The sequence below is a fragment of the Sciurus carolinensis genome, chromosome 3 (genome assembly GCF_902686445.1).
Source record: "Sciurus carolinensis chromosome 3, mSciCar1.2, whole genome shotgun sequence".
Taxonomy (NCBI): Eukaryota; Metazoa; Chordata; class Mammalia; order Rodentia; family Sciuridae; genus Sciurus; species Sciurus carolinensis.
This window is the reverse complement of record NC_062215.1, coordinates 167680354-167968711: the sequence shown is the minus strand read 5'-3', so window position 1 is coordinate 167968711 and position 288358 is coordinate 167680354. Positions and strand designations below refer to the sequence as shown.

General features: G+C 41.6%; 3 protein-coding genes across 5 annotated transcripts; 1 reads left to right on the top strand and 2 right to left on the bottom strand.

Annotated features, from left to right (window-relative positions):
* Positions 1–27732: 27732 nt before the first annotated feature.
* Positions 27733–73388, bottom strand: Mogat1 (monoacylglycerol O-acyltransferase 1). Of its 2 annotated transcripts, none has more exons than XM_047547486.1 (6): positions 73200–73388; positions 46812–46990; positions 45947–46151; positions 41202–41376; positions 40497–40696; positions 27733–27888 (listed from the first exon to the last, which is right to left on the bottom strand). In XM_047547486.1, exons 1-6 carry the CDS (start codon positions 73291–73293, stop codon positions 27734–27736), a joined length of 1008 nt encoding a protein of 335 aa, XP_047403442.1. In that variant the 5' UTR covers positions 73294–73388; the 3' UTR covers position 27733. The 2 variants fall into 2 exon arrangements, with proteins under 2 accessions (XP_047403442.1, XP_047403443.1); XM_047547487.1 differs by having other exon boundaries at positions 46812–46985; positions 73200–73282.
* Positions 73389–90845: 17457 nt separating this feature from the next.
* Farsb (phenylalanyl-tRNA synthetase subunit beta) lies at positions 90846–155373 on the top strand. Of its 2 annotated transcripts, XM_047545801.1 has the most exons (18): positions 90899–90936; positions 92222–92398; positions 98444–98499; positions 100282–100436; positions 101039–101108; positions 102126–102241; positions 107419–107569; positions 108379–108487; positions 109634–109704; positions 111500–111561; positions 112723–112774; positions 116672–116733; positions 117065–117272; positions 117732–117812; positions 121178–121270; positions 126502–126619; positions 137493–137648; positions 155052–155373. In XM_047545801.1, exons 5-18 carry the CDS (start codon positions 101067–101069, stop codon positions 155201–155203), a joined length of 1473 nt encoding a protein of 490 aa, XP_047401757.1. In that variant the 5' UTR covers positions 90899–90936; positions 92222–92398; positions 98444–98499; positions 100282–100436; positions 101039–101066; the 3' UTR covers positions 155204–155373. The 2 variants fall into 2 exon arrangements, with proteins under 2 accessions (XP_047401756.1, XP_047401757.1); XM_047545800.1 differs by lacking the exon at positions 92222–92398 and having other exon boundaries at positions 90846–90936.
* A 6233-nt stretch (positions 155374–161606) lies between these two features.
* On the bottom strand, positions 161607–272974 carry Sgpp2 (sphingosine-1-phosphate phosphatase 2). Its single transcript, XM_047547244.1, has 5 exons — positions 272556–272974; positions 225975–226133; positions 194486–194665; positions 192276–192365; positions 161607–166305 (listed from the first exon to the last, which is right to left on the bottom strand). Exons 1-5 carry the CDS (start codon positions 272772–272774, stop codon positions 165754–165756), a joined length of 1200 nt encoding a protein of 399 aa, XP_047403200.1. The 5' UTR covers positions 272775–272974; the 3' UTR covers positions 161607–165753.
* Positions 272975–288358: the final 15384 nt, after the last annotated feature.

Genomic DNA, 288358 nt, shown 5'->3' with positions numbered 1-288358 from the left:
CGGCCTGGTTTTCCTCAGTGCTCTTGGTCGATTTTCACTAAGGGGGGGTTGTGTTAAAGGGGACGTGCGGGGTGGGGCTGGCGCCTGATCGGAGGTGAGTCCTGTGTCCTCCATGGCTGGCCACGCTGAGAACTCTGGGAAACCTCCTCCTGGACATAGGGTTTATGCACTGCTGAAAAAAGTATCCCCAAATTAGAATTCAAATGAAGAGTCCAGAAATCCAGTTTGATCCAGGTTTAAAGAACTGCCTCCAACGGCCAGTTTCCATCTGACCGCTCACCTGGCTCTATTATTGACACTCCATCCCTCCTGTGTGTGGCTCACGCTCAGTGAACACGTGACATTTAAACCATAAGGCTCCTCCCCTCTTACCTGCAAGGACCGAAACCCACCTAACTTCCTCTGCCTCTCTGTACTGGGGTGGGGTGTGTCACCCTGACATTTTGCTCCAAGCACGACTTCTCTCTTTGCTCTGAGAAGTAAACGCCTTTCCGGTAGGTCTGACTGCACACCTGGTAAAAGAACTTACATGTCAACACTCACACTTGGCCCACCCAGACTGGCTTTAAGACTCTCACCTCACGGTGCCAACCACCCACAGCTACTCTGTTATAAACTCTGCCCAGTGCCCAGACACTGTTCCTAGACGTGCCTTAAAGTCACCAAGGCCAGGTCCTAAAACCTGTAGATGCCCTCCTCCCTTCTCCCTTGTGAGACTGCACCAAGGCCTTCAAAGTATAGGCTCCCTTTCCTCAACAGGTCTGGTAAACTAACGTCAACAGATTCCTCTGGTGGTCTTTCGAGAAACCAACAGTGAAAATGTACTTGCTTTTTTTAAAAAAACAAGGAGGAACAATCCAATGGCATTAACTCTACCAGAGTAGAAATAATGGGGGATTTAAACTGGAGGTGGAAGTGTAAAATGGAGCAGCCACGAAGGGAAATTTTGTGGTTCTTCTAAAAGCTAAACTTACAAATATCACAGAATTTTCTCAGCAATTCCTCTCCTAGGTAGGTACTCAGAGGAATTGAAAACAACCCAAATGTTCAGACTACTATGCTCACAGCAGCATCAGTCACCATAGCCAAGATGGTGGACACAACCTAAGTGTCCCTTGATGGATAAACATGGTACAGCTACACCATGGAGTATTACTTAGCCATGAAAAGAATGATGTTCTGGTACAAACTACAATGTGAATGAAACTTCAAGACACTAAGTGAATCAGCCAAATACCAAAAAGACAAATATTGTAGCACTCCACTCAACACGGCATGCCTAGAGGAGTCAGATTCATGAAGACAGGAAGTAGGTTGGTGGTTAGCAGAGGCTGGGAGGGAGATATGAGGAGTCATTGCTCAATGGTCACCAAGTTTTTTTCTGTTTCGAGTAATGAAAATGCTTTGTAAATAGTGCCGAGAGGCACAGGAAGGTGAATGTAATCAATGCCACCAGATTGAACTCCTAAAAACGGTTAATGCAGTAAAGTTGAGTCACGGATGTTTTACTGCACACACACGTTTTCCCGTTTTTAAGTCGAGGGGGCTCTTTTCCCCCACCTGTTCTTTCCACCTCCTTCCCACACAGCCTTGCCTGGCAGATTTGAGGGACAGGAGAACACAGATCTCCCAGTGCCTTCCAGGGACCAGGCAGGAACGTCAGGAACTGCGGCCAAGGGTTCCTCCCTGGGGAGACTGGAGACCGGGCGCCCTGCCGGGGCACGAGGGCTGCAGCTCGTCACCTGACGGTGAGACCAGACCCAGCGTTCTCAGGGCCTCTCACCTTTCAAAAGACTCCAAACTGGTATTGACACGGGGAAATTTCCATCTTCAACCCTCGGGCCACTGAGGACGCGGCCAGGGAGCAGTTTAGATGGAGGCCCTCTGTTTGCCCTTCTGGTCTTCTGCCTGCTGCCCTGACCCCAAGCTGGTATCACTGCCCACCGAGGTGACGTCAGAGCCAGGCAGTGTGTGTTTTTCTGGATGTACAGTCAGCCTAAGGGTTGTATGTACACGTGTCGCCCATCTCTGCAAAATGGTCCTCATCCCACCTCCCCTTGGCCTGTGGATGAAGTTGACGAGGAGGGTCTGTGTTGTCCCCAGTCTTTCTGATCAGGGATCCACACCCGTCGAGTCCCGAGGATCGTGGATGAGAGTATGAAATGTGACCCGCGAAGAGGCCAGCGGGAGGGAAACCAAAGAGGACGGGGGAGACCAGCGGAGGGAGGGAAAGGAGGGAGGAAGCCAAGGAGCGGGGAAGGCAGGAGGGAGAGGGGACCCAGGGAGAGGGGGCGGGGCAGCTCTGGGTGCAGCTGGTCCTGCCAGATAAGCCCCCCCACGGGTGTGGTCTCTTCCCGGGTCACAAAGGTCCGCGGGGAGGACCAGGGTCCTCTGTGGGCCGCTGGAGGCGGGGAAGCTGCTAGAAGGCAGCTGGAGCGCCGTGTTTCCAGTAGGAGGGAGCAGCTGGGCTTGAGGCTTCCTCCTTGCCCAAGGCGTGCGAGCGAGGGCGGGAGAGGAAGCCTAGCACGAGGAGGCCGGAGGCAGCGGCCTGCTGGGCTCTGCTGGGAGGACACAGCCTTCGCCTTGCCTTCTCTCCTGGGTAATGGTGCTCGGCCTCTAGGGTACGCCACCGTCAGCTCCCCTAACCGAGCATGTCTTGATGCCACTGGTTGGATCATTACAGAAAAACCTGGTCTCCAACCCTCCGGGCTGAGATCGCCCTGTGTACGCTGCAGAGGACGCGGTGTCCCAGGCTCCCTGGGATTTCCCAGCAAGACGGCGTCACGGTGTGGGTGCTTGACTCCCTCCAAGGGGCAGAGGCTCGGCGGGATTGCGTTCCACTCTTCACAAGAGGCATGCTAGGAATTCCTGGTTCTGTTGACATGTGACTACATTCAGACAGACGGTGAAGTTTCAACCCCCCAATGCTGGACACTTCAGAATGGCAGACGCAGGAGGAGAGAAGAGCGTGGAAGGAGGTACCCACATCTGCCAAGCGCCTGTTATGCGCCAAGCATTTCTTTTCTTTTTATGGTCTGGGGATTGAGCCCAGGGCACTTTACTACCGAGCCACGTTCCCAGCCCTTCTTTTTCATTTTGAGGCAGGGTCTTGCTAAGTTGCCAAGGCTGGCCTCGAATTTGCAATCCTCCTGCCTCAGCCTCCTGAGTAGCTGTGATTACAGGCCGCACCACCATCCCTGACCAGGGTAGGCTCTTCTTGAATATTTTAGCAGTAGAAAATAGAATGCTTTCTTGACTCTCTCCCTGTAACATACTAATACGCTACAGGGATCCCATTTTTGGAGAATAGCTTGCACTTTCATGGCCCCTCTTTCTCTTGTAGTCTGCTGTACTGTTGCTGCAGTAGGTGCCTCAGCTGGGCACACACTCCCATGGGCACACACTCCCAGCTGCCCGCTTCACTGTGAGGACTCCTGCTGAGCTCCTGAGGAACAGCGCACGGCACAATGAACTTGTCACTACAACTCCTCACAGGGGAAGCCCTTGGTCCTGCCCTTCCTCAGCAAGACGATGCTGAACCCCGTCTCTGAGACTCCCCAGGGGGTGCCTCATGGGATGAGCCCCAGTTGCCGGAGCAACAACAAGCTCAGTGGCCCATATTTTGTTAACTTTCCTCTTCCAAGTTCATTCTCCCCGCTGCATACTCCTGTTCCCTGAGGCCATATCCCCAAAAAAACCACCTCCACCTTCCCATATGGTAGCACCAGACACGTGCGTCCACTGAGCATTGAAGTGTGGCTAGGGTGACTCAGCCTCCAGCAATGGACAGCACAGGATTAGGTCCTTACTATTCCTAAAAGGTGCGCCTTGGACCAGGGTTGCCATCACTAACCAGCACAGTGTCAGAAGTGCATATCCTCAGGCCCCAACTGAATTAGGAACTGCATTTTAGCAAGATGAACACTTTATACATTTATATGTATACTAAATATACACATATTCATATGCGCACTATATGCATGTACATATTTATATATTATACATAACATCTACGGATGCAGCATGGTACGGAGGGGTGGGTGATGGTGGGGAGGGTTGAGGGGATAAGGGAACCTGAGCGTCTACAGAACTGTCAAGTGTCCTTTTTCTGAAAAATGAGACAGCAAGGCCACACTCATATTCCTGAATATTCTAAGCGTTAAGGACAGCCTTGGAAATCCACTGCAGTAAGTCTATTGACTCAGACCCTCAGAAAAATGCATATTGTGCTCCTGGATTTTTTAATATCTGTAAGGGACAAAACGTGGAAATACAGGAGGTGACAGGCTCTCCCCCACCTCATCGTTTGAAGTCTAAAGAAGATATTGTGTTTCTCTACTTTCCTCAGGACCCTTGTTCTGAATGTCAGGGTAACATGTGGAAAGGAGAATTGAAGGTAACAAGAGAGGCTAGATCCATTTACCTAAGAAAGGTCAGGGCGCTAACAGAAGGTAATTAAGAATAGATCTAGGGTAGACAAAACCTACTTCATAGAATTTAAAACTTGTGCTTTTCTGAAGACACCACAAAGAAAATGAAAAACCTCTTGCCCGGTATGTGCAAGGCTAGGGGTTTGATCCCCAGCACCTTGGAAATTTAAAAAAAGAAGAAAGAAGGAAAGAAGGAAAGAAAGAGAGAGAGAGAGACAGAGAGAGAGACAGAGAGAGACAGAGAGAGAGACAGAGAGAGAGAGAGAGAGAGAAAGGAAGGAAGGAAGGAAGAAAGAAAGAATAGGAAAGGCAAGAAAGGAAGAAAAGAAAAAGAAAGACAAGAATAGAAGAGAACATTTGCAAGTCAGTTTTCTGGCCAGGAACTTGTATCCAGAATGCATGAAGACCTCTTACCAGTTCAACAATAAAAAGATAAAACTCACTCAAAAAAAAAAAAAAAAAAGGCAAAGGATTTTAATAGACAAACTCCCCCCAAAAAGGTATACAAATGACCAGTAAGTTCATGAAAAGATACCCAATATCACTAGTTTCTTTGATCATTAAGCAAATAAACCAAAACCCACGATGAGCTCCCACTTTAAACCCACTAGGATGGCTACAATTCAAAAGATGGACAACAGCAAGTGTTGGCAGGCATGTGGAAACCGAGCAGGGTTCAGTGTGGCACATGCTATAACTGCAGTAGCTCAAGAGGCTGAGGCAGGAGGATTGCAAGTTTGAGGCCAAACTCAGCAACTTAGTGAGATCCTGTCTAAAAATAAAAAATAAAAAGAACTGGGGATGTGGCTCAGCAGTAGAGCATTCCTGGGTTCAATCTCTAATATCACAAAACGACAACAACAACAAGGAAAACTGAATTAGACACAGATGTGGAGAAACTGGAGCCCTGATACACTGTTGGTGGGGATGTAAAACTCAGCTGCTGTGGAAAATGATACAGCAGTTCCTCAAAAAGTTCAATACCAAGTTACCATACAACCCAGCAATTCCATTCCTAGGTATATACCAAAGAGAACTAAAAACACGTGTTCACAAAAAATTTGGACTTAAATAGTCATAGAAATATTGTTTGTGATAGTTGAGAAGTAGAAACAACCAAAGGTCATCAATTAATGAACCAAATGGAGTATATTCACATAGAGGAATATTACACAGTCACGAAAAGGAACGAAGTACTGATGCATGGTGCAATGTGAAACGTTATGCTAAGTGCCAGACACGAGACGTCACAAATCATGTGATTCCATTTACATGAAATGTCCAGAATAGGCAAATCCATAGCCATCGATAGTAGACAAGTGGTTGCCAGGGGTGTGGGAAGGAATAACAGGGAGGGATTGCTAAGAGAGGTGGGTTTTTTTATGGGATGTTGTAAATATCCTGTACTTGATGGTGACAGATGAACAATGTTGTGAATATACTAAAAAAATTACTGAATTCCTCCCTCTAGAAAGGTAAATTTTATGGTGCGTGAATCATGTCAACTAAAAAGATACATGGGGAGCAGCAGGGTAAGGGAAGAAATGGGGGAGATGAGAACCGGTGTGAGAGTTTGGGGAAGGATGGGGGGCAGCTCAAGGCATCTGCCTGAATGGGATGTGCGGGGGTGAAAGGGCAAACATTCTGAGCAGTGTGATGTGTATTCAGGGTACATCCCTGTGGCCTTCTGGGTTTTATTCTAGAAACTTCAGAAATTACAGACGCTCAAAGTTGTGGGCATCCTATTTGTGAGTTGGGGGAATGTGATATTGAACTGAGACTTACCTGGGCTCACACAGTCATTCATCAACCAACATTCACTGAGCGCCTACGGAGCACCAGGCCCTGCCACACTGGGTGCAGGGGTGAGCACAACAGGACTAGCTGCTGTCCTCCTGGGACTCAGAGCCCTGTACCCGTGGGTGCACACACTCCAGCAGAACGGGAGGCTCAGGCACAGGCATGCGTGCATTTGGGCATGCGTAGGAAATGCATATGGTAATCTAAGAGGCGACACATGCTTTTCATGAAGGGAAGTCAGGAAGCAGTACAGAGGGACAGATTCTGAAGCCTACACGGGTGGTTCCTGGGGCATTTAAAGCTCATAGGTTTAGAGATGCCGGATTTAGAATCTGGGTAAGATCGTCTCTAAACCTCCCTTTCACCTAAGGAAAAATAATCTTTGCAATTCACAGAACAGGTATCGATGATGTAAAATGGAAAAACGCTCCCAACTAATAGGCAAAACCTGCAACTTGGGAAACTGCAAATTTGGAATTTGTGCTAACGAGGAGCTTGGCTGAGGCTTACTTTCATATGTAGCAATTAAAAAATAAAGTTTACAAAATGAGTAACGTCAAAGTCAAACCACTTCATCGACCCCCTCGATCAGCAGGCAGGATGTGCCAAGGGTTCACCCTGCCTGAGGCATGGTGACTCACTGAGAGGTGACACTTGGTGGGTCCTGAGACCAGAAGGCACGTAGGCATGATGTAACGGGACTTCCATCCCTCCATGGTACAGAGGAGGAAACTGATACTCAGACAGTTTCCAGAGCATGCTAGTCACAGGAACGCAAGGACCGTCCAGGTGCCCTGTGACAGGCTCAGTCAGAGGCACTCACTAAAAAATAATAATGGAAGACGGTCTCTTTGCCACACCCCATCTGCCCCGGCCACACTCCATTACTTCCCTGTTCTGTTCACCAGGGTAGAACAGCGTCTGTTCGTTGGGTCATTGTCCTTTTCTCTCCAGGCTTATTCCGTTTCTCTGCAAAACAATGAGCCACTGCTTAATTCTGCCTTGTCAGTTGCCGATAATGACTGATTGGCTTTTTCATCCTTACTAAGAACGACTAGGAAACGGAACATCATTCAGATCCAGCCCTTGACCGCAAAAAGATAAACATCCAGAGGAGGAAATAGCTAGGTTCACAGACAACTGTGAGGCAGGGTGGCTCTCGATGACGCCATTAGACTCTTCCCATTGTCACAAGGCTCCAGAGGATGCTGGCAGCATCTGCCCCAGAGAAGGAAAGTTGGAAAGTCTATCCTCACAAAGCTGCAGAGAAACAATCATCTAGAGTCCGTGGAAACCGCTGAGGTCTTTGGGCACCAAAAAGCACACAAACTACAAGGGAAAAGCAGCAATTTCCTTTAAAGCACCCAAACAAACTAGCTTTGCTTAACCACAGAACTGGGCTTTATTTGTTTTTTAATGAGTTGCTGAGATTTTAGGATCCTTAACCAACACTCTGGGCAAATATCTACAGTTGCACTCAAGTTGGCCTCAGTTATGGCTACACTCATATTAAAATTTGGTTTAAAAAAAATTCAGTTTACTCAACTAATACTTTGGGCCTTCCTGACTTAAGCTGACAGCTATAATTTGTGTCAGGGTCTGCTGAAATGACGGTGCTCTGTGTTTTAAAGGAGGTGTGATGGTTTTCAGAGGACAAATGCTTCAAAAGAAAACAAAACTCAGGTTTATTAAGTAATAACTTACAGTAAGGCCCGTACTTTCTAGGTATACAGTGCTATGAACTTTGACAAATGGAATGCTCTGTGTTGTGATTTCCATAGTCAGCTATTAGCACACAACAGAGGTGCAGGAGTCAGTACCAACACAGACCGGGAGTCAGTACCAACACAGACCTGGAGTCAGTACCAACATAGACCAGGAGTCAGTACCAACACAGACCAGGAGTCAGTACCAACACAGACCTGGAGTCAGTACCAATACAGACTGAGAGTCAGTATCAACACAGGCCAGGAGTCAGTACCAACACAGACCTGGAGTCAGTACCAACACAGACCTGGAGTCGGTACCAACACAGGCCAGGAGTCAGTACCAACACAGCAAATGCTGAGCCTGACCTGTGTGCTCAGGCCCTTTACGTGCATAACCTCAATGGCTTCTCCGCTTTCTCCAGGACGAGCGCTCCCCTCTAGATGAGAAAACTCCAGCTTGGAAACGTGAAGTCTCTCGGTCAAGGTCCCACGCCCAGGTAGTGGCCAGCTCTGGGCCAGCCTCACACCAGCTGGCTCGGCCTGCAGAGAACTCCATCCCTTTCCTGTGCCTGTCATTAGCTCCTTCTGTGATTTGGGGGAATTTTTTCAGCCTGTGCTTCTGCTTTCGTGTCTGTGTAAGGAGAGAGACGAGCCCACCCTGGGGTTCCCCAGATGCCTCTGAATCTCTGCCAGAGCCCCAGCATCCTGGTTCTCAAGTGGTCACTCTGACCAGCAGCAGCCCCAGTGCTCAGAGCCTCCAAACAGCCCTAGAAGTTAAAACACCCCAGCAGCTCTCCCCCTTCCGCCCCTCCAGGAGCAGCTGGCCCTGGACGAGCGCGGTGCCACCCAGTGGAGTTCAGGAGGCTAAGGAAACACGCGGAGGAAGTGCGTTCTGCCTCCGTCCAGCAGAACAATGCGGCCACTGTCCTCTGCCTGGCTCGTCGGGCCTTGTCACATCTTCACAGTCCACAGAAAAAGAGATTCGAGTCGGCCGAGCCTCCCTCCTCCCGGCCTTCAGTTCTGGGGTGGCCGGGCCATCCTGACATCACATCACCCCACTGGCTGCCTCCTCCCACCCCACTGGCCAGTGAAGTCGATTATTGTCAGCAGGACTCGAGGGACGGGCACAAGGAGCACGGAGAGCTGGGGACAGTGGGCGGCCGATTCTCCTTGCGGCAGGGGAGGGAGCCTGGGACCTGGTTCCAAGTTCTGACTCTGCCACCTTACAGCTGGGCCGGTTGGGGCGCTCCGTTTACAAAGCCTCGGTTTCTACATCGAGATATGAAATAAAAACAATAACTTCAGAATGTTCCCGTGAAGCCCAAGAAAGCTAAGGCACGTGGACACGTGAGGAACCCCAAAGCACAGCCGCTTGTGCATTCTACTTGCTGCACTCACGGTGCCTCGGGGGAGTTCTCTCTGCCCCAGAGACTCCGGCTCCCCCGGTCCTCTCTGGCAATCCCTGAGGATGAGGTGGTCAAAGATGCATTCCCCTGTCGCACCCCCGAGCAGCTCTGCACGGCCCCTGAGAGGCTGCTACACTTTCACACAAATGTGTCAAGGTCACAAAACGATGGTGTCCAGGCAAATGAGTAACTCATTTCAGTTCCCTTCGTTCCATTGCTACAGGGGACACCGCCTATTCTCACTCAGAAAAAGTATCCGTGACATACGTGAACCCAGGGTGAAAGGAGAAAGGATTTTGATTAAGAAAATCAGAACACCAGACGTCCTTAAAATCTGGGGTTTCCTGTTCTTGCACAGCGGGGAGGCTGGAGCCAGGTGTTGGCTGGGGATTCACTGACGCCAGGCCCTCAGGCCCTTAGACGGCTGTCTTTGTCATTTCCTAGAAATCGCCCTCTTGGCTTGCAAGATGGCCAGAGAGAGCTCCAAAGTAACATCATCTCACTGTTCAAAAGCAGGAGGCACGACCTCTCTCCCTGTGCATTTATCAGGGAGGAGATCACCTTCCAAAGCCCCTGAGCAGAGTCTCCTGTATCTTACTGGCCAGAACTGGGGAGCGCGAGGGGAACCCCGAGAAAGCGCATGTTGATCTGTTTAATGGGATGGCTGGTTGTAACCTACAATTAAAGGAAGGCTCCACCCAATATTACCCAGAGGCGTTGACTTCTTATTACTAAAATATAAAACAAAATTTAAAAAAAATAGAGCATCTGCCTTTTCTAGAACACCTGCTGCTCTAGGCTTTGACAGTTGGTCTGCGAGGATCTGCTCAGATTTTTTTTTTCTTTCTTCTTTTTTTTTTTTTGGTGGGGGTACTAAGGCTTGAACCCAGGGGTACTCTACCACGGAGACACATTCTCAGTCACCCCTCCCCCCCCCTTTTTTTGAGACAGGGCTCCTGAGCCTGGTCTCAAACTTGCAATTCTCCTGCCTCAGCCTCCCAAGTTGCTGAGACTACAGGAATGTGCCATTGCACAGATTTCTTTTTTGGGGGATGGATACTGGATATGGAACCCAGGGGCACCTAACCACTGAGCCATATCCCCAGTTCCCTTTATTTATTATTTTATTATTATTATTATTATTATTATTATTATTATTATTATTATTTTGAGACAGGTCTTACTAAGTTGCTTAGGGCCTCACAAAGTTGCCGAGGCTGGCTTTGAACTTGTGATCCTCCCTCCTCAGCCCCTGGAGCCTACAGGTGTGCGCCACCTCACCCAGCCAGATTTTTAAAAATAGAAATTCCCCCTTTTCTCCTGAAAGTTCCAGGATTATTTCAAATGCCTTCACATTTTTAGTCCACTCTATTTTTAGTATACTCTATTTTTAGTATAGAGTTTCCTTCTATACTGAGTCCCCTAATGTATTAGTGCTATTCTTCTAATGACTTCACATAGAGATTTTAACTCTTATCTTTCCACATCTCATAGGGAACTAATCTTTGAGACATGGGATATGAGTATTTCTTTCAAGTATATATGTGTGTGTGTGTGTGTGTGTGTGTGTGTACATATATACACATACATATTTAGAATATCAAAACCCATAAAAATGTTAAAATATATTTTAATGTCATTCATGCAGTAATAAGTTATATAGTATTGACTTACCATGAAAAGTACCAGTCTTCTACCTCACCCTTAGTTCTTGCTTCAAGAGTCAATAATTGCCAATGCATTGAACTTTTTATTTATGTATTTACATCTATATTTCTAAGTGGCTCAATTAAACTGCCTCTTCTTGACTTCAACAGACATCATCTGTTGACTTTCTCCTCATGCAATATGATGATTTGTCTTCCAGACATATTTGTACACCTATTTTCCCTCTCTGTCCATTATCTTCATATAGTATGTCACTTGGATTTTAATAAATGCTCCTTTTTACATTGCATTCTGTTCTTGTTTGACTATCACAAAATTTTTCTACTATCTCTCCAAAAATACAAATTACTATTTTTTGACATTTTCTCCTGCTGTTTCTATTCTTGTTTAGTAGATACACTCCTATTGAAGGCTTTCTTAAAATGTCTGATTTTCTCGAATATCCATTACTAAAGGCTGAGTGACCGTTTGTCCTTTGGTGGGCTCATTGTAGTGTGGCAGATGAGAACCCACAAGGATCAATTCTGGCAGGTCTTTTCCTTTAAGCTGGTCAGATTCCTCAGTGAGGAATCCTCCAGTCTTCTATCATGGGAGTATAAAACTAATTGCCCAGGATTGTGGGAACCTAGTGTTGTAAGGGAGTTATTGAACTCACCATTCAATGTCCAGATTCCTGCTCCATCTGCATTAAAGTCACCTCACTCCTTCCAGTTCCTCAGTTGGGCCTGGTGTCCCACAGCTCAGAGGTCCCTAGACTTTCCAGCAGCAGGACTCTCGTGCTCTATTCAGGTAGGAGACTGACAAACTTGTGGAGCTAGGGCAGGGAGTCCGGGGGTCTGATTGTCACTTAAAGAGACTTTCCACTCCTCACTGTTTTGGGTGCCCCACCCCCAGCCATCAGAGATAGGCGACATCTTTCATGACTCAGTCTTTCTGACATTCCGCAAGGGAATCGGCTCACTTCTGACTGGGCTTTCCGTGGGGACTCCCTCTGGCATTAAGTGTCTGCTCTGCCAAGTCAGCTTCCACTTGTCCATTTGTTTTCCCTTTTGCAAAATCCTGTTGACATCTCTCCTCTCCTGTTCTCTTTGACTTTTTACCAATTTAATTCCTTTATTATCATTTTGGTGGAATTTCATTAAAGAATAAACATTAATACAAGTATTCAGTTTATGATGTTTAACCGAAAGTAAGGAATATTTAATATTATCTAGGTGTTCAATTTTAGCTGAGCATATACCCTCTTTGCTATTTGTGCATGTGTGTATGTTTAGAGACAAGGCAAAACATAAATCTTAGATGACAGAAAGACTATACTTTCCAGCCTCCCTTACAGTTTACTGGGTATTCATCCATTTTCTGTTACTATCACAGAATACGTGAGAAAAGAGGTTTATTTGACACAGAAGTAAAGGTTAAAAGGCCAAACAGCAAGACACCAGTCCTGGTAAGGGACCCCATGATTGTATCACCTCATTGTAGGCTTACCTCACATTGCTAGACAGGAAGTCAAAAAGACCAGGGCATGGTCAGATTTATTCTTTTATAATAACACTCTCATAAGAACTAACTAGAGGTCCCAAGAGAACCACCCAAGTCCCTCCAGAGGGCACACCCCCAATGACCTAAAAGCCTCCCACTAGGTCCCTCCTTTTAAAAGTCTCCTGCCTCTTAACAATGCTACCCTGAAAACCAAGCTCCCAGTATACAAATATGTGAGGTATATGCTCCAACTATATATCCAAACCATAGCACTGCACCCTGTGACAAAGTTCAGACCAAAATAACTAAAGTGGATGGGACCAGGGTTGTGGCTCAGTGGTAGAGAGCATGCCAGGCACATGTGAGGCACTGGGTTCGACGATCGGCACCATAAATAAATAATATTAACATACCTCATTTTATTTAAAAAAGATGAAAAGGTCCATTGACAACTAAAATAAGTAAATAAATATAAATAACCAAAAAACAAAATAACAAAAGTGGAATTGATGCCTGTCACTTCTGGGCCTTAGCATGAGACTCTGCCTCTCTGGTCTTCTCTGCTTCCCACGGACTGGAATGTGCCTGTGGTAGCAGTCCTCTTCAACCACGCAGGCGAGGACAGTGTCCTGTGGGATGGTAGAGCCATAAGACGGAAGGAAGCTGGCTCTTGGAATAAACAGACAGCAGTGGCTCCTGCGACTCTGGACCGTTCCCTTCCACGCTCTTTTGTGAAAAGAGAGCTTGGTGAGGCCTCTGGAGTTCGAGGGCTCTTTGCAGCTTAGCTGTGACCCCATTCCATCTTCCATGGCTCCTCAGGTGCGTACAGCTAAGCTGCATTGCAATCGCTGAGGGTGACTTAAAAACATGCCGGATCTCACACCCCATTCTCAGAGATCCTGGCTCAGTCAGTCTGGGGTGTGGGCAGAAAAAAATTTTTGAACTCTGGATTTTTCTGATACATTGTCAAGATTATGAACCATTGGCTTTTTTCCCATTTGACATTAAAATGCTTTCTTTACATTCCCATGATTTTCTTCCCTCATTCATTTTTTTCTTGAGTTTCCCTCATCTCTTCTTAGCTCCTTTGTTAAAATCAGATATGAATATCATCATGGAGGACGGCTGTCTTTGTCTTTCCAGAATGTATTTGTCTGGAACAACTTCTCTGTGCTCGGTACATGTGGTTCAGACAGACTGACGAGCCCCGCATACCCCAGCTCTCAGGGGCTGCTCTCAACCACATTCCCCAGGCCAGGCCAGTCAGCATATTCCAATCTCTTGACCATACTGAGGTCTGGGGTGGACACATAATCCAAATCCTTAGACACAATCCCAGGAAAAAAAGAAGTTCCCCTTCTTCCAGGAACACTGACGTGATAGGACGTGTGTGCCTACAACTGCTGGTGACCCTCTTACCACGGTGAAGGAGTCTGAGAGTGAAGTCCACACAGTGGAGAGAAGAGAGGCGGGCTGGAGCAAGACTGCATTCCAGTGACATCATCCGAGTGTCTGGTCCGGGCCTCCTTTCCTGGACTTTTCAGCTATGTAACTCAGTAAATCTCCTTTGTTAAGAAGGAGAGTTTCAGCTGGGTGCGAGGGCGCATGCCTATAATCCCAGTGGCTCTGGAGGCTGAGGCAGGAGGATCACAAGTTCAAAGCCAGCCTCAGCAACTTAGAGAGACACTGTCTCAAAACAGAAAATAAAAGGGCCAGAGATGTCGCTCAGTGGTTAAGTACCCCTGGGTTCAATCCCTGGTACCAAAAAAAAAAAAAAAAAAAAAGATTTCATGAAATTCAAAATTCACTTCATGAATAAAATTATATTGGAATACAGCCACAGGCATTCATCTCTCTCCTATTTGTGGCTGTTCTTGCACTATAACATCAGACTTGGGTTGTTCTAAGAGACTAAATGGCTGCAAAGCCTGGGATATTTACTGTTCAGTCGTTACAGAAAAAGCTTGCTGACCCCTGCAACACAGAATGGAAAGACACATTCTTTCCCAGTCATTTTCAGAACTGGGGGTGACCCATGTGACCCATTTCCAACCATTGAGACATCAAGGATGATCTGGGAGAGTGACGGAAAGACGAGGGGTTCCCGATAAAGTGCAAAGGGAGAGTGAACTCCCTTCTCCTCCCTGCCCTAAACACAGATGTGGTGTCTGGGGCTCTGGTGACATTTTTTTTTGCAGTATCCTATCCCATACATGCCTGGCCTTGTCGGTCAAAGGCCAGTGCTTCATTGTTTCTGAAACTGGAATTGATTTGCAGCAGCAGTCTGTGGTTTTTCTAACCCTAGACTCAACAATGGTCACTAGAGAGAGAATAACTTGGACAGATGCTTCTCATGGGACACTATCTGTTTCTTTAGGGATCTGACTGTGGCCACATAATCTCAAACTGCAACTGAGGGGATTCACCCTCAGCCACACTGGAGCTGCCAAGGTACTTGGAGTGAGAGGGAGGTGAGAACGAGTTTGAGGAGCTGTACTCCAGGATTAGGCGCGCTCACTTGCTGTGGCAGAGACCAAGAAGCATCAGTGATGGCTAGTTCCTGCTACTCAGAGGATCTCTGGCATAGGAGAGAAAATTTATTGAGTATTATCGAGTGAATCCTCAAATGGAATTTGACATTCCTAAATTCGATTCTCATGGTCGCTAAGTTTCATAAGTGGCAAGCATCTATGGTTCTTTTGGGAACAAAATATAAATAAGTAAGACTTAAATATGTGTTTATAACAAGTAAAAGAACAAAACAAAATAAATCTTAGAGTAAATGCTATGTAAAGACCAGGGCATTTCCTAACATTTCCTCTAAGTACATGTTAAGTTTTAAAAGTCACAAGGTCTGGGCACATTTCTAAAAACGTTAGAAATCCAATATAGGAGACATTTTCTCCTTATCAAAAGAGAATCTAGGGCCCAGAAAAGATGGTTACAATCACAGAAGAACCCCCTCTGAGTCCTCATCACTGCCTTGATTTTAAGGCCACTTGGACCATGCAGTCCACTCAGGGAAACATGGCCAAACCTGCTCAAGCGTATGGAGCCCTTCCAGAGCTGTGACCCCCATCATTCACACTGAACCCCAGTAACTGGGGAATCTAGGGGTATCGCAGGATAGAGGGCTAAGCCAGAAATCAATAAAAAAGAGCTACTCTGCATCTTGCCAGCCCTCCTAATATAGGGAGAGCTGCCAGCTGGGCACTGGATATCAGGGCCATGTCTTCATGCCCAGGGTAACCAATTGTCCCTCTCTGCTGGGAACCGAGAAGATTCCCTGGACACAAGTCCTTTCTGTGAAAACCAGTGAATTCCCAGGTGAGGTGCAGCAAGGCCCATCCCTCCCCTGACTCCTTGTCCTGAGCTTCCCCGCGCTGCTCCCTAAAGTCTTCCTCACCCTTGCAAGTCCAGGCCAGGACTCCCTTCCCGATGCCCAGCCAGAGTGAGTCTCTACACAGGCCCAGAGCACTGGGCTGCTCCTGCTCGTGGGACGCTTGCTTCACTCTCCTGCAAGATCCTCTCTTAAATAGGAGCCCAGAAGGCAGCACACGGTGCCCCCCCACCCCGCCTTGGTTCTTTTCATGGAGTCAGCGCTTGGTGACAAACTGCAAGGCCACAGGGAGCGTGTTCAGAAGAGCTGGGCCCGGATGGAGCACCTTCTCCATGCCACGTCCAGCCTTCTTCTGCATTTGCTGGCAGAAACGCACCTTGCACGCCGTTTCTCAGGGAGAAGTTTGAATCGCCTGAAGATGCAGGAAATTCCAATTGAATCCAGTAACCACAAACAAAGCTGAAAGTAATTCTTCAGTGGATTTCCGCCAAATAATTCTGGCAGAGAAACATCCCTGATGGAACTCAGGGAATGATCAGAAAACACATTACATGCCTCAGATAGGGGATCAGCCTGAAGTCACTGTGTCCCCATGCTTCACAAAAACGAGAGCCCAGAGCAAAGAGCAATCTCAGGCAAGATAGAAGAAAAATTTCTCCTTTGAAATAATGACCCAGGGGAAGTTCCTAAGCCCATCAAGATGCGGAAAGGGAAATAACCCTATAATAAAGACAGGCCAGAAGGATGTGGTAAGAGCTTCAGAGATTCCAAAGTTCAGCATCAAGAGTTCTTTATGAGAAGTGTTTTCTCTGGCCACAAATGACCACTGGGACACATTGCTTTGCATAAGCTCTGACATATAAACATCTCACCTGATGGTTTGTTTCACAAAACTCTCAATGATAGCAGTGGTAGGACATGGTTCTTAAGGTCACCTCACCTGCACAGGTTTGAACAAAGACGATTTTACTAATCTGTTTTCACTTGACTGTTTGACCATTGGACTGGTTGCAACAACCAGTCAACTTGGTAAAACACTGGGTGAAAATGGACGTTAAGGGTCTCCCATAACTTTCAGCCTCGCAGGTAAGAAATAGAGGATTCACCCCACCCAGACTTTCTGACTTCCTGTTTCCAGATGTGATCTGGTCTCACTCATGTGAGGCGCCTGCCATCTTCCACGAGGTCCTCGCTAGAGCCAGGCCGAGGCTGCCGTCATGCACTTGAATCTCCCAGAACTGAGGTGAATCAACCTTTTATTTTAAAAGTTAGTCTGCATCAGGTATTTCATTGTAGTAACAAAAAGCAGACTAATGCATCAGGTAAACAGCAAAGATGCTCATCATAGTGGCCTGGTAGGGCCAAGAGAGTTTCCATTTCTAATGCAGGAATCGCTGCCTCAGACTGCCAGGAAAGGGGTCAGAGGCCACGCCTTCCCTCAGTGGGGAACCAGCTCTGAAATCATACTGAGCTCAGGCAGCACCAAAGGAGTTCCTGTCACCTGAGTCGGACACACTGTGGGGTGGGATGTGAAAGTTCTCTCATGTACAATGTTTAATATAAAACAGGCAAAGAGGAGACGCCTTCCTCTCTTGCCTTCTGCTTTTCCTTCTCAACACAGTCCCATCTCTTCCTTTGAACTCTTTCCTACTTTCATCGCCCTTCACCTTATCTGACAGAAAATAGGGCTTCCTAAGTTGCTTCTTGCAATTCAACTTTCCCCCGTCTCTTTCTTTTCATTTCTCTTTATGTTAGATTATGGACAAAACAGAAAATGAAGTAAAGAGGCAAAAAAATGGAGAAAGGAAAAACGAGGAGCAGTGTAGGTGGATGTCTTGTTCAAGTCCTTCCTACCTGGGATGTTGGCCCAGCACCCACAGAGCCGGAGAGCTGCTGGAAGCCTGCTGCTGCTTCCCGTGGGAACAAGGTCGAGCACCACTAGGTCATCAATGATATACCACAACATGAGTCAAGTTCATCTTTAAAAGCACAGGCAGGCTGGGCGTGGTGGCGCATGCCTGTAATCCCAGCAGCTCGGGAGGCTGAGGCAGGAGGATCGAGAGCTCAAAGCCAGGCTCAGCAACAGCCAGGGGCTAACCAACTCAGTGAGACCCTAAATAAAATATGAAATAGGGCTGGGGGTGTGACTCAGTGGTTTAATGCCTCTGAGTTCAATTCCTGATACCCGCCAAAGTACTATCAGTTCCTAAAATCACATTTGTTTTTATTCCCAGTGATTTAAAATTTTCTTTCGTATAACTTTGATAACAGTAATGAAAATACAAACATAAAATATATACTTTTACGTATATATTTTCTGTCTACCTATATCCATACTTATCTCCATTTGCATCTATATCATATTATATACATTATAGTATCTACTAGTACATAACAGTATACCCAATGTATAAATATGTAATATGTTTATATAATGTACAAACAAATATTGAATGTAAAAACCCTTTATGCAAATCCTGCTCAAATCCTGATACAACTAAAACTTCTACGTCCGTGGATTCATTATTATTTTAAAGTTACAGTAATTTCAAATTACAAATTCTATAATCCTGATACCCACCAAACTAAGAGAAATTACAGCACTTTTTAATTTCAGCATCACAAAAAATACATGTCCATGCCAGGTCAAACTGAAGACTGAATTTCCTTTCCATTCAGAATTTTTATAGTCGCTGTTGGAAAGCTGAAGGCGGACAGGAGATGTCAAACAGAGGGAGTTTTTTGTTTTGTTTTGTTTTTGTTGTTTAATTTGGAACATGTGGCATTTGGCTTATGCAGAAAAATGTTAAAAGATACTTGGAAAGTGTTATATTTTGGATATGAGGTGTCCCCCCAAAAAGTTCATGTGTTAGACAATGCAGGATTCACCCCACCCAGAGTTCAGAGATGGAATGACTGGGTTCTAAGAGCTGTATCCACTTCTGTGGGTGAATCCATCTGATGGATTGAGGATTTGAATGAATTTCTGGGTGGTGACCGTAGGCAGGCGGGGCATGGTCACTGGAGGCGTGCCCTTCGGGGTTACATTTTCCCTGGCTTTTTGCGGTCTGTCTCTCTCTGCTTCCCGGCTGCCATGAGCTAGCAGCGTTCTTTCTCAAACCCTTCTGCCATGATGTTCTGCCTCACTTCAGGCCCAGAGCAATGGAGTTGGCTAATCATGGACTGAACCTCTCAAACAGTGAGTCAAAATAAACCTTTCCTCCTCTAAGTTGGTCTTATCAGGTATTTTGTCCCTGGGACAAAATGTAGACTAACACAGAAACACACACCTATACATATACATGTGAGAAATAAAACGAATTTTAAAATACCGTTTTGGGGCTGGGAATATAACTCAGTGGTAGAGCGCCTGCCTGGCATGCATGAGGCTCTGGGTTTGAGTCCCAGAACAGCAATAAAATAAAATTTAAAAAGACAATAATAATATGTTGTTTTAAAAAGTGAACTTTAGGGGCTGGGGAGATATCTCAGTTGGCAGAGTGCTTGCCTTGCAAGCACAAGGCCCTGGATTTGATCCCCAGCAGCACCGCAAAAAACAAAAAAACAAAAAAACAAAAAAACTGAACTTTATCCGGTTAATGCTGTATATAGTAATAAAAAATAATCAAGACTTTAACCTAACAGGTGTCCTTTTTAAAGGCTTCATTTTGACAACAAACTAATTAGTCTAATTATGAAACGCTTTTTGCTCTGGCCTTTTAAACACTTTGCCACTGAATAAAGAGACTCCAAGTGTTGTTCCTGATGCTGAAAATGGACTCCATGTCCACTGGGTATGGGGTCAGGGAGCTTTTCAGAAACAGCTTTAGAAAAAAAAGAATGAAATTTTGTCGTTTGCAATGGCTTGGATGAACCCGGAGATCAGGATGCTAAATGAGGTAAGCCAGACAGAAAGACAAGTACCCTTGACCTCACCCCGAGGTCGAATATTAAAAAGTCGATCCCGTAGAAGTTGAGAGTAGAAGTTGAGACCATTGTAAAAGATGATCTTAAGGCTCTCTCCATATGGTTCCCAGAGGCTGGCGGGAGGGGCGGAAGGGGAGATGGGGAGATGGGGAGATGGGGAGATGGGGAGCAGCTGATCAACAGTACTGAGTTCAGTTAGGATCGTGAAGTGCTGGTGTGTGATTACTGCGCGGCAGGCTGTGTACCAGTTATGTGCTGTGTAGCCCACAACGCTGGAAGTTAGGAGCTTGAATGTTTTTACCATAAAAAATGATGAATGTTTCTACCATAAAAAATGATGAATGTTTGAGGAGATAAATATATGTTTAACTTGAATTAAACATTACACAATGTACACACGTATCCAAACACCTCATCATACCCCATTAATATGTACAATCTTTATGTTTTTATGTATCAGTTAAAATTAAATTTTAAATTTTAAAAAATAGTTTTCACTATCAAAGGAGAAATTTTGCATATTTTTTCCTCCATAGATCAAGCTCTGCATTATAACATATTTGACTGACACACTGATAGTTACTAAGAAACAGGTACTACTTTTATAATATTTAAAATATTGGGATTGCATTCCAGTGCTGCAGTAACTTCTCAACAGCTAGCATTCCTGGCACTAGAAAAATAACCGGCACCCATATGTAGCTCTGTCAATCATTATACTATTACATAACAATATTTTATTTCTAAACATTTGGAGTAGATAATTGGAAATTAAAATCAAGCATTGGGGAACACTATGCTTAATTTCAAAGGCATTTGCTACCCTTCTGCTTTTGAAACACCCTCTGAATTTCACACACTTATAATTCTGAAACAACAGCATTTTCTTCTGGTTAAAATTATATTCTCTTAAAGCAATGTTTCCTTGTTTTATGAGAGAAGCTTGCTGATCTCTGAATCTGAACTGTTTTTGAAAAATATAAATGAGGCTTTTGATATATATCATTACTAATTTCTATTTCTTCTTCTAAAACTGGCTATGAAACAATCATGCAGAAATTTTTAAAAATATAAAGAAAAGAAAGGGCTTTAGGAGAGCATCACAGCCAGATGAGCCTGTAAGGAACCTTGACATGGGGCTGAGGTTGGGGCTCAGTGGCAGAGTGCTTGCCTGGCATGAGTGAGGCACTGGGTTCGAGCCTCAGTACCAGATAAAAATAAAGAAATAAAATAAAGGTATTGTGTCTATTTACAAATAAAAAAATATAAAAAAAAAAAAAAGAACCTTGACATTAGCAGGGTGTCGTGGGGCATACCTGTAACCTCAGCAGCTTAGGAGGCTGAGGTAGGAGGATCGAGAGTTCAAAGCCAGCCTCAGCAAAAGCAAGGTGTTAAGCAACTCAAGTGAGACTCTGTCTCTAAATAAAATGCAAAATAGGACTGGGGATGTGGCTCAGTGCTCCTGAGTTCAATCCCCAGTAACCAAAAAAAAAAAAAAAAAAGAACTTTGATATTCCTGATTCCTGTCTCACCTTCTTATTGATAAGTGAAAGGTTTCTATCCAGAACCACACAGTAAGTCAATGTGTGATCACTCAGTGTGCAACTGCTAACTTAATGTGCGATTGCCAAGTTGGTGTGCAATTGCCAAACTAGTAAGACCCCACCTGCATCCTACACCTTGAGCATGGTACCTGGTCACAGGACCTGGCTTTATGTCAGCTCCACCAGCCACCACCAGGGTTGCCTCAAGCAAAGTTCTTAACCCCTCTGAGCCCCAGTTGCCTATAGGAAAAAAATAACAGTGACCTCAAAAGGCCATTTTAAGAGCTAAATATCATAACAAAGGTAAAGGACTTAGCCCTGTAACAGGCACATTATGGACAGTCAACGTATTGAATACCATTTGTTTGTTTGTTTTAGTACTGGGGATGAACCTAAGGGTGTTCTACCACTTAGCTACATCCCTAGTCCTTTCTATTTTATTTATTTATTTATTTATTTAATTTTGAGACAAGGTCTCACTAAGTTGCTGAGGCTGACCTGGGAAGCCCCCTTAAATCCTAATATGACTAAAACTTCTACATCTGTGCCTCTTGTCTGAGCCCCTGGAGTCACTGGGGTTACAGGACTGTGTCACTGTCCCAGGCTTGAAAACCATTTTTATATGATAAGCTACACTTAGAATTATGGTGCAGTGTTAGTAAAATATTGGGAAAGTTACAGTCGAAAGGAGTCTTGCACAGTAACACAATATCATGATTTTTAGCCAATAAAATACTTTCAAAGAGTACTAAAAACACTTATTTTAATAATGACCTCAGAAATGCTAAGAGGTCTCAAAAGTCAAGGCATATCTTCTATTGTACAAAGTGGGATACATCTAAACGGAAATAATTTCACTCTTGATCCAGTTTTTTAAAAATTAGTTTTTAGCTTCTCCCATTATTTTGGTGAGTATATGACTTGATTTTATATAATGACTTTATTGAGATACAATTCACATATCCTAAAACCCACCCATTTGAAGTAGACAAGTGATTTATATATTTGCAGGATTATGTAACCATGACTATGGTCTAATTTTGGAATACTTTTCATTGCCCATAAAGAAGGTTCACAGGGCTGGGGATGTAGCTCAGTTGGTAGAGTGCTTGCCTTGCAAGTACAAGGCCTGGGTTCGATCCCCAGCACCGCAAAAAAAAAAAAAAAAAGAAAGAAAGTTCACACTAGCTGGGCACAAGACTGGCTTTGGTGGGAGGCTGAGGCAGGAGGATCTCGAGTTCAAAGCCAGCCTCAGCAACTTAGCAAGGCACTTAGCAACTCAGCAAGATCCTGTCTCTAAATAATATATTTAAAAAAGAGAAGGGATGTGCTCAGTGGCTAAACACCCCTGGGATCAAACCTTAGTACAAAAAAAAAAGCCCACATCTATTAGCAGTGATTGACTTGATCTGTAACCAATCAATCTTTCTACATGCTTTTGAATATTTCTGAATCAGAGACGCTTCGATCTTATGCCCAACAGCACGAGACCCCACGTTTCCTGACTTCATCTCCTCTTGCAGTCTGTTCTTGTTTCATTCCTGTGCACCTGCTGTTTTCAATTGCTCTGCCCACCCCATTTCTGTTTTTCTTTTATTCCATCCAAAGAATTGAATGCATTAGCTTTATTTATTTACTTATTTATTTGGTACCTGGATTTAACTCAGGGGCACTCAACAACTGAGCCACATCCCCAGGCCTATTTTGTATTTTATTTAGAGACAGGGTCTCACTTAATTGCTTAGTATCTTACTTTTGCTGAGGCTGGCTTTGAACTTGCGATCCTTCTGCCTTAGCCTCCCAAGCCACTGGGATTACAGGTGTGTGCCACCACGCCCAGCAAAAGCATTGACTCTCAATGAGAATTCCCATTGCTCATAATTTTTTCTGCACACTGGCACTTGTGTTCAAGCCTAAATTCATTCAGCCATGCCAAGATGTGGGAAATGAAAAACATTCTATTCAGGTTAAAAACCATACCCATGCACGTATAGCTTGGACACACTCATTGGTCAAAACTCCTAGAAACTAAGAACTAATAAAGGCTCAAGGAAACACACCATATATAAAGTATTAAAGTTCACTATCTCCTATAAAAAATGTAGCAAGCAATAACCTGTTATTCTGTAGTCTTGAGTGATATAAATGAGGAAGCCTCTTAAATTTCTCGTATTCTTAGTTAGAGAATTAAATTATTTCTTAGAAACACATGACTAAAGGTTACTGTGATCCTGGAGAAATTTCAATGGCAACACTGAGAATATTGCTGGGTCTCATGGCAGTTCACCAGATTCTCCAGAACAGGAACAGGGAAGCCTGGTAGTGGAAAAGGCAGAAATATCTGATAAGCCTGCATCTTCCACCAGATGTTATTACTATGACAATAAAGTGTCGTGCAGACTCTAGACTTCCAGAGCCAGAAGAGACCTTGAGGTCATTCACTCCTAACTATTTACATAGGAAAGACAGAGCCCAGGCCCCCAGGCAGGTAGTAAGAGACCAGAGTTAAAAGGGTCTTCTGAAACTAAATCCTGGAGAGTAGCAACAGTCTCTGGGCACCCCAACATCACCGACACCCACACAGCAAGATTTGAAATTCAAAGAGAAAGAAATGGCTCCCAGTTGATCTGGAACTGAAATAGGAGAGAATTACGCAGCCCTTGGGAATACCGGGAATGTCAGGTTTATCTCGAGTCTCAAGAAAGCCTAAGATAATTCTCAACCAGGATCTAGCGGCTGTGATTATCCAGCTGGATAAGTGCAAGAGCCAGACTCAGCTGTGGGCGTGGGGCTGTCAGTGAGTGACAGAGGCTCTACGGCCTGTCTGAGTAATGGGATTGCTGTGGGCTCTGCTAATGATGAAGCATCACCAGGGAAGACCCCTTCCTGGGTCCTTCAGTGGCCCGGGGCACGGGGCACCTTGCCTTACCCGCGACTCCAACACATCAGGCTCTAGTGGCCACAAATGTTGGAAACTTGGATTTTGCCCAGCTCACATCACTAAAATAGCTCTTGCAAAAGGGAAAAGTCAACAGTGTGGTGAAAAATGTTCTCAGTACCAAGAAGACAGAGCTTGCTTTATAGTCCTTTAATCCCTTGCTTCTAGTTGACACTTGTGTTTTATAGGAGGATTCCTGGGTTTATTAAGCAGTGGCTGTGGAATAGCAGTTCCTCCTGTTTAATCTAGGATACCCGAATAGGAACGCGGAGTTGGTGCGAATCTGCATTCAACCTCACAGGGGTTCAACTGCTGCATCTGCAGGAGGAAGAATTAGACCATGAAGTGCCTTCTAGCTCTACAACTTGGCTATGTTGGCACAAGCCACACAGCGTTCAGGTTAGTGCCCAAGCTGTTCACTGAGAGATTGCTGAAGGTCTGCTCTGCTGGGGACAGGATCCAAATGCAAACCAGACACACATTCGACTACCGAGAAACTCATAGACCCACAAGTTAAATATGGATTGATTCCATATTTCTCCTTTGAGCATAAGATATCAAGGCAGTAAGCAGGAGGTGTTTAGGAAGGATTAACTACAATAAAACCCCTTCGTTTTACATATACAGACAAGCTTCTGTATTCACCATTATGGAGAAAACAGAGCAACGGGTTGGTTATTTTAGAAATTGCCCTGCTTTTCCCCTTAGAATGATATGCCCCTGCACTTGATATGACTTCTCTGGGCCCACAAGCACATATTATGTTGATTAGTTTTAAAATGCAAATATGATATTACAGGCTATTTCAGTAGCCCAATATGCCATTTGGGGCTAGTGGAAACCAGCAAACAAAAACAAACCACTAATTAGCAAAACCCACCAATAGTGCATCTTGTCAGAGGGAAGGAATATAGAGCAAATGTACCCTAAACCATCTTCAGAGTCATCACAACCTTTGGAGAAGATGGAAAGTTCCAGAAGTGTGGCTATTGCAACCAGACTCCACCTCCATGCTTCCAGAGACAGAGACATTCCTCCTACTGAAAGGAGGGCTGTTGCTGTTAACCCTACGCCTGACAAAGACTCACCCTCCTCCCTGGTGCATAAGCACTTTGTCTTCACAGCAGTGGCAAAGGGTGCAGTGAACTATCTAGCACCCTTGCAGGGGTCCCCCTCTGTAAGTAGCAGAACTGGCTGCCCTTCAGAAGCTGTGAAGCCACAGCCTTCCACGTGAGCATAACAGAGGTAGCTGACCAGGGACACTCTCATAAACTCCTAACTGCAAGACAAAGGAAGTGACTCAGCCTGCCCCCAGTGTGCAAGGACAACAGAAGGGAAAGAAAAGTCCACATCAAACAGCGTACATGCATATTTTCCCAAGGCAATAGGCCCAGATTCTCTTACAGTGCACCGGGGCTATTTTTGTTGTTGTGTTTGTTTTGCTTTGCTGTTTAAAATTTATGGTGCAAATACACAATGGATGGGGAACCTTTATAACAGAAGCCATCTCTGTTGAACCATACTAGCAAATATAATCTATGGCCCACCTTCACTTAATAGCAAAAATTCTTACAAAAATATTCACTTGCAATCTGTGGGCCTATCTGGAATTTACAGCTATGCCCTGAGTATATGAAATGACTCCTTGCATGGCTGGGTTGGACCTCTGAAGTCCCTAAGAAGCGAATCAATAACCCTGCCCCCTGCAAAACATATTATGCAAGCCAAAATTAAACTTGCTCATGTCTAGATTTTTTTAAATGGCAAAATCTAGATAAATTCATGAGAGAGAACTTTTAGTGCCTCTTCTGGACTGACTAAGCCTGGGCTTCAATTGCCTGCTAGATAAGCCATCTCATGACGGGTGGCCAGCTTGGCCTCCTCGCTGCTCAGTGTGAGACTAAAATTCATACCTCTGTGATCATGCGTCATGGGCTTTTAATAAACTTCTTCAAAGGGATGAAATTCATGGGTTTGTATTAACTTAAAGGTCCTGCTTTGACAAAGCAAAACAAAACAAAAACCTGAACTGATTTCAAGGCCATGGGTCAAAAGATTCCTGGCTTGCTCAGTTCATGTGAAGTCAAAGGAATTCAGGCCAAAATACTGTCATTGTCCCATAGAACAATTGAAAAAGTTCACTTTCTTGTGTTTAAAATGCTTCCTGCTCAAGGCAGCCCCATCCAGATTCTAGATCAGAGCTTAATGTTTTCAAAATCGGGACCTGAAGTTACATTACCAATCTGTCAGAAGGCAACCTAATAAGCTTGCTTACAAACACGTGGGACAGAGGAGGTACATAAACTAGGTCTAGGAACAAAGGTAGAGTGGAAATAAGACATTCTTCTACTTACCGGCTACTTAACACTGAGTGGCTAATTATCAGAATCCTTCTCTGACCTGCTCCTTTCTACGCAGCCTACAGCCCTGTCCATCACTAGTGCAGGAAAATCAGACAGCAAATTATCTTCTTCTGAAGGTGGGTCTTATAACAGGTTTCATTCTATGGAATAGCTTCATCACATTATAGCAAAGTTTGCTTGCATGTTAACTATACATACCCTCATCAAACAACTATTTATTTTGTGCCTACTAAGTGCCACTAGGAAGACATCAGGAGGCAGGAAAGACAACAAGATCCTTGCTCATTCTGGTTCAGAGAAGACTCAGCCAAATCAGCTGTGAACTGGATACCTCTCACCAAAGAGGGGGCCTTCTTCCAGAGCTTGTTGTACAATGAAAAGTCCATTTGGGAAGAAAATTTAAAGTATTTCTATTACCGTGAAAACCTCTTCAAATCTCCAACGTCCTAAAACATATATAAAATCATGTCTCCCAAATAAACTTCCCTGTTTATAGCAAGTAAACATGTTTCTAAGCATGAATAAAAATGAGATAAGGTTTCCTTGTGGCAAACTCATCCTGCAAAATGGCAAAAAAATGTTGGACTACTATATAAAAATGATCTTAAAGGATCAACTTATCTAAGCATTTAAAATATTATTCACTAACAAATGGTCTGTTTGAACAGAAAAAAAAATTATCTCCTCTAACTCTATCTGGCAAATTTTTTATGCACTGTATCCTAAATGCTCCAGCTGTGCTGAACCACAGCTGTTACACTTAATGAAAACACCACCTTAAATAATTGTAATCATTAGTGAAAGGGGTAATGACATTTGGAAGCTGTTACTTTCCTTATTTGATTCCATGAACAATTCTAAACCTTTTCATAACCTGTAAAATGATTTATTCTCCCTACATGGGGAAGATTATTAAATCTTTTAGTCATCTGCAACCTTTTCCTATAGTCATCTACCACATTTTTATCTATCCCAGATAAAACATCAAGATTTGTCACCATAAGTGATACTTTCCAGTTGCAAATTTGATTCCATAAAGGAAAAAAAAAACAATAAATGTATTTAAAGTATTTATTCTCTCAAAGGGATGTTCTCTTGTCCTCCCTTATGCCTTAGAAGAGCAAAATCATTTAAAAATGAGAGTTTCGTGCTCTGGAATTCCGTACTTCCCTTTGTGCTCCTCAAATAATTTCCTTAGTTCCTCCATATAGGTCTGATGCAGCTCTTCAATCTGCTCCGGGGTTGGGTGCAGATTCTGATGAACGGGAATGGGGCGACCAACTGCAAAAACAGAGGATACATCGTACATGAGGCGCCAAAAGCACTCCACACAGCCGCCTGCTTCCAGTGGACAGCAGTGCGAAGACCTGCCAATCAGAATCCCCAGGCCACTCCCTCCAGTCCCTCCTTCATTTCACTGGCTGCCTGCAGCGGTCACACCATCCCACTGGTTAACAAGTGCAGGGCTTTCCTTCCCAGCAGCCTCTGGGTTGTCAGTCTCCTGGTGTCAAAGGGCTACTGTGCTGACTGCAGCTGTGAGGTAGGAGTGCATAGCTGGGTTTCCACGTCACCGGCATCTTCCCTCGGGCACAGCTGTCAGCCAGACCACAGTGCTGCCATTATTACTGACCGAGAAATCCTCGCGTCATGTGGCATCCCTCTATCCTGACTCCTTCTAATGTCTTCCTAAATAATTAAAACGTAGGCAACTTCACAGCTAAGGACCTGCACTACAGAAACACTTATAGCCATACGCACTCGCTGTTTGTAATGGGGGAAATCTACAAAGCAACTAAAAGTTTCAATGGAAAAAAATATTAAGTAAACCAAGCAACATTCATTCAGTGAAGTCCTAGAAACCAACCTCTTTAAAAAGAAAATAATACAAGTATGAAGTTTGTGTATACACACAAGTGAGCACAATCTGTTAAGTGGAAAAAATAAGTTGTAAAATAAAGCATGATCTTATTTATGAAAAGCAATTCACATTTCTAAGTGCATTAATGTCTTTAGTGCATAGAAAAACAGTATGGAAAGATGCTAACAGTCCCCTGTAGGTGAGGAGGTAGGGATGGGGGAACATCTTTTTACCTGTATTATATGAATTTATGACGAGTAACAAAATATTTATGTTTTGCCTGTATAATTTAAAATATGATAATTAATTAAAAATGAATCCTGTAACTTCTATGCATATTTTAAAAGATGTTTATGTGTTAAGTAACTTACATCTCACTTGTAGAGAATATAAAAATGCGCAGGACTTTGGGGCTTGCACTTACTGCGCCCCCTACTGGTCTGATGCTGCTACTGATGCCAAGGGTTGAAGATGGGGCAGGATGGTCAACCACAGGGCCAGCAGCAACCTGCTATTTCTGACCTTTGGTTAGCTTGGGCATGAGAGCAACACATGAGGTTGTAAATAATGAAATGAACATACAATGGAGAGGGTTCCTTTGTCTTACCCTAGCCACCCCATGCTACATACAGGGCTCAGATTCATGCCAATAACAGAAGGTGGGTAATTAATAGAAAACTGAGCGAAAGTAACAGAGCAGGAAGAAAGTGCAGGCACAGAGAAGGAAGTGATACACACACAGGCACACACACCCTTATGGCAGCATTAATAACCTCAAACCGCTAAGTATTTCACCAGAGATAACCTCCAGAAGCCCATGCACAGTTTTCTTTTATATTTTGTATGTCACACTTAACAGCAGTAGTCATCAGTCCTTTATAACTCATCATCCCAGATGTGGAATACCTACAAAAACTTGGAGTGTATAATATATAATTGTATAATTATGTAATACTATCATATAATAAATAAACCCTAGATTATGGTTTCCAAACCATTTAAATGCAACTGTGTCCATTTCATTGAAATAGTCACAGAATTGAAAACCTGGAACTTAATGGGTTAATTCAGCCTAAGGAACTGGAAACAACCATAGTGCTGTCAGCAGTGTTTGGAAATATGGACTAGGAGAGGCTGGTGTGGTGAGGGGGTGGAACTGGGAGCTGGTATTGGACAAGCACCAGGTCAGTTTGGGTCTATTCTTAGCTCATCAGTAAGTGCACTGAGCAAGTAACTTTCTCTCTGCTCTTAATTTTCACATGTATGGGATAAAAGAGTAGAACTTGATCTGGAAGCATCCTTCCAGCTCTGAGCTTTGTGGAAAAGATTTTGAGAAATCTCCATGCAAATCTACTAGCAAATTTGTGGTTGTATAGAAATAGCTGGTTTATTCTTAGTGAAACTATCCCAGTGAGAGGTCAGTGCAAGGCTTCAGGGTGGGAAGGGATTAACAGAGAGACAGGTGGTCTAAGAGGATGAAATGTGTTGCTCCCAGATTACTTTAATTAGGAGTTGTGCATTCTGAATTAGTGAATCATCTTTCCTCAGAGCTTTCCTACAGTTAATTTTGGTTCTGTTATTTTCTTATTAATACTTTTATGGTATTTCAGATATTTCCAAAAAGCTCAAGTGTGTCAGTATACAGTGACTTTAACATAAGACTTTTCCCTTTAAGCTGTAAGATGGACAGAGTCTACTTGATTTTTTTCTTATTTCCTTGTAGAGAAACTGAGGTGCTGGAAGTTCCTAAGTACATACATAAAAATTAATATTAGAACTAGCACGCCTGCCTCTTATTACTAAATTAACCCAAAAGTGGATTATAGGGTCAGAACTCTTTCTCAGTTGCTTTTTAGGGATAAAACCAGAGAAAACAAAACAAAAATTTGCTCATCATGATCTCATTTTGACTAATGAACTCAAGGGAGGCTATCTGGCAGAAAAGAGGTCGGAAACCACCAAACTTGGAGGAGAGGGAACAATTTCCTTCTCTAAGTTCAGTTCGACTCTAGCTGTTCTGAAGCTAAGTTGTACCTGTACTGGAAATAGAGCTAAGCTTTATGGAGGGTCTACTAGATGTCATTAAACTAATCCACAAACAACCTAGTCAGCCGCCACTACTGTCCCTGTTGCACAAAAGAGAACAATGAGGTTGTTAGCTAGGCCAAAGGAAACCATCACGAACCCAAATAGCAGTGTCAAAAATGTAAAACTTGAGGGATGGGCTCTAGCCAAAAGGCAATGAGCTGGGCCACTCCGGTCCCCCTCCTGTAACGGCCTCAGTGGGGTCACTCTGCCTTCGGCTGAAGGGAGGGCAGGTGGAGGAAACAACTGATCAGAGCTTTGGCTCGGAGGCCCCTATCTTGCTTCAAATCCAGCTCTCCTGTGACTTAGCCCTAAGCCTTCAGGCCCAATACTCAAATTTTGGGGAGCCTCAGTCCCTGGAGAAGCGGGTGTGTTCTAAGTTTCATTGCAGTTCAGCTCTTACTGACTCCAGTGCTGAGGGTCACATGAAAAGATTCACCTGGAACTGTTCTGAACCGAATGATCACATATTGGGATATTCCAAGAAGTGCCCCTGAAACCCTTCAAAGACCAGAATTCTGGGCTGGGGTTGTGGCTCAGTGGTAGAGCGCTTGCCTAGCACATGTGGTAAAGCCCTGGTTCCATCCTCAGCACCACACAAAAAATAAATTGAAAAAAATTAAGTTATTATGTGCAACTACAACTAAAACTATTAAAAAAAAAAAACAGAATTTTCTCTCTTTGCAAAAAGGAGACTGTTTACTACTGTGGAGGAGGGGAAAAAAAAAGTTATTTGCAAACTGCTGCAAAATCTTTCCTTGAAACACAAAGGAAAAAAACCAGCTGCACCAGGCTGTTCCTGGAAATGCAGCTTCCTTGCCTTGGAAAAGTCAGCCAATGCCTACTTGTGGAAGAGTCAGGAACCAGAGCTGCTGCTGTGTCTCCCTGCTCTGTACAGCTGGCAGCTCACTGCTTCCATTTCCAGCTGCACCCAACAACTCAAGATCAGTTCTGCATTTGCAGCCTTACCCAACTGTCTCACTCCAGTGTCTAGGGTGCCGCTCTGTGTTACCTAGGATGGAGGATGAGGAACTTGGTGGGCCTCAGTGTACACAGCTGGCCAAGAGTTTGGCCGTGGGCATGAATTTGTTTCCACAGAGGCAAAGAGTAGGTCTTTCACAATTTAAAAAAAAAAAAAAAAAAATTCCCTGTTCTATTTGTCTGTAGTTAAAAGATTCCGTAGAGTTTACGACTCTGTCTTATGTAGGGACTGCTCTCTTAAGATGCTGTATGGCTGGAGACAGAACAGGCAGGGGGCTTGTGCAAGTGGGGCTGTGAAAACAGTAGACGTGTGGGAGCCAGATGAGACCTGAGTTCAAATCCAACCTCTGGCTCATGGTGGAGGCCCAAAAGGTGCCTGGTGCAAGCCTGTGCACCATGTGTGTGCCTAAAGTACATATCCACATGGACATTCCCTGAACACTTAAAACATTGTCCTGCGCCCTGAAGGATGGCAGAAAGACCACCCCAAACATATCGTGTTCGCTAGAAACCCTTAAAATGCAGAAGGTATTTTTGCAATGTAAAAAGGGCATCTGATCTCCCCTTTCCTTCCCAAAAGCAGGAAATAAAACTACCATGTAAAGGATGCCCTCCTTATATCAAGAAGAAATATTCTTATCACCGGAGTGGGGAGTGGGGCCAGGAGAAATCTGTTCAGGCCTTGTTAAAACACTTGTTAAAGCCACTCTTACCTTCCTCTATTGTCTGCATATGTTTTAGCTTTAGCACAATCGCCTGCCTGTTCAACCTAGCACACAGGCATGCGGGCCCAGCCAATTCTGGGGAGTCAGTCTTCATTTTCCCATGGGGGCTCCCCATTTTCCCATGGGGGCTCCCACGTACATGTGAAAATCTGGGTGCTTTTCTGTTACCTGACTTTGGTCAAGGGAATTCTCAGGCCCAGCTGGAGATCCTAAGAAGGTGGAGATAAAGTGTTGCCTCCTCTAATGAGTCTCCTTAACATAATATTTTTCTCCTTTTATCCCTTTTATAATTAAGGCTTAAATCTTTTCCTTCTAGTTCAGAAAGTCCCTTAGCCTACTTTTTTCCCCATCAGAATACGATGATTTGAACGATAATGAACTACTTTTGTTCTCATGGGGTTTCAAATCAGTTTTATTTAAACACATTCCCAACCTGTTTTAATCAGCTTTTGCATCGCTGTAACCAAAACACCTGACAAAAACAACCTGGAGGAGGAAAAGTTAATTTGGGTCTTAGAGTTTCAGTGGTCTCAGTCCACAGACATCAGACACCAAAATTCTGGGCCCGAGGTGAGGCAGCATTTTGTGCAGGAAGGGCCAAGTCGGGGAAAGCTGCTCAGCTAGTGGCAGGGTCAGGAAACAGAGCGAAAGAGGCCTCAGGGCAGATGCACCTTTCCAGGGCACGCCCCCAGTGACCCACCTCCTCCAGCCACGCCCCACCTGCCTGCAGTGACCACCCAGTTAGTCCATTCACACTAGGATGGACTGACTAGGTTACAGCTCTCACAGTCCAATCATTTCACCTTTGAATATTCCTGCATTCATAGGGGCCTTGCAGGGGACACCTCATATCCAAGCCATAATACGTCCCTGTCATTTTTATTTTTAGAAACTTCAAATTTACAGAAAGAACGCTACAATGAGCACTTGCATACCCCATCTAGACTCAACAATTTCTAGCATTTTATGCATACAAGCACGTAAATATGTAAACACATATAAATGATTACTTTTATCTTTGTGAAAGTGTTTGAAGGTAAGTTGTGGGCATCAACGATTCAATCATGTGACTCATCCCTAAATAGCTACATTACCTAAGAAAAACAGTATCCCAGATAATACCATTATCATGCCCGAGAAACTGAACCTCCACACAGTATTATTTTGCACTTAATCCACATTCAAACTTTCTCAATTGTCTCAACATCTTTTATGGCTGTTTTCCCCCAATTCACGACAGCTGTTGTGTGTCTCTGAGCATCCCCCCCCTTTGTCTTTCATTACATTGATATTTTTAAAGAGTTTGGGCCAGATGTTTTATACGATGTCCCACAATCTGGATTAGTCTGATTATTTCCTCATGATTTGATTTGGATTAACATTTTGGCAGAACACTTCCCCAGCAAAGCTAAACACATTTGAAAGCTCTCGGACAAGCTGGGCAGGAAGCTCCAGCTCTGGGTACCAACCCATACCTGCGGGTACTAGAGGTAGGTGGCACTTTCCCACACATCATGACATTTACTCCCCGGAAGAGCCCCGAGAGAAGACAGGACAATTATACTTATCTCCTCTTTTATATTTGAAAAATCTGAGGCTCAGAGAAGATAAATGAAACTCAAAAGTCACTGGGAGTCAGACCTCAAGCGCACACCGCTTCCTTCTGTACGTCCCACGGGTGCAGAATAAATGTCTTCCTAAAGTCACTATCAATCTGTGTGCAGCAGGAGTCTGTGTTCAGTGCAAGCAGCCATGGCGTGCTCATCGATGAAAGAACCAATTTCTTTTTTTTGCAGTACTGGAGATCAAACCCAGGGCCTTGTGCTTGCGAGGCAAGCACTTTACCGACTGAGCTATCTCCCCAGCCCCAAGAACCAATTTCTTAATGGTGCTGTTTATTTGCTTCCAATGTTGCTACAGAATAAAAATGAAATAAACACTTCTATCACATCCATACGCAGAAGATGGGCCCATGAGCTCACAGGAGCAGTGGTGACCTGGAGGTAGAGAAGGGACCGGAGCCCGTTCTGTGGCTTAGGCTAACAGAGCAGACAAGACTGCCTGAGTTCAATCCCTAGTATGGGGATGGGGGTCGCTGGGAGGAGGGCAAGTTCTTCTCTGTGGTAAAATGCCCACAAATAAATCCAGAAGGAATACTAGAGACTGAAAATCACCAGTTTGCAACAATGGCTGTAATAACTGACCCAAGCAGAATTATCAATGGATATTAAAATTACCAAGTAAAACTGGGTGAGGGGCAGGATAATCACATATTTCTGAGGAATATCACCCTCAGGCTCCTTGAAAATAATAAAGTGAAAAAGAATGTGTTCTTTGCAGTAAAGAAACCAGGGAAATACCTTTTGCCATGTGATCAAAATAAATACAACCAACAATGAGACAGAATGACAGCATGTGTCCTGATGTGCCACCCCCAGTGGAGGACACTCTACAAACTGCTCATGCCATAGAGACAAAAAATAAAAAAAGATGAAAACAATTCTGGCTTATGGAAGTTAAAGAGAGATGTGTAAATTAAGTGTCATGCTTGATCCTGCTCAGGAAAAAAATATTGTTCTTTGCCAACCAAAAAAAAAAAAAAAAAAAAAAAAAAAAGAAAGGAAAGAAAAGACTAACAAAGACAAAAGCCACTGCCAGCAAGGAAATTACTGGGTCATTTGGTGAAATCTGAACATCGACTGTACACTATTTGGTAGCACTTCAGCCATGCTAGCTTTCCCGAGCTGTCCTGCTGTCATGGAAGACAACACTCTTGTTCTTCAGAGATACACAGGAAAGTAATCAGGAGAAAATGGGCACGAGGTCTGCATTTGCTCAAAGAGTGATAGCAGTAGAAAGCATGTTTATTACACTATGAGACAGAAATAAAAGCATGGTAAAAGTTAACAACTGCAAAGTCCAGGAGGAGGGAACACAGGCATGGATTTCACTACGCATGAGACTTTCAGATATTTGAAATGTTTTAGCATGAAATTTAAAAACAATTAACAGCAGCACACACTTGGCAACATGAAATCCAAATAATATTTCTTATGATGTGAGGTAGTGATTACCTAAGTTAATAAACTCTTAATTAACTAGAAGAAGGGGCCACAGAATAACTTGCCATTCTGGCTGCTGCCTACATCCTGCCAGGGGTGGGATAGAGACAGCTCTTTCAGAAAGTCAGCACAGAAAGGTCTCTGAGTTTTCAGTGCATTGATTCAAAACAGAAATGAGCTTAGTTCAAAACATCGTTTTCATATTGTGCTTTATTCTCTGCAGCATTCGATACATAGCTTTGCAATGGTAAATAGCCTATCCTCAACGTCTGCTGTTTTTTGAGTAAACACAATCCTTTAGGTGCACATAGTGGGGAGGGTTGACTTCTCACCATCTGGCTGCTGCCAATCATCCCACTCTCATTCAGACTAAAATCATCTGAGTTTTCATGAAATGTTCACATTCTTTTTTCTTTTTGGGTGCTGGGGATCGAACCCAGGGTCTTGTACTTACGAGGCAAGCACTCTACCGACTGAGCTATCTCCCCAGCCCCCACATTTTTTTTTGTAATTTATTTTTATTGTAAACAAATGGGATACATGTTGTTTCTGTTTGTACATGGAGTAAAGGCATACCATTTGCGTAATCATACATTTACATAGGGTAATGATGTTTGAATCATTCTGTTATTTTTTCCTTCCCCCCCACCCCTCCCACCGCCCTTTTCCCTCTACACAGTCCCTCCTTCCTCCATTCTTGCACCCCTCCCACCCCCCATTATGTGTCATCATCCGCTTATCAGTGAGATCATTCATCCTTTGGATTTTTGAGATTGGCTTATCTCACTTAGCATGATGTTCTCCAATTTCATCCATTTGCCTGCAAATGCCATGATTTTATTATTCTTTATAGCTGAGTAATATTCCATTGTATATATATACCACAGTTTCTTTATCCATTCATCAATTGAAGGACATCTAGGTTGGTTCCACAGTCTGGCTATTGTGAATTGAGCAGCTATGAATATTGATGTGGCTGTATCTCTGAACTATGCTGATTTTAAGTCCTTTGGGTATAGGCTGAGGAGTGGGATAGCTGGGTCAAATGGTGGGTCCATTCCAAGTTTTCTAAGGAATCTCCACACTGCTTTCCAGAGTGGCAGCACTAATTTGCAGCCCCACCAGCAATGTATGAGTGTACCTTTTTCCCCACATCCTCTCCAACAGCTATTGTTGCTTGTATTCTTGATAATCGCCATTCTAATTGGGGTGAGATGGAATCTTAGTGTAGTTTTGATTTGCATTTCTCTTATTACTAAAGATGGTGAACATTTTTTCATATGTTTGTTGATTGCTTGTAGATCTTCTTCTGTGAAGTGTCTGTTCATATCCGGCCTTCAAAATCCTATCTTTATTTTGAATGTTAGGCATTTTCATTGTAATGTGCCTTGGTGTGGACCTGTTGTGATTTTGTGCATTTGGTGTTCTGTAAGCCTCTTGTATTTGATTTTCCATTTTATTCTTCAGGTTTGGGAAATTTTCTGATATAATTTCATTGAATAGGTTGTTCATTCCTTTGGTTTGTATCTCTGTGCCTTCCTCAATCCCAATAATTCTTAAATTTGGTCTTTTCATGATGTCCCATAGTTCTTGGAGATTCTGTTCATGATTTCTTACCATCTTCTCTGTTTGGGCAACTTTTTTTCAAGATTAAATATTTTGTCTTCATTGTCTGAGGTTCTGTCTTCCAAGTGGTCTAGTCTTTTGGTGATGCTTTCCATTGAGTTTTTTATTTGGTTTATTGTTTCCTTCATTTCAAGGATTTCCATTTGGTTTTGTTTTGAGAATCTCTATCTCTTTGTTGAAATGATCTTTTGCTTCCTGCACTTGCTCTTTCAGCTTATTGGTATTATCATTCATTGCCTGCATTTGCTCTCTTATCTCATCCTTTGCTTCACGAATCATCTTAATCATGTATAATCTGAAGTCCTTTTCTGACATTTCTTCTAACATACTGTCATTGGATTCTATTAATATAGAAACTAGATTTGTTTGGATCATTTTCTTCCCTTGTTTTTTCATGTTGTTCATGTATCTTCCCCTCTAGCAGTGCAGATCTGGGGTATTGCAGATTTCCCCCTATAGGTTTATAGTGGCCCTATAGGTTTCCAAAACCCTTTCTTTAAGGGGAGATCAATATTAACAGTGTCCAATTCAGACACTATGCAATCCTAGACAAAATAGCCCCTATGAGGACAATAACAAAATTATCATAATAAACAGAATGATTCAAATATTATCTTCAGTAAAACAAACAGATTTGCAATAAGGTCTGCAGTTTCAAATGGAGGACAAAGAGGATGCAGAGGGATGTAGAATGTGGCTGTTAGTGGGATAAGAAAAGAATATACAGAAGTTCTAGATAATAGAAAGGGTGAGAGTGTAATCAAAAGAAATTGAATGTTAGCATGCAAAAAAGGGAGAAAGAGACTCTGAGTGAACAGGTAAACAAAAGGAAAAGAGAGCAAGAAAAGTAAAGAAATAAAAACTTAAACTTTTTCAATAAGAAGAAAAAAGAAAATCTACAATATAACAGTCATATAGTAATGAAACCTCCCAGTGTTCAGTAGCCTGATGCATGAGAGGTACCTGACAATGAGCTTCAAGCCTCCAGCAGGTGTCTCACGATGGGATTTGCCCCACCTAAAGATCGGAGCTACAGCTTCCAGGATTATCCAAGATGGCTGCTCTGACTTCGAAATGTGTTGGTAAATGGGGAGCTGCAGCTCAGGGTGTGGCTGTGGTCAGCAGGAGGTCCTGGAGACGGGATGCAGTTGGTCAGGCAGGGGTCCTGGAGATCAGGTGTGTTTGGTGTGTTGTGGGATCCTGGAGGCCGGTTGCAATCAGTCGGTCTGGGGTCCCGGTGATAGGGCGCAGTCAGTTGGTCTGGGGGTCCTGGCGGCAGGGAGCAGTCAGTCGATGTGAGTGCCCCAGAGGCAGGGAGTGATCGGTCGGGCTGAGGGATCCTGGAAATGGGGCTTAATCAGTCCGGCCAGGGGTCCTACAGGGCAAATGGCTGTTGTCTCAAAATGGTGGCAGCCACGTGTAATCAAACCTGCAGGTACTGTAACAGTGAACTTCCAGGCAACAGCAGGCAGCTGGTGCTCCACTGGCAGTCGGCGATCAGTTTGCTGACTGTTGTCGGATGATCGGGAGGTGAACCTCGTGTGTTGGGTGATGGATAGGTGTAAGGCAGGCGATGGACAGGCGAGAGGCAGGCAAATGGCGGATGCCTGACAGTGAGCCGAAATGTTCACATTCTTAACTTGATTTTCAAAGGGCTTCAAATAATAATAATGGGATACTGGGGATGCTGTAGACTAGTAATTGTTTCAGGGTAAGTAGAGAGATTGACCAAAGGAAGTGTCCCTTTTTCTGAGGTTTTAAAAGAAGCACACTGGCTGAGCATGAACAAATGCAAGAGCTATAGCTTTCCAGTCTTTTTTTTTTCTTTTGTTTTTGGTACCGGGGATTGAACTCAGGGGTACTGGACCACTGGGTCACATCCCCAGCCCTACTTTGTATTTTATTTAGAGACAGGGTCTCACTGAGTTGCTTAGTGCCTCATTGTTGCTGAGGCTGGCTTTGAACTTGCAATCCTTCTGCCTCAGCCTCCTGAGCTGTTGGAATTACAGGTGTGCACCAGCACACCCAGCTAGCTTTCCAGTCTTGACAACTAACTCTGATTCGGTAATACCATTTGACTCTTGACCAACTCCTCATTTGTTAATAGAGTCATAACCTGACTATATCAAACAACAAACCACTTTACTTAAAAATGCTTATCCCAATCATGATCAATTAATTCAACAAAATACACTTTGCTTTCAGCAATTACAACTTACTTCATGTGAACATATCTAGTTCTATCTAATTAATCTTTTCATTCTGAAAATTATGCTTCAAAATTTCCTTTATAGTCTCCCCCACACCAGTAATAGAACTTTGTACACAGGGATCAAAAATGATCAATTAATATTATACCAAAGAAATCTAGCCAGCTGATCTTGAAGAATACAGTTGTAACCTTAAACTTATCTCAGTGCTCCTAATATACTAACTATCCAAAAGGCTGTAAAAATTACATCCGAGTTTATCACAGCATTTAAAGACAGTATCACGTGACAGCATGTGAACTGTGAAGCTATGTAAACAGTCAGTGGAAAACCCCTCTCCCGTGGAATAGATGTAAAAAAAGAAAAGTCACTATATTTCAATTTCATTTAATCCATGGTGCAAATATTATTCCAGTTTCATATAAAGTATCTAGTTTTGGTTAATTCTGCTAGGGCTAATTTTTTTTTTTAATTTTATTCACCAGTCTCCTCCCAACTGGAGGAGCTCATTCCTTATGCTCTTATTTATTTATTTATTTGAGGCAGGGTTACACTATGTTGCCCAAGCTGGTCTTGAATTCCTAGGCTTAAGCCATTCTCCTGCCTCAGCCTTCCAGATACAGGAACTACAGGAAGAGCCACCACACCTAGCTCTGCTCCTGTCCTTTTAGATCTTTACCTTCCTCTCAACAACTCCATTCCCTAAAATGTGTAACTTTTTAAAATAAAATACAGAATATATACAAATATAGCCAGTTGCACAAAAAACGCCTTTGCTATAGAAACTGATGCTTACATGAAATGTAATGAAGACATGTATTATATAGAAATTTTCTTCATTTAATAGACCCTGATGTAACTTGTTCAATGAAAGAATTGGTATGCTACAGCTGGTACAGAGAAATTGATTCTTTTTTAAAAATATTTTTTAGATGTTGATAGGCCTTCATTTTTTATTCATTTATTTATATGTGGTGTTGAGAACTAAACCCAGTGCCTCACACATGCTAGACAAGCACTCCACCACTGAGCCACAACTCCAGGCTGGAGAAATTGATTCTTTATAGAGTATTAGAAATTTTATTTCTGTGTGACTCAGTGGCATAAAACTGGGTTCTACCTATAGTTCACTAGTGGTATTCTTGAAAGCAATCATTCCCATTCAACTGGAAAACAGTCATTTCATAAATAAAATGCATACTGTAATTAAAACTCAAACAACTTCTGCCAATTTTTATTTTAGGGAATTCATATCCAAATCCACTTGTCTTGCATTGGCACCTCAGTAACAACTCGCATTGCTTAAAGTAAGGCAACAATTTTATTCCTTTTATGTACGTACCAACAGTGTGGATAGGTTTCCTATAGGGTAGTAGACCAAAACTGTACTGGAAAATCCCTCTGGCATAAAAGAGTGGCAAAGCAAACCCCATGATCTTCTGCAGTTTCTCTTGAACAGTTCGAAGCCATGAACCTTCAGGGTTGTTAATTTGTTTAAACAGATCATTTTCACCAAAAGAAAATACTGGGACCAAATGGGCCCTGCAAATAACCAAGGGAAGAGAAGAATTTTAGATGAAAGATTTGGATGATTTATTTAGTCCAGCTGATGTTTGCAACAACAACAACAACAAAAAAAAAACCTAAAAATTCTTCATTATGTCCAAGCCTCCTTATACTGTATGTAGGTAACTTCCTGTTCAAAGAACCGAAACTGCATCACACTTGAACGGAGTGATGTAGCAAGCTACCCAGTGACAGAATTCTATTCTATAGAAAGTCAGGGTTTCAGGAAGCTTCTTGTTTATTGGACTTTGTTCCTCTGGTGGGAAATTTACACCGTGTGCAAATTTTGTTTTTTGTTGTCCTTGTTAGTTCCTGGACGCCAAGGAACTGAGCAACCTCGGTACAAAGTTTGTTTTCCATTCCCCAAAACATCTGCACCTGTTTTTCTTCTAAAATCAACTTGGAGGAAGTCCTTAAGGACTAGAAAAATTACCTTCCTTCTTTGTGTTCATAAAGTCTTAACCTTCAAAAAGTCACTTACCCATGAGTCAAAGCGATTTTAATAAATCCTTTCCTTGGGCGGATGAACAAAGTCAATTTTCCTGGATGGGCCTCCAGTGATTCTCGGGCACCCCCAAGGACAATGACTGAAATGTTTCCACCTCCCTCCTGGCTCAATACATAGGAGAGACTTTCCTTAGACACCGAAACAGCCCCTTAGTGGAAAAAAAAAGCACATATGTAATCAGTTGTCTCTTTTTAAAACTTAAAACATTTCTGTAATATGCTAGGGCAACAGTGGACATTTAACAACTATCCCTATAGTGTTTATTTTGGGGGCACTTTGCAAGTTTGTAAATTTTTTCATAGCCAAATCTTTGGTAATATATTTGTTCCATTTATGAGATCTACATTTAGGCAAGGAATGGGTTTGGTCTTCAAAATGTCACCTGATCGTTATGAGGGCTACCACTTCTTTAGGTCAGTTGTGCACTAACGAACTCAACTCTACAGCTCTCCATTTATTGTACAGTTCAAATAAAAGGTGTGACCCCCCCCCTCCACTGCCTAGGAGTTGTTCAGTGGACAAGCTGCACAGTTAAATGTGGTGGCCTTGGTCTTGCCTAGCAGGGCCTTGCACAGAAATAAAAAGTCTATCTCCCAAGAGGTTGCAGTGGATCTTCTGAACACACAATGGCCTGTTTCCAGATCTTCTGTATGGATTCTTATTTTCCAAACCTGAATTCATACATAGCAAATCACTTTAAAAATTCAGACACTGGAAAAGTAACCTACATCACTTGACAGATCTTGAAATGATTTTAAAATGCATAGATTCTGGCTCTAAATGTAAAGTCAGTCTTTAAATGTATATAGTTATTTAAGACAGATAATTGTTCGGTCTACGTATCTAATAATTTTAAAAACTAAAGATTTCAGGTTTTATATGTACTATGGGTTCTTGGAGGAAAATACAGAAAGGAATAAAGATGAAAACATAAACCAGTCATGACTCACACTGAAGAGATAATTGCCTTTTAATGCTTTAAGTTTCCTTTCACTGCGGGTTTTATCCACTTAGTCATAACAAAATGTGTCAGACGAACTTTAGTAAGACACAGCGTACTTCATCTCTTAAAGGAAATTATGTACTCATTCTACTGTGATTCCTTTTGGTGGGTGTAAAACTATGACAGAGGCAGAGGGTGACAGGTCAGAGGAATCAACCCGACCTGTCCTGGTGTGCTGAGCTCTCAGTGAGTTCAAAGTGTGCCATCTGCTCTGTGTGGCCTGAGTGGCAACTGAGGCATTTCTTCCACTGCAAAGAGGGCCTCTGGATTCCCAGACAGGAGGCTCCTAGCATGCTCTGGACACACTCAGGACCTGCCAGGCTCCCTGTCTTCAGGCTAATCTTCGAGGCTGCTATCTGAGAGCTCTCTTGCTGTCTCTCGTGTCTTCTACCTTCATCTACACCCACAGACTCAAGCGACCAAGGGTGTGCTGAGTTCTCCTAAATCCATCTCCTGGGAGACAGCCCTCCTGGCCTCTAGGCCCACATCTCCAATGGATATCTCCGCCTTGTCAACTGCAGGACTTCTCTGTCTCCTCCAAGCCTACACACCCAAGCATTAAATTCTCCTTCCACGTGGTTCCTCTCCCAGCATCACCAATCAAGGTGAATGGGGCCTTTCTATCCAGAGCCTGGGTCAGAAATGCAGCTCCTCCCATACTGGCTCCTGAAAAGTGAAAAGGCGCCCAGACAAACCACTCCAGGAGATTTTATTAGCCAGACGAACAGAATCCGCCCTGGAGAGAGAGAGAGAGGAGAGAGAGAGAGAGAGGAGAGAGAGAGGAGAGAGAGAGGGGGGGGGGGGGGGGGGGGGGGGAGAGAGAGGAGAGAGAGAGAGAGAGAGAGGAGAGAGAGAAAGAGAGAGAGGAGAGAGAGAGAGAGAGAGAGAGGAGAGAGAGAGAGAGAGAGAGAGAGAGAGAGAGAGAGGAGAGAGAGAGAGAGAGAGAGAGAGAATGAGAGAGAATGAGAGAGAATGAGAGAGAATGAGAGAGAATGAGAATGGCGGGGAGCTTCGCTTAAGTAGTTGAATTTCCCAGGCGAAGGACCATCGGCCAATTGGAGCAGTTAAAATTCTCAGACTAGGGATTAAGCCAATGGCTGCCGAGCACAAGCTGACAGGTGGACCAATGGCTGGCTAGGATGGCAGACTGACAGCTGAGGGTGCTGTCATGCCTCCTTGCCTTTCCCCGCCGGCATGTCCTACACCTGGCCACCCAGGAAGGAACCCCACGAGGTCGTAGGCTGCCCGAGGCTGGAGGTGAGATCCAGACTGCAGGGCAAACCCAGTGCCTGCCTGCTGCCTGCCACGGCCAGGCCACACCCGGCGGCGGGTTCACGTGGGCAGAGCGCTGCCTCGGCAGCTGCAGACCTGCTGCGCCGCATCCACTCGCTGGGCAGCCCACTGAGCACTACAGTTCCCACTTAAAGTGATGGCTCATTCACTCATTCAAAAGCATTTATCAAACACCTGCTACAGGCCCAGTGCCATGCCAAATGCTGACAATGATCACAAAATACAGTTGCCTTCTGGAGAGCATCGATTCCTGTCTACTATCAAATATTTTTCATATTGACATCCTCTTCTGCATTTCCAGTCAGAGTCACGGTTTGGCCCTTATCAGCTCCCCTCTTCACACAATAGGCCTCTCTCATTACAGTCTGCAGACTCAGGCCCTCCGACCTATCTCCCAGCTATAGTCTGAATGATCTTTGTATCACAAACTTCAACCAGGTCCCTCTTTTGCTCAAAATCCCTGACAAGTTCCTGGTGGCTTACCTACAAGATAAAATCTAAAATCCTCTCCATGACATGTATGGCTGTTGTTGATCAGATCCCAGCGACCTGTCCAGACTTAATGGGGTAGACCAAACACACAAACTTTGAAACACACAAGTGAGTGTTGACACACCAAGATGGGCCAAGAGGAAAGGGTTGGATGTGGAATTGAAAAGGACTTATAGCCACAGAAACTTCTTGATTAAGACACCTTGAGTGAGGACCTCTGAAGCCCCATGGGTTCCTTGTGACATGAAGTCTGGTGCACACGTCTGTCTATCTTTCACCAACCATACAGGGCAGTCACCAAGACAGGTTGAGAGAAGGAAGCTCTTTTCAGGCCCTGCACTGTCTTAAGAAGCCGGTGCTGGGAGGCAGTATTGAGGACCATCTACTCAGGGACAAGGACAGCCTAAACCTCCACTGACTTGAGAGACTGAACATTGTAGCAAAAAGGAAGATGTCACAATATAGACTAGGACAGCAGACAGGTTTCATCTCAGTCATCCATTCTAGTAAATAGCAGAGGCTGCGGGTCACCTTATGGAGAGACTCTGAATTTGACTATTTGTGTCTGACACTGCCATAGAGTGGGGTGCACCTGTCTCTGTTGCCAGGAATTTCCCAAACCTGCTCTCAACTACAGGACTCAAATTCGCCTGTGGTTATGCTTCGAATGGGCAAACAGTATACTGTAAATTCGTTTCTGTGCTTTTTTGAAATTTTAAAAATGCCTTTTAAATTTTCTTCCTGTTTTAAAACTCTAACCAAATGCTTGCCAAACAAGGAGCGAAGGCACCCAGCCCCTGTGGTGGTTTGGGAGGGGTGAGTGCGCCCCCTAGAGACCAGAGGTCAGATCACTTGGTAGCTTGAGGGGTTGGTGCGCCCTCTAGTGCACTCAATAGCCTACAATGGACACTGTTCTGCTTACAAACTCATAAAGAGAAACAACTTGAACTAATTTCCTACCAGATAAAGACAACATTAACTTGGAAAATCTGGAAGGTCATGGAAAATTATATCCTTAAACATGGCACTTCTTGATCCTGAAATAATTTTTCAAAAAAACTACCCATTTTTCTTTAAATCCAGGAACTACAAAGACAATAATAATTATCCTATACAATGTCCACAAACATAAAACACTTTGTTACTGTCGTTCATGGTTGGTCAACAGGTTCATAAAGTTGGAAAAACAAAGAATTTGAACTGAGACCTAGCAACACAACCTTAGGCTTCTGCGTAGACTTATACAGTATCTTTATGACATTTCAGATTTATTTTATTCTCAGAACTGGTAGGATTATGGTTTCAATAATCAAGGCACATTCTACTGGTTCAGAGTAGCAGAGTAGAATGCCTTCCTTCTTTCCTGTCTTTTCTCAGTGCTGGAGATAAAACCCAGGCCCCTTGAGCATGCCAGGCAAATGCTCCACCTCTGAGCTGTACCCCCAGCCCCAGGGCTCTTATTTCTGAACCAAGTTACATTTAATCCGGGAAAACAAAGAACTTGAGTATGTTTAGTTTATATCACTGCCATTACTTCAAGACACAGTGGAGGACAATGTCCATTTTTATTCATTAAAGTGCATCAAGTGCCTTTCCAAGGGTATGACTTATTCACTTTGTGATTTTTTTTTCCCCCACATCGGATATACAAAATGCATTCATTAATTTATTCTTTCATTGGATTAATATTTATCCAACATTCCTGTGTTTCTGTCACCATGCTAGACACTTGTGAGGGAACTGAAGATGGGCTTTATGTCCCTGGCACCTACAGTCCAGCAGTGGTGAGAGACATGCAGGCAGCATGTGAGGTGCCAGATGGGGATAAGGACACAGGATTTTACTCTAAGAACAAGTAAACCCAAGTGAGCGTTCTGTGTGCTTCTGCCACCGCAGCGCACTGGAGGACCGGTGACCTGCCACTACTTACCGCTACTCATCAGATATTCTCGGAAGAGAGGACAGCGGAACCAGCACGGGAGCACGTGAACATACACAGTGAGGCCGGGAAACAGCTCCTTGAAGTCCGAGTAGTTGGCACAAAAATTTCCAAAGGCTCCAGTCACAAGTATTCCATGGGGGTGAAACCCAAATATGTAGTTGTGACTGGGATCCAAATCCCAAGTTTTCCTGAGCTACAACACATTTGCATGGAGATAAAGACATAAGACACCCCGGATTAGTTTCCATTGAGGAAAAAAAAAAAAAAAAAGAACACACGATTCATTTTTGTGTCAAGAGGAAATGGAGAACGTTGCTCATTTTTGTTCCCTGGGTTAGAACTGTTTCAAATTTTCTAAAATATCCTCTGAACCCAGGTCCCTTCATATACAGCCTTCAAGTTGTGTCCCTGAACCTTAAAGTTCATTTAGCATCTTGGGCCCAACAGCAGACTTTCTCCCTCCTTAGGTTTCAACATGTGCCCCCAAAAGCACGTGTGTGGGAAACCTAACCCCCAGTGCAGCAGTGCTGGAGGCGGGGCCATGTGGTCAGGGGATGAGACTCCCCTGGCTCCCTCCTGCCCTCTCAACCTTCTGTGTCTGTCACAGAATGATGTAGCAAGAAGGCCCTCGCCAGATGCTGGCCCCTTGATAGTGGATGTCCCAAAATCCTGAGCTGTGAAAAATAAATTTCTTTTCTCTTTAAAGTTCCCAGTCTCTGGTATTCCATTATAGAAGCACAAAATGAACTAAGGCACTCCTGCTGAAAAGGAAAAACTTGAGATATAGGTGATGAACAAATTTCCACTCTTCTCCAAACTCAATATAGCAGTTTATAAAAACAATTCTACTCACATGAATTGGAAAATAGTCCTTAAAGTACCTCCAAACAGGCCAGTTACTGACCCAGTTGGATCTCCTGCCTCCTTGCTCTGGAGTCCGCCAGTCAAAGAAAAGCCATGTCAAATAAGGGATGTAAAGAAACCAGTAGTTGTATACGATCAGTAGCACGAAGATTCCAACACACATCTGAGCTGTAAGAAAGAGAAAAGGCTCACAGAATCAGGATCAGTTAGTACCTGTTCCCTGTACTGCAACCAGGTACATCAAACTGAGCCTTGGTTCAGGTGCGCTAATAACAAGACAGCAGTGAGGCAGTATTGTTTAACATCTGTTTGATGTTTACTCTATGCCAAGTAGGAACTCTGTCTGGATATTTTCACTTAATCCGCACGAAGTCACAGCACCAACAAAGTAGTCATAGTACTTTTGAAATACTTGTGGTCCTGGGGATCAAATCCTAGGATGCTTTACCACTGAGCTACATCCCAGGCCTTTTTCACTGTGAGATGGGGTCTTCCTATGTTACTGAGGCTGGCCTGGAACTTGTAATCCTCCTGAGTCATTGGGATTACAGGTGTGCATCACTGAACCTGGCCATAATAACTTTACTGTTCTTTCTACAGAAAGGAAAATAGAGGCTTAGAGAGGTGAAGTGAGTTGCCCAAGTCATACAGCATACAAGAGGTTGATCTGTCTGAATTCAAGATCCATGCCCCCCGCCATGGTCCTGTGTCACCACCCCTCCAATGAACAATGGAGGTGTGCAGAGGACTTCCTACACAAGAAATCCTGTCATCTGACCAGGCGTGTTGGGGTATACCTATAATCCCAGCAGCTCAAGAAGCTGAGGCAGGAGGATCATGAGTTCAAAAGCAGCCTCAGCAACCCAGTGAGGCCCTGAGCAACTCAGCAAGAACCTATTTCAAAACAATATAAAAAGGGCTGGGTATTGGCTCAGTGGTTAAGTGCCCCTGAGTTCAATCCCTAATAACTAAAAAAAAAATACTGTTGTCCCACCTTGAGTGAGCTACCATCATTCTCTCTTTGAGGGCACATGATAGTGACAAACTTCATTTTCAGGAATTCTATTGTCATAGACAAAAATAGCATATGAAGAACTCTTTAGATATCAACATATATGACTTCTTTCCACTTTTATAATGGAAGAGCAATTCTAACTTTTTTTTTTCTCACTTAATATCATAGCTTCAAAATACACAGGGCACCCGGCCCAGTGGAGCAGGCTGCATAATCCCAGCAGCTCACGAGGCTGAGGCAAGAGGATCACAAGCTCCACGGTAGCCTCAGCATCTTAGCGAGGCTCTAAGCAACTTAGGGAGCCTCTGCCTCAACATAGACATGAAAAAGGGAGCTGGTGATGCAGCTCAGTGGTAAAGTCCCCCTGGGTACAATCCCCAGTACTGCAGGAACAACAATAAAAATACATGGAGCAAAAACTGACAAAACTTGACCTGAGTAGTAGTGACAAGAATGTCCACTTAAAGTCACCCACTAGGTTAAGCTGCGCCTTGTAAAAAATGTCTGTGTTATGTATTACAATTGAAAATGTTTGTAGAAGGAAATGTATCAGTGAAAGAGAGAAAGGACACGAAGACACAAAGCCAGGTATACTGCAAGTGCTCACTGAACTACGACTTTAACACGTGCCATTTCAGCTGTGTCTTCTGCTATGCACTGCAGTGGCCAATCTAGTGCTGGCTTCTGTTCCCAGACCCTACCCACTCCCTGTCCCCTCTGTTCTCAAATGACCCATCAAGTAGCTGAGTAACAGCACCGTGAAACCGCAGTTAGTACTGACCCGTGGTATACAATGCTTTTTCCTGTATATATACATGCACCCATGATAAGGTTTAATATATACAATAGGCAGAGTAAGAGATTAACAAAGCTTAATAGGCTGGGATAATTAGATCAAATATTGTAATAGTTATTTTAAAACATATTGTTTCTTTCTGGAATTTTCCATTTAATATTTTTGGACTGCAGTTGACCATAAGTAACTGAAACCATGAAAAACAAAAACTGTGAATAAGAAGGAACTAATATGTGTGTGTGTGTGTGTGTGTGTGTATGTGTGTGTGTGTGTTTTGGGCATATATGTATGTCTATCTATCTACCTATGTATAGAAAGGTAGATACCCAAAATAGAACATGTATTTATGTGTCTCAGCACATAAAAGTCAAAATATTTCAGTTTGGATTTAACCAAAATATATAAGTGAACCTCATCAGGAGACTGACTACTCTATCCACCGTGTGTTAAAGGTTCACAGAATGGGTGGAAAGTCAAGGAAGTACATGTCTTCCACACCTCTGTGGGGTGTTTATTGCATTCTGGAACTTCCAAGAAAGTTTCCATGAGCCCAGAAGCAAGGCTGAAAGAGTGACCTCTGCTGGCATTCCTAGGAGGATCATTCCATTTTCTTGACTGGCTTCTCTTTGCCCAAGTCTGAGTGTGGATGATTTACCAATGATGGTCTTCTGTCTACTTTAGGGAGGTATGCCAAGAATTTACAAGAAACATATACACACTTCAGTTTTCTGTACTTAAAGTTATATCGGGTGAGCCAAGGAGGAACCGAGGAGGGAAAGGCCAGCTATTGAGTGGTGACCACCTCCTGTCGTTTTACTTGGGGACTCCTATCTGCTCCTCACAACCCTCAAGGTACAAATCACTGCCCCTGTTTTATAGCTGTGGAAACTGAGGTTCAGGGAATTCAAGTATCCAAAGGATTTGAACCTGGATCTGCCTAATGCCTAAATCCAAATACTTCATCTTTAAAAAACAAAAAAACAAAACAAAACAAAAAAAAAACCACTATCCCACCTATAAAAACATTGTGAACTTGCCAGTATTTATTTTAGAGCAGGGTGGCACATGCCTATAATCCCCGCTACTCAGGAGGCTGAGGCAAGAGAAATATAAGGTTGGAGCCAGACTGGGTAATTCAGTGAGACTGTTTCAAAATAAAATAAAAATGCCTGGGGGCATGGCTCAGTGGTAGAACACTTGCCTAGTATGTGTGAGACCCTGGGTTCATTCCCCAGTACCCACCCCCACATGAAAGTACTTATTGCAAGTGCATAAGCAGGTTCAGAGCATAAAGAGTCAGACAAATGGGAGACAAATCTTTTCCTTACCATGAAGATGAATAAACTGAGACCCAAAGAAAATTGACTTAATTTCAATCACAGAGACAAGAATGAATCCAATACTGTGTTAAGCCAACCACACAAATGCTAGTTGAATATACATTGTATATCTCTGGAATGTTCATTATATGATTTACTTTTGTCATAGTTACAATGTGGATCTGGAACTGGACCACTGTTTTAGTCAGTTTTAATTTATTTATTTATTTATTTATTTATTTATTTATTTATCACTGTGACCACCAGATCGGACGAGATCAATTTTAGAGAAGGAAAATTTTATTTGGGGATCACGGTTTCGGAGGTATCAGTCCATAGATGGTCAACTCATCATGGTAGAAGGGTGTGGAGGAGGAAAGCAGCTCCGGACATGGCCACCAGGAAGCAGAGAGTCTTTGCTCACCAGGGACAAAATATAAACACAAAGGCACACACCCAAAGATCCACTTCCTCCAGTCGCATCCTACCTGCCTACAGTTGCCACTCAGTTAATCCCTGCCAGTGAATTAATATACTGATTAGATTAAAGCTCTCATAACCCAATCATTTCACCTCTGAATTCTCTTGCATTGTCTCACACATGAGCTTTTGGGGGACACCTCACTTATAAACCATAACAATTCACCTCTGATAGAATTTGCCTGGGGCAGCTTCTTTTTAGCTCTCCACCTTCATTCCTTTACCTGATCACAGCATCTGTCTCCAAAGGCTGCCAAGACAGTAAATGACCTAAGGTTGCACAGTGCCTGGCACATAGCTAGTGCCCCCAAATTGGGGCCACTATTACAAAAATCGTGTTTACTATTGTACATTTGAAAAATGTACAAAAGTAGAAGAAGACAGACTATTAGCCAGATTCCTGTCATCCAGCAGAAAGAAATGTTAAATTTTTCCTTTTGGTTTTTTTTTTTTTTCCCTTATGAACAAATTATGTTTTTTTGTTTTTTTTTTTTACCATAGCAGATCAAACATTATTTTTCACTTTGCATTTTATCAATTATTGTAATCTCACATTAGCTGTTTGGTATTATAAATCTGGTATTATAATCTCTCCTTAAATTTTATTTTTAATGACTGATCAACATTCCAATGATTGTCAGAGATAATTCAACCATTCTCTTAGTTTTAAATTATTACTATCTGTGCGTCTAATGAATGAGCTTCATAAATGACATCCCAAATAAAGTTTCCTCACAGTTTGGTATACTTCCATGGGATAAAAAGTAAATACTGGATCAGTGAGCAGAAAATTCTTTGTCACTTGATATGCTTTGAGAGTCTAGTATCTAGAATTTTCCTAATAAACTCCTGCTCCACATATTGCTTTATTCCTTCATATTGCACAACAGAAACAGAACCTGCATAGGTTTTTGTAATTCCTTAATTCTAAATTGGATTGAAAGAAGAAAATGTTATAAAAACTAGATAATTTGATAACCTCTATTTCCTATTTTTATCTTTAAGCAATTCAAGGTAACAGGATTCTTCTCAATTGGAAGTCAAAGAGAAGGTGAAGAAGTCAACTCTAAAACATTGTAGAAATCAGTATGGAGGTTCCTCAAAAGACTAGGCATGGAAACACCATCTGATCCAGCTTCCCACTGCTCTGTATTCATCCTGAACAGTTAAGGTCATCCTACTGCAGTGATACATGCATGCCCGTGTCTACAGCGGCACAATTCACAATAGCCAAGTTATGGAGCCAGATGAGGTGTCCGTTAATGAATGAATGATTTTTAAATACAGCACACATACATAATGGAGTTTTATTCAGCCATAAAGAACAAAATTATGTCATTTGAAGGAATATGGATTGGACTTGAGAGCAATATGTTAAGTAAGATAAAAACCAGACTCAGAAAGTCAAGGGTCATATATTTTCTCTCAAATAAGGAAGCTCCAGAGGGGGAAAAAAGGAAAAGAAAAGAAAGGAAAGGAAAGGAAAGAAAAGGAAGGACTGGGACTGGGGCTCAGAGGTAGAACATTTTGCCTCACATGTGTGGGGACTGGGTTCGATCCTCAGCACCACATAAATAAACACAATAAATAAAATAAAGGTATAAAAATAGAAAAGAAAAAAAAGAGGAGTGAATTTCATGAAAACAGAAGGGGGAGCAATAGGGTAGAGGAAGAGGTCTGGAGGAGGGAAGGGGGCTGAAAAGGGGAGGCACTGGGGGTTGCAATAGACCAAATCAGGTCATGTGCATGCATAAACACGTAACAAGGAATTCCACTATTATGTGTAACTATAACACATCAATAAAAAATGATTCTAAACACTGAGTTTGATACCTCTTTTGGCTTTTTTTTTTTTTTTTTTTTTTTTTTTTTTGGTGCTGGGGATGGAACCCAGGGCCTTGTGCTTACAAAGCAAGCACTCTACCAACTGAGCTATCTCCCCAGCGCCTCTTTTGGCTTTTTAATTAGAGCATTACAGGCATACCTAAGAGCTGGGTTCATTTCGTCACAGTCACACGTGCATGGACTTGGACCTACTCCACTGCAGCTCCTGGTGCCTGACTCCCATTCCCTCCTCCCTCCCTCTCCACCTCCTTCTTCTACTCCGCTGATCTTCCCTATATCTTTATGGTATCCACTCCCTCTGCCTTTCTCCCCCCTTATTTTGCTCTAACTTCCACAGAGCAAAACATTTGACCCTTGATTTTCTGAGTCTGGTTTATTTCACTTAACGTGAAGTCAATACTCTTCAAATCCTCTAGTTGATACCTTTCTAAATCAATCAGATTCACAAACCAAGTTGAAATGAAGGCTTGAATTTTAGCTAGATTGACTTAATATATTCTGGATGAAAAAATCATAAATCAGCCTCTTAATCACTTGTATGCCACTTAACTCCCGTAGATTCTGCCTCACTTAATTTCTATTGAGGCGTCACTCACATAGCATAAAATTAACCACTCTGAAGAAAATCCAATGGATTTACCTATTCTGGATATTTCACATACATGGATTTCATATATGGCGTGTATTATGTGACTTTTTAAACTTTCACTTTATATCAAGTTTTGAGGCTCACCCAGGATGTAGTGTGTATCAGTACCTTATTCTCTTGTATGGCTGAACAATGTTCCCGTGTATGAACATACCAGTTTGCGGGTTCATTTATGCATTGTTGGTGGATATTTGGGTTGTTCCTATCGTTGGACTATTCTGAATAGTGCTGCAATGTCCCAATCACTGTAACAGTGCAAAAGTACAAAACAAATAAGGCTCAGTCAAAGTCTACATGCCATCCTTAAATTTGGCATCACCAACAAAGAGACAAAATTACATGATGCCTCCTGATATGATGTAATGGAAAATATACCCCATCATCTAGTCAGGTATGGGCTACTTTCTCTCCTTTTTTTTTTTTTTTTCTTTTTTTCTTTTTTTTGCTTGCCATACTGGGAATCAAATCCAAGCACTTTACTACTAAGCTACTTCCCCAGCACTTCTTATTTTTTATTTTGAGACAGGGTCTTGCTACGTTGCCCAGTCTGGCCTTGAATCTTCCATTCTCCTGTCTCAGCCTCCTGAGAGCTGGGTTTACAGGTGTGTGCCACCACACCTGAGGCAGAGATGGGTCTTTCTACAAGGTAATTGGTTGAGGCGGTTTAAGGAAAGCAACCGTGGTGTAGGTCTGTGATCCTAGCAGCTCGGGAGTCTGAGGCAGGAGGATCAGAAGTTCAATACCAGACTCAGCAACTTAGTGGGGCCCTAAGCAACTTAGTGAGAACTTGTCTCAAAATAAAAAATCAAAAATAAAAAGGGCTGGGATATGGCTCAGTGGTTAAGTGCCCTTGGGTTTAATACCAGGTACCAAAAAAAAAAAAAAAGGAAAGCAATGTTGTAAAAGATTAAAACCAAAAAGTGTAGCCTGTAGGGCCTGATCCAGTTATAAAGGAAAGGTTGAATGAGACTATTTTATCACTGATAAATTTCCTGGGCATGATAATAGGAGTGTATGTGTGTTACTGGGAATCAAACTGAGGGCTTTGCACATGCTAAGTACCTGCTATACCACCAAGCTACATACTTAGCCCAAATGATTTAGATTTGTGTAGAAAATTCTTGTTTTCAAGAGACACATTACAGAATTTAGAGATGAAATGTCATGATGATTACAACTTAATTTCTTTCTTTTTTTTTTTATTTTGGTACCAGGGATTGAACCCAGTCAGGCTGGGGGATTTAACCTCTAACTCACATCCCCACCCCTTTTTCAAATATTTTATTTAGAGACCGGGCCTCACTGAGTTGCTTAGGGCCTCAATAAGTTGCTGAGGCTGCCTTTGAACTCATGATCCTCCGGCCTCAACCTCCCAAGCCACTGGAATTATAGGCATGTGCCATAGTGCCCAGTGATTACAATTTAATTTCTTATTTTCAAATTTCTTACTTTCATCAGCATTGCATGTCTTATATGTGTGGAGAGAAAGAGGAAGGAGATAAGGAGAGAGGAGAGAGGGACAAAAAAAGCAAATAACAAAATGTTGGTGAGTTTAGATCAACAAGAATGTTTGTTTGTTTTGGCACTGGGGATTGAACCCAAGGGGTAATTAACCACTGAGCAACATTTCCAGGCCTTTTTATATTTTTATTTAGAGATAGGTTCTTGCTAAATTGTTTAGCACCTCGCTTTTGCTGAGGCTGGCTCTGAATTCATGATCCTCCGTGCCTCAGCCTCCCCAGTTGCTGGGATTACAGGCATGCGTCACTGTGTCCAGCAACAAGAATGTTTTTAATTTTTTATTTTATTATCATCAGAAGACTTAACACGAGATCTACCTTTTGACAAACTTATAAGTGTATAATTCCCTGTTGGTAATTACAGCATGGTATTTGTGATATAGTAAAAAATATATATTTGGTTTTCTTTCCAGTTCCTGCCATAGATCGCTTTAAACTTTTGCAATTTCCTGATCAAGAGGGGTGTCAGGTGCATCTTTTCTTCTAATATTTGTACTCTGACCTGGGTTCCTGACACAGAGCTCCTAATGCCCAGAATTTCTGGGTGACAGCAATGTCTTTATTCTAAAGAGGCACCTCTTGGTGAGTTGCTGGGTGGAGTTGGTTACCAGAAAAAGCAAGCCAGGATTAAAAGCTGGGAAACTTCAGCCCCACTCCCATCCTCCAGTAAGGGGAGAAGGGCTGGAAATGGAGTTAGTAGCCAATTGTGCCTAAATGATGGAGTCTCCAGAAAATTCCCCAGAATGCTGGGTTTAGAGAGCTTCCAGGTTGGTGAACGCATCCAGCACACAGGCTAACATGGTGGCATGGCCCAGCTCCACATCCATTGTAATTAAATGACAAAAGTTGAGCGTTTTCCTGAGTTCTGTGAACCATCATTGAAAAATGACTGAGTTCAAGGAGAGAGTTGTTGGAACCCCCAGTCTGTAGCCAGTCAGAAGCACAGGTCATTACCTGAACTTGAGACTGACACAGGAAGCAGGTGCAACCTAGTGGACTGAGCTCTCAGCTCATCGGATCTATTGCTAACTCCAGAAAGAGGGCCAGAATTGAACTGTAGATGTCCTGTTGATATATGGAGAACTGAAGAAAGGCTGGGGCGGGGGCGCTCACCTGGCTCTCAAAAATTAACTCAAAATGGTTGACAAATCTAAATATAAAATGCAAAAACCATAAAACTCCTAGAAGATAACATAGGATAAAATCTAAGTGACCTTGAGTTTGGCAATGAGTTTTTAGATATGAAACTAAAGGCAACAATCCATGAGAAAGAACTGATAAGAAGCCGGACTTGATCAAAAATTTAAAAGCATTGCTCTGCAAAAGTAGGTGAGTGGATAAACAAACTGGTACATTCACACATTAGAATATTTTCACCATTAAAATGAAATGAGCTATCAACCATGAAAAGACATAAAAGAAACTTAAGTGCATATTACTAAGTAAAAGAAGCCAAGTGGAAAAGGCTACATACTGTATGACACCAATGACAAGACATTCTGGAAAGTGTGAGACTATGGAGACACTAATTCTAAGGTATAAAGCCACCCTTCTCTCCCATTACAGGAATTTCCGGCCTCCCCATCACCTGTCAATCTGCGATCTGCAGGCCTCTTCCGTTACAGGAATTTCCGGCCTCCCCATCACCTGTCAGTCTGCGTTCTACCCGCCTCTTACGTTCCAGGAATTTTTGGCTTCTGCTGCCGTCATCTTCCTGCCTCCCACATTACGTCCTAACATGTTATTGGTCTATCAGTCAGTCTGCAAGAATTCTCCACCGCGATTGGTTCCTCCCATATCTGGGAGAAGCCCTATGTCATTTCCTTCTTTTTTCTTTTTTCCACCCCAAGCGGACCTTATCCGCCCCATAAATAAAGTCTTTTGCGTGAGATCTCATATCTGCAGATCGTTTTTTCTGGGAGCTACCGGTGAGCCACAACTGAGTCAGCGACCCCTAACACTAATAAGGTCAGTGGTTAGCAGAGGTTAGGGAAGAGGGAAGGATAAATAGGTAAAGCACAGAGGGTTTTTAGAGCAGTGAAGCTACGGTATATTGTGCTCATGGGTACTTTCATTATCTGTTATTCAGACTCACAGAATGTACAACAGCAACAGTGAACCTGAGACAGGAACCTAGGGAGACAGGCTGCCTTGAAAGAGAAGCATCCATGAGCCATTGGAATGCACATGTTCATGAATTTTTGAAATGCAATAAAAAAGCATCAGTGAGCAACCCAGCCCAAGTCCTTAGCCCCTGCTCTTGACCCATGTCCTTGCCTGCAAAAAGTAACATAAGCAATATGCAAACAAGCACAGAGAAAACTGGCATGAAACTGTATACTCTGCCTGATGCCACCCTTGGTCCAGCCCCGAGCAATTGTCCCCCTATAAATACTAACACCCCACCAAGGGGTTACTGTCTCCCCTCTGCAGATGGCTAGCAATCTCCCTTCAACGTATATTCCCTGCTTTATCCCAAAGGCTTCTCAATCTGTGGGTAGCCAACATGCTCCTTCACATTCTCAAGATGGTGGGCATTCTCCCTCCAGTGTGTATTTCTTACTTTATCCCTCCAAAACATCTTTCCCTTCAGAGTCCACATTCTCCCTTGGATGTGTATCTGCTTTCCTAAATAAATCTGTGCCTGTAACTAATCCCTGCTGAAACTCTTTTACATCAAGTGTACCAAGGACCCCATTGGTCCCAAGTCACATCTTCCTCTCCAGGAACTCCCCTGGTAACAAATTCTAACGTAAACCATGGATCTGGGGGGTAATGATGTGCCATCATGGATTTGGCAACTATTTTTTTTTCCCACTCTCTTCAATGTGACTAATTTACTCAATTTAATTAGTCAATACAGTCAATGTCACTTGTTACAGTTTTGCCTCCTTTTTTTTTTCTGTAAACAAATGGGATACAAGTTGTTTCTGTTTGTACATGGCATAAAGGCATACCATTTGTGTAATCATTAATTTACACAGGGTAATGATGTTTGATTCATTTTCTCCCTTCCCCCCACTCCTCCCACCCCTTTTCCTACTATACAGTCCTTCCTTCCTCCATTCTTGCCCCCCTCCCTAACCCTAACTCTAACCCTAACACTAACCCCTCCCACCCCCCATTATGGGCCATCATCCACTTATTAGCGATATCATTCTTCCTTTGGTTTTTTGAGATTGGCTTATCTCACTTAGCATGATATTCTCCAATTTCATCCATTTGCCTGCAAATGCCATAATTTTATCATTCTTTATAGCTGAGTAATATTCCATTGTATATATATACCACAGTTTCTTTATCCATTCATCAATTGAAGGACATCTAGGTTGGTTCCACAATCTAGCTATTGTGAACTGAGCAGCTATGAACATTGATGTGGCTGTATCTCTGTAGTATGCTGATTTTAAGTCCTTTGGGTATAGGCCAAGGAGTGGGATAGCTGGGTCAAATGGTGTTTCCATTCCAAGTTTTCTAAGGAGTCTCCACACTGCTTTCCAGAGTGGCTGCACTAATTTGCAAACACACCAGCAATGTATGAGTGTACCTTTCTCCCCACATCCTCGCCAACACCTGTTGTTGTTTGTATTCTTGATAATCGCCATTCTAATTGGGGTGAGATGGAATCTTAGGGTGGATTTGATTTGCATTTCTCTTATTACTAGAGATGTTGAACATTTTTCAATATGTTTGTTGACTGCTTGTAGATCTTCTTCTGTGAAGTGTCTGTTCATTTCCTTAGCCCATTTGTCGATTAGATTATTTGCATTCTTGGTGTAGAGTTTTTTGAGTTCTTTATAGATTCTGGAGATTAGTGCTCTATCTGAAGTATGATTGGCAAAGATTTTCTCCCACTCTGTAGGCTCTTTCTTTGCATTGCTGATAGTTTCCTTTGCTGAGAGAAAGCTTTTTAGTTTGAATCTATCCCAGTTATTGATTCTTGCTTTTATTTCTTGTGCTCTGGGAGTCCTGTTGAGGAAGTCTGGTCCTAAGCAGACATGTTGAAGCTCTGGACCTACTTTTTCCTCTATAAGATGCAAGGTCTCTGGTCTGATTCTGAGGTCCTTAATCCATTTTGAGTTTAGTTTCGTGCATGGTGAGAGATATGGGTTTAGTTTCATTCTGTTGCATATGGATTTCCATTTCTCCCAGCACCATTTGTTGAAGAGGCTATCTTTTCTCCATTGCATATTTTTGGCCCCTTTGTCTAGTATGAGAAAATTGTATTTATTTGGGTTTGTGTCCGTGTCCTCTATTCTGTACCATTGATCCACCTTTCTATTTTGGTATCAATACCATGCCGTTTTTGTTACTATTGCTTTGTAGTAGAGTTGAAGATCTGGTATTGTGATACCCCCTGCTTCACTCTTTCTGCCAAGGATTGCTTTAGCTATTCTGGGTTTTTTATTCTTCCAGATGAATTTCATAATTGCTTGCTCTATTTCTGTAAGGTACGTCATTGGGATTTTAATTGGAATTGCATTGAATCTGTATAGCACTTTTGGTAGTATAGCCATTTTGACAATATTAATTCTGCCTATCCAAGAACATGGGAGATCTTTCCATCTTCTAAGGTTTTCTTTAATTTCTTTCTTTAGTGTTCTGTAGTTCTCATTGTAGAGGTCTTTCACCTCTTTTGTGAGATTGATTCCCACGTATTTTATTTTTTTCGATGCTATTGTGAATGAGGTAGTTTTCCTAATTTCTCTTTCTGAAGATTCATCACTTATGTATAAAAATGCATTAGATTTATGTGCATTGATCTTATATCCCGCTACTTTACTGAATTCACTTATGAGTTCTAAAAGTTTTCTGGTGGAATTTCCTGGTTCCTCTAAGTATATAATCATATCATCAGCAAATAGGGATAGTTTGAGTTCTTCTTTTCCTATTCGTATCCCTTTAATTTCTTTGGTCTGTCTAATTGCTCTGGCTAGAGTTTCAAGGACAATATTGAAAAGAAGTGGTGAAAGAGGGCATTCCTGCCTTGTTCCAGTTTTTAGGGGGAATGCTTTCAGTTTTTCACCATTTAGAATGATATTGGCCATGGGCTTAGCATAGATGGCCTTTACAATGTTAAGGAATGTTCCCACTATCCCTATTTTTTCTAGTGTTTTGAGCATGAAGGGGTGCTGTATTTTATCAAATGCTTTTTCTGTATCTATTGAAATAATCATGTGATTCTTGACTTTAAGTCTATTGATATGGTGAATGACATTTATTGATTTCCTGATGTTGAACCAACCTTGCATCCCTGGGATGAAACCCACTTGATCATGGTGCACTATCTTTTTAATATGTTTTTGTATGCGATTTGCTAAAATTTTGTTGAGAATTTTTGCGTCGATGTTCATTAAGGATATTGTTCTGAAATTTTCTTTCCTCAATGTGTCTCTGTCTGGTTTAGGTATCAGGGTAATATTGGCTTCATAGAATGAGTTTGGGAGGGTTCCCTCCTCTTCTATTTTATGGAATACTTTGAGAAGTATTGGAATGAGCTCTTCTTTAAAGGTTTTATAGAACTCGGCTGAGAACCCATCTGGTCCTGGACTTTTCTTTGTTGGTAGGCTTTTGATGACTTCTTCTATTTCATTACTTGAAATTGGTCTATTTAAATTGTGTATGTCCTCCTCGTTCAGTTTAGGCAATTCATATGTCTCTAGAAACCTGTTACTGTCTTCAAAATTTTCTATTTTGTTGGAGTATAGATTTTCAAAATAGCTTCTAATTATGTTTTGTATTTCAATCGTGTCTGTTGTGATATTTCCTTGTTCATTCCAAATTTTAGTGATTTGGGTTTTCTCTCTTCTTCTCTTTGTTAGTATGGCTAAAGGTTTATCAATTTTGTTTATTTTTTTGAAGAACCATTTATTTTGTCAATTTTTTGTATTGTTTCTTTTGTTTCAATTTCGTTGATTTCAGCTCTGTGTTTAACTATTTCCTGTCTTCTACTACTTTTGGTGTTGGTCTGTTCTTCTTTTTCTAGGGCTTTGAGCTGTAGTGTTAGGTTGTTTATTTGTTGAGTTTTACTTCTTTTATTGAATGTGCTCCATGAAATAAATTTTCCTCTAAGTACTGCTTTCATAGTGTCCCAGAGATTTTGATATGATGTTTCTTTGTTCTCATTTACCTCTAAGAATTTTTTAATTTCCTTCCTAATATCTTCTGTTATCCATTCATCATATAATAGCATATTGTTTAATCTCCAGGTGTTGGAGTAGTTTCTGTTTTTTACTCTTTCATTTATTTCTAACTTCAATCCATTATGATCTGATAGAATTCAAGGTAGTGTCTCTATCTTCTTGTATTTGCTAACATTAGCTTTGTGGCATAATATATGGTCTATTTTAGAGAAGGATCTGTCGGGGTTTCCGGGATCCCCAGCCTTGGGCACGGTCAAGATGGAGCCTGGTGCTGAGCCAAAAGCGGCCAGCTATACAGTAAACAACCAGCGAATTCCAATGATTGGCTAGTTAACGATGTGATTAGAGCATGCCCCCCTCGTGTACCTATTCTATGCCTGCAGCTGTCCGCGTGTTTACCTCGTGTGCTCTCCCCTGATTGGTTGAAGTGTATATAAGCTTGGTGGGTGGGGGAGGAAGAGGGAAGCTGAAGCTGAGAGTAAGAAGAAGCTGAGAGTAGGAGAAGAAGCGAGGAAGAAGAGTGCGAGCGAGGGCGAGAGCCGAGTGGGAGAAGCGGAGCGGCCGAAGCAGGCGTGAGCCGAGCGGGAGAAGCGGAGCGGCCGAAGCAGGCGTGAGCCGAGCAGGAGAAGCGGAGCGACCGGAGCAGGCGAGAGTTGAGCAGAGGGAAAGAGAGCGAGAGAAAGAAAAGAGAGAAGGGGATAGAAAAGAGGGAAAGAAAGGAAGACTGTGCACAATAAACTTCCAAAGCTTCAGACGTTTGTCGTGTCTCTCTCTGCGGGCAGAGGGAACGCGATAAGGATCCATGTGCTGCTGAGAAGAAAGTGTATTCACTCTTGGTTGGATGGTATATTCTATAAATGTCTGTTAAGTCTAAATTATTGATTGTGTTATTGAGATCTATGGTTTCTTTGTTCAATTTTTGTTTGGAAGATCTGTCCAGTGGTGAGAGAGGCGTGTTAAAATCACCTAGTATTATTGTGTTATGGTCTATTTGGTTTCTAAAATTGAGAAGGATTTGTTTCACATACATGGATGAGCCACTGTTTGGGGCATAGATGTTTATGATTGTTATATCTTGCTGATTTATGCTTCGCTTAAGCAGTATGAAATGTCCTTCTTTATCCCTTCTGACTAACTTTGGCTTGAAGTCCACATTATCTGAAATGAGGATGGATACTCCAGCTTTTTTGCTGAGTCCATGTGCATGGTATGTTTTTCCCCATCCTTTCACCTTGAGTCTATGGGTATCTCTTTCTATGAGGTGAGTCTCTTGCAGGCAACATACTGTTGGATCTTTCTTTTTAATCCAATCTGCAGTCTATGTCTTTTGATTGATGAATTCAGGCCATTAACATTCAGGGTTATTACTGAGATATGATTTGTATTCCCGGTCATTTGGTTCATTTTTTAAATTTTATTTATTAATTTATTTTTTTGACACAACTTGGTGCCTCCTTTATTTGACAGTTCCTTTAGGATAAGTCCTCCCTTTGCTGATTTGCTTCTTTGTTTTTTATCTCTTCCTCATGGAATATTTTGCTGAGAATGTTCTGTAATGCTGGCTTTCTTTTTGTAAATTCTTTTAGCTTTTGTTTATCATGAAATGATTTTATTTCATTGTCAAATTTGAAGGTAAGTTTTGCTAGGTATAAGATTCTTGGTTGGCATCCATTTTCTTTCAGAGCTTGAAAAATGTTGTTCCAGGCCCTTCTAGCTTTTAGGGTCTGGATTGAAAAATCTGCTGATATCCGTATTGGTTTCCCCCTGAATGTAATTTGGTTCTTTTCTCTCACAGCCTTTAAAATTCTGTCTTTATTTTGTATGTTATGTATTTTCATTATAATGTGCCTTGGTGTGGGTCTGTTGTAATTTGGTGTATTTGGAGTCCTATAAGCCTCTTGAACTTGATTTTTCATTTCATTCTTCAGATTTGGGAAATTTTCTGATATTATTTCATTGAACAGATTGTTCATTCCTTTGGTTTGTTTCTCTAAGCCTTCCTCAATCCCAATAATTCTCAAATTTGACCTTTTCATGATATCCCATAGTTCTTGGAGATTCTGTTCATGTTTTCTTACCATCTTCTCTGTTTGCTCAACTTTGTTTTCAAGGTTAAATATTTTGTCCTCAATATCTGAGGTTCTGTCTTCCAGGTGTTCTATCCTATTGGTTATGCTTTCTATGGAGTTCTTAATTTGGTTTATTGTTTCCTTCATTTCAAGGATTTCTGTTTGGTTTTTTTTCAATATCTCTAACTCTTTATTGAAATGATCTTTTGCTTCTTGTATTTACTCTTTTAACTGTCGATTGGTGCGATCATTCAATGCCTGCATTTGCTCTTTCATCTCATTATTCAATGCCTGCATTTGCTCTTTCATCTCATCGTTTGCTTCCCTGATCATTTTAATTATGTACATTCTGAACTCCCTTTCTGTCATTTCTTCTGCCATGCTGTCGTTGGATTTTATGGATGTAACATCTAGATTTGTTTGGGGCATTTTCTTCCCTTGTTTTCTCATATTGTTCAGGAATCAGTGGATTATTAAGATATTGCTGTTTTCCTCTATTGACTTATAATGTCCCTGAAGATTGCTAGTATATCCCCTCTTATCCTTCAGTAGCCTAAAGTCTTGGAGGAAGTTGATAATGCGCTGCTCTACAAGGAAGCTGCCTCTCTAGGGTTGGTGACCCTCAGGTGGGGTATATTCCCTGATAGTGGGCAGAGGTGCCTCCACTTGTTGACCAATGGTCATCCAAAGAGGAACTAGGCTGTGGGCTGAGGCAAGGTCTGTTTGTGCCTGTGTCTCTGGTTTTACCGTCCTTGTGGGAAAACCTCACCTGGCAGGGAAGACTCACCCAGTGGGGAGGTCTCGCTGCTCAGTTCCCCTCCTAGAGGTTCCCCTCAATCTACAACTACCGCCTGGTCTGGGCTGCCTTCCTCTGCTACGTTCCCAGGGGCCTGGACCTACCTCCTGGGCCTGGGAGCCTCACCCTTTGCAGACGAGTCTCCTTAGGCTGCCTCTCCTCAGAGAATCTGCCCGCAGTCCTGGAAACTTCGCTCCACCCCTAAGCGTGTCTCTGTGCGGCTCTTCCACCAAGAAGCCGCCTAGCTCCTGGGACTCTGCTCTGCACCTAATCGCCTGGCTATGTGGCCCCTCCTCTGAGCCGCCACCTGGAGCCCCGTACAATAGCTCTGAGTCCCAGAGACCCGCCACACACCTCTTCCTCCGGACAGCCGCCTAGTGTTCCGATGCAGTCACTAGGAGTGCAAGCAACTCAATTCGCGTCTTCTCCTCCCGCCAACCGCCCGTAGCTCTAGGCAGTCACTCTGAGTCCAAGTGACCCGCCCTATTCCTCCTCCTTCTCAGAGTAGCCCCCCGGGTGTTCAGGAGCGGTCACTCCGAGACCAAGCGAGCCACCGCACTCCTCCTCCAGGCAGGCCACCGGTGTTCAGGAGCAGTCACTTTGAGTCCAAACCACTCACCACTCGCCTCCTCCTCTGAGCAGCCACCTGGAGCTCTGATGCAGTCATTCCTAGACCAAGCGACCCGCCGCGCTTCTCCTCTTCCTCCGGGCAGCCCCCCGGTGTTCAGAAGCGATTGGTCTGAGTCCAAACAGCTCGCCACGCAGCTCTTCCTCAGGCAGCTGCCCGGAGCCCCAGTGGTTGCTCCGAGTCCAAGTGCTGTGCTGAGCTGCCTCCTCTACGATGATCCCAGTGGTCCGTGTTTACCGCTCCAGAGGGGGGAGTGGCATCTCGCCGAGCAACTCTACTTCACAAAGTTCCCTGCGTTCCGGGGCTACCGCCCCATCCAGGACACCTCCCCAACGGGAGAGACTCACCCGGTGACTTTGAGTTGGTCCCAAGTCTCTCACTATCTCCTCTTTTGAATCCTGCGTCCTGGAGCAACATGAAATGCAGCCGCCCTCTAGTCCGCCATCTTGAAACCTCGGATTTGGCAACTATAACAAATGTACCACTCTAACTGAAGATGTTGACAATGAGGGAAGCCAGCTCTGTGGGGGATGGGTAGGAATTTCTGTACCTTCTTCTCAATGTTCCTGTGAATGTAAAACTCCTTTAAAAATATTAAAGAATTTTTAACCAATGGTATTTAAAACATGGAAAAATAATTGGTTAGTTAAATACAAATGAAATACCCAGAAAGTCTTTAGAATAATTATGGCTTATTGAAAGACTCAATAAATGTTAGTTATTAGTTAGCTGCCAGTGACTACTTGAGACTTTTCTTTTTTTTTTTTTTTCCTTTTTTTTTTGGTACCGGGGATTGAACTCAGGATCACTCGACCATGAGCCACATCCCCAGCCTTATTTTGTATTTTATTTAGTTGCTTTGTGCCTTGCTTTTTGTTGAGGTTGGCTTTGAACTCATGATCCTCCTGCCTCAGCCTCCCAAGCCTCTGGGATTGCAGGCCTGTGCCACCACACCTGGCTACTTGAGACTTTTTAAAACACCAGTTTCATATGGGTCAACCCAGTGTGTTCTCTGATTTCTTCTCAGATACACACATTATTTGGATAAAAATAAAATTTAAAAAAATAGGTAAATGGAAGGAAAGGAATATACCACAATTTTAACTATGGTTAGTTCTAGAGTATGAAATTTTTCTAGTCTTGATAGGGGACAGAGAGATGAGCCTGGTGGGAACAAGAGGTTGAGGGAATAATTCTGTAAACTAAGCCCACCATGCTGACCCCACAGGCTTTCTTTCCTAAGAAGCAATTTACCTGCAGCCCTGCCTGGCTTAAGTGACAGAATATGTCACATTCCTCAGCAAGATACCTGTTATCTGCAAGAGAAATGCAGGTCCAAATAATGTTGATAAAAGGAGACCAAGTTACCCTGAAGGGAGAGATTTTTGTGACCCTTTTCACAGACCAGATTCTGGAACTCAGGGAAATAAGGATAATTCCTCTTAACTATAAAATCTGCAAGAATTTATGGTTAAGAATCTAATCAGAACCACTCACAGCATGGACCAAAGTGATCTAGAGTGGTCATGACAGTGAGGATTTCAAAGTCTGATGTCATTTTGCTGTCAGTCAAAAGTCAAGAGGTGGACCTGGGTGGAACTCTCTGGAAACTTCTCTGGGATCCTTAACAAAACTGGAGTGTAGAGAGGCACACCATCCCTCTCCTCTCTGAGAGGACCCACTCTTTCCCTTGAAGAGTGTCCCCTTTCCCTTTTCCTATTCCTTCAATAAATTCATGCCTGTTATTCTGAGAGACATATCTGAAATATTTCTGATTTGATCTCAAGAAATGGGGTTCGAAGGGGGGGCCTTCATGCTGCTTCAGTTTCCTGGAAGGCCCCAACCCTGTAACTGTCTCACTTAAAAACTCTTACATATTTTTCAACTTATCTAATAGCATGAATTATTATTATTATTATTATTATTATTATTATTATAGAAAATTATTTTTAAAAAGAAATAAAATGATTCTACAAAGAGAGAAAAAAAATCAGACCAACCTTGCAGAACAAGTCTACTTATATAAGAATATTCACATCTTTAAAATGATTATATTAAATTCCCATGAGCAGCCTGCATCAGAAAAGCATTATGAAAACTGTTAAAAGTTCATTTGTTTCCATTAAATAGTGACCAATATTAAGAAATAATTTAAAATATTTATCTGGTGCTGGGCACAGTGACTTAACACCTGTAAGGCCAGGGGTCGGAAGGTTAAGGCTCAAAGGTCTCAAGTTAGAGATCAACCTCAGCAATTTAGCAAAATCTTGTCTCAAAATGAAAAATAAAAAGGATTAGGGATGTAGCTCAGTGGTAAAGCACCCCTGGTTCAAGCCCAATATCAACAACAACAATAATAATAATAAAATATGTAATTCATATAGGTATCCTTCCGATTCTCATCTAAGGAGTTTTAAAATTGTTCCTACAGTTCCTTTAATCATTTAACATAAAACACAGAAAATAAATGGAATGCAGAAGCAAGTAAAACCCATTAGCACTTCTTTTCATTCTTATTCCTAGAAGCATTATACTCCAAAACACTAAGTAATGCCATCTGTTGAATACAAAAATGTAACATTCTTCTGATTTTTAAGATTCTTATTTTAAGAGAATTTATCTTCTAGAGTTGCTTTTTCTTTCTTTATATGTGTGTGTGTGTGTGTGTGTGTGTGTGTGTGTGTATAAGGGAGTGGTACTGGGGATTGATCCAGGGGCACTTCACCACTGAACCAAATAGCTAAATACCCAGTACCACCAACCCACCATCCCACCACCTCCTTTTTGAGACAAGCCTCCTCCTCAGCCTCCTGGGTAGGCAGAATTACAGGTGTGCACACTGCACCCAGCCCCGCGTCTGCCCAGATGGCGCTAAAAGACAGACTTCAAATCCCTTTGCAGAATTCTGTAGCATCATCTTCCTAACAGGTGGGCCTAATCCACACAATGTTTAAAAAGCATTACTTAGAGGGAACAGCATTTCTCTTGTTCTATAGCAAATCCAGCATTTAACCCACTTCTTTGCCTTAAAAAAGGCACATACATCCTAACAAAGATACAGTTAAAACTGGTCCCATGGTCTGAGTATTTCAGAAAGCTTCCAAGCTTAACGATGGAATAAGTATAGCCACCACCTGAAAGCCATGGACACAGTCCACTACACAGGGGCACATGAGAGTGCACCCAAGTCTAGGACGCTATTATAACTCAAGGGAATGTTACAATGCCCCCCCAAATTACCCAGATTAAGGGAGACTGAAAGGCATGATGACGGACTACAGCGAGTGGATTCCTTTGCTGTAACAGGACATTAGTGGGGCAACTGCTGGCACATGAACGAGGCAGGTCAGGGCTGGAGCTGGACTACCTTCCTGATCAGGCTGTTTGTATTGTGGCTAGGTAAGGGACGTCCTTGACTTTAGGAAATACATACTGAAGAACTTAGAGGGAAGGGAAACCACATCTGCAATTTACTCCAAAGAGTTCAGAAAATAAGGATATGGGGAGAGGAGGAAAGGGATAAGAGACAGGAACAGAGAGCAAGAGCAGGGGACAGGGCAACATTGCAAAATGTGAGCATTTAGGGAATTGGATTAAACATTATGGGAAATTTTGTAACTTAATATCATTTTTTATTTCATGTAATTATTATTTCTGAAATTATTTCAAACTAAAAGGTTTAAAAAATTAATGGCTCTCCCTGAGCTCCACAGAATCAAAACATCTGTGAATGTACACTTTGACAAAAATCCCTAGGTTCTTAAATGTGCTCTGAAATTTGAAAACTCAATATAAATAAAACCATATAGTAGAAAAGTCACATCATTGAGATGTCAGTTCTTTCAAATTAATCTATAGACTGATCCCAACCAAAAATTTAATTCTAATCAAAATGCTAGCAGACTTTGTGTGTGTATGTGTAAACTGAGATGATACTAAATGCATATGGAAATTGTAAGGCCCTAGAATAATCAAATCAACTCTGGAAAAAAAGCACAGATGTCTGAGAATTAATACCACCTGATTTCAGAAATTACAAAGCTATAGTTAGCAAAACAGCATGTACTGACATCCAGATAAATCACTGGTGCAGACTAAAAATCCAGGGGCCAGGGGCAATGGTGGTACAATTCACAAGCAGTATAATTCATGAAAGCTGCAATCTAAATATTCACCAAGAGATGAATGGACAAATACAAATATATCCCTTCAATATAGTACTATTTAGAAACAAAAGGCAATGAGCTATTGAAATACACAGCAACAAGAATGAGTGTCTGTTGGGGGCTGTGCCTGCTAGAACGGCGCCTGATCACATCGGCAGTGAGGAGGTTAATTGACATAAGCCACTCAGGTGATTTATCACTGGCCGTATTCAGTTAAGTCCACGCGCATAGTGTGTGCACAGGTGTTCCCCAGCGCGCCTGCTCGTTTTGACACTTGCTGTGATAGGGCAGCTGACTCCTCGCCTGATGGCAACTGGTGTGGCCCCGCCCTCCGCCTCCTGGAGGGAATATAGGCGGGTGGTGGGCGGGGCGCCACAGTAAGAATAGCAGCTACCAGAAAGAAGCGGAGTAGAAGCCACTAGCAGAAAGGAAGAAAAGGCGGCAAGCAGATAGAAGCTGCGAGTAGGGGCAGCGGCGGAAGGCAGATCGCAGAGCAGAGAACTGAGAACACATCTTTAGGTTGCAGATCACAGATCGCAGTATGCGGGACACATCACTAAAGCACCTCAGATAGACACATCCTTAGTTCACAGGATGCAGGATGCACCTTTAAGAAGAAGCAGCAGAACTAAGAAGATAAGATTTCTGAAAGTGTCGTCTCTCTCTCTTAAGCAAAGTCTCTCTCTCTCTCTCTCTCTCTCTCTCTCTCTCTCTCTCTCTCAGAAAAGCCTTTCTTCCTCAATAGCCCAGGGAACAAGGCAACAAGCGAATAAGCGAGAAAGCAGCCCAATAAAAGAAAGATAGAAGCAGTTCGTTTCCAGTCCACCACCGATAAAGACCTGCGCAAATTGTTGCTGCAGGCGGTGACAAATACCTGCAGATTTGGCACCGCAAAGAGCCAGCGACAAGTGTCAAAATCATCATGCTGAATTGAAAGAAGTCCAATTAAAAAAATGAACCTATGAGATTCCTTTTACATAAAACTCCATAAATGCAAACTAATCTGTAGTGACAGAAAGCAAATCAGTGGTTGCCTGGGATGGAGGCCAGGAAGGAAGGGTATGGAAATCTCTGGAGGATGATGGTGATATTGTGGTGATGATTTCTTACCAAATTATATGCTTTAAATATGTGCAATGTGTATGTCAATTATATCTCAATAAAGCTGCTTAAATAAGTAAGCAAGCCCACTCAGTAAAAGATCTTGGTTTCACCACTTATATGTGGTCTTAAACTTCTTGAGTTTTAGTTTTTTCTAAAAAAACAAATAAGTGTGCACAACCGTAGAAATGAAAAGATGTACCCCATTTGTATACAATGAATCAAAATGCAGTCTGTAAAAATAAAAAATAAATAAGTAAAATAATACTTGCCATGGGGTTGTAGGTAGAAGAAGGACAAAAATGTTTCGGTTTTCCACTTTGTAATTTAATGGTTTAATGGTTCACAAACTAATAAGCAATGTTTCAATTTCTTGGATATTAAGATTGGATAACAGGTATTTAACATTTCTCTCAAGGCAACAGTATCTGATTTCATGACTAAATGAAACATTTGACTCCTTTAAAATAAATCCCAAGTGCTAACAGCTTAAAACTATTTGCTTTTCTGATGGTGGCAAGAAAGATGCACTCAAGGATTTGAACTAGAATCTTAAATATACATAGTTAATAAAAGACTGCTTGTTGTGACTGGAAATAACTATTTTGTCAGCACCTTACTTTGAAATTCACAATTAAATGGAAAGAAGTTGGCATTTATCTTTCCTTTCCTGTAAGAACTGAAATGTAGAGTAGTCAAATGGGCCCATATGAGGAGGGAAAAAAAAATTATCCTTGCAGAAATTCTAGCTAATAGATGAAGAAAGAATGATAGGATAAGCAAACTGTCATTTTGTAGTATCAAAACAATTCAAGCAAGGATCATGAAAGTCACTAAGGGAAAGGTCAACGGCCAGTGGGGAGGGTTCCTTCACAGCATTATCACCTCTCAAATCGATTCATTCCTGGACCCACTGACCCACCTCAAACACTAATAATGGGACACCCAGACACCATGTGCATCCTGATGAGACAGAATGTGAAACACACAGCAGCATCTTAGAAGTCCTGCCAAAAGGGTTTCATCTAAATCTAATCAAACATTTAGCTCCATCTTCCTTTTTTTTTTTTTGGTGGGGGAGGGTACCAGAGCTCAAACTCAGGGGCACTGGACCACTGAGCCACACACCCCCAGTCCTATTTTGTATTTTATTTAGAGACAGGGTTTCACTGAGTGGCTCAGCGCCTCAATTTTGCAGAGGCTGGCTCTGAACTCTCTATCCTCCTGACTCAGCCTCCCAAGCCAATGGGATTACAGACACATACCTCTCTGTCAGCTACATCTTCCATTTTAAAAGAAATATGGGGGACAGAGGAACAAGTTAACACTACAAAGAAGCAATCAGACAGATCCACAAAGTGATTTTTCTGCAGAATACATGACTTGACTTCTTCAATGCATTCCTGACAAGAAGCAAATGGATTAGCACTTTTCTATATGAAGAGATATAAAACCAAATGCAACAGGTGGGTCTTGTTTGGATCCAGGTTCAAATTGCCAGTAAAGATGTATTTTGACACAACATAGGATATCTGAATATGAACTTGGCTTAGATGATTTTAAGCCATGTGACAACAGTATTAACTATGCTACATGTGACAACAGTATTATGGCTACATATAAAATACTTTTTCAACTATACATACTAAAGTGTTTAAGATTTAAAAAAATCACAATGTAATACATTCTTAAATATTTTGAAAAAGAACAGATAAAATAGGGCAAATTATTAAGTCATTATAAACAAAGATAATGAGTCTATTAGAACTCACGTCCTTGTCTCTACTTTTCTGATGAATTCCATAATACAACTTCCAAAATATACTAAATAACAAGTTCCTAGTAATACGAATGTCAAATGTATGATATGAAAACATTTAAACTAATTGTCTGCAGAGCCACTGTAGTTTGATTCAAATTTGGCATGGCTTCCTGAGCACCTGTCACATTCTGGTCACTAATCTAGTCACATACGGCATGTGTGGCTTAGTCATTGACTACTGAGCCCTGTGCCTTTGTGTGATCTACTTCTCTTCTAGATTCTTCCTTGCAACTTGAGGAAAGGGTAGTCCCTACCTCACAAGGTCACTACGAGGATTATGTGAGTTAGAACTCTCAGTGTGGGTAACTCCTATCCTGGGCAACAGTGTAAACAGTCGTACCAAGAACTTCTCGCAAAACTTCTGCTGCTGGGTGCTCCTTCCCTGAGCTTGTAGACTCGAACGCCCAGACAGACCTTTCTCACAGAACCACACAGACAAACACAATCAATGACATACAAATACGATCAGCAACATAAAAACACAATCAATGATAAGCACCATGAAAGACAGTGAATTCTGAGAGATTTGCTGCATGATCAGTTAGGAAGTCAGGCTACCCTGTCAAGTCACTGCATGAAAGCAGGCACACAGTGGCTGAAACAGGGACCTGGGGAAGAATACTTTCTTACATCCCGCTCTTCCACCTGCTATTAACTGTTGACCTTGAACAATTTACTTGACCTCTTAATTCCCTCATCTGTACAATGAGAGTAGGAATAGTCCTTACCTCATAGGTTGTCCTTGAGGATGACAGGGATAATAGTGGAAGGTGCTTGAAACAGCACCAAGTACATACTGTGCACTAAATAAGTTTTCTTAAATAAGTTTGTCTTATTATCTCATTGGTCCTTTGAGCCAGAGCTAAATGGAGTATAATGCTACCAGCCCTGTAAGGGCCTAATGAGTAAATGTTTTAAACTACCTTTTTCATAAGCCCTCACTGCACACCAGAGCCACCTGGAGAGTTTTTGTTTGTTTGTTTGTTTTGTTTTGTTTTTAAATCCTGATGCACAAGCTTCGTTTAGAAATGAATAAATTAGAAATTCTAGGGATGGAGCTTGAGTGTCTGTCTCTATTTTCAGAAGCTCCTTCAGTGATTCTCACCAGCAGCCAGGGTTGAGAATCACTGATCCAGACATTCAAAATGTAAATGCAATTTCGAAAGTGTAAAAGTCTATAATGCAATGAGCTTATTATTCAGTCCCAATAGTGTGCAAGTCATGATCTTAGACCACACAGAAGATTTTCTGCTTTCAGAAGAGTTTAAGTTTGCATAGAGGGGGGGTTCCCAATAATTCCTCTTGCTGCCACCCCACCCCCTTTTACTCCAAGAGCACAATAAACATTAAGAAGCACTCAGGTAAGCCTCCCTGAGACATCCAGGGGTTTAGCTTGTGAGCTTTAACAGCATATGTGGGCTTAACTTGGGAAATCACCTGGAACACACTCCTGGGTCAGATGATTTTCAGAGAGGAGCCACACAACTCAACCCAATAAGTGGTGAGTTCCTCGTAGAAAGGCACCTTTCTGTCCCCAGAAGATGATAAACACGGAAAAGTTAACAATGCTAATTTGTCCTAAAGTTGGGAAGACAGGATTCAATGCCTAGGCATTATTTTCGCATTTAAGAATCGACAGTTCGAGGAAGGAGTTTACCAACTTTTGAGGAGCTGAAGTGCCATGTTCTATAGCTTGATGGGTCATGGCTACTTTCGGCTGGACATAATTGCAAAAATTCACCCATCTGTATATTTATAGTCTATGACTTTTATTCTATGAGGGTATGAGACACCTCACTTCAAAAACAATTTTTTTTTTGGTAAACAAGTTATTTCCTACGAGGTTCTCCTGGAGAAAGAAGTCAAGGGAGAGACCCACATCAGCTCCCAACGCCCCCTTCTGACCTGCCTGCTCAGAGGGGACAGGCAAGCAGAGTGGGAAAGTTCGAAGCAAGGGCTCGGATGGGGACTGCCTGGGGTGAGGTGACGCGCCCAGGCACCGCGGCGCAGAGCACCGGGTCGTCTTACCCAGCAGCAGGAAGCTGACCACCCACTGCAGCGCCGCCGCGGTCTGCAGGCGCCGCGCCAGCGGGATGTTGAGCGGCGCAAACTCGATCTTCATGCTCCCTCTCCCGCGAGGACCGCGCCTGTCGCTGCCACTGGTACCTCACCGGCGCCGGCGGGAAGTGTGGGGTGGGATCTGGCCTCGCACGGGGCACCAACTGGGCGGAGAGGAGCGGGCGGGGACAGATATTGGCCCTGGGTTGGAGGACGCACCGGGGCTGAGGCTAGGGGCTGCCAATCACTCGCGCCCCCGCAGGCTCGGGCCCAAGCAGCCGCAGCGCTGCCGCTGCAGTGGCCGGCGCGCACCCGTCTCGGTGAGAGCGCGAGTAGGCACAGGGGACCGCAGGAGGGGACAGAGGCTGGCGGGCCGAACTCAGCAGCGCGGGCTCCTGCAGACCTGGCGAGGACCTAGCAGCTCCACCCGCATCTGACCATTGTTCTGCTGATCGACCCCCGAGCGCTTGCTTCAGCATCCGCCCTTAAACCCACCCCTTCCTCCGGGATGAATGAATGGTAGCTCAAGGAATCGCAGGGAAGCTGGGGAAAGTGGAGGGTCTTAAGTTTTATTGGTCCGTGTCCCCACCGTAGTCCCAAACTCCGTGGGGGAAGGACAGGAGCTGCTTTCTCACTTTTGTGTCCTCAGATCCCTGCAAAGGTTCTGGACTCTTTCCATGTGTTCATTCATTCAGTTCGCATTTACTGTGAAATTACCACGTGCCAGGAGCCATTCTGGGTGTTGGGGATATGCTGGATAACCAAGCGCCCACGTAAAATAACAACTCTGTTAAATCTACCAAGGCCAAATATGAATGACCATGGCCTTGGAACACAGGGATTCAAGTTACCCAAGTGACATGTGCTATGGTGGAAGAGGTTACATGAACTTTTAGAGTCACAGAACAAAACAAAGTCATAAATACGTTACCTGTTATACTGGTGGAGAAATCAAATAGGCAGTGGCTTCAGCAAAGCAGAGAGGGCTTTCCTGAAGGTTTCAAATGTTACCTTCTAGCATTCTTAGCTTTAGGGTTGAATAAAGATGTCTGCTAAACTTAGTGATATATTCTGAAAAGTTTATCTGGAAGTTTATCTATTAGTTACTAGAATGTTAGGTCAGATACAAAAGTTAAGGTAAATGGGTATTAAAGGGTCTAAAATAGCCCAAGATAATTTTGGCTTTGGATCTACAAACCTTCCATCTTTCTACAATCCCCACAGCCAGGTCAAGCAGTCTGCAGAATTTTAACATAATTGTGGCTTCTTCAAAGAATTTCAGATCACAGAGTCAATTTTTCTCAAGTATGTCTCATGGGGAAAGACAGACATAAGTAAAGTAACTATATAACTGGATGTGTAAGTATAAGCATGACCCTACCATGGTTGACTAGAAGATTCTAGAAGCCTAGACTGGAGGGTTAGAGAAGTGCCTAAAGTTCCCTTACCTTGAGGTTTAACAAGGTATTGTGTTAGCATGTCACGGGAGAGTGGGAAACTGAAGTCCAAATCTCAGTTTTTGTGTTCCAATGAAAGAAAATTTAAAGACAGACCAAAACACTAGTAAGAGAACTCTATTATAGGGGAAAGTAAGGTAAGATTCAAGCAAAAAGCACTCTGGAGAGAAAGAGTGGTTTGTCTCTAAGCAGAGAACAACAAAGGAAACAATGCTGTTTCCAAAGTTAATGTTGAATGTTCACCAGGAAAACCAGGTCCACCTTCTGCAGTCTTCACCAATCAGATGTCTGTCTCCTCCTTCACATCTGGCAAGGGGAGTTTTTGACTCTACTTGGTCCTCTGTGGATCTGTCATGGCAACCATCCTACTGGAGATGGGAGCAGGCTCCATCTGCAAATCAGTTCTATGTGGATGTGGGTGCTGGGATCAATGACCAGGCAGATTTCATCTTAGTGTACCTACATGGTTAATGAAATTTCCCGTCTGAAATACATTGAGAAACCGATGACCATAAATCCTAACTTGACAGTAACCTCAGTAGACCCTGCCAGGTGTTAGCCCCATTGATTTCTCTTTCTTGATTGAGGTCCTTTGTTTCCAACTGTTTATTCTCAGGGTTAATGCACCTGCTGTTGTCCTACAGATTGCTTCATTGTTCACTAAAGGCAGCTCAAAGAACCCCTGGGACCCTGCTATGTTATTGGTTCACATTTCACTGCTCATTACTAACTACTACCTAACAAAGGCAAAGGGAAAGACAGATATAAGTAAAATAACTATACAACTGGATGTGTAAGTATAAGCATGACTCTACTGTGGTTGACCAGAAGATTCTAGGAGCCTAGACTGGAGTTTTAGAGAAGTGTCTGAAGAAGTTCCCTTAACTTGAGGTTTAACAAGGTATTATGTTAACGTACTAACTTTTGCAAAGGTCCTCCAAAAACCAGGTTGGGGGTGTTTGTAACTTTTATATACAAATCTTAAGTTTGGGAATTTTTTTCCTTAAAGAGTCACTTTCTTTAAAATCAAGAATCAATAAATGGGATGGATTCAAGCTAAAAAGCTTCTTCTCAGCAAAGGAAACAACCAGTAACATGAAGAGAGAGCCTACAGAATGGGACAAAATCTTTACCACACACACATCTGATAGAGTACTAATCTCCAGGATACATAAAGAATTCAAAAAACTTAACACCAAAAAACCAAATAACCCAATCAATACATGGACTAAGGAACTGAACAGACACTTCAAGAAGATATAAAATCGATCAACAAATACATGAAAAATGTTCAACATCTCTAATTAGAGAAATGCAAATCAAAACTACTCTTAAGATTTCATCTCACTCTAGTCAGAATGGCAATTATCAAGAATACTAGCAATAGTAAGTTTTGGCAAGGATGTGGAGGGAAAGGAACACTCATACATTGCTGGTGGGACTGCAAATTGGTGCAACCACTCTGGAAAGCAGTATGGAGATTCTTTAGAACACTTGGAATGCAACCACCGTTTGACCCAGTTATCCCACACCCCGGTCTATACCCAGGGGACTTAAAATCAGCATGTTACAGTGATGCAACTACATCAAAGTTTATAGCAGCTCAATTCACAATAGCTAAACTGTGGAACCAACCTAGATCCCCTTCAATGGATGAATGGATAGAGAAACTGTGGTATATACACACAATGGAATATTACTCAACCTTAAAGAAGAATGAAATTATGGCATTTGCAGGTAAATGAATGGAACTAGAGACTATCATGCTAAGTGAAATAAGCCAATCCCAAAACACCAAAGGCCAAATGTTTTCTTTTATATGTGGATGTTGATCCATAATGGGGGGAAGGGACAAGGGAAGAATGGAGGAACTTTAGATTGGGCAGAGGGCCATTAGGGGAGGGGAGAGGGAATGGGGATGGAATAAGGCGGATATTATTACCCAATGTACGTATAAAATTACATGAATGTATTATGACTATGTATCGTGTACAACCAGAAAAATGAAAAGTTGTGTTCTATTTGTGTACAATGAGTTGAAATGCATTCTGCTGTCATTGGAACTAATTGGAACAAATTTAAAAAAGAGTCACTGTCTTCTCAGATTACCTCTCTGAATCTTCCCTCAGTGTTAGGTTGGGGTACTATGTCAGACACCGTACAGATCCCTTCCCAAGCATGACCACATTCTCCAGCAACTCTACAAAACAAGCATTAGCTTCAGTTTTGCAGCTAAGGAAAGCTGGACTCAAAAGTCATGCATATGACAAGAGGCAGAGTAGGGAAGGTTCAAATGCAGTTTTTCTAAAACCTGGAAATATGAGTCATCCCTTCATGGAAGGAATCAAACATAGAGCAAACATTTGTGGGGTACCTGCTTGCTTGGGCATGGTCCTTGGTGTTAATGACATAAAAGTGACCCAAGATGTGGTCTCTGTGTTTTTGAAAATTTACATGCACTTATTTACTACTTATAGGAAGGCTTCTATGTGGTAGGCTATGAGTAGGGAGTGGGAAAGGACCACAGTGGACAATAAGAGAGGTCTCTGTCCTCTAGGGGCTCACAGTGCAGTGGGAGAAAGAGAAATAACTACAGATATGTACAAATGTGTGCTTTCACAGAAGCATGTGGGCTCCAGCTAGAACAGATTGGAGGTAACTAGAATGGAAGCAGGAAGAGCCCTAGGGAGGCTCCTGGAGGAGGGGTGTGCAGGATGGTGGCCTGAGCTCCCGCGGAAGCTGGGAGAACAGACGTGGGTCTGAGATGTGCACTGGCGATGTAAATGGTGGGACTGGTCGATCAACTAGATTCACGATGTATCAGCAAATACAAAGAGCAAACACCCAGAACTCTGGATCCTAATCTCCTGGAGTGTGCTTAATAAGGCTTTTGTCACTTTCCCAGAACCCTCAGCTGGTAGAAAAGAGCCCTCATATCTCATCACAACCGTGGAAGCAAAATATGGACCCATGAGGATCCAGTCAGTGCAACTATCCATCAGTATTTTCATGAGCAATTAAATCATTTACTCATTCTTTTGACATTCAACATGTATTTATCTGTGTACATATCCTGTACCAGGTTATTGGACTGACATGATGAGAAAGCTTCAACACTATAAGTACTCAAAAAAATTCTTCTATCTGCATGTCTCCTGTCTGCAGAAGTAAAAATAACAGGAAAACAGGAATCTTAGACATTATCTCTCCTAACCACACATTTCATGGACTAGGGAACTAAGAACACAGAAGTTGGGTGATTTTCCTGAAATGACCCAGCCAATTATTGTCAAGGAGTAAATGTTAATCTCTTTGTAAACAACCAAATTTTAACTTTAAGAAATAAAACAGATAAGAAAAAGCATTGTGGTTTAAGATAATGGTTTCAATTTTTTTCAGAGGATTATTATTTTTTGGGGGGTGCTGAGGATCGAACCCATGGCCTTGTGCTTACAAGGCAAGCACTCTACAACTGAGCTATCTCCCCAGCCCCCAGAGGATTATTTTTTAATCTTCAAAAACCTCCAGTTTATGAAGACAACAAACCAATCCAAATCAGCTCTGGTTGAAAAGTGACAGGGACTCTTGACTCCTCCTGCCCATCTCTGCATCTTCCTCCTTCCCAAGGTGACTGTGTTTTTAGCAAAATGAAATTGACATCAGTCATAGACATGTCTAGCACCTGTGAGGTGGAGCAAACCCAGCTTAGAAAAATACTGCTTATTTTGCTTTCTTTGGTCTTGATCTTGTTTTTGTGGGCAGCCCAATATTTGGAGAATACAGTCCAAACTAGGGTTGCAGTTAGAAACCATGAATATCAACGTTATTTAGAGCTAACCACCTCCCAGGTTCTGTTACAAGCTTTGTGTTGCTATGGAGATTCAAATCCCACAAGGACTCTTCAGGATACATATTGAGTCAAATTATTCACATAGTAAATAGTAGTAGAATCGAGTTTCTATTTTTTGTTTTTAATCCGTTTGTTCCTAAAACCAAAGCAAGAAGCTAAGGTTTTTCTCAAATAATGTAAGGAAGAAGGGGCTGTTGCTAAACAGAGTTATTAAACCATGGGTAGAAGAATGCTGAAGACCAAACTTGTGAGTTTGGCTTGGGACTAGTGATTCAATCAGTCAACATTTTAGCAAATAATCAAAGAAAATTACACCTGGCACAAAGGTTAGCTTTGTTCCTACGCGCTTGGCACTGGCAGGTATGGTGAATAATAGGTACATACATTTACAATAATATAATAAAAGGGTATCAAACTTGGTGCAGTGGTGCATGCCTGAAATCCCAGCCTCCAGGAGTACATGTTCAAGGTCAGTCTCAGCAGCTTATCGAGGTCCTAAGCAATTTAGCAAGATCCCCCAAAACAAAAAATATATAGGGTTATGGATGTGGCTCAGTGGTAAAGCTCCCCTTGGTTCAATTCCTAGTACCAACAAATAGAAAGTATTAAGCAACACTTCTCTGTTGAATCTGGGAGAGGGGAGAGGGTGTGCTGAAAACCAACACAATCATGCTTAAAGATCCTGAGATTGCAGGGCACAGTGGGGCATGCCCAGAATTCTAGTGACCCAGGAGGCTCAGACAGGAGGATTACAAGTTTATCATCAGCCTCAGCAACTTAGCAAGGTCCTCAGCAACTTAGCAAGAACTTGTCTCAAAATAAAAAGGGCTGGGAATGTAGCTCAATGGTAGAGTATCAATTGCTAGTACTGAAAAAAAAAAAAAGATTCTGAGATTCCACTGAGTAAATATCATTCCTCTTCTACTTGCCCCCTCTTAAGAAATAAGAAGGTGACAGTTCAAATTGCCTCACAGATTGTGAAAGTCTTCTTTTGGAAATAAATAAAGTTTACTTCCTTGTTTATTTTTTCCTGTGCATTGTATCAAGAAGGTGCCGATGTTTTTCTAAAGCATGACATTGCACTTGTAGTTAAAATGTTCCTAGTGCTAGGTTAAAAACTGGTGAAACTGTATTCTTCCTAGACTGAGAGTCCTTAGTAGGGATAGTCACTGTTCTGATTTTCATGAAATACATTAATCATGAAAGTAAATATTCTCTCCTCTCAGAGAGAGAAGCCATAACTCATTGAGAATGACCAGGTCTTATTAAAGTCAGCTAGAAAGACCTCACCTTGGTAGCTTCAGCAGAATGTCCTTCAAGAAGTTCTGTTTTAGACAAAGTTCAAGAAATTTTCTCTGTCCCCCTCTTTTTTCTTATTGTCTCCTTTAAAGTGTTTTATCATTCTGACAGGGTGTAGGCATGTTTGTTCTTGGTAGATTTGCAGGAGTCTTGAGATAGGCTTTGTGGTCACCATGATCATGGTCCAAGATGCTCTTCCCTCCATACTTTCTTGTTGCTTTTAGATACTCACAAAGTCTCAGATCCTATGCACCATCTGACCTTCCCTTCTCTCTCTTGTTCTCCTTTGCACATTCAATACATCTAGCTTCAGTTGTTATGTTTCCATTAATTTATTAATGCTAACATATGATGTTTGCTGTACAAAATATGCACTTCCCAAACCGCTCTTTTAAATTGTATGTTATAATGTTGTGCCCAGTGGCTCAAGACCCCACAAAGACTACCAGAGACCACGATCAATGCAAGCAACAAAGAGTCACTTATTAGCAAGTTCGAGCCTGGTCCTCCACGCACTCGGTAACCGGTGATGCTAAGAGGCCCCGAGCCCTTGTTTAGCAGGGTTTTTATAATGAAAGGCAGGCAGTTTTACAGTGTTCTTTTAATTGGTTAACATATAAAATTGTATACAAAGCATGTTAGTTTAAGTTCTGGGTCTCCCTGACCTCCGAGAGGAGGGTTGTCATTATCTTTAAGTTTGCTTTTTGGGTCAGCCACCTGGCCTTTACAGATAAGATAAGAGATGAGATGAAAATTCTTTGTGGCTTTTATGAGGGGTTGAGGGCAGTTTGGGAAGAGTCTCATATTTACACAGGTGCAAGCTTTTTCTATCTTTTCAATAACACTATGAGCGAATGCTCTTAGAAGTTATTATGGTAATCACTCTATTCTCATGACCCCACCTACATTTTCATTTGGCCTGTGAACCCATGTGAGGCACAGCAACTCAATCAAAGCAGGAACAAGAAGAGACTTGGTCTAGTGCAACTGACCTTAGTTCAGGGTAGGCTCTTATGAGGCTGTCAGCAACTCAATCAGCAGTGTCCTTGGCCATGTAGCAAAGCAGCTGCCAGCATTTAGTTCTAACTTCTAAGAAGTTCCACACTATTGTCTGAACGTTTGTGACCCCTTGTATAGAAATCAAGCCACCAAGGTTATGGTATTAAGAAGTGAGATATTTGGGAGGTGATGGGATCACAGGAGCAGAGTCCTTATTGTAAGCTCGAGGGCAGGTGGCCAAACAGGAGTGGACAAAAGCGGGAACCAAGCTTTATTGAAATTTGGCTCTTGGGCGAAATTCCCAGCCCTCCAGGGTACAGGTCAGGGTGGAGAACCAGAGAAAATCGCAGGTGGCCCCGGCTGCCCAGGGTCTTTATTTATGGGCTGGAATAGGCTGGGGATCCTGCTGAGTGATAGGTGGACGTCAGGGTCCGTGGGGTTTATCTGTCCGCGTTTGATTGGTTGCTCTGGCCCGCTGCCCGCTGCCTTGCTCTTCGCTTGCAGTGGGTCGCCAGTTGTCCTGCTCCCTCCCCTGCAGTCACTCAAATCCGACCTAACATTTTGACCTTTTTGGTGATATAGGGTGCTGGAGTCCATCTGGCTACTTTTTGCATGTTAGGGGGGCATCGTGGGGAGAAAAAGGTTTGGGTTCTAGGTCGGTGGGGAGGCGGCTATAAGGGTGCAGGAGCATTTGGTTGTATGTCAACCTGGCAACCTCACTCATGCAGTTCTGGGCAAGCCTGAGAAGACAAGGAGCAATCATTAGTAGGAATCCTATTAATATGGGAGTAAGGATAGGGTCAGCCAGGTGACAAGAGTGGAATTTAGCCATCCTGGCCAAGGGTCATTTGATTCTCGTTGCTTCAGCCTTTCATTCATACGTCTGAGAATTTTGACATTTTTCTGTCAAATTGGTTTCACTGATGTAATAACAACATTCTTCTCTTAGGAAGAGGCGTGTTCCCCCTTTGTCTGTCGTCAGATCTAGTGCTCGATGGTTCTGCAAGGAAACTTGGGCAATAAATGTCACTCATCTTTGTAAAGATGCCATGGGCGGCAGATGCCTCTCCTGCCTTCTGGAGTTGCTGTTCTAGCTTTTGGATGGCAGTGACTGCATAACCAAGTCCTCTTGCCCCCAACCCGGAGGATGCAAGTGAGGAGGCTAGGGAGAGTCCAACCACCACTGGTGAGAAAACAGCCCCTTGTAAAGTCATCTGGGGTGGGTGCTTCTATGAAAGAGAAACAAAAAGACATGAGTACCGAAATGAGATTAATACAGAATAAATGTTGCAGCATCTGGAACATGCCAATGAATATTGTGAAGATGACAGAAGTCAATTTCTCACCAGGAATTGGAAGAACTGAGTTGTTCCCATAACAAGGCCTAACAAAGGTTGGAGAGGACAAGGCCTTTCTTTGGGAACTTTAACACTGTCAGAGTTATCAGGAATGTAAACACAATATTTAATTCTTAATGTCATCAATGTCACCAGAAAATATAGTTGATGTCATCCGAGTTCTGTAAAATATCCTCTTGTTGGTATAACCTGTGTTTAGTAGAGATCTCTATATTTCTGTGACTTAGGGCTAGATAATAACATTAGCAAACATAGATTAAGTCTACCTGTGTAGCTTAGGAGGATCTGTAGCCTTAAGCTGACTAAAAATTTCTGACTCTGGAAGTTTCTCTTGATAGTTATCAGGTACATTTGCCTAAGAATCTCTCTCTTGTAACTTCCAGTCTTTACTTATTCTAAAGAGTTAACACATGTGTATATCTTAAGATACAATTAACTATTGTTTCTTTTAAATGCCCAAGAATGGCTATATTTTGGTTTTAACTGTTTTGCTAGGTGTTTAAGACCAAGCCAGTCAAATTGACCTGTTCCTGTCTGTTAAGAGTCAGTTAAGTTCCCACAGGGGTCACTCTTAGGGAACTTAAGAGCAGCTTCTTAGCTCCTTTAGTGCTATTCGCTAGGTAGGGTCTCCTTGATGAGGTGGCTTCCCTGGGAAGCATCAGGGATGTCTCCCTTTTTCAATGGCCCTCTTCTGCAGGAGGTGCACTGAGCGACTTTTCATCCGCCGGTGGTCTCCTCAATCTCCCTGATCAGGAGGTCGTGTGGCCCGGAGTTGCAAAACTCCATAGGGAAGTTCGTTTTTTCCCTGGATTCAGGCTGAGTCTGAGACAAGAGCCAAATACTGGTTTTTCTTGGCTCCCTTTTTAAAGTCTCAATTTCTAAGTTTGATCTTAAACATTCAGCAAGCCAGTTTCACCAGTCATAAAGTAAGAGTACTGGACTTTAACTTCAATGTCTATAATTTTATAGTTATTCACCCCCTTTTATCTAATTGGGGTGTATATTATCTGTCCTATAGGCGACGGCTTACTATTTCAAGTTAATTTACGTTGTTTGCTCTTGAAGTAGTACTTTGCAAAACATCAATCAGGCAAGGGTTATAGAGTTTACAAGGAAAATACAAAATGGAATCAACAACAGTAAAACCTTTAGTTTGTGTAATAGTGATCTTGAATTTTGGCTGAGTTACTTATTATATCCCCTGTTTGAGATCACAGTAATCTTTACAACAAACATCAAACTTTTGAGCAGAATTTTAAATGAGTTAAAGTCTGACTTATTTTGGAGCCATTCTAACAAACAGCAGGGTGGGAGGCAGAGCCTTATCTCAGGTGAGGTGGGGCTCCCATCCTTACCAGAGAACCAAATAAATGGGACTGCTCAATCTTGGACTTGAACCTTTAGAACCATGAGCCAACATAAACCAGTCTTTATTTCATAAGTAACCTATGTCAAGTATTTTGTTACAGTGACGGGAAGCTGACAAAATACAATACTCAACACCATCTTTTCAAAATACCAAATTACTCAATATCATTTATTGAAACTCTTGAATTTCATTTATTGAAATTCAATTTATTCCCATTGCTCTCAAGATATGAACTTCTAAATATGGTTTGGACCCCACATTATAGGTCACCTGCATATTTCTGGAGTGTCAATTGTAACCTTCCAGTTCTCACATTCTAAATTTTAATCATTGTAAACTTTTTTTCTGTTGAAAAACAAGTTTCATACTTTGTTCTTAAAAACAACCAGCGATTTAAATGCTTTTAGGTCTTTTCACAATCTTCTTTCTTGCTCTAGGAGTCATTTCCTCCAGTTACAGATTAGTTCTGTTGGGTTTTTTGTTGTTGTTGCTCTGGGTATTTGGTTTTGTTTTGTTTTTGGTTATGATGGGGTATGACCCAGGGCCTTGCATAGGGTAGACAAGAGATCTATTATTGAGCTACTCCCCAGCTCAAAAATTAGTTTTCTTCATTGGCTGCCAATGATCTTCACTTGGTCTTAAAGATTCCACCATTATGTTAAATATAAGGACTTCCAGTTTCTAAGTCTGAAATCCAGGTAACCAATTAGACTATATTCATGTATGAAAAAAATTTTTTAAAAATTAAATTAAATTAAAAAAAAAACAATTAGAAATTAGAAATTAGAAAATGAGGGAAGAGGAGTTAGGTTAATAACTTCAGTACTTCTAACTTAGGTAACTCAGGGAATGGTGGTGACATTGAATAGGATAAGAATACATGGGAAGGAACAAGTCTGAGGGATAAGGGGAAAAGTTCTGTTTTTGACAGGCGGAATATGACATTCAGCCTGTACTTCTCTTTTGTGACTATTCCTTACCAGCTTCTGACCATCTGTTGGTAAGGAATAGTCACAAAAGAGAAGTACAGGCTGAAAATCAGAATGGGAAATATCCATGTTTAAGTGGTAGCAGAAGCTGAGAAGAACATTCAAGGAGAATATCACTAAGCATATAGCTCTGGAGAGCATCCCACTCTGAAGAGAGGGAAAGTATAGTGGAGGAGGAGAAAGGGTGGTAAGCAAGTATTTATCAAGTGTTTATGGTGTGCCAAACCCTAGCACAATTAATTTCTCTTAAACTTCATACAACCATCCTATAGTATATCTATGAGGGAGGAATTTTTATGATCATCATCCCACAGGTAAGGAACTAAGGCTGGTCAGTATTCAGTAATTGGTCCAAAGTCTCAGTTAGGAATAGTAGAACCAGGATTCTAATTGGTGACTAACTTATTGAACTCAACACTATATTGCCTTGCCTCTCAGGTAGTGATAGTAGAAAAATCCAAGGAGTCTGGAGTCAGAAAAACAAAGGAGAATTTCAAGAATGAGGGAGTGACCAACAATAGAAAATGCAGAATGAGCTTACTTTTAAATACAATTTGAAACTACCATTGTTTTGACAGTTGGGGATTGGTACTGATCCACCCAATTTTTGGTAGCTCTAGCAGACCTTCTTAGTTCCAGATGGAACCATCAATAGAAACTCAAGAAGACAAATGGATGGTGGTCCTGTTCTAAAAGTCTCATGATAATCTACTGAGAGATTAGAGTGTCCCTGGAAATTTATAGAAAAGGCGTGTAAGGTTTTGGTTAGAACAGAACCAGTCTGGGATACACAGTAAGTGAAAACAAGACCAGTTTAAGGTGAATTTTATGTTTTGTTTTGTTTTTTTGGTACCAGGGATTAAACCCAGGGGTACTTAACCACTGAGCCACATCCCTAGCTCTTTTTTATATATTTAATTAAAGACCCTGTCTCACTGAGTTGCTTAAGGCCTTGCTAAATTGCTGAGTCTGGTTTCGAACTCTCCATCCTCCTGCCTCAGCCTCTTGAGCTGCTGGGATTACAGGCATGCACTGCCCAGCCCCACAGTCAAATTTTATGATCTATCACCTGAATTGATAGACCTGGGAGATGGCCAGTTTTACTAGGTTTAATACCAAAGACAGTTTGTAGTCTTGATCACTTGGGTTGTTACCTTCAGTGTAAATATTTAGTGTTCAAATACACTTTGCATGTTTCAAATTGTTTGTACATATTTTATCCTCACAACTACCTGATGAAGTGCTATCTCCATTTTATGAATGGGGAAACTAAGGTGGGCAGTGGACAATGTTTTTGGTGAGCAAAGCATGGAACAGTACCAGTGGGTCACTTTAAAGTACCTGCTGCTCTAGTTTAAAATCTCATCCAAGCCAGATGCAGTGGTACATGCCCATAATCCCAACCACTCTGGAAGATGAGGTAGGAGAATTGCAAGTCTTAGGCCAACCTCAGCAATTTAGGGACACCCTAGGCAACTAAGAGAAATGCTGTCTTAAAAAAAAAAAAAAAAAAAAAAGGACTAGGGATGGAGCTCAGTGGTGAAGTACCCCTGAATTTAATCCCCAGTATCAAAAATAAATAAAGTAAAATGTCATCTAGAACTGTGCTACATTTTAGGTAGGTTCTATGTACAAATAATTTTATACCTGACAGCATCTCTTTCCTCATTACTACCCAAACCACAGGCAGTACAGGAAAGAGACACAATCATCTCAGCTACTTTCTGTGTGAACATTACATATTTTGTAGTCAAAAACAGTCATCTTATCTGAAGGGTTATGGAAAATAATATTCCTGCAACAAAGCCCCCAAAGAAAAATGGAGAGAGGTGTGGCTCAGGAGGGAGGGGAAACCAGCCAAGGAACAATGGGCCCTGGGGGAAAGGAGTGATACTGAATGCTGGACCCTAAACCATGACCTTCCCCATGGCTAATTAGTCCTAAGTGGAAGCACAGCAAATACCAATGGGCAAGATTTGAGTACGCATCCCTGGGAGTCTGAACTCTTATCTCCCCAGGCAACAATGAGTTTCAACCTTTTGACAACTACCCTCCTAAATTAAAGTGTTAATCTGTTCAACTAGCTCCTGACAGTCAAAACTGCATGTACACAGCTTCCCAATGATTACATCATTGTGCCCTTAAAACCAAAATTCCCTCTGTAACTGGGGGACATTTTCCCCATTCGGAAGAAGTCTTCAAAGAACAAAGGCTTCTCTGAATCCGTTGAGGTCTGCTTACCGTCCTTTTGCGCTTACATTATCCAGACTCTGATCCTATGTGGTTTCTTGGCAGTGAGAGAACTAGGTTGCTATCAGTGTCTGATCAGGCATCGAAAAGAAGTAAATAATAAAAGCAAAAACCATTAATTGCAATGTTGTAGACTATAAAGGACACAATGAAGAAGTCTCAGCACCCAGAGATAGCTGTTAATAATAATACTTTGACGTTTATTGTGCCAGCTTTTTTTTTAATTTTTATTTTTGTAGGACTAGAGATTGAACCCAGGACTTTGCCCATGCTAGGCAAGTGCTCTACCACTGAGCTACATCCCCAGGCCCAGCTGTTTTATTTTTGTTCAGTCACACACATTTACGCCTATATATTTATTTGTTATGGTACTGAGGATCTAATCCATTTTACCACTGAGCTACATTCCCAACTTTTTGAGACACAGTCTCAGTAAATTGCCCAAGCTGATCTCTAACTTAAAATCCTACTGCCCTGAGTGGCTGGGATTACAGGCAAGCACATCATCCCTGGCCACGTATGAATTTTTAAAAATGATGATGGGAACGTGACTTAGTGGTAGAGTGTTTGCCTGACATGCATGAGGGCCTGGGTTTGATCCCCAGCACTACAAAAGTAAATAAATAATAAATAAGGTACAAACAACAAGAAATACATATATACGCACACAAAACAGTATTATTGTTGTCATTGCTATTTGTGGTGCATGAAGATGAGTCCAGAGCCTTGCACATCCCTAATCCTACATTATTTTTAATCTTTGCATAATATTCCATTGCACAGAGGTATAATACTTTATTCAAACAATATTGTTGACTATTTAGATTATTTCAATAATTTCTATATTGAAAAGAAGGATATTTGTCTGATTATTTCCTTAGAAATTATTCCAAGAGTGGTATTTCAGGATCAAGGAGAATAGGTTAAAGTGTTAATTCATATTGTCAAATTGCTATTTGTATTCTCTACAGGAGTGTATAAGAGTGCTGACTTTCTAAATACTTGCCAGCATGGGGTGATGTGGTTTATTTAATTTCTGATAATCTCCTTGGGGAAAATATCTCTGCTTTCATTGTGGTTTTAAATTGCATTTCCTCTTCACATTTTGTTTATAGTTAACGATTTGCTTTTCACTTCCTTTACCTGTTTTTTCCTACTGAATTAAATATTTACAAAAAGAAAACATATCAAGTATTCTTATCATTAAAAGAAAACTTCAAATATTGAGAGAAGGGACTACTGTGTGCTTGAGGTTCTTGCCATGTATTACTGAACAAAACACAAGAATCTCTGCTGTTGTGGAATGTATGTTTTAGCAGGGAGAGACATTTATACCTAATAACTATAACGAATAGCAGGGGCAGGGATTAGACTTTTGAGAATACTCGAAGGAGCTAAGGCATGTAGCCCTATGGAGTCTGGATGCAGGAAATTTTAGGCAGAGAGAACTGATGGTCCAAAAACCTAGGGTGTTCAACAACTTGCATGAGAAAAAGAAATAAGAATGAAAAAACATGCATGGAGCTATGGTTCTTGGATAGTGTAAGCTTGAGGGTGGGTGGCCAAACAGAAGTCGGAGAAAAGAGGCCTAAGCGAGCTTTCTTGAAATTTGGCTCTCCGGCGAAATTCCCAGCCCTCTGGGGTAAAGATCAGGGTGGAGAGCCAGAGAAAATTGCATGTGGACCCGGCTGCCCAGGGTCTTTATAGGACGGAATAGGTGGGGGAAGGCTTGAGGGTTTAGGGTCTCCCTGGGGTTGGCTGGAGATTAGTGCAGTTGCAAGACCCACTGAGGTCTATCTGCAGGTGTCTGATTGGTTGTTCTTGGGCACGTAGGCAGCTTGATGCCCCTCTCTCTTTGCTTGCAGTGGGTTGCTAAGTGTCCTGCTACCTCCCATGCACTGCTTAAATCCTGACCTGACAGAGAGAAAAATTCCTAAAAGAATCTGTGAATGATGTTTGATTCTTAATAATATATTAAAAGAATGTATTTTAGAACTTGAAAAAATTCAGAATTCCATCTAAAAAATTAACATGACAAAATAGTCACAAACTCTCTTCCAAATAATGCTATAATGATTTATCTATTAGTCAGCTAATGTTATGTATGAGAACTCATAGCTTAGTTTTCTCTTTTCCATTGGAATCTTCTAACAGTTTAGCTAGACAAAGAGAAGGTGCAGAGTACCTACAATGTGTGCAATGATAAAAGCCAGAATAGATGTATTGGGGGATGTGGAAGATGGGAACAGAATGTCCCCAGGTGATCTGAGACTAGTAGGAAACTGACTAAATGAGTAGGACAACTGACCTATTTCCAGGACCAATGACTTGATGAGAACTATGCTAGTCTTGTTTTTGTTATTTGCAGTACTGGGGATGGAACCCAGGGCCTCAGGCATACCAGGCAGACACTCTATCTCTGGACTATACCCCAGGCTTATACAAAGTATTTATAAGAATTATTTCTAAATCTTATAATAATTCTCAAAAGTGTGACTACCTCTATTTTATAGAGGACACTGAAGTTCAGAGGTCTCAGAACACTTTGGAGTGCCCAGAAGACAGCAATCAGCACACACTAATTCAGGAAGTCTTTTATTCATTGAGTACTAAGCACCAATTTGGGGTAGAAAGTTGTAATGGCATTATGGGATGTTGCCAAGCTATTATGTTTTTCACTGAGGACTTCCTGTGGCCATGAAGAGAAACTAATATAGTCAAAGACTGCTTGATTAACAGGGTAGCCCAACTCCTGCCCAGCTTTTGTCCCCTCAAGTGAAGTGCCTTCACTGTACTTCACCAAAAGGATAAGGGCAGGGCTCCCCTGAGGAACTGGGGGCCTCCCAAGTTGGGTGACTGAGACAGTTTGTGTCTTACTTTCATTATCTATAAAATAGGGACAATAATGGAACCTGCCTGAGTGTGTTAGTTTCTCAGGACTGCTGAAACAAATTACCACAAACTTGTTGACCTAAAACAGAATTTTATTCATTCATTGTCCTGGAGGCCCCAAACCCAAAAGCAGTTTCACTGGCTCACAATCCAAGTGTTTATAGGGCTGCTCCATAGGCTAGGGAAGAATCCCTCCTTGCCTCTTCCTCTTTCTGGTGGCTGCTGGTATCCTTGGTTTGGGGCTGCCACACTCCAATCTCTGCCTCCCTCTTAAAAGGGTACATGTGATTACATTTATAGCCCATGTTGATAACCTAGGAAAATCTCTCCATCTCAAAATTCTTCATCTGTAGAGGCCCGATCCCATATAAAGTAACATTTACAGGCTCCTGGGATTAGAGCCCGACATCTTTGTATTCCTTCGATTACACTCAGGGTTGTTTCAAGGAGGAAATCTATTGCGGGTAGTGGGCTGAGCACAGCAACTGAGAGCAGATTAATAGCTATTAATAGGAAGCGCATTTCCTCTCCTAAGAAGAGGTCTCTAACAACACCTTGACATAAGGCCTCGGTGAGGTTCAAAGCTCAGGTACTTCACTTGTAAGGGCTCCAAAGAGATGAAAAAATAAATAAAATTAACAACATGTGTTAACAACATCCCCCGCCTCCGCATAAAAAAAAAAAAAAAAAAACAAAAAAAAAACAAAACCTTGTATTTGCACATCCTTCCCTCGGGGAAGCCTTGGATCCGCGCACCCTCCTCTCAATCCCTCGGGACAAGTTTCCGCATCTGTAGAACCCAACCCTCTCGACATCCGCCCCCTCTCTCCCCGCCTCTCTCTCTCCGCCCCTCTTTCGTCCCGCCCACTTAATTTGGCGTCCCACGTCCTAGCGCGTTAGATCCGGGACCTTGAGGTCTGTCCACTCTATAGCCTGTCAAATCCTAGCCAACTCTAGCCAATTATGTCGCCTTACCAAGGATCTAACGCATTAAACACAAGAGGTAGATTTAATCGTATTAATAGTGGCAATTTTATTCTGTTCGTGTTGGAAAAGGAAGGAAAAAATTGTTGACTGTAGACTGGCTATTTTTATGACAGCCTGCATGAGAGGCGCCGGGTCCTACGCTCCTGGGTCGCCGAGCCTCGGCCCGCTCCGCGCGCAGGCGCAGTGATCCCGACTCGCCATGCCGACTGTCAGCGTGAAGCGCGATCTGCTCTTCAAAGCTTTGGGACGGACCTACAGTGAGTGTCCGCCCGGTACCCTGGGCTCCGCGCCTTTCCTCGCAGGCTGGGACGCACTCCAAAAGGGCGACGTGGCAGCCTTGAAGCTGCCTTGCACGTTGTGGCCGTGAGGGCGGTCAGAGTCTGCAGGGGAGGGCTGCACAGCCCGGCGGCTCGGCTGCCCTGGGGTAGCTTGCGAGCGGCTCCACTGCGCTTGTGTCACCCGCACGTGCCCAGCTCTTGGTGTCATTCAGTCACGATCGGCATCAAGTGCCTTCTTCGTGCCTGCCCCGACATTGGTGCCTCAGTACAGAATAAGAGGAAACCCCGGGATTCACCCCGAGTGTAGGCATCTTAGTGCAATAAGAGGGCTGTTCCTAAGAACTGAGTTTGTGAAGGGATGGGAGGAGTTTGAGCAGAAGAGAGGGGACGGCATTCCAACCGGTCTCCGTTTTATTCGATGCTTACTGGACGGCTGTTAGTGCCAGGCAGTGTGCTGAGATTTTGGGAGTGCAGCTGTGCACGTGGCGCAGAAAGAAGGTCCACTTTCTTATTCTGATGAACAGGGCAGACAGTAATGAACCAGCACGCTGATAAAATGATTCTGGATAATGCTAAATGCTATCAGGGAAAGAAAAGAAGGTGTTGTGCTGGGAACAGCATCTGATAAGGTTGGTAGTATTAAGTTGGGACCTGAATGATAATTCTGTTGGATGGGCTTATTCTTCACGCTATACTTCATCCCATCCTCAGTTCTGAAAACACAAACCATTGAAAATAAGAGGGGAAATGTTAAGTAAATTATCTCAACTGTAAGAGTCAAAATGATATTTTCCCCAGCCGTAGTTAGCAGTTTACAAAGAGACCATAGCAAGCAATTTGTGAGACCTGTTTTACGTGGTTTTTTAAATATTAAATATCAAGGTGATAGCAAAGCTCTAATCGATTTAATAGCAGGTGCAGTTTCTTAGAATAAGAGATTAGTGTTACTGTGAAAATAAAGTTTACTTTTAAAAAACTTTTCTGAATAAACCAGGTCTGGTGGTGTATACCTGTAATCCCAGTGATTCTGGAGGCTGAGGCAGGAGGATTGCAAGTTTGAGACCACCTTTGCAATTTAGGGGCCCTAAGCAATTTAGTGAAAGCATATCTTAAACAAAACAAAACTAAACTAAAAAACCTTTCTGAAGGGGTACTTTCATCATTATTATTATTGTTGTTATTTGTGATACGGGGATTGAATGCAGGACCGCTCCACCACTGAACTACATCCTCAGCCCTTTTTATTTTTTTATTTTTGAGACAGGGTCTCTGTAAGGTGCCCGGGCTAGCCTTGAACTTTCGATCCTCCTTCCTCAGTCTCCTGAATTGCTGAAATTTCAGGCCTGTGCCATCTTACCAGGCTAAAGAAGTACTTTTAGATGTAACATACTGTGGAAGTGTTATTCTCCATAGGTTCTGTCCAAAGCCCTGGAAAGTAGAGGTAATACCCTCACACTTTGAACTTGACTCTAATTCTTTAACCACTATTTATTATATGAAATTCTTTTTTATATATCTTATACTTCTAATCCATATTCTCACTAGTAGTATGTGATATATCTGAATTGTACAAGATGGTAGGTGGCAAATACTTGTTTAAAACATCTACAATCACTTCCCAGGCAGGTCTCCATCTTGGGAAAGTAAGAAATGACTCAAGTTTTTTTTTATAACCTATTGACTACCTTCCAATTGTTTGCCATATTCTCTGCCCTCCCCATTCATTTCTCACATTGTGAGTGATTGGGTAAGCTTGATTTTTACACCCCACCCCTCCAGAGAATGTTTGTTAGTTACTGGGTCTTCAAACATTTTGATAATTAAGATTGGTGTTTTTGAGATGTATTTCAGATGAGTTAGAAATAACATTTATCACTAATTTATATTGCATTCTTTCTTGAAACTTTTTAAGTACTAGTTGGGTTGAGGTCAGAGTTTGAAAAGCATGTTTAGCAAAGCCTCTGGTTTCCAAATGATGTAGGTCCATCTTGTTTCTTTCCTTTTTCTTTCTTTTCTTTTTTCTTTTTTTTTTTTTTTTAATTCTCCTTTTTTTCTTGCTTTCTTGGATAATGTCTTATGTGTCCTTTTCCTGTACACATTCTTTCTCTTTTTTCAGTCCCTCCAGGCTTGCCTTCTCGCAGAATTCTATAGTTTCTTCTGGTTGCAAACATCCTCTTCAGGGTGTATTTTCTAGTCAAGTATGCTTCTCTCTTGGCTGTTTTGTAATGCTTAACATGTTAGCTTGTTCACCTCTAGAGTGAGAGATCTGAGAGAGCAGGTAAATGGGAGAATGCTCAAGCAGAAACCTCAGTTTTTAATAATGGCTTGGAAGTGATATACCATCCCTTTTCATATTCACTTGGTCACTATATGAGGAGGTGGGCATCATTGGAAGCCATCTTGATAGCTGATGGCTACCATTCTCTTCTGGCCCACAGTAATTCACGTTTTCCTACATGCAGAATACTTAGCCCCACAAGTGTCATCCAGTTTCAGCAGCTGCTCAAAATCCAGAATGTCATCATCTGAGGATAGCTCCTGAAGTTGTTCACTCTTGGCCCCAGAGGCTCAAGAGCCAAGTTATCTGGTTCATCTGACATATAATAGTGGGACAGGTGAAGGATGACTACTATAGACATTTCTCTTCAAAAGGGGAGAAAATGGAAGACACGGAGTCTCAGGTCTATGGCAATTCTGAAATCAAATGGTGAATGTTAGATGTTCTTGATTAGGTCTCAGGGCTTGGGATAATTCTCTCCATAACTGTGCTCTAGGCTCTTGGTTTTACCCTCTCATTGATTCTCAGAAAGCATGTGCTTCACAGATAATTAATTTTCTAAGTCTATTTCCTGCTAATAGAATTTTGAGGGTCAAAGACTTCCATTTTTCTTTTTGGCACTGGGTATTAAGTCCAGGGGTACTTTGTTGCTGAACTACATCCTCAGCACTTTTTATACTTTATTTTGAAATAGTGTCTCATTAAGTTGCTTAGGTTGTATTCATTTTGTCTCAGCCTCCCAAGTTGTTGGGATTATGGGCTTGTGTCTTTGCACCCAGCAGAAGATATTTCTAAATTTTAGCATTGTTTTACATCTGGAGAGGTTGAACTTTTTTTAGGGGGTGAGTACTAAGGACTGAAATTCAGGGTGCTTTGCCACTGAGCTACACGCCCAGCCCTTTTAAAAATAATATTTGAAAATTTTGAGACAAGATGTCTGTTTTAGTCACCTTTGTGTCACTCTGACCAAAATACTTTACGAGGACAACTTAGAGGAAATGTTTATTTTGTTTCATGGTTTCAGAGGTTCAGTCCGGGGTCTGTTGACTTCATTGCCCTGGGCCTGGGGTGAGGCAGAACATCATGGAGGATGGTATGGCAGAGGGAAGCAGCTTGGGGCATGGCACCAAGAAGCAGAGGGAGAGCTCTGCTCACTAAGGGCAAAATATAAAACCCAGAGACATGTCCCTTGTGACCTCTTCCTCCAGCCACACCCCGCCTGCCTACAGTTATCACTCAGTTAATCCATAGGCTAAGGCTTTCGTAATTGAATCATTCTAATTCTGAAAATTCTAGCATGTTAGCTTTTGGAAAACACCTCATATCTAAACCATAACAACGTCTTACATGCAACCGTCCTGCCTCTGCCTCCCAAGTAACTGGGATTACAGGTGTGCGCCACTGCCTAGTTGAGGCCGAACGTGTTAAAAATCATCAATATCCTGACTCCATTTTAACAGTCCTTCCTTTAGTTTATCCCTTCTCTCACATAAGCAGCAAGAAAAAAAATCAGGGTGCACCTTGAGCACTCATTGAAAATCTTAGTTGCATCACCCACTTGGTTAATGGTCTGCATAATTGCAGGCAAGTGTCGGTAAACTTTCGGCTTCTAAATAACCAGGATTTCCCTTCTTCTGCTTTCTAATAACACTCTCCCTTCTTTTGTGTCCTTATTCTGCTTTCTAATAACACTCTCCCTTCTTTTGTGTCCTTATTGCCTTCTGATCAATAGCATTTCAAAGGCTCTTAGTTTTCGTTTACAGTACTCAAGGCCTGCATCTGGTTCCAAAGCTCTACATAGTTATGGTTTTTGTTATGAAAGCACTGCACCTCCAGGGAGGTGTGTGTTAATAATGCATTGCTACCTGATATTTACCCAACACTAGTGAGTGTGAGACAACACACCTCATTATTATTATTATTTTTTTTTTTTTTTTTTTTTTTGGGTGCTGGGGATCGAACCCAGGGCCTTGTGCTTGCAAGGCAAGCACTCTACCAACTGAGTTATCTCCCCAGCCCCAACACACCTCATTATTTCACACAGTTTCCGAGAGGCAAGAATCAGAGTGGCTTAGCTAGGCCGTTCTGGCCCTGGATCTCTTCAGCTTGCAGTCAAGGTGTCACACGGAGCTGCGTTTGTCTCAAGGTTTAGCTGAACTGGAGAATCTGCTTCCATACTTCCATTGCATCAGACCTAAGTTCACACAAGGGCATGAACACCAGGAGGCAGAATTGTGGGGGGCCATCTTGGAGGCTGGTTACCTCTCTTACTACCTACACTAGTTAATGAGGACTCCACCCTTTGTTCCCTAAAACCTGAGATCTGGGAGTCATCCTGGACTCTCTTTGCTTGCTCACTGTTTCACCTGCCTTCAGTCAACCGTTGAGCCTTTCAGATTTTGCCTGTTAGCATTTCTCATAATCATTCCTTCCTCCTCATGCTTGTGCTCTTGGGGAGACACCCTGCTACAATTGCCCTCTACCCTTCCACCCGATTTTAAAATGCAGATCTAGGGCTGGGGATGTAGCTCAGTGGTAGAATGCTTGCCCAGCATGTGAGTCTCAGAGTTCAGTCCCCATCACTGGAGAAAGAAAAAGCAAATCTAATTATGTTTTTGCCCAGCTGAAAAAAATCCTTCAGTGTAACTGCTATTGCTTGCAGGTAGGACAGAGAGCAAATCCCTTGGTATGTCATGAGTTGTACTCTTTCTCCTTGTTCTGTTTCTCTCTTTTTAAAAATATCAGTTCATGTTTAATAGTTAAACAACATTAATTTCCAATATACAAATTAACTAGCCATTAAACAAATTACAAAAATGTTACAAGTAAGATGTTAAGAAGATGCACACAAGACTTTTTTTGAAAGCAATGGTAAAAAATAGTGGTTGATTGTCCATATGTTCTCTAGAAGTATTATACAAATTCTTGCATATTAAGATGCATTTTTGGCTATCCTTTCAGACATACCCATCTATTCCCCAATTTTCCTGAATGTCCATTGATTAACCAACAAATATTTATTGAGTGCATATTTAACATAGACTGTTTTTGGTGCTGCTGATTAGAGGTAAGCAAAGTAGACTGGGTTCCCATAGTTTTGGGGCTTATGACTTCATCATTTAAACATGACCCTGCTCACATTTACAATATCTGACCCCTGCCCAGACTTTCAGAGGTGGAATGCTGGATTTAAGCTACAGATTCAGATTTCTATAAATGTGTCTCAGATACTAATATCAGAATTAGACTGGTAGCAATACCAAAGATTTTGCTGCTTTGGGACAAAATATCCAGAAAGAACTAAAATTCTGATTTTTAAAACAAAATTAGGTCAGACACAAGAACTTCAGAAGGGATAACCTTCTGAGAAGCTCAGAGAATGAAAACATTTTTTTTTTTAAAACAATACACAGTAGAACTGCCACAGCACCTGAACCCTCCATAAATATACTGTAGAAATTAACTGAACACATGGACACGTTCTCTACATCTCTGGTTTCTTTTGGAAATTCTTATCATCTGTTTCTTAGTTTTTATTCTTTTGTAAATTCTTTGCTATCTCTGCTGGCCTCCTTCTATTCCTCAGTGTGCTGGAAGCATGGCCCTGACCCAGAGGGCCAGACAGCACAGCTAAAGGGACATTGACCTGTGGTTTTTCTTTCCTCATTTTGCTTGAAAAGGGATCTGACTTCTTTTTTTTTTTTTTTGGTGCTGGGGATCGAACCCAGGGCCTTGTAGCTTACAAGGCAAGCACTCTACCGACTGAGCTATCTCCCCAGCCCCTAAGGATCTGACTTCTTTTGATGTAACATCCACTTTCTTAGCTTACTTCTTCACCAGCAAAATCAAACACCTGGGTAACTTTAACTTTTTCAGCTCTTTAGGTGTTTCTAGTTCTTTTTGACCAGCAGTTTACTTGAACTCATCTCTTCAATGTCCTCTGCTATCTTAACTGTGTACTCCAGGGCAATTCTAATTTTGGTCCCATGTCATTGAGGAAGCTGGCCCAGACGGAGCTCATCCTTTTTGCTTGCATGCTCTGACCCAGTACACTTCTGATTTCTTTGCTACATCAAGAGGTAGGAAGGATAGTAGAACAAATCAAACATTATTACCCTATGTACATATATAACTATATGACTGGTGGGATTCTACATCATGCACAACCAGAAGAATGAGAAATTATACTCCATTATATATTATGTATCAAAGTGCATTCTACTGTCACATAAAACTAATTAAAAGTAGTAATGACAAGAGTTGTATTTTATTTATCTTTGTAACTTTGCATCTAAGTGTCTGGCATATAATAATTGTTCAGTAAATATTTATTAAGTTGAAGTTCAGTGTCTGGATCAGATTATTTTTTTTTTCCCCTTCCTGGTGTTGGCAGTTAAATTTAGGACACAGCACATTTGCTAAGCATACATTCTCCCACTGAGCTCCACATCTGTCCCCTATTCAGGAATCTTAAGACAGCTTTTCACTGGAATATACTAGTAATGATAGTTTGTGTTCAATTTTTGATAATGTGAAAACTCTGGAAATACTGTATCAGGTGTCAAAGCAAAGTGGAATAAGAAAAGAAACAATGTAGATACACTGTGTTTCAGGATACTATGCCAGCTCCATTATCTGCCTGATGACATTTAAATCTTTGTAACAGTTCCACACTAAAAATGACAATAAAAGGCCACTTTATGGGTGAGATGTTGGTAAAGTTTTACAAAGGGTACCAAGAAAATTTATAAAAGGTACAAAGCTCCCAGAGCTAGTAAGTGGGATAATCAGCATTCAAAACCCTGATTGACTTGGCTGCAAAGCCAAGTGTCTGATGGCCTCAAAGAATTTTAAATGATAGCTGGGCTTATGTGACATTCTATTGTGTAGGATCTGCGATTTGAGCCTGCCTTATATTTGATCTCTATTTAGCAGGTTGTTTTTTCCCCTGTGTCTTTGCACACTTCCCAACACTGGTAACCTAATCCTGTACTTGAGCAATTAGTCCTGTAATAGTTTAGTGTGTATGTGTTTTTGTTTTTTTGTTTTTGTTTTTACAAAACTTGTTTGTTGTTCAAATGGTGATATGTAATGCTTGATATTTAGTATGCTCAATATAAGATAATTATTAATAAAATACAATTTATAGACCATTTTCATTGTGCCAAACAAATTAAAATTAATGGTCTCTTTTTTTTTCCCTCCCAGCTAATGAAGAATTTGATGAACTATGTTTTGAATTTGGTCTGGAACTTGATGAAATTGTATGTATTACTTACTTTTCAGATATTCTGAATATGAGCTCATTTTCCAGAGGTTGCTTATCTTTGTTACCTAATAGTCAGACTGTGATGATTCATCTGTGGGCTGTGATGTTTTCTGTGTTCAGGGGAAATTAATTTGTCTCTCTAGTTCTCCTATTTTAGATTCCGTGGGCCTTCTTTTTATTTGTGAAGTAAGGGGTTTAGATTATATCATCTTGGTACATCCTTCTTGCTTTCAAATATATGTGGTCTTGGGTTTATATAAGATTTTTGTCAGGTAGCACTGATGAACTCAGTCTTTGCATATGGTCTTTTGATAAAATAAGATACTATAAATGAAAGATTTAAGAGGTGTGTGTGTGTTTTGCAAAAGAATTAGGACATTTTTAATTCAGATACTTCGTTTATCGGGTACTGTATTATGGTGGTTTGAATTAGTCATATGGTGGCTGTGAGAGGACATCATGTGAAACAAGTCTTTATGTTAATAGAAAACCATCATTTTTTTTAAAGCAATTTATTGGTGGTGGAAATTTTGGGAATTCTTGTTAAGTGGAATTTCCAAAAAAAGGGTAACAGTAGCAATTGGATATAACTTACAATCATTTTGATTGAAAAATTTGTATTTGAAGTTCTCTGCTATAGTAGTCATGGGGAATAGAAATCCATTCTCTATACAGTGTGGTAATTAAGGTACTCTAAGCTTTGCCACTGCATTAAAAATTACCATCCTGTGATTTTCCTCCTCCTCCTCTTGGTTGCCTTTGTTTTGCTGCCTTTACAGTATATGTTTACTGTCACTGGATTGTGCCTATTGTTTTCTAATTATTACCAAAGCTTCTGATGATCATATTTTTTTTCCTGATGATGTTTTTGTTTGCTTTTACATTATCAGTCAGCCTCACATTCCTGCTAGGCTTGGGTGCCCACAGGATTTAACTCTTGGATTTTTGTTTTTTTGTTTTTTGCAGTGCTAGGGATCAGACCCTCATGTATGCTAGGCAAATGCTTTACCACAAAATTACACCCTCAACTCAGGATTTAGATTTGGAATCTTTGTCTTATAAGAAGTTGTATTCTTTTTTTTCCCCCTCCCTTCTCAGTACTGGGGATTGAACCCAGGGGTACTATGAGCTACATCCTCAGCCCTTTTAATTTTTAATTTTGAGACAGGGTCTTGCTAAGTTGCTGAGGTGGCCTAGAACTTGCGATCTTTTTGCTTCAGTTTCCAGAGTTACTGGGATTACAGGTGTGCCCCACTGCACCCAACTAGAAGTTGTTTTTATTTGGTGATTCATCTTCACTTTCCTTCTTTGACACTTTTGTTATTGCTCCATGTTCTTGGTGGTGTCTTCATGTTTTTTTAGATGGAGATGGCAAACTTTTTCTATAAAGGTCCAGATAATAAATAATTTACGCTTTGGAGGTTATATTATCTCATTTGTAACTCAGCTATTGTATTGTGTGACAACAGATAATATTTAAATGAATCGATCTGTCTGTCTTCCAGTAAAATTTTATTTGCCAAAGCAGGTGCCAGATAGGAGTTGACTATTGTTTGCTGACCCTTACTGTAGGTGGATTTGTGCTGTTATGGAGTGACTGAGGATGCTACATGTCTGAACTGAATAAGAATTTGAGTGTTTTTTTGTCTGCTCTGATTATAATATTTAATATTTTCATTTTTTTTGTTGCAGATATAATAAACCCATTTTTGTTATAGAGAAGAATGTGCATAATGTAGTTTTATTTACTTTTTCACTTCTTTTTGGCTTGTTTTAGACGTCTGAAAAGGAAATAATAAGTAAAGAACAAGGTAATGTAAAGGCAGAGGGGGCCTCGGATGTTGTTCTTTACAAAATCGATGTCCCTGCCAATAGATATGATCTCCTGTGTCTGGAAGGATTGGTTCGAGGACTTCAGGTCTTCAAAGAAAGGTAAATAAAATGTTCATTACATACTTAGTTAGGGTTCTGGGCCTCTTTTCTCTTTTCTTCCCCTATCCTTGTCAGCAATCATGTTTAAATCTCAAGAAACAATGTATGAGTGAACACCTTTAGGTCCCCATAAAAGGAAGATTGGAGGATCAGATTCATGAAGATTGTAGCCATTTGAAAATTGACCTGAGTCAGGGAATACTCATTTGGGGAATGCATTTGAAAATTGGGATTAATGAGTTTATGGCTTCTTAAAAAAGACTCCACAGGTTTGTGTGATTTCCCCTGCCAACTGATCTTTTTGGAAGTGGTAGTTCCTTGGATTTGTTAACATTAAGAGGAAAAGGAGAGGTGATAGTTTTCCAGTGATAGAAAACTTGCTACTTTTAGGTGTCCAGTGGCCTTTGCGGATAACTTCATGTGTTAGAAAGTTTGTTAGTTTTTGTTTTCTTGTTCTTAGTATTTGACTTGCTATAATTCATCTCTTTGCCTTAATTCTTTTGATTTTTGTAAACATTCTTTTTATTTATAAGCATAGAATGTAATCAATTTATCAAATGTTTTCACTAATCATCAGTAACTTTGTTTTGCTATTTTTTTAGGATAAAAGCTCCAGTATATAAACGTGTAATGCCTAATGGAGAAATTCAAAAATTGATTGTCACAGAAGAGGTAAAAGAATAAATTCTTGGCTGGGACTGTGTAGCTCAGTGGTAGAGTGCTTGCCTTGAACACGGCAGGCATTGTTCAATCCTCAGCATCACATTAAAAAAATAATGATAAATACAGATATAAAATATAAAAAAAAAAATTCTTATTTTTTCTTTAAAAAAAAAATCTCTTCTGTGTGTTTAAGGTGGGGAGGACAAAGTAATAAATCTGACTCTTCTGTCAAATGTGATTTTCTGTGATCATTTGGATGTGTTTTTAGCCTGTAGCTCTTAAAAATTATCAACTTATTACTAAGAAACAAAAAAGAACAAAGTACCTGTTTTCCATAAATAGTTTTGGAAAATATCCAAATGCTTATATGGAAAGCATTTGCAAGCTAGCATTGCTGCTCAGTGGTAGAGTGCTTGCTTATTAGCATGCACAGGGCTCAGGGTTTCATGCCCAGCACTGCAGTCAATCAATAAACTGGTTTGAGATACGTTAAAATTATGATATATTAACAAAAATTTTAAAGATAAAGTATGGGAGGATTATCTTGGTAAAAATATGAACTGTGAGCAAATTATTTTCATTTTTATTTATTTATTTATTTTGTACTGGGTGTTAAACCCAGGGATGTTTAACAGAATCAAGTCAGGGTCTTGCCAAGTTGCTTAGGGCTTTGCTAAGTAGCTGAGGCTGACCTTGAACTTGTGATTCTTCTGCCTCAAGTTTCTGAGTTCCTGGAATTTCAGACTTGTGTCTCCATGCCCGGCTGAGCAAATTATTTTAAAAACCAATTTTTTCTCAATTATTTAGTAAGTTTTAAAAATCTCACTGAAATGTAAATTCTGTGAGACTAGTAATTTTGTCTCTTGCTTACCACTTTATTTTGTTACTATTGATTGGCAAATTAATACACTTTTTTGAATCAGAATTTTGCATTGTTAGAAGTGTGCAGCTACCTTTCTATTATAAGATATTATTACAAAGAAAAGCCTTAATATTTACTATCTCTAATGGTATTTTTAATTTCAGACAGCTAAAGTACGCCCTTTTGCAGTAGCAGCCGTTCTCCGGAATATTAAGTTTACTAAAGATCGATATGACAGCTTCATTGAACTTCAAGAGAAATTACATCAGAATATTTGCAGGTTTTTCGTTTTGTCTTGTTTCCTCTTTGCTTTTTCCTCTGTCCTGCTCCTGTCCTTCCCATCCTTTTTTTGTTTCCTTTCTCCCTCTTTTTCCTTCTACCTTTTCTCCCTCTATCCATCTCCTTTTCTTCCTCTTGCATTTCTAAACTAATGGTATATGAGAGCTTACCTTTGCTTTACCAGACAGATTTGTTACTGTTTATAAATGATATATGTATGGAGAAATAATCAGTAAATTTTGAATGCTATTTAGAGAAGAATTAATCTAGTCATAGAAATTTTCTAGTTTTGTCATTCAAAGCATTAATGGATTATACTGCTAAGTGTACTCCATGGTAAAGTATGGTCTAACATTTTCTTTTTTAATGAACTGATTTTTTTTTCCTCTTTTTTTTATTTGTTCTTTCTAGTTATACATGATAATGGAGTGTATTTTGACATACATACATGTAGTATAACTCATTCTAATTATGATCCTATTCTTGTGGTTGTACATGATGTGGAGTTTCACTGGTGTGTTATTCATATATGAATATGGATATGTCTGATTCATTCCACTTTCCTAGTTGATATAGCGTTTTAAAAGTGGAAAAAAAGAATTTGACTTGATCTCACTTTTTGAATAAATATAATTATGAATTGACAGATAAAACTTGAGTTTAGGACCCAGTGGCATAACGTGTACCTAGCATGTGCAAGGCCCTGGATTCATTCTCTAGCACTGCATTAATTAATTAATTAAAAGACTTGTTTAAATGACATGATTGTACTTATTCTTTCTCTACATTACTGTATATCATTTCCTGCACAACTTTCTTCAATTAAGTGATATTCAAACCCTTAAAGGTCTGGGAAGATAAGAATGGGAGTACTTGAAGTAATTTCAGTATTTCAAAAATTCTAGTGAAAACTGTATATTTATTGATAATGAGAAACCCCAAACTTGAGCTAACATATCGTTTCCTTGTGTTAGTTCTGAATAAGTTATATCATGTTGATTGAAAGATTTTGACAGTTATACATGCTTCTAGACTATGTCTTTGTAGGTGAGATGAATGTCTTGTAGGCAGCTTATTGCTGAGTCTTATTTTGTCTACTCAGCCATTCTGTGTCTTAATTGGAGACCAAGACCATTTACATCCAGGGTTATTATTGAAAAGTATGTCATCATCCCTGTCATTTTGTTGATGTTCTTCAGGTTTGATTTTTCTTCCTATCTTGTCTTTGAGGTTTGATGGTTTGTTCCTTTGACGATGTTCGATTTTTTTTTTTCTATTTCTTTTTTGTGTGTCTCGTTTTCTAGTGAGACTTATTTTTTCCCGTGCTTTAGTGATTATGTTAATCTTTTTTCTTTAGGATCTAGGATTCCCTGAGTGTCTTCTGCAATGCTGGTCTCATGGTCATGCTGGTCTAGTTTTTTGCTTTTCTTGGAAGGACTTTTTCTCCTTTTTTTTAAAAAAAAATTTTAGTTGTAAATGGACACAATGCCTTTATTTTATTTATTTATTTTTATGTGGTGAGAGGATCGAACCCAGTGCCTCACACATGCTAGGCAAGTATTCTACTGCTGAGCTATGGCCCCAGCCCCTCCTTATTTTTAAAACTTCCTTTTGGCAGTGTTGGGGATTGAACTCAGGGCCTTACATATGTTAGGCAAGTGCTATACCTCTGAGCCATAGCCTTAGCCCATTTTCTTTGATTCATTACTCCAAGGCCTCCTGGTTGAGAATTCTGCTGCTATTCTAATGGGTTTACTTTTAAATGTGACTTGGTGCTTCTCTCTTGCAGCTTTTACTGTTCTTTCTTTGTTCTCTCTCTACTTTGGGCAGTTTAACTATAATGTCATGGAGAAGTTCTCTTCTGGTCAGGTCTATTTGGGGTTCTAAATGTCTATGGTACCTGGATGTCTTTGTTTTTCCCAAAGTTTGGGATTGATTTTGCTATTTTATCGCTAAGTAGGTTTCCTCAGCTTTCAGTATGTAGCTCTTTTCCCTTTAGTGTGTAATTATTCAGATATTTGATCTTTTAATGGTGACCCAGAGATCTCATTTGTTCTTTTCATTCCATTCCTTTCCTTTCCTTCTCTTCCCCTTTTCAATATACTATTTTAGCAGAGTTGCCTTCAAGCGCTGATAATCTTTCATCTACTTCATCTAGTCTGTTAAGGCTTTTAGTTGAGTTTTTAATCTGATTTACTGAGCTTTTCATTGCTAAGATTTGTTTTTTCTTCTCTTCAGAAATTTGCATCTCTTTATTGTTCTCATTCATGTCCTATCTTGTTTTCTTTAATTCAACTGATTATTTATATTCTTTTGAATTGCACTGAATTTTAAAAAATATGTTTTGTTTCAATTCTTTGTCTAGCATTTCAGAACCTTTTCTTTTGGTAGTGGGGATTGAGCCCAGGGATGCTTTCCCACTGAGCTGCCTCCCTAGCCTTTTTTATTTTTTGAGATGCGGTGTCACTGAATTGCCTAGGGCCTTGCTAAGTTGCTGAAGTTGGCCTCCAAATTGCCATCTTCTTGCCCCAACCTCCCAAGTCACTGGGATTACAGTCATGGGCCACCATGCCTGGATCACTTTGATATCTTTGACCTCTCTTATTAGGGAGTTACGAACTTCAGAAAGTGTCACATGCTTTGTGTTTTTACATTTCGGTGTTTCTCTGTGGAGGTTTTTGCACCTGTTGGGATGGGTATCTCTTCCACTTTTATGTGAGAACCTTTTCCTGAAAATGTATCTGGGATATCTTTTTGAGGTGTAGTGTTGACTTTAATTCTAACTGGAATTTGTAGTGCAATTTCCTTGTGATTTCTTTAACTGTGCCTCTTGATACAAGGTGTACTGTGTTGGAGCCTGAGAAATTGCTTTCTGTGTCAGTCTTACAAGAGTGGGACGCTCAGGTGGTTAAAGGGTGTGGTGTACCGAGCAGAGTACATGTATGTGTTCTGGTTATTCCATGGGAATAGAGACCCCTGTCAGGTGTTGGGGTTTTCCTTGGGCTCTGTTGATATTGGCTATTTTTTGAAAACGGTTCTACTACTGGGTGTTCCAATCACAGTGGTAGGTTTGGAATTTTACTCTATGCAGACACTGGTATAACCCCAACTGTTTCTCAGGGAAAGTCAGAGGGCCAGTCCAAGCTCCCCACTGTGGCACTCACCTCTAGTCTCAACCCAAGGGTATGGGAGTGATTGACTCTCAGGACCACCACTCAGCAGTGCCATGATATTACTTTGGGGTCTTAGAGACAGGGAAATGCACGGGCCTCTCACTCCGAAAGCAGAAAGCTCAGACAAAGGGGCCCTTTTCAATGTGACTCCCAGTTGCAGCACTGTGAGAATATGCTTGGAAGTGCAGAGAACTCCAGAGCCCGTTCACCATGGAAATATTAGGACTATTGTCTGTTTAGACTGCATTTCTGCAAGTTGCTGAAAACTGTGCTATTAATGGTCACTGGGTCTCTCCCTCTTTTATTTCCACTCCCACCAAGTGGGCCTTCCCTCTTCCTTAACTGCACTTCCGTGTAGTTGGTACTGGGACATTCTGTCTGACCCTCTATTTTACTGTCCACAGTCTCTAGGTTTCTCCGTCTATCCACTGTTGAACTCTAGTGTTTTCCCCCTGATCATCCACCTCAAAAAGCAGCTACTTTCCAGTTGCCTTAATTCTGTCTCATGGAGAAGCAGGCGAGTGCTCAGTGCTTCTAATCTGCCACCTTTCGAAGTGAAACTCAAGCTCTGTTTTGTATACTATTTCTTGAAACCATGAGCTTTCTTTAAGGGAAGAAGAGAATAAATCCTAATAGTCTGGTGTGCTAGAGTCATTTCCTTCCAGTAAATCCTAATTAACATCTTTAGTGAGTTTTAGAAATTTATGTTTTCCAAGGAATATGTCCATTTTAAGTTATTCAATGTATTGCCATAAAGTTGTTCATAATGTTTTCTTACTATCCTTTTAGTATTTGTAGTGATGTCACGTCTTTTATTCTTTTTTTCCCCACTTTGTCAGTGTGGTTAGAAGTTTTTCAATTTTATTGATCTTTCAAAGAACAAACTTTGGTTTCATTGATTTTTATTCATTTTTTTCCTCTATTTTTGTTTTTCATTGATCAAGCAGTGCTCTTTTCTATGACTGACAAGTCTACCTTCTTACCTTTGGATTTGACATTTGTTAATTTATCCAAACTTACTGAACCATGTATATTTCATTGTGTGGTAGTTCTATGTTTATTGTCTTCCATAAGCACGCAACTCATTGAGTAATGCTTCCTTTTTGCTTGCCAGCAGTTCTATTCAACCATCGTTTATAAAGTTGTAGTTCACCACTCTTGATCAAAATTCAGTATTATGCATTTTCTGTTTAAGTACTCAAATATATGTGCACATATATGATAAACTAATTTAAAGGAATCTTACAAGTTCTGACCAAATTTCTCATTTTGAATTCCCTGTTAAAATTTTTAAACTCAAATATGTGACCCTTCTGCAAGATTTAGGTCTTTAGATTCTAATTTATTATTACATTTCCTAGCTTTGTTTTATATCCCTATTTCTGTTTCTTTCTTTTCTATTTTGTAGCTTGCTATAAATTCCTAAAATTACCTTAAATTCTTTGTGGATAAACTATAGAACAACTGGCATTATTAGTTTTTGAACTTTGTTACACGTTAAACTTGATGTGTTATTCACAGCTTTAAAATTAAGTTCTTTTCATTGCCTAAGTAATACAGCTATGTGACAGAAAATTTAATAAAATAGAGAAAGTTAAAAAAAAAAAAAAGAAAGAAAAACCCACCAGAATACAAGAATTAAATAGCTTACCTTAATCATGTATATAATTCACGTTTACTGGAGGATATGAAGAAGAAATCAGTTTAAAGAAGGTAAAGGAAATACTGACTTGAAGCAATCCTAGTAACACAGCACTTGGGAAAACACTGAAGTGTTTTAAATAGTTTTATAATTTCTCAGTACTTGAAGAGTTGTAAGAATTTAATTATTATATTCTACTAAAGATGTCATACATTCAAAAGAGCTGTTTTAGGGAAGTGTTTAAAATAAGTTTTTAAAACATATGGTCTGTGTTGTTTTTAGAATTTCTGCTTTGAAATATTCAGATCTTTCTCCTTCATTTCCTTTCCTCCCTCCCTCCTTTCCCTCTTCCTCAACATTTAGGAAAAGAGCATTGGTTGCCATTGGTACTCACGATTTGGACACTTTGTCAGGTCCATTTACCTACACTGCAAAGCGCCCTTCAGATATCAAATTCAAGCCTCTGAATAAGACTAAGGAGTATACAGCCTGTGAATTAATGAACATATATAAGGTAAATATTCTTTTTTATTGTGCATTAGCTTTTAATAAATCATCAGATGTGTTCAAAGTTAAGTCTTGGATTTAGAGAGATGTAATAAATGCTTTGTAAAAAACAAGTTTTCAGCTCTAATCCAGAGATACTAATTTCCTCTGATTTAAAGTGGGGCCTACATCATAATTTTGTTTTATTTATTATTAACTTTTTTAATCTGTGGGGTGATTTTAATGTACTTGTAGAATTAAGAACCACTGATAGAGACTGTACCACATTTTAATCTTCATACCTGTGTATAATTAAAATTCATGCAAATATAAGGAAAGTAATATTTAGTAGGTGACTGGGAGAGATACTATCATAAAGTGTCTACCTCTCATTACTAGCATTTTAGAGTCCAACAATGAAAATGAATTCTCCTTACACTTCCAATTGCAAATAGCAAATAGAAATAGTACATGTCATTTTGGAAAAAGCAGCTGTTATCCTTGACCTGATTTGCAAGTGATTTCTTTTTGTTTAGATAAATAGTTTTGTGATGGTTTGCATTTTGTTTGAGATGATTTGGGCACACCAGTGTAAATGTATTTTCATTCTTGAAAAATGACTCAGTTGTGTTTTCATTTGTCCCCAGTAGGAGATGAGATTGTATAAAGATGTTAAGATATTGATTTATGTTTGAAAATCTTTTAAGTGAAGAACTTTTTATTTGGAATATTTTATGTTTTTCTGACTTTCCCCCCTCTTTTTAAATATCAGGATAGTATATAAATTAATTACAATAATAGGAATTTTTAAAATAACTGACTTAATTTTTTTTTCAGACTGACAACCAACTTAAACATTACTTGCATATTATTGAAAATAAACCTCTGTACCCAGTTATCTATGATAGCAATGGTGTCGTCCTTTCAATGCCTCCAATCATCAATGGTGAGTTTTTTTATGAGCATCATGGATTATTGCTGTTTTTTTTATTCTTCAGCAATTTTGTAGATTCTCTGTAACTTGACTGATCAAATCAAACAACTGATTCTCTTAGGTCTTTTGTTGATTTTATTCTAATAGTTTTCATTCACTTAATAATATTTTACTAAGGATTTTTATGTAATTTACAAATGTGTAAATATTTATAAATGTATGAGTGCTTATCAACATTTATACATTTATAAATATTTCCTGATACCAGTTTCTGGGTTCTGTTATAGTCTTCTGAAGTATGTTGATATTTTAGTTTTAGTAGTCATTTACTTGGTTAAACTCAAAAGTCAAACTCTGTCTTACCTGTAGTTTTATAGTTAAACTATAACTTTATATTCTCCACTCTTAATTTCCTTTTGAAGGTTATTTTATGAGGCAATTTGAATGTGTTTGCAGAATTTAAAGATGTCTAAGTCATGGATATTTGGCTTTTTGGACGTGAGGAGGAGGTTTAGCTAATTCACTATGAGAAGGAAAATTCTTTTTTGGGGGGTACCAGGGATTGAACTCAGGGGCACTCTACCACCAAGATATATCCCCAGTCCTATTTTTGTATTTTTTAAATTTAGAGACAGGGTCGCACTGAGTTGCTTAGTGCCTCACTTTTGCTGAAGCTGGCTTTGAACTTGAAATTCTCCTGCCTCAGCCTCCTGAGCTGCTGAGATTACAGGTGTGCACCACTGTACCTGGCGAAAATCCTCTTCTTGAGATCTTGAACTTTAGCAGTTAATAGTGGTTAAGAACATGGGCCTTATGGTTAACTAGATCTATGCCCAGAGCTTACTTAGACTTGCTGTTTGCTAGCTTGTGATCATGGCAAGTAGCTTAACCTTTGCAAATCTTAGTTGTCTTGTCTGTAGTTCAGTCATAGGTTGTGGTAATGATTAGGTAACAGTCTCAATAAAGGATTGGCATTATTTTATTGTATTCACCAACTTGCCATGGGACCTTAAAATAAAAGTTGTATATTCCCTTATCTCTAAGATGTTAATTTATATTTTGTTCTAAATTTAAAATGTAGTTTCTATTTTGTTGAGCTTTGTAGTACAATTATTTTTTTAAAATGGTTGCTTTGTTATTGTTTTGTGTTCATTGCAGGGAATCATTCCAAAATAACAGTAAATACTAGAAATGTATTTATCGAATGCACAGGAACTGACTTTACTAAGGTAAATAAAAATTCAAAAAAATTTTTTTCCAGTATTAGGATTGAACAAGGGGCACTTGACCACTGAGCTGCATTCATAGCACATTTTAATTTTTAATTTGAGGCAGTCTTGCTGAGTTGCCCAGTCTGGCCTTGCATTTTTGATCCTCCAACTTCAGCCTCCTAAGTTGCTGGGCTTACAGGTGTGCCCCACCACACCAGCTAAAACTTCGAATTTTTTACCATGAAATAGGATATATTTTGCTTTTAAGCCAAACTGTATAAAAATTAAGATATATTTTAAGATATAGTTATTTCATAGGTAGGAACATGTTTAGAAATTTAGAAGATTAAAACTGTAAATTCTGTATGTTGTTTATGGTGTTTTCATTCATTTGACAAATGTTTAATGAGCACCTACATGTTTTTCCAGTGCCAGGAATTTAAGAATGAGTTACATGTTTTTTGACTTCAAATAACTAGTCTAATGGGAGAGTTAGCCATATACATGACTATAAAAAAGATATTAAAATAAGTACCATAATAAGATCTGTAAAAATCATTTATCTTAGTTGGTTTCATTTAAATGCTGAATGATTTCCTTTGTGTACTTTGAAGTTTTTTTTAAAAAATGAACTAGCTGTAGAGAAGTTTTAAAATTATCCAGAAGTAGTAGATTATCAGTTGTTCACTCACTTTTATTTGCTACCTATGTTGGATTAAGTCGAAATGAATTACTATGAAAGCTCTTTTTTTTTTTCTTCCCAATACTGGAAATTGAACCCAAAGCATCAAAAATTCTAGGCAGGTGCTTTACCATTGAGTTACATCCCGGGACCTTTTATTTTTGAAACAGGGTCTCATTAAGTTGCCCAAGATGGCCTCAAACTTGCAATTTTCTTTCTTCAGCCTTCCAAGTAGCTGGGATTACAAGCATGTGTCACCATATTTGGGTGACATATATATCAGCATAGGGTGAGGTAGAAGTTGAGCAAATTCAGAAAGGTAAACTTGAATGGCAGTACAAGGCTGGAGTATAGAGGTAGGGGAGATACATGGCATTCATGTAGGTCTTACAAAATTGGGGACATGTTAAGGTATTTCGTTTGTAACATTTACCTGTCATTTGCCTTCAGAATATTGTCAAGGTAATGTAGATTTAACTGTTTATTTGACAGACCTTAGGTATTTTTTCTGAAGCTTATCTGAGAGTTAAGTATACATAAGAGCAATGAGAGCAATGAATACATTCCAATAAGGTTAGCATATTTTTTCCTACTTATTTTCACTAAAAGATTATTTGCCAAGCTTATGACCCTTATTACCTACTGGGCACTCTTTTATATATATATTAATGCATTTGATGTTCATTTTGACAATGAGATAGGAGTTTCTATTATGTCCACTTAACAGGTAAGAAAGCTGAACTGCAGTGAGGATAACTAGCATGTTCAGAGTCACACTGTTAGTCGTGGTTGAGCCAGTATTCGGGCAGTCTGGTTTGAGAGACTTATGAAATTGAAAACATTTAATCCAGTAATTGACCATTTATCTCTCTTGAAACGTGGTGAACTAAGGTTGGGGGTGGGGACTAAACAATTTGTCTCAGTCATGGATTGTAACTCTCAAAGAACTGCATAAATGCAGAGCACCTGAAGATAAGAATAGGCCTACTCATAAATTTTTATTCCACTTTCTTTCTTAGAATATAAACGTAAGGGTCCCATTTTATGTTTGGGGACTAAATTGTTTTAAATATTCATTGCCCTCTGAGTGGAGAACATATAGATTACCATAATACTTTTTTTCTTTTGCAGGCAAAAATAGTTCTTGATATTATTGTCACCATGTTCAGTGAATATTGTGAAAATCAGTTCACGTAAGTTTATCCAACATCTTTATTGATGGCTTCTGTTCTGAAGCTGAGGCATTGGGCCTTGTATTAAATATAATGATGAAAAAATGTGGTTCCTATAACTAGGATGTAGAATATGTTAGAAGAGTAAAACATATGGCTAAGTAATGTAGAAAGCAAAAAGTGAGAAATACTTTAGAAGTTTTGGCAATGTTCTGGTATTTGTAAGGGCGAGTTCCTGTCAGCTGAAGCTATCTGGGAAGGCCTCTTGGAGGCAGTGAAATTTAGAGTGTATTTAGGAATTATTGGATCTGAGAATGTGAATGAGGAACAGCAAGAGTCACAACTAAGCAAGGGTAGAGAAACATGAGAGCAAAATATGTATGGTATATATTTGTCAGTAATATTTCATTTTCCAAAGTGTGTGTGTGTGTGTGTGTGTGTGTGTGTGTATGTGTATGTGTGCGTGTGTGTGTATTACTTTTTTTGGACAGGGACTTTTGAACCAAGGTGTGCTTTATCACTGAGCTACATCCCTATCCCTTTTTATTTTATTTTTTTAATTTTGAGATAGGGTCTTGCTAGGTTGCTTAGGGCCTCCCTAAATTGCTGCAGTGGGTCTGGAACTTGGATCCTGCTTGAATTTCCCGAGTCACTGGAATTAAAGGCATGTATCTGGCTCAAAGCATGTTTTTAATTAAAAACCTATATTGTCCTTACTGTGTACTGTATAAATTATAATTCACGGTAAATGCATAATTGTAAAATGCATGACTAAAATTGTATGGGCTATATTAGTTGTTTTATTTTTTTTAAACAGTTTTTTGCATTTTTTGCATTTCAGTGGTTGTAGCAGTTAACTTTTGTCATGTAACACACTACCTTGATGAAGCCTAGGATACCACACTGGCAGAGAGTCCATACATGAGGCATGCTTTGTACTACTGGGAAATCAGCTTTCAAGTGGATACTACCTGCAGGGACATGGGAGCTTTAGGAAATAAAGTGGTAGAATAATATACATAGGAGGATTAGTTTGCACCACAGTGTTAGAGTGTGATAGATTGAGTGCATTGAGGTTGGAGTTGTAGCTCAAATTAAAGATTTATTAACCATGCACAGTTCTGGAATTTATGACCCATTTTTTTCTTCTTAAGCGTTTTATTTCTGACATTTGTTTTTTAGGGTTGAAGCAGCTGAGGTAATTTTTCCTAATGGAAAATCAAATACCTTTCCAGTAAGTATTTAAGAAATGATGGTGAACCCAATACTACTAAATAATGGCTTACGAGTTCTTGTGTTCTGCTGATTTAGCCATCCATCCACCCACCCACCTTTCCTCATGCTACCTACTTCACAATAGCCCTGTGAGGATGGGTGCTATTATTTATGCCTTTTCTAGAAGAAGGTCCTGAGATATTAAGTAGGTTGCCTGTTTGTTAATATAGTGGTGGAGCTAGGACTTAAGTTCAGACAGTCTGACATCAGATGCCAACATGATGGGTTATGTAATAACATTATAAGGCCATAATTCTAATGATTTATTCTCTTATTAACTAACTAGGTAATTTATAGTCTCACCCCCTTTACGATTATTCAGTCCTGCAAATCTAATTAGTCTGTTCACACTTGAATTAACAGTTGCTAAAGGCCATCTCTGTAACTAATAAATAATTCCAGATGTATTAATAAGATTAATTCAGTAGCAAGTACAGTTATTGTCAGGATACAGAGTCTTGGTAAAAAATTTAGTATTATTTTTATTCTTTTTTCTCGTGATTCTGGGAATTGATCCCAGGATCTTATGCATGTCAGGCAAATGCTCTTCCACTGAGCTACACCCTCAGCACCTAAACTAGTAGTATTCTTAATTAACTGATCTTACTTCCCCCCAAGATGGTTACATATAAAGACACCATTCTAAAACACGACAGTATCATTGTCGATTAGTTGTGGTTCTGACTCAGCAAGACCATTCTTTGATGAGCTTTATTCCCTTTGGATTTTTCAGTTCCATTGTCATTTATGAAGCAAATCAGCCTAAATAGTACTTGCTTTCTAAGTGGATTAAACCTGCCATGATCAAAACTCCCTCTTTTGAAAACTTTAGTATTTAACAACATATTTTATTCTAGAGAATTTATTGTATGTCAAAATAACTGTATAATCATAGAAGGCATAACTGAAATTACTTGGTCAATACCATTTAAAAAAATTTTTTTAGTTGATTTGGAATTTAGTTGTTATTTTCAGTTAGCTTTTGTTGTATAACAAACTACCCCAAGACTTAGTGGCTTAAAGTAACAGCCATTTACTTATCTCATGATTCTCTTGGTCAAATGGTTCTTTTTGTCTGGCCAGCTTAGCTAATCTCTGTTGAACTTGCTCATATGGGTAGCCACTTGGCTGGTTAAATAACAGCAGGATGATCTGAAATGGCATCACTCATATGTTTCTTTCTTGTCATGGAGTCAGGGTGTCAACTATCCCTCACCATCATCCAGCTTGCTAGCTTGGTTTTGTGTTTGTGTGTGTGTGTGCGCGCGTGTGCGTGCCTGCACATGTGCTGCTGCTGCTGCTGCTGGAGCCCAGGCCCTTGTGCGTGCTGGCAAGCATTCCACCACTGAGCTATGTACACCCCCTGCCCACACTTGGGCTTCTTTACATGATGCTGGTTGCTGGGTTCCCAGCAGCAAGAGAGCAAGCCCATTCTGCTTTCAAGCATGATGTCCTGTTGTCCTCCACCAGTCATGTGGCTAGGTTTAAGTGGTGGAAAAATAGATGCCATCTCCTGACTATAAGATCTGTAGTGTCACATTGCAAAACCTGGATGCAAAGAGATGAAGAATTTGTGATCATTTAACTAAATATAGCTTTTTAGATTGTTTTTTAAAATGTCTGATTTGAGGAAAGTTTCTTTTTAATATGTGAAATTGTGAAGTATTAATAAAATTGAGTATATACTTTTGTGAAAGAGGAGAAATGTGTTTTTTAATTTATTTTAAAAATTTTTTTATTGTAAACAAATGGGATACATCTTGTTTCTGTTTATACATGAAGTAGAGGCATACCATTTGTGTAATCATACATTTACATATAGTAATGGTGTTTGATTCATTCTGTTATTTTTTCCTTCCCCCCACCCCTCCCACCGCTCTTTTCCCTCTATACAGTCCCTCCTTCCTCCATTCTTGCCTCCCTCCCACCCACCAATATGTGTCATCATCTGCTTATCAGCGAGATCATTCGTCCTTTGGTTTTTTGAGAATCAGCATACTATAGTGATGCAGCCACATCAATGTTCATAGCTGCTCAATTCACAATAACCAAATTGTGGAACCAACCTAGATGCCCTTCAATTGATGAATGGATAAAGAAACTGTGGTATATGTACACAATGGAATATTACTCAGCCATAAAGAATAATAAAATTATGGCATTTGCAGGCAAATGGATGAAATTGGAGAATATCATGCTAAAAGAAATGTGTTTTAGTATTTGGTTCATTTTTCTCATGTAGACGATTCCTTAAATCATTTATTTGTGTTAAGGGAGCTTTCATAAATTTGAGGTCTTTCTGAAAAGGAGTACTACACTGTTGTTTGACATTTGTTAATTTATTTTCTCCTAAACTTACATTAGAATAACTCTTAGATTGTCTTTTCAGAGGGCAAGGATCCTCTGGGGAGTTACTGCCTCTTCTTCACATGAAATAGCAAAATTTCACAAATACTTTGAACGTTCTTTTCTATTTTTGGAAAAGAAAATAGTTTTGGAATAAGAAATAAGTGGTAGAGACTCAGAGCTTAATGGTTAATGGTGTGAGCTTAGGAATTAGGTTTTCTCAATTTGTTTATCAAGTCATTAGTTTATTTGTTAGTTACTTATGCATATATTAATTCACTAAATATATACCAAATGTTTATTACCTGATAGGAATTTTTCTAAGCACTTAGACTCAGCTGCTTACTGTTATTGTGACCTAGTAGTGGTTTTTCATCCCAAACTCATTCCTTATCTATAAAATAAGGATACTTACATTGGGGGGACTATGTGAGATTATCTTTAAAGTATGTCTTGTACTCTTAAGCTCACGGTAACTTGAAAATTCAGTAAAGGTTTGTTACTACTGTTGTCATCTGAGCATCTAGACCAGTCTGTGCCACCCAGATTCTACTGTGCACTCAGTTCACCAGGGGATCTTGATAGCCTGCAATGTGGGCTGAACAGTGTCACTTTTCGCTGCTGAAGACTGTAAGTCTGCCTTTCTCACAAGCAGTCAGATGATGCTGATTCTTTCACTTTGAAGACTGCATTTTGAGCAGCAAGACTCTGGTGTGTGGCCTTTGCTTGGATCAATACAGACTTTTAAATGTATAGCCTTTTTGCTAGTGACATTTGTATTTTTGAGAATAATTTGATAATAAGAAATATTCGTGTTTCCAAAGTGTGGAAAAGCCTAGATGGTAAGTTATGTTCCATTTGAAGAATAGTAAGTATCAGTTTATGAGATGTTCCCACCCCCGCTGTCTCCTGGAGCAGATTGATAGCCAGGACTTGGGTCATCATTGCATTTCCCCACCTGGGAAATAGTAAGAGAGAAATGTCTTAATATTCTTTTTTTTTTTTTTTTTTTTTCCTCCTCTCTGAGGGTCCGGGGATTCGAACCCTGGTCCTTGCTCATGCTAGGCGAGCACTCTCCAACATGAGCTATTTCTTCAGCTCCTGTCTTAATATTCTTAGACTCAGGATGGTACATTGTGACATTTGAATTATTCTTTCTTGGTCACACACACCTGCTTGCATGAGATGAGACTGAAAATCTTTAGCAAGATTTATAAACATCTTGGAAATGATGTAATGCAGCAGTGTTTTACTGTAGGGAATGTGGAATGAGAAAAATGTTTGGCACAAGTAGTACAAATCATCTAGCAAGTACAATGTTCATATAAGAATGTAATTTGCAAATTTGTTCTGTAATAATTTTTAAAACATCAAGTTTATTTTCAATATGTGACTCTAGAGATACTTTCTTGGCAGGGTAATAAAGTTGCAACAACAATATTGAACTAGGAAGAGTCTAAAACTGTATTTGATGGGGAATGATTTAAGCTTTCAAACTCTTCTCTTTAAGGAACTGGCTTACCGAAAGGAGATAGTTAGAGCTGATCTTATTAACAAGAAAGTTGGAATCAGGTATGTTTTGAAAACTTCATTTATTTATTGTAGGAGAGATTTGGAATTAGGCCCTTGGAATTTATTTATCAAGTCATTATTTTATTCATCCATTACTTCATGTGTAACATGTACACAGTACTTACAAGGCTATTTAGTTTTTCCTGAAAGAAAAGGGTTTCATAGCCTTTAGAGTGAGGTAAATAATGATATAGCATCAATTAGGATGTCTATTGTCAAATGGGACTCAAAAAGAAAGTTACAGTTTCAGGTAGTAGCATATCTTAAATCAAAATGTAAGCATGTTTTACATAATCCAGTGAAGTTTATGGTTTATATATTCCCTTTTCAGAGAAACTCCAGAAAATCTTGCCAAGCTCCTGACCAGGATGTATTTAAAGTCAGAAGTCATAGGTGATGGGAATCAGATTGAGATTGAAATCCCTCCAACCAGAGCTGACATTATCCACGCATGTGATATTGTAGAAGATGCAGCTATTGCCTATGGATATAACAACATTCAGATGACTCTCCCGAAAACATACACCATAGCTAATCAAGTAAGATTGCACCCTTAAATAAACACTCCTTATTGTTAGAAACTGATTATTGAATGCCAGGAAGGCTTTGAGAAAAACAGAACATAAGAATTAAGCAGTATTTGGACATGCTTTGCTATGAGAAGCATTTGCTATGGAAAGGATACAAAACAGATGCCCAGATGATTAGAGTAAGTTGAAAACCTGTGATGACTAGTTCTTTGAAGAAAGACAGGTTTTGAGTATGCAGCCCTTGTTGAATCAGACTGGGAGATTCATTTTCTCAACTTGGGCCTGAAGGCAGAAGCTGTGTGTGGGAGTTGTGGGGGTGGGGACAGGGTGCAATCTATGTGGATGGTGGGGTGTTAGTGTGTGTGTTGGGGTGGGGGTTGTATCCTTTTAATGACATGTTCAGTATAAATCTATTATTTTTTAAAAAACAGATATTATTGAGGTGAAATAAAGGGAATTCTTTTCTAGTTTCCTTTGAACAAGCTCACTGAACTTCTCAGACATGACATGGCAGCAGCTGGATTCACTGAAGCACTTACCTTTGCTCTGGTATGTCTTAAAACATGCCGTTTCTGCTCAGCTGATTGTTTACTTTGAATTATTTATTCTATGATTCTGTATATATACAAGTTTTTAAAATCTAGACTGCTAAAATTTCCTGATTATAGAATAGCTTTGTTACTAGAGATTGTACAATTTCTGGTTAAAAAAATGTTGAGAGGTTTCTGTATATAGTCACAGGAAAAACATAAAGGTCTAGAAAAATTGCCTTAAATGACAGAATATTTTATAGTTTCGTGTAAGTGTTGAGGGTTCCTAATGAATTGCATAACCAGATTTATGAAGTTAGAATATTTGGTCTTGATTTGGTCGCGGCTGTGCCCTCTAGATGCCGCCCTGGTTAAGGTCTCGTGGACTGCTCCACATTAAACTTATTTCTTCGTCTTTGAACATGTTCACAAACATTTGCTTTGAGTTGAAAAGCTGACATAAAAGGCCTAAATCAGGAAATGGAATTTTATTACAAAATCAGAAGGAAATCTCCCTCCCTCACCAGATTGACCATTTAAAAGAATAAAATATGTATGCAATTTGTAGACTTTTTTCCTGTTGCTGAGCATTTCTGTGGTGCCTGTAGTGGAGTTTATGAGCATTCAAGTTTCAGTTTAACAACCTTAGGGAGGAGTTACTGCATGAACCCCAATTCAGTGCCAGCCCTGAAATTCTCAGTCTTTTAGAGTATTTCAGAGACTGTCTAGGTTTTCTAGTTTAGCCCTTGATTTTTCTGAGTCAGTAGTCACTCTTCTAGCAGTTGGTGAGCATGTGTTACTGTGCTAGCACTATGCCAGTGACAAAGTCTGAAACTGAAAGAGAATTTGAGTACCTGACACGTTCTCCACAACAGCAGAACCACGACCAGAATCCTGGCCTTTGGATTCCTAGAGCGGTGCCTTACCATTGTCTCCTGTGTATACTACTTTTATCCAAGCACCATGTCATTCAAATACAGAACACACACATTTCCAGTCATGAGCACCTACATTTATATAAAGGGAAATATAAAAAATAACACTGAGAAATGTACTTTTTTTTAAAAAAGTTTTTATTCTTTTTAGTTGCTCATGACAGTAGAATGTATTTCGACAGACATACATGAAGTATAATTTTCCATTCTTGTGGTTGTACATGATGTGGAGCATAGGAAAGTTATGTCTGATTCATTCTACTCTTTTTCCTATTCCCATCCCCCCTCCCTTCCTTTCATTCTCCTTTGTTTAATCCAGTGAACTTCTACTTCCCTACATTTTTTTGTTGGGGGGTGGGTACCAGGGATTGTCTCAGGGACACTTGACTACTGAGCCACATCCCCAGCCCTATTTTGTATTTAGTTTAGAGACAGGGTCTCACTGAGTTGCTGGCTTTGAACTTGCTATCCTCTTGCCTCAGTCTCCCAAGCTTCTGGGATTACAGGTGTGCGCCACTGTGCCTGGCCCCGCTTTTCTTTTTAATATATAAGTGGCATAGGAATCAGGACCTTCTCATCTTGATGGATTTGAGCTTTACAGATCCCATAGAGTAAACCATGACAATTCCCCGCCCTACTTCTAATCCTGTTTTCCTCCCCAGATCTAATTGCTGTTAAAATTCTGGCATTTGTTTTCCCTGCCCTTCTGTGTTAGTGGTGTATTCTGATGTAACTATGTAACTTGGTGTATCTTTAGAAGAACACATAAGCAGACAAGGGCAAGCGACTGTAGGGGGCGTTCACCCTGTGCTAAGGGTCTTATGTACAAAATTCCATTTCCTTCTTCCACAGCAGTTAATTTGAGTCACTCCCTGTTGTCATTTGGCTGTGGACCAGATTCTAGCCCAGGCCTGTTTTTTCATCCAAGGCTAGCGACTGAATTAGAGATGTTAGAAACAGCCTGTTTGGCTGTTCAAAGTCACTTTTTAGCATATTTGTTGCTTATCACAGGAGGAAGAAAAAGGTGCTAGAGTGTTTCCAATTTCAAATAACAGTTTTCCTGTAGGAATTTCACCATTGAAATTCAGTATTTGAAAAGTTACACATTTTATAAGGAAACCTAAGCATTACTGAGTTAAGATGGCCTGTAATGTTATATACACTTTAACACAAGAGTCATAGTGGCTCTTTTACCTATTCATTGACTTCCCAAGTACTAGCAGTTCATACCCCATCATTATGATTTTGCTATATCTGCATACTAGTTGTATTATTCTTTTTAAATTAGCTTGTTTTAAAACTAAATATCTCTTTGTCATTTTCCACCTCTAGCCAAAGCAAGTCAGGGAGTTCTCTTTTGCTATGTTTGGACATGACTTCAGGATCTTTCCCGAGAGAGCATGACAGGAATCCCCAGAGCTGGCTTTAGCAGAAAATTGAATTCTTTTTACCATGTCAGTTTTTCTTTTTCTTTTTCTTTTTTTTTTTTTTGCGGTGCTGGGGATCAAACCCAGGGCCTTGTGCTTGCAAGGCAAGCACGCTACCAACTGAGCTATATCCCCAGCCCCCATGTCAGTTTTTCTACACCTTTTTTTTTTTTTTCTCTTTTTGAGTGATATACAGGTCAATTATTCCTTGAAAACTATTTTGTGAAGCAGTACAATGAGCAGTCATTTACTCTCTGCCAGGCAGTGTGAATGCATCATTTCCTTATCTCATTTGTTATTGAACTTGATGTATCTAAAAAGTCCGAGTTTTATTTTCATAACTTTTGCATACTGTCCTGGTTACTGAGGTAGACAAGCATTTTCTTTTTTTGATGGGAGGGTACTTAGCAGTTTGCTACCATGAGCTTCATCAGGCAGGTACAGGGAAATTAAATGGTAATTAGAAAAAGCTTTGGGCAGAATTCAGGCCTCTTGAATTCTCTCAGTTCTACCATTCTGCCACACAGAGCGGATTCAGCAAGGATTACATTACTAGTCAAACAAAGTCATGGGGAGTTCCCAGGAGGCAGAGAGAATTTCTGATTGGAATCATTAGGCACATTTTTATGAAAGAAGGGGAAAAGTAGTCATTTAAATAGAGCTTCAGGGAATGGCTGCAAGTGGGGATGGGAGGCATTTCAAGTAAAGGCAGGGGAAAGTGTAAGGTTCAGGTATGGACGAGGATTAGAAAGATAAATGGGAGACTCGCTTAGGAAGGACCTGGGTATGGGTTATACTACCATCTGCACTTGAATATTTTACTTTAGCTGCTTATCATGGCCAGAACTCATCGTAAGAGAATTATTAATGTTAAATTATATCTTCTTTGTACCTGAAATTTATAAGTTAATTATTAAAACTTACTGATTTATATAGAGAATATAAATTGCTGAGATCATTGTAAGTTTACTGATAGCATTTAATCATTTTCCATATTAATTTATTTTTTGTGTACTTCTTAGTGCTCCCAAGAAGATATTGCTGATAAACTTGGTTTGGATATCTCTACGACAAAGGCAGTCCACATAAGTAACCCTAAAACAGCTGAATTTCAGGTAAGAATTTTAAGTACAAAAGAATTCATCTAAAAACAGAATTAGTGTATGATTTAAGAAAATTCTTTGGTTATTATACCTCAGGTAGTGAAATCAGAATTTTTTAATAGTTTCTTCTTAGATAAGTTTACAGTTGATTCTTACATGCTTTGCTGATGGAAATTCTTAGTTTATGTGTGTGTGTGGTAGGATCAAACCCAGGGCTTTACACATATTAAACAAGTGCTCTATCATAGAGCTTCCAGTCCCCAAATTTATTCAAACTTATTAACTTTAAATAGTTCCATCTCTTTCATATTAATATACTCTCACTTGATTTTCTTCTGTTTTTTTAACTCGGGCTTTAGAGAAAATTGACTTCTAGAATCAAGAAGAATGTGAGAACTAGAAGAATCTGCTATTAAGAAAGTTAATGCTATTATAAATAATATCCAAACTCTTTGATTTTAGTTTCTTTGGACCTTGGTTTTCTTTTCTTTCTTTCTTTAATATTTTTATCTGTAGATGAACATAATACCTTTTATTTTATTTTTTTGTGTGGTGTTGAGGATCAAACCCAGTGCCCCACACATGCTAGAGAAGCACTCTACCACAACCCCAGCCCAGACCTTGGTTTTCATTTGTGTAAAAGTAGGGGTTTGGATTAGTTTAAAAATTCCACATTTTTTAATATACAACTACATATTAGACCAATATTTGCATAGAATAATTTTTCAGTAAACCTTAATACATTTTTATTATTACTTGCTTTTTCAAATGTAAAAACCCACCCCCACCCCCCATTTCATTTGTCAGGCATGATAGATTTCTTGAGATGTGATAACTGCTACTGTGGTCTGCAGGGTTTATATCCTGGCTTATCTATTTTATGTAAGTGAAGGGAACAAATCAGCAATGTACTAAGTGTCACTATAAATAGCTATGGCTTAACTTATTTAAGAGGCAACATTTCTGTATAAAATACATTAGAGATGAGAGATTGTCTTTTAGACTTGACAGATTCTATATTTTACCTCTGCTTTGCCAACAGATATATTCTACCACTACTAGTATGACTCACAGGTTTCTATTTATTTATGGTTAAATTAAATGTAAAATTGCTCATGGACCTATAACTAAGTTCTTTCCCTGCATTTTATTCTAAACTTTGGGCTCATTTCTCATAATACATATTTTTAGAGACTGGATAAGATAAGAAAAATATTATTTAGGTAAAATATATAATATTTCATTCTAATCATTGTAAACAAAATTAGAGAATATTATCTCTCCTCCTCCCAAATTTATTAATATCCTCAAATGTCCATTCCTTTTTAAAATTTTCCCAATCATCTCATTTTTTTAAACAGTTTGAATTGGAATTCAAATGAGGTTAATGCATCAAAATAGATTGATATGCTTCTCAAGTTTCATCTGCAGATTGCCTATCCATTCTTTTTTTCTCTTTCATTGTCTCTCATTCTTTCCCTCCCAAACCCCACCCTTTCAGTTTGTTTAAGAAACTGGGTCATTTGGCTTGTAGAATTCCTACATTTAGGATTTTGATGAATATATTCCAGTGGTTCCTGTATTTCTAGTAAACTGGTAGTTAGCTCTAGAAGCTTGATTAGATTCAGTCTTAATTATTTTGTATTGCTATATTTAAGCAATTAGGCTTACTGTAAAGTAAACCAAAAAAAAAAAAAAATTAAGAAAAGCTGTTTCAAAAATCATTGGTTTAGTTGGGCATGGTGGTACACATCTGTAATCCCAGCTGTTTGGGAGACTGAGATAGGAGGATCATAGGTTCAAGGCCAGGTTCTAGGCAACTTAAACCCTGTCTCAAAATAAAATGAAAAATAAAAAGGACCAGGGATGTAGTTCAGTGATATGGTGCTTTCCTAGCATGTGTGAGGCACTGTTCTGATCCCCAGTGCCACAAAAAGAAAAGGAAAAAAAAAAAAAAAAGTTTGTTTATATTCTAGTAGGTTAAACTTCCTCTTATATTACATTGTAGTTCTCCCTACCCAAGGGAAATGTGTTCCCTGAAATCAAACCTTATGTGTACTGTTTTTTCCTATACGCAGGTGTATCTAGATAAAGTTCAATTTATAAATAAGATACTGTAAGAGATTAACAAAAGCTAATAATAAAATGGAGCAATTTTAACATTGTACTAAGTAAAGGTTATGTGTGAATGTATACTGTTTCTCCTCAAATACCTAATTTTACTGTAGATCTTAGGCATCTTGCCATACTATATATTTTTTTCCTGTCTTAAGTTAGAACTGTCACCTTTTCATTTAAAAGAAATACTTTATAGCTGTTCTTTTACGTATCTGAATTGCCAGCATCACTGCTCTTGCACTTTGGGGCCATTATTAAGTAAAATAAAGGTTACTTAACAGCACTGCATACTGCCATAGGTGATCTGATAACTCACGTATCTTCCCAGTGCCCGTTAGGCAGGTACGGCATAGAGTGGATACACTGGACAGGGAGCTGATTGGGAGCCCTTCTTATGCTACTCAGGGTGGCACTCAGTTTAAAACTTGTGTAATATTTTCAAACCATAGTTGACCACAGTTAACTGAAACTATGGAAAATGAAACTTAGAATAAAGGTGTATACTGTAGTTTTATTTCTGTGAACGGTTTGGGCACTTTTTCCTCATTGCTAAGGTGAACAATACTTACAAAAGCACCAAGCTAGAGGCTAATAGCAGATTGCAGGTAGAATGCTAAGGAAGTTGTTCTTTTTTTTTTTTTTTTTTTTTTTTAATTGTAAACAAATGGGATACATGTTGTTTCTCTGTTTGTACATGGCGTAAAGGCATACCGTTTGTGTGATCATAAATTTACATAGGGTAATGTTGTTTGATTCATTCTGTTATTTTTTCCCTTCCCCCCACCCCTCCCACCCCTCTTTTCCCTCTTTACAGTCCTTCCTTCCTCCATTCTTGCCCCCCTCCCTAACCCTAACTCTAACCCTAACACTAACCCCTCCCACCCCCCATTATGGGCCATCATCCACTTATTAGCGATATCATTCTTCCTTTGGTTTTTTGAGATTGGCTTATCTCACTTAGCATGATATTCTCCAATTTCATCCATTTGCCTGCAAATGCCATAATTTTATCATTCTTTATGGCTGAGTAATATTCCATTGTATATATATATATATATATATATACCACAGTTTCTTTATCCATTCATCAATTGAAGGACATCTAGGTTGGTTCCACAATGTGGCTATTGTGAACTGAGCAGCTATGAACATTGATGTGGCTGTATCTCTGTAATATGCTGATTTTAAGTCCTTTGGGTATAGACCAAGGAGTGGGATAGCTGGGTCAAATGGTGGTTCCATTCCAAGTTTTCTAGGGATCTCCACACTGCTTTCCAGAGTGGCTGCACTAATTTGCAGTCCCACCAGCAATGTATGAGTGTACCTTTCTCCCCACATCCTCGCCAACACCTGTTGTTGCTTGTATTCTTGATAATCGCCATTCTAATTGGGGTGAGATGGAATCTTAGGGTGGTTTTGATTTGCATTTCTCTTATTACTAGAGATGTTGAACATTTTTCCATATGTTTGTTGATTGCTTGTAGATCTTCTGTAAAGTGTCTGTTCATTTCCTTAGCCCATTTGTCGACTGGATTATTTGTATTCTTGATGTAGAGTTTTTTGAGTTCTTTATAGATTCCTTCAACACAGGATCCAGCAAGTCCCTTTAGGACTTCCTGTTAACTTGTGTAGGATCTACCAGGGGCTGCAGTTTTAGCTGGGGTATCCAAGCAAGCCTCTGTAGGAGTGAACATTTGAGCAGAGATGTGAAGGAAGTGAGATGACCCTTTGTCAATCTGGAAGAAGATCATATGAAACAGGAAAGAGCAAGGGCAGAGGCCCCACAATGGAGACCTGCTTGCTGACCAGTACAGTGCCCAGTGTGGCTGGAGTGCAGTAAGCTTGGAAGAACAGCAGGAGTTGAGAGGGAGCCAGGGTCAGATCCTATAGAGCCCCATGTAGGACACATTTTTTTTTTTTCCCAAAATTTAATGGAAATCTGTTGGCAGTTTTTGAGCAGAAGAGTTACATCATCTGAATTAAGTACTGAAGGACTGTAGAGAATGTACCATAAGATGGACAGGAACAACCTAAGAAGCTCATGTCATAGTTTGGGGCAAAAAACAGTGGTGCTAGCCACATGTGGTGGCACATGCCTCTAATCCCAGTGACTCAGGAAGCCGGAAGCATTGCAAGTTCAAGGTCAGTCACAGTAACTTAGTGAGACCCTAAGCAACTTTGTGAGACCCTGTCTCAAAGTAAAAGATTAAAAGGGATGGGGATGTGGCTTCATGGTAAAAGTGCCCCAGGTTCAATCCCAAGTATTCTGCACCCCGTCCCAAAACAGTGGTGCTTAGTAGGAATATGTAACAACAAATCCTACTGCTAATGTATAATATAATGCAATATTAGAAAGGTGGGGGACCTAATGGTGCTTAGAGTCTGCTATAGAGTGTAGCAATACTGTCATACCACTGCTCATAAAACCCATATATTAACGTATGTTGGAAAAAAAGTGAGAAATCTACCTTATAGACAAAAGGAATAAAGTCTTACTTTTTTAAAGATTTGGGATGTGCATTTCTTTGACTAGTAAGAATGAAATGACTGCACATATTTTCTTAATTGCTTTAGTAAATAAAAACAGACTGCAGTCACTGCCTGCTCATGGCAGCTATATAATTTTTTAATGGCTACATATTTATATTATATTTTCCTTCTTGTTCTCGTATTTAATTGCATTTACATTTTCCCTGGTCCTGGTTTTTTAAAAATTTGATTAACTTATATTTAATTAATTGGATTATTGATATTTCTTGTCATTTACTTCATTTACTTCTGAAATGAGGCAGGATATGAAAATTTACATATTTAAAATCTCGAAAGCCGACTTTCATTTTAAAAATGATAATGGAATAGAATAACCATTGCTTAGGTAAGAGCAATTGTAGTTTAGATTTGTCACTTATTTTGTAATCAATTTATTTTTTATTTTGTAAATTTGGAATTGAGAATATTTTCAGTTCTTTTAGTGACCTGGAATTTAAAATTTAAAATTAACTTAAATATTAGGCATTGCATTTTTCAGAAGTATGGTTATCAGAAGCCATGGAGTCTGATTTGTCCTTAACAAGGTGGGCTTTGGGTCCTATTTGGTTAGTGCAATTTCACGTCTTCTCCTGTAGGTGGCACGCACTACCCTTCTTCCTGGCCTCTTAAAGACCATAGCAGCAAATCGGAAGATGCCTCTTCCTCTGAAACTGTTCGAAATCTCTGACATTGTAATAAAAGATTCTACCAAAGGTAAGAATGAGTCACTTTTGACTTGTATACTTTTAAAACATCTTTTATTATGAAAATTTTAATTCTATATAAGAGAAAATAGTATAATTATCCCTGTGAATCTATCATCTACCTTGCAACAGTTATCAACATATCTTTCATCCATATCCTTGTCACCATATATGTATGTGTATATATATGTTTTTTATATATATACTATATATCATATATAGTATATACATAGATACATATACATTATATATATATATTATATATATATATATATATATATTTTTTTTTTTTTTTTTTTTTTTTTTTTTAATTGCAGTCCCGGGGGGCTAGAACCCAGAACCTTGTGCTTGCTAGGCAGGCACTCTACTAATGAGCTACAGCCCTTAACTACCCCTCACTTTTTTTTTTTTTGGAGACAGGATCTTGGCTAAGTTGCTGATGCTGGCCTTGAATTTGTGATCCTTTTGCCTAATCTCTCAAGTTGCTGGAATTACAGGGGTGTGCCACTGCACCTGGCTTTCCATATTACTTTAATGTAAATCATTTCATCGGCAAACACTTTAACTCATATTTCTGAAAGATAAGCACTATCACTTTTGTTTGTTTTTTAATAACTGAACAAAACTATCACACCGTATCATGAAATTTCCTGGTGTTTAAATTTTTCCCATTGCTCCACAGATGTATTTTTTAATTGAAATCCTATTAGTGTCCAAATATTTACTTACTAGGTCTCTTATTTGTTTGAATGGAAAACACATTTTAACAAAGAAATTTAGTAATATTTATGAGGAATCCTATTAAAACCTCAACTTGAAAATTACCATGAAGGGCTGGAAATGCAGCTCAGTGGTAGAGCACGTGCTGCTTACATGTGTGAGACCCACTGGGTTTAATCCCCAGCTCTGCAATAAATAAATAGATATAAAAAAGGAGAAAGAAAAGCACGTGGGATATTTTTTTGCCTTATAGCACATGATTTGTATACATATAATTTTAATGTACTTGATATCTTGTCATTTTAGTTGCCCAGCACCATGTTGTACCAGTGATTTTGTAATGTGTTTTATCATATTTGTCCTTTTTTGACTATGGTTTAGACTTTGAGTATAGCCAGTTTTTTGATCCATCACTTGGGGTGCAGTGGTTACTTAATAAATATATCCTAAATTCAGTAAGTATCTGAACCTGAGTGTCAAGTCTATCTCAGAGTTTGTATCTCTGGTGTCTAGTGCAAGTCTGACTGGAGCTCTGTGCAGCGGTCCCTTGGTGAGTAGTGTCTCTACTGACTCATTGCTAGCAGCATTCCTTGGTTCCCTGATTTTATAGATCAAATGCTAACAGTATTTATTCAGTGGTTCTTACTCCAAACTCTGCAAGATTCAGAGTGTTTTCTTTTGAATTGGTTGGCAGAAACAGAGACCTTTTCCTCAATTTCTTAAGATTCTAGTAGATATCATTCTTAACTATCAAAAATAGTCAAAAACAGTTGGCTGAATCAGTTCACGTTGGAAACTGATGTTCTGGCGGTATGAGCACCTTGATTTTCACATGGAGGCTCTCCATAGCAAACTTTTCATCCAAGATTCAATTCTGTTTGTTTTCCAACACTGTCCCATTTAACAAATTGGAAAATTCAGACAAGAAAACTGGTAATTTGCCCAGGGCTTCATAAAATATTGCACTTGGGGATGGGGCCAGAATTTAGTGCTTGGTGTGCATATCATTAGAGAATAAATGTCCATTTTAATATCAGTTTATGTAGAGTTTTCTCTGGGTTATAAATCTATAATAGATTTTGGAAAACATTGTTAGTGCCAGCTGCAAATAGTTTTTAGGGTTCTTATGACTTAAATCCTCCATTGGTGCAGGTAGTTGGGAATTTGTTAATAAAATTGCAGTGTCACGTTTATTTGCTTACTTTGATTTTATTTTCCACCTTGGTTCTTTGAGTTTTATATTGTCTTGTTCCTTGATGATCTATTTGTTTATAAATGTAGAATTAGGTTAATTACACTAGATTTCGTTATAAGTTTTGTAATACTCTTTCAGCAACGGTCGTTTCCTAATTATCAGGGCTCCCTAGGGGCTCTGCAGGGCTGGGCGTGCTCACAAGCAGGTATCTCAGAGTGGAAGATGAGTGTAAGGAGCAAACTAGGGTCCCACAATTGCTGCAAAGCAAGTTTGGGTGTAAGCTTTACTGTGTTGCAATCCTGTGTAGAAATGTCTGAACTATTTTTCTTTTAATCTTTGTGTTGGGAAGGCGCAGGTGTGAACCGCTGTGATTCTCTTTCTGGCTTTAGTGCCCAAGTTTTGACAAACTCCCCTGTAGAGAGATTGGTCTCAAGTGCTAGAGCTGTCTCCCATTTTTGAACACATCACCTCCATGATTACCCCCAAACCCAGTTCATATACTCTTTATTCTGTTGTACTCCGTTCCATGGTGGACAATAGTTCTTGTCTCTTTTGTATCTTTTTTAGTTGAAATTATTCTGTTCTGTTTTCCCTGTTGATTTCATTTCTGTCTGATTCTACTTTTGCCCATTGTCTAACACTGGTTTATTCTTTTTCTTTAATATTTTCTATCATATCAATAGGATTTGAAAAATGAAGGGAGGTAAATATGCTCAGTAAATCTGCCATCTTGAAAACATAGGCTTGCTTTAATTTATTTGGAGTATGTTTTCTGTTTAGGTGGGCCTGGATTTTATTTCATAACAAAGGCAGCCTTTCTGATGGAGTATTCTAAATATGTACATGTGGGTTCCCCGTTTGTCATCTGGTGTACATGGAAGTCTCTGTAGGAGAGGCAGCACAGCACCATGGTTCTGCAGACACCAGCCACGGTGCTTGGCACTTCAGTCATGGCTCCTCATTTACCAGCTGCTTCCCTTTAGGCAGTTTACTTAATTTCCTATGGCCCAGTTTCTTCATCTGTACAATGGGAATAATGATAAAACTTATTTTATTAGATTGGTTAATAAAGATTAAGTAACGTTAACGTTTGGAAAGTTATTTTTGGAGTAATTCGTTACCTACTTCTTTTCAATGAATTGACACGTGTGTTTTTACCAGTAACCACTTCTCTGTTGGGTTTACCTTAGCCATCTCTTCCTAAATAATTAAATTTTTTGAAGCAAAGTTTTCCAATTAACATGAATATGTCCCCAAATGCCTGATAATGGAAGTAGTCCTTAAACTACAGCAGATTCAAAAGGGTTGGAGATGTTTGGCAGTTATGAACCAGACAATCTCATTCAGCACATTAGTAGAAAGTATTTTGAGTTCCTTTTCATTATAGGGATTGCTTTAGAGTATAAGAGAAAATTTCCAGTCTTGAGGGAGGCAGATTTGTGAGCAGATTCTTCCAGATTATAATCGGAGAATGTCCAAAGTACCCTGGGAATGAGAGAAGGCAATGATAACAGTCACTGACTCTTTTCATAATATCAAGAAAAACCAACAGTCCTACCTCATGTCAGTATCAGTTTGGCAAGCATATCTTTCAGAATGGAATGAAAATGGAATCTACTGGATTTCAGAATGACTCACACCATTTCTTTTTGACCTGCATTTCTGTAGGAAAGGTTGCTAGCTCCTATTTTCATGTTTGACCTAACTGGACATTTCTTATTCTAATGTGGAGTTTTTTTGACTGACCATCCATGTTTAGTGAGACTGTCAGTCTGCCAGTTTAGAGACCAAGTCAGGCATACTTCACACTCATTAAGATTTCTACTCTAAACCAGATACATTCAGGTTCTTTGAGGGTGAGCCAATTATTGCATTTATTGAGTCTCGAAATCTGAAGTTGCTGCAACATTTAAAAAAAATAGCCATGACTCAAGGGAGTAAGCTGATTTATTCCTGTGGTTGGGCAGAGTGGCATGTATTTTTGGAACTAGAGGTTGAATGCAGATTCTGCCTGGGGTAAATTTTTCAGCTTTTTAACTGGGAAAAGGAGCACTGGAGCTGCCATATCAGGCTGCTGTGTGAGTCAGTGGTTGGTTTCAGTTGATGATACTTTTGTTCTTTCTGTTCATTGTCAAGAATAACTAAACTATACCCTGCATAGTAAGAAAAAACTGCAGAGGGGCAAAGAACCTACACGGGAATCGCTGATCTTTCTGCTCAGACAAGCAGCAAAGCAATTATACTTTGCACAATCCATTATTCTGACTTTTAACACAGATTGAATTCTGTAATCACAGTTTATTCCTCAGTGGTCACCAAAGCTGCCAGTATCCCAGAATCTCACCGAAAAGGCAAGAGAAGACACATCACTGGGTTGAGGGAGTTTTAGTTGAAAAGGAATGAGAACTTGAGAATGAAGATTATTTTGGCCTTGTAAAGTAGAGAGGGTGATTTAGATACAGATATCCAGTTGTCTTTGTTTTTTTTTTTGTACTGGGGATTGAACCCAGGGCGCTTAACCCCTGAGCCACATTCCCAGCACCCCCACTGGCCCCCTTTTTGAAATATGCCTATGGAGGACCTTCATGATCAAATGCCATGCGTTTTGTTTCGACTGCATTTAAAATTCTTTGGATATTAGTAGATGTTATAGTAGAAGGGATAGATTAAAGGCCTTTGACCACGCGAAGGGCCGAGATTAATTTCTCTCTCTTCATGAAGCATACTTACTTCACTTCTGGCTCAGACCACATCTCCATTCTCCAGAGCATTTGAGCAGTCGTGGTTTAAGCTGTGCTCTCCTCCCGACACTGTCTCATTTCTAAAGTCACACATTCTCTCTGAAGCCTTTCTAAATGAGAGAATGGTCTACTGCATACCTTACTTAGTATGATGATGGAAATTCAGAATTTTAAAAAAACTTTTAATTACGATATATATTTAAGATTCTGTTTCTTTCTCCTCCCTTGACCACTGTGTCTGCTGCAGAACATAATGCACTCTCTTGGCTTTTATGATTGGGTTTAATCTTTTCATTTGCTGTCAGTTTGTACCACATATGTACATCAGTATTTGTCTTATATTCTAAGCTATTAAAACATAGGGGCACATGTAAGGCCCTGGGTTCAATACCCAGCATCACAAAAATAAGAAAAGAGAGAGAGAACCAGATCTATGCAGGGTTTTTTGTATAACTGTATGCTTGATAAAGAGCTCAATAAAAGCATTTCATTATGGACTTGTGAAATACCTCAGTTCTGAGAAATTGTCCATTAATGCTGGAACCCTCAAATAATGGAAGATTATCTAGTATCCACATGTGGAATGTGGTTTTCTGAAAAGGGCTTATGTCATCAGTCTGGATTAATTTAATTTCACTATTTCATATTTTTGGCATGTAGAATTTCCAATTAATAATTAAAAAAATATGGGTATAGGGAGCATTGACATTAACAATTTTTGAAGTAGCATCATTCGCATATGTGATGGCATCTTAACTGTGTAAATATATCATTTTTAATATAGAAAGTTATTTTAGTACGTTTGGTTCCACATAGTTAAGATCTGCTAACGTGAGTATAATGTACTCTGTCATGCATTGAATATTGTATTTTTTTAATAGATAAAAATCCATTCCAGGTTTATGTTAACTAAATAAAAGTCAACCCACAAGGACATAACTTTTCCCCTCATGCATTGAGAAGGTCATAGATTTTTTCCTCACATTTGTTTCTTGGCTTTTCAGCATTAGTTAAAAATTAAAGTCTTACTTTGGTACTATCATATAGAAGCATTTTAAGGCAAATTGTTTCTAAGATTTCTTGTGTTTTAAAAATTAAAAATTTATTTGTAATGTCCTTAAAAGTTTTCCTGAATATATATTTTTAATTAAGAATAATTTTGTTCTTTTCCTACTTAAAAAGTAAGGTGCCCAACTTCTCCCAAATCCTGTATTTGGAATTGGTTTCCAGACTTTGTATGTGTGTATGCAGCCATGTGTTTGACTTTCTATATGTAGCCATAGATATAGTTAAATACATGTTAGTGTTTACACAAATGGGATTATACTTTACCTATCCTGTTCTGTACTTTGGTTTTTCTCTGAACACATTTTATTCACCTCATTAATTTTAATGGCTATATAATATTTCATATGGTTTATTTATGTAAACTGTTTAGGATGAATATATAGTTATCAGAATTTTATTAAAACAACATCTGTTGCAGTGAATATCTTTTTTCCCTTATAAAAAGACCTATTTTTAGAAATAGAATTGGTCACTCCATTGGTGTACACACTTAAGCGTTTGATAACATGTCAAATTCTCTTCCAAAGAGGAATTTTCAAAAAAAATCTCTTATCTGTTCCTACCAAGAGAGTGTCAAGTTTCCTTTTTCCCTATGTTAGGTGTGATCACAGGATGCTTGTAGCCTTTATGAATCATTTAGGCTGCATTGAAATGCATTGAGATGAATAAAATTTGCCATCTAAATTATAGGCTGATGGGTGCCAATATTTGAATATATTTTAAAATAAGGTGACACGTTTTATTTGTCTTAGTTTGGCCAGACTATTAATTTCAGATTCTACATCAGCCCCTGATTATCCCAGAAGGCTTTTGGTCTCTCAGTACCTTTAGGGCTTCTAGGTGAATATGAGAATAGGTATGAAAAGTGTCTGTTGAAGATTCTGTGCAGTATGCTAAAAATAACTAAACACCATTAATTTACTTAAAATCATTGGTACTTTGGTGAAAGAAGATCTATACCAAGTGGGAGCCTAGTCTAAAACTTTGAGTTATATGCAATAGACATATACTTGGGATATCAAATACCTTTCTTTTTTCAAAAAAAAAAAAAATCATTTGGCATATTCTTTCAGCTTACAGAACTGTAGCTAGCTGCCCCTCCTTTTGGTGGCTTAGATCAGTCCTCTCCAGGCTGTACTTTGAAGTCTGTGAAATACATGGATAATTTAGGCTGACATACTTGGCAGACCCATTTAAAAAGCAGAATTGTTTGATGGCATGACACAAGAGGTCTGTTAACTGAGTTATAAAGAACTGAGGCATTTCCAACAAACCCTAGCTTGGCATGAAATTTAAATAGTTCTTATTTTGTGGTGTGCAGTCAGTGAACTTCCTGTGATGTAATATGGTCTCTCAGTGCAAAATATTAGGAAATGGAAATTTTACTATACGTAGCTGTTTCTCTAAGGAGGAATGGATAGAATAAAAAATGTGTTTATTTTCTCTTTAATTCCATTCAGTTAGAGTAGAGAGACCATGATGGTAAGATGTGAGTAATCAAGTCTAGAAGGATTGATAGCCCTTGGGAAATGTGAAAAACCAGTCAATCAGTGATGGGGTTGGGAGGGGGCACCAAAATAATGAATTAATCTAATTATTAGGGTATATTTAAAACATAGCCCTAAAAACCAGTGACCTTTCTTAAAAATATTACAAAATTAAATCTAAAAATATATAGTTAATTGTTCTATGGGTGTGTTATAAACATTCTCAAACCTTGCTTGAATAAAATAGAATTTAATTTTTTAAAATCTGTATGTTTTATTGTAATTTCATTCTGATCACTATAATCAGTTGATTTTTAAAAAATTCTGTTTTTGATCCAGATGTGCTACTCTTACCAGAAAGGTAAATTTTATATAATTTGGCAATGAAGAAAACTATTCCAAGGCAAAGGTTACCAAAATAAAGCTTCTAGTTTACGTTGCTAAGCTCTCTGAATGGTGGCATTACTGTTGGGCCATTCTCTCATAATAAAAATGGAACTACAAAGTAGTTTCAATACATGCCTGTGTGTTAAAGTGGAAGCATGTGACACCAACAAATGGGTACCACATGGCAGAAATACCCAGAAGCAAGTCAGTAGTATGAAAGGGATAATTTAGTTCTGTTTCATTTTATTTTTTTCCCCTTTAGGAGGAGAAAGAGTTTGTGTGTGTTTGTGTTCCTACCGTAGAATTAGGCCCCTCATTTAAGTTTATGCACAGTTGGTTTAGTGGGGGTTTAATCCTGCCTGATTTTAATATTGATCTTTATTCTCACACCTTTGCTTGTAACTTTTAGATACCAGATTCCTTTGTCCTTGAAAATGGAAATGGTGGAGAGCGATAGCATGGTGCTCACTTTCTTACCTCAGCTGCTGGATTCTGTGTTGCTTTAGAACATGGCCCACTGCTCCCGACCTTGATAGTTGTTCGGGTGTGCTTAATTCCTTTTCCCGGCTTTAGTCATTTATTCAGAAAATAATTATCGAGGGATTAGTACGTGCAAGCCCTACACCATCTCGGGACATCTCCCGTTGAGTACCGTGAACATAGTATGCACTGAGAACTGTTAACCTGGCAAAAGCAGTTATTTCTCCATGTCTGTTCAGTCAGAACCTTAACCCAGAATATCCTTTCCGTAAGTTACAATACTGTTGATGACTTCACTGATTTAAAAGAATGATTTATTTCAGTTGCTTACATGGAATTCTTAAACATCATGAAAATAAGCATGTGTATCAAACAGTCTCAAGAATGCACATCTTTGCCCATTGCAGTGGCACATGCATGTAATCCCAGCAACTTGGTAGGCTGAGGATCAAAGTTCAAAGGCCAGACTGGGCAACTTAGGAAACTGACTCAAAATTTTAGAAGGTGGGGGGGGCATTGGTACCGTCGGGGTGTAACTCAGTGGTGTAATGCCACTAGGATCAATCAGTCCCTTGCACTCAACACTTTTGACTATATTAAGTAGGTATATAGCCAAGTATAACTTGGCTCTTATGTTGTTTCCATCTAAATTCTTTATGGTGTACAATGTAGTAGTGGAAAGAGCAGGATTTTAGAGTCACAGTCCTGATCATATCCTGATTTTGTAATTTATTAACTTTGTAATTAATTATAATAAACTGCAGCCAGTTAGCTTGATTTGGGGCACGTTCTTAGTCACTCTTGAGTTATTGTTTCTCCTTATGTTTTATGGGGACTGTAATACCTACCTTGCATAGTTGTCTTGTGACTTCAGTAAGATTATAGAAAGATTGGTATGTAGGCACTAAATACGTGACACATGGTAGATTGTCAGTTAATGTTAGTTTTCCTTTTACCCCATTTGTGTGCACACTTTTATATTACTTTCATATTATTGTACAGTGTCTTATTGGGTATTCAGATAAAAGTCTTACATATTTTATGTCAACTCTGACTAGTATCTCTTACCTGCGGTGATCATTTCTGTGGAAGAGCTTTTGCTTAGTATGTGGTAATATGAGGCAGATTCTCCTTTCAGTCTGTGCCCCCAGACAGACATAGTTTGTAGACATAAGTTGATTCTCTTTTCCTAATGTGAAAAGCAGAATGGAACCAACGTTCATTTAGTGTGTATGTTAGAGCATTTATCTCTAGACTTTATTACAGGGCTGCAGGTTTATATACCTATTATAAAGTTAATGATACTGTTGCCTTTGAGTCTTCCTTTATATGCTGTGCACTTTTTAAAAAATTATCACCACACCATCCAAAACAATTCCATCACCTGAAAACCCCACATGCTGTTTTGTGTTTGTCATGTTTTCCCCACACCTGTGGCAGACAACCCCTGCTTTCTGTTGCTGTAGTTTTGCCTTTTCCAAAATGTCATGTAAGTGGACTCATACCTTCAGAAACTTCTGGAGACTAGCTTCTTTCATTCAGCACAGTGCCACTGAGAGCCATCCAGGTTGTCAAGTCCATCGACAATTTGTTTCATTTTATTGCTGAGTAATACTCCATTGTATGGATATACCAGTTTTGTTTAATCCAGTCATATGTTAGGGGTCATTTGGATTGTTGTAATTCCTTTTTAAAATGTCAAGTTATGTTTGTAATTCTTTTTTAAAGCATCAAGTTCTGTTTGTTTTCATTTTAAAGTAGAATATATACTAATTGTGGAAGATTGGGAAGTAAGTAAAAGCTGAAAAACAATTATTACTGCCCAAATATAACCTTAGTTATTTAGGTGTATTTCTTTTTAGTTCTCCCCTGCCACCCACATGGAGTTTTTGACTTATGGCCATATTTATATAGTTTTTGTTCTATTCTTTATATAAGTTTAAAAAATTATTATTATGGTAATATTTTGCATTCTGCTTTTTTCATGTTTAAATTGTGATGAATGTATATACATATATATATAGTTTCAAAAAGATTGTAAAACAAACACTACTATAACCATCACTCAGATTAAAAAATGAATCCTGCCAGTGCTTCTTGTGTGCCACCTCCCTTCTGAGTACCTTACCTGTACCTGGGGCGTTCGTCAGCCTAGCTTTGATAGTCGTTTCTTCCCTTTGCTTCATATGTTCTTTAAATGATATTATTTAGTTTTGATTATTTTTGAACTTTGTGACTGCCCCCCCTTTTTCTGTTGTCCATGGCTGTTATGATAAACTGTCATAAAGGTGCTTCCTGTGAGCCACCATGGTTTTCTAGTGAGTGACCATGCTGTATTTTATACAGTTATTTCCCAACTTAGGTTGTTTCTAATTTTCACTGTTGAAAATAATGCTCCAGTAAATATCTTTCTACATGAAGTCTTTGTTTTGTTTGTACTTAAGGTTTTTTCCCTTAGATAGTATCATGAATAAAGAATATGAGTTTTAAGGCTCTGCTGAAGTGTTGTACAAAGAATTTTTGTGCTTCACATTGTAACGAAATCTTACTGTACTCGCATTGAGGGTTCTTCACCCTCCCCCACCCCCATTAAATACCTTTGGAAATTCAGTGGTTGAAAAGGACTGTTTTATCTTCCCTTGCATTCCTGAGGTCATATGCTTCTCTTTTTGTCAAATAATAGGTTTTCTCTCTCTCTCTTCTCTTCTCTCTCTCTCTGTCTTTGTGGTGTATGTGTTGGGGAAAATCAGTTCCTTTAGTAACAGTTAATGTGGCCTTGTGACCAATTCTTTTGCTTTTTTCCAGATGTAGGTGCAAAAAACTACAGGCATCTCTGTGCTGTTTATTACAACAAGAATCCTGGGTTTGAGATAATCCATGGGCTGCTGGACAGAATTATGCAGCTGCTTGATGTACCTCCTGGCAAAGATAAGGGAGGCTACATGATCAAAGCATCAGAAGGTAAGATGCGCCTGCTGAATCCAGAGTTAGTGATAATGTAATGAAGAAGCTAAATAAGGCCTGTTTCTCATAAATTTTTTCACTTTTGATTTAAAGGGTATGGGAAGGGAGATAGAACTTTATTTCAATTAATTATTAGTATTTTCCAGAAAATATCCCTTTTCCCTCCAGCACTTTAGGAAAATTCTGTTTAGAACTCTCCTAGGCGCTACACAATATACTTTTGTTCCAGCTGAGCCAGGATAACCGGTCGTTAAAGCGGTTATAGGTACCTTCAGTCCCCAAGTGAGCCCATAAGTCCATACTAGAAACTGAGAACTGAGGGGAGGGTTTGCTCTCAAAAGCTACCTCTCTGAAGTCAAGGCAAAAGAAAAAAAAAACTCTTAAAAGTTTTTCTGAAAGACTTCATACATGTTAATGAAGTCAGAGAGTCCTCTGAGCAAGGTGGGAACCCTCTGGGCAAATGACCCAAGTGCAGTGAAGCCTTGCTGAGAGGGTTAAGTTAAAGCAGGCTGACGAAATGGTGTAGATGCTCCTCATATGTACCTTTTTATTATTCCAGGAGTTCTAAAAGATTTGCTTTTCATATCCCCATAACTTGAATCTAAGATGGCTTGACAAGCGATTCAGAAACAACTTGAACAAAATATTTTACCTCTGATTTCTACTATTTACCTTACTGTTATTTTGTAACTATATATGGCTTCCTAAATTTCGAACAGAACCTACATTTTTGTTTATTTTATGTGGTTCTGAGGATCCAACCCAGTGACTAACATGTGCTAGGCAAGTGCTCTATCACCGAGCTACAACCACAGCCTCAGAACCTGCATTTTAAAAGTGTCATTTAGTAGTTATTTGTAGTGGCTTAAGGTTTGGTTGGGAGACATTTTTCAACTTTGCTTATGTATATTTTTCTTAGTCCTCAGAAATTTTCTGTTGTAGTTTTATGTTTTCTTTTTCATTTTGAAATTTCTTTAAAAATAACCCTGAAATGTATAGGTCTTTTTAGATTAAAAGTGTGTAGGGTTTTCTCTCTCTCTCTCTTTTTTTTAATAAAATTGAAAGATTTAATAGCACCAAATAATGCAAGAAAGATATGTAGTGCTTGTAGAATTCCAGTGTTAGAATGTGAATGATACTGAATTATCCCCCGTGCCACAAAACAAAAAAGCAGAAGTCAGAAACCCTCGGAAAGTTTTATTAGCTTTCTTGGATTCAGCATTTGGATAATCTGGTGTTCATCTAATCCAGTATCCTGGTTTCCTAAGTAAGGGAACCAAGGCAAGTTGAGCTGGGCCACCCATGTGGAACCAGGGCTCACCTCCCGTGTTTTCCATAGGCCTTGCTGGCAGCCATTTTAGATGCACTCACCTGTTTACTCTTCTTGAATTCTGCCTGAAGACCTGGTGTTCCAGGTTAATGGCAACCTGTAAGCTGACGTGAAACATTTCTCTTCCTGTATAGAGTCTTTTCTCAAAAATCTGACTTAACAAACAGGTTAACTGGATTAAAAATCGGTTCCCCAAGGCAGATTGTACCACTTAAGTGAGGTTTTCTTATTTGGAAGATTGTAAAGAGCTGAATTGGTAGATTCAAACATTCTTTGGTATGGATATGATATTTATATAAACCAATATCTTTATATTGTGAATCTCTAGTCTTGATAAGTTCCTTAGACATTCATTTCTCAGAAGAATCTGAGTTCCCAGTTAAGAAAATAAGGATAAAATAATAATAATAATAATAATAATAATAATAATAATAAATTTTAAAAAATAGAAGATAAGTGTAGGTAAGACCTGGGCCCTGCTCGGAGGAACTTGCAGAGGAAAAGACCACTATATCTCACCTCTCAAACCAAGCTGCAAAGACAAGTGCCTTGAGGTTCAAAGAGGAAGAGAGTGCAGCTTCTTGAGGTTACCAGAAAAACATTAAGTGAGTTTCTGGGAAGTGAGGTGGGTCTTTGAAGGAATAGATGGACCCAGGGAAACAGGCAACCCCCTTGAGCAAAGCTAAATGTGAGAAACAGGCTGGTTTATAGAACAGTAGGGAGCACGGTTTGCTTTCAGGGGAAAACTTGATTCAAAAACCTTTAGGAGCTGGGGATATAGCTCAGTGGTGGAGGACTAGTCTCATCTGTATGAGGTCCTGAGTTCATTTCCCAGTATTGTGAAACAAAAATTAGAAACCTTTAGAAGGTAGAAGCTACAGCATTTAGCATTTGGAAAATGTCATGATACATGCCACTTAGAACTTTTTATGATACAGTTAATATGTCTGATCTCCTTTTAAATGTCAGATTTTTATAATTCTAAATTTGTGATATAATTTGAATTCTATCTAAATTAGCACTGAAACAGAATCTGATGCTTGGAACTTAATTTCACTAATACACAGATATCTGCTGTTTTGGTTCAAAATATATTTTTAAAATTAGCAAATATATAGGTGAACTATGACAGCTTCTGATGTGGTTACACGTCTTTTGTTTTTTGTGGTGCTGGGAATTGAACACAAGTTCTCACCAATGCCAGACAGGCACTCTACCACTCAGCTGCATCCCCAGCCAGTTTGTAGATCTTTATGTTTGATTTTGTGAGGCCAAGTTGTTACTTTGGTTTTTAATCATGAGAATTTACAGACTCAGACTTATATTTCTTTTATGAATCTTCATTGGTTCTCATATGAAATTTCATAATGTTTTTAAAAGTTTTTAGAGCTATGAAATGTCTAAGATTTCTGAATTTGGGCAGCTTTGGTACCACTGCTTTATGTGTGTGGGTGGCCTGGATCAGTGGTATTCAATATTTCTAACTGGCTTTCCCTGAAAAGGGGTAGGATGTTTACTTTCGCCACTCACCACCCTCATTGGCCACATCAGTTGCCCTGGATTCATGGGCATATGCTAGTTCTGGGTGCTTTTTTCTCAGGATGCTTTCTGTAAGAGCCATCAAGCCAAAGAGAATTAGTGTCATTATAAATAATGATTCCTCATTTTTCATAGGGATTTCTAAGTCTATTTTGATTATCTAATGACAAATACGATTATCCTTTTTTCTTTTTTTATGGTCAAAGAAATCGAGACCTAAAGATTTCTTTGTCAAAATAAGTGCTTGTCAAAATAAGTCAGTGGTAAAGCTGGTATTAGTTCTTTGTTTAATATATATGCATACATACATACCACAACTAAGAAACAAAACTTGTTTTCCATACTTCTAAGTAAATCTTTAAACACAAGAATTGGTTGTTGGGGCTTATTTATTAGCTACATCATTTCCTCAGACCTACTGTTTCTACAGATAGCTTTTTCTGCTAACAAAAGGTCTTCAGAGTATCAAAAAGTAGAGTGGAAACAGATTAAGAACTACTGTTTCATGCCATTCTTGATTATTGAGCTGTATTCTATTACTCTGGCATATGGTTTACTTTTTAATAATTAAAAATCCCTAGTGGCTTTGCAATTATAATTGAGCTAAGTCTGTTCACCAGAGATTCCTGCTAATGTCAGTTACACTGACAGTTATACCTAATTTTTTTCTGTCCTTTGTAGTATATGCTTCCAAGCTTCCTTTTTGCTTTGTTTGATGGTAGGGATAAGTGGGATAGAACTTGATTACCCTTTGAGAAATTTGGCCCTGTTCTTTGTACAAGATATCTGGAAATTTATTTGATTGATCATCACATCGATTCCAAGGAGTTGTGTTGACATTGAATTGTAACCTTGCTTATTTTGCAGCCAGCAGCGCTCTGCAGCATATGGAGTATGTGCAGAAGTACCTAGAAGCACTGTGACCAGTCAGAGTGAAAAGCCTGATTGCTTAATCTTACATATTTTTCATTTGCTGAGCACCCTTGCAGTTTAAGACCCTAAAGTGAGCTAGAATATCAAGTTGGTTTGATGATAGCATAAGGGCATTGTTGAGTTAAAAAAAAAAAAAAAAAAAAAAAGAGCGATCTTTAACTGGTTAGCAGACTGCATAGCATTTTAAAGGTTTCAGAAGAGTTCAACTCAGAATGTTTTAGTGGTATTTGATCAGATTTTATAGCATATGTATATGCTTTTTTTCAGGCCTCTTCCTCTTTGTTTTTGTGGTTTTTTTGCAAACTAAATTATGTATGTTTAGATGCATTTATCCTTTTCAGAAACCACTTCTGGGCAAGGAAAATTCTCAACATTTTTTTGTTTAGAACAGTTCTGTGGTTGCTGGGCAGATCAGTGGCAAAAATAATTTCATGTAGAATGTAGTGGGCTTTGCTAGTGATGGGCTGCATTGACTGGAGAGTTCCCCCTTTAGCTTGCCACCTATTTCAGTTTTGATTACTTACAGTTCTACAGAAAACTTCAGCTTGACTTGAGACAAAGTCCCAGATGGAGAGACAAAAATTTTAGAACTTTGGTTTTGACAATTCTAGTTTTCATGCTGTTCGTAATTCATTTTATGAAGTGAAAAACAACTTTGTAAGTAATACACACCTTTAATCCTACACCATATGTACATACTGTGGCTATTAGGAACCTTCTGTTACAGTAACACCTAATGATCATTGGCTTGACCTGTAGGTCCTGACCTTATTTGCCTTTCAGGACACCTGTGAAAGATTTCTGATGCTTAAAAAAAAATATGGGTGAAATTGTGATGTTTCCCTAGTCGTCACACTGGTTCTCAGTGTAATGGGAGCTTCAAAATAGATGAGAAAAATATCTGTTGAACAATTTGTTGAAATACAGGTATTCAGTTTATGGTTTGATTTACACAAAACTTTCTGGGCTATAATAAAGGGGGATCTGTATAGCAGTCTGAATTAATTACCATCAACAAAGGTGTTAAGGCATCAGGTTAAAAAAAGAAGTTTGGAAGCTTTTAAGCTTCTGACCTTATTACCATGTGTAAAAATAGTTTGTACGTACCCTCTGGCTGTCTGTTTGCACCAAGTTTTTCTAGTACTACCATTTCCATTAGCTTCCTTGCAAGAATAAAGACTCAAGGCCACATTAAACAAATGAGGGGTAACTGTCGCACAGCAGGATCAGGGTGTCCTAGGGACCGCAGGGTTTTTATGGCATCTTCAGCACTGATCACAGATTCCCTGACCCTTTTGTGGTTTTGAGCTTGGGTATTGATTTTGCCACCCTCTCATAAGCATGAGGTAAGTTCTGCCTCTCTTGTTCACTTCACTCCTGTTCTTGGTGTGTTTTGGTGGTCACCTGACATGGCAGTGCTCATAACAAAGTGGGGTATTTGACACCAGGTCCACGCTAGATGTCCTGGCCAGCTCAGTATTCCCTCTGATAGAAAATTGTGTTAATATAGCATTTCTCAGCCTTTTTTTACATGCTCTCTCCTCTAAGGACATTTTCCGGTCTTTTATTCTTAATTGCCCCTCCATGAAATTCTAATACACGAATATACTATCTACTATGGACTATACGTATAGTGCTGTATACATAAGAAGGATAAATATAAAGCTTAACATTTTTTATTAATGTAGGGTTAATGATGACTAAACAAAAATTTTAGTCTTAAAGTACAAGTTTTAGGGTACTTACTGATGTAAATTGTATCAAATTATACCAATTGGCAATTTATGAAATGCATAATGAAATAATCAAAAGTTTTAAAAGTCATTCAAAACTTGTTTTTTCAACAAAACAATTAAAAATTTAATTGGTTAAAAATTATTTTCACTGAATTTAACTTTTAACTTTCTGTGGTATGAAAAAATAACTTATAAGTAGTTATGGTAATCAGATATTATCAACATTTTTTTCTTTTCAGCACTTGACATAATGAATGATGTGTTCAGTAACTTTTTGAATTAAATGATAAACTATTTTAGGTAATTCTCAGAACCTAAGCCACACACAAAAGCTCTTGGGATCATACACAAACAATATCTGTAAGAAGCCAGTGGCCCCAAAGCTACCTTTCTAGGTGACTTTTGAGATTTTTTTTTTTTTTTTTTTTGAGGCAGGATCTCACTTAGCTGTCCCGACTGACCTTGGAATTCATGAACTTAGGTGATCCTCCACCCCAGCCTTCTGAGTAGCTGGAGACCACCACACCTGGCTTGTGACTTTGGGCAGTGGCTGGTCTTCCATCACGACCATTCATTGCCATCGTTTATAGCATCCTTGTCGCATGTTTGCCACGTCTTCTGTATCAGTGCTGCTTGTGAGGAATCTAGGAAAACGGCGAGAGGAGTTGAATGCTGAGAAGTGTGTGGTTGTTGCCAAGGTGGGCTCAGCTTTGGAGGCCCAACCAGATTCGTTCATGCCCCCTTCTTCAAGAACCACTTTTAAAAACTTTGTTGAGAATATATATACTCTGGAGTTACTTTAATTCAACTGTATGTACTGGGTGAAAAAAGATATTGGTATTTTTGCCAGTGTATCTTTGGGACAGATTCCTAGAAGTATGGGGTTATTGGGACAAAAGGTAAGTTCATATTTTTACCTGATAGTGCCAAACTCCTCTCCTTCAAACATCTCGTGTGCAAGCTCAGCAGCAGCAGATGAGAAGACCTATTTCTCTACTTGGTTGCTAGAGTCACTAAATTTTTCTATTTTTCCCCCGATTATTAGGTGGGAAATAGTATATCTCAAGTTTTCATTGAACCTCCCTTCTTAGGAGCAAGTGTAAAAGTATTTCATGTTTACCAGAAATTTTTATTTCCTTTTTTGAACCTCTTGTCTTGCTTATTTTTTTTTTCTTTAGGTTCATTCTTTAGGTTATTTTTAGAGATCTTATATGTTATATGGATATAAATCCTGTGACACATATCCAAGTATTTTTTGTCAGTATGTAAACTATTTTTTGACTTTTTTTCTTTGCCATGCAGATTTTATTAAGTTATATTGTCAAATTTCTTAATCTTTTTCTTTATTGATGTTGAATTTCGAGTCATTGATAGGAAAGTTTCTTCTGCTCTGAGATTAGTGTTTTTCCTGTTGCTTAAATGTCCATTTTCTTTTATCTATTTGTAATTTATCTTGAATACAGTATGAAGAGTAGGTCCAATTTTATATTTTTCCATATGCTTTGTAGATTTTTTTAATACATGTTGCTTTCTAGTTATTACTGTGACTTTTTGTTAATGATACTGATTAACTTCTTCCTAATCTCACCTTATTTTATGTTAAATTCTTCTTGAAATCCATTAATGAACAGAGAAAATGTAATACCCCTGATCTGTGATATATTTAAAAGGTAAAGTCCTTCCATCAAATTGAACACATCCTTAAGGAAATGTGACTACATTTGAAACTAGGTGAGAATTGGAATAAAAATCTGATTCATATCAGAGTGAAGTTCACAGATCCTCTAAGTTATAAAGTATAACTTGCTGTAGACTTCTTTTTGAAGAAAAGAAGCCTGCTATTGTTCACCATCTTTCTTGAGAAGTAGTTCAAGAAACTCCCAAGTATATATTAGAGTTAGTTAGCATCATTCTCCTTGATCAGCCCAGTTCCTTTTGGTCCATTAACATTCGTTTTTTCCCATCATTACATTTTTCTGTAAGTAAAATGAGATAATTAAACGTTGAAATGAGACTTCAGTTTTGAAAATTAAGTGGTTTCTAACCTGTGATTTCCAGATCTTAAATGATCACATATGCGGTTTATATACCATGTACTAAATTTCGAAGAGATTCTGAAAGATATCTGTGACCAGGGGGTGTAAAAATCACATAGCAAATACTCTGTTATGTTGGAATATTTATAATATTTAAAAAATACATTACATGCCAAAGTGGCAGCTGGTCTTCAGAGCCCCCGCCTGCTTCTTACGCTCTGGCTGCCTCGGGGTGGGAAAGCATCAGTGTTGTTGTCGTTCAGAGCTCTTTGCTGGTGACCACATTTCCCATCCAAGGGCGCTGTTGAGAGAGAATCTGTTTTTCTCATTTTCTTTTGGTCTTATTGCTTCTGTCATTTATCCCCTGAGAATAATGAAGTCTTTCCCTTGGATCTCAACAATTTATTCACCACCTCTGTCTTGTTCCCTTCTTGCATCATGAAGTCACAGGTGTAGCTTGGCTTAGTAATTCCTGTTGCTCAGAAGTTAATGCATTATCATTTCAAACTTTATCAAGGAATGTAGAAGGTTGTTAAAAATCAGTGTTTGATGTTTTTCTGGTATTTCTTCTTAATGAGCTAGATTCTAGAAATATTTAATAACTAATGCTTACTCTGATTTTTAATATTATATTGATACATAATCTGCTTTGTTTAAAAATTAAAATGTATATTTACTGTGGACTTTTGGGGCTGTGGATCTGTAGAAAATTAAACATCCATTAGGTATCTGTCTTCTCCAGAGTGCTTTCATCTACAGCATGTTCTCCTCTCCCCCATACATTCTTTGGAGACACTCCCCCTGCTCTCCCTCTCTCCCCCTCCCCTTCTCTCTTCCTCTCTCTCCTCTCTCCCTGTGTGTGTGTGTATGTTCGTTGTAGCTCACATTGCTCTGTGTTACATCATTACAGGAATCTCACAGGTTGACATTCAAAGTATTCCCCATACTCCTTTTACATAAAGTGATAGGCTGGCAGGACACAATCGCACACACCTTTAATTCCAGCAGCTAGGAAGGCTGAGGCAGAAGGATCAACCTCAGCAATTTAGCAAGGCCATAAGCAATTTAGTGAGTCCCAAATTAAAAAATAAAAAAGGACCAGTAATGTAGCTCAGTAGTAAAACACCCGAGTTCAATCCCCAGTACCAAAAAGAAAAAAAAAAAAAAAAAGGACTGTTAACTTCATTAAGGTCCCAGTTCTGATTTTGATGAGTTACTTTACTTTACTTTACATTTATGTTGAATATCTGTGGCCTAACTTGATCTGTTTGAGAAGTAAATGCTATCCTTCGTTAGGTTACCCAGGTGACTCACCCCTATGGAAATACTTCTGAGCTCCTGATGGCCCACGTGGGCGTGGGTCAGGAACTGGTATCTTTCTGCTGGGGGAATTTAGGCCAAGTGCGGGATTGGCAGCTTGTCTTTGGAGCCCTACTTATCATCTCTTGTGGCTTTCTGTATTTTGATTGAATTGTCTTCTACTCCTCCCTCCCCAGCACCCTAATTTTTCCCCTTCTGTGTCACTATACTTTGGCATTCACCTTCCAAGAGAAGGGTTTCTGTTCACTCTTCTTCATCCTTAAAGACTCCTTGTTGGTTAGTCTGAATTACATTCTCTGAACAAAGCTTTCTTCCTAGGGTTGTGTCCCTAGGCTGTTTTGAGTCATTTTCCCCCACCAATGGGATTTTCTTGAAAGGTAATAGATGGTACTCTGTGGGAGAAAGCTTTTTATCTGTATTGTACAAGATGAGATCAGTATAGTCTGTGGTTTATTGCTACTACCACTGCTCGAAGTCCATTGTTTAACGTTTCAATACATAATGAGTTATACGGTGGTTCATTTTGGTTTTGTCTTTTTGTATAGCACTGCTTTGGGAAAAAGGAAATAATCCAAGAAAGAGCAAAAAGTAGCATATGTTTATAGAAACTACTTGTAGTAGTGAATAATGGAAAACAACTCTAAGATAAAATACTTAAAGAGTAATTTGGCAACTATGATATATAAATAAAATGGAATGTCTTTAAATATGTAAATATAAATTAAGTTGAAAAAGCAAATCCCAAGGTGTCAATTGTAATGATAGGAAAGAATACACCGTTAAACCTAGAAAATATGAAAGTCAACTGTTGCTGCAAGTCCTCTTTTATTTTAAATATATGACTAAGGACTTAATTTCTTTGTGCCAATTTCCTTAACTGTAAAATGGGAATGAATATCTGTCCTGTGTGCACCATTTGGATTGTTAGGAGAGGCAAAGACAATAATTTGGGGAAGCATTTTGGAATTGGTAATCACTCCTCAGAGGAAACTTCGTAATGTTGAGTTTGCCCTTGGAAAAGCAGCACTGGGCGACAGAGCTGTAGACCGAGTTCAGGAAGACCTGGGTTCCTCCTTAGCTCTTCCGTAACCTGGCTCTGTAGTTTTCCTAACCGGGTTTATCTCTGCTTTCTCCTTTGTCACCTAAGGGAGTGATCAGGACTGCCTCCAGCGTCCTTTCTACTTATAAGATACTGCAGAAGTTTAAATTCAAAAGCACCCTCCGCCACAGGTTCTCACATGTTCACTCATTTTCTTTGTTTGTTTGTTTGTTTATGTTCGGTACTGGGGATTGAGCTCTGAGCTACATCACCAGTCCTCTATTTTATTCATTTTGAGACAGCATCTTACTAAGTTGCCCAGACTGGCTTCTCTAACTTGTGACCCTTCTGCCTCAGCCTCCCAAGTCCCTGAGTTTATAAGCATGTGCCACCACACCCAGCTCTTTACCCTTTTAGACCATATCACCTTGGTGTTTGTTTATATGCTCAAATAATTCTAGCCTGGTTTTAGAAATCCACAATTTATTCATTAAGGCCACTGTTAAATGGGACTTTAAAAAAAACGGTAGTTCTGCTTTCACTCGGAGACTCGGGGTATTGTCAGTATTATGCATTTTAGTAATATTGCAGAGCACACTGGGGATGTCCTCAGGTTAGAGGTAAGGAACTATCAGTCTTTTTCCGTGCTGTCTTAAGTTGTGTTTATTTATTTCATTTTAGGACAGAAAAGTTTGCAAACATCAAATGAACAGCTTGACCAAAAGCTTAAAAGCATCATGCCGTAGGCCTTCTGTGCCTGGAGGCCACCTGAGGAGGGCTGATTCAGTGGCCCTCTTCACCTTTAGCTTGCTCTCCTGCCTATACTGTTGCTCGCCTTGGGCAAGGCTTCTAATCTCCTTGTGCGTCACTTTCCCATCTGTAACTCGCCTGTACCACAAAGGACTTGGCCAGGGCTGCCCTGGGACTGGTTCACTGCTTTTACTGGTGATGGAAGATGAGTAGAAACAGGCTACCATGTTTTCATTATTGTTCTATTCTTTTTCTTCTACATGCCTTACTTGTCAGCTGAATCTAATTCTAAAACTAAAATATATCTATTATAATTACACGTTTGAAGTTATGTTTGCTACAAGTTAGCCAAAGGTCTCAGTTGAATTTACTCATTGTGAAATTATTGACACAGTCTCATGCTCAACATTTCCATTCTTTTCTAATTAGCCCTACTGTATTCTTATTATCATTATTATTATTATGGAGGAAGTATACATTGTTAATATCTGATTTGAGAAACAGTACCTCTAAAATTTTTGTCATGTGAAAGACTACAAAAAGAACTATTTGTTGACTTGGGAAGGCAGGGCAGTTTGTACCTTTTATCTTTGAAGTTGTTACTCTAAATATCTCCTTTGAGTACTTAAATGTGAAAATTTGGCAGAAAATGAGTGTCAGACAAATGGAGGATGATGACTGTTTTTAGGAATAGGAGTTTTCAGGACTGAGAGTCCAAGAGGACGTTTTAACCTAGAGTTAAGTCCTTTGGTTTCATACAAGTTAATTTGAGTTTGATTTAAAATTGCAATTGGAGGGCCAGGCATGCTGGCCACATGCCTGAAATCCCAGCTTCTGGGGCGGCTAAGGCAGGGGGATCACAAGTTCAAGACCAGCCTGCGCACTTTACCTGTCTCAAAAAGGGCTGGGAATGTAGCTCAGTGGTAAAACCACCCTGGGTTCATCCCTAGCGCCAGGAATGAATGAGTGAATGAAGTGTAGTAATTAGATATTTAACCTTTAAGCTTTTTGCAGCATTCCTTACCTCCTTCAGATTTTGAGATATGACTGTGTATATGTGAGAAACACTAGTATATGATCAGACTTTGAAATAGATCTTGTTTCCCTAGCATTTTCCTTTTAATCATTTAGTGTTTGCCCTATTAGATAACTAAAGAAATTTTAAAAAGTGATACCCCTGGACCAGGAATGGTAAATCTCTCTACACTAACGAAGACTGGGAGATTTTGGAGTTATAATTCTAAATATTTACTTAATTATAAGGAAATTGTAGTGACTTATAAAAGGTTGTTCTTGTTGAAGATAAGGGTAGTCAGGTGCTTCGATAACTGCTTTTAAAGAAGAAGGTACCCAGGACCCTGGCTCATTTGTAATAGATTTTGCCAGGCCCTTTCTTGCTTGAATGCTGCCGTAACAGTGGCTTCGTCTCCGAGTTCGTGCTAGGCGGTAAGTAGGTACCAGTTCCCTCTCACCCAGTTGCTTCACTTTAAGAGTTAATGATGTCTGCAGGTGTGTTGGGATTAGCACTGGAAAGTTGTGTAAGGGGTTTTCTTTCTTTTGATCTTCAGAAAGGGATGAAAGATGGCCATTAAACTCAAAGGATTAGGTCCCCTTTCTTTACAGACTTTAGGTACCATAAATATTTCACTTCAAATGCAAAGTGAGAATTGTATACATCTGGGGGAACAGGGGTGTTTTATATTACCAGTTGGAAATTATTTAGTCTCCACTTACAAATTCAATGGTCTTTACAGAGACATTCCTCCTGAGTGTACTGGGATCTGAAAAAATGTTTTGTGTTTATCTCTCCGGTGATATTTTGGCTCCTCATGTTCCTAAGCCTTCTCCTTTCTTTTTTAGGTTAACGGAAGCCTTGCCTCCCTGGTTTGTACCTTTCCCTCCTCGCGTCCTCCCCTTCTTCCTGTAATTCACCGGTGCCCTCAAAACCCTGCTGGTTCTAAAACTTGAGAACAACCACCTGTAAGAGTGCAGGCACGCTCCGGCGTGCGGTGTGTGTGTTCGGTGTACGGGCCTGTAAATTATTTAGAACAGGAAGGGGAGGCTGACACACTGGCAGCCGAGGTAGACGGTTTACATTCTCAGAAAACTGGTGGGACAGTAGGAAGGAGCCCCACGTAGGAAACTGCAGCCTGAGCCCCCTTCTGCTCTGCCCTGCCCTGTCACCACTCGGTTGTTTTCACTCCAGAAAGGAATATGGGGATTTTTTTTTTTTTGGTCTTGTCTTGTGCTTCGTGGGGAGGGAAGGGTTTGGGTAGGTGCCAACTCGACAGTTTGTTAAATAATCATTCCTTCCTTCACCCTAATATATTAATCAGCCATTTAGATGAGACTTAAACTACTTTCATTAAAATACATTCATTTTGCCCAGTGGCTTGCAGTATCTATATAATTCTAATTTTCTATTTCATTCCTGATTTGGGGGACTTAACATATGGGGAAAGCTCACAAAGACTGTTTCTGTTATTAGCTGTGACACATGATTTATGGGCATTCCTTTTCCAGTATTTCCTGTCCCCCTTTTTATTTTGTTCTTTTCCGTTCAGAAAATTTGGATGGTATAGTACCAGATTGCAGGCAGTTAATCGTGTGAGAGTTTGGAACCCAACACATGTATTGGTAATACAAAGAGAAGAGTTCAGTTATGTGAGTAGATGATTTTTAGAGATGTGCCAAGTAAAGGGCCAAATCCATGTGTTGTCATAGCCAGTGGAACTTGAGGTAAGCGGTAGGAACCTAGTGCTTGCTAACGCCCTCCATGCTTCCAGCTCTGGAGTCCGCCCTGTTACTGCCTTAAGCTTCTACTTCCGATGCTTCATCAAATTAAAGGAATGGCTTGGTGCGTAAAGCTTATCCAAACTTAGGCCTGTACTATTACTCTAAAAAAGAGATGAGACAAAAAGCAACTGTGAAAGGTGTTTGGCAACGAGAAAGAGAGGTGCTCACAGACTCTTTGATGGTCAATTAGCCAGAAAATGTGCTAAAGACTGGGTACTGTGCTGGATTATGGGTCCAGGAATGACCCCGAGGTCCTGAGTGGCCCTGCCGTTAGAGGAGAGACGATTATAGACCTTGAAGAGATGCCACAAAGGCTGTAATTAAGGGGCTTACTCACACCCCACTAAGTTTGGGAAATTAAACTCTTATTTGTGCTTAACTGATTTTTTTTTTTTTTCTTTTTTTTTTTCGGTCAGGGTTTCCACATGTATTTCAACAAGAACTTTCTTTCCCCCAGATCTATTTTATTCGGGAAGTCATTTTTCCATGGTCGATATCAGCAAACTGAGAGTTTAATCAGCACAGGAACTTGGTGCAGAGGTGGGCTTGAGAGGCCTTTTGCCCAGGGTGGGGAGCTGAGGACACAGGTAGAAAACTGTACTATTTGTACGTTTTGATACACCAGAAAATCAGGACTTAAATACACCAATAAAAGAAAACTAACCAATGTACCCTTCAGAATTTGAATTTTAGAGTTCCTGTTCACGTGACAATATGATTCTCCTTGAATTGGCAACTCTGTGTTTTTAGACACAGGATGTGTTCTTTCCAAAAATGTTTTTGTTTGTCAATGAGATAAAAGTGGACTTTGAAAGCTGGCTGCCATCCAGGTCTGAGTTTTCCTAAGCCTGGACCCATATTTAGATCCATTCTGATATGACTACTTTGATTTCTGGACAGACTGCTGTTTAAGATGCATCAGTCCTGCTAGCACTTGATGACCGCCTAAGTCACTGAGCCAAACTGCCCTCACCTTTGAACTTTTCAGGCTGATTGTTGTTTAGGGGGGTGTACTCCCTTTGTTAGTGAAGCAGTTCTGTCTGTAAATTAGAAAAACCAAATTAAAAACCATAAAGGTTTTGAAAGCACTAAGAAATGCTTATGTTTTAGTAATTTTCAATTTTCTTTCAGCGTTTCTAGTTCACTTGTAATCAGTCAAGTAGCACATCTTTTAAGAACCATCTGTTCCCCTTGAGAGCTTCAAGACCCTTCTGTATGCTGTTTAGTTTGTGTATGTATAGGATAACCTCAGCCTTGCTCTAATCGAACAGGCTAAATGCAAAAATCCTAAGTATCTGTGTCATTAGAATTGAAAAAGGACAAGAAAAGTTAAAGTTGTCATCTCAGGTCAAAGTGTGCAGTTTTTAGCAGTGACATTCATAAAGAAATCCCAGTGTTGGGCTTAAGTTTTACATGGTAAGTGAGTAGGGGAGGCTATTTATTGAGTGAAAGGACAGCAGGCCCTTTGGTGCCTGCTTCTCTGGGATTCGGTGAAGACCTTCTGCTGGGAACAGTTTAGGACACCCTTGTGACTCAGATGGGTCCATGTGCTAGGGTGAATATTTTTTTTTTCCTTCGGGGTACTGGGGATTGAACCCAGGGAACTTAACCACTGAGTCCCCTCTCCCAGCAATTTTTATTTTTTATTTTGAGACAGGGTCTTGCTAAGTTGCTTAGGGCCTCACTAAATTGCTGAGGCAGGCTTTGAGTTTGTGATCCTCCTGCCTCAGCCTCCCTGGTTGCCAGAACTAAGGCGTGTGCCGCGTGTGCCACACCATGCCCAGCTCTTGGGTGAAAACTTTTGGCATTTGCCATTTAGAATACTATCATACTTGGCTGTATCTGAAGGCATCATGCAAATCTTAGTTCTCTTTGCTTTTCTTTGGGAAAAGAGAAAATTGTATTCAGTGATATAAATATTTGACCATATACCTGACTATTTAATGAACTAAAACAAAGTTTGATCCAAATATCTACAGAGAGAGAGAGAGAATGTGAGCTGGCAACTGAAGAAGTTAACTGAATTTTGCTAAAAAGTGCTGATTCAAAGGTTATATGAAGTAAAAATTCTGAGTTCTTATCTCTTATGCTTTATTTTGCTAACATTGTCAGAAGGAGCACATCTGGCTTAGATTCGAAAATAGTTTGGTTTTATGCTTCAGTAAAAACGAATCCAATCAAATTGGAATGAGGATAGACAAAAGGAAAGATTCTGGTACAGCAAGGTTATTGCGGAAGGTCTCCAATATTTCCTTTCTGAGTGACCTTATAACATAGGCCAGTGTCTTTCTCAGAGGGTATGTGTTCAACTCTAGTGTATACAGCTGGGTAATGGGAGAAGGGAGCCCCAGCAGTCTCTGGGGGTTTACGATTTCGGTCATACTGCTGACCATCAACACTTTATAAAAATTTCCTTGGTTTGTCTCTTGAAAATTTCTTTTGTTTTCTGGTGGGGGAGATAATCATTAGATTTTCATTTTAATAGAATTAAAATGTACCATCTTTATCAGATTTAGCAATATTTCATATCTCACCAAGGCTCTACCTTATCCATCCAGTTTGGTTTCTGAATGATTTCATTCGATTCCCTTCCTCACCCCTTTCCTAAGTGTGGATTAGTGCAAATACAGTACCTAGTTGCAGTTCACTGGAATTCTTGCTTTGACCATGAAGCAGAATGGTTTAGCCTGGGCAGATGGGAGAAACAGGCCACTTTATCCAGGTTGTCTGAGTAACCCTAGGGACAATTAAAAATATTTTTCAGGTCTTTCTCCCAGAAATATAAACAAACATCTTTCTATACTGATTGGAAAATAGGTATAATTCTGTGGATTTGTGATATTAACTTGACAGTAGCAGATTTTCCCTCCCCTCCAGCCTGATTTTGTATTTCCTAATTACGCTGACCTTGAAGCTGTTTGGAGACTCAGCAGCTTGCTCTTCCATAAATAATGCACTCACCCTGAGTGGCAGCCTGGAGGCTTGTGGCCCAGCCCTCCTGGGTATTTATAGCTCATGCCAGTAAACGTTGGTTGGATCAGTCGGAGCTGTGGGCCTGATCCCTTTTCAAGTGGGTGGCGAGAGAAATGAGTCAGCATTATTGTAAACTTCAGTACAGTCCAGGGCAGAATGCTCTCCTGTGGCGCTGTAACTTAGTGACTCGCGAATGGGCCAATGTATTTGGTTGTTTTTAGCCAGATAAATCTTGAGAACTATTGCTGGTTGGCGAGCTGTGTCCGTGCATTGGCTCCCAGGTGAGGAGAGAACTTTCTGCCAGGCTTAACGTAAAGCAGGGATCCTCTCGGACTTGTTGGGGTCTGTTCTTTGCTGTGGTTTTGCAGAAGATGCTCCTGAACTGCTTCGGAAGCTCTTTTTAGACAGGAAGTGGGTCGCCTGTAATTAGCCAGTGGGTTTGTAGGCCGTGAGGACCCTGCAGCTTGGCCTTCTCCATGTAATCAGGTAGAAGGGAGTGATGTCGTGAGGAGCGAAGGAACCGCTGTGGACTGTCAGCGAGGACCACCTGGAAACCTGTGCGCAGCACGTTCCTCCAGCGCACCATGCTTTGCATTTCCTCTTTTCCCCTCGTCCTTTGTAGCACGAGTCCCAGGTGTGAGCACAGGTACCTTAAGGCTCTCCTGACCTTGTGGCAGCCTCCTTTATTTCACACTTCCTGCTCGGACCCCTGGGGTTGCGTACAGGGCCCTTATTTTCCTATTTGTCCCTGACTTTTCCTTGCAGGAGTCCTTGATGGGATAGCAAATGCTTCTTGTTAACACTGGAAAGTGTGAGGAGGGACTGTTTTCTTAGCCCGTGGTTTAAAGAATAGTTCTTTTTAAAGTAGACCTGTGGCCTCTAGTGTTAAATGTCTGTTGACATTTTGCCAGAAGAAACATTGATTTTTCTCTCACTCTCTCTTTTCAGGCCCTGCTTTCTTCCCCGGGCGATGCGCTGAGATCTTTGCCAGGGGTCAGAGCGTTGGGAAGCTCGGAGTCCTTCATCCTGATGTTATCACCAGATTTGAGCTGACCATGCCCTGCTCCTCCCTGGAAATCAATATTGAGCCTTTTTTGTGAAGATGGGTCTCTGTTGTGCCTTTCTGTCCCCGAGTGTCCCTTTCTCCTCCTCTGGTGTCCTCTCCTCCTCCACAGGAAACATCCATTTGTGCTTTAATGTTTAATAAAGTAAAAAGCACCACCTGGCCCCCTGGTGGCTGCATTGGGCCGGCGAGCGTGGTGGGAACGTGCCTGTGTGTCTGCTGCTTTGCTGGAGCGCCAGGGCAGCGCCCCAGGGTGCAGGGTCTGTCTGGAAGCACGAGTGCTACTCAGCAGGCTTCTCCATGTCACCCGTGGCTCCTGCACAACAGGATCCCACACTAATTGCACAAGTGTGAGAGAAGAAGTGTTTCGGCTTTTATTTTCTTTGGTGGGCATGTGTTTGCCATTGGCAACAACAAACTAACAATATTTTTAGAAAACTTCTAAGATTCAATTATGGTCAAGCAATTATCACTTTTGAAGTCTTTTTAAAGTGAAAGAAAAACCTGAAACAAATATTTAAAACACATGAGGACGTGAAGGTATTTTTCTGCTCTCTAATGTGCGATGATCTGCTCTGGTATAAGAGTTAAAATGGGCAAGTGTTGATCCCAGTGCAATGTGAACATTAGGAAACAATGAAAAACTAATTTTTGCATTAAGCCGTATGTTACTATAATAAGTCAGTAATCAAATTATGGTTTGAAATATTTAATTGAGCTACTAGTTTCTGCTTATTTTATAGAGAAGTACAATTGCTGTCCTCTGAAGCTGAACTTCTGCCAGTTCTCCTTGTCTTACATCTTACTTTCCTGCTTTGATCTAGAAGCCATCTCAAGAACTAAGTGCTAACTCTTGAAAACTGAATCTGGATCTAATGTTTGGGAGAATTTCCCAGTTACTGTTAAGATGATAGGAAACAAGACAGGAGCTGGGGGTAGCTCCATGGTAGTTTTCGACTAGCACGTGAGGCCCTGGGTTCAATCCCTAGCACTGCAGGGAAAAAAAGGAGAAAAAGAAAAAAAGAAACATGAGGATAAAATGTTAAAGTCTGGGTACCAGTAAAAATAACTAAAATGATAGTGGAACAGGAATTATGTTTCTGGAGCTTTTGCTCAGCCTACTAAGAAAAAAACCTCACCGTATTACAGCCTTAACCAGGCAGCATTGTCTAACATGGTAAATGTTTTGCACACAAGACTTCTATCTTTTGCACAAAAGACCTCTACCTTAACCTTTCCAATTCTGTTATGAGCAGATCTTTTTTTTTTTTTTTTAATTGTGGGGGTACAGGGTATTGAACTCAGGGGCACTTGACTGCTGAGCCATGTTCCCAGCCCTGTTTTGTATTTCATTTAAAGAGAGGGTCTCACTGAGTTGCTTAGACCCTTGCCAAGTTGCTGAGGCTGGCTTTGAACTCATGATCCTCCTGCCTCAGCCTCCTGAACCACTGGGATTACGGGCATGTGCCACTGTGCCCGGCCAGTTGTGAACAGATCTTTACAAATGTAAAGATTGTAAAAATGAAGTGAGATACAAGTCAGAGCTTGTATCCAGTATACATAAAGAATCTTTACAACTTAATTATAAGACAAACAATCCTGTTTTCAAAAAAATGAATAAAATAATTGAAAAAACATTTCCTAAAAGAAGATATATGAATGACCAATAAGCACATAAAAAGACACACAACATCATTTAATCATTAGAGAAAACTGCAAATAAAAACCACATTGATAAAATACTGCATACCCATTAAAATGTCTAGATTTTAAAGGACTGATCAGATGTTGGTGAGCCAAGTGAAACTCATGCACTGCTGTGAGAAGGTAAATTGATAGAACCATTTTAGAAAATATTTTGGCAGTTTCTTAAAACATGAAACACCCATCACCTAACCATTACTCCTAGGTTTACCTGTAAGGCTATCCATTCAAAACTTTTTGTGCAGATGTTCAGTGTTACAGTTAGCTACATGTAGCATATCCATTTTATGGAGTGCTTCAGCAATACAAAGGAACTACTGGTACTCAAAACAACACAAATGAGCCTCAGATCATTATGTAAAGTGGAAGAAGCCAGACTCAGAAGACATAATTCCATTTATATGAAATTCTAGAAAAGTCAAAAGCCAACTAGTTGGTGGGATCTCGGAATGGAATTGACTGCAAAGAGTTAGGAGGAAACTTAGGGTGATGGAGATTTTGCGTCTTTAAGAGGAAGTAGCTGAGATGTAGGTCATGCCTCGCTAAAACTGAGAGGAAAAAGAATGTAAGGAAACAAATAGTGTTCACTACACAACACCAGCTGGTAAACGCCACACACAGGGCAAAATGGTGTGCAGTTTAGAGCTGGCTTTTCTGCTCAAGATGACTTACTGGACTGCAGCTACTATGGGAGGTGTTCTCCCTTTGTTTCAAGTTCATGGTGGTTAAAAGAGTGGATTGTGGATCCCATGAAGGGTGTGATTCAAGTAGGTGGAGCCATTTGTTCTATTACCAGCCAGCCACCCGGATATTTTTTTGAATGGCCAGAAATTACTTGTAATGAAAATTACAGCATGAAAGGGGAAGGATCAATTCCATGCATCATGTATGTTTCTGCCCTCTGAAGCAGGAAGGTGAGAAGATAACCCCGATTGGCCACATTAGAAGAGGCAAACCTATCTTATGCGTGGAGGCTCTACAGCCAGGTCATCTTAAACTTGTCCTGGGCAAGTGAATTGGAGCCAGGGCAGGCTGCCAGAGCCTTTATTGGAGGAGACACACCTTAGTAAAAACCTGGAATTATAAGGGAAATTAAATATAATTGATTTTCGTTCTAGCTTACAGATAACTTCACTTCTGTGGCCTGACATTCCTGCATTGCTCTTCTGTTGATAGTCTTCCCACATATGGTTTCACATATGTGTATAAGTATACGTTGAAATTCTCTAGGATGGAAACAGTTGAATCTTGGAGAGATTAATGACTTTCCTCAAAGGGCAAACAGCAATAGATGTGATCAAGACACCTAATAACTTGGAGTCCATGACTCACTCTGGTTTGCATCATTTACCTCTTTGTCAACATGTTGAGACCTAACAAGTTTCTTTTAAGTATAAAGTGTTAAGACTGCTACTTTAAAACATTGTATGATTGGGCACGGTGGCACATGCCTGTAATCCCAGAGGCTTGGGAGGCTGAGGCAGAGGATCGCACATTAAAGACCAGCCTCAGCAACTTAGTGAGACCCTGTCTCAAAATTTAAAAAAGGGCTGAGAATGTGGCTCAGCAGTTAAGCACCCCAGGTTCAATCCCTAGGACCAAAAGAAAGAAAAAAAGTACAAAGTAAGTCCTTCCCAAACTAACCTACACTTTTCCCCCAGCTCCCTAAATCAACTTCAAGTTAACAATTTTGGGCCCACTGTTTCTGCCATCTTCCCGTGTTTGAACAGTCAGCCACACAAACGCTGACATTCTTGTGGGTCATGCTCTACTTACTGGTTTGCCACAAGTTCTATTGTGTCTCATGTTTAATTTAATATGGCCCATTTTATCAGGTTACTCCATTCTTTCAGTTGACGCAATATTCTCTTGTATGGATGTTCACAAATTTGTTCAGCTATTCTCCGTTGATGGTCATTTGGTTATCTCCAGCCCTTTGCATTTACAAACAGTGTTCCAATGAACTCAAAGAGCACTGGCTTAGGACCCAAGAAAAACCAGTCCTTACGGACTCAACTGTATAAACATACACATTTGGTATGTGATAGACATAATTAGAGATGTGTGGGGTTAATTAGGGATTTCTTAGATGTGACTGTTACACTTAAGCAACATAATATTCCCTCAGCTTACATTCCTAGATGGAAGTGTTGCCAGGTCAAGGGACGCATTTTGAATTTAAAACACATTGGATGACTATTTTTACATTTTAAACAGGAGGAGCCTAAGTAGAAACCAGCCACACTGCTATTGCTGCTCTCAGCGACTTGAGGCTCATTGGATTAGTAAGGAAAAACTACTCAAAAGTCCTGCTTCTTAATCTTGGCCTCTTCTGTGCTTGGTGTTTTGTATGAACATCAATAACAACACTTGGCCTTTGGCTTGGGCTTTTCTCTGCATTTTACTCAAACGCAGGGGGATGGTCTTAATAAAAGATGCCCTCTAACAGCTGAAGCATTTGACTCCATCGGCTGTCGCCCAAGTTTTGGTTTACTTAACGCTTGGGACCTTAGTGTGTATTGTAATGGACTGAACGTGGCTCCCCAAGGTCCGTACGTTGAAGCACTAGCCCCACAATGTGAGTGTATTTAGAGATGAGGATTTCGAAGATAATGAGGGCCAGATGAGGTCACGAGGGAGATCTTGTGATGGGATTAGTGTCCTTGAAAATGACACTGGAGAGCCGGCTGTCCCTTCTCTCTCTGAACACAGAATGCTCCCATGGCGCCCAGTGAGACGGCGGCCATTCCTCGTGGCCTAGGAATGAAGTCCGCCTTGCTGGCATCTTGGTGAACGCCTGGACTTCAGGAAGATGGGTTTCTGCTGTGGAAGCCACCTAGCCCAGGTATTTTGTTATGGCAGCCTGAGCAAAGACACCTTGAACGTTGTTTAGAAAAAGTAGAGACTGGCGTGTATAGACATTGAGGGCAGCAGTGCATTCTGGGACAGCCTGTGAGCAGCTCCCTGAGGCCCTCCACCAGAGTCACTGTGGGGAGCGTGACCTCTTTGGACAAAAGTAGGGGAGTCAAATGACCTTGCTTGCCAAGAAGGGCAAAGCCGACGCAAAGCAGTCTTAGTCTCCATTGTAGTCTGCTTTGGTTTGCTAGCGGACAGAAAGGACACCCAAACATTGTGGCCTGACTGTGGGTTGAATGAATTCTCCAGCAAAGGGTTTCATGGAATTATGTTTGGCCAAAAGCCCTGAGTGTTTCCCTACCCCCATGTGTTGAATGCAGTGTAAGAACATGTTCAATCGCTGAGCACAGTGGTGCACGCCTGTAATCCCAGAGATTTGGGAGGCTGAGGCAGAAGAATCTCAAATTCAAGCCAGCCTCAACCACTTAGTGAGACCCTGTTTCAAAATAAAAAATAAAAAGGACTGGGGATGTGGCTCAGTGGTTAAGCGTTCCTGGTTTCAATTCCAAATATCAAAAAAAAAAAAAGTTGAGGACCACACTCGAGTTTTCCACATCTCATTCATAAAGCCTGGCCTTCATCGTTGATTGGGGAAGCGGGGAACATGGCATGATTCTGCATCAGAAAGCATTTGAAACAGCCCGCCAATGTTCGACCGCACTGGGGTGGGAGCGCTTGGAGTGAGTGCCAAGTCAATCAGGCCATTAAGACTGAACGTGAAGATGTGGGGAAAAGGTGCTTTTTGGATAGCAAAAGAAATTTTCTACTTTCCACAAGCCTCAACTTTCTGTAGTGAGGAACAAAAATATTCCTGTCCCTAAAATAAGCACCTCCTAAGGGCAGACAGGAAACCTCTGTTGGAAGCAAGCCTGGGAAAACATCCTCATTTGGTGCTGGACAGATAGGGCTTCAGACCCCAGCCAGAGGTGGGCGGGGCTCATGAGACCTCCTGGCGTGGGTCTGGGGCAGAACATGGAAACAAGGAGCACTTGGGGTGGCTTTGAGGCCGGTGGAGCAGGAGGAGCAGGCGGAGAGGCGCCCCATCAACAGGCCGTGCCGTAGGAAGATCTGTTAGCTGAGGTGACATGGAGAGCAATGGGCGCGGCTGTCGCAGGGAGGGCCTGGCTGGGTTTGAACTGGGCATACAGAATCCCTTTTGATCTGCAAGACACTTTGACATCTTTTTTATCAGTCCTTAGATAAGATGTCTACCATGGCCCGCGTTTGGTGTTCTCTGTGCCTCATGTGTCCCGCTCATAGCACCCCACGCGGCTCCCACGCGGCTCCCACGCGGCTGAGGGATGCTGCCACCTGGAAGCCCAGGACACCTCAGTCCTCTGGCTCCGCACACAGGTGGATGAAATGACCCGGGCAACTCAGGCATTAAGGCAGCACTCGGTGCCACCCTGCTCCCTCCTGGAGGACCGCAGGCCAGTGCTGTAAAACGGTATTGACATTCTTTGAACACCTGCATCAGGAAGACCCTGACTTGTGCAGCAACCGAGGGGACCCTGATGTCACAGTGAGAGAGAAGGCAAGGCCAGCAGATGTGTCGCGGGTGTGCATTAAAGCTGCGTTCCCGCCGGAACTCCTGGCTTTTCTTGTTTGTTTTCGCATGCCGTATAGACAGGCGTGAAAAAGGAAGAAGGATTTTTGGCTTCACATAGCTCCCTGGTCTCATGTGGCTACGGTTTTAAGAATTTAACGTTCTGTTCATGGCCCACAGTCAACTCATTCCTAAGATGCATCTGTAAATAGTCAAGTCTGTCCTACAGGTGTGCCCCACTTTAAGAAAACAACGGAGACATGGTGCACCCAGAGTAATTTATTAAAGCCGTATGGTTATAGAAACGAAGTGTCGCCATATGAGTTTAAGCAGCAAAGCCTTCAGTGCACTTGAAGTTTGAAAAACACAAGCAGCTCTGAGGAAAACATCTATTGTGTAAAACAAGGCGAGTGAAGGCCACTCTCACTTGGTTCTGCCTCTTGCTGGAGAACCAGGGCTTCACTCCTAATCAGGAGAGGGGCAGGGGGCACTGAGTTCCCGGAAAGGCAGGATCAGGGCAAAATGTTCCGCAGGTTAACGTTTCACAGAACTAGATCAGGGAGCTGGGCAAAGACAAGATTGAGGAACACAGTGGGCACGAAGGACACAGAGCGAGTCTTCAGACGCTGGTCATCTCCACCCAGGGCTCGCTGGAACAGGCTGTGATGATTCAGAGATGCAGAAGGGGAAGCCGTCTGTGAAATCGCCTCTAGACCTCACCTGGTTCTCAACACAATGTCCACGCAGGTTTGCTCTGGTTTTTCCTGTAAGTGCTGGAGGTGTCTGGGGAAGAGACTCTGGCCAGAGCTGATCCCATGTGTTCTTTAAGCCTGGCTCATGCATTATTACTTCTACAGAGTCCTCCTGAGTGCTTAAGCTGCAGTCCTCGACCTGGAATCAACCTCCCCTCCGCCCGCGTCCCACGATGCAGGGATCTGAACACTACTGACCTTGGATTGTCGTTCTCCAAGCCTGTGTTCTCTCCGTAGGAGAACTCCACAGAACAGGGTAAGCGTTTCCCATTCCCCTGGTGCCTGGCACATTAGGTAATAAACACATCCTGCTCACAGTACAGAGTCCTAGGCTGCTCTTGCAAAGATGAGTGTCAACTTCTCATCCCATGTCCAATAGCAAACCGGGGTGCTCGGAGGCAGGGCACATCACTGCAGTGGTCCATTTGGCTTAGCAGGTGGTGCACTCACCTATGAAAACCTTCCAGTTGCCTTGCCAGCAGCAGCTATAAAGTACCTTCCAACCCAGAGTGAAATTCATCTCCACGTACATTTCAAGGAGTTAGAGGTGGGGACTTACACATGCCAGTGTGATATTTCCTGTTATCACCCGTGGCCACTATGGGGCTTGAGGGTATTTGCACGTGGTTGAATTTTTGAAAACAACAGAATCATGCAACTTGCCACTTATTTTTGTCTCCGTTTTCCAACTCAGTGAACTCAGAAAAAAAATTCAGGTTAAGGAGGAAAGAAATCCAAGGCAACAGAACATTGGCTTTTGAGGCATTTAATAAGAAGTCATAATCAAACAAAAATGATTTATTTTTAAAAGAATAAATTTACATAAGGTACATAAGCAAGACAGCTGAAGGCTTCCAAAATAGAATCCTGGAACACATGGCCCTGAAACACCACATGCTTTGATTACACTTGGGAAGCATGAGTTGTCTATTTGGGCAAGAAAATCCCATATTTCAGTGAACACTTGGGCATGTGGTGGAGCAGTTTCATCCTCCACCATTTAAGGGGTCTAGTCCAGGGGTCTCTTCTGTGTCTTTACCCCCTGTGTATTGTTGGGATGCAGGTTTGAGCAAAACTGTCATGAAACAATAGCTACTCAGAATGAAGGTTAAAGATGAACACCGTTGGCCACAGTGGCAGTGAGTTGGGATCAGGATGGGGACATTAGGAAAAGGGTGTATCATCCTGCCTGAAGGAGTCAATAACCCTGGGGAATTGGTGTCAAGGTTGGCTCGGCCCCTAGTCCTAGGCTTACAATGGACCCGTGGTAAACTTGACTTAAATTCTTAATCTCTAAAATTCCAGATTAAGAGAGGGGCTTTGAACCAAGACTAAAGCCAAACCAGCAGGGGGCAGTCTTTCCCCAGAGAGAAAGTCCAAACATCTTGAAGGCGGGTTGGGGTGGGGGTGGCAACTCTTTGAAGGAGAATACTTTGTGTGTGTTGGGAGGGGTGGTGGTGGTGTAAATAGCATGGAGTGCTGTATAAGAGATGTGTGCAAGAGAGCTGGCAAGGTAGTGTTTGAATCAAGAAATGACATATTTTTCATTTTCTGCCTGGTTCTAGGCCACAGACCAGAAGTGCCCCAAAACTATACTTGGTCTCACCAATATACACTTATTCTCCAGTGGCCATTATCAGATATTTTAAAAAGTGACCAAGCATGACATTCTTCTTTAATGTTCCGTGGCTAATACATTCATCCTCAACCCAAAGTATGTAAATATAGCTTTAAATACATCTATATAGTTGCTTGACCTTCCTATTGTTGGGACTTACAAGGGAGAGCTGGAAAAAAGTTTTATATATGAGTTTTCACACCTACTCCTGTGATACTGGTTACAGCCTCTCTTTTTCAAAATTACAAGTGGGCAAAGCTGATCCTTATGTCACCTGACTTCAGACTAACTAAAATAATTTTGTGTAAGTAATACTCAGTCTTGCAAACTCTGTTTCAGCATTTGGGGGGACAGAAGTATGGGAAAGTGCCTCATCAAACCAACAGCCACTGCAATGAAGAGCAGCACTAGGCAGGAGCACCTGCAAGCTAGCCTCCCTGCCCCCTGTCATGTGCTACCAAATTAGTCAATTGGTAGATCCTTTTGATCCCTGCCTTCTAACTATAATAAGTGTGAAAAGAATTTTCAGTAAAAAATGGGATGTTTTGCATTAAAATTATTCTTGAGAAATTGGAACATTAAGTCAATTACCAAAGATCATCCCAACATTAAGGCCATGGAACATATCTGAAATCAGGAGAAATGTGGGTTTTGATTTTAACACAAGATATGGAGGTCTGAGCCTCTGCAACTTCTAAGGGAGATAATTTTTTCCCAAAATGCGTACATGGTAATGATATCTTAGGAGCATAAAACATTGGCTTCCGTGGTTTAGGCAGTAGTCCTCAAAAGATAGTTTGTTCACTACAGATTTATACTAACATTTGAGAAAGTCGATACCTAGTCCTTATTCTTAAGAACTGAAGAGGGAACTCCGGGTGTTTGCATAATGATCATCTTCCTGAGGCTAAGCGGGGCTCACCCTAGGTTTAATAGATGTTATATTTGGTTTGCTTATTTTGTGAAGAGAAGCTGAAGTTGTTCTTACCTTTAATGACCTTAAAATTGCCAAGAGTTAAGAAGTAGGAAGATGGAGAGATTCTCTCAGTGAATGAGAAAATAGAATTATAGAAAGTAAGTGAGAAATGGAGGAGAAATGTCAGGAGGTCTTGTCACCATCAGGCAATGTCAGGGAAACCTATCCTCAGGGTTGGGCCCCAAAAGGGTTAAGTTGATCCATTCTTGTGTTGATCCACTTTCATAGGTTATGCCAGTGACTTCCAAGTTTATATGAAAGCCCAGACTGCTGGTGACATCAAAGACTGAGGCAGGAGAGAGCAGGAGCCTCAGCATGTCCCAGTCCTGGCAACGTGTGATGAGGCGGCAACAGCTAGTGATTTTGTGGGTCAGAAGAGTGTAGTACTGGAAGCTGGGATCCTGCAAAATATATGATCAAGAAGAGCAGATCCCCATTTCCACGTGAGCCTGGAGGAGATTAGGGCTCGTGAGGAAAACAGGCTCTTCCTGTGGGCTCGTAGCTCTGCCAGCACCTTTAATCTCCTCCCAGGAGGCTTTACTCCTGTCTGTGGCCTTCCTACCTTGCAGGCATAATCTCACTGGATCATAACACAAGGAAGTTGCCTTGTCCGAGGAACGTAGTTGTGCATGGCGCCATCCTTTCCCTAAGATCAAAGCTCCAAATTTGGAACTGAGACTCAGCGCTGGGCAAGGTCAGAGCCGAAAAGAAATGTTCTACCTCCACATCCCCCAACTCCATTGGCTGTCCAGAGCCTACTGGGACTTGCATTCATTCCTCAGCCAGGCCACAACTCCTGCCTGCCCAGGACCAGGTCCAAAGTCCATGTAACAGAAAGGGGCGAGACATTCTTGAAGAATTCAGTATGGTTTTCAGCTTGGTTCAGCTGTAGCACAATCCTTAGAGTCTATTAGGAGCATTAGTTCCACGGCGGCAGCATCTATCTGATATCAGCAAAACAGATGTGTGACTTAAGTTGTATTAAAGAAAAATAAGTTGTCAAGATTGCCCATCCAAGAGCTTTCCCATGTCTTGGCTGTCATGTCCAGTGGGCGTGTTTTCAACTATTTGAGGCTCAGAGCAATCCCAAAAACCTGTGCAGCATTGGCACAAAGGTTGTGGCACAGATGCCAACAGACGTGTAGGTGACAAACTTGTAAGGCACTTCGATCTCCAGTCTCCGTCTGGCCTCCTTGTTCCTGGTGACCACCTTGAACCATGAGTATAATACTTGCAGGGAGAGATTTTGTACAAGTTGACGAACCAAGAGGATCAACACAATTCCCACAATAAATTTGGTCAGACCCAAAACTAACATGTCAGTGGTGAGCGGTGGAATGTTCTGAATCACAGGGAGTGATTCCGCCGGCTTGGACACGAGCTGGAAGAAATGATTGATCCAGAAGCCGATGGCCACTCCGGCTCCCGCAGCCAGAATGGTGGTGGTGTCCGCCCGGGTCGGGCTGTAGTAATCAGACACGGGGTAATTGTAGCACAAGAAGAAGGGCACGACAATGACGCACACAGGGAAGAGGGGGCTGGCCGAGTCCAGGCAGTCGATGAGGGTCCAGGCAGGGTAGGTGAGGACGACGAGGAGCGCGGTGATCAGCACGCCACCCAGCACGTCCTGTGAGGAGAGAGAACAGCGGGCGCCAGTGAGTGCTTCCGCGGGTACAGCTCTGATTTTGAGTCAGAGATGATTGATTTGATATTGCAAAGACGGTTTCTGCACTGTTATATTTCCCAGTACACGCTCAAAGACAGCGTGAAGTTGTAAAAACGGGAAATGAGAATCGGAAGAAGTGCACATAACAACCATGCTATTCATGGTCCATATTTTCTTCCAGTTCTTCTGGATTTTAGGATAAATTTTGTAGTTCTTACTGAATGCCTATAATCTCATTGTTCTTTTGGTCTTGTTTATTCGGCCAATCTTATAAGTATTGCAATACTTACATCACAAATATTGTCATAGACTTCAAGGGGGTGCCATCCTTTGGGGCAGGTGGTTGGGGGCTAGCTGGAGGGGGCCACACTGCCAGCAAGCCCAGCACTGCATCTTCAAGTGTATGTAGCAGGCAGGGGTGATGTGTAACATGTGTGAGTGGTTTGAGAAGACACTTTGGATGTGGTGGTGTCCACTCTCACCTTGCTAGGCTTAGACCATCACTCTGTCTTCAGAGAGGTTTCAAACAGCATGGGTACAATTTCATTGAGCAGATTTCCATGCTCTCATCAACCCTATTCTTTAGAACATTTTAGAGTGTGGTTTTCCTTCTCTGCTTTCCTCCTTCCTTCCTCCCCCCATTAAAATATCATGAACTCCTTGATGTCACACGTTTTCTTCTTCCTTTCATTTTCTCATTGCCAAGTTTATTAGAAGACAAAGTCTTCATGCAATTAATAGACCAACAGCAGTTAAGTCAGAGAACTAACAGCTTGCTATGGTTTTGTCACAATATTTCATGTGGATTGTTTTAGAAGTTTACAACTGAAACATTTAAAACATGTTTCCTAACACACCGGAAAATCTGGAAAACACCAAAAAGCAATACATGTCCATCGTAGAAAATCTGGAAATCTTGGAAAAGCATAAGAAAAATAGATCCATGGTTGTGCCACTGAAATCAAGCACCGTCTATACTTTGGCTTGTTTCCTTCAACTTTTCTTCATAGATATAGATTAGATGGATAGATGTGGATATATTTGTATTCGAATTCTAAGGCTTGTTTTTTTTTTCTTTTTTCTTTTTTTACTATTAAAAAGTTTATTCAACAAAAAGTTTAATATGAAAATGTATATGACCTGATTTTTATGCCATAGTTAAACAGGCCCTTTGGAGAGGGGACATGGATTTTCTGCTAAATAACCATTATTTACACTCATTCCAAGGCTTCTAACATCATGGTACAATTTCCCCATATTACTACCATTCCAATAGTCTTCTGTTGCTCATGAGTTGCCGTCTCCACAAGTTCACCTACCATAAGGTGCATAAAGGGGTCAAATCCCTGCAATACTCCTTGGACATGTCTGCCACCATTTAATTTCAATGATAACATCTTGCCCATAATTTTTTTGAGGGTGAGCTTGGCTTATGTTGTCTACTAAGCAGATTCAGAAACCTGCTTTGAAATGGCAGGTTTGTTTTTTTCTAATAACTTCATTGTGTGTGTGTGTGTGTGTGTGTGTGTATTTGTGCACGCTCGCGTGTGCATGTGTGCGTGCGTATGTTTTATTGGGGACTGAACCTGGGGGGTTACATCCACCACTGAGTTATATCCTAGTCCTTCTTTATTTTGTATTTTGAGACAAGGTCTTGCTAAGTTGCCCGGGTGGACCTGGAACTTGTCTGCGCCTGCCTCGGCCTCCTGATTTGGATTACCGGTGGGCACCATCCTGCCTGACTTAGCACTGTTTCTTGCACTTCCGATGGCTGGGAAGCCTGCAGTCAAGGTGCTGGTATGTGGTGCCTGGTGAGGACCTGAGAGCAGTGCACTTACATGGTAGAATGGACAGGAGGATGAAGAAAAGAAGGTGGGCGCTGTGTCCTCAAAGGTCAAAGTGCAGGACAGGAAAACAAAGCCTCTCATTATTTTATTCGCTTTTGCTTAGTGCTTATGAAATGCCGTCTGATGTGGGGTATACAATGGGAGAGGATTAGATCTTAGAAATAATCACTGAGGCTGCAGCACATTTCACAGATGAGTGAGCAGCCACCCATTCTTTCAAAGTAACATATAAGTGCCTACTGTATGCCAGACAGGGCACTAGAGAATGCAGTGTGAACTAAGGAAATACAATCACACAGTTGCAGTCTAGTGCACAGTTATCTAGGAGGGCAACCGGACAGCCTATGGAACTTGTTGGTCTTTTGGGAAGGACAGGAGAGTAAGCATAGGCAGAAGCCACTTCATCCCGAGTCTACACCCCGATCCACTTCACAAGGACCACATCCTGCGAGCCATGTGAAGCTCTCGCTGGGTGACAAGATGACTAGATTTTTACTTTTAAAAGACTCTTCTGGCTGCAGGGAGGACAGATGGGAAGGCTGCCTCCTTGGAGGGAGTCTTGCGCCTCCTCACATGCCCACGAGGCCCTCCAGCCTTTGCCAAATCTTCCTGCTGCCATAATCCCTCTCATTTCCCGCCTGACCTTCACCATCTCCAGGGGGTCCCTTCCCACGGGCCGTCTCTTACTGTACACATGTACACTGAGGTTGTCCTGATTTTGGAAATCTTCCATTTAAGCGTCCTTGGTACCAAAATTAAGTCTAATTCTTTGAACTTCTACATGTTGCTTCCAGTTTCCCAATTGGACATGTGGCGGCTGCTGTCTAAGCGTCTAGAATGAGATGACACAGCACTCTCAAAGGCCACCTTCTGCATATTCGTTGGTTGTTTCTTTGGCATTTACTTCCTCCCAACAGCTCTGGATTTCTCTGTTGGGATCCAAGAGGTTCAGGGAATCCATGGAGTGACCTGGGAGGTCAACTGATGCTCCACACCCTGAGCCACAGAAAAGGGCTCAGGGTGGGTGGTAATGTGACCCCCCCTCGTCCACTCAGAGTGAAGTGTGGGGCTTTCAGTTGGGATTCTGGGACAGTGATATTCTCTCCTCCCCTGAACACTGTGCCCTCTGAATTAATATCCTTTACTTAGACGTTTATGTTACACAGTTTATGTTTATGTTATGTTATCCTGGCTCTTCTCTGGCCTCTGAAGTCTCCATGTTGGTTTCCTCCTTTATTCCTCTTTCCACCTCATAAACCTGGGCATTTCCACAGATTCCATCTTCAAGCCTCAGACGTTGCAGGTTGCAGGTCCATGGCTTTGTTTCTTCATTCTTTACCAGTGTGACTCACAAGTCTGTCTTTGAAAAGTCTCAAACTCTGGCTCTACGTTGTTGTTGTTTTTTCTTTGCTTTAGTACCATGAATTGAACCCAGAGGTTCTTAACCACTGAGCCACATTCCAAGTCCTTTTTTAATTTTTTATTTAGAGACGGGTCTCACTAAGTTGCTGAGGCTGACTTTGAACTTGCAATCCTCCCACCTCAGCCTTGCTGGTCTCTGGTATAAATGGCATCCACCACTGGTCCCAGCTTAGTCCTACATTTTTAAATTGAATGCTAAATATGTCCACATGGATGACCTGTCAGCTCCCCAAACCAACTTGCTGAATATAAAAATCACCTAAGTTCTCTTCTTACAAAAAATGGTAACAGAAAGGAGCAGTTTATGAAAGAGGAAATGTAAATATCTCTCAAATATTTAAAAATATCTTCACATTTACTCATAAAACACCTGAAAACTGAAAAATACTGAGTAGAAATTAGAATTTATGTTCCTACACAAGTTGGTAAATGCATCTTTATAGCAGTTCTGTTTAGAATCACTCCAAAATGGAAACTACCCCATGCCAGTTCATGGGTGAGTGGGTAAATAAACTGCATTACATTCATGCAGTGGATATTTCTCAGCAATAAAAAATAACAAATGTCTAACGTGTGCAAGTTTCAAGCAAGTTATGCTGAGTGGGAAAAGCCAAGACCCAGGGGTCACATGCCGTGCAGTTCTATTTATATGACCACTTCTAAAAGACAAAGCCATAGTGATAGAGAATTGATCAGGATTGCCCAGGGATCTAGGCGGTCTTGGATGTGGCTGCCAAGGGGTGGCATGAAGCAGCTTTGTGTGCTGTGGTCGTGATGACAGAAATCTATACATGTGTTAAAATGCATAGATCTTTGTGCCAAAAGTCAATTTTACTTTTAATTTTAGAATAAAATTAAAAACCTATTTCAAACAAATAAATGAAGATTACAAAACTGGTGAGCTCTTGCATTGCATTGAATAACATGATTGAGTGACCACTGCTGTATTTGGTCAAGCAGCTCTGGACACCTAGAGAAGTTCCCAGCCCCTGTCCCACCTCCCTCTTCCACACAAACTGTGCTGAGAACACCTATCCCTGCTGACCAAAATCCAGAAGCTTAGCATTCCATTAATGAAACTGTATGTTCATTAATGACACGTCTATAAAATGGTGCATGCTTTATGGGGATGAACTTGTTGATAGCTTTAAAAATTACTCAACTGTTTATGCTCTGACCCTCGACCTTACTCTGAGTCTTGATCTCAGAGATACAACTTCCCATGGCTGCAGTGGGGTGCTTTCCAGTTATCCATTGTAATATTGAATACCATTTGTAATAAGAAGACACTGGGAGCTGGGGCTGGGGCTCAGTGGTAGAGCACTCGCCTGGCATGTGAGAGGCCCTGGGTTCGATCCTCAGCACCGCATAGAAATAAATAAATAAATAAATAAATAAATAAAATGTTCATTGATAATTTAAAAATATTTTTTAAAAAAGAAGACACTCTTTGTATATAACAAGAATTATAGCAATCCTGTTTGTAGCAACAAGTTCCATCTATAGAGGGACAGTCAAATTTAATGGTGGTGTATTCACACCATTTATGCTATAAAAAGAACAAGGTCACTCTGATGATTTTAAAAAGGCAAGATGCAGGAAGTGTGTATAACACATTATCATTTTCACTGAAAAAAGATGAGGGAAGCTATAGACACATTTGTACTTGAATACACAAAGAGGTATACTTGGATGCTGGGAAGGAGTCTTTTCACAAGATACTGCCAACCTTTTTGAATTTTGTTTCATATGGCCGTATCATCTTCTTTAAAAACATAGGTGAAGGATAGGGAAAAAATAACAGAATGAATCAAACATCATTACCCTATGTAAATGTATGATTACACAAATGGTATGCCTTTACTCCATGTACAAACAGAGAATCAACCTGTATCCCATTCGTTTACAATAAAAATAAATTAAAAAAAAAAAAGAATTGGGAATGTTCTAAACAACAACAACAACAACAAAAAAAAAAAACAAGTGCAGCCAGATGCAGCAGTGCACACCTGACACCCCAGGGACTTAGGAGGCTGAGACAGGTTCAAGGCCAGCCTGGGCAACTTAAAGATACCTTGTCTCAAAATAAAAAAAAAAAAAAAAAATTAAAAAGACTGGGATGTAGCTCAGTGGTAGAGCACCCCTGGGTTCATTTCCCAGTACCCAAAAAAAAAAAAAAAAAAAAAAGTTATGTAAATACCCTAACATTATGGTATATTAGTAATAAAAACATTGCTACCCTGTGAAATGAATCTAAAAAGTAGAATTTTAATACTACTGAAGTAGCAGTCATAAACCTTATAAAAATAAAATAGTAGGCATGGTAGTGTAACCCCAGCTTCTCAGGAGGCTGAGGCAGGAGGATTGAAAGTTCAAGGCCAGCCTTGGCAACGTAGCGAGACTCTGTCTGAAAAAGGGGTGGGGAGTGTAGCTCAGTGGTAAAGTGCCCCTGGTTTCAATCCCCAGTACCAAAAAAAAGAAAAGTAAACATAAGTAAAATAAAATTCTACCTCTCCTTCTCCAAACAGGACCTGCCTTTCAAATCCTGTGTGAATAGGGATCTCAGATCCTAGCTGCATCCTGTGCATGACAGGGCCTGTAAAGTGTCACCTGCTGGGGACTGAGAGCACTTAGTGTATGTTTGAAGGGACACTGATTTCTAAGGAGGGAGAGCCTGGTTGATGTGAGCTAACCCCGCAAACAAGCCTCTCTCCTCTCCTGGGGGAGAAGATTCTGCCACTCAGGTGGTCCCGGGCACTCAACTCCTGTCTGAGACCTGAGGAATTCAGAGATGATCAAAGAGCTATTTTGCCAGATCTATGAAACACAGAGCTGAAGAATGCTGTTTTGAGACTCCTCTGGTACAGGGACCTCCAAATGGAAGAATCCATCCATCCTTCCTCATACCTCTAGGCCACCGTGCCCCATGTGTGCACAGTGGCAGTTCCAGGCATTATGGAACCTCCTGGCAGAGCAAAGGCAGAACATCTGTGTCCCTCACGAAGCCCCTGAAGCAGTCAGTCATGGGACACAGCTGCTTTGCTTGACAGGAAGCTGAAGAGAAGGGGTAACATGGGGACTAGCACTGAAGGACTCAGATGCCTGGCGGGGGCCCGGGACGCAGAGCAGCAGCAGCATCCCTGTAGTCTCTGACGGGCCAATTTTGCTCCTATCAGGTTGTTTTGGGGGCACCTAGAAGACAGCGGGCAACACCAAAGTGCTGGAGGTCACAGCCTCAGCAGAGGGCAAGGGACTCAGCAAATCATCCCAACACCATGGTATCAGAGTACAGGTAGGACCAGCTGGTACATGAACAGGTGCGAGACTTGCTTGGAAAACTCCAGAAATATTTTGTGTGGGAATTTCTGTTAGTGGGGGATAAAATACAGTTTTATGAGCTCAGGGTGATTCTTTGGGTGCTCAGAGAATGCATTGTACCTTTTTTGGAGGGAGCAGGAGAGTTGGGGATGGAACCCTGGGCCTTGGGCATGCTAGGCAAGCTCCCTCCCACTGAGCCATAGCCCCAGGCCTTCATCATAAATGCTTCTGATGATGGTCCCAGTCTGAGTGATGGCAGAGGCTCGGAGCTCAGGGTGCTATCGGATCGCTCCTGCCTCTCACCCCTCAACCACCGGTCACTGTGTTCCACAGGTCCCTTCTTCATTCTGCAACTTCCCCAATCTGCTGTCACCCCTGAATGCCCACTTCTACTCCCCAGGGTCCGGCCCAGAGCACCCAAGGCCGTCTCAATAGCTGATCCTGCACTTTGGAATCACCTTGGGGAATCATTGAAATGCAGAATCAAGTCAATACTGCTGCCAATTCTGACCCAACGAGGGACCCAGGCCCTGCAATTTAACACCCCGAGGTAATTCAGATACAGCGAATCTAAGTAAAAAATCCCAAAATACGAGTCCAGAGGTTGACAGGGTCCTTGAGGATAAGGGTTTAGTTACTGTCATCACGGGATTTTCTCTCATTGCTCCCATTTGAACGTTCTGCTCCACTCAGACAGATCCACCCGCTTGTCCCAAACGTGCCTGGTACAATTTTACCATCAGAGCTTCACATGCTCTTTAGGTATAACACACTTTCACCATCTCTACCTGGTAGGTTCCTCTCGGTTCCTCTAAGGCTCAGCTCAAAAGCTACTTCTTTCTAAGACATCTTGAGTATCCTCACCGTTGGAATCTCTCCCTCTCCCTCCCCTTCCCTGAACCACAGGGGGACAGCCTTGCTTCATATCACTTGCCAGGGTGACCTTGCCTTGCCCCTTGCAGCAGTTTTGAGCTCCCACACTCTCCTCCCAGCTGATGATAATTGGAGTCCAATCCGTAGGCCAAGGTCTCTTCCTTACATCGCCATGTTATTCCTCAAACGTGTAGCGGACACTTGGTTATACTGACTGGGAGAATGTAACTCCCTTCTCTTCTCCTGAATATCTATGATACTTGGTACCCATTCTTTTGATATATAAATGAAAATTTGCCCTCCTTTCCTTGGTATTCCTTTGTAATCGTGGTTAGCAAATTCCCTGACATCTGGTTGGAATATTCTTTATGAACTAATTCTGTTCATCTTCAACCCATCAGAGGGCTGGACTATTTTGGTCCACAGTCCTAGCACTGGAGGCAAAAATAATTTTAGTCAACATGGCTGCTAGTGTGGGTTTTTTTTTTTTTTTTTCTTTCTTCTAACTACACACTTGAATTTTCAGCCATAAAAGGTGATATTGTAATAAAGATATTTAGGTATTTTTGTAATGAAAATACATGAACCATACTAATGAGATTTATAACTAGGAGACTCTAAATTTCTTAAATAAAGTTATTCTAAACCACTTCTAAATATAGACTGCAAATGGCTCAAAAAATTAAAAACAATGTTTCACATTAGTTTTTTTTTTAAATTACTGAATTCACAGAAACTATAAAAACTCCCAAAATGCCCATCTCCAAGTTGGATCTGCTATTTTGATTTTTTACAAACTCAAAATCAGGAGGTGATTTCTCTGGAACTGTACCATATTTGGCACAGTATGTGGGGCCACAGGGAAAAGGAGTTGACAGTTCTAAAGACCAGCACAGGCAAGCTGGAGGGCAGATGTCAGGGGACAGAGAACAAAGGCGGAGGCAGAATGTGGGGAAGCTAGCCAGCATGGGATACTTCTGTACCAACAGGTGGATCCAGGGGTGGACAGAAGAGAAAGGCCAGTGCACATGGTTTATAGGGAGAAATGAAATATCCAGAAGAAAAGGTAAGAAAAAAAGAATGGGAAAGACAGTAAGATGAATCAGACATAACTTTCCTGTGTTCATTTATGAACATGTGACCAGTGTAACTCCACATCATGTTCAAGCACAATAATGGGAAATTATACTCCATGTATGTTATGATACATCAAAACACACTCTACCGTCATGTATAACTAAAAAGAATTAAAAAAATTTTTAAATGAAAAAAATGGTGCAAAATGCATGATAAGAAGAAGACATGCAGGCAAGAGAGGCAAAATAAATATTCTTTACTTTGAAAAAAAAAAACAACTTTAAACTCCTTTCCATGGAGGAAGATAATTAAACTACAAAATACACAAAATGTCCAACATTAGATCCAATAGTTGCAGACCTAGGAATTTATTCTAAGAAGATAATGAAACTGCTCACAAAGTGTTATATGTAGGGATGATTTCTGATGGATTATTTCAACTCATGATAATTAAATCCATTACAGAAAAATCAGAAAACACAAAACAAGCAAAAACAGAGGAAAGAATGGGGCATATGTAATAATATGATGCATCTGAAAAGAAATAAATCGAGTATATTATGTTGCTTACACCAAAAGCAAGATAAAAATGCATACCGCTTTCCTATTTAATAATGTAGCAGGAATGTTTTCTATTTGAAAAGATATTTTTCTGCGACCTCATTTTTCAATGGTTTCAAAGTAACCTCCAGTGAGATGTATCAAGCAGAACACAAAGGCTGGTGCCAATTTTATATAAAAAATACCTATATGCATAGGTAAAATATCAGAAGGAAATGAACAAAATGTTATAATAGTTTTTGCTCCACGGGAATGTCACAGGTGACCATTATCTTCTCTAGACTCTATTACTATGCAGCATTTCCCAAATTTCCTACAGTCGATGCCTACTATTTTTATTACAATAAAAATGTGGTCAAGGAGAAAAAAATCAGGATGTTGAAATTAGAATGTTTCAAAATAGAACTAAAGTAGAAATAGTTAACTAATGCTTACAACTTTCATATCATGCCAAAAAAGAAAAAGAAACACGTCCAAGAATATATGAAAATCAACATAATATCCCTCCTGATCTAAGTAACATTAAAAATAAAGACACTGCCAATGCTATCCTGTGGATCTTATGGTTTGAAATACAATCAACCTTTGATTCAATCTACCATCCAAAGTTTAAAAGCAGCCTGTTAAAGTCTTTGAGACCAAAAAAAAAAAAAATCATTGCATGAAACCAACATTTTCCAAAATGAAAATGTGAACGGATCTAAATCCCTTTGATTGTTGCACCTATTCTCACTTTCAGTTGTAAAACTTGGTATTTAGATGAAAACTTGAGCTTTATTATATTTCATTATAGATGACAATAATAGGGACAGACCATCTGAAGTACTTAGAAGAGAACACGAAGAGAACTAGCCCAACGTCAGAACACATTTTAGTGAACGCTTGTAAAAGCATATGAAATAGAATGTTTTTATCCCTAGCCAAATAAAACATTCCTCCTTTTGGTAAACGTCTCTAGAAATTTCAAGAGGAAGCCCTAGCCCTGAGAACTCCCCACGTTTGTGAATTCTGATCCACTGTCACATTCCCATATGCGGTTTACTGCGACAAATTTACATTCTATCTCCAAACATCTTCACCGAAGAATGCTATTGAGCGGGCCAACACAGCGCAAGGTTAGCTGGCGAGAAAGAAGGGGACAGAACAAACCCTTTCATTCAATTGTTAGGAAAGAATGCATTCAGATCTTAGAACTATTTATGCGGAGGACTCTATGATTCTGGCATCTTCCCCTCGGCTGGGTCCCCTGCTGCGAATGTGAAGGGCCTTCTCTGCTCTTGGCTGCTCACAGAGAGAGCTGAAGCCAGGAGCCAGTCAAAGCCAAGACCCATTTCTTTGCAGATACCGTGAACGCTTTGAATACGGGCAGACGCTAACTTTAAAACAAGCTCACGCAAACCCAAACCCTGCTGCTATTCAAAAAAATCATTTCAGTTATAGATCAATCAGTGTATTCTAGTTAACAGACTCAGGATGTTTATTCTTTTCTATGTTAGCTAACAATTAATTTGATTTCTGAGAATGATGCTGATGATATTCAATAGAGGCCAAATAGCAGGAGAGAGGCAACATTGTGCATGAATATGAATATAAATGATTACAGAGAGAAACCTACAAGTTATGCAATTAGCATTTGTATAGGGGATAAAAAGTGAATGCATAAGTTCAAAATATTAATTTCCTATTGAAGCGCATCCACCTCCATAGAAATCAGTCAAAAGCAGGAAGCGGGTCCATGCGTCGTGGTATGAGGGCAAGCAACAGATTCCGATGATATTAATGGGTCTTTGAGTGGACACTGTCACTGAAGCTCTTCCTTTGAATGTCATGACTATCCTCAGAGTCACCTTCGATGTCCCAGGGTTGTTGCAAACCCAAGACTAAGGATCATTAGGCATGCAAATTTATGGTGATAAGACAGAAGACTTTGAAAAAAAATTTTTTAAAAATTCACTGAAACTTGGGAGTAACTGCACAAGGTAGAAAAAGTATGCCAGCTTTTACTTTCTGCAGTTATGGAATAACATCCACCTGGAAAGTGAGTGTATTTAACACTTCAGTAGAAATTATGTTGACGTTTTGGATGGAAAATGATTTTTTAAAGTGTGTTAAGTAAGAAAGAATGATATAAAATAAGGACATGTGAGAAAAGTTCATTTCAGTGTCATATGGGGGCAATGACCACTTAAGGATTATAAAAGGGAGAGAACTTGGCTCAAATCAGTGTTTCCTATTGATTAAAGTCCTCAGACTTGGTGAAGTGACAGATTAGCCTGTTGGTTTTTGTCTGATTGACAGGCAAATACTTTCCTTTTAGTAGTAATGATACTTCCAAAGTACATTTGTTGCTCTGGATAGTAACCCTCTGGCATAGAGCTCATTTTGTATATAACCCAGCAATCCTAATGTAATATTTCTTTATTAAATTGTCCATACAAGTCAAGCACAGTGGCACACACCTGTCTGGAGACTGAGGCCAGAAGATCACAAATTCAAGGCCAGTTTTAGGAACTTAGCAAGACCCTGTCTCAAAATACAAAAATAAAAAGGACTGGGATGTAGCTCAGTAGTAAAGCACCCCTGGGTTCAATCCCCAGAACCAAAAAATACATATATATTTTGTTTATAAGGATTTACTTTTTCTTAAATAAATCTTAACTGGCACCTTTAATAATTAATGAAATGAATAAATGATTTTGTTTGTTTTGTGTGTGTAGCACTAGGGATCAAAACCAGACCCTTGCGCATGCCTGGCAAACTCTCTGCCATTGAATTACATCCACGGAACTTTTTATGTTTTGTTTTGACGTCGGATCTTGCTAAGTTGCTCAGGTAGCACTTGAATTTGTGATCCTCATGCCTCAGCCTCCAGAGTAGCTAGGATTACAGGCATGCACCACCACTCTAGAGTTAAATGAAACTGTTGACACATATTTATTTTATATTTGGAAGAGTTGTAATTTTACCATTCAAAAATTACACACTAAGCTAGGCCCAGTGGTGCCAGCCTATAATTATGGCTACTCAGGAGGCTGAGGCAAGAAGATGGCTAGTTGGAGGCCAGCCTAGGTAACTTAGCGAGTCCTGTCTCCAAAACAAAATAAAAAGGGTGGGGTCGTAGCTCCGAGGTAGAGTGCTGGCCTAGCATGTGTGAGACCCTGAGTTCAATGGATTCCTCGTACTGCAAAAACATTTAAAAAAATAATAATTATACTCCAGCAAGTAAATAACTAATATTTATTCAGATGACTAAATATCTATAAGGGAAAGAAAATTATCTTAGATGATTGAATATGCATATCCCATTTGCAATTTTAATCTTTTTGATTTTGGTAAATTCTCTTTAAATGGTGCTGGTATGCTAAAAAAAAAAAAAAGCAGAGGACGGGGGCAGGTATCATGTTTCTTAAGGCAATGATATTATAAGATATTATGGTACACTTCATAATATCAATATTAACTGGAAAGATATTTGGGTATTCTGTATTTCTAGACTTTACTCCATATACAGCATGATTTAGGAAATGATTGCTTGTTTGTCTTGCCTTCACAGAGTCTAACAAGTCCCAACGATAGATCTTTATGAAACAAATGAAATTTCCCCACCCATAACTCACATTGAAATGAACCGTGGTGACGAAGGTGAGTCACAGGGTTTGGCAGGTCAGTAGATTATGACATTAGATCAAACAAGCTCGCAGGCAAGTTATAACATCTTTTTTGACAACTGCTAAGCAGAAGGACGAGTCTAGGGAAGGGCGAAGGCTAGGAGACAAAAGACCCTGTCAAACCTCGAAGTGATTTTTCTCACATCTGGGTGGGCAGAGGGGCCTCGGAGCAACCGGAGAACAGGAGAACGTCGTGTTCAGTGTAATGTAATTGTTAAACAGGCCCATGCAGGTGGAAACTTAATTGGCAGCATCAGGGTATGTGCTGGGAGATGTGCGTAGATGATTTCAGTGCTTTTCAAACTGCCACCTTGCATTCAAATCCACCAGGAAGCACTTGAGAAAGAGGCTCTGATTCCATGGGTCTGGGTGGGCCCGAGAGTCTGAATTTCTAACAAGTTCTCAAGTGACTCTGAGGTCGCCAGTCAGGGTCACACCAGAGAGCAGTGCAGTCCATCTCTCTTTGCTAAATCGCAGAGGCCAGTGTGGGGTCTCAATGCTTAGCTGCCAGGGTGCTTTCTGTCACACATGCAAGAGAAGGAAAGCGCCTAAGTTATATTAATGCTGCTCTTGGCAGTGATGTTGAAGTCTTTGAAAGTCCCAGACCGATATTCTGACATAGAAATATTTGCGCACAGAGAGGTGCAAAAGGAAGATCTGGAGAGGCTCTGTAGACCTGGTGACTCAGGTGCTCACACTTAGAGGAGGAGCAAAGCTACTTGTCCTTTGTGGCTGTGCCTGGGGAATGCCAGCTGGCACCTTGGAAGCCTGGATCCCAGGGTGATCCCCAAGGGAGCACACACAGTCTTTCTCCATCCTAGAACTGGAGGTTTAAAAAACTGGTCTTGCTTTGAAAGCTGTCCTAGAGAAGTCGAACATGGACATGTTTTCTAAGGAGGCTGGGTTGTTTCATTTATAGAGATTGTCGCTTCCCTGCCAAGAAGCATGCGTTAAGTGCCAAGAAGGTAAAGGCATTCAGCTTTATTGTAGTGGAGAAGCAGGTCCACCAGGCAGGAGGTGCTTGGGTGTTTTCACAAATGTGGAGAGAGTTCAGGTGTGTGGTGTGGAAACCAAACTAGGCCACAGACCTAGCATGTGAAATGATTTTATGCAGGTGTCAAGACTTTAAAAAAAATCAAGTCATGGCACTCACAGGAAACCCAATATGCATTTAAACATGTGAGACAAGAAGTGTTTATTCCCTTGCCTGAGTGAGCAGGTTTAAGGAGCATTCCCACAGAGGTGTTAATATGACCTCAGTAGTGTTTGGCCATAAAAATTAAGTTCTAGACCTTGAGCTGATTTTCAGAGCATAGAGACAAGCCAGCTACTTCTCTCTTCTACTGCTGTAACCCAACTGACATTCATCAGATCAACAACAGGACATATTTTGGTAATGGGGCCAGTTCTCAGGCACTTGATGCTGTGACTGGTGAACCCTCCATTTGCCCTTTGGTGGCTGGCTAGATACATTGATTTTTCTCCACAGGTGACTTGACCCAGATTGGCTTCTCTACACATTTAAAATAAATTCCTCATCTTGAAATAGCACCGCAGAGAAGGGGTGGGATGGATATTAATTCTGTTGAAAACTTGGTTGCCTTTTTCCACCAGATTTGAGAGATGGGGTTACGATGACAAGAGGAATTTTTAAATCAATGGTTTGCAAGTTTTAAAATTGATCTCAAACAATAAAAGGACAAAGAGATAAGCTCTTTGGAATGCATTTATTTGTTTGATTGCCAAAAACCACATTAAGTATTGTGTGGTGTGAAAGAAAGAAGACAGAGAACAAGGAAATAATCTAAGAAACGAGAGAAAAGTTATTTTTTATCAAAGTCTAAACTCTTCCTTCTCTTCCAGGAAACCCACGTGTAAATAATAATAGAGTTCAAATAAGGATCTACCCGCTCAATGGCTCTCATGCTTTTATCTGCAATTGGCCATTACTTATCAAGAATATTTTTGGATAGAGGGAGAATGAGTCCTAGTCTGTCTATTGAACAAAAATAGCTTTATTATTTTTGTTATAATGTCAGGTTCACTATTAAAATGCATTTCAGTATCAAGTGAGAAATAAATTTAAATTAAGAAAACACTCACTATATCACTAAGGAAAATAAACATCATATTAGAAAAAAATGTGCCTCCAAACCCTTTATCCACAGCTAGGCCCCCAACTTATACACACACTGTTAGGATCAGTGGCACCACACTGTACTTGCTAGGTGTTCTGAAACTTTTTTTTTTTCATTAACAATAGATTATAGACATCTTTTCTTGATATATATGTATGTATGTATATATATATATGTGTATGTATCTACTTATATGCATATTCATAAATATTTGATTTGTTTTGCGGTGCTAGGGATTGAATTCAGGTCTTCACATGTGCTCTCCCAAGCCCCAGCTACAGAGACAAATTTTTTAAGGGTTGTATAATATTCTACTATTCTATAGAACTACAACACTTCCTTTAACTCGATCTGGTTGATGGACATTTAATGTTTTCACTGCTTGCTACTGAAAACATCTGTGAACATGATGGAGACACAGTGTGAATGGTCAGGAGAAGCAGGGAGAAAGGCAGGCACAATGGCAGGTTCCTGCAGTCCAGTTACATGGGAGGCTGAGGTAGGAGGATCATCTGAGCACAGGAATTCAAGATCAGCTGGTAATGTACTAAGACCCCATCTCAAACAAAATAAGACCAGGCCTGGTTCTAAAGTCAGATTTCTTTGTTTCAAGCCACAGCTCAGTCTCCCATCAATGACATAATCTTGATCAGTTTGCTTCTCTCTCTATGCCTCATCTGTACAAAGGGAGTAAAAATAGGGCCTTTCTCATGGGGTTGTTCTTAACTTAGAAAGGCACCTCGTAGACCAAATATATACAATGGCATATGGTATGCAAGATCTCTGCACAGCAGACTGAGAAAATCCAAAGACATAAATAAAGGAATGCCCTACACCCATGTATGTGCTAGAATACTCAGAATTGCAAAAGCTGCCAATTCTCTCCTGCTGATCTGTAGGTTCAATTTAATCCATAACAATCTAGCATTAGGGAAAATGACAAGATGATTCCAAAATTTATATGGAAATACAAAGGGGTCAAGAATAGCAAAGGTAAAAAAAAAAAAAAAAGAATAGCAAAGGTAATTTTGGAGAACAAAGTTGGAGACCTTCACTACCTGACATCAATACTTATTATGAGGTTCCAGTAAAGAGGACAGTAGTATTGGCATGAAGACAGGTAAACAGACCAATGGAGAAGAGTACAGAAGGTCTAGAGAGAGAATAAAGAGTCACTAGACTTAGGACCATGTTGATGCTGCAGTAAGCGGGTAAAGGATGATCCTTTCAATGATGGTGCCTCGTAAATTTTGTATTCATACGGAACAAAAATAAATCAACCAATTCCAAGGAGATTGTAGATATAAATACGAAAAGAAAAATATTAAAACTTCTCAAATATAAAATAAAAGAATATCTTCATGAACTTGTGGTAAGCAAAAATATCTTGACAGGACACAAAAAATTTGTAACCAGAAGGTAAAGACTGATAAATTAGATTACATTAAAGTAAAAAACACATGTTCACCAAAATACACTACTAAAAGCCAGGTTTGGTGGTACATGACTGTAATCCAGTGACTCAGGAGGCTGAGGCAGGAGGATTGCAAGTTTAAGGTCAACCTTAGCAACTTAGTGAGAACCTGTCTCAAAATAAAGAAAATAAAAAGATCTGGAGAGGTAGCTCAGTGACTGAGTACCCCTCTGTTAAGGGATTCAACACCAACTGGGGATTCAACACCAAAAGAAAAAGAAAAAAGATACTACTGAAAGAATGAAAAGGAAAGCCATAGAGTTGGGAAAAGAAATACATATATTCAACCAATGACTCATCAAGGAATTAGTAAGAAACAGATAAACAGTCCCGTAAAAAAAATTCATAAAAGACACATAGGCACTCCCAAAAGGAGCACATCTAAATGGCCACTAAACACACAAAAAGGGACTGAATTTCATTTTCAGAGAGATCAAAACCAAATGCAATACTGACACACCCACGGGAATGGCTGAAATGAGTGACATTAAGAAGTGTAGGCAAGGATGTGGAGACCTGGCCATTCCTCAGGTTACTGGCGAGAGTACATCTTGAAAAACACAATGGTAGACACGAAAGCTGAACATCTACAAGACTTACGACGTAGTCTACATTCACACTCCAGTATGATGTACATAGTTGCTTTAAAAGGCATGAAAAACAGCTCTGAGCATCACTGCTTATCAAATTCCCACACTGAAAAAGCCCCAAACTATGCACCAATAAGAGAAGGAACAAAGACTGAGAGAGTCATGTAATTGCATATTATACGATAAAAGTTAATTAAGTTGCCTACACCAATATGGGTGAATTTCATAAACACAGCAGGAAGTCAAAGAAGCCCAGTTCAGAAGAAAGCACACAGCAGGGTTCTATTTACCTGAAATCCAGCTAATACATTGTATCAGAGATCTGGGGAGTGGGTACCTCTGGGGAGATGCAGAATAGAGGGCAGGAGAGGGCTTCTGAGGCGTGAAGATGCTCTGTTTCCCAATGTGGGTGCTGTTTACTATGAACATTCGCTTTCTTGAAAATTAATGGAGCTGCACATCTATAATTTGCATGCTTTTTCTATGTATGTTATATATACATCAATACGACTTTTTTTACAAGTTTTAAATTTTTTCTTATTTTGAACCAAAACCCAGTGGCCCGAGGATTGAAGTCCACGATTCTTGTCCTCTGATATATCTCCTTAATCTCTTACACTCCCAGATCCAAGAATCAGGCAGCAAGGTCTGTGGTCGTGACATTCTCAGCTCCACTGGGGACTATGGGCCTTTCTTTTCCATCCTTGGCCACGTTATGATCCTGTTTCTTAAAGGGAAAGCATGGAGCAGGGTGTCTTGGGAAACTCACCAGGAGTCCCCTCTCTCCTAGGAACTCCAAAGTCCCATGCTGCTGACCCCTGGTTCCAAGATCACTTCTTACCCACCACCAGCTGCCACGCTCCACTCTTGGAGTCTCAGCAGCACAAGTGAGTTTCCATGTCTGTGCAGTCTCTGCTGTTGGCTGACACTTCCTGCGACATTTTTCACAAGTTAAAATTTATTCTCAGAGGTAAAACAAAATAGTGTTGAAAAAAATATTGGGCATATGATCTCTCTCGGTATCCCTTGGCGAATGTGATATTCAGACTGGTGGCTAAATCTTGTTAAAACTGACTCAATAAAGTGCAAAGAAATGAGAGGGGAAGAATAGATTTATCAACAGATGACAGATACTACTAACTGCAATCCTCTCAGCATTTATTGTGCACTTACAGTCAGGCAACCTGCTGGGAACTGCAGACGGCAGGTGAGTTGAGAAAAGTGAAAAAAAATAAAATAAGATTCTTATTGTGTGTCACACAATCTCCTGGGACAAACAGATATAAACAATCATATACTTATGTCACAGTTTGTGCATGTTCCTAATAAGTGAGATGGATACACTAAAATGCAATATGACCTAAGGGACTTTGAAAATCTCCTAAGTGTGCTTTAATGTACTGATTGAAATAGAAATATTTGTATCTAACATTAAAAGAAACAAAGACCAGCCAGGCTCAGTGGTGCACACCTGCAATCCCAGTGATGTGGGAGACTGAGGTGGGAGGATTGCAAGTTTAAGGTCAGCCTTAGTAATTTAGCAAGGCCCAGTCTCAAAATAAAAAATAAAAATGGGATGAGCGGCAAAGGAACCCCAGGTTCAATCCTCAGTACCAGAAAAGGAAAGAAAAGAAGGTTTTGTTTTCAGGTTTCAGGGATTAGCTGAGGAATCACAGCAAGTCACTTAATTTCTCTTTCCAAAAACTTAGAAGGTTGCAAATGAGAATAAAGAGCAAGCACAAGCTGGGTGCAGTGGAGCAAGCCTGCAATCCCAGCAACTTTGGAGGTCGAGGCGGGAGCTTCGCAAGTTCAAGGCCAGTCTCAGCAACGTAGCAATGCCCCGTCTCAAAAGCAAAACAAAAACTTGAAAAAAGCCTTTAAAAGGCTGGGATGTGGCTCAGTACTAGAATACTGGCCTAGCATGTGCAAGGTCTTGAGTTCTAATCCTAGCACTAAAAAAGAAAAAAGAAAAAAATAAATAAATAACCACAAGTACATGCCAGGGGTTTCCTGAATGTCGCAACAGGGAGCACGAGGGCAGAAATGTGTGTGTATAGTTTTCCAAGGAGACAGAGCAGTGAATCTTTTTAGAAATGATTTAACTATTATGTTTTGGCTAAGATTGAGTATAGTATTCTGTTCTTAGCAGTTTAATTACGAATCAATGAAAGATCAGATTTATTTTACAAAAATTAAATTCACGAATTTTGAAGACAGTTTTTTCCATCAAGAGAAGCATAGGATCGTTAAGTTTTATAGAAAAATTTCACCCTTCAATGAAACTGCCACACACTGTGTGATCCAAAGAGGAAGTGCCTAACAAAAGAAAGAAACATTTGAGAAGGAAGGAAGGGAGAAAGGGAGAAGGAAGGGAGGAAGCAGATGGTTTTTAGGTAAGGTTTAACCCATCCCTCATTCTCAATTATTCACCGGTAACCAGGCCTCACCTAGGAAGAGAAGAACAACACACAGTCACGCCAGACTTCAGATCGGTACCCTCTCCTGTAATGTGGTCGTTTCTTATTTATTTGGGAAAATTTGATGCAGTTCAAATACAACCCAGACTTCAAGCACATACCCAGGCTCCTTCGGCTAATCCGGGTCTCAAGTGCATCTTTCTCATGGAGATGAGCTACCTGCTTTGACAGCCACCTGCCTGTCTGTCTCAGCCCCTGTCTGTCTCTGAAGCTGGAGGCCTCAGCTTCTGGCCACCAGCCCTTGGCCTCATTCATTCACGGTAAAGTGTTCAACCTCTCTTGTTCCTTCCAACCCTCTTGGGTTGAGGGCCCTTGTGGGAGGCTGTCCATCCTACACTTTCAGAACAGAGGGAAACTATGCCCCACTTGTGGCTCTGTGGACAGTGTTGGGACAGGAGGTTAAAAATTAATTTGTCTGTTTGTCGCTGGGAATACATACCACAGGCAGTTTTTGCTGGAAATTGTACTAAACCCTAATTTTGATTCGACTAATACGGAAGCCTTAATGCCTTTAACTTCCCTTCATATCATCCCTGACAATAGCTGTCTCTGCCTCGGTGGTGGTTAACTAATGATGATTTTATTTTGTCTTTTAAAAAACAAAAAACAAAAAACAAAAAACTTTAAAAACAAGAGAAGTTGAATGCTTTACCACGAATGAGTATTTATTACTTTGGAAACCAGAAATAATTCTCTATTTTTACAAAAGGGTAAAAATGTGTCTCTCTAGGGCAAGGAGAAGACAATGGGCATCCTAATAACACGGTGACTGAGGTGCCAAAGTCCCTTTTTAATCTCAGTAAGGAACTCGTCCAACAGGGTATAGCACAAAGTACAGCTTCGTAGGGTGTGGTTTATTTTACAAAAGCCTCTTTCCTTGTATTAAGGAAGGCACTTGAAAGTAAGTTCTTGTTTTTTTTTTTTTTTTTAAGTGGTTTCAAACAACTTGAAAAACACAGCGAAACCACAGTTGCCCAAAGCCAGAACAGAGTTGAGTACTGTCTGCAGATAATTTACTATTTGAGAAGCTTTTTCAACGTTCTCCAACTCCAACCAAAACCAAAGTAATACTTAGGGGGAAAATATAAGTGAGTAAGCAAATAAAAGCTAATATCTATGTAATTATCCACAGATCAAACAACGTGGGGACAATGAAGCCGCGGCACTGCTGCCGTTCAAGTCAAAACGCCATTTCTTCACATTCCTCACGCCCTCTAAGCTGACAATGGAAAGGCCGGTTGATTTTACTGCTAATAAACTTGCAATGATTGCTTTTTAGTTACAGGATTTAAGATGAGTTCTGTGCAGGCGAATAATTCCGGGAGTTGTATTACAGTGTGAACAACCTTCTCGCCATCCTCCTTCTCCCACAAACACAAACAAACACAATATCACACCCAATTTTCGAGCCTTTTAAGAGTAAGAAAAATGCCATGATGTAGATGATGCAGAAAGTACATCCCTGGGGCTTTTTTTTTTTTTTTTTTTAATATTTTTTAGTGGTCAACAGACCTTTATTTATTTATTTATTTTTACTTATGTATATGCGGTGCTGAGAATCGAACCCAGTGCCTCACACAGGCTAGGCAAGTGCTCTACCGCTGAGCCCCAGCCCCCGCCCCCATCCCTGGGGCTTTGCCTGCCCTCTTCTTCTGATAACTGGAGGCACTTTATTTTGTGGAACTTCCCATGCTAAATGCCAACCCAGCCCTAACCCTGGCTGCCAGTCACAGCCCCGGACCCCGGGTGCTGGCTCCTGACCCGGTGGCCTAATCACAGCCCTTGATCAGCCACTGTGCAGCAACAGAGTCCTTCCTTATGCCACTAGAGAGTTTCCTAAAGCTCCCGTGGCTGGAGTCCTTTCAGAAGTCAAACAGAATTTAAGCCCCAGCCCCCTGGGTCTAGCCTCAGGGAGAAGAGGCGCTGAGCCTGGACCACCTGGGGAGATGCAGAGACAAGCTTTGGGGAGGAGGGAGTGGTGGGCCCAGTGGGACCCTGAGGCCGTGCTGCCAGTGGCTGCCTGAACCGCTGACCTTCTTATACGTGGTTAGAAAGACCAGGACGTTTTCTTTTAAGCTGAAAATGGTTTGAGTTGGTATCTGCTATTTGCATTCAGAGGGCCCTGACTCACGCAGATGGGGATCAATGGGGACTTGTGTGCAGTGAAGGTGCTCTCTGTGCTCCCTGCTCTCAGGACACTCACTGCTTTGGCACCCCACAAGGTGGTTCCCGCAGTCCCTGTTCTGCTCTGTGACCCTGTGGTCCTGACAAGCCTAACTGGTCCAAAGGGTAGTGACAGGTACATCCCAAGCCCCACCTCCATACATTAGAGAGAGGAGCTGGGAGCCAGGACATGTGACTGGTGGCCCTCGCAGGGAAGACAAGGACAGTCCTCAGAGCCACCTGCTTCTCCTCCTTCCTGGGGAGGCGTAGTTTGACCTCGCTGTCTTGAACTCCGTGAGCTAAGCGAGAGAACGTGAAGCTACACGCCAAACAATGGATTCCGCAAATCAGAGCATCCCTTGAATGCTTTTCCCTGGGGGGACTGTGGGACGGCACTGTAAACTGACCCAGGCAATCAGGAAACACTGTTGGACCTGGCACGGTGAGCCCAGGGGTGGGCTGCCAGGCAGCAGCTGGGGATGTCACCGCGGCCGGTGCCTTAAACTCCGTGTTCTGCCATAACAGGGCTGCAGTCTCTCAAAGGCCGATTTCCCTAAGGGCCCCAAATGGCTGCCAGTCATACTGAGCTGTGTCATCACCCTGGCCAGCAGGAGACAGACAGAGACGCTCCTGCTCCACAATGAAACAGCACAGTCAGGTTTGGAAGCAATATCCTGGCTGTGGTGTGAGAAAAGCTTGGAGGCGTATTTGGGAGCGGGATTGACAGCTTGGTGAGGGGCTGGCTGCAGAAGTGTGGGAAGGGAGGGGCTGGGGTCTTGTCCACAGTTCTTTCTTTTTCTTTTTCCCTCTTTTATTTTATTTTATTATTATTATTTGTGTGTGTGTGTGTGTGTGTGTGTGTGTGTGTGTGTGTGTATTGTTGCTTTTTGTTTTGTTTTGGTACTGGGGACTGAACCCAGGGACGCTTCACCACATCCCCAGCCCTTTTAATTTCGTATTTTGAAGCAGGGTCTCACTCCATTGCTTCAGGCCTCACTAAGTTGCTGAGGTTGGCCTCAAACTTGTGATGATCCTGCCTCAGCCTCCTGAGTCCCTGGGAGTACAGGCGTGTGTCACTGCACCCAGGTTGCCCTCTTTCTGGCACGGGCACCTGGGTCGACAGGGATGCCCTCCCCTTAGGTGGGGCCGAGCTGGTTGGATGGCGACCCTGCTGTGCAGGTTTGACACCTCTGTGTGCTTCACAAGGCCTGCCCAGGAGTCCAGCGGGAGCCCTCCGCAAAGCCTTGAGGTTGACAGCGATCATACTGGGTGAGATATATGCAAACTGTTTTTGTCAACAAATTGCTCTTTGTGCCGACGCACAGAGGACCACGTACACAGAGCAGGCAACCACTTCATGACACTCCGGTGCTGCGAGCATCTTAGCTGGGTGTGATCAGGGGTCAGCGGAGCTCTTGACGTAGACACTGTGTGTGCCACACAGCTGGCTCCACCTTCTGGCCCAGTTTTGCTCGGGTGCACGCATATGCCTGGTGCTGTAGGAGTCTGGTCATGAGTCCAGTTGATGGCCGTCAATCCTTACCGCACAAGATCAACCAGGGAGAAGTGCAAAAGCACCACGGTTCAGGACCTATTTCCTGAGCTTAAGTTTTAAATGAAGAAGACGTATTTTACTCTAAATAAAAATACACATTTTATCTGTAGTAAAATACACACAACATAAAACCACCTTAACCATTTCAAAGTATACAGTGGAGGGTATTAAGTGCATCCACATTGCTGTGCAAACCTCACCACCGTCCATCTCCTGAGCGCTTCTCATCTGGCAGATCAGACACTCTGTCTGTTAAATGGTAACTCGCGTTCCCTCCCGCTCAGTCCCTGGCACCCACCCGTCTGCCTTCTCTCTCTCTGAATGTGACTACTTGAGGTTCCTCGTATCAGCAGAACCAGATCACATTTGTCCTTTGCGACTGGTTGATTTCACTTAATAGAAGATATCTCCAAGGTTCATCCACGTTGCAGCACATGTCGGAATTTCCCTCCTTTGTAAGATCGAATAATATCCCACGGGACGTAGGCGCCACATTTTGTTTATCTATTCTTCTGTTGCTGGACACTTGGGTTCTTTCCCCTTCGGGGCTATTGTAAATAATGCTTCTGTGAATGGGGGTTTACAAACAGCGCCAGAGACAACGAGTCACCAAAGCAGGGAAAGGACAATCAAATGTCGCCAGAGGTATTTTGAAGAGCTTTCCGTGGGATCTGAATAGGCAGCAAGGGTGGAGGGCATTATACGTGGCAGTCCCTGGAAACTTTTCAGGAGCCCAGGGAAGAGGCACACGTGTTACCTTAGCTGACTCAATCCAGCTGTTCTGTGCTCACGTCAAGTTAGCAGCAGCTCACACATCTGCCTCCACCCACAGACTTGGCGACCCAGGAGGGTGGGGTTGACCTCAGCATCTCCTGGATCTAGCCCCAGCCTCCTCTGGCGCCCGCAGGAGGTTATGAAGTTCTGCCAGTCTACAGCTCTCCTCTTCCCACTCTTAAAATCAAACACCCCTCCTCTACTTGGCACCACGTCCCACTCTTACCCGAGCCACACTCTGGTCCTGTAGCCTGACTTCTGGCCCAAGACTCAGTCGGGATCCAAGATCTTTATGAAACAAAATTATGCATGTGAAAGAAGCTCTGGTCTTTGATGGTGGAACAGGACAGGGGTGGGGTGCCACAGCCCCTTGTGCCAGGGTCCCCTGGGAAAGATTCCCCAAAGAGAGTGGCTATGTCCATTCCTGGGAATCTGTCATCCCTCAAACCTCTGCTTCTCCATCTCCACCACCCACTCTAAAAAGAAAAGCAGAACAGCGAAGCTGTGTTTTTACTGAGGTGGGCTTTGCCTTCTGTGACTCCACACTCTTGTGTTGACTTTGGTTTTCATTTTAAACCGAGTGTCCAAGATCACGTTTTATGAAAACCTATGGAAATTTAAAAGCAGACCCAGATAAACGCCAATCACCTAGAGAGTCTCACTTGATTCCATAATGAAGTCCACGAACGGGTTTGGAAGGAGCCTCTATGTAATGCGGAGCAGTAGTGTAACAAATGAAGAGAGCCCTGTCCCCTCCTCCCCATATGCAGTGGGATGGGGACAGCAAGGGGATGCCTCGGTGAGGAGAATAAGACTTGCCTTTGGTGGCTCCCTGCATTTCCAGGAGCTGAGCTCCCCTTTGACCCAAGTGGCAAACTAGTGGAAGGCAGGATGAGGGGAGGCCAGGGAAGGGGGCTTAGGGGGGGCCAGGGAAGCTGGACTGTGAGAACGTAGGTCAGATCTTGCAGATCTTGTCTGTACTCCTAGTTTGAATATGTTGCTTATGCATGTTTTGGGTATTCAATTTGATTTTTAAAAAATACTGTATTAAAATCATTTATGTTGATAACTGAGTCGTTGGCACCCGTTAGCCTTCCTTCCTCACGTGCCTTGCTGCAGGCCTGGCCCTGACTCCACTTCCAACACCTCCTCCCTCTGCAGTTTCCCATGCTGACCCCGCCTTCCGTGCTTCCCGTGATGACCCGCACCTGGCACGGGGGAGAGAAGCCGGGAAGTGGGCAGGTGGCCTTCCCCTCCCAGATCTTTTGCTTATGTCATCATGAAGCTTCTCGTTGAGACACACGCGACAAGCCAGGGCCCATTTCTTTTACAGGAAACATTCCTGAACCGAGGATGACAAACAGTGCCCCTGAGATAAACCACGACCAGCTTGATGCTCTGGAACTTCCAGGCAGCTGGCGGATGCACTCAACATTTGAATTCTTGAGTAATTTTAACTGTGCGACCTAATAGCCCTGGAAAAACTCCTAATGGAGAGAAAGGGTGGGTGACCTTTTCAATGCAGATGTGTGTCTCCCTGCTCCACCCCGCCTTCCCAGCCTAAAACAGCGGGGAAAGATATGAAGCATTGGTTCTAGGCTCCTCTGCCTGGTGGGGGCTCGCCCTGCAAAGAGCAGCAGAGACTCCTGTATTTCAGGCCATCTCATGAGGACCTAAGTGGGAACTGCTTGGCTCCCTCCCATCCTTGACTCTGGGGGATTGTCCTGCATGGCTAGCTGTATCAGCAGTAAACCAATATGGAAAAATGACCAAGGTCCCCCTGGCCATCTGAGCCCATCTTCAAAATCTTGAGGATCTAGTCCACCTCTGCCTCACTGATGTTATCTAAATATGTCATTACTATTATTAGGGATGCACCCTAACATAATTACTAAGGCATTGACTGGATGAGAAATATAATTACACAGCAAATGCTTGTATACCTATGTAGTATCAGGAACACAATAACACACTAAAACCATCAGAAGCCTTACCAGGACTGTGTGCATCCCCGTATAGAGCCTGCTGAGACACACCAAGCCGGAGAACACCACGGCCATCGTCAGTCCCAAAGCAAAAGGATACTGTGGGAGGGTGGAGCAAAAAACAAGAAAATTAGATCATACGCAGACGTGTGTGATTTGATGTTGTAGGTGGCAACAGGATTCATGATGCGGCAACTGCTAGTCTGAATCATATATTGCCTAGAGCAGCAATCCAATCTTTCCCTGCGAACATTTAAAAAGCAGGGAAACAGAAGGGAGAGAAGGATGTTTCTCAACATACAAGCATGTGAATAATATAGAGTAGAACTTGGCTTTAAGAATCATGGCCACAACTTTTGTGCTGGCATTTTAACTGGAGTGAATAACATTTATTTATTCATTTATTTATGGTACTAGGGATTGAACCCAGAGGCACTTTACCACTGAACCACATCCCCAGCCCTTTTTATTTTTTATTTTGAGACAGTGTCTCTCTGAAGTTGCTTAGAGCCTTGCTAATTTGCTGAGACTTGCATGGTCCTCCTGTCCTGGCCTCCTTAGTTGCTGGGATTACAGCCCCTGGAGTGAATAACTTTTATTTTTAACTACTCTGAAGTTAAAACTTGAGAAATACACAATTTAACCATGAAGCAAGGCAAACAGTGCCATATAGAGTCTGAAAGGCAACCTTTCCTTCGGAAGAGACCCTGGAACCCAAGCTGAGAACAGGTGTCCAGATATCAAGGCAGTAGCCCAGACCCTGCTAAACCTCAGCATGTGTGGGTGGGCAGTCATAGCAGCCAGAGGGATCTGGCCACCAATGGGTCACATGAGGGACACACAGACCTTTACAATATACTCATCATTAAAAATTAAATAGAAAGGAAATTCACAATATAGGGGTTTTGGGCCTTAGGAAAACCAGTACATGATGTGAACTGAAAAGGACTTTTCAGAAGGACTAGGTGGATTTAAAATGAGTGTTTAAGCAGTTGGTGCCATTTTGTCATTGTTCTGTCCCTGTAGCCAGCCTTGCCTTGCTGCTTTTTTCCCTAAGTCACATTAGTATGTTCACAGACCTCTCTGGATTCTGAGAGCAGCCCCAGGGAGATGGGGCTGGGTCCACCACATCCTCCCGGGGCAGCTGACATTGGGTACAACACAGATCAGAAGTCTGCACTAAGTTAATTCAGACAGTACTGGGGAGCTCCGACATCTTTCGATCCTGGCATGACCCTGAGTAAGTTATGAGAAATGATTGTATCTAGTTGGATATACACATGACTATCCCTTTCCCCTTTAGAAACAGAGTTCTAAATCCAGGCAGCCTGGTAGAAGTTTGCAGGGTCAGTGAGGATCCTGCTTACTCTTGTTTCTGCATAACCCCCAGTATGGAATATCCCTGATTCTCAGAGGTAAGGGGGCAGGGTGAAGCAATACTGCCATTTACCTATAAGACTGCTCGATTTAATGAAATCTAAAATTTCCGACAGTTAAAAGGTAAAATTCATTAAACACAAAATTAAAGCAATATATCTCAAGCAGAAGACAAAAAAAAATCCTTCATTAGAATTTTCATATAACTGCTAAAAGGTCTTACTCTAATTGGGATCTAAACAGATATTAAGTGAAATCCTGCTATTTTCAAGATTTATCAATCTCCTGTCATTTAGACAGCTCTGAAGTCAGCCTTCTAATGGCTGAGGCCTACGCAGAGGCAGAAGACTCTTCAGAGGGTAATTTGAGCGCTGCCTCTTTTCAGCCCCAGGCCCTGGGGAGTCTGGCAGGGGGATTTGGTGGAATCATCTCTGCCCTGGAGGATCGTTTACAAGGATCATAAACTCTTTGTGTCTGGGGTGAATGAGAGCCCTGATTGGAGTCTGCCCAGGCAGGCAAGTCGGAAAACCGTTCCCGGGAGAAGACAAGCACACCAGCCAGTGGCCTGGATGGCCCATGTGATGCCAGTTGTCCTGGTGTGGTTATTAACGGGGCCCACTTGCACTCTCAGGCACAACCTGATATGGGTGCTAAATTCATTTATGAGGAAACTGTCATCAATAGCTCAATAGGTTTCACATTCCATTAGTCTTTACCCCATAAACCTTAAAGCTCTTCAAAGCAACTTTAGGAGAAAATTCTGAAGTGCAGCTCTGTTCGCTCACTCTATGGACGTCACTGGACTGGCGTAGCGGGCGGGAAGGAGAGTCAGGTCACCTTACCTGGTATCTGTCCATGGTAGAGATAAGGAGCGTGAAGGAGATGGCGGTGGCCGCCATGGCGTGGGTGGATGGCATTCCGAATTCGGCGATCACTCTCTTCTCCAGTTTCACAACTGGAGGGGAGGAGGGACGGGGCCACTTCAAGATATCCTTCGTCACCTGACCAACATACATCACCAACTGTAAAACCAAAGGAGGTAAGTCCAATCAAATATAGAAAATAAATGCATTTCTTAACGGTGTAGTTTTATTTGGGGGTTCCCAGTCAATTGGCTGAAGTCCCGGTTCTCTCTGACAAGTCTTATTGGGAAAGTCTTGTAGGATAACATTTTAGCTGCTAAAAAGAAATAGGCCTTCTGGATTCTACAGAACCAGAGCAAACAAAACAGGACATTAATGCAAAGATTATTTTTTTAATCACATATCTAACAAATACTTCCATAGTTTGGATATAGGTCTATCACTGTTTTAAGAATTTAAACCTTGTTAACTCATTTATTCCAATAACACCTGTAGAATGCAGTCCCATATAACAAACAAATAAACCATGTTCGTCCACAGGCAAAATTCTGTGGAGGAACTGAAATCAGAATCCAGAAATCTGGTTTCAAAGTGTGCTTAAACTACCACATGATGGTACGCTCCAACCCCAGGGTGGTCCTGGGTTAAAGACAGTCTAATGCTCAAATCAGGTACCATGTTTTCAAGGGTTAGTAATAAAAATGATAGATCTTATGCAACATCAAGTTAAACATTTTTTGAACACCACTGTTTCTCCCAATGAATGTAGCTGACATACTGGATTTAACTTCATTCAGAAATCAGAAGCACTAGTAAAATAAATGGCATGGGAATTCAGATCTAGAGTAAAGAGAAGTCAATCTGGAGTTTGTTCAAATAATTTTTTCATGAGTCCATTAATGAAGAAATCTGCCTTCCTCTTCTTTTTTTTTAAGTGGAAGATAGCTGGACATTGGGGCATATGGGAGGTGGAGGCAGGATTGCAAATTTGAGGCCAACCTGGGCAACTTAGAGAGACCATATGTTGAAATTTAAAAAAAAAAAAAAGGTCTGGACTTATAGCTCAGTGATAGAGCACCCCTGGGTTCAATCCCCCATACTGGAAAAATAATAAATAAATAAAGTGAGCAGAAGATAGAAATCGGTATTTGATGTTCACACTCTCAAAAAATGAACCGGACTATTAACAACAGACGCATTTATTTAGTCCAAGAACTTTCGGGACAATTTCCCGACAGAGAGAGAAGAGCAGCAGCACGGTTTTGGATCTACCTTTGCAATTCTGTGCATGGGCTGAGGGCACCCCTACCCCAGGGGCTGTCCTAAATGCAGACCCCCGGGGCCATCTCCAGACCACAGAACTGGATTCCCCATCTTCCTGCGCTCCCAGGGGATTTGTGTGCACAGAAGGTGAGCAGCGCTCTGCCTGATGCTCGGGCCTAGGTCACTATTGTGGCTTTAATCGTAAACCTTCTCGTCTCACCGTGACCGTACTGATCTCACGAAGACGTGATTTAGCTTGCGATGGATGGAGAACCACTATGAAGGACCTTTTCGAAATATCTTGGACTTGCGCTAGGACTTCCCACGCGGGTGCCCTCCGAATTCCTCGGTGGTCAGTTAGTTCCCAGCCTGACTCCCGTGGTGCAGGATCCCTCTAGGGGGCGCTGCATGTGTGTCCCTGCTCCTGCCTCTTGGACCCGGGTTACAAAACCCGAGCCACTGCCTGTGCACTCTCCAGCCACAGCCACAATTACTCTGCATGCCTAGCTGTGATTTCCAATCACTTTGAAACTTAACCCCTTTACTGTCCCTCATTACCAGGCAGGGGTCTCCTGGAGAGCAGCTCACTCTGTGTTTGCAGCTCCCTCCTGGGAACCTGTAACTGACTGTCATCTAGGAGTGGAAAATCGAGCACGTATTTCTGACGTCCAAGAAGTTCTCAGAAGCTGCTTGAAATGTACTTCTCAACTCTTCCCCTTCCTTATGACCAATATAAACAGAGGATCATAGGCATAGTGACTAATTCCACTCACTCAAAAATACTGAAAACCTTTAGAGACAGGAAACCTTAAAACAAAAAGGGAAGACTGACTGGGTTACCCTATTCAGACCAACTTTAATTTCTTTAATGTTCATGAGTTCCTTTGACTTCATTTATTTTGCTTTCTGTGTTCGAAGGATGTTTTAAAAAATTATGACAATAGCATTTCCAAACATTGCTATGACTTACATATTGTTTCTGATTTGTAAATTTCAAATAACAATGACTGTAACAACAGCTCTTTTCATTTTATTTATTTGTTTATTTAGCACTATTGGGGATGGAACCTGAGGGTGCTCTAGCACTTGAGCTAAATCTTCAGCCCCTTTTTAAAAATTATTTTTTGTTTTGAGACAGGGTCTCATTAAATTGCCCAGGCTGACCTCAAACTTAAAATCCTCCTGCCTCGGCCTCCGGAGTGGCTGGGATTACAGGTGTGTACCACCCTGCATGGCCAGCTCTCTTTGAAGAAGGGAGATACATTTTTCAAGTCTCAGGGAAATAACACCACTCCTGAGGTGTTCAGTCTGTCTCTGCCATTGCCATTCACGACAGCGAACCTTTGATGCATCAAACCCTGTGTAACATCCTCGTCCTTGGGTAGGGAAAACAGCCACACAGAGTGTTTCATCAAAATGCAAAAAAGCTTTGAAAGTTCAATTCCCAGTCCCACCCCCCACATATCCACAGAATTTTATGGGTACATGCTATACTTTGCATCTGGTATCCAAAGGCCCACGTGTTGAAGGCTTGGTCCTCAACCTGTGGCACTACTGGGAGGTGATGGAACCTTTATGAGGTAGGGCCTGGTGCGGGGAAATTAGGTCATTGGGGCATACTCTACAAAGGGATATTGGGACCCTGGTCCCTTCTTTCTGTTTCCTATCCACCATGAGGTATCAGCTTCCTCCACCATGGACACTCACCATGATTTACTGCCTCGCCACTGGCCCAAAAGAAATAGAGCCAACTGACTACAGATTGAAACCTCCAGAAGCACAAGCCAAAATAAACCTTTTGTCTTTTTAAGTTGACTATTTTGGAGTTCTTTGTTATAATAACACAAAGATAATACAGTATGTGTATACTAAGATTTTGGGTCAACCAGGAGGGCCAGTGGTCCTGGGGCTCAGTGTTCAGGGAAGGTTGTTTAACTAAGATGAAGGACAGATAGGGAGGCATCTGGATTGCAAGAGCAGCACAAGAGAAGTGGTGGTGGGGGTGCATAGAGGGAACTACTAGATTAGAACGACTGAGGTGGAACATGGGAGGATATCGTCACACATCTAGGGGAATGGCTGAACTGAGCAAGACTGGCCGTTATCAGCGGGCGCTGAGGATGGGTTGCACTGGAACTCTCCTGCGCCACTGGAGGAAATGCTGAACGGCACATCCACGCTGGGGAACGGTTAAAAAGTTAAGCACACACTCAACATATGATCCAGGAATGCTCTTCCTCGATATTTACCCACGAGCAATGAAAGCATACACCACATAGACTTGCACTTGAATCTTCCTGGCAGTTTTTCTGTAATAGTCCCAAACTGGAAACAACCCAATTTCCATCAGCCGATGAGTAGGTAAATTATGGTATAATTGTACTATTGAATGCTTCTCAGCAACAAGAAAATAAGGAGCTATTGACGTGTGTTTACAATATAATGAATTTTCAAAATAATCATGAAAGAAGAAGCCAGACTAAAAGCAAAAAACAAAACAGTACAGACTAAATAATTCCATTTCTATAAAAATCTTGAAAATGCAAACTACTTTCTAGTCATAGAAATCAGAATAACTGTTGCTATGGAGAGGAGAAGAAATTAAAAACCAGCATGAGGAGACTTTGGGGGTCACATATCTTGATTATGAAAATGATCTCAGGGTAGACACACAGATCAAAATGTGCCAAATTGGACATTTTAAATAGGAGCAAATACACTGAGAATTACAGAATCATATGCTTAAGTGGTTGAATTATATAGTATGTGAATTATACCTTGCCGAAACTGTTAAGTATGTGCAATTCATTATGTCTCAATCATATCTCAAAAATGTGGTTCAAAGTTTTCCTAAAATGTGAGGACCCTGTATCTGAATGGAGCCCAGTGATGGGCACCATATTGTGGAAAGGACAGTCTGGCAGAGACCTGGACTTCTGTGCCCTGGGTGTCTAATAGATCCCTCTAATGCCAATGCGAGAGTTGGAAGGGAGTCAGTTAAGAAAATATTGCAAAATCCAAGTGTAACACGGGTCAGTAGGAAAGAGATTTGAAAAGCGTTTTCCTTTTCGTTTGAAGATGGAAGAATGTTGAACAGCTTTATAAGCACAAGGAAAAGGACAACTAGGAAAAGTTATATAAATAAGAGAGAAAAGAGCAACCATGGCCTGTGTCCCCAGCAGTGGTCAGGGGTGTGGACGTGCTTTTCAGGTTGAGAAGAGCTGAGCCACCGGTCCTCCGAAAGGACAGGCCAGCTCCTGGGCTTGGGGGCAGGAGGCCAGGCTGGCATCCAGAGGGGAGGGGGCAGGCGATGCTACCTGCTTTGTGGTGACCGGACAGTGCTGCGCTGTGAAAACTGGCTTCGGTGTGACTCTTGCGTGTCGGAAGCCCCACCTGCCGTCAGTCCTCCGGAGTGAGAGTCTAACTCTGTTCACGAGTAAAACCAAATTTCTTTTTTGAAACACGGTTGGAATGTCCACGACGGTCACCACTGGTGCAGACCGAGGGAAGACTCAACTTGGGTTCACCCAGGACTTTATCAAGGGGTGCACACCATTAGGGAGGGTCGGGTCACCAGTGCAAACACCGGTGCTGTGTGTCCCCACTCCTGCAGGCGAATCAAAGCTTCTTCCACCCTGTGGAATGTTCCAGGGCAGACCTGCCCCCCAGTTACTTACTTTAAAAGCGATTTTTATTATTTTATTATAAGACACATTATTTTCTAAACATCGTATGTGTGGCTGGGCCACATTACCTCTGACAGGGATTTCAAGAAGGGAAAAGGAATATCGCAATATATTTAGAATACGCAGGGAACTCCTTTGTGATTCTGCCCTTCCTTGTTCTAAGTTTAGAAATCCAGACCCAAAAGACCACAGGTGGTTTGACTCCATTTATATGAATGTCCAGAGCAGGCAGCTCCGTGGGGATGGCAAGCAGATGGGTGGTCGCCAGGGTCCGAACCAAGGGCTCAGCAGGCCACACTGGTTCCGCATGCCTCGTTTTTGCCCCTTCCAGGTCCTGGGGGCTGCCGGCACTCTTGGACATGTCCAAGGTGAAGCTACCTCACACCTTCTCTGCCCTGTGGTCACATAGCTGCCTCTTCTCCCATCTGTCTCAATTGTCCCTCTGCCTTTCCCTATAAGGATGCTTGTCACTGGGTTGGACCCTTCTTGATGATCGAGGATGATCTCTTTATCTCAAGATCTTTCATCACACCTGCGAGGACCTTTTTAAAAAGTCAGAAGGAGGACATGTCCTTCAGAGACCACTGCCGTGAAGAGCAGGTGGACAAGAATTGCGTTCTCACAGAGCGTGTGTATTGAAACGCCCGCTAAAGGTAAGCTCGGTTTCTTCGAATTATATTGATTCAATAAAAGAACATCATCGTGCTTTAGATATTAAAAAAATAAAAATTATATGATATATAATGGGGGTGGGTGGTGAGAAAAGAATGGAGGAGCTTCAGTTACGCAGAGGGAAATGAGAGGGAGGGGGGTAGGAAAGATGGTGGGAGGAGACAGACATCATTACTGTGCACATGTATGATTACATGAGTGGTGTGAATCTGCACCGTGCACAACCATAGAAACGAAAAGATGTACCCCATTTGTGTACAATGAATCAAAATGCAGTCTGTAAAAATAAAAATAAAAAATTTTTTTTAAAAAAGGAGGTGCTGGGTCTGATACAAATGAAAAGTTTGGCCTAACAGATGAAAAATCTTACTATAGACGTTCAACACGGTATGTCACTAGGAAATTGCAAATTGAAATAACAATTAGATCCTGCCACACACTTAGTGGAATGTCCAAAACTACAGAGAAACTACAGAGACCGTACAAATATTAGTAGTCGCCAGGGGATGGGGAGGGGGCATGGCCATGAAGCTATTTTATCTGGTGTGGTGATGATGGACATATGTCACCACACGTTTGTCAGAGCCCAGGAGATGCTTCTCTGACCAGAACTTCAGACCAATTCAGATTTCGCCTGCTTCCTGACATCTCCGTATGTGTGCAACCACTTGCCCTGGATGGCCCTCACGGGGATTGTTCTTTGTTTGTTTGTTCATAGTCTTCCTCCTCCTTTGGTACTGAGCACCCCTAGGACACAGATTCTGCATTATTTAGCTTTATATATTAGCAGTTTTTAATTGTTCTCATATGTAGTCATTGCTCAGGAAACATTTTAAAAATGTTCTGCAATAATCAGTCCTTAATATACAATGGTGAATTGATTTTAAAATATATTCTTTTAGAAAAATATATTTAATAAATCCATTATGAAAGTATATTTAAAAAACAAACAAGCAGGGGGTGTGTAACACCAAGAGTGAACCACAGTGAAAACCATGGACTTTAGGTGACCACATGTCACACGGGATCATCAGTCATAACACACATACCTCTGTGGTGTGGGGTGTGGATGGAGGGGAGGTTGGGGGAGCAGAGGGTATATGGGAATTCTGTTTTTCACTTCGTTTTGTTGTGAACCTAAAATCGTTCTAAAAATTAGACTATTTTAAAAAAATTACTGTGACAGAAGAGAACTATTTCTCCACTTAGTTCTCAGTTAAAGAGTATAATGATTAACTCAGTATGGCGTACCCTCGACAGAGGACTTCGCCCGCATTGTTGATGGGCCCTCCTACCTAAAGGGACCCAATTAAGTTCTATCATCCATCATGCTCCTTTGGGCTCAGGTCCCAAGGGCCTGGCCATAAAAGCAAAACCCATGAGGAGGCAACACAGGAAGTAATTATAGATCATTCAGCAAACTGACTGGGTCGCCCTGCGTGGTGCCAAGGGATGGCACGGGCACCTGGTAGGTCTTTGTGAAAAGGCAGTAACCTATTTTCTTTCTTCTACCCTGATTGCAGGGTAAATGAAATGCATAGGTGGACGGAAAGTCTGGTTCTCTGGGTATTCTGCCGTGGATCCCAAGGAGACAAAGGGCTCCCTAGGGAACCAGCTCTGTCACCAGGAAGCCCAACTTCATGCGGAGGAGGAGTTTCCAGCTCAGGCCTGTCCTGGATGGCTGGGCTCCTAGGGAACTGGCAGAGAAATAGCACATCTCTCAGCATGGTGGCCTTTTCTGCTTCTTACAATCTTAAACGACAGCTGTACCGTGTCTGACACATCTCCAACGAGCAGGACTTTACTTTTCACACTAGTATGTATGAAATCTACAAACTTGAGAAAACAGAAGATCCTTGAAATAACATTATTACAGTAAAGCCTCTGCAGAATTTTTTTTTAAAAGCAAAGCCACACGTTCATTTTTGTGTATGCTGCAGATTGCTGGCTGTTTGTCCTCCCTCCCCCAAAGAATTCCCATCCCCATGGAGTGACCCTAAATCCTCTGCAGGATTGGAGGGAGCGCCAGGCACCTCCTTTCACATTACGGCTATCCCCCACAACACGTGTCGATGAACTCTGATGTGGCTCTTCCTTCTCCTGACTACACCCGCAGCCTCTCCACTGTGGGGAAGTCAGAGCCGCTGTTAACTAGTGGGGGTGTATGATGTCCGTCATGCCTTATTGGTGGAAAAATGGGAAACATTGGAATCTGTAGTCTACCCCTGGGTTCATTTTGTATGTATGTATGTATTTATTTATTTATTTTTTTGCAGTGCTGGGAATTGAATCCAGGGCCTTGTGCATGCGAGACAAGCACTCTACCAACTGAGCTATATCCCCTAGTCCCAATGGGTTTATTTTTAAAAAGTCATAAACTAGTAATATCATTCCTTACCTGTTGGAGACTAGAAAATAATGAAATTTAACCTGAAGATGACAGCTTCTTTATTAGTTTTCCCAACCCTGTTTCTTAATCTAGCCAAAGCTCAGTCTCCTTCCCAGGCTGCTAATACGATGATTTGTTAACAAGACACCAGATAACCAACCCTTCCATTGCTGGGTATAATATACTCAAAAGAGCAGAAAACATGTGCTTTAAGAGCTTGTACACAGAAGTTCTTAGCATCATTCTTAGTAGCCAAAAAATTTCAACAACCCTAATAGCCATCAGTGGATGAATGGATTAACAAAATGTAGTCTATCCTTACAAAGAATATTATTTGACCATAAAGAGCAATGAAGTACTTGTGCATGTTATAACATGGATGAACCTTGACAATAGAATCCTAAGTGAAAGAAGTCAGATATCAAAGGGTACCTCTAGTATAATTCCATTTACAGGAAATGTGCACAATAGGCAAATTCAGAGGGTCAGAAAGTGAATGAGTGGTCACCTAGCATGGGAAGAGGAGAAACAAGTACTGATGAATAGGGGGTTTCTTGTGGGGGTGAAGAAAGTGTTCTAGAATTAAAAAGTCCAACTTCAAAAATAGACTGAATCACACACTTTAAAAGGGTGACAGTCATTGTAGGTGAATTATATCTCAGTAAGAAAAAGAAACCAGATATTAAGATGGGCCTTGCGCTACTCAGAAGAAATACAAATGGCCAACAAATATATGAAAAAACGTTCAACATCTTCAGCCTTCAGGGAAATGCAAATCAAAACTACACTGAGATTTCATCCCATTCCAGTAAAAATGACAATCATTAAGAATACCAATAACAATAAATGCTGGCAAGGATGCATGAAAAAAGGAAAACTTATATACTATTGATAAAAATGTAAATTAGTATGGCCACTATGGAAATCAGTACGGAGATTCTTAAAAAGACTAGGAATGGAACCACCCTATGACCCAGCTATACTACTCCTTGGTATTTATCCTAAAGAACTAATGTCAGCATGCTACAGTGATACACGCATACCCATGTTTATAGCAGCACAATTCACTATAGCCTGGTTATGGAATCAGCCTAGGGGTCTGTCAACAGATGAATGGATAAAGAGAATCTGGTATCTCTAAACAATGGAGTCTTATTCAGCCATGAATAAGAATAAAATTATGCCATTTGTGGGAATATGGGTGGAACTGGAGAATATTCTGTTAAGCAAATTAAGCCAAGACTCAAACAGTAAAATGTTTTCTCTCATATGTGGAAGCTAGAGGGATCTCATGAAAAGAGAAGGCAGACCGGCAGGGTAAAGGAAGAGGAGACAGGGGAGGGAGGAGCCGAGGCACTGGGGAATGAAACGGATCAAATTATTTGCTTGTGGGAATATGCCACAAAACCGAATATTCTGCATAATTATTATGCATTAATAAATTTTTTAAACAGATGGGTCCTGATGTACCTCTTCTGTGTTCTCAGAGTCCCTTGTTCTGAAAGGTTATTGACAATGCCTGAAAATCTGGATTCCAGCGGAAGCCAGTTGGTGGGAGTATCAGTGTTCATTTCTTCGCAGGCCTGTCCAACTCTTCCCACGTACCCAGGCCTGCAGGGCAGCGAGGAGGTGAGTCTGCGGGCCACAGGGAATGCTGGACATGGGGTTGCTTTAGGATGACTTGTCACTGCAGAGGCTTTTCAGGCTGGCTGTACTCACTGCTGCTGCTGCTGCTGCTTACCTAGTGTTCAGTTTTTTTTCCTCCCAGGAATATACAGGACTCCGAGCTTTCCTGTTTGGCCTTAGGGAATGAATTTAAAGCAGTTCTTTGTGATGGCTATTTGGGATCATTCTAGAGAGTACTTGGTCACCTACTGTGAAAAGTTACTGTCTTTTAATGGTGAATGTCCATTCATACTTCTGGCACTATTTTTACTTTTATTATTTATTTATTTTTTTGGTGGTGGGGATCGAACCCAGGGCCTTGTGCTTACAAGGCAAGCACTCTATCGATTGACTTTTATTTTTAAGATTCAAAGCCCTTTTGCTGTGTGTGTGCGATGTGGGTTTGTGTGAATGGGGGTGGGTTTGTATATTTTTGAACCCCTGGGAGACGCAATTGTCATTTCTTTGTTGTTATTTTGGTTGGCTACATTTTGTACTAGGGATTGAGCCCAAGAGCACTTTAACACTGAGCTAAGAGCTACATCCTTAGTCCTTTTATTTTTCATTTTGAGACAGAATCTCATTAAGTTGTGATCCTCCTGCGTTGCTGGGATTACAGGCGTGTACCAGGGTGCACGAACTGATTGTCATTTCAAACTAATACAACTTTACTCATGCCTGAGGCACCAAAGTGAAAAAATTATAGAGCCAACCTTTTACATCACAGAAGACTATCAGAAGACTAGCTTTTACAAGTTCACATTCTATAAACATAGATAAAATAACTCAAGCAGAAATGGTGGGTGGGTGAGTAAAATAAAATAAAATAATTAAGTCACACATTTTCCTTATCTTTCTAATGCTTAATTTTATCAAGTTCAGATCTACTGAAAATGTTAAGACAAACACTAAAGGTATAAATCATATAGAGTACCTAGTTACTAGGCTGCTTCCAAAGTGGGTACTGTAGCATTTAATGACTCCTTCCTTGACTTTGAGAATAGACCACAGGTTGAAAAATGATTCCGCACGTGGCAAGTTCAAGGGCACCGTTAAGGTTGACAACAGAAAATATAATCGGTAGGAATCTGAATGTCCTTTTCCAGGAGCAAGAGCCCCCCAACATGGATGGCGGGAGGTGGTACTGAACATGTCACAGAGCCCACTGTGATGCTCAGCATCTTAAATGAGGAGAGCACAAACTGGAAAGAGCCAAAGGATTGTCATTCCTACTGCCTGTGTCGATGCCAATACGTTTGGAATGGGAGAGAACTGGGAGAATGACAGACGACTCCTTCAGGATCTCCAACGACGTCACCTGCACACACCTTCAACCCTCCTGGTTGAAGTCAGCCATGACGACTTGATGATGGGCAGGAATCTAAGGCTGGGGTCTATGCCATCACTGCCTCCCAGAAATCATGGTGAACGGCTCCTGCAAGCTGCAGTGCCCTGCCAGTGCTCACATTCTGAACCCCGGACCCTGCCAAGGCTGGGCACAGGGTTAACCTTGAGCTGAATAGGGAGTTCACTGCTTTGGTCTTCCAAGTCCCCACCCCAGTGGTGGAAAAGTTGTCATGATTTGATTTGTCACAGGTTTAATTTTGTCATCTGAATAATGGTGTCAAATATAATGATATCAAGAAGATACTGAAGTGAGCTGGGCACTGTGGCACATGCCTATAGTCCCAGTGACTTGGTGATATAATATGTCTGCTGAGACAGGCAGTAGTCTCAGCAACTTAGGCAGTCCCTGTCTCGAAGTTAAAAATAAAAAGGACTGGGGATGTAGGTCAGTGTTAAAGTGTTCCCGGATTCAATCCCCAGTAACTAAGAGAGAGAGAGAGAGAGAAATGAAGTAAATGTTGAGGACACCTGCAAAGGCCTCCTGGGATATACACAGGACCAACTGGCTACCTTTGGGACAACCACTATCTCTCTCTTGATCTCTGTTGGGTATTGCCCTTAATGACTACTTCGTCATACTTATTTCTGGAATGATCATGAATCTGGCTATCTCATCTTCAAAGAGAATCTCATGGAACAAGTCCTGGGCCACCTACCACAGCAGAAGTATGAAGAGAGGGGCCCTGAGCTATCGAGGAATCCTTGCTCCAACGCACTGGGCATCTTTCACTCTCTTTGTATGGGCTCCACTCAGGACCCATGAGGAAGGAAGGACTTAGAAGCTTCTCTCGCTGTGTACACTGTGCAGGTAAGGAAATAAAAACCCCAGAGACACATCAAATAGTCATTACCAGCACGGACATTATAATCACACACATTACACTGAAAAAGACCCTGAAGGATGGTAACTTACAGACTGATGTAAAGCAATTATGCCATGGACTTGGGACCTTTGTCATCTCACAACAGGGACGCCCTACCACAGCTGGGCCTCACATCTTCCCTTGAATGTACACTTAAATATCGAAGGTAAATGAATCGGTATGAATAAATCTGTGCTCTTAACATTTAAAACAAAACAGCAAGAATTTGCTGTGTCATTTCCCCTCTTTTTATATTATTTCAGCCCTAACAGGTTTGAAATATTTCATAATATATTTAATTAAATCTACGAGTCATCGTCATTTTATTAAATAGCTTTTACTCTCACTGGACTCTGTTCATCTCTCACTGTACTTAGCAATGATGTTCTTGGTTCTCCTCCTTTGATGGTCTATTTTTTCAGTTATTTTTGCTGAATGGGTTATGTAATCTGCACAGAGATTCTGTTCACCAGGACCACACACAGTTTCAGTATTTCTTTAGGTCTCCAAAGCAGAACACTCCATAGCAGGGGATGAGGGCACAGTCGTGTTCTAGGGATACCCTCAGAATAAGTAGCTTCCCTTCACCTAGGAATAAACTGGTTATATGTCATTTAATGACAAGTTCAAAAGTAAGGTGCAGGTGCCGTGGGGCACGACTGTCATACCAGCAACTCAGCAGAAGGTGTGCACATTGGAGGATGGCCTAGGCAATAAGCAAGACCCTGTCTCAAAATAAAAAATAAATACGACTGGGGATGTGGCTCAGTGTAAGAGTGCCCTTGGGTTCAGTTCCCAGTACTGAAACAAAAAAAAAAAGGAAGGCAAAGAATATTTTAATCTTCTTCTTCTTCTCCTCCCCCTCCTCCTCCTCCTCCTCCTTTTCCTCCTTCTTTCCTCCTGAGGTAGTGGGGATTCAACCCAGGTCCTTGGGTATGCTAGGCAAGTACTCTACCACCAAGCTACATTCCTGGCCCTTTTTAAATTTTGTTTTGAGACAGGGTCTAAATTGCCCAGGCTGGTCTCAATCTTGCAATTCCCCTAATTCAACTTCCCAACTGGGGCATGCACCATCAAGCCTGGCTTCATTCAATATTTTTAAAAAGGCAGTACAACTCTCTAATCAAGTGTCAAGACAGAACACAGCAGGCACAGTGGTGCATGCCTGTGGTCCTAGCTATTCAGGAGCTGAGACAGGAAGATTGTGAGTTTGAGGCCAGCCTAAGCAACATAAGAGAACCCTGTCTCAAAAGAAAAAGCACAGGTATCATTAAGTCGGATTCAGGCTCAGTATATTTTGGAATAGATCTAACCTCAAGGGTATCTAGTCTTGAAGTCCACTGAGACTGCCCCTGCTTATCAGGAAGTGCTTCAGTGTGGGGAAGCTGGGTCAGCCATTGCTGACCTCACTAACCAAGAACCTGATTTTAGGCTAAAGGTCATTAACACTAAACATCAATTTTTCAGGCAACCAACGGCTTTCCTTACACGTTTGGAGTTGAGTCTTTTATTTTGGCCTTCTGTAAAGAGGTAGCTTTGAGGTTTAAGAGCCTCTCCTTGTTGTGAGCTATTGGAGCTGGAGGTTCACCTCAGTGAGTCTGTTACAGGTCCACAATGCTAATAGAATTCAGAAAAGGTTTGAGAACTGGTCTCTCAAAAGAAGTTTTTTAAAAAGTTTATTTCTGGAGGCATTGGACTCCGAGGAGTCAAGCAACACCAACCTCACCCATCCAAGCTCGAGTTAAAGTCAGTGGGATCTCAGTGGCTGACCTTTTCCACGATCTATGATCTGTATTACACAGAAAGAAATCCAGAGGAATGGTGACTCAGGTGATTCCTGCTGTAACCCCAAGGGACCTGCCATTTCCCACAGAGAGGGCAATGTTAAAGGAGCTCCCATTTGAGAAAGCTCAATGCTTGCTGTTTAGCTGGATTTGATTCCCTTCACCAATGCCAGAAGTAATTTAACATTGAACCTTTTAGTGATAAGAACAGTAGATGACTGTCCCCAAAGTCCCAGGTCTGTGTTTTTTTTTTTTTTTTTTTTTTTTTTTGCAGAGGCAGATAAGACCAGCTCTGCATCCTTAGGCTAGGACGACTGCACCCGCCTGGGGGGAAGAGGACCAGGACATGAGGAGGTGCTTTGCCTGCAGCAGCCCATGAACAAACTGAATTACCAGTTAAGACGCTAGAGGAAATGGAAAGCTAGGGAAATGCATAAGATTAAAACCTCAACATGCAGCCTAACTAAGTTAGGAGAGCCATAATCGCAGGATGCAGGGAAGAAAATTCACTTAAAGCAGATGGAGCCCGTGTTTGGCGAGGGCACCCCGGAGCATGTATCTGCTCAGCCAATCTGGGGATGCAGCCAAGCGGACTCTTCCATTTCCATACACGATACATATTCCCATTCTCAGTTTGATGTCATGCTACCGATACTGGGAAAAGCCATTTTCATACTCATTTCAAATAACTGTCAAGATGATGACCATGATCGGGGTGGCTACCAATTCTGTCTGCCAAATCATCCTGAAGCCGGCTGACCGGAGAGAATCGTCCCAAGACCTGGGATTTAATTCTGCCCACTGGCAACACCTTTCCACCAATCAAAGGGTTCAGACATACTTTTAGAACTTCACGTCGGAAGTACTCGGGCAGAGTACTGGCGAGCTGATTCTCCAGAATCTCTGCTCAGCGAACTCGGTCTAGTCAGCCCCATGGAAGGGCTTATTTGGAGAAAATTAAAAGGCATCAACTCGGAGAGCTCAACCAATGGGGTGGGGGCCTGGAATCTAACTCATCATCTCCCTGGTCGAAATGATTCTAAAAACTAAGATGCAGTGAATTCGAAAAGTGTCCTAAACATGGAAATATCCTCCAGCCCTTCATCTCTGAAAAACCAGAACTTTGGCTGCAGTGTCTTTCTGCAGAAAGATCCCCTTGTCTCACCTTCTCTCCCTTCTTTCTGCTTCCTCCTGGCATTGTAGTGTTCCTTGTAGGTTCCCTCCCCTGGGGTTGCAGGACTCCCCTCCTGAAGAGCAGGAAGGGACAGGAGACCCACAGATCCCTGCCTGACGCCTGCTCACTGCAGGGGGCAAAGGAAGAAGGCTGCGGGAGTTGAGGCCAAGTGGAGGGGAGAGGGCAGGATGCCATTGATTTCCAGTTGGCCAGTGAGTGATTAACTCCATGTTATTAGGAGGGACTGTTGATCCCACCCGCAGCACCTCCCAAACAGGACTGTAGCCAGGGCTATAACCTCCCCATGACCCTTTTTAATGAGAAAGGCTTGACCTGAGCCTGCCAGGATCTGCCTTCAGGCCCTACCCTTCCCTTTGCGATTTCCACATTCCACTCTAAGGTTTGTGTGATAGGGACTAGGAAAGCATTTTTGCAAAACTACTGCTTGATGCTATGTCTTACCAGATTGGAGTTACAACACATATTTTATTTTTTTTTAATTTTATTTTTGGTACTAGGGATTGAATCCAGGGGTGCTTTACCACTGAGCCACATCATGAGTCCTTATTTTTTTAAAGAAAAAAATTTTTTTGAGACAGGATCTCATTAATTAACTGTGGGTCTCACTAAGTTGCTGAGACTGGCCTTGAACTTGGGATCCTCCTGCCTCAGCCTCCAGAGTGGCTGGGATTACAGAGTTGTGCTATCACACCCAGCTCACATGTTTTATTTTAAAGCTGTCTTCTCAGAAGGTTTGCTTGCTGGGCTATTTAGACTTCGTGGGACACTGGTTTCCAAAAGAATAAATAGAGTAATCAAACAGAAAGTTTGCTGATGAGTTTCAAACATTCTAGACTTGCCGTAAGCAATTTAAATGTGAGTTACAAGTAAATTATAAGACCAGTCAGCCCTGTACCCAAAAGCCTGCTACTGGGAAAGGACTTCCCTGTCCACTTCACGACAGCATGCCTCTGGCCACTCTCTCCCCGGGCCCTTTATGATTCTTCACAGAACTTTACCTGTCTGCATTTAGACTATGTATTTTTATTTTCATTATTTTTTCCCTTTTGTGGTACTAGAGTTTGAAACTCGGGTACCACACCTGCCAGGCAGGTGTCTACCACTGAGCTACACCCCACCACATTTCCATCCTGAGTGGATGTTCTGCCTCGTCCAGAGTCCGGCAGAGTTCCTGACTCTATTCAGGCACCCAAATACTTTTGTCTGATGCATGAATGAATGAATCATGCCTCTTGGGATTCAGTGATTTTTTGTTTTTTAACTTTTAGACATTGACGTTAATAGCACTTGGTATATAGATAGAGTTGCGATGGCCTCATCCGATCTTTTCATGTTACGTGCGACAGAACTCAGGTCTCACTCAGTGAAGTGACAACCGGGCTCAGGGCTCGCTGATGGTTGGGTAGCACTGAACTCTGTCTCCTGGTGAGCAGAGCTGCCCCTGTGATTGTACAGGGAGCCTGAGCAGGAGTCCTGAGTGAAGTACACCAGGAGCGTGTGGTGCTGGAAGCTTCCAGAAGAAAACACTGTCACCTCTGCCCGATCCCATTAGCATACCTCTCGTTCCTCTGCAGGAAGAGCTCTTTCTTGCTTCAGGCTTTTCTTGGCCTGACTTTCCCCCAATCCTTCTATGTCTGGCTTCTTCCTACTCCTCGAGCCTTGAGTTTAAAAAGCTTGCGCCAGGAACCGACTCCTGACCACGGCTCTGGAGAAGGTCCCTGTGCTCCTCCCCCAGGCCCTCGGTGGGGCCCTCGCAGCCTTTCATTACCCTGCTCACTCGCTTGTCACTGTCTGTTCTGCCTCCACTCGAGGCCCAGGAGAGCAGGAGGGAATCGGGCTCATGGCTTGACCCCCACTGCTGGGCCCTGCACTCAGCACACAGTAGGCCCTTGTCAAGTGTTGGTTAAATGAATGACAAATGACTCAGTGTAAAGGTTGTGGCTCACCATAATAAGGCAAGAAAGAGATCTGATGCTCTTTCTCAAAAGTAAATGATGGGGTTGGGGAGATAGCTCAGACAGTAGGGTGCTTGCCTTGTAAGCACAAGGCCCTGGGTTCGATCCCCAGCACCCCCCCAAAAAATAAAATAAATGATATCTGGCTTCTGGACTGAGATTCCTTAGCAGGTCACAAACATGTAGAATTACTGCAGGTGGAGTAGCCCTTATCCAAGACGTCTGGGTCGGGCGCAGGGGCGCGCACCTGTATTCCCAGCGGGCGGCTGAGGCAGGAGGAGCGCACCTTCCAGTCAAGCCTGGGTGACTTAGTGAGACCGTGTCTCGAAAAAAAAATAGATAAAAAGGAAATAAAAAGGAATGGGGGTGTAGTTTAGTGGTAATGGAAGGAAGAGGAGGAGGAGGAGGAGAAGGACAATGGGGAGGAGCAGGAGGAGGGGAGGAGGGAGAGGAGGAGGAGGAGGAAGAAAGAAGAAGAACTCCCTTCCCAAAGTTTGTGGCCAGAAGTGTTTCAAATTTGGGTTTGTATTTTTGGATTTTGGATTTGCATACATAAAATGAGATATTTTGAGGATGGGACCTAAGTATAAACGTGGAACTGATTTGTTTCAAATACAATTTATGCACATAGACTGAAGATAATTTTATGTAATGTTTTTAATGATCTTGTGCATGAAACAAAGTTTCCTGGTGAGGAATTTCCCACTGGCGGTATCATGCCTGTGCTCAAGGGTCTCAGGTTTTCAGCGTTTCTGATTTGGGTTTTCAGATTAGCTACCCTCAACGCCACTGAAAACACTTTGGCGGGGCTGTGATGACGCTTGGTGAAATCTTTCCCTCAGGGCCACTGGAGAATCATTCTAGACAGGGGACAATTCCACTTTTAAAAATCCTTCAGGATGCTGCCTGAGACTTCATAGATATTCCTAGTGTGTCCTTACCATCCGGCACTGTAATTATCTCTTCACATGTTGCTCCTGCCGGGAACATCTCTTAAATCATCCTTGTTTAAATAGCCTTTATTTATTTTACCCAGTAGTTATTTATCGAGCTCCTGCTAAGTATCAGGTTCACGGAACAATAAGGAAGCACCTGGCAGGGGATGCAGATGCAGGTGTCTGGGCGGCTTTTCTAGAAATGCCATCTCGGTGGAGACCGAACCAGGCAGGAGAGGCAAGAGCCTGCAGGGCAGGGACCCACAGGAGAGACCCACAGCAGAAGGCAGAACCTGTACATGTCCAAGATTAGGGACTGCAGTGGGGCTGGGGGTCTCCTCATCAGCTCTGTGGTTCTGAGACACCATGGATATGGGAAAGGGCTGGAGGGGGAGATTTGGGTAGGAGCCAACTGTAAAAGGTCTTAGCGGTAATTTTAAGGTACTTGGATATTAAAATGCACTTAAAACATTCCTTTTTGCATTTGAGATAGATCACTCTAAATATTGTAAGAAGGATGGACTTGAGGTGTGCAAATAGCTAGAGGAGCCAGCCAGGCATGGTGGCACTTGCCTGTAATCCCTACTGCTCAGGAGGCTGAGGCAGGAGGATGGCAAGTTTGAGGCCAGACGCCGCAACTTAGCAAGAGCCTGTCTCTGAATAAATAAAAGAACTGGTGATGTAGCTCAGTGGAGGAGAGCCCTGTATTCAATCCCCAGTATGGAAAGAAAGAGAGACAGAGAAAGAGAACACCAAGCTGGGGATGTGGCTCATTGCTCAGTGGTAAAATGCTAGCCTGGCACAGGGATCCTGGGTTTCATATGCAGGAGGTTGGGTGGGGGCTGGAGGGAGCATGTTTAGACAATGAATGTGGCTGAGAGCGCAGCTCAGTGAGGCCCTGGGTCTGATCCCAGCACTACAATAACGACAGAAAAGAAATCAGCTGTATAGTACAACACATATTTGATGCAACTAATCAATAGTCTGACTGTCCTAATAGAATTCAAAGTGATTTTCCACTTATTTTAAATGATATAACACTCCTCAAAACTATTGCTGCTGGTGAACTATTCATTAGAAACAATGAAACAGTAGGAGGTGACCCAGGTGGACCTGCAGAGCAGGAGATGCCAGTGGAGCAAATCCTCAGAGCTCCCGTGAAAGCTGGAAAAGCCTGCTCCAAGAGAACATGCAAGACACAACAGAACATTTGGCTGTGGAAGGTGCTTTTGTAGATAGTTATAGCCTCTGAAGATAGTTATAGCCAAAGCTTGTGAATTCAGAGCTATAGTTAGGATGCCACTCTATGCTTCAGAGTGCTACCTGGTTTCCCCAGCTGGTATGCTGACTCCCAGCCCAGAGACGGTGACTCCTTCCTAATTCTCTGTTTACCTGCTGCTTTATTAGAGAAGGAGTTCAAGTACCTTGCAAAGTCGTGTTCTATGATGTAAAATCTTGGCACTTTACCCAAGGAGAATAAACACAAAGTGAATTTGGCCACCGAACGGTTCTTGACCATGCAAACCATAACAGTCATGCAGAGCAACCCGGGGTTTGCTCTGTGCAGTTTGCCTCACGATCTCTGTGAGATAGAAAACAAGTTCGGATTTAGGAAATGAGACATGCTATGTGGACAAATTATGGAAGAAAGGGAGCAGATCTACTGCAAAGGAGAGACCCAGAGACCTTCAAAGACCTCAAAGATGAAGCAGAAAAGGTTTTGCTGTTACCTGGGGAGGTACAGCACAGAGACCTGGGTATGGGGTGGGGTAAAGGCTCCTCTGTTTTCAGCAAGGGTCTCGAGGAGGGACTGTGTGCTGATGAGGGTGGGTGAGACTTCACTGAGTTTGGGGGAGCAGAGGTAGCAGGTATTTTGTCTCAATTGGCCATTAGGGACAGAGCTCCACTAGTCGCTTATGAGACAAAGAATGGGAATTTGGAGGGCGTGTGTCTGGGTCTGTCCTGGGTAAACAACGGTGGCATCTGTGAGTCTCAGCTAAGCCGCATGGTGAAGGATGGCTCCCTGCAGTAAATCCTTCCCCAGAACACCCTGAAGTTGGGAGGATCGTCTTCATGGCTTCTGTTTTCTAGAAGCATGGGGCACAGGCCAGGACAGAGAGGTCAACTTCCTTCCCCTTTTTTTAAGCCAAGGGATCTTGAATGCATTATCCAATCAGTTCTTCATTTGCAGGACATAAAAGCAGTTTTGGTACACGTGGTTCAAGATAAGCTCTGACCTTTGCAAACTCCTTCAGGCTCTGAAACCATCAGCAGCTTGTAGATGAAGGGAAAGCAAGAGAGAGCTGAGCTGAGCTTCCTGGAAGGCCCACACTGGCAAAGCCAAGCTCCCAGTACCCGGAAAAAGTGCAAACTCTCCCTTAAAATGAAAGGGATGGCCTGGGATGCAGCTCAGTTAGTCCCAAGGCACTTGTCTAGCACGTGCAAAGTCCTGGGGTTGATCTCCAGCACCAAAGGAAAGAAAGAGAAAGCGGTTCAGTCTTCAGCAAATATCTAAATGTCTTTCAGTCCTGCTCTGAGGTGCCCCGTAATCTCAGAATGACTAGGTATACAATTGCTTTGGCTTATGCGAGCCCCTTTATGGAGGGAAGGCACATATGCAAACCAGGACAGCAGGCTCCTGCTGGCGGATGACCTTGAGGTCCCTGCTGTTGGCAGCTTTCCCCTTCTGAGTCAGTCATCACCTCCCTTCCTGAACTTTCATAAGGGGTCGATTTCCCCATGCATTAATATTCTCTTTACGCCTTCCCTCTACAGTCCAGCCAAGCCTCTTCATGTCCTCCTAAAGGACCCTTTATTCCAGCCCTGATGCTCTGTGACGACATAAAGAGAGCTAACTTGAGAAGGAGCTCTGAGTGTTTCCCATGTCTTGTTTTCAGTTTCATCACATGTAATTCAAGTATTAATACCTCACAAATTAATCTTAGAATCAGGTAAGAATACATCTGGAAGTGCCCTGCCGTCTGTGGAATTGTATGTTTTTCTAAAACATTATTTTTAGAAACAATGACTCCTATATTCTTCTTTCTTGTTTACATGCTCCTGACATCCTATTTTTGGATATGGAAATGCTACAGTACCTACTGGGGTATGAAACTGACCAAATGATATTGTTCTACTGTGTGCATGAACAGAATCTGACAATAAGTCCTGCTATTATGTGTAATTATAATGCATAAATTAAAAAATTAAAAATAAAAAAGAAAGAAATGCGTCAGTACCTATTTCTAATTTGCTTATGGCCAGCTGGCTTCAAAGTAGAGGTGAGGAGCCGGGAGGAGGCAATGACACTACTGTCACGTCATCTTAAGGGGGAAGGACATTTTAATCATCCTTTATACTTTTTTTCAGACTCAGTGGAGATGCACCCAGACCTAGTTTAGGAACAAAGTGTTCTTATATATAACCAGTGCATTCTGGCCATGGATTTAAGGCCCCCCGCAATCCAAGAAGTGGAGACGTAAGCTTCATGGGTCTGTGAGAATACAAGATTCCAAAGACGTTTTATAAAATGCTTTCAAATATTACTATGCCTATATTCTTACTTGTATCAAGTCCTACTGTTCAAATGCAATTAATGTCCATTTCAGGGTCGGGGGTATAGCATAATGGTCCAGAATGTGCTCAGTGTGCACAAGACCCTGGGTTTGATAGACGGCATCAAACAAAAACAAAGACAAAAACAAAATCAATTTCAGATTGTAAATCTGAATTTGGGGGTCGTTCAAGTGACCCCCAAAAGAGTATTTATTGTCACTCACGTTTTGATTGGGGGGCCATCCACTTCAGCTTTTGAATAATTTCAATTGCAATACTCTATTCTACTGAACATTTTCTGAATCAAGGTCTATCCCATGCAGGATATTTATATTTTAATCTTAAAGATCTAAAAGTCTAAAAAAGCTCTCACATAGTATGTCTTAACATTTATTTCTCAAAAATCTACAAACTTAAACAAAATCAGCAAAAAAGAGAGCTAGATACCAGATCAACAGTCTTGAGTACATAGGTTATTGGGACTTTTAAAATAAAGACCAGCACCTGGTTTTCTGCAACCCAGACCCTGACAAAGTTGTAATGATTTAATCTTCTCAGTGCTGAAGACACACCCCATTTGATTGGCCTGTAGGATGAGTAAACATTCTTTGTAGATTAGTAGACTTTTAAAGAAAATATAAAACCCAGTCTTTAACGTACATTCTAGGAGCTTTCTACAGTATAAATCTAGGTTTAAATTTGTGAATCCTGCCTCCAAAATGGCAAAGTCCTCAAAGAAGATTTACCTTATTTGGAAAACTTATCCAAGTGAATGAGCCCCTGTCCTTAGCTTTTTTTTTTTTTTTTTTTTTTTTTTTTTAAATAAATTCTAACTAAACACCCAAGATATGGTCCTTGTTAGTTATAGAAAAATGAAGACTTTTAGTCCGTGTCACTGTGTCAATCTTTTGTAGCTAAATATTTTCCCCAGTAATGCAGACAAACCCTGAAAATTGCTCAATCTGTCTTTATTTCACACAGCACCTGTCTAAGAAGCCCTGACAGCTGGCAGCCACATTACAGGTGCACAATCAATTACAGAGTTGTATTAAGTGCAGGGTCTAATGTTCACCTTTGCCTGGATCTTCTATTATGGACTGATACAAGAATCTCTCTTATTTTACTCATTTAGTCTTTGTTTACCAGTGTGAGTTTAAAAGGAAGCAATCCTTCTGCTGCTCACAGCCTGCTAATTCCAAGTTAGAGTGTTTTGGAAAACCTTTAGAACATCATTCCCAACCCCCAGAGTCAAATCACTATGTGTTGGAAAAGCATTTTCGAATTGAACAAAACATTTTTCCCTTCAGATTTTGTAGTGCCTGAGAATGCCAGAAGAAATTTAATTTTAAAAGGAACAAAAAAACAACATCTTTTTCTACTTAAATCTGAGCATATGCAATGCAAACAATGAATTCATATGCATGCGTGTGTACACACATTCTCTCTCTTAGTGAAGCTGAGAGCAAAGCTTGCATGCTCCATTTGTACCCAGATCAGGAGAGCCCTAGTCCCCAGTTCTTCAGTGGGAATACATAAGCTTTGATTCAATTATTGCTTTTTAGGTTAAAAGATTGTGTCTATCTAATCCCATTCCTCTTTCTTGCATATCATGAATGACAAGTTATGTCTTACCTAATATCAAATAATTTATCACAAAGCAGTGAGGACAGATATGGATAGATGGAAAAGGGAAATGACCCTCAAATCAACAAATGAGGTAGGATTTAGGGAACTTTCTTATTTATTCAGTTTATGTTAATGGGGTTTACTGCTTGAAAAATGAAAAATAAAATTAATTGAACATGTTTCATACACACAAAATAGAAGCCAGAGTATATTTAACATAATTAAGGGAGAAAGCTCCCACAGAGCAGAGGTGGGAGGATTCTGGAACCTCTCAAAGAGCAAATCTAAAGAAGGGCTGGTAAAAAAAGGTGGAGGGGCTGGGAATGTAGCTCAGTGGTAGAGCACTTGCCTAGGTGAGTGGGGACCGGGCTCAGTTCCCAGCACTGCAAAGAAAAGGAAAGAATAAATAAAAAAGTAATTAAAAAGCACCTGAGTTAGACTCAGCTAGACTAGCCCTCCGCCGGCCAAGGGCCACCGCAAACACAGTGCCTCCCTGTCATTGTGTGTGACCAGTAGACTGAAAGGCCAGGCTGGCATGTTTAGTTCTTTGCATCACAGCAAATCCAACCTTATTTTTCTTTTCTTTTCTTTCTTTCTTTTTTTTTTTTTTGTTATTGGGGATTGAACCCATGGACATTTGTCACTGAGCTACATCCCCAATTCTTTTTATATTTTATTTTGAGTTGCCCAGGCTGGTTTCAAACATGTGATCTTGTTGTCTCAGTCCCCTAAGTAGCTGAGATGCCCAGCCTAATTTCCATCTTAATGGCATCCTTCCTCCAGGACCCTGGTGTTTCAATTTTATACCTAGCCAAGCTTTAAAATCCTCACCCATCCACTCATAAACTCAACCAAGCATTAGAGGTGACAGTTGGGGTGTGTTGGGCAATGGTCCCTCTCTGGGCGATGGCACTTCTGTTCCAGCACAGCATCCCAGTCTTAGGAGCCGTGGGGTGGGATGGAGTGAGGAGGGGGAGCAGTAGGGAAGAAGGTGGGCATATTTTCCAGCTATCATCATTAAGAGAGAAATGCAGGATCCATTTTTCAGGTAATGATGATGCTACGAGATCCAAATGTTTTTGTTCACAAGTCCAGGTTTAAGGTTTTTAAAAATCTACACTAAAACCAATATGTTCCTGCTTATTGTGTTTCAAAAACTGCCCAATACAGCTACTATAACAGCCCTATAGAGACGTTTGCTTAATGTTTAACTAAGGCTAAATTACAGAGTCTACTTCAGAGGGACCTGGCAGAATCTCTGACGCCTAAATCCATTGCATTCACTGCATGCTAGAGAGGGTTACAATCTGGCCATTGTCACTATGCTTAAAGACTCATTAATCTCAAGCAAGAACCAACTTAACGAGCAGGACAATCTTTTGAAGTGACTGGTGGTAGTGGTTTAAACAGGGGATTAAGAGATAATCACATTTAAAGTCATCTTTTGGCACTGAAGTTGACCCCAGTCTAGGGGGTGTGGAATACAGGGGCAGGGCAGACTTTTCCCCTGCCCTCCCTAACCACGTTACAAACTCCCCTGTGAGACAACCAGATGGTAGACTGCCCATGTCCAAAAAGACACGGCTCCATCTAGACATGCAATCACAAAGTTCACTTCTTAACCAGTTTATGGGACTTTTCAGAAAACAATACCCCAAACTACAGCAGTTAGACACTACCTAGCTAGTAGGCACAGTTTAAATGTAAAATTTTAGCCAAACATGATGGCGCACGTCTGTAATCCCAGTGACTCCAGAAGCTGAGGCAAGAGATGGCAAGTTCGAGGCCAACCTGGGCAACTTAGAGAGACCTCATCTCAAAATAAAAAATAAAAAGGGCTGTGGATGTAGCTAAGTGGTAGGGTGACCCTGGATTCAATCCCCAGTACCACAAATGAATGATGAATGAAAATTTAGGTCTGCTTTGTACTATAGGTACCAAAAAAAAAAACAAAAAAAACAAAAACAAAAATAAAAACAAAGCAGGAGGAAGTGGGAATCCATCATTTAAACTGGAACTCTCCAAGAACAGGACCAGAAGGGCCTGCCAGAAAAAAATCTTGTACTTTTATGGTCTCCTTACCACCAGGACTTTGCATCTGCAAAAAATAAGTGGAATTTATATTTGCCCAACAATAAAGCATTTTCTTTTAAAAGTACTTCGAGAGCCAGATGTGGTGGGGACATGCCTATAATTCCAGTGACTCCAGAGACTGAGGCAGGAGGATTTCCAGTTCAAGGTCAGCCTCAGCAACTTTGCAAGGCCCTAAACAACTTAGTGAGACCCTGTTTCAAAATAATAAATAAAAAGGGCTGGGGAGGTAGTTCTGGGTAAAGTGCCCCTGGGTTCAATCACCAGTACCCCAAATAAATAAATAAATAAATAAATAAATAAATAAATAAAAGTGTGTTTTTAATTTTGTGTTGAATACAAACAGCTGATTTAACAATTATGTAGCAATAGATTTGATATGCATTTCAAACACTGTCTGATACGGAAAAGATTCACACGCACGCACGCACACACACACACACACACAATTCATGAGGAGTCATAGCTGGATTATCAAACCAATCAAACCATTCATTGGTGTCTGTTCCTGTGAGGTTCTACTTCTTGGATTCCCCATAAACTTAGAATGAATCTCCCTTGCTTGAACAAGTTTGAGTGGGTCTATGTTTCTGGAAACTACAACACACTACCTGTATTACATCAGCCTAGGGCTCCTTTTAGGATCACAAACCTCTGCCCCAATCTCAAAGCTAATGGAGGTGGGAGCAATCCTGTGTCCACCAGTTATGGTTTGGATGTGAGGTGTCCACCAAAAGCTCATGTGTAAGACAATGCAAGAAGTTTTAGAGGAGAAATGATTGGGTTATGAGACCCTTAACCTAATCAGCGAATTAATCTCCTGTCAGGGATTGAGGGGTAAGTGAAGGCAGGTAAGGTGTGGCTGGAGGAGGTGGGCATTGGGGGCATGCCTTTGGGGTATACATCTTGTATTTGGTGAGTGGAGTCTCTCTCTGCTTCCTGGTCATCATGTGAGCCACTTCCCTCTGCCACACTCCTCAGCCATGATGTTCTGCTTCTCCTGGAGCCCCTAGGAATGGAGCCGCTGTCTCTGATTCTCAGAAACAACCAGGACCTTCAACATAATAAGAAAAATGTGTAGTCCCAGTAACTCAGGAGGGTGAGGCAGGAGGAACACAAGTCTGAGGCTAGCCTGGGCACCTTAGTGAGACCTGTCCTGAAGCAAAATAAAAAAGGGCTGGGGGGTATAGCTCGGTGACAGAGCAGCCCTGTCCAGTACTATAAATAAATAAAATGAGAATACAGAAAGCTTAGGAGAAGGAGTCGAAATGAGTACTCTCATACAGATGACTAGGGGGCACTGATGCTAAACAACATTCCTAAGAAGATAATCCAGCACTATGTATCACCAGTCTTAACAATTCTATCAGTGGTCAGTCTCTTAGGAATTGGCTTCTCATTTCCTAATAGATAATATAACTTCATTTTGGTCTGGTCAAGAGACAGTTCAAAGACTAATACATGGTTCACCCTTGTACCAGCATGTGGAAAACAAAATTTTTTTTTGTACTAGGGATTGAACCCAGGGATGCTTTACCTCTCCTTTTTTTAAAATTTGAGACAGGGTCTCACAAAGTGACTGAGGATCTAAGTTGCCCAGGCTGGCCTTCAACCTGGTATCCTCCTGCTGCAGCCTCCCAAACTCTGGGATTATAGCATGCACACCCCTTCAGCATGCTATATTTAATGTTAATTTGGATTTTAATCTTTTATTATATCTGTATTTTGATTTTAATCTACTGCCGCATTTTTTTTTCTTACATCTCATCATGAATGCCATGAAATATTTGTGAAAAGAGGCAGGATATAAAATAAGTAAAATAGGATAAGAACAGAGAAAAGGAGAATTCCAAACCTCAAGGATCAATTGTGGCATCAATATTTTACGAAATGCAGAACAACTTTATTTAGCAAAAGGTGAGTGAGATTGCTTCGTGTTAAAAGTCAGGCGCCCCCGTCCAGTGTCAGTGGAATCGCATCCGACCTTTTTAGGACACATCAGTATGACTGCAAGCTCATTCTTTTTCCTTTCTCTTTTTGATCAGGCTGTCACCAAGCCAAACTAGAAGTCAAGAACTCAGTCAAGACCCATCTTGGCTGAAGCCCCGTCTACTTCTGACGGGAACTCTTACCAGGTGACCCACTCACGGGCTTTTCTGTCCTGAGGTCTAAGATTCTTTTGAGTTCAGACAGGTTAAAAACCCTAATATGGGACAGAAAAGAGAAACAGTAACTTGACTGATGTCTTTCAGCTAACTGAACACAAGCTTTTCTAAATGTTCTGGGATGAAATACATTTGACTTATCAAGAAGGGCGCATAGAAGACACCAGAGGGGAATGTAGATAGGATTGTGTCATAAACATGACCAAAGCAGCGGAATAGAATGTGGGGAGAGTCATTTTAATATCAAGCCCCAGTGTTAACATCTTAAAAAAGAAAAGACAGTGAATGCTTTTCACTCTGAACACTTACTTGTGTTAAAAAACAAAAATGTGGGCCCTGTCTGCCAGAGGAGGCCTGGGGCAGGATCAAACCACTTTGCCACTTAATCCAATGCAATCCTGGGCAAGCAATGAATCCTCACTGTATTTCAGTTTCATGACCTGTCAAAGGGTTGGTAAAGTAGGATTGCTGGTAGGATTAAATGAGGTAAAATATGTAAAGCACTGATAGAAATATATATATATATATATAATATACATATAGAAAAATATTTACATATTTATAAATTCAAATATATATGCATCATCTTTATATTCTTACATATATTTTATATTTTTATAAGATTTTCTATTATTATATGAAGTATTAGTGTTCCAATCTATAAAATATTAACCTATTATAAAGAAGTTCAAAGAAGATAAAGATGCTCTAAATAAAGGATGTATAATAGGAGGCCAGAGCAATCATAATTGTAAAGAGAGCAGTTAACACAACCATAAATTATGCTAAGCTGCTTCAGACAGTATGAGTCACCTCTAATAGAACAAATGATTTTTAAAAGCGACAAGAGCCCTTGGATCTTCATCCCATGACAACTACTGAATTCACATACAATTTGACAGGAGGTTTGGCACTCTTGAACAAGCAGCTGCCTTCCAACTAATTTGGGGTGAGATAAGATGTTACGAAACTTGAAGTTCTCCCCTACGGAATCGACATCTGTCCACTCCTTGAAGAGGTTGTCACTAATTTAGGAATGAATGTCTCTTACGTGAAAAAGGTTGCCACAGAAGGAAGCCGCCTTCCCTGGCTGGTTCAAGTTCAAGAACACTTCACCCTGCTCCACCCCACTTTCCCTCCCAACCCCCTGCAACCAGGGAGATTTCCCTTCCTTTCTCCACTTTGCTGTGACCTCTAGCTGACCACACAGAGTAACAATAGAACTTTCACTGTGGGTGCCGGTGGATCAGACCCACTTAAAACATCAAGTAACAGGTGGCCGGCCTCAGGACAGGGTGCAGACTCACAGGTTGCACCTACCTTTCTCAGGCAAAGATTTTAATTACTCACTCTCTGACAGATACCTGAGTCATGCTGCCTCTAACAGACCCACTGACCACTTTGAAATGAGGAGTCCAAAGTGTAAAATATCCACTAGTAATAACAACCCGAGCCCCCAACCACAGCCTCCTATCAAGTCTGAAGGCTTCCCAGTTCACAGCCTCCTATCAAGTCTGAAGGCTTCCCAGTTCCTTGGGGAAGTTTTTCTACCTTCAGTGGGGAAACATGTGCCGGTGTGTGTGTGTGTGTGTGTGTGTGTGTGTGAGAGAGAGAGAGAGAGAGAGAGAGAGAGAGAGAATATAAACAAAGCTCAAGCACCAGGGGTTTTCCATGGGGTTGCAGATATTAAGGACAGAAGATAGGCTCACTGCTCTGTCTCCTGCCCCAAACCCAGTTCTCTGGCAGACCTAGAGGGGGGCTTCAGAAGGGGCAAGGGGCAAGGGGCATCTGCATCAACATTCCCTCCATCACCTGTCAAGATGTGTGTGTTTCTGCAGATTCTTTGGTCACACTTTTGTGATTTAGAAACTACACTTCCTGGCTAGGCAGGAAGTAGGGATGAGGAAAGGAAAAAGTGGCCTCTAGTTTTAGAGAAAAAAGGATAAAAGAGGAAGAATGTAGGTCCAAATTATCAAAGGGTACAACTAGGCGGTCCTTTAGATGAAGAGGCTTCAAAACTGGGTTTCTGCATTTGGTCTTTGAGAATTCTTTGTTCAGTTGACACATGCTTTACAAACGTAAGCCTAGCTAGGTGCGGTGATACACACCTGTAATCCCAGCCGCTCAGGAGGCTGAGACAGGAGGATCATGAGTTCAAAGCCAGCCTCAGCAAAAGCAAGGTGCTAAGCAACTCAGGGAAACCTTGTCTCTAAATAAAATATAAAATAGGGCTGGGGATGTGGCTCAGTGGTTGAGTGCCCCTGATTTAAATCCCTGGTATAAAAAAAAAAAAAAAAGTAAACCTACACTGAAAACAGGAGATATTTTAGGAAAAACAGAAGAATCCAGCAGATCTGGGCTCATTTTACCTTGCGGTAGCCACAGGTGGAACCCAGGGGTTGCTGCTCCCTAGTGCCCCCAGGTGGCCATGGGGTGAATGACTCCCATAGAAGACGCCCCCAGACCCCCAACCCTGGTCCCTGTCCCGGAGGAGTAGATTTTCTTCTCTTGACCCCAAAGCACTTTAATTTATATCCTTGATCAGGTCCACTCTACTTGTACTACAAAGGAGAAAACGCCCACAGTGGGAAGGTATTTAAGTTCACACAGGATTTCCTTTACATCCAACTAAGCACTTCCAATCCTGTTTTTAGGACATAACCTTGAGTCAGGAAACCCCCTAAAACTTCCTCTGCCAGCTAAGCAAACTTGGACCCTAGAATTAGTTGATGGCTGACTCCTTTGCCTGCTGGGACTAGTTGCTCTGTGTTTTCCTGCTCAAACAGCAGCTTATAGCTGTTCGCAGGTGGTAGGTCTGAGCTCTGGGCCCTCCCTACACCCTCTCAAGGCACACTACTGACTCCCTCTTACAGAGGAGGATGGTAAGACTCAGGACAAGGGGACGGGATGTGACCTAACTACGCCTGATCGCAGGCCTGCCTGACCCCAAAGCCTGTAGTACATCTGCAGTACACCTCGCTGCCTCACGCTATCCACCATCCCCCCCCCCCCCCCCCCCGCCTTACATAAAAACCAGAACTCGGCCAGACATGTGGTGCTCACCTGCAATCCCAGCCACTCAGGAGGCTGAGGTAGGAGGATGGCAAGTTTGAGGTCAGCCTGGGCAACTTAGCAAGACCCTGTCTCTTTTGAGGGAATACAGGTTGCCATTTCTCTGGGACAAATGCCTAAAAGTAAAATTCCTGGGTTGTATGATAATTGCAAGCTTGTCATTTAATAAACTGCTAAGCTGTTAAAAAAATGAAAAATAAAAAGGACGGGGACGTAGCTCAGTGACGGAGTGCTCAGCTAGCGTACAAGAGGCCCTGGGTTCCATCCCCCGTACAACAACGAAAACATCAGAACTCACTGGGACCTAAGCAAAGTTAATTGATAGGGAAAAGAAGCCCCGCCCCTCTCCTGGACCTGTCATGGGCTTTGTGCATGGCACCAGCCCCGCTGTGCTGGAAGGTCCCTCTGGGAAGACACTGCCTTGCGTGTTCCACCTTTGCACTGGAGACTAGCAGCAGCCTACTGCTTGGAGTTGTTAGTCAACAGCTTCTAATTTTAGAGTTTGATCAAATTTTACTAAAGTGCCTCATTTTTATTTTATTTTATTTATCTTTTAGTTCTTGCAAGCTGTGCTCATTTGGTCTTTTAAAATGCCCCGTAGAAGGGTGTATTTCATACCCACTGTGAGTTCTTAGAAAGGTCCTCTGTTCTGGGCTCATCATTTCTCCCTGTGGGGAGGCATAGAGGCTGGTTTTGTCTTTACAAACAATACAAGTTGCCCTCAGATTTGCTTTCTCCAAATTAAATTAGACGACAAATTCTACTACAAAGGCTTAGGAAGAAATTAAAAATACAAAGAACATATGTGCAAGCTAGGTGCAGTGGTTCACACCTGTACTACTCAGGAGGCTGAAGTAGGAGGCTCTCAAGGCCAGCTGGAGCAACTTAGCAAGAGGCCGTCTCAAAAAATAAAAAGGGCTGGGGATATTGTTCAGTGGTGAGTGTCCCTGGGTTTGATCCTCAGTCCTGGGGGGAGGGGCATAAAGTTCACATATGCAAAGTACTTGAATACCAACGCAGACAGTTGTCTTAGAAGTAATAGTGGTTAGTAAGTAATAGCAGTTATGGGCAGGGGAGATAGTTCAGTGGTAGAACACTTGCCCTGCACGGTTCGAGCCCCAGAATACGACCACTATAGTACTTACAACCCATATCATGACCAGCCTTCTGGATAGGTAAGGATCAATATTCCAGTGAGTGAATGGAAGAAACGTGATGTAGAACACTTCTTGACCCAAAGCAGCCGAAAATCGGAACAGGTAATAGTAGAAATAATTCTTGACGATGTACTTCTGTACGTAAGCCTAGAAGAGAAACGTTGGAAGACTGTGAGTTCATTCAACATGTCCCCGTGACCCCAGCCTTAAACTTGCAGGCCTTGATCTCCAAGGCGCTCCTCCTCCCCGTCATGTCATTGTGGTCTCCCTGGAATCTACACTGCCATTGAACACCTGTGAATTCCAGTTTGTCCACACAAACATACAAGACATTAGTTTTCCATAAAACTACATGAGGGGCATCAAAGACAAAAGTACTAGGGGAAGACTCAGAAAAGCCTGGCCTTTTTCTGGTGTATACAGAAGGCCTGAAGTTGGGGGAGGTCATCTGTTTGGGCACCAGATGGGCTCCTGACTGTGGTGGGCAGAAGGCAAAAGTGTGCATGCCCTAACCCCAAGAACCTGTGAATGCATCACCTCAACCTGGGGAAGGGACTTTGCAAGTATCATTAAGTTGATGACTTTGAGATGCAAAGATCATAGATATCTGGGACTCAGTGAAATCATGAGAATCCTTAATATGGTGGAAGAAAGGCAGAAATGACAGAGTCAAGAGCAATTTGAAGATGCAACACTGCTGGTGTTTACAATGGAGGAAGGGTCCCTGGGCTGAGGAGTGCAGGTGGTCTCTGAAAGCTTTAAAAAGCAAAGAAACAGACTCCCCCTTTGGATCTCCCAAAGGAAGGCAGCCCTGATTTTATCTCGATTTTAGCCAAATCACTTTACAATCCCCACTTGCAAAACTTTAAGAGGATAAATTTGTGTTGTTTCATTCACTAGGTTGGTGACAACTTGTTATAGCAGCAAGAGATATCTCATACACAGACTTGAGAAAGATCACTTGCCTCTGAACTTCAGTTCACCTTTTAAATGGGACTAATAAAGACAACCCAGCACAGCAATGTTGTGAGAAACATAGCAGCACACACGGGGTCTTTTGACACATGCTCATTTCTACTGTATCTTCCCTCCCTCTTGCCCTGTGAAAGTGACAGGGGTGGGCGGGGAGACTTGGAATTAAAACAGGACTAGCAATCTATTTAAAACTTGTAAACACCTTTATATGATGGTATGTTATTAATAAGTCAAAAACAAAAATATTGCAACCCTGTCAAACAAATCTGGAGAGAGGAATTTTAATGCTACTGAGAGCAGTCATACACAGTCACATACTTCATCAAAACCACGTCAAAGTGAAATGCCTGATGGGGGGAGGGGAGAGGAAAAGAAACCGTGCTATTGTAGGCGACCTGGCAAAGACCTTGTGGGTCTGGAGTTTTGTTTTGCTTTGCACAAAGTCTGAGGGTTTTGAATCCCGGGGGAGTTCAGGATTTATTTTGCCAATATTCACGGGTGCCTATGAGGTCCAGCGTCTGTGCTGGGTGCTAAGATTATTCAGAACAACCAGGAGCAATCTGAGCTTTTATCTGGTATGGGGGATTTGTAATGGGAGGGAATAAAAAATTAAACACACCAATATTGTGTTTAAGGTCTTGAAAAACGCCAACAGTACTTTTATATTTGAGGGATAAGAAAAGATGACCTTGGCTAGGCGTGGTGGCACACCCCTGTAAGCCCAGGTACTATGGAGGCTGAGGCAGGAGGATTACAAGTTCCAGACCAGCCCAGAAACTTAGCACCTCCATCTCAAAATGAAAAGGGGCTAAGGAAGTAGCTGAGTGGTAGAGTGACTCCAAGTTCAATCCCCAGTGATGGAAAAAAGAATGTCCCTGGAAACTGCCAGGATATGACTATTCTCAATACTGCTGGCGGCCTACCAGGTCTGCATTCCTCTCCTTTTTCTCCCTAAGAGGTTCCTGATTTGATTCCAGCCTCTCTGTCCCTGCCACAGGGCCCTGTGGTGCAGGGGAAGGTCGACACTGCCCTCTGCTCCAGCAATGGATGGGGATTCGTCTATACCAGTCATGGGGAGTTGGAGAATTTCAGCCTCAAGCCAAGCAGCACACTCCCCTGGAGACAGCTACTGGTTGGGTGAGCACATGTTATAAGCGGGGTGCGGGTGTGGGGGGTGTCTCTCATTGGGAATGAAGTGCATTTCTAAATGAGTTCCAATTAGAGATAACGGCAATAGATCCACCTTAAATAGGGACAAAAATGCACAAAATGAATCCAATAAAGAAGTGCTAAGATATGGTTAGATTTGCAAAACAAGAATGAGGGATTGTAACAAATACCTGAGTGACAGATGCCTTTCTCCCTCTAAAGCAGAACATGAACTACCTGATGTAAGAACTAATCTCTGCAGGTTCTGTCTTATCAATAAACACCCAAGGGGCCTGACCTTGACAAAACCCTGTCAAGAGCCCCTTTTTACATAAGGGTTACATATTTTTACCCCACAGTTACCAAGTATACCTGGTTATCTGGCCTGCTTTGAAGATTTTCAAGGAAAAATTTTGCCAAATTCTAACACGGGTCAAATTCTTCCTTAGTATCATTACATGGTACCAAGTGTTATATGATGTCATAAATACTTAATGACAATCATTTTCCTCCTCTAGAGATTAACCTGAGACCTTGGCTAGGCACAGTGGCACACCCCTGTAAGCCCAGGTACTATGGAGGCTGAGGCAGGAGGATTACAAGTTCAGCATCTTAATTCTAGTGAACAAATAAAAAGGTCACCAAGGGTGATAAAGCTGCTTAAGTCTTTCATATTACTAATTAGTACCTTTAGACATGCTTTTCTATAATCTCTCAGGAATTCTTTTAGAGATTTAAATACATGTATAAGTATATTCTAGTGCAGGGGTTCAAATTTATTTATACCCAATTTTATTGGTGCATTATATTGCACACAATAGTGAGATTCACTGCTATATATTTATTCATGCACACAATACAACAACATAATTTAGACAATAACATTCCCCATTATTTCCCCTTTCCCTACCCGCTCCTCCTGCTGGTCCCTTTCCTTTCCTCTAGGATCTCCCTTCAATTTTCATAAGATCCCTGTTCCCTACAACTTTCTTTCCCCTTTTCTTCTCTAGCTTCCTCATATGAAAGAACACATACGACCCCTGTTTTTCTGAGTTTGGCTTACTGCACTCAACATAAGTTTCTCAAGTTCCAACTATTTTCCTGCAAATGACATAATTTAATTCTATTTTATGGCTGAATAAAACTCCAATATGTATAAACATCATATTTTCTTTATTCATTCATCCATTGGTGGACACCTAGACTGATTTTATAGCTTGGCTATGGTGAATTCTGCTGCTGTAAACATTATGCATGCATCACTGTAGTAAGATGACTAATTCTTTGGGGTAAATACCAAGGGAGTGGTATAACTGGGTCAGATGGTTCCATTCCTAGTTTTTTGAAGAACCTCCATACTGACTTCCATAGTGGTCATAATTCATAATCCTACCAATAATGTGAAAGTTTTTCTTTTTCTCTACATCCTCTCCAGTATTTATTATTGTTTGTATTCTTAGTGGCTCCATTCTAACCAGAATGAGATGAACTCTCAGTGTAATTTTGATTCCTATTTCCTTAATTGCTAAAGATGTTGAACATATGTTCATGTATTTCTTGACCATTTGTATTTCTTCTTTTGAGAACTGTCTGTTAGTTCATTTGCCCATTTATTAATTGGGTTATTAGGTGTTAAGTTTTTTGTGTTCTTTATAATTCTGGATATTAATCCTCAGACAGAAGAGTAGCTAGCAAAGACTTTCTTCTATTCCATTGGTTCTGTCTTTACAGAGAATTAAATATTTTTAAGACTTAAATATTCTCTAAATTTTCTTAGGAATAGAAGAACCAAAGGTGAAATTTAAAATATCAGCATGTGCCCAACGTGATAGCTTATGACTGTAATCCCAGAGACTCAGGAGAATGAAACAATAGGATTCCAAGTTGGAGACCAACCTCAACAATTTAGCAAGGCTCTAAGCAACTTAGTGAGGCCCTGTCTCAAAATGAAAAAAAAAAAATCAGCATGTATGTAGGACACTCAAAAGATTTCTTATTAATAACTTCTCTGTATACATGATTAAATACTTGAGAGTCAATATTTATCACCAAATTCTAGGGAGTTATATGTACCCAAGTAAAGTAGTAATTATTTGTTTTTTCAGAAAAAGAATCTTGAGTTTTCTTTGTAGGAAATCTTATTTTATAGAACTCCAGTGTAGTTTAGGGAAGTAACAGGAATTTCATTTATAGTATATGTGTTGGTCTTGTTGAAAGTAATTAGAGAAAGAAGAAACATATGTTATGTTATGGTGTTATGGTTTGGATCTAGACTGTCCCCCAAAGGTTTGTGTGTTGAAGGCTTGGTCCCCAGTGCATCCATGTTCAGAGGAGGGGCTTTGGGGAGGTGAACAGGATCAGTGGATTTTCTGTTGATGAGTTCTTAATTTAATGGACTTTTGGGAGGTGGTGAAAACTTTAGAAAAGGGAACCTAGTTGGTGGAAGGAGGTTACTTACTGTCCCTGTTCCCTTCCTCTGTCTCTGTCTCTGTCTGTCTCTCTATCTCTTTATTGGTTGCCATGAGGGTAACAAGCTTTGATCTGCTATACCCTTCTGCCATGATGCTCTGCCTCTTCACAGGCCCAGATGGCCATGGAAACAGCTGACCAAGGATTGAAGCCTCTGAAACCATGAGCCAACATAAATCTTTCCTCATTTAAGTTGATTTCTTAATTTGGGTATTTTGTGACAGTAGTGGAAAACTGACTAACCCACATAGGTTAGAAATAGAAATAATGGTTAAATTGGAATGGTAGAGAGAAGGGAAAAAGGAATCCCAGTTGGCCACACATAAGCAGTTGATGGCTGAGGTTCTGGGGTGTGTTTCCAGAACACAGGTTCAGGAGACAAGGACTAGCAACTAATCTTTTAGACAACAAAACATGAGAACATTAACATTTAGGTGGGTGGAGAGTCCCTCTTAGAAATAAAATGCTTTGAGCTGGTGGAAGTGGCACACACTTGTAATCTCAGCTATTCAGGAGGCTAAGGCATGAAGTTCACAAGTTGAGGCCAGTCTGGGCAACTTAGCTACCCTGTCCTCTCCTCCCCTCAAAAAAGTGTTGGGTATGTAGCTCAGTTGTAGAGCACCCTGATTAATACCTAGGAACACACACACACACACACACACACACACACACACACACACACGTGGTTCAGAGGTTCATCCTTTGTGTATGCCTTCTGTGCTGTGATCCCCCCCACACTTTAATAAATTTATTATGCCTTTTCCTGCTATTAAAAACATGCATCTTAGTATGCATATCATCTGTCACACAGCCAAATGAAGAAGTGTCTGGTAATCAAGGGATGATAAAATGAAAATCACCCACACAGTCATCATTAGTGACTGTAAAAGGTCACTGATAATCTCTTTAGTGGATCTGATTTGTTGGTTTGTTTTCCTTTAAAAACAAAAAAGCGTTTTCATAGAGTTCTGTGTGCTCTCAGAATCCCAGGAATCCATCTTTCCTTTTTGGTCATAGATTCTTCTAAGTTGGGGTTTTCAGTAATTAAACCATTCAGAAGGAAGGAAGCTGCTGCGTGCATGCGTGTGTGTGTATGTGTGCGTGCGTGCGTGCGTGCGTGTGTGTGTGTGTTTTACTGGGATTGAACCCAGGGTCACAGAACTACATCTCCTCCCTCCCCAGTCTTCGGGATGATGGGCCTGCACCTCCATTCCCGGCTTGCCGTGCGCAGGTAGCAGGTGACGGGTGTTCTCTTCGAGGCCACCTTCCATGTGGAAACAGTCAGGAAAGGGAGGAAGCCCTCCAGGTTGACGGAGTGGGATAAGAGGATGACCACAGAGGAGCTGTGCCTTCTTGACTCAGCTCTGACACGAGCACCTGGACACTGTTTTGTTTTCTAAACATGCCAAGGAGTCCGAAATGCAAAAGAAAGGGGACGCACCGGGGCAGCACCCTGGATATAATAAGGGCAGACGGCAGAAGAGCTCGTGCCTGGCAGACTGGGCTGCTGGCCCAGCTTTTGAGCTTTCAAAGGGTGAATACAAGAAATAGCTTTCAGTCAAAACAATGTGTGACCTTGGGGAAGTCAATTTGCCTTTTGGAACCTCAAGGGACTCAGTTGCAGAGGATGCGGAGGCTACAGTAGGATTACCTCACTTTCGTTCAGTTGCTTTCTTCCTTTTCTTGTGCTCTGCCACTGAGCTGTGCCCCCGGCCCTCAGTTGCCTTTTTCCTTTGAGGTAGTGGGGATTGAACCCAGGGGCACTTTTCCCAGTGAGCTACATTCGCAGTCTTTTTAATTTTTTTTTTTTTTATTTTGAGCTAAGATATCTCTAAGTAGCAGAGGCTGACCTTGAACTTGTGATTCACCTACCTCAGCCTCCCACGTCACTGGGATTATAGGCATGTGCCACGGTGTCTGGCTCCCTCAATTGCTTTTTAATGCACAATTTAAGAAAAAAAAAATAGGAGAAATTTCATCAAAGAACATGCTGCCCAGTGCCTATTACATAATAAGGCTGCAAGCCTGTCCTCAGGGGTGAAGGTGAGGGGCCGGAGGAGAGCTCTCAGGCCAGGCCCCCACCCTGCAACAGCGTTCTCTGCAGCATCCCAGAGCAGTTCAGTGGTGAGCTTGATGACTACTGACCTTAATCGCTTCCAGACCCCAGATATCACCCTGTAATTAACTTTGACCTTGAGGACACAGGCTGCAGTTATTCCAACCTTGAGGTCTTTAAGGGGTTTGATAAATTTGGTACCACTGTTGTTGCAAGGTCCTATCTTTTGTTCCCATTTTTTTCACATTGGAGTTATAAATATAAGTTTTCTTCCAAAGGTCAAGTTCAAGGTACTTCGCTATCTCAACAGAGCTGGAAGGAGTTCATGTCCAGGAGGAGGGTAAACTGCAACTCTAAGCAGTTCACTTTAATTAGAAGCAGCAGAAAGAGCTCATTCTCTGGGGCTGAGAGAGAGATCTAATCTATACAGGCATAGACTCAGTGTTATTTTAAAATGACTTCAAAATCCAAAGCTCTTTCACAGAACACACTAACAACAGCCTTGCCTTCACAAAGGCTTATCAAACAAAGGACACAATTACAACAATGTAAAGATCTTAATTGGCTTTCTTATTCTAGAATTGGGCAACACTTCATTCCAAGAAATAGATGGAGTGTCGGATGGACCCAGGGCCTCATGCATGCTAGGCAAAGCTCTACCACTGAGCTTCATCCCCAGCACTTTTATTTTTTGAGACAGGGTCTTGCTAGGTTGCCAAGCATCTGGCCTCAACCTCCTGAGTCACTAGGATCACAAACATGCACCACCACGCCTGGCCCCAGCCCTTTCTTTATATTTTGAGACATGGTCTGCTAAATTGCCCAGGTTGGCCTTGAACTTGTGGTCCTCCTGCTTCATCCTTCTGAGTAGCTGGCATTATAGACGTGGGCCACCATGCCTGAGAAAGTTGATTTTATATAAATAAAATGGATTTAAGAAAGCAGATTGGTCATTTCAAAGTTCCTTTCCTTGGAAGGCTGGGGAGAACACAGAACAATAGGAAGACAAATGACTAGTTAATGTGAATTTGCTTTTGGTTGCTGTTTTTTGTGTAAGTCTTAGGTAAAGGGAACTTCATTATCATGCAATTGAAACTGGTCTGTTTGGGGAATTTTGCAGTTACTTCTAATACTGATTTATCAGAATATCAGGTAAATAGCTTAGTTTCTGTGGAACTTCAATGTGAGTGACTCCACTGTCACTTTTAGCCTTGTCTGTTGGGGTTTGGTGCAGGAGCTGCAGTCTAAAACAATGGCCTCTTGTAATTTTCATTTAAAAGACCTTGGTTTAGTGTGGTACGACAGACTAACAAGAAGGAAGCAAATGAATACAGAGTGGACTGACCTGGGGAACAGAAAAGAACCCAGGGAGAGTAATTTCACATCAATTACATGGTCTCCCTGAGCCTCCGTTTCCCCATCTGCAAATGGGAATAGTAGGAGTCCATGCCACATAAGGAGACTGGGAGCACTAAGTGAGATGTTGACGGTGTGTGTGAGGAGCTCAGACCAAAGTCGGGCAGGGAATCCTCAGTAACACCTAGCTGTTGGCTGTGATGACGATGATATGATGGTGGTGAAGATGATGGTGATGGTGACAATCATGGTGATGGTGATGATGATGGTGGTGGTGACAATGATGGTGATGGTGATGATGATGGTGGTGACAATGATGGTGATGGTGATGGTGATGATGATGGTGGTGGTGACAATGATGATGGTGATGGTGATGATGGTTGGTGGTGGTGACGATGACGGTTATGATGGAGGTGGTAATGATGGTGATGATGGTTGGTGGTGGTGACAATGATGATGGTGGTGGTGATGGTGAAGATGATGGTGATGGTGATAATCATGGTGATGGTGATGATGATGGTGGTGGTGACAATGATGATGACGGTAGTGATGATGTGATGATGGTTGGCGGTGGTGACAATGATGGTGATGGTGATGATGATGGTGGTGACAATGATGGTGATGGTGATGGTGATGATGGTGGTGGTGACAATGATGATGGTGGTGGTGATGATGGTTGGTGGTGGTGACGATGACGGTTATGATGGAGGTGGTAATGATGGTGATGATGGTTGGTGGTGGTGACAATGATGATGGTGGTGGTGATGGTGATGGTGATGGTGATGGTGATGATGGTTGGTGGTGGCAACAATGATGGTGATGGTGGTGATTGTGATGGTGATGATGATGGTGGTGGTGATGATGGTTGGTGGTGGTGACGATGATGATGGTGGTGGTGATGGTGATGGTGATGATGGTGGTGGTGACAATGATGGTGATGGTGGTGATGGTGATGGTGATGGTGATGGTGATGATGATTGGTGGTGGCAACAATGATGGTGATGGTGGTGATGGTGATCGTGATGATGGTGGGGGTGGTGGTGATGGTGATGATGGTTGGTGGCAACAATGATGGTGATGGTGGTGGTGACGATGATGGCTATGTTGGTGGCGGTGATGATGGTGATGATGGTGATGATGGTTGGTGGTAGTAGTGGCAGCCACCGGGGGCAGTGAGGAATTTTGGAAAGTGTTCCTCAGTTCTAATGTGCATACAAATCAACTGGGATCTTGCTAAGATGCAGATTTTAATGCACTCGACGTGGAGCAGAGAATTCTAAGGCACTCCCAAGTGACGTCCATGCTGCCATGTTGGCAGCCCATGGGCCACACTGAGCAGTAAGAATCAAGGATGCTCCCGTGCAGGGTTTTAAAATATACAACTGGTGCTCTCAGATTTAATCTGCAGTGTAAGGGAAACCACAACTGGCATTAAGAGAGTAAAATAGTGTGATCAAAGTGACAGATTAAAAAAGCTGGAGACAAACCAGAGAGGGACAGTTGGTGACGCCCATGAAGGATCCTGCAACAGTCCAAGCTTAGGAACTGAATGCAGATAAGCACTGGACCACAGGAGGTGCAAAAAGGAGAAGCACAGTAAGGCCCGCCCACTGAACTAGCAGACTGACCCAGGGACCCTCCCTCCACCCCATTTTAACCCAGCCAGGCTGGAAAACTTTTTGTCATTTCTAGCCACATCTGCAATCATACAATCCAACCTAACCAGGACGACACGCTCATTCTATCAGTTCCTGAGGGTTGTCACATTGCCATGTACTCTCCCAAGATCATTCTCAAGGCTGGCAACTCTTCAGGTGCCTGGGGATGGGGGAGGAGAGGGGATCGGTTATGTGCTCCAGAATGACAGACACGGAGACCAGGGCCTCCCTGGAAAAATTCTTCCCAAGGTCATAGTGCTCTCCCCAGAGGCAGAAGACTAAGGACTAAAACTCTGCGTTGCTGTTTGCTGACTCTTGTATTCTGTGTTCATTCAGCCAGAACCTCTAATCTAAGGTCTAGCGAGTGGGAAGGGTAAATCTGAAGAATGGGACACCCCTTTCAAAAGAACCTATATTTTGCAAGGTTTTGGTTTCATTATCTCTTTCTGAGAGACTGGGCTTTAACAGATGTCCTTATATACTGCAGAGATGGAACATTTGTAAAACAAACACTCTCTCCAAGTTATAATAAACTCCAACTAGCATGGTAATACATACATGAGGTACAAACCCTTAAATACTCAACATTAAAAAAAAAAAAAAAACAATGAAAACAGCAAGTCTTTCCCAAATAGGCCATGTGCACATAGACCATTCGTGACTTACACTTTAGTCATGGATGGTTGACAATGAGCAGTTCATCTTTATTTAGCAATAAATGCTATGACAACGTTAAAGCTGGATAATGTACTACAGAGTCATGCAGGTGTTTGAAGGGATGCTGTCCAAGGAAGAGTCGTGTGAGTGGAGCCCCAGATGAGGAGAGAAGCTGGTTCTATTGGGGTCTGTGGGTCAGAGAGAGAACACTCTGTGTTCTCCAACACCGGGGATGTGGAACAGAGACAGGCGACAAGTCAAAAGCAGAAGCTAGGTAGAGCCAAGGTTCGAGATTGAGGCTAGGAGAAACAATGAGTCACTGGAACATTTTAAATAGGAGAGTAACTCAATCTATTCTGGTGGGACTAAAACAAATTTTAGCTCAGAAAGAATGGGATAAAGCCCTGGTTAATGGAGCGAACTGGGTATATAGCTCAGAGGCTGAGCACATGCTTAGTACACATGAGGCTCTGAGCTTAATCCCGAGGACCAAAACAGTAAATAAAGAAAAATAAATGCAATGAATAAATATTACTAGTAGTGCCAAATTCCAAAGCCATGGGCATGAAGCACTTCAATTCTACCATGAAGTAGACACAGGCACCCCGAATTCACAAATCTACAGACTAATATGTTCCCATCACTTTTAATTACTCTTCTTATTAATTTTTTAAGATTAAGGAATCAAGCCTTTCTGACCTAGGGAAAAAATTGAATGATGATTCCTTAAAAAGCCTAAGAAAGATTGACAGTGTCCCTTGAAGGGGAAAAACAGGGAGCGAGAAAGCGTGAGGGTTTCTTCTTTCATCTTCAAGTTCAGATAGAATTACACGTTGGGTGATCTATCTGATGTCTGCTCTGAGCTCGGGTGATTAAAATTTCAGGATGGTGAGACCAGAAGTCGATAAAATGGAAAGACACACACAAGCTTGAGAGGGAACTCCTCGTTAATCACTTTCATCTGCTTCGCTGGCCTTTGCAGGATCCCTCAGTCCACGTCCAGAACAAGAGGGAGGCTGCAGGGACTGAGCCCCACGTGGCTTCTGTCCACGGTGGAAGGTAGTCGTAACCTTTCACACAACTGATGTCCTTCTACACTGAAGAGGTGGAGCATTTGCAAAATAAACACTCTCTCCAAGCTATTATAAACTCCCACTAGCATGGCTAGGTGCTTCCTCTTGCTGAGCCGTCCCAGTTCAGCTTGTCCTCTGAACAGCTGATAACTCTCCTTTTCCTCAGGGCTGGATTATGTCCAGCCTCATCCAGAAGGGTGAGCCGGTTCTATGGGTCCAGAAATTCTTAACATGATGGCCTGGTGGTCCACAGCACCAATGTTCCACCTGAATCTAGAAACGAGTCTTACAACTGCAGGATCAGCACTTCAAAGCTCTGCCTGAAATACCCAGTATTCGCTTAGGAAGTGAATCTGGGACAGGGAGAGGGTTCGAAGGGAGCCCAGAATTGGAGGAGAGCCATCTGCAGCCTTGGCTGCAGGTGACAGAGCAGTGGGCCTCCCTCTGCTAGAGAATTCCCTCCGCAGATGAGAGGAGCAACAGGAGGTGACATGGAGAACAGAAATAACTCTTGCCATTTTTAAGGGAGAGGGAGAGCCAGCTGCCTTTCAAATTCTCAAGATGTCTTAAGAACTGAACTGTTTTTCAAAACATCATGGATCCGCTAAAACCTGAAACACATTGTGCTAAACATTCTTCCATTTAATTGTGAAGCCCTTGTGTGTTCAGGGGGATTGTGGCAGATGTTTCTGATTCATTTATATTAACTTATCAAAATGACATTTGGAAGAGCTATATGATGTTCAAGAAGGAGTCTTATAAACTTGGGTTCATTAGTTCTAACCCAGGAATTCCACTCACCCCCAACCAGGCCCCAAAGCACACACAGAACACAGATAGAACTGGAAGGGCTGGTTCAGTCTCTTCTAACCTGGCAGCATGTACCCACCCATTCCTAATTCCCTTTGTAAAACTTTTGGTTTTTTTTGTCGGGTGGAGTGGTCCATGCCTGTAATCCCAGGAACTCAGGAGGCTGAGGCAGGAGGATGGCAAATTTTTTTTTTTTTGGTGCTGGGGATCGAACCTAGGGCCTTGTGCTTACAAGGTAAGCACTCTACCGACTGAGCTCTCTCCAGCCTGAGGATGGCATGTTTGAGGTCAACCTTAGCAATTTAGGCCCTAAGTAATTTAGTAAGACCCTGTCTCAAAATAAAAAATAAATTGGAAAATTAATAAAATGACTGGGGATATAACTCAGTGATAAAGTGCCCCTGGGTTGATTCCTAGTATTAATTTTTTGTTTGTTTGTTTTTCGTAGTCCTGAGGATTGAATCCAGGGCCCTGTACATGCTAGCTGAGCTTCATCCCTAGCCCTAAAACACATTTTCTAAAACTTTAAAAGTCATGATCAAAATGTAAGGAAGTTATTGGGGCATGGACAAGGTTTTCTCCCTGATAATAGTTCACGTACAGAGATTCTGAAAGCAAGTTGGTGCAGCCAGTATTCTCTGTGACCTGAGAGGCTGAGGCAGGAGGATCACAAGTTCAAAGCCAGTCTCAGCAACTTAGTGGTTAAAAAAAAGATGGCGGGTGCGGGCGGTGGCCAGAGATGTGACTCAGTGGTAAAGTGCCCTGGAGTTCAATCCCAGTATAAAAAACACCCCCAAACCAAAAACAACAAAACAAACAAACAAAAAAAGCAAACACTACAACAACAAAAACAAACCTGAAGTCCAACTAATTTGCTATTGAAATCAAAGGAAGATTTTATGGGAGGGCTTTCCTGCTGCCTTCTTTCCTGTTTATTTGGGCTACATGCAGACAGAGTTTTTAGTTTGAAATTCTCTTTATCCAAGACTATCATGCGAGAAGCCATCTCCACATGGAGAGAAGGATAGAGCCGAAGGGCATCTGGCTGTGACCCCTCCTCATTTTTAAAACCCCGCCCTCCACTTTCCAGAGCTCTAGAGGAATCCGAGGTGGCAACGACAGGGCTTGGGAACGCTTTTCCCCCCGATCCATCCCACTCCCTGGGGTGACTGTGATGATGTGGCCGTGGCTGTCCACCCATCCAGGTGGGGATGGGACAGTCCCAGGAACAACATCACAGATGCCAAAGCACATTTTGCCAAGAGGGTTTCGCTCTTCCCACGCTCCTCCTCCTAAGCTGCCTACACGGAAAATTCTTGGGGCACTCCATCAATTTCCGTCACATTTTCAAATTGTAGTTCCCCACTGGAAGGCTGTGTCTAAGAAAGTTAAAAGTCGCTCATCGCAAAAATAAACTCAGGAAAAGCTTTGAAATACCGCATTCATACATAAAAGAACATTGGGGAGAAAGACGTGCTGGGCCAGAACAATGCACTCCCCGCCCCGTCCCTTGCTGACCCTGTGACTTATCTGTGCCCGATGAGGTTTTTTTTTTTAACTTTATTTTTTGATTTAAAGTTTTGGGCTTTTTTTATATCATATTCTCCCCCAATATTTGGTTAGCAGTTGTTTTTTCTGATGAACACGTTTCACTTGAGACCCTCTGCAAGTTCCCAAACCACAAAAACAAAATCCCCGCCCTCACCCTCAAGCCCTGTTCGTATTTCCTGCAGTCTCTTCTTTGCTTAGACATAACCGTGCATGGTGGTGTAAGTTCTAACGAAATCGCGATGGCACTGAATGTTTAAATTTTGTAGTATCATTTATTATATTGCGAGCACACTATCTTGATATGATCTTGGTGGAACTTGACTTTTCAATTCTGTAGCTCTGTTTTTGCCATGTGTTTTTCTACTTTCTCACTCATTCTTCTCGCAGCGGATCCAAGAGCTGACAGAGGTGGTAAACAAGTCCCACGATCAGTGCTGATGAGAGCAGAAATCACCCCCGCAAGAGCCTTCCTCCCACTGCGCCCACCTGTACACGCAGGCCCCATTCTGGAGGACCTCTCTCTTCCTCACCTGTTCCGCACCCACACTGACCACAGCCCCTGGGGCCACCTATGTGAATTTCTCCATCTTATTGCCATTTGCTTGTTTTGCTTGTCCAAGGACCTGAGGCCTCTCTTCAATACTTTGCAGAGGCTTCAGGGGTACACTCTGAAGCCTCCTGAGAGCACAGCGCAGAGACATTGCTGAAGAATCCAGAACAACCAGGGGATGGGCACGGCCCATGACATACATTGTGCTGGGGCAGAGGGACAGTCCCCTGATCCATCTCACAGCAGGGCTTGGATACCCTGCAGGTTCCTACCTAAGCCAGCGGCCTCCTTTATCAGCTCCAGTCTCTGGCCTAGATAAATGGATAAAAATGGGACCTCAGAGAGGGGGTGTTGTTGGACCAGTGTTAGACCCCCTGGGCAGCCCTAAAGAAGTCTAGACTGTGGATTTGCAACACCAGCTTCCTTACAGAGGCACTGGAAGATGAAATGAAGCCACTTAGGTAAGCCACATCCTCTCAGACACACAGTGTGTGCTCAGTAAGTGGCAGCTGTGTTTGCATTGTTTTCATTAACAACATAAAGAGTAAGAGAATATCAGAAGAGCTTTCAGTTAGAGTAAAACACAGAGGAGAGGAAGAAGGTAAGAAAATTAATAATAGTAGTAAAGATAAAAAATCATGGAGGAGGAGGACACAAGCAATTCATCCTGGAAGGATGGCTCGAGTTTTGACATAGAAGGGGAAGAGGGACATTCAGTTGAAAGGAGTTGTGTAAGGAGAGGCAGGGAGGCTCATGGCACAGTGTTCCTGGCAAGCACGTGCTCCATATGGTATGGCTGCAGTGTAAGATATTGACATGCTGAGTCCAGGCAGCGAGGCTCGAAGGGGGTGCCAGAGCCAGAAAGAGATTCTCGGGGGCCATGATAGAAAGGGTGGATCTAACATAAGGGGAGTGGGGAGCCATGGAAGGTGCTTGAGCAGGGAAGTGGTAGGATCGGAGATGTGTTGCTCCAGAGAGCCACCTGTACTTCAGATCTTGTCCCTTTGTGGTGATTTTTCACCTTTTTTCATGCAAGAGATTTTATTAAGTGGACAGGCAGTGTCTGCCCACAGGGTGAGAGAGAGAGAGAAAAAAAAATGATAGAGAGAGAGAGTCATTTTTCATCATTTTTAGACTCAAATGTGTCCCAGGGAGAGGTTACAGATAGGCTGCTCCACACCTAGGAAGCTCCACCTCTTCGGAGGCTGTTCTCAGAGGGTGTGCCACGCGACCTGGCCTGTGCCTTCCGGCTCTGGCAGACCCCGTGAGCCTCCCTGGGCTCCCACTTCACATCCAAAATAGAAGCGCGGGGCCTGGGAGTCTCAGGGGGCCTGGGAGTCTCAGGGGGCCATCCTGGAAGATGACTCAAGCTTGGCTTCTGGGCCCGGTCCTGGCTTTGCCGTAGGATCTGATGATCCAGGTACTGAGCAAAACCACAGCAACAAAAGCAATTCGAGGAAACCCAGAGAAAGCGAGTCTGTCTTGTGTGGGTGGCAAGAAATCCACAGGCTGCACAGCGACTCACCCAAATGGACCCTGTACTATAACTAGGCGGTGGCACCCGGTGATTCGTCCTGTGTAACCGGGGACCACGGTCCCTATACCTAAGGGAACAGAACCCGTCACAAGGATCAAAGTGTGGGAGATGTGGTTTTCATTTCTTCGCAAAAGAAGACAGGCTCCAGGAAGCACCGTGACCAGAGCCGATGACCCTGACATGTCAGAGATGCTCAGAGAAATGTGGTTTCGCCGTCTTGAAGAAAGGAAGGAACCAGGTCAAGTTACAACAGCCCGCAGGGTCTCTGCCCATACAGCTGACGACGCACCGGGCAGACCTTGGGTTCAGAGAGCAGAAGGGAGCGAAGACCTTCAGGAGTCCTCGCAGCCCTCATTACAGAATGGCAGTCAGAGGTCCAGGGACCAAAGCCCCACCCACTCCTGAGTCCCCCCCCCCCACACCTGCTATACCATGGAGGGGGGGACCTGCCACACTGAGCCTGTTCTAAATCTCCTTGACAACCCCTCTGAAATGAAGCTTCTCTAGTTAAAACAATGACTGAGCATCATCTCTGTGCTTGTCCTTTGAAGTGGGGTCTCCAGACCAGCAGCATCAGCATCACTTAGAAATTCAGGGTCTTCCTGGGTGTGTTGGTGCACATCTGTGATCCCAGCCACTCGGGAGGCTGAGTCAGGAGGGTCACAAGTTGGAGGCCAGCCTCAGCAACTCAGCAAGGCCCTAAGTAACTTAGCGAGACCCTGCCTCAAATTTAAAAAAATTTAAAAGGCTGGCATGCAGCTCAGTGGTGAAGCACTACAGGGTTCAGTCACCAGTAGCACATGCACATGCAGAAATTCAGACTCGTAGGCCCAACCCAGATCTGCAGAGTCACTGGGAATTTTCCCTTGGTTCCCCTGGTGATTCTCCTGCACATCAGAGTGTCAGAAGATTGATGTGTGAGAGGCACTCCTCCACAACTCACTGGGACTACAACTAAAAGATCTGAACATAGTGAGACTATCTGTGGACCTGCTCAGGGTACTTTACAAGTTCAGAAGCACTCAGTGGAGAAGGGGCAGATCTCCAGAGACAAAGCAGACCGTGCCGCCTAGTGCGGGAGAGAGGCGGGGAAAAGAGGTGACTGCTAATGGGCTCAGTTCCTTTTAGCGGTGACGAAAGTGCTCTGGACTAACTGTGGTAATGGTTGACCAGTTTTGCAAATTCTGTGAAATGGGGACATGCTTCAATAAAGTCCGAGAGCACAGAGGCTCAGAAATACCAAACCAAAAACGACCACCTCTAGAATCAGATCTTAGAGGGTAACTCTGACACATGGCTTCTCTGTTGTCCCAGCCTGGTGAAGTTCATAGAAAATGTTAGGAGCAAAGTTTCTGTCCCCAAAGAGGCACTGAGATGGACTTTGATTCCTAAAGCAGGAGAGATTTGGGGCAGACCTGAAGTGAACCCAGCACCCAGGGTCCATGTCCTGGTCTTCATGGTTTAGACGCCACACTCACGTTTTGCTGTGGTTGCTTGTTTTTTTTTTGCAGTGCTGGGTGGTGGAACCCAGGGACTAAGCGCTGTGTCACTGAGCTACACACCCAGCCTTACACACACCATTCTGAACCTGAGAATAAGTCCCTCTGTGTCCCACAGAGCAAGGGAAGATCCCATCTTCTAGACTTTCCCCAAGCATCCGGGACCCCATCATTCGCTGTCCAAATGTCCAACCCTGCATCCTAGGCCTGCACAGGGGTCTTTCCTAGGTTGGTCCTCCTTAGGGTGGGTCGGTCTTGGCCCCAGTGAGTAGTCCCCACGACCAGAGGACTGGCTGAGGGACGGCTGATCTGAGGGACACCCACAGCCTGGATACATAGCTGGGGGGTTCCTTGCACAGTCCTAGATGGGCACCAGGCTGCTTCCTCTCTTGACCGCATTCCTACATGGAACTCTGGGTAGTCTGAGAATTAGAATTCAAATTTAGAAATTTGAATCTAGCTTTCCAGGTCACACAAAGAGATAAATGTCAAGAGAGGAAGTCAAAGTACATGATATTCAATCACTAGTCAATTGAATAGCTAACAAATAATTTGACCTATGGAGTCTTAGTCTACACATGTGCCTAAGCCCCAAAACCCTACAATTTTAAAGGTCAGCCTGGTTGCCTTTTCTTCTAAGTTCGACAAATGAATAATTGTTTTGTGTTTTCCTCAACATGCCACATTTTATAGGCAAATATTAATTATTTGTGGAAGGACATCTCATTTTTTTTCAAAACTTCATACATAATAAAAATGAGGATTTATTTTTGCTCCAAAATAGTGTAGGAAATTTTAGGGCAAGAGGATTTCAAACGTGCTTGCCTTTAGGTATGCCTCACCTGTGCCAAACGTGGTTAAAGACAAACAAAACAGGAAGAGAAGAACAATGAAAAAAAAACACCAAGTATTTTATAATATTAATAAAGTTTAAGGCACCTCCCAAGTTACTTTTATTCTTCCCAAGTATGCTGGTCTCTGGCGCCTGTTTTTTAACAGAGTCTAAAGAGTCTTTCGGGCACTTTGATTCTTTTTTTTTTTTGCGGTGCTGGGATTGAACCCAGGGCCTTGTACTTACAAAGCAAGCACTCTACCAACTGAGCCATATCCCCAGCCCACACTTTGATTCTTCTTAGGTGATAGTTTGGTGACAGAACCCCGAGGGCAATTTCCTTCTTGTCACATGTAACCCACATCTTGAGCAGAAGAAATGGCCTCACTTCTGCGTCCTCTGAAAATACTCTGCTCTGAGTCGTCTCACTCTTCGTGAGTAGCACAGATGTGGCCAAGCTCGCCGCTTTCCTCCATCCCCTTGTGAGCATCCAGATGTCACTCACGCCCAGTGCTAACTGGGCTGACTCCCACTCGCATGTATTTATAGAACATGCCCCTTGGTCTCCTGCCCCTTCTCATCTGGAGTCCTTGTGGGGACGCTTCAGTTTTTTTTTCTTTGTAGGGAGGATTAAATTTAAATACAACAATTTGTATGGCACATGTTTCAAAATTTCAATCATTTTTGAAACTCGGGAGGTAGGGGGAGATAGGGAAAATGATTTCAGATAAGACTGTGGGTTTGTAAATGGCCACAGAGCTGAGCGGTCCAATATGGTAGCCATGTGTGACTATTTAAATGTCATCAAAAACAATACAGTTCCTCAGTCACATTTCGAGTGCTCAACAGTCACATGTGGCTAGTGGCTACCAATTTGGATGGCATAATGCAGAATGCATCCATTACCACAGAAAAGTTCTACCAGATGTGCTGAACGTGGGACTCTTAGTTTTCTTTGCAGTTCCTGTCAAGCCTTCTTTGACTCACTCTGATATTGTACCCTGATTTCTTATAGCATTAAAATTTTTTTTTTGCAACTTAGAGCCATTAATTCTTAAATCCTAAAAGTAGGTAGTGGTAAGAGTTGCACTGCTATTTGAATATACTAAAGAAAAGAAAGAAAAAAAAGGTAACTTTTGTGGTATGGGAATCACACCTTAATTTTTTAAGAAAAGTCTAATTGGTCAAATATCAAGTTATATTTGATGTTAATTCATAACCACCTTGTCAAGTATCTCACAGAGCTGCCAAAATGACTGAAGTGTGAATCAATTCATTTTAAAAGCAACTGAAACAAAACACCAGCACTCTCTAGCAGCACCCAGCTGCACCCGGAGCAGAGTCCAAATGCAGGGCCACAGTCAGGGCCCGAGGTCTGACCTCCCCTCACCACTCCAACCTCTGCCAACCTGCTTCCTTATGCTTCAGCCACCCGGCCTGGTAATCCTTGTTCCTCAGGAGCGGTGAGCTGTCCCAGCCTCCGGGCCCCTGTCCTGCGCATGCTTGCTGGCCGACTGCTCCTTCTCATATCCCGCGGGCCTTCTCTGGTCACCTCCTCCATGGCCCCGCTGCATGACCACCTTCTTTTCACTATTTATTTTTATCCCAACTGAAATCCTCTTACGCTGCTGTCTGTACATTTGTCTGAGTTGGGAAGGCGAGCTCCTTGAAGAGGGGCCTTGACCCCCTGGTTTCTACAGGATCCCTGGACCCAGCACACTGGCCACGGTAAGCACCCGATAGACCCGCAGAGACGAGGGTAGCGGGGTAAGCCCCCCAGCAGCACACTCTGGCAGGCAGGTGGTCACCCAGGGGTCCTCACAACCACCCGGGGAGTCCTGGAAGATACACACGTCTCAACCCCATTCCTAAGAATTTGATTTACTAGATTTGGAATGAGACCCAAATGGTCTGTTTGTAGAAACCTCCACTGTTCAGTCAGTTGCCTCATTTTTAGAGGAAGCAATGAGGCCCAGAATTCCTGAGTCTTCAGCTAGTCCTGCAGGAGCCCGACTGTCAAGTCTAAGGAGCTCAACTCTCCAGGGCAGGTCTGCATATGCCTGGGAGCCCCTGTTACACCCTGCCTGTGAAATCCCTGTGGTTCCCTCTGATAGTCTGTTCTGAACTGGACACAGTAGCGCATGCCTGTAATCCTGGTGATTCAGAAGGCTGAGGCAGGAGGACTGCAAGTTTGAGGCCAGCCTTCACAACTTAGAGAGACCCTCAGCAACTCAACAGGACTCTGTCTCATAATAAAAGCAGTGCCCCTGAGCTCAATCCTCAGTAACATAACTAAATGAATAAAAATAAAAATAAATGGTTGGAGGGATAAATCAGTGGTAGAGCGCCTCTGGGTTAAATCCCCAGTACATCACCTGTCTGTCTGTCTGTCTATCTATCTATCATCTATCCATATCATATCAACTTTATAGAGTTGTGAAAATTAAATGTGTCAATGCATAGGAAACATTTAGACAGTGTCTGCCACAGAAAATGCCAAGGAAATGTGAGCCATGGACGAAAATGATGATCATTAAACATCGTTTCCCAGCCTCCCTGCCTCCTCGCTCAAGCGTGAGAATATGTCCTTGAACTTGCCCCTGGGGGTCTTTCCTCCCCTTCCTCTTTCCCTTCCTCTGCTTTGTTGCCTTGTACTGCTGGCAACCTGGACATGGAGGCACAGTGCTGGGAGCAGACCGTGGATGATGGGAAAGCACAGCGAGCTCAGGGGTCTGCCTCGGATAAGAGCAGGGTCATTGTGCCTGGGGACAGCGGTGTGTCACATGACGGCCAGGGTTCAGCACACCAGGCCAACAGGTGCAGGTCTGCCATTTCTGTCACCCACACAGAAAGCCCAGGGTTTGGGTTCCTTATGCACATCCAAATAATTCTTTGCACATGTATTACTAGGCATTATCATGACTTTTGAAGAATTCACCATCAGCGGGGTAAGGAGCAGACGGTATCTTTTTTTTTTTTTTTTTTATACTGGGGATTGAACCCAGGGCCTCATGCATGCTCAAGTGCTTACCACTGAGCTACACTCTCAGCTCTTTTTAAATTTTATTTTGAGACAAAGTTTGCTAAGTTGCCCAGACTGGCCTTCATTTTACAATCCTCCTGTCGTAGCCTCCTAAGTAGCTGGGATTACAGACATGTACCACCAAGCCCAGCTTGTACATTTATTTAAATATCTTTTTGTCACATGAAAAACGTAAGTTAATCATTTAAAAAAAAAAATGGCACTTTTCTCCCTCTGTAACACCAACCTAGAGGAAGGATATCATAGGTATTCTGAAATTGTTCCTAGAAACTTTTGTGTGCTTGTGTGTGTCGTGGTGGGGGGTAGGTACTGGGGTCTCTACCTGAGTTATGCCCCCAGTCCTTTTTCTTTTATCTTTTGAGACAGGGTCTTGCTAAGCTGCAAGGCTTACCTTGAACTTGTCCTTCAGCCTCAGCCTTAGAGGCTGCTGAGATTGCAGGCCTGCATGGTTTTTAATGTTCTTGAGTATTCTTTCTTATTTTACTGATTTGCAGTGCCAGCAATCAAATCCAGAGCCTTGGGCATGCCAGGCAAGCACTCTACCACTGAGCCACATCCCCAGCCCTTGCTTCTAGAAACTTGTTTCAGTGGATACTATCATTGAGTCTCTGATTCCAGCTTTGCTTCCTTCCCTCTTTTCTTTATCATGGTTGTATTCATTTACTTTTTTTTTTTTTTTGTGGTGCTGGGGATTGAACCCAGGGCCAGGCAAGCACACTACCAACTGAGCTATATCCCCAGCCCTCATTTACTTCTTAAGAAAAGAAATGCATTATGCATTTGGTCAAAATATATTTTCTATTTTCTCAAGGGAATACCTAAGGAGTTGCTATTTATAAATCAATTTGGAGTAAGCCTTAAATGTTAAAAAAGAAAAGAAGGAAAGAAGGGAGAAAGGAAGAGGGACACCTGTTACCCTACTCTGCCAAAGAGCTCTTGGAACTGGAGAAACACTTTTTATCAGAGTTTGAGTTCTAGGACAAAAGGGGAAGCCAGAGACAAGGGTCATGCCCCACCCCAGGAGGAGACATGGCCTCAGGGGCAACCTGCCCTCCAGGTTCCTGTGAGGAGTCCACCAGCCTTTCTGTTGGAGAGAGCGGCACCCTCAGTGAGCAGGTTGATTTCTGCCTGAGTCATGGTCGCTGTGGGTCCTGGCTGGCTGGGGACTGTGTTTGCCTTTGCCAAAGGAATCTGTCCTCCAGTCTATGGATCCCAACGGTTTTATTCTCAGCGATGCCCCATTAATTTGAAATGAGTGTATTTGTAAAAGGCAGCCTTAAGTCTGTGGAAGATGGGAAGAGACAAGAAGAGAAGGCCCATTTCTTTGGGAACTTTCCACAGATGTCTGTACTTCCGTGGAAGGAGCTTCAAGGATGTGAAAGCCATTAGTCCTGGGAAGGGCAGCCTCTCCTGTCACCTGGTGCAAATGAGATGATGGATGCCATTCAGGCCGTGGCTGACGTCACCGCCATCTGCCGGGCACGGCTTGCTGGCAAATACCCAGGGGTGCCGAGCGATAAGGGAGAGCTTTCCTCATCTCAAGGAGTCAGACAGTGTCAGGATGCACCAGAGGGCACAGTTTATATTTATACTCTTGTTTTCTTAAATGGTTGACTATTTTTAGGTTGAAGCATAAGAAAATTGACAAGATTTGGTTATTTTTGATCTTCAAATGGAAATTTCTTATGGTTCAATCCACAAATAGAAGAGGTTCTCATTTTAAAAGAGGAATTCTGCTGTTCGCATCTGTGTTGAACTTGGGCTGATGCTCTGCCCCTGCTTGCCAGTAGGCCAATGTACCAAGGTGGCCTCACAGGGCAGAGGTCACAGATGAGCACTCTCTGCGCCCCAGAATCATGACCCCAGATCTCTGCTCGCTTTGGTGCACGCGTGACTAACTCTTCCTCCCTCGGCACTAAGGATTGAACCCAGGGCCGCGTGCATGCTAGGCAATCACTCTACCACTCAGCTACATCCCCAACCCTTTAAAAAATGTGTTTTGAGATAGGATCTTGCTACGTTGGTCAGGCTGGCCTTGAACTTGCAATCCTCCTGCCTCAGCCTCCTGAGTAGCTAGGATTGTGCCACCATGTCTTAAAAGCTATAATTGGCTTTTAAAAATGAGTTGCCCCAATTTAAAAGCTCCCCACACTTCAAATTTCCCTTGAAAGTTGCATTCCGGCAACAGCACACATTTCCATAGGCCTTTTGACAAGAATGGGCGGATGCATACAACACTCTGTCTTTCAGAATGGGGAGTGTGCAGGCCTTAAGAATAGAACTCAGAGGCAGAGTATGCATCTTGCATGCAGGAGGTTGGGGTTTGATCCCCAGCACTGTGGACAGAAACAAAAAAAAGGGCGCATGTGGAAGCCATGTTCATCGAAGACCTAGACTTGGCCCGTGTTGCTTTTCACCTGGGCTTTCTGTCGTCAGTGTTAGCGAAGTGATTTAAATGGTGTGCCCTCACCCCAAATACCAAGCAGACGGCACTCTGACCAGCTCAAGGGGAAGCTTCTCCCCTTCTCTGCATACGAGCCCCCCTCTCCCTAGAACTTTAGAGAAGGTTCATATGGCTACAAGGACCATCTGCGTTGAAAGAGAGAGAGACAAGACAGAGCCTGGTTGGACGAAAGTGTCTATAGACACACAGAAAAGAACATGTTTTCAAAATCTCCCCAGATGGGAATTCTACAGCCTCTCTCTGTAATCCAGTCCTAATGTGGAGCGGCCTTCACCATCAGGAAGTTCTGCCATAAATAACCCCAATCCTTCATGCAGCTTAAACCCATTTCCTCCGGCTTTCTGCTCACTGGAGATGGGGAACAGCTGGTCACCATGCTCTGCACCAGGCTCTTTGTCAACTGGATGATTGGATCCTGGCACCGAACCACTGTTGCAATGAGGAGCCTGGCTGGTTCCATGTTCTGCTGTCTTCACAAGCGTGTAAAATGGGAAGATAAAATTTTGAGTATGTTGAGCTCCAAGAACATGCCGTCAGAGGAAGCCGGTCCCTCATCATGTCACCAGGCTGTTCACGGTCTATAAACTTGTGAGTGTGAGGTTTCTTTCTTTTTTCTTTGGTACTGGGAATTGAGCCTGGGATGCTTTACCACTGAACTACATCCCCAGCCTTTTTATTTATTTATTTTTTTTATTTTAAGACAAAGTCTTGTTAAGTTGCTGAGGCTGGACTCCAACTCATGATCCTCCTGTCTTGGTTTCCTGAAAAGCCCGTGTGCTCCATGTGAGCATGAGGTTTCTGCAGTGCAAACCAAAAACAATGTTTTTCTGAGGCCTGCTCCATAATGTGCTCATCACATCAGATAATGCAGTGTCTCTAAACGCCACTAACAGAAACAACACAAGGAGTCAGTGTCCGGGAAGCACTTCCAGCTGCATCATCTCACATGCTCTTTGCAACCACACAGAAGGGATGAGGACAAGTTCCACTTTGCAGGGAGGAGACAGCCCCGTGGAGGCTAAGGTGCCCATGTGTATATCCAGTGAGGGGGAGAGCAAGTGTCCTAAGCCAGGCATCAGACCCAGAGCTGTGCTCTCTGGACCATCCCTGCATCCTGCACAGAAACCAGATGCTGGTTAACTCTGTGCAGCTCAGCTCTGCGGAACGGAGTCCTTCTACTTTGTCAAACATGCTTGGCCAGCAGAGACCAAGAAGACATGGCAAAAAGTCAAACACTGTGCTCCTGACATAGAGCAAAGATAAAATTCCAAAGGGATTGATGTCCCTAAGAGTTAATTCTTTTCATATGCAGCATCCCACAAGAGACCCTGGGTCTCAGTTGGTTGCAGACACTCATGGTCCCCTGACTCCCAAGCATATGTTTCCAAGTCCAGCCTGCATCAGGTTCTGCTGAATATCCCTGGTCACTTTAGATGCTGGCAGGCCTGCCTCAGTGTCCTTGGCAGTAAAACAGTGGTAGCAGGAGTTGCTCCCCTGCCTGGACCCCGTCCAGCTATACATCCCCTCATGACCTGAGCTGCCTCCCCCCTGAGCTTACGCCATCATGCATTGCTTGCCATTGGGCGTACATTCTGAGAAATGCACTGTTAGGTGACTTTTATCATCGTGCAAACATCACAGAGAGCGTTTACACAAACCTAGATGGTATGGGCCAGTCCCTCAAGGCAACCAAGAGCCACGGGAACTTGGATGCATGTGGTTGCTGCCTTTGAAAGATGGCACAGTGAACACTTTTTGGGGGGTGGGGTACCTAGGATTGAACTCAGGGGCACTCGGCCACTGAGCCACATCCCCAGCCCTATTTTGTATTTTATTTAGAGACAGGGTCTCACTGAGTTGCTTAGCAACTCACTTTTGCTGAGGCTGGCTTTGAACTCACGATCCTCCTGCCTCAGCCTCCCTAGCCACTGGGATGACAGGCATGCACCACCATGCCTGGCTCACAGTGAACTTTTTTAATAGGTAGAAGGAGCACACTCTAAAATAATAATAAAAAATACAGTTCAGTAAATACATTAACTGGTAACATAATCATTTATTGTGATTATCAAGCCTCATGTATTATACAGAAGCATGTGTGCTAGACTTTTGTGTGACTGGCAGCTCAGTAGATTTGTTCACACAGTATCGCTACAAACATGAGTGATATGTCAGAGTAGGAGGTCAAGCCTGCTCCACAGTAACTCGGTGACAGGGATTTTCAGCTCCATTTTAATCTTATGGGACCACTGTTGTATCCGTGCATTCGCCATTGGCTGGAAGGTAATCTACAGCACATGGTGATTTCCATTTACACCTCTGGTTCCTTGTTTACCATCTTCACTCATCTGTCAGCTCAGCAGCCAAGGGGCTTTGCCCATCTTTCTCATCACTGCATCCCCAGCTCGGTGCCCAACACGTGGCGAGCACTTGATAGATATCTGTGAACAACCGTCATTCGAAGCCTTAAATGGGAAGCACCATGTGACATGTAGTGAGGTTAGTGCTGCCTACCTCTCCTGGCATTTCCGCCTAGAAGCTGGGTGATCTCTTATTTGCCTGTCATGCGTGTCTGATTTACCAACTCTGATTCCCTTCATGGCTAAGCGAGGATAACTCCAAACTCTCTGACATGGAGCCTTGACCCAATATCAGGCTTCCCTGGGCCCACAGCAATACCCCTTGAATGTCCCCTGCAGTTCAGTTTCTTGGGGCACAGCACAGACACCCTGAATTGCTTACTGAATACCCCCATCCTGTTTTGACTTGCTATCAAAACACAAACTCAAACCAAGCCTCAGGCAATTAGCTGAGTCAGTCTGGGCAACTCTTCTTCCCTTCCCACATTACCTTGCAATTGAGGGTGGCCGGGTTACCCAGCTCTGTCTGAGGGGTGTGTGTGTGTGTGTGTGTGTGTGTGTGTGTGTGTGTGGTGGGGGGTTGTCTTCTGGTTCTGCTTTGGTTTATTAGAAAGAATACAGGCGGCTGTCAAACTACTTCTACTTTCTTCCTAACATGAACATGATTCTGATACCTGGAGCAATGGCAGCTTTTTTTTTTTTTTGTATGGGCGATTGAACCCAGAGGTGCTTAAGCCCTTTTGTATATTTGATTTAAAGACAGGTCTTGCTGAGTTGCTTAAGGCCTCACTAAGTTGCTGAGGCTGGCTTTGAACTCAGGATCCTCCTGCCTCAGCCTCCAGAGCTGCTGGGATACTGGGCCTGTCGCAGTAGCAGCTTTCTTAGCCTCATGAAGCACCTAGCCAACAAGCTAAGACAGAGTGAGTACTTGACAGTACGGAGCAGATGTCACCCTTGCCAACTTATAGACCCCAGTTATGTGAGAAAAATAAAGAATTCAGGCAACCAGCAACGGAGCTTATCTAGTGAGTTCATAATCTTCCTTCACATCATCATCCTCCCTTTCCCCATATTTTCTCATTTATGTCAACAACATCATCCCAAATCCTTAGGCTCAAAATATTGAGCTATCTTTCGATCAGAAGAACAAAGAAGGATCCATTTCCAAGTCCTGTCAATCCACTGGATTGTCTCAATCAAATCAACAAAGATATACACAAAGATATTTATTATAGTGTTTACATTAGCAGAAAATGGAAAGAACTATAATTGACAAGATAAATCCTAATAAATTTGGGATAGAAAATGGGATATTATACTGCCACTAAAATATTATAAATGAATCTTTCTCACTGTGGAACAAAGCTCAAGTTATGTTCATTGGGAAATCAGACTGGATACAGCATTTTTGACACAGATGGGCATAAGACAACCAGCTTTGAGCAGATGCCTTTCCAACCTCTGCTCCCTGGTCTGGTCTCTTGCTCCTTCCACGGGGCACACTTACTCCCACCACTGGTCCTTACCCTATGGTGGTCTCCCTCTGGAGCATTTGCTCCATCGCTTCTGATAATTCCAACTTTCTACCTTCTGCAAAGGTAGAAACCTTTTCTCACAAACCTAGTCCAGAATGCAGCACCCAGCAGGTGCATGCACCCAGCGGGTAGTAGGTCCCTCTAAGATTTAAGAATTTGAAGCCTCCTGGACCTACCGGGCAGGCACAGAGCAACACTGAACTTCACAGCAAATCAGCAGGCACTGGCCTTTTCCACTGTATGTCCATCAACAGCAGTGGCTTTGTGTCCTAATTACTCCCAAGTAATCGGAATCCCAGATTCCGATTCTGTCCTCTAGGGACTACCTCCCACATCCAGGAGCATCAGAGGGGACATCCTCACTCCTAGGTAGCAAAGGGCTTCTACCTTAGGAACTTTAACCATTCTCCTTCTTTCTGGAATGTTCTAGGCCAAGAATAACAAATTCAGATATCTACAGGGGTCAAGTCAGTGATGCAAATTATCAAAGCCATTGCAGATATAAGACTCGGGGTGTGGTGGGAGCCCACCGAGCCTGCTACCTAAGCAAGAGTCACCTACCACTCTAAGCCAAACTTTATGGTCTTGTAGTAATGCAAGCCAGAACAGATTTTATTTTTTGGTGGCAGGAATTGAATCCAGGGGTGCATTACCACCGAGCCCCAGCCACAGCCTTTATTTATTTATTTAATTTATTTTGAGACAGGGCCTCACTAAGTTGCTGAGGCTGGCCTGGAACTTGCAATCTACCTGCCTTAGTCTCCTAAGTCACTGGGATTATAGGCATGCATCACCTTGCCTAACTTACTTCTATTTTCTGAAAACCAGAAGCCAGAAAAAGTTAGAAAGTTCCCACTATTAAAATCAGGTATGAAAAAAGCAAAGGTTAACACAAAGTTTGGTCCCCAGGCCCTGGTTTGTGGCCCTTGCTCTAAGATTCAAGGAGGGCCACTGACTTCAGAAAGCCAGGTCCCAGCAGCAGTAGTGTCCTCACCCTCCAAGGATGACTGCGGAGTGGCCTTGTTCTCCCAACTCTGCACTTAGTCCAGGACCAGTGAAGGTTCCTCCTCCTCCTGGTCACTGAACAGTTAACCCTCTCTTGGGGGAGGGGCTTGGCTGGAGCCTAACAGGAGTCTGGGAGCTAGAACCGTCCTTGAGACCTGATCCTATTACTCATCTCAGAGTTTCTCTTCCCGTTTAAAAATGCTCTTAACTTATAATATTCCAGTGTTAAGCATGAAATCCATATGTCATATACTGTAATAAAAAAATCTCTGAGGATTTCTTCCTCATATGAAGTCCACATGTACTGTTTTCTTGAACCTTTTTTAAACCTGAAACCTTTGGCTGTACCTAATTGCTAAGTTTCAAATCCTCTAATTTCCATCAGAAGTCTTAGCCGGAAATGCTTTCAAAACGTTGGTTTGGTGCTTTCTTCTGAGGCATTACAGGATTGGAGAAAGGAGGCTCTTGTTCCACTCAGTTTTGATGAACTTTGAGAGAGAAATTGTCCTTTTTGCTCATATGCTGTGCTCAGCTGTTCACCTACCTCCCCAGACGGACTGAGGGCTCTTCAAGAGAAGGGAGCAGAGGCATGTGTGTCCCAGGTGGGGCTCGGGGCCTGATCCGGAGTCTGGCACTTCATAGGCACTTCGCTGATATTTGCTGAATATTAATGATGTTATTTCAGGACAAGAAATATCCTAAAATACACTCTACAAACACAGTAAGTTCAGAAACTGGAAAAACATTTTTATGGCAAATGATTGGGTGCCATGGACCACAGGGACGAAGACCTCCAAAATTTCTGCTATGGAAATCCTGGAAAGCAATTTGGCAAAATGCTTCAGGATGCATATGATTGGCCCAAATGTTAGAGATTAGCATTTTGAAGTGGCATAAGAAAGTAGATTTGCACTGCCTTTCCAAGCCAAGCTCTCATCCTCCACCACCCACGCCACACAAAAGACATGACATTCATTCCGGAAAAGACCCACTGAATAAATATAGCAAGAACAGCATAAGTAGTAGTTGTTGTAGTAGTAGTACCGGTCAAGCATCCCTAACTGAAATCTGAAATTTTTGAAATCCTCCAAAATGTGAAACTTTTTAAGCACTGACATCATGCAACAGGCGGAAAAATTCCACATTTAGCCTGAGGTGATGGGTCACAGTCCAATCATAGGCAAACCAAAATTACTGCATAAAATGAACTTTGGCCTCTGTGTAAAGGGTGTATATGAAACATAAATGAATTTTCTGTTTAGACTTGGGTCACCCATATATATCATTATGTACATGCAAACATTTCAAAATCTGAAAAAATCCCAAATCTGAAACACTTCTGGTCCTAAGCATTTCGGGTAAGACATCTGTGACGGCAGCAACATTGGTGGGAGTGGGATGGAAGAGACGGCCATGGAAATAACCTCTGAGGACCTACCCGATGCCAGGCACCACGTGTTCACATCCCACTGGTGATCCTATTTCCATCTCAGAACTCTAGGAAGTGTGCTATTTCCTCCAGTTTTGCATATAAGGAAACCAAAGTGGTAGAGGTTATGTGGTCTTTCTAATGTGCCATGGCTCAGAGTATAAGAAGCCAAGACCCTCTTAGCCCAAGCCACTGCCTCCCCAAAGCACAGCACAGCTCAGAACAGAGCTCTGCCAGGGGCCACAGCAGCCATGAAGGGCTCACCACAGCCAACATCCCTGCAGCAGGCAAGCCCAGCCAACAGCACCTGAACAAATAGTCTGAAAACAGAAGGACTGGAAAACAAACCACAGCAATACTTGCTCCTGGCCTAATACAGATCTCCAAAGGAACTATTAGAAAGAAGAAATAGCAGGAAAAAAAACGTGGGAAAGAAAGTCACAGTTACTCCTTCTCTCTATGCTGATTTCCCATAAATCCTTTCCTTCAGCAATACAATAAGCTGAAGTTAAAAAAAAAAAAAAAGAAAGAGAAGAACTCATAGGGCAAAGTCAATTATTCCTACACTTTATGGTGCAGGACTTCCACTTCACAAGACCATCACCATCTGGTAGTATATTTTCAATTTTAAGACTGTGACAAGTTTTAAGGCAAGAACAACTAAAAATGTACATCTTCAAGTGTATTTCACAAAGGTCACCACATGCAAATGTGATAATTTCTTCTGGGGTGTCCCTCAGTATACCATGATTCAATATGTGATCATTCTCGTTTCAGGTTTTGTTTGGACAAACTCCACGCTGATTGATCTACTGACTCTTGCTGTGCTGTGGTCCAAATTTTCTAAATACTGAGCACTATGAAAGAGTCAGCTGAGAAAGGATGTAGCCAGGAGTACCCTGAGTCATATGCTCCAATGTTACTCCATTGCATTAGAGTGAATCCATAAACTACAAGGTAACCTGGAGTTCAAATATCAATACAGAAACAAACTGCAAAAAGAAACTACATTATTTTTAACATTTTGGATTCTTAGGTAAAAGCAGCTCATTTAGTTATTAAATTAGGAACAGAGTATATATTTGTTCAAGGTTATATGTATCACTAAGCAAATTTTATAATACTGGTGACCAATGGTTTATGAATACATGAAAATGAATTACACAAATTGTCTGATTTTTTTCTATGCTTATGAAAAACATAATCAACAAAGCCAAATAGGGTGGGAAGAGGGAAGATAGATATTTTTAAAATGTACTAGGGCAAAAATCCTATTAGATAATGTTATAAGGACTGAATATTATTATTGACTATATAATGACAAAGACTGTAATCCAAAAGTAGAGGGTTGGTCCAAAAACAGAAAACACTCTATTACCTCACCCTTTTATAAAATTAATGGAGAAAAAAAGTATGACCCATTTACCAGAGAAAAAAGAATTCAGTAAAGTTTGATAATAATCCATAAAAATATCTCTTAGTAAACAAGCTGTAAAAGGAAACAATCTATGTCAAATTCAATATTCTATGGTAAAATTTGAAAATTATTCCCTTAAAATAAAAAACAAGAATGTTTACTATCACCACTTCTACACTGTACTGTACTAGAGGTCCTTGTCTGTGAAGTAAGGTGGGAGGAAATAAAGGTAAAGGAACTGGAAAGGAAGAAACAAAACTTGTGTTTTGATTGCTTTCATAGTAATCCCAAAGAAATAAGAAACTGGGAATTTTCATTTGAGAGAGAGAGAGAGAGAGAGAGAGAGAGAGAGAGAGAGAGAAAGAGATCTGAAGCATTCTTTTATTTTAGTTTTTGAATTAGATTTTATTTTATTTTTTGAGTACTGGGGATTGAACCCAGGGACACTTTACCAGTCCTTATAAATTTAATTTTGGGACAGAGTCTCTCTAAGGTGCCAGACTGACCACCGATTTATGACCCTCCTGCCTCAGCTTCCCAAGTATCTAGGATTACAGGCATGTGCCACCTCATTTGGCAGTAATTGTTTTATTAATTAAATATAAATAAGTAGAAGAAAGGTCCATAGAGTAGAAGAGAGGGAACAGGGGAGAGAAAGGGAAGGAAAAGGGGAAGTACTGGGGACTGAATTAGAGAAAATTATCTTCCATGTATGTATAAGTCCGTCAAAGTGAACCCTAGAATTATGTATAACTAAAATGAACTAAGAAAAAATAAAATAAAAATATCACATATAAAATAAAAAAAGAGATGTTCTAAGGCAACATTTTAAGAAATAACAAAAAAATACATGCCCCAAATTTATTAGTGGGAGGAGGGATGGTATAATATTCAACATCTGCTTCTCTTAAGATGTTCCTGAACTCTTGAAAAATTCATTTTGAGCCAAGAAAATAAGAGATCTTTTCGAAGCCAAAATTTTTCAGTGCATTAGGAAATTCCCATAAGTACAGAATAACATTATGCATTTCAAGCTCTGGGCATTTTGTGTGTTGGTTTGGACAAAGTATGAAAAGATGTATTATAATATCTCCTGGGTCTTTCTGTAGAGACCTGGGGGTGCCATTTTGCTTCATTTAAGAAAGCTACTGGAATACTTCATGTGGTTTAATAAATATTCCCTCAAGGTAAGGATCACAAACAGTACAGTTGGTATTTGGGCCTTTTTTTTTTTTTTAACGAAGACATCAATGGTAATTTTTTAAGGTTTTAATATGGAACAATGTTAGTAATCTTAGTAACTACCTAATAGTCTTCAAAATGAAAAAGCATCCTCATAGGAGAATTCCTTTTTTCTTTTTTTTTTTTTTTGTACTGGAGATTTAACCCAGGGATGCTTACCCACTGAGCCACATCCCCAGTCCTTTTATTTTTTTATTTTAAGACAAGTCCTCACTAAGTTGCTGAAGCTGGTCTTGAACTTGCATCCTCCTAACTCAGGCTCCTGAGTCTCTGGGATTATAGGCATGTGCCATGATGCCTGGCTCATAGGAGTATTTTTAGGGAATGAAAATTAGGTTTTTTTCTAAAAATAAAATCATCTTGATATTGTTTTAAAAGTACAGAAAATGCAGACATGCATGAAAAGGAAAACAACAGATTTTAAACCCAGGAAGAACCACTGGCAACATTTAGTTCAACTCCTTGGGTTCTTTCAAAAAGTATGTATTTCAATATATACTTAACACAGCTTTAAAATTTGGGTCATATTATAAACTTCATTTTTTAACATTTTTTTTGGTTGAACAATGTGTGTTGTGTATGTTTCCAAGTCTAGAAATTCAAGAAATTTTAATTCTTTTCATGACATCTTTGAATTTTGTGAATAAGTTTTTTCCCTGTGTAGGCTATAGTTGAGAAAACCTTTTATGATTACATATTGATAAACACTTTATGGCAATAAGAACTTTGTGTGGGAGAACATAAATCTAACAAATTCCACCACTTGGGGAATGGACTCTATAGACCTCAGGATCAGGACACCACCACGAGAGGACCGTCAGTTGCCCTGGTCCTGCCCTTGCACTTGGAGTACAGCGTAAAGAACAATCTGTGTTTTATGTGTAAGAGAAGAAAATTCTTTCACAATTTCTAATTTTAAAAGTGAGCTGTTCTCAATGAAATTATACGTGGGCAAAGGGAGTCGAGAAATTTCTATCTCATGCTAACTACTTTCTCCTGGTTTTATTTCATCTCAGTTTATCCGACTCCAGTAAAGCCAAGCAGCAGGATGAACACAGGTGCAAATGCAGAAGGGAGTGCAGACTACAGACAACTCTGAGAGATTTGGTGGCTAAAGAAGTGCGCACATTAGTTCCCAGGGACGCTAGGGCTGCACGTGGACATTCTGTGGCGGGTAAGGAACAGGGTTAATGACTTTGAGCATCTTCGTAGAAAGAAAGAACATAATCAGAAAGGAGACTGAAGATGCAGTGTGTGACTTTGACCTATTCGCAATACCAATTTCAAACAGCTTAAAAAAGATGAACACACACACACACACAAACCATAACCCCCCTACATCTATGAAACAAGATGGTCAAAATAAAGCTAATGACAAATGTCTTTTTTTTTTTTTTTTTTTTTTTTGCATTCAAACCCTTCTGGGTTCTACCTGGGCAGGTGGCAGGGGTCTGTGAGCAGGAGGTTCATAACCACAGCCCACAGCCCCTGTGACAAGCATGGCCCTGGGAGAAGCGGACCAGAGGTAGAGATCTCAGCCCTTCTGTGTTTTCCGTACAGTGTGCAAAGACAGCCTGCTGCAGATGCTGTGGGAAGAAGGCAGGACCAGTCTTGAAAGGTAGTACTGATTTAAAACAATCTTTTGAAATAATGATAGGTTTGCAAGTTGTTGGAAAGGTGGTAGGAAATGTCCTGTGTTCTGTTCATCTGTTTTCTCCAAATGGTTATATCTTACGAACTGTAGCACAATATCAAAACCAGGAGTCTGACATTGTACCAGTGCTGCATGCAAGATTTAAACCACTCCATCACTGCAGGGACCTTCCTGGTACCAGTAACTCGGATGGATTAAAATCAGCATTTTTTTTTTTTTTTTGACTCAGCATAATGCCCTTGAGATCCACCAAGTTACTGGGTGGGTCGTCATCACTGTCCTCCTTACAGCTGAGTACTATCCCATGGTTTGGTTGTATCAGTTTGTTTGATCACTCATACAATGAAGGATGTTCTGGTTGCTTCTAGTGTTTGGCTATTATAAATACAGCTGCTTGAATGATCATGTACAGCTCTTTATGTGAATAAATTTTCATGTCTCTGAGGTCAATATCCAGGAGTGCAACTGTGGGTTACAGGATAAATGTGTGCTTAGTGCTAACTTTTAAGTATGCAATAAACAAGTTAATCTTTTCAAAAGTAACATTTTTTCCATGATTGATTATTTACCTGGTGAGTCAACTGAGCCCAGCATTAGTGGGGGTGGGGAAGCAAAAGCATCGATTACCAAATCATTCTAAATCCCGGAGAAGATACTGTGTTGCTGGGCCCAACTGTTAACTCCTGACAGGCTCTGCACTCGATGCAGGTACACCTGCCTGCACCGGGAAGTACGCAGAATCACAGTGGGAAGTCCCACTTCTCTGCCCATGATGGTACTCAGGAGGTGAGAGGGAGAAATCAAATCTGGATCATTTATAAATCCTCACATTGGAAAGAGTTCTTAAGGGGCAAAATTTGGGGACAATAAAATAGGACATGTGGATTCAGATGGGCTTAGATGGAGGCAAGATGAAGTGACCAATGAATGTCAGTCCACCCTCTATCTAGAAGTAAGAGTTATTCAGAAATTCCCTCTGAATGACCTTTGAGGACCAGCATCCCATTCTGTCCGATTGGGGACGCATGTGATGTAACATGTGTGACCATGACAAGAAGAGATGGCATGGCAGTCCTGGGGCCTCCAGAGGAGCCATCCAGAGGAGGAGGGCATGTTCAGAACTCAGGTGGGGCCTCCGGAGTTACCGGGCACCCTCTGCCTGCCCTCTAGACATATATTCCTTTCTGGCTTGGAGTACAGGGAGTGTTTGCTTTCTCCGACACTATCGGAAACCCCACATCCTGCCCACGGTCCAAAACCTCACATGCATATCACAGGACACAAATGACAACCCTTACCTGGAAGGTACAGGAGGAAGGACGGGGCACCTGGCAGCCTATCTAAATCCAAAGATACCCGGAAGGGAGCAGCCATGCCTGTTCTCCCTTCTCGCCCTCAGATTCCAAATATTTTCTACTTGAAAGATTAGAAGTACATTAGTTGTCAGCTTTTGCTAAGTGATACACAATGAGAGAGTCTGATGTGCAATGGATAAACTAAAAATATGGAAAGCAGTAAAAACAACAACCAAAAACTTTGCTAAAATCACAATGGAAAATGTGGGCAAAGTACATGCCTGGGTCATTTATGAAAAGAGTAATATGAGTCTTGGCTAAACGAGAAAGATATCCCACCTTGTTAGAGATAAAAGGAACACAAAACTAAAATAATGCCATACTTTCACTTAGGTATCAAAATGGCGATTACTTCTTGTTTTTTTTTTGTACTGGAGATTGAACTCAGGAATATTCTAACTCTATGCTACATGCTCAGCTTATTTTATTTTGAGACAGGGTCTCTAAGTTGCTGAGGCTGGCCCTGAACTTGCAATCCTCCCGCCTCAGTCTCCCAAGTATCTGGGATTACAGGCAAGTACCACTGTACCCAGGTTGTAGATTACTTTTTAAAAGAACACTTCACTAATGGATGTTAAAATTACTAGGTGGAAATATGGAGAGAAAATAAAAAATATTTATAATGTTTCAGAATGCCAGTCTATAAGATAGTTACTGATTACAAAGAGAAAGACAATAATCTGGAAGACACTGTTTAAAGGTGTTTAGAAATCACTGGTAAGGGGGTGTAGTTCAGTGGTAGAGTTCTTGCTTAGCACATGCGAGGCACTGGGTTCAATCATTAGCAATGCATAAAAATGAGTAAGCAAATAGGGTATAATAATTAAAATAAGGAATAAAATAAAGCTATCGTGTCCATCTACAACTAAAAAAATGTTTTAAAATCACTGGTAATAAACTAAATCAACACTGTGTGCCCCCAATAGGATGCACTAACAAGAGTGCAGTGTCTTCCTGTGAATTTTCAACTACTCAGACCCTGCCTACAATTTGGAGGAAACAACAGGTAACCCTAAGCTGGAGGACACTATGCAAATAACTTACCTGGACTTTTCAAGCGTCAGTAAGGGAAGGCAAGGTATGACTAAAGAATTGATGTTAACTAAATGTCTGGACTTCAGTGCAGAGTAACCAATAACCAATAACACTGGGGGGATTTGGGAAAATATGAACCAAGTCCATAGATTAAATAATATTGCCTTATTTTGATTATTGAACTATGTCTTTACTTTTTAATGAGATAATATCTTATATGCTGCTGAGGTTGGCCTTGAACTTTTCTACCTTAGCCTCCTGAGTAGTTGGGATTACAGGTGTGGGCTGCCACACCTGATGAACTATAGTTTCATGTGATGCAAACATTAGAAGAAAATTTAAACTTAGGTCAGGAATTTTTTTACTATTTTTGCAAAATTTCAAAAACCTAAAGTTATTTCAAAAGAAAATTAAAAATTAAAGGTAATTTAAAAAATTTAAAGGTAATATTTGATGTTGCCTTTTATTCACAATGACACAAATATCCATATGCAGTAAAGAGATACTTGTGCTGGACATTTTGGCGCACACCTATTATCCCAGGTGGCGCACACTTATTATCCCAGGGGCTCAAGAGGCTGAGGCAGGGGGATCACAAGTTCAAAGTCAGCCTCAGCAAATAGCGAGGCCCTGTCTCAAGTTAAAACGTAAAAAGGGGTGGGGGCGTGTTCAGTGGTTAAGTGCCCCTGTGTTTAATTCCCTGTACCAAAAAAAAAAAAAAAGAGATATACTTCCTACTTGTCCAACCACTGCTGCTACACATCCTATATAATTCCTGGGGTTCCAGAAGAGCAAAAAACCATGGTTAGCAGGGGTGAGCATGACATTGACTAGTGAAGGTCAGTAAGAGCCTTCTGAGTCTCTGGGGCTGCTCTGAATCTCCATATATCCCCTGGCTATTTCTGACATAAGCATGTATTCCTTAATGTTTACAGGTTATAAAAATCAGGCTGGGAAATAGCTTAGTGGTAGAGCTCTTGCCTAGCATGTGCAAGGCACTGGGTTCAAGTCCCAGCACCATGAACAAATTATAAAAGTTTATTTTGACCTCTTAGTGAAAAACCATCAAAAGAAAAGAATGCAGAAAGAAGGTACAACTGACTTCCAACAGAACCTCCTCTGCTGGTCACGATTTTACCAAAATCTGTGATCTTCTGTTTTGCAGCCTTTCCAAGAGAGGATGATTTTTTAAAACTGCAACCAAAAAATATCTGCCGAGGGCCTTTCTCCACCACTGAAGCCCTGGCCTTGCAGTTCCCATCCATTTATCCCTGAGAACCTTCTTTTTCTCCATTATTCCCTCTCCCCACATCCCAGGAATCTGCTGTTTCCCATAAAATTCTATGGAAATAAAATTTTGAAGAAATCAAAACCTACCCAGAGATTACAGAAAGGATGCCCCTTGTAAAGACACAATTATTAAATAAATAGCTTTAGAAAAAGTAACAATGAACCTGCTCTTTTGTTTTTAAATGAGAAGCATCTAGAGGGTCCCTGTGGCCTAGGCCTGTAATCCCAGCAACTTGGGCAGCTGAGGCAGAGGATGGTGAGTTCAAGGCAACCCGGGCACTTTAGCAAGACCCCGTCTCAAAAACAAAAAAGCAACAAAACCCAATAAATAAATAAACTGGAAGTAGAAATGTGTGAGTGAAGATGTGGGGGGGGAGGGGTATGGCTCAAAATGGTTCCCTCCCCCAGCCCCAGATCCTAGGTAGTTCACCCCTTTCCTTTTCACTCAGTCCAGCCTAAGCCCAAGGATGGTCCCCTCCCTGCTTTCAACACACTGTCAGTCAATTCCATGTCTGAAGTAAGATGAGACAACAAAAATGTGAACTTGGTCTTGTTGGGTTTTCTTTCAATGTTTCCTTTTCTCAACACGTGGAATGTGTCTCACCAGGTGAGAAGACCACCAGTGGGTGCCCCGAACTTCAGCATTTTCATAGACTCCGAACACAGACAGGAGCACTCTCAACGTGTTACCTAGAAACTCCGGCCGTGTTTTACTCCCAGGAAAGCTTTGCGCTACATAAGATGCAGGGATGCCTTTGCTCAGGATGTCCTTCTTACCAGGGCAACGGAGGATTTAATCATTAATAAAATCTATGGCAACAGAAGTGCAAGTGCTATCTGAAAAAGTGAAGGTCTTAACATCTTTCTTAGTTTTTTCCCCACTTTTTTATTGACGCAGTTTAACTGTACACACTGATGGGATATACTGTTACATATTCCTATAGGCACACAGCATAGCAATATAATTTGGCCAATATCACTCCCCAGCTTGACATCTTAATTCTAAGTCAAGAGAGTTAGCATTAGACTAGGCCTGCCGTCAACACGGTGATTTAGTCACATTTTTACCTCAATGGATGTTTCGCCATCAACTGACTTTTTAGCAATGCCTGTACTTACTCTGTAGTGTCCAAAACAAGAAAGCAGAGCAATGAAAAAGTTATTCATGAATCAAAACCTTTCATTGTTGCTGGGTTAAAAGGAGTCAACACTGAAAATAATTATCAAGCTAAAAGAAGACCCAGCCAGGTAAAATGTTCAAGGATAAGATCACCCCACTCCTAACACCCCATCTTGAGAAGGGCAGGTGATAACATGTATGCCAATCAGGGAAAGGGAAAGTTTCACATAGCTGTCATGCTTCTATTCAACAGGTAGTGTTATGAACTTGCCACATTCCAAGCACATGGTAGACCCTGTGGCTACACATGTGAGCCAAGGAAACTGCCCGCTCTCCACATTATTCCACCATTTTCCACTTCCCATCATTTCCCAGTTCAATAAAGGTCATAGAAATAATGATCTAATTGCAAATATGTGCATATCCTTCACAGTAGTAGAGATCAGCATATTCTGGTTGCACATGGAGACTCTCAAAGCTACTTTTAGTAAGTGGGGGTTTCTTAGATGAGTTTTCAAAAAGAAAGGCACAGTGTGATACCACAGGGACTGGTGCCTTTCCCAAGTCCCCTTAATCCTTTTTTATGATACGGGTCTTGACTATGTTGCCCAGGTTGACCTCCAATGTGGTCCTCCTTTCTCAGCCTCCCGAGTAGCTGGGATTACAGAGGCATGGCACTGTGCTCATGGGGGGCTCTCCCGAGCCATTCTAATTCAAGACTCAACTGTCCCTTTAGCAACTCTTGCTCAGAGGTGGAGTCCACCATACTCAAGCCTCAGTTCCTTTCTCCACTTAGAATTTTTCCATCTGCCTTTGCCATTGCTGTGCACTCTCCTCTCCTCTCTACCCTGGGTTTCTGTGTTCCTATTGTTTTCTCTGGCTCAAGCCTTCGGTTATTTTTTCTGAGGTAAATCAGCAATTGCCTTTTATGTCCCTCTGTCTGGATCTTGCTTTCTGACTCCCTAAAGGAGCAATGCAATTGTCGATCTTAGTCACTATCCAACATGCAGATCCCAGGTGGATGAAGCTCATGCCAGGCCATTTTGCAGGCTGCTGTCCCACCTGATCCCCAATCAAATCAGACTGTACCCATAAAGTGGGGTTCCCTAAATCAAAACATGGCAATTGACATCTCTCTCTTTTTTTTTTTTTTAATTTTGTAGTTGTAGAGGGACAGAACGCCTTTATTATATTTGTTTATTTTCATGCAGTGCTAAGGATTGAACCCAGTGCCTCACAGGTGCTAGGCAAGTGCTCTGCCACTGAGCTACAGCCCTGGCTTGGCAACTGGCATCCTAAGAAGCCGTTTGTGGTATCTTTCCTTCTAAGGCATCTCTGCACAAGAGAGACATTCGAAGTGTCACGAAGAACCCAACAGTGACGTTAAAGTCAGTCCTGTCTTTGCTGCTGTTTCCAATGTCACTTCTTAAAGGCTTCACACTAGGCCCTGTAAATCCCCACACAGGCTCCGCCACCCATCCCACACTCTTCCCCACAGAGACACCTGAGATCCCTTCTTAACACGGTGCTCTCAGTTGCTGATTCTGATTGGCTGGAGGGATGAAACTGGTTTGTCATACCATGTCCATGGGACGAAGTCCAAACTCTGCCGAGAGCCACGTTAAGGCTTTAGCTTAAAACTCTGGCTCGGGCCCAGCACGCCGGCCAGCGTGACCACACCAGGTTCTTTCTGCAGCCTGTGCAGAGGGTCTCCATTTACCTTTCCAGGTCCACCCCACACCTTTCCCAGGGGGGCTCACCTTTATGGACTGCATCACCCAGTGCCCAAGCTCCCTGGCTCCTGATAGAATCTGGCCAAAGGAGGGCACTGGAGGGAGGTGGGAAAGAGGGCAGATGGAGCAGGAGTTGGAGATGAATCTCCCCAGGGCTCCTGGTGGTTGGCCCTCTCCCAAGTTATTTTTGGGGGGTGGGCAGTGGTGATGGGGATTGAACCCAGAGTCCTACCCATGCTAGGCAAGTGCTCTACCTTGAAGGGACATCCCAGGTCCACCTTTTTCTAGCATAGGCCTCAGTCCTGCCAGGGCCCCTCTCTGACCTCAGTTCTCTGGAGGTCTGGGGTTACCAGGACCCTCCTCTTCCCTCTCCGTGCACATGTAGCCTGAAGTTGCTTTCTCCAGGATGTGTGACGATTTTACTCACCCTTTTTGCATATTTGTAAATGATCTCCTATTTGGATTGCCTTCAGTTGTTCCTCTCTCATGTAATTTTCAATAGAGTGTACTTTTCAGAACAGTTTTAAATTTATAGAAAAATTTAGAAGATGGTGTCCAATTTCCATATGACTCACATTCTTCCCATATATTCTGCAGTTATCCCTGTAATTAACATCTTACATTAATATGGTATATGTGTTTCAAAACTGATACATTATTATTAACTAAAGTCCTTACTTTATACAAATGTTCCCAGTTTTTACCTCACGTGCATTTTTTCTTTTCACATTCCATCCGGCTACCAGATTACATTCAGTCATAATGTCTCCTAAGCTCCTCTTGGCTGTGACTATTTCTCACTTTCCTTGCTTCTGATTACCTTGATAGTTTTGCAGAGTACTGGATGGTATTCTGGAGACTGTCCCTCAATATGATACAGGAGTCTATCCTTTCAATTTGCATCAAGAGTACCTACTATCAACATGACTTTCACAGTTGATGTCAACCTTCATCACCAGGGTAATGTCTACCAAGTGTATACACTGTAAAATTATTTCCCCTCCCCTTTTCATATTGTATTCTTTGGAAGGTGTCATGTTCAGTCCACATTTAAGAAGTAGGGAGACATGCTTGGCCTCCCTATAAATGGAATAAAACCTGTTTCTTTTTAAAAATTTTAATTTATTTTTAATATTTTATTTACTTATTTATTTGTTTTGGTACTGAGGACTGAATCCAGGAGGTGCTTTACTACTAACATCCCCAGTATGGATTTTGAGACAGAGTTTCACTAAATGGCCAAGGTTGACCTTGAACTTGTGATCCTCCCTCCTCAGCCTTCCCAGTAGATGTGATTATAGACCAGCACCACCAAATCTAGCTTCTAGTATTTTTTGTATTGCACCATTTTATTTGGGCTGCTCTAAGGCAGGAACTGTATTTTATTTATCTTTGTATCTCTGAGACTGACAACTATGCCAAAAACACAATAATTGAACAATAAATGTTGACTGTAAATGAAGGAAGCAAAAGTGAGATACAGGTAAAAGTGGCCTATTTCCCAAAGATTAGAGAGCATAATACCAAAGGATGGTGAGGCTGTGGAAAGCCTGTCAACAACCTGCTCCTAGTTGTTTATCCTGGTATACCCTTCCTTTGGGAGAATGTAGCAATATTTATGAGAATCCATAATATATGCATATTCTTTATTCAGCAATTCCATGTCTGGAAATTTAAATTAGGAGATAACCAAAGACAGGTGGGAAGATACTTGTAGAAAGATGTTATTATTTTTAGTGCAAAAACTGGAAACAACCTAAAGTTCCAGCAACTAATTTATATAGTATGTCCAGGTAAGGGAGTAATACAAAGCCATCACAAATCAGGTTGAACATTTCCTGAGTGACCATCTTTGGGCAGTGGCACATGGGCACGGATTAAACTTTTTATTTGTGTTTCCCCCAAGCTTTCTCCTCTGAATAATGATTAAGTCTGTAACTACATAAAAAAAAAAAAAAGATCAAATGCACATTTTCAGAGTGGCTCATTTACCATTTCAAACATCAGATTACAAATAAAATTTGCAGTTTAATCTTTTGGCAAGTTGATGTACAATGAAGCCAAACTGTCACAGCTGCTGTGACAACTGCCTCCAGCCATTGCCCCTTCATACTGAAGGGGATGGGTCCCAGGAGAAGAGAATTCAGAGCTTCTCACCTGTTTGCTAGCTTCTCTGGGTACCACTTCTAACCTGGACATTGGACATTGCAAGTTTGTTTTGCTTTTAAAACCCCTCTAAGTGACAGTCTAGCAATAGTTACTGTGGTCCTATTTTACTCTGTTCATTTTGCAGATGCTAAGACTGAGGCCCAGAGAAATACAAATGATACAGAGGCAGAGGCAGAGGCAGATCACAGTCTTTTCCTTTGCAGAATGTATTCTTTGCTCTTTAGCAAATCAGTAAATTCAAAGGAGGGACTTTGTAGATCAATAGACTTAGAGGGGCCCAAATACTTCAGAAGAGGAATGATAGTGCAAAGACTTTGGAAAAGCAACCTAGCTTTGATTTCCTCCCCAACCTAATTGTAGCACTAGAGCTGAGCAGTTAGCAAACAAGTATTTATAGAGTACAGTGATACCTGGAAAGATCATCTCTCGTTGAGTGTAATGATGGGGAAAGGCAAGCAGAGTCTCACTAAATACAACCGCTGTGGGTAAGCAAAGACATTAGATGTCAAAATGCCACTGCATCAAAGGTTGGCATGACCCCAGAACAAATCGACACAGTCTCTTCAGGGTCTCTGCCCTCCCCAGCAGGTTCTAGGGTCTGTGTCTCTGACTCAGGGCACTGATTCCCAAGGTGACAACCAAGAATGCCCTCTGATGGTTAATTTTGCAAACTGGTGCCCTTGCAAACTGAAAGCAATACCTCCTTATTCTACCTGATCTTCACACTGCCCCAGCCAAGGCCCACAGCTCACACCTTCTTAGTACATCAGACACAGCGAGGTGCTGTGTAGGAAGCTGCACGGTGGCGGGAAGAAGCTCAGACCTGGGAGTCAAAAGATCTGCCTTTCCCTGTCTGTGCAGGGATTTGGGAAGTCCCAAGTCACTTAATCTTTCAGAACTCAGATTTCCTGGGCAATTCCTAAATCCCAGTTCAATTTATTCAACGACAGGTCTGTGCCAGGCCAGCCCAGCCCAGCCCTAGTTTGTAAAAGACGTAGTTAATTTTTAAACTAGCAGTGTGTGGTGTTACAAGAATTTACAGAGGAAGTCCTTAATCATTTCCATATTTGTCCAGTGTTAAGGACTTAAATAAATATAGAAAATGTGAAAGGTGAATTAAATTCATGGGGGTCTACAATTATTGAAATGAAGGAAGGTTTGCTCTTGTTTGAAGGCTCTTAAATGGATATCCTAGGGTTGCCTTCTAAACTCTGGGACAACCATTTGTTTTTTCATTTGATTTTCAGTAATCACTGTTTAATTTTTAATTTTATTGATTTTCTATTGTGATCTGTATTCAAATATTCATAAAATTCATTGGACCAAGCTACGGGAAGAAAACAATGAGAACAGACGGATTTCCTGCATTCTTAGATCTTACCATCTACCGGAGGAGACTGGAATAAACAGCTATCCACACAAAGGCACATTTACACAATGCAATTAATGCTTCAAGGAAAAAATACAAGAAGCAAAGAGAAACCATAAGAGGGGTGCTGGAATTGTGGCTCAGTGGCAGAGCACTTACCAGTGTGTGAGGCACTGGGTTCAATTCTCGGCACGGCATATAAATAAATAAAATAAAAGGTCATAAAGGGGAACTAGCCTGGAAGGTCAGCAAAGGTAACCCTGAGAGAACTGACCTCGATGCTGAAGGGTGGGTGGAAGGTATTTAGAGAAGGGACCTGCAGCTTAGGCAAGCCAGAGCCCGGCAAAGGTCCAAGGCAGTGGGGTGGGCATGGTTGATAGGAAAGATTTCTCACCCACCCCTTTAAAATCCTGTTACATATCAAGGGACAGGTATGTAATCATTTCCTTTTGGGGACTTCCTGTGTGTCCCTAGTAAAGTATTAATCTTCTCCAGTCGCTTGAAATTGACCCACCTTTAAAAACATTCATTAACCTCTCCCTTATCAAATGCTCTTGAGTTAATTTTTTCTCCACTATCAGCAGCACAGGGATTTCCTATCTTGATTTTGAGTTCTGTCTTGCTTCTTCATGATCTACAGTGAGTAAGGTGCTATGTTGGTCTGGAAGAACAACTCCACCCCTGGGCTCACCAGTTGGCTAAGGTACAAGCCCCAAAGAGGCAAGAAGTCCGCCTGACTGGCTTTTAAAGGGGAAGAGGGCTCATCTCTCCAGAATTTAGGTTATCTTACCAAGGGTCATGTGGAAAACAGTTCAAAAAGCACTAGTGGAAAATGCACTCTTTTTCACCTTCCTGAATTTGAAAAACAGAGTAGAAGTGTGAGAAGAGAGCAACAGAAAGCATCCCATACATCCAACTGTGGGTGTGAGTGTGAACAGTATTTGCGCACAGAAAATGTCAAGGAAAAACACTCCTTTGGCTCTTCCCCCTTTAAAACACCACAAGAGGAAAGGGAGGGGTCAGCAAACTCAACTAAAAGTTCCTGGAACCTCCCATAGGACAGAAAAAAAGACTATGAAAGGAGGTAAAATATTATAGAAGAGGATTTTTCTGAAAGGAACACACCATCCACCTCCACTCTCCCTAGTGAATTCTGTAATTCAAAGCCTATTCATATTCTGGTTAATATTAAGGTTCTTCATAATTCCTCACTTATTAAATCTAGACATCTATACATGACCTTCTTGTCACCAGAAATTTCTAGGAATAAAAGAAAATGTGACTTTAAAAAAAAATAAAGAAAAAAGAAAACAAGAATTACTGTTCTCCCTTGCCACACTTCTTACTTTGCCTAGCAAAAGAGCAGCGTCTGCAGGTGCCCAGGGTAGACAGGCACCCGCTGCAGCCATCTGCAGCCTGTCTGGTCCCTCAGCCTGGAGTCTCTGTGCACTGCGACGACACATGCCGGTTTCCCCAAAGCTGCAGTGGTTGTATAACCACACTTCAGACGCCTAGAGGAGAGCGCGGTGAGCGTCCCTCCCAAAGCAAAAGTCATTGGTGAAAAGTCACTGGTGCGGGTTAATAAAAGACCCTACAGACAGAAGGGACCCCAAAACTGGCGGAGGGCGAGAGAGAGGCGCTATCAGAACACCATCCCTGGCGTTGGTCGGGAAGGTCGTAGATCTCTTTGGGCGCAGTATGTGAACCCCAGCTCTGTCCTCAGAGCCCGCAGAGCCGCACGGTGAGAACTGAGCACCCGCATTTGTGCCGACAGGGGAGGGGGATGGGCGGAAACTCGAGAATTCCCGGGGAATGCTCCCAGGGAAGTGCCAAGGACATCCCCGTTCCTTCCATTACGTAACTCTTACAGATTTGGCAGAACATACATGAACGTGAATTTTTTCATTAAAACAGAAAGCCTCTAGGTAGACTGCAGTTAAAGGCTCTGAGCGATCGAGTCCGCGAAGACTTGGGGGCCACCTGGCAGGGTTGGAGGGTGGCATCCCGGTGACTGGACCCCGAGGCCACCCCCTGCACGCACGGCGGGGATGGCGCGCTCTGGACCCGCGGGCTGGGCGCACGCCTGTCCCCCAGCCCGCGGGCCGCCGGGACCCGCAGGTCCGCAGGCTGCGGCCGGCCGCCCCCTCCCTCCCGGGCGAGCACCTGCCCGCGGTTACCTGCGGCGCCGCGGCTCTGCGCAGCCCATTGGGCGGCCCCGCGCCGCCCTTGACGTTGGCCGCCGGGTGATGCCCGACCTCGGGGCACCGCGTCGCATCCTCCGGGGGACCCGCGCCATTCTCCGGGGGGCCTTCCTCCAGCGCCGGGAAGAGCCCGCAGCGACGCTGGAAGCGGGCGACTAGCTGGGAATCCTGCAGGCTCCACAGCAGCTCTGCCATCGTGCCCGGGTCGCCCTCTCGCCCGCAGCCGCCGCAGCCTCGCGGGGCCGCCACCTCTGCCCGCGCTCCGGTCGCGCACACCCAGACCCCGGCTCCGGGCGCAGGGCGGGCGGGGCCGCGCCAGCCAACAGGTGAGCCGCCCGGGTCCTAGCGCCCGCCCTTGCCTCCGGAGCCCAGGTGTCCGGCTTCACCTTGCGCAGGCACGCTCCTCCTCGCCTTGCAGTCCCAGCCCGGTTGGGCGACGGCAGAGTCCAGCTTTCCTTCTCTAGGGCTAGTTAGCAACTGGGCGGAGGAGCACAGGTGTCGGAACTGTCACTTTTATTTGAGGGCGACGTGTCCCCACTCCCTCCTGGCTAGCCCAGACCTGGCATTATGAGACAGCTGATCTCATATGACCTTCCTTTCAACTCCTGAGCTCAAGGTAAAATTCAGTTTCCCGGCGCGCCAGCTCCCCACTCGGACTTTTGTCCGCTCCCTGCAAGACTCATTCCCAGCAAGTATAGAGAGGCCCCAGGGGAAAACTCCCCAAGTTCTTTCCAAACTCTGCTTGATGCAATATTTCCTCCGAAGCCCACCCTCGACCTTGCTCAAGAATCGAGGAAATACAAAGTGGGCCCTGAGTCATCCACAGCGTAAAGATGTGATGTAGCAACCAGGGAATACTTTTAAGGTGGGTGGGGAAGAAATGTGCTTCCTTCTCGATTTTCTGCATTGAGCATAGACTCCTATCAGCTCGCCTATCCTTTCTGCTATGCCTCTAAGAAACGACACTGAAGTTGTGCTCCATTTGTGTACAACGTGTCAAAATGCATTCTTCCGTCATGTGTAACTAATTAGAACAAATTAAAAAAGAAAATAGAAAAAGAAACGACACTGGGAAGGCGCCACCAGACCGTTCTGGGGCTTCAGACCCACAGAATCAGTTGCTGAAGGGCTGCGAGGATAGTTAGGCATCTCACTGCACCTGGCTGCTTTAGGGCTCTCAGCAGAGCCATTTGGAGTCGGAGTCGGTTTTCCCTTTCCCTCCTAAATCTCCCTGTGGGGTCTGAGATCCCAAGAGACAGTCACTGCACCTCCTCAAAAGGAGCATGAGGGTCCCAGTGATCAACCTGCGACAAAAAGTACAATCCACTTTGCCTTCAGGTCGCAGCAGAAGGCTGCCTAGTTACTGACTGCCCATGCAAAGCCTACCAAGTGTATGGTAGCACAAATGACCAGGCATGAACACCTGAGCCACCTTGTTTAACCAGTTTTCCTTTTAGGCCTGGACACCTTTGGGATGTAACTTCCAAAGATCATTTAGTCTTCCTCATGCCCTACTTTCTGCTTTTCTTGCTTCTCAGTCTTATCTGGAAAGCAAAGTCAAGGTGGCTGAGAGGACAATGAAACTCTGGGGAGATACCATTTTCCTCTTACGAAAGCAGAGGACTGCTGTCACACCCCAGCTATGTCACCCCTAGAGGCTCAGGAGGCAGTGGCCTCTCTCCTCAGTGCTGTTTGCTATCATTTATAGGCACTAAAACCAAACCCTGTGGTTTAGTTTTAAAAGCAGGAGTTGTAGTTGTTCAGAACCTGTTTTGTTCATGTACTAAAGAAATTTGTTCTTCCATGTATCTCCCAAATTTAGTGCTTCAGTGTTTCATTTTCAAAAAAAAAAAAAAAAAAAAGCAAAGTAAAACATGGCACATTCAGCCTAAGTATACCAACAAATTGCGTTTTCAGACAGCATTTTATCTCTGACTTCAGCTTCCAGTGACTCACAAAGTGTCTCCTGAAAAGAAGACAGTGAGCATCCTGAGCAGCAATTTCATATTAAGCAGTGAAGCAGAAGTTTACACATCATTTCTGCTGACAGCCTATCAGTGAGAAGGTAGTCTCCTGGTCTCAAAAAGGTTTGGAAATGTCACCTGTAGTAAGGCAACCCATGTTCAACTTAATCTATATATTACTGTGGAAGAAGAGAAGGACTGATTTTTATTTTTTAACTACCAGTAGTCTCCATCATGGTATGGTAATAAATCATTGTTGGTTAAGTGCTGCAAAAATATAAATCTATGCTATAATTCAACCTTTGATCTGCCTAATTTTATCTATGCAGTCTGTCTCTAATGTGGCACATTCTAAATACTCATGTGTAGATGCAATTTTTTTAAGGAGGCACTAAAAATAACCTATTTCAAGGAACAACTAGCATGCCTTTAATATATTAAAATGAGAGAATTGAGAGAAAATGATGTTAAAATATCTTCGACCTAAATGAAAATTTTTGCATTATTAATTGCATTATTGCATTTTAAATTCTGAGTTAGAGTTGTCTCTCTACATAACAGATTCCTTCCAAATTACCATTAGTGAGGCAGATATACAGGATCTGGATTCTGTAATAGTTATCTACTGCTGCATAACAAAGTACTGCACAAATAGTGATGTAAAGCAGAAATATTATCTTGAATCCAGGATTCAAGATAATATTTGGTGGGTCAGGAATCCAGGTGCATTTTAGCTGGATCCTATGACTCTGGGTTTCTCACAAGATGGCAATTCAGGTGTTGTTTGAGGCTGCTGCCACCTCAAGGCTCAACTGGAGATGGATTAGCTATGAAGATCACTCATGTGGTGGTTGGTATATTTCAGTTCCATATGGGCTGTTGGTCAGAAGTTGCCCTCCCTACCTTGCCACATGGGTGCCTCTGTAGGACAGCTCATTAAATGACCCTTTCTTCCATCGAAGCAAGCAAACAAGAAAATCTAGAGATACAGAGGGAGTCCAAACAAGACAGAGAAGCAGATTTTTATGAGGTACCCTTGGAGGGAATATCCTAATACTTTGGTCATTTTCTACTTCTTAAATGGACATCGCCAGGTCCAGCCCACAATCAAAGGCAAAGATAAGGAGTCAAGAGTATAAATCTTAGGAGGGACTGTTGAGAGCCTTTTCAGAAGCTACCTATTATACATTTACATCAATTCTCTGACTTAGCCACCATATCAGTAGTTATTGTCTCAAAGAAACATGATACATGAACTTGCCCTCAGACAGCTTCCATCTGTTGCAGAAATGAGATGTTGGCATGCAGAAAAAAAAGGTAATAATGAAAAAGGCAATGGTATAATGACATGACAAATTTTCCATAAAAATTCACATGTACCACTGTTATAATTCACAAATCTGGCATCAAAATTACCTTGCAAATCTGCCAAAATGACATAACAAATGAAAGCATAGCTGTTGAGTTATAAAAAAGAAAAATCAAAAATAAAAAAAAAAATAGATAAATCTTAGCTAATCAAGAGAAGGAAGAAAAATAAAAGGAAAATATTATGGGGAAAATAACCATTTAAAACAGAGGAAAGTTTTAAAAATCATAGAGGTACTGGACATTACTGGTTTTTGGTGGGGGGCATAACCTTTTTAAAAAAGGAAAACATGGCTTACTACACTGAACCTCAATGGAGAAAGTCTAACCAGACTAATTATCATAGAACTACTAGAAAATGGGTTAAAACACTCCTCCCTTAAAAAGCACCTGGCCTAACTGGTTTCACAGGAGCATTCTACCTAACCTGCAAAGGATGGATGCTCTCAATGCTATTTAACCTATTTCAGATTATAAAAGAAAATTTTCAAATTTCCATTTGTAAAGCCATTACAATATTGACCTCAAAACTTGAAATAATTCCAAAAGGAAATCGACAGAATATGCTTGCATGTGAATATGATTCAAAAATCTTAAAATATCAGCAGTCAGAACCCAAAAGTATTGTTTAGCAAACAATACTTCACGATTGAGATTCATTCTAGTAATACAAGAGGGTTAAATATCATAAAATCCATCAACATTGTCCATCAGATTAACCCAGCTAAGGAGAATATCAGAAGCTTTGTTATGGATTTAATTGTGTTCTCCCAAGAAGGATGAGTCGAAGTCCTAAAACCAATACCTTGGAATGATGCCTTGTTTGGAAATAGGGTTGTTGCAGATGTGATTAGTTAAGATGAGGTCATAGGGATGAGGGCGAACCTCCTGGTCTATTATGACTTGTGTCTTATGTGGCCAGGTGAAGACATGCATAGGGAGGTACTATGTGATGGAGTCAGAGGTCGCAGGGAGGCAGTGCCCAGAATTGCCAGCAAATCTCAGAAGCCAGTGCCATGCTTCTTCTGAAGTGGGAGAAGAATTCTCCCTAGCCTCCTTCCAGGCTCCAGAACTGTGAGACAATACATTTCTATTGCTTTAAGCCATCCAATCCATGCCACTTTGTTACGGCAGCCTTAGGAAACAAACATATCATGTTTCTGATAGATGTAGAAGTCATTTGGCAAATTTCAGCACTCTTTCTTGTCAAAACTCCTTAGTGAAATAGGAATGTTTGGTGTATCTGAGGTCAGTGGGCAACTATTTTTGGTAGGAATGGAGAGTAGAGTTGTCTTTCCCACATTATCTCCCATTTGAATAGTGAAGGAAAGATAAGTTGTGTCTTCACAGTAGAGGGCCCTGAATGTCTGGCTACAAAATTTATAGTATACTTTATGTTTGAAGCAGTTAGAGTCATGGAGAAGCAAATAATGGACACAAGGAAAGGAATGCTTCCAGAAATTGGGAAGTTTGCCATTAGATGAATGCTATCTGGAAGCAAGGGTAAGCTGGAAATATAGTTTTATTTCAAGACCATTTCAATAAGTCAGATTTTAAAAACTTTTTTTTTTCAGGCAGTTTTGCTCACTTGCACACACAAGGAAGTGTGAATGCACTTTTTTTTCTTTTTCTTTTTTACACAATGGTAGCCTTCTTCACATAACATTCTCTGCCTTGCTTTTCTCATTAATGATATACTTACGGACTGTTTCATATCCATCTAAGATTGTTTTTCCTGCTGGACAATATTCCATTCTGTGTGCTGTAACTTATTTTAACAGTCCTCTACTGATTAACGTTTGGGTTGTTCCCAAAAATACAACAAAGAGTGCTGGAATAAGGAAACTCCCTCCACACCTGTATTTCTAGTACAATAGACTGCTAGGGCTGGGATTGCTGGTTGGGGAGGTGTGTGTGTTTGTGATTGTTAGACATTGCTAAATTGGCCTCCAGGGAGTGATGTACCAATTCACTCTAGTAAGTGTCATTGCCTGCCCTTCTACACCCTTGGCTACACAGTATTACCAAACTTCTCCATCACTGCCGACGTAAGAAGACAAACACGGTATCTCATGGAAGTTTTAATTTGTTCAGCTCTTATCCTGAATGAGATGAGCCCTCTTCCTTCATGGACTTGGATAAAAATGTCAGGGTCTATTCTGGTCCTGGTTGATAGATCTGGATAAGAACACTGACTTATCTCCGTCAGTGGCAGGGAAAATCCTATAGACTCCAGTGTCATGTCCACCTTCTACACCAGGAAGCTCTTTTCCAATGTTTACCAAGGTGCCAGAGTTGGTGCCGGTCCTGGAGCACCTTGGGAACCACAGGACCACCTTGGGGATTGGATAGAGACCAAACCTGGTCTGGAACACCTGCTCCAACTCTGGGTTGACTGAGTGGGTCTGGTGCTAAAGCAATAGAGAGCCCCCAGTGCAGGTAGCTGTGAGCCACTGCTTCCCTCATTCCCCACTGGACAGTAGGTTATTGCAACAAGAGTTAAATTATTAATAGCAGCAATGGTAACCTCTTTTGATTGATCACATATTATAGTTTTCTAGTACTTCATAAAAATTATCATATGATGGGTGGTTTACAACAGAAATTTATTAACAGAATTCTCACAGTTCTGGAGGTCAGAAGTCCAGGTGTTGGCAGGGTTGTTGCTTGCTCCTCTCTGAGCTTCTGGTGGTTGCCAGCCAGCTATGGATGGCATTGTATGGCTTGTGGCGGCCTCACGCCAATGCCTTCCTCTGTCATCACATAGCATTCTCCCTGTGTGACACTCTGTCCACATTATCCTCTTTTTATAAAGACTAGTCAGTGGATTTGTGTCTGATGTAATCTGGTGTGACCTCATCTTAATGTGATTACATTTGCAAAAACTCAATTTCCAGATAAGGTCTTATTCATAGGTTCTTGGTGAGCATGAACTTTTTTTTAGGACATTAATCAATAGTACAAGTACCTACTCTGTGGTAGGTCTGTGCCCAGACTTCACACTGAAACTTATTCAGTCATTTTTTTGTCCTTCCAGCAGCCCCCATGAGATAGTATTTACTCATGGGAGGGGACAGCAATGGGAGAGGAGACTAGCTACCATGTTGTGCCATATGACCCAGTCTCCTGGCCAGAGCGTATTGACCCTGGACCAGACACCTAACTGAATTTAGACTTGTCAAATGCTTGCTCTTTGGGGATTTGGATTCAGAGATCCCAGTCAGTATCTGTCGAACTAAAAAAAAATTTAAACATTAGATATTATACTGAGAGGCATGCAACTCTGCCACGTGCTAGCGGAGGAGATCAAAAGGGCATTCAGGACAGTCAGACAAGGTGAGCAAGCAGCCCTGTGAGAATGCTCTCCCTGCCTGGTTCCAATCACCAGGAGCTTCCTCCTGCCCCTGGGTTCCTTGAGCTACCTCTGAATCCTTGTTAAAAAAAATTCCATATTTCTTGCCTGGCATGGTGGAGCACACCTGCACTCCCAGATGCTTGGGAGACTGAGGCAGAAGGATCACAAATTTGAGGCCAGCCTTGACAACTTGACAACCCCATGTCCAAAAAAGGAGGGGTGGGCTAGGGATGTAGCTCAGTGGTAAAGTGCCCTTGGAAAAAGAAAAGAAAAGAAAGGAAAAGAAAAAATTTCCTATTTCTTTTCCTTGTGATCAGAAGAGTCTAACTCAGCCAGGGAATCATCAGAACTTAGAAAATGAGGCTCTATGAAACAAACCCCAGCCACCTCCCACCTTTGTGTCATAGTTACTGGATCACCAAAGTCCCACCCACCTCTTGCTGTAAGCCTTCTTGTTGTTGCCATGGAAACTGGCAACTGCTACCCACCGCAGCCCCTTGTGGGATTGTAGTAGGCTGAAGAATCCACAGGGATTCTGGAACTCAGAGTCTGTGGTACTGCTTCACTTCATAATTCGTCAGATTGCTTCCTAGACTTTGCTGGAGATCCAGTCACTTCATATATGTGATCTCTATTCACAAGTGGAAAACTATTCAGCTTTTTAAAAGAAGAAGAATCCTTCTGTTAAATACAACTTTTAAAGCCTGGGGTCTTTTAAATATCACTTACAACTGAATGAGTGAACCTGTAGGACTCACATTAAGTGGAATAAGCTAGGTACAGAAAGAAAAATACATGATCTCACATATATGTGGAAACTGAGAAAGTCAGACTCATAGAAACAGAGAATAGAATTACAGCCACCAGGGACTGGGTTTGGGGCAGGATTGGGGGATGTTGTTCAAGGCTACAAAATTTCATATAGACAGAAGGAATAAGTTCCAGTGGTCTACAGTCATTATGGTGACTACAGTAAACAATGAGGTGTCGTATACTTGAAAATTTCTAGGAGAGTAGAGTTTAAGTGCTCTTACTTCAAAAAAAAAGAATAAGGTAAGGCATATTTTAATTGTTTGATCTAGATATTTCAAAGCACACTGTATACTGTAACTGTGTCCAATTTTTGTCAACTTATAAAATAATCAGATGAGTTTGCTTAACATATAGATCTTTATTGTCTCTTAAGAAGCTGGAGATCTGACATTGCCAGGTCAACATTCATGGTGGACAAGCCCCTGGGGGAACATCCGTTCTTCTCCCTGGGGCATTCCCCTGGGTCTGCCTGCTTTTCTCCCCTCTGTTATTTCACATGCAGCCCCCTGGACTCATCTCATAGCCCTCTTGGCCCGAAGCATTGGCATTACCACAGTCAAGTCTAGTACTAACAAGGCTATTCATTTGGAATCCCTTTTCCAATGTTTGGTCCAAAAAGAAATCATGCCCTTCTCCTTAGGGAATCTAGAAAGCAGCGGAGGAGACAGGGCAGCATCTACATCATTCAATCTAGCCATCCATGAGACCCCCAAATCCTCTTGCCCTCTTTAGCTTAGTCAACATCTGCTAGTGAGTGATCTTACAGCTTCATTTCCCTGACAAATTCCATTTTGTCCCATCATCCCGGATTTGGAATACCTATACAACTTAAACACAATATATAGAACTATATTATGTATGCTATATGTATTATAATTATTATATGTTATTACATAATATATTATTATATATTATGACATTATTATACATGTATAATATAATTATATAAAATAATTATGATTTTATCATGTTGATTAACATTAAAGACTTATATATAAACTCTAGATTATAATTTCCAGCTTATTTTAATTCCCTGTGTTAATTTCATTGAACTTTGAAACACTGAAAACTGGGTTTCAAGTGGATTTAAATTTTACTGGTAACATCCTGTCATTTCTGGCAGATGTCTCAAAGGGAGTTAGTCAGTTTGTTTACTGGCTATTTTAATAAGGAAGTTTGCGTGACAAATAATTAACCAAATGGTGCTTTATAACCTTGCGTTTGGTTCTTTCTCACTGCCTGTCACAGCTTCTTTATTGGGAACAATGCCCTATTACCAATAATGCTGAGGGGCAGAGTGATCTGGAAGGGTAGGTTTCAGTCAGGCACACCCAGGTTCAAAGGCAGATCTAGTCCTGGGTGACTCTCTTCTTTTCTCTGTGCTTCTGTTTACCCATCTGTAAAACTGGGGTAATATCATGCCTTACCCTGCTATGGCTGAAGGTGATTATTGTGATCTTGCTCCTCCCCTTCCCTCCTTCTGCTCCTCCTCCTGTGCTAAGCAAGTGCTCTCCCACTGAGCTACATCCTTAATTTTCCCCAGCTCCCCCAACTTTTTTCCTTTCTGCATCATCATAGACAGTTTAACCCACATCATTAGGCTAATCTGCAGTTGAAGCTACTCTGCTGGGTGAGATAAAAAGCTTGTTCTGCATGCCACAAAACTGCTTATCACAGACATTTGTGGTCAGTGCATAATGAAGGAGCATTGTCGTGAAGATCAGTTGAAGCGTTAACAGGAGGCTAACAGGACAATCACACACACTCTGATTTCTGAGCTGCATATGTTCCCCCCAGGTTCCAGAGTTTTAAATGCTTACAGCTTTTACAATGTGTTTTATGGTAGACGTTATGCCCCACTAAAGTACCACTGTATTACTTGGTTAATAAATACCATGGAGCTTTATAAACTCACATTCTAGTCATGAACTGAGTCTGTTCACCATGGTGAATACCCTTTGCATACATGTAGTAATCAGTATTTGGATTTGCTACCTATCAGACCAAATGCTGGAGAGTCCTTGTTGTTTTTTTCTACTGGTTTCACATAAATGAGCTAGTAATTCATAAGAACCAGGAACTTGTTCCACTTCTCAGTGATTGCAAAATCTCGCTAGGCTAGTTTAAACTTTCAAAATTTTTCCCTCCTGGGTTAACCCTTGCCTTTGGTGGTTAGGGCCAGGGAAATAGCATAGTAAACCTATTCAAATGTCACTATCAATGGTAAATGTGACCCAGTTCACCAAAGGCCTGAGAAGCAGGAAAGCTGATGGAGTGGTACAGACGTGGAAATGCCACTAAATCAAAGCTCTGGGCTCCTGGATCATAAGACCCTTCGCGGAGCCAGCAGGTCCCCATACCACCTGCTAGCATCATCACAGCTGAGACTGTGCTTCTCTGATGTGTGCGGGGAGAAGAGCATTTTCTTGCTTTTGTTATTCAGGCCAGTGGGATTTCATCCCATTGATTCATTTCTTTCATGCTTTCTTTATGATCATTCTAAATGTTCCCTTTTGTCACAAGGGTTGGTGGGCTAAAACTACATTTCCCAAACTCACCCTCTCTGGCGGAGTTCCAGTTTGGATTCCTCCACTGGAGACACCGGTGAGATGTCGGGGAGAGGATAGCCTAAGCCATCTGCCCTGCAGCACAGGCAGCCTGGAGTGGGGGCTTCAGCAGACCCCAGACTCGAGGCTTGGCCAGCAGCTTCCAGCATCTTGCTATGAGTCACCCACTTCCTGTGAATCATGCTGAGGTCCTGGGATTCCTTTATTTCCTGATTACCTAAATCTCAGCAGCTGATTCTATCATTTATGTTCTCCTAGTCATTCCAAAGGGTAATGAGCATCTAGTTCCTGTATTAAGCCCCTTTCTACTTCAGACATCTAGACTAGTGTGTTAGAGAAACAACCAACAGGCTGGATATAGAAAGATATTTATTTTAAGAAATTGGCTCATGCGATTATGGTGGCTGGCAGTCCCAGGGTCTGCAGGGTGAGCTGGTTAGTCGGAGACCCAGGAAAGCCAATGGTGTAGTGTCCACTGGAGTCCCGAGACCTGAAATCAAGACAGCCAGTGACACAGTTCCAGTGTGAAAGGTTGGCAGGCTTGCTACCCAGGAAAGCTTTGATGTTTCGAAGACAGGAAAAGCTGATATCCCAGTTTAAAAGCAAAGAGGCCAAGAGACTTCCTTCTCTCTTACTTGGGAAAGAGTCAGCCATTTTCTTCTGTAAAACTCTTTAATTGCATCAAATGATAAAGAATATTCCCTTCATTTAATCTACTAATTTAAGTGCTAACCTCATCCCAAAAATAACCATGCAGAAACACCCAGAATAATTTTTGACCAAATATCTGGGGACCCTGGGGCATAGTCAAGTTGGCACATAAAAGTAACCGTCACAAGAAGCTTTGGTTTTTGGCCAACCTGTGATTGAAACATACAACCTGTGATGGATACATACATGCTTCTCCTAGAAGAATATTTCTCCTCTTCTACCTAGAATCATCTCTTTTTTTAACCTACATTTTATTCCTGGTGAATTTTTATAATTGGTCCTATATAGAGGGTGGGGAATGAATGTATTCAAGAAAAAGTAAGCACTAGTGAATAGAGCACTTCTTTCCCCTTTCTCCCTAAAGGACCATACAAATCTGTAAAAAACGTTCCTCATACGTATCTCTCCTTTTCCTCACTGTCCCTCTCAACCTCAGTCAGAAGTTTCTATTATTACTTTTTTTGTTCATTTTAGGTGTACATGACAGTGGAGTGTATTTTGACATATTATACATACATGTAGTATACCTTATTCTAATTAGGATCCCATTCTTGTGGTTGTACATCATGTGGGGTTTTACTGGTCATGTATGCATTCATGAACATAGGAAAGTTATGTCCTATTCATTCTAATGTCTTTCCTTTTCCTATGGCCCTCCCTTCCCTTATTCTCCTTTGTCTAATCCAATGAACTTCTATTCTTCCCTCCCCACCCCACTTATTGTGTGTTAGCTTCGACAGATCAGAGAGAACATTCCATCTTTGGTGTTTTGGTATTGGCTTATTTCACTTAGCATGATAGCCTCCAGTTTCATCTATGTACCAACAAATGCCATAATTTCATTCTCTGTGGCTGAGTAGAATATTCCACTGTGTATATTAACAACATTTTCTTTATCCATTCATTTGTTGAAGGACACCTAGGTGGTTCCATAGTGTAGCTATTGTGAATTGAGCTGCTATAAACATTGATGTGGCTGTGTCACTGTAGTGTGCTGATTTTAAGTCCTTTGTGTATAAACCAAGGAGTGGGATAACTGGGAAATGGTGGTTGCATTTCAAGTTTTCTGAGAAATCTCTGTACTGCTTTCCAGAGTGGTTGCACCAATTTGCAGTCCCACCATCTATGTATGTGTAAACCTTTTTATCCTCATCCACCCCAACATTTATTGTTTCTTGTATTCCTGATAATTGTCATTCTAACTGGAGTCAGATGAAATCTCAGTGTAGTTTTAATTTGCATTTCTCTAATTGCTAGAGATATTGAACATTTTTAATTTATTTGTTGATTGGTCATATTTCTTCTTCTATGAAATGCCAGTTCAATTCCTTTGCCCATTTATTGATTGGGTTATGTGTTTTTTGGTGTTAAATTTTTTGAGTTCTTTGTGTATTCTAGAGATTAATTCTCTGAGGTGTAGGTGGCAAAGATTTTTTTCCCATTCTGTAGGCTCTCTTCATGTTCTTGATTTTTTTCTTTGCTATGAAGAAGTTTTTTAGTTTGATACCATCCCATTTATTGGTTCTCGATTTTACTTCTTGTGCTTCAGGAATCTTGTTGAGGAATTTGGTTCATATTGCTCTATAGTATAGTTTAAGTTCAGGTAATGTGATACCTCCGGCTTCACTCTTCCTGCTAAAGATTGCTCTGGCTATTCTGGGTCTCTTATTCTTCCAAGTGAATTTCATGATTGCTTTCTCTATTTCTATGAGATACATCATTGGGATTTTAATTGGAATGGCATTGAATCTTACAGTGCTTTTAGTAGTATGGCCATTTTGACAATATTAATTCGGCCTATCCAAGAACATGGGAGATCTTTCTATCTTCTAAGTTTTTTTCTTTAGTGTTCTGTAGTTTTATTGTAGAAGTCTTTCACCTCTTTTGTTAGATTGATTCCCAAGTATTCTATTTTTTTTTTGAGGCTATTGTGAATGGGGTAGTTTTCCTAATTTTTCTTTCACAGGATTCATTACGTATGAATAGAATGCATTAGATTTATGTGTGTTGACTTTATATCCTGCTACTTTGCTAAATTCATTTATTAGTTCTAGAAGTTTTCTGGTGGAATTTTTTAGATCCTATGAATATAGAATCAAGTCATTGGCAAATAGTGATAGTTTGAGTTCTTCTCTTCCTATTCATATCGTTTTAATTTCTTTGGTCTGTCTAATTGCTCTGGCTAGAGTTTCATGAACTATGTTGAATAGAAGTGGAGAAAGAAGGCATCCCTGTCTTGTTTCAGTTTTTAGAGGGAATTCTTTCAATTTTTTTCAATTTAGAATGATGTTGGCTTTGGGCTTAGCATAGATAACTTTTACAATGTCGAGGTATGTTCCTACTATCCCTATTTTTTCTAGTGCTTTGAGCATGAAGGGGTACTGTATTTTATCAAATATTTTTTCTGCATGTATTGAAATGATCATATAATTCTTAACTTTAAGTCTATTGTCTTTGTCTGATTTTGGTATCAAGGTGATACTAGCTTCATAGAATGAGTTTGAAAGGGTTCCCTCCTTTTCTCTTTCATGGAATACTTTGAGGAGTATTACTATTAGTTCTTCTTTTCATGTCTTGTAGAACTCGACTGGGAATCTGTCTTTTCCCAGGTTTTTCTTGGTTGGTAAGCCTTTCATGGCATCTTCTATTTCATTGCTTAAATTGGTCTGTTTAAATTGTGTATGTCCTTCTTATTCAGTTTGGGTATTTCATAAGTCTCTAGAAATTTCTCAATATCTTTGAGATTTTCTATTTTATTGGAGTATAGATTTTCAGAATAGCTTCTGATTGTTTTGTTTTTCAATAGTGTCTATTGTGATATTTCCTTTTTCATCACACATTTTAGTAATTTGAGTTTTGACTCTGTTTCTCTTCATTAGTGTGGCTAAGTGTTTATCAATTTTGTTTATTTTTTCAAAGAACCAACTTCTTGTTTTGTCAATTTTTTCAATTGTTTCTTTTGTTTCAATTTCATTGATTTCAGCTTTGATTTAATTATTTCCTGTCTTCTACTTTTGGTAGAAGACCCTAGAAAACCTTTTTCTAGGGTTTTGAGATGTAATGTTAGGTCATTTATTTGTTGACTTTTTATTCTTTTATTGAATGAGTTCAGTGCAATGAACTTTGCTCTTAATACTGCTTTCATAGAGTCCCAGAGATTTTGATATGTTGTATCAATGTTCTCATTTACCTCTAAGAATTTTTTTATCTCCTCCCTGATGTCTTCTGCTATCCATGCATCATTCAATAGTATATTATTTAGTCTCCAAGTGTTGGAATAGTTTCTATTTTTTATTTTATCATTGATTTCTAATTTCATTCCATTATGATGTGATAGAATGCAAGGTAGTATCTCTTTTTTTTTTGTATTTTCTAAGAGTTGCTTTATGGCATAACATATGGTCTATTTTAGAAAGTGTATTCACTTGTTGATGGATGGTATATTCTATATATGTCTGTTAAGTCTAAATTATTGATTGTATTATTGAGTTCTATTGTTTCTTTGTTCAGTCTTTGTTTGTAAGATCTATCCAGTGGTGATGGAGGTGTGGTAAAATCACCCAGTATTATTGTGTTGTGGTCTATTTGATTCCTGAAATTGAGAAGGGTTTTTTTTGATGCATATAGATGCTCCAGTTTGGTGCATAAGTATTTACAATTGTTATATCTTGCTGATTTATGCTTCCTTAAGCAGTATGAAATGTCCTTCTTTATCCCTTCTGAATAATTTTGGCTTGAAGTCCACATTATCTGATATGAGGATGGAAACCCCTGCTTTCTTACTGGGTCCATGTGCATGGTATGTTTTTCCCATCCTTTCACCTTCAGTCTGTGAATGGCTTTTCCTATGAGATGAGTCTCTTGAAGGCAGCATATTATTGGGTCTTGTTTTTCAAAATCCAATCTGCCAGTCTATGTCTCTTGATTAATGAGTTTAGGCCATTAACATTAAGAGTTATTATTGAAATAAGATTTATATTCCCAGTCATTTTGGCCTATTTTTGGTTTTTAACTAGGCTTGGTTTCTCCTTTGACTGACTTTTCCTTTAGTGTAATTCTTCCCTTTGCTGACCTACATTGTTGTTTTTTTATTTCCTTCTCATGGAATATTTTTCTGAGAATGTTCTGTAGTGCAGGTTTTCTATTTGTAAATTCTTATAACTTTTGTTTATTGTGGAAGGATTTTATTTCATCATCAAATCTGAAGGTTAGTCTTGCTGGATATAAGATTCTTGGTTGGCATCCATTTTCTTTCAGAGCTTGGTATATATTATTCCAGGCCATTCTAGCTTTTAGGGTCTGGGCTGAGAAATCTGCTGATATCTGTATTGATTTCCCCCTATATGTAAGCTGGTACTTTTCTCTCATGGCTTTTAAAATTCTATTTTTATTTTGTATGCTGGGCATTTTCATTATAATGTGACTTGGTGTGGATCTGTTGTGATTTTGTGCATTTGGTGTCCTATAAGTCTCTTGTAGTTGATCTTCCATTTCATTCTTCAGGATTTGGAAATTTTCTGATATTATTTCATTGACTTGGTTGTTCATTCCTTTGGTTTGTATCTCTGTGCCTTCCTCAATGCCAATAATTCTTAAGTTTGATCTTTTCATATTATCCCATAATTCTTGGAGGTTATGTTCATGATTTCTTACCATCTTTTCTGTTTGGTCAACTTTATTTTCAAGATTAAATATTTTGTCTTCATTGTCTGTGCTTCTGTCTTTCAAGTGATCTAATCTTTTGGTGATGATTTCTATTGAGTTTTTAATTTAGTTTACTATTTCCTTCATTTCAAGGATTTCTTGGTTATTTTTTCAGAATCTCTATCTCTTTATTGAAATAAACTTTTGCTCCCTGCATTTGCTCTTTTAACTCTTTATTGAAGTGATATTTTGTTGCCTGCATTTTCTCTCTCTTATATCATCCTTTACTTTGTGGATCATTTTGATTATGTACCTCCTGAACTCCTTTTCTGACATTTATTTCCTGTGGTGCCGTCA

Excerpts from the sequence above, each read along its gene's own strand:
- Mogat1 (XM_047547486.1), bottom strand. The coding sequence starts at position 73,293 with ATGAAGATCGAGTTTGCGCCGCTCAACATCCCGCTGGCGCGGCGCCTG. Across the intron at positions 46,991-73,199 it reads GGTCAGCTTCCTGCTGCTGG|CTCAGATGTGTGTTGGAATC; the intron begins GTAAGACGACCC and ends TCTTTCTTACAG. Across the intron at positions 41,377-45,946 it reads AGAATATCTGATGAGTAGCG|GGGCTGTTTCGGTGTCTAAG; the intron begins GTAAGTAGTGGC and ends TTTTCCACTAAG.
- Farsb (XM_047545800.1), top strand. The coding sequence starts at position 90,879 with ATGCCGACTGTCAGCGTGAAGCGCGATCTGCTCTTCAAAGCTTTGGGA. Across the intron at positions 101,109-102,125 it reads AATTGATTGTCACAGAAGAG|ACAGCTAAAGTACGCCCTTT; the intron begins GTAAAAGAATAA and ends TTTTAATTTCAG. Across the intron at positions 111,562-112,722 it reads TATTGTGAAAATCAGTTCAC|GGTTGAAGCAGCTGAGGTAA; the intron begins GTAAGTTTATCC and ends TTTGTTTTTTAG.
- Sgpp2 (XM_047547244.1), bottom strand. The coding sequence starts at position 272,774 with ATGGCAGAGCTGCTGTGGAGCCTGCAGGATTCCCAGCTAGTCGCCCGC. Across the intron at positions 194,666-225,974 it reads GGCTGGTCATGATATGGGTT|TTGGTGATGTATGTTGGTCA; the intron begins GTAAGTACTATA and ends TTGGTTTTACAG. Across the intron at positions 192,366-194,485 it reads CTACCATGGACAGATACCAG|TATCCTTTTGCTTTGGGACT; the intron begins GTAAGGTGACCT and ends ACCCTCCCACAG.